At 40.1% G+C, this 267,760-nt stretch overlaps 6 protein-coding genes across 22 annotated transcripts; 3 read left to right on the top strand and 3 right to left on the bottom strand.

The window, feature by feature from the left end:
* Window positions 1-1,462: 1,462 nt before the first annotated feature.
* On the bottom strand, window positions 1,463-12,757 carry LOC137129347 (high affinity cationic amino acid transporter 1-like). Of its 5 annotated transcripts, none has more exons than XM_067508392.1 (13): window positions 12,371-12,757; window positions 8,403-8,538; window positions 7,167-7,581; window positions 6,916-7,074; window positions 6,655-6,826; window positions 6,421-6,554; window positions 6,116-6,338; window positions 5,374-5,510; window positions 5,129-5,231; window positions 4,821-5,020; window positions 4,543-4,694; window positions 3,831-3,939; window positions 1,463-3,740 (listed from the first exon to the last, which is right to left on the bottom strand). In XM_067508392.1, exons 3-13 carry the CDS (start codon window positions 7,534-7,536, stop codon window positions 3,577-3,579), a joined length of 1,923 nt encoding a protein of 640 aa, XP_067364493.1. In that variant the 5' UTR covers window positions 7,537-7,581; window positions 8,403-8,538; window positions 12,371-12,757; the 3' UTR covers window positions 1,463-3,576. The 5 variants fall into 5 exon arrangements, with proteins under 5 accessions (XP_067364493.1, XP_067364497.1, XP_067364495.1 ...); XM_067508396.1 differs by having other exon boundaries at window positions 12,427-12,757; XM_067508394.1 differs by lacking the exon at window positions 12,371-12,757 and adding an exon at window positions 11,277-12,298.
* Window positions 12,758-18,380: 5,623 nt separating this feature from the next.
* On the bottom strand, window positions 18,381-89,089 carry gbe1b (glucan (1,4-alpha-), branching enzyme 1b). Its single transcript, XM_067507206.1, has 16 exons — window positions 88,886-89,089; window positions 80,200-80,369; window positions 76,207-76,322; window positions 73,813-73,938; window positions 72,428-72,563; window positions 70,094-70,184; window positions 68,456-68,665; window positions 59,462-59,577; window positions 58,833-58,960; window positions 58,433-58,531; window positions 50,045-50,155; window positions 49,790-49,961; window positions 39,143-39,327; window positions 35,970-36,100; window positions 26,998-27,115; window positions 18,381-19,351 (listed from the first exon to the last, which is right to left on the bottom strand). Exons 1-16 carry the CDS (start codon window positions 88,981-88,983, stop codon window positions 19,289-19,291), a joined length of 2,070 nt encoding a protein of 689 aa, XP_067363307.1. The 5' UTR covers window positions 88,984-89,089; the 3' UTR covers window positions 18,381-19,288.
* Window positions 89,090-114,933: 25,844 nt separating this feature from the next.
* Window positions 114,934-237,661, top strand: LOC137129227 (cell adhesion molecule 2-like). Of its 5 annotated transcripts, XM_067508164.1 has the most exons (11): window positions 114,941-115,381; window positions 197,727-197,753; window positions 211,283-211,432; window positions 221,417-221,569; window positions 222,398-222,535; window positions 229,001-229,159; window positions 229,456-229,546; window positions 229,758-229,936; window positions 233,654-233,680; window positions 235,341-235,463; window positions 235,564-237,660. In XM_067508164.1, the coding sequence occupies exons 1-11, from the start codon at window positions 115,321-115,323 to the stop codon at window positions 235,680-235,682; spliced, it is 1,227 nt and encodes a 408-aa protein (XP_067364265.1). In that variant the 5' UTR covers window positions 114,941-115,320; the 3' UTR covers window positions 235,683-237,660. The 5 variants fall into 5 exon arrangements, with proteins under 5 accessions (XP_067364269.1, XP_067364270.1, XP_067364268.1 ...); XM_067508168.1 differs by lacking the exon at window positions 211,283-211,432 and having other exon boundaries at window positions 114,934-115,381; window positions 235,564-237,661; XM_067508167.1 differs by lacking the exon at window positions 197,727-197,753 and having other exon boundaries at window positions 114,935-115,381.
* Window positions 237,662-250,050: 12,389 nt separating this feature from the next.
* rwdd2b (RWD domain containing 2B) lies at window positions 250,051-252,588 on the bottom strand. Of its 2 annotated transcripts, XM_067506702.1 has the most exons (5): window positions 252,380-252,588; window positions 252,091-252,298; window positions 251,941-252,008; window positions 250,438-250,809; window positions 250,051-250,338 (listed from the first exon to the last, which is right to left on the bottom strand). In XM_067506702.1, the coding sequence occupies exons 2-5, from the start codon at window positions 252,295-252,297 to the stop codon at window positions 250,086-250,088; spliced, it is 900 nt and encodes a 299-aa protein (XP_067362803.1). In that variant the 5' UTR covers window position 252,298; window positions 252,380-252,588; the 3' UTR covers window positions 250,051-250,085. The 2 variants fall into 2 exon arrangements, with proteins under 2 accessions (XP_067362803.1, XP_067362802.1); XM_067506701.1 differs by having other exon boundaries at window positions 252,091-252,588.
* usp16 (ubiquitin specific peptidase 16) lies at window positions 252,147-257,836 on the top strand. 7 transcript variants are annotated; one of them, XM_067506695.1, is made up of 18 exons: window positions 252,147-252,288; window positions 253,083-253,148; window positions 253,237-253,433; window positions 253,521-253,624; window positions 253,714-253,826; window positions 253,946-254,181; window positions 254,276-254,371; window positions 254,467-254,597; window positions 254,686-254,773; window positions 255,076-255,157; window positions 255,287-255,378; window positions 255,462-255,515; window positions 255,607-255,774; window positions 255,884-256,547; window positions 256,712-256,806; window positions 256,965-257,051; window positions 257,133-257,280; window positions 257,363-257,836. In XM_067506695.1, coding segments are annotated over exons 1-18 (2,544 nt in total). In that variant the 5' UTR covers window positions 252,147-252,287; the 3' UTR covers window positions 257,485-257,836. The 7 variants fall into 7 exon arrangements, with proteins under 7 accessions (XP_067362796.1, XP_067362795.1, XP_067362791.1 ...); XM_067506693.1 differs by adding an exon at window positions 252,830-252,885 and having other exon boundaries at window positions 252,272-252,288; window positions 253,714-253,827; window positions 253,944-254,181; window positions 256,965-257,280; window positions 257,372-257,836; XM_067506691.1 differs by adding an exon at window positions 252,830-252,885 and having other exon boundaries at window positions 252,274-252,288; window positions 253,065-253,148; window positions 253,714-253,827; ... (1 more) ...; window positions 256,965-257,280; window positions 257,372-257,836.
* An 86-nt stretch (window positions 257,837-257,922) lies between these two features.
* LOC137128529 (transcription regulator protein BACH1-like) lies at window positions 257,923-263,606 on the top strand. Of its 2 annotated transcripts, XM_067506699.1 has the most exons (5): window positions 257,923-258,064; window positions 259,123-259,380; window positions 259,602-260,744; window positions 260,832-261,038; window positions 262,384-263,606. In XM_067506699.1, exons 2-5 carry the CDS (start codon window positions 259,141-259,143, stop codon window positions 262,744-262,746), a joined length of 1,953 nt encoding a protein of 650 aa, XP_067362800.1. In that variant the 5' UTR covers window positions 257,923-258,064; window positions 259,123-259,140; the 3' UTR covers window positions 262,747-263,606. The 2 variants fall into 2 exon arrangements, with proteins under 2 accessions (XP_067362800.1, XP_067362799.1); XM_067506698.1 differs by lacking the exon at window positions 257,923-258,064 and having other exon boundaries at window positions 258,071-259,380.
* Window positions 263,607-267,760: the final 4,154 nt, after the last annotated feature.

The raw sequence follows: 267,760 nt of genomic DNA, 5'->3' as shown, positions 1-267,760 counted from the left end.
ATATGAAGGCCAGGTGGCAAAACTAAAGGAACAGCTCGATCAGATGGAGGCTGAACACACCGAAAGTAGAGGCAGAAACGCAGCAGCAGATCATTAAAGATCTGACTGGAGCTGTGGCACAATTAGGAGACACAGTAAGAGTTAAAGACAAAGAGTAACAAACAGGCCGCATAAGACCATCAGAGCCAACAGCGACCGCATCGAAACTGTAGCACATCTGAGAGCCCGAGCTCAAAAAGCTGAAGGCCACGCCCACGTCACTCGAGTCGTATCAGCTGCGTGCACGAGCACGACTAGAACCTTACGGCGCTGGCAGAGGCGCGTCTCTCAAACCAGATGCTTGTTTGAACAGGAGGAATTTGGGCGCCAAGTTGCCAGCACCAACATGTTTGGGCTAGACTACAACCTGTGAGCCTCAGGAGCTTTATCCAAGCTCTCATTTATCATTTTTCTCTCTGCCTTTGTAAAGAAAAATAAAAAATAAAAATGCATCACCAGCCACTGCAGCTCTGACTATTAGACACTGAAACATCCGGATTTTAACATATTCATTTCATTGAATTCAATCCAACTACACCTCCCATGAAAAGGAGCTACTCACTAAAACCTCACTGAAATCTGTATTTCACTGCTCAAGCAGCAACCTGTGCTAAACAGAGTCCCCCTGCATCTTTTCTGCTGTCAGAGATGCTCTGAATCACAATCTTAGCTTAACGTTAGGCTCTAAGGCTCACGGGAGATTGGGAGGCTGCTAAAATATAAATATTGAATAAACAATTTATCTTTGATTTACACCAAAGCACGATTGTTTTTTATTAGCAATGTTAGAAATCTTTTTCTTACACCCTGGCCAAAATTTACAGTATGATTATGTTTTCCCTCAGCAAGGGGAGAGCGTATTTATTTAAAGGGCAACTTTACAAACACATGCTTTTAAACTTCCCCCTGACTTCACTATATTAAAATATCTATTTTCTTCTAGCTGAAAAATGCCTCCGGATGACATCACTTGGATGAAGCTTGAGCTTAGCTTATGTCATCTCATTGCTCACACGATGGAGGTTGTGGTCGTGGTCAACCTGCTCCCCCAGATGATGTAAAACTCCTCTGAGTGATGTCATCTGGAGGCAGGTCTCAGCCAGAAGAAATCTTTTAATATCGGGAAGTCAGAGAGAAGTTAAAAAAGCATTATTGTATATTTACATCCTAAACTAAAATTGGTGAAGTTGCCAGTGCTCTTAGTCAACATTAGATTTGCACATCACTTAAATTATATTTGAAATATTTTGCTCAGGTTCCATTTGTCTCTTTAAAAGACGGTTCATGTCTGCAAGAACAGATTTGATAGATTTAGATGTATAAAAATGTCGGCAAAATTCAAACAATTTACACAAACTTTAACGTTGCAATTTAGTGTTTTTTAAACAGACAGTGCATGTGCTTGGATAATAAAGAGCAAAACTTGTGATTTTATCCCTCTGGTTTAATCATATCCCAGTTACAATATTGCATAGCTTCTGTAAAATATCTACAATTTAAAAGAAAAAAAAAAAGTACAATCTTATTTGACAATGTTACTGCATTTTTAAATGTCTCTGCTTTTCAAGAGATTGTTGCTATTTGTTGACAGTAACTCAGTCAAATAATACACCAGCATCCAAAAGTTTGCGGTCACTTGAAATGTCCTGGTTTTTCACTGTGACATACATGTTTTCAGCTGTGGTGACGTGTTGTAAATGCAGAGGTTTTTCTAATGATGAAGTGGCTTTTAAAACAAACAACAAATATTGTAAAAGTACATACGCATTTAAAAAAACTGCCGTTTCCATCTACATAAGGGGTTTAGAGCATGCACAAGGTCCACATTGCCTTTCTGATCAGTCTGATGGTTTAAAGATCTGCTTTAACAAAGACATTTATGAGTGACCCCAAACTTCTGAATATCAGTGTAGCAACATTTGGTAAAAACCGTAATCGTTGTTTTCATTTCAAAAAGGACTCCATTAGAGAGATTTTTCACACTGCCTCATTTTCAGGCTTTAGCAAACGCACATACCTCAGTATGTTGCATTCAGGGTTTAGCTGCCATGGGAAACAACTTTCCATAATCAGCAATGGGAAAAAAACGGGTCATACAGAGATATTACTGCTTCAAGTACTGTGGGTGCGGTGTGTTTCTGAGCGTACAGTACGAGTTTCGCCTTTTTAAAATGAAAGCAAGCAAAACAAAAGTGAATTATATCACTATGGAAAGTACAGGTGTTCAGTATCACCGCCTGACTGTGCTTATTCCCATTCAGACATATGAGACTTAGAAAAGTGAAAATGGTGAATTTTTTCTTGTAGAGTATAAATAAATTGTGATTGTACAATATATACAAAGAATAAAGCATAAAGTATATTATATATTTCACAATTCTATTTTTTTTTTTATAGAGGAGTAACATACCTCTAGAGGTGTAACATTCATTGGGGAAACAGGCTCCTAAAATACATCCTCTTAAGAATCTGATTACATCAGTTCACATTTGCAACTTTTTTTTTTTTTTTTTTTTTTTTTTTTTTAAGTACTTTTACTTATTAAAATAATGCAGTTCCCTACTGAAAACAACATTGTATTTATATTTCATCTCTCTTGACAAGCAAATACCCATGTAACATCAACCCATCCACTCGCCATGATGAACCATCAAAGTTTTTGTTCCTTTAGTTTTTGTTTTTCTGGCTTTTCCAACCTTTCTTCAGTAACCAAATGTATAGTTTCAACACACAAAATTGTACCTTTGAGGCAAACTATGAAAAATATCACAAAAGGCACTGGATGCCGTGAAATTTTCAGCTGGATTCAAGTCGTATTATTTGCTGGTTCTTAATTAATTCTACTATGTAAATGTGAAATACAAAGATGGGGGAAAAAAAAAAAAAAAGATCTTCCATGGGATGTGGACACCAGCACTGTGCTCACTACTGCGGCAAGACGAGTGACACACTCCTTTTGACAAATATCTTTTGTAAACAGTGAACATGCACAAATGTTAAGCATTTCCATGGTAGGAGAGCAGTAACAACTGCTGGACTCTCGAAAGTTCAAATGTTGATAGAAATAAATAGGCTCATCATTCTGAGTTAATGTGAATGGATATAATGTGAAGCACCTCAAACAACAGATGCGTGTACATATTGTACATATTGTACATGTACTATAGGTGCATTAATGAAAAAACTGTTTAAATACTGCTTTGACTTTGGCTGCCATCAACAGAGTCTGTTGTGTTCAAAAAAATTCCTTATATCAAAGTGCAAAACATACAAGTATTATCTAAGCTAGAAAATAAAGTCTCTTCTAAAATTGAATCCTGATTTGAAAAAGATTTTTACATCTAATTAGTTTTTTTTTTTTTAAACTTTATTCAAACAGTTAAATGAGGCAATATCTTTGGCTGGAATTAAAAAAACTGTTTGATGCGTAAGATTCTACATATGTTCCCTGGATTTGCAGCTATTTCAGAGAATTTTATGTGTAAATATCTGACATGCCAAACAGAGCCAGACTAGATTAGTGAACCTCCTGTCTCCTCAGGAATCTTCGATGTCGTCTGCGGTGAGGTTTTGCGTGCTGTGTAGGAAGGCTTCCTTCTCTGGGACCATGGGTTCTTCTTGTATGGTGCAGGTTGGAGTGTAGATGTCAGATGCTGCCTCGGAACTGTTGCGAATGCCATAACCAAAGTAGATGATGAAACCTGAAAAACAAAAATGCAAAAACTACAATTTCCTTTTACGATATCCACTAGGAATAATATTTGACATTGCTTGGCAGGAATTTAAAGTACCTAAGACCATCCAGATGGCAAAGCGCACCCAGGTTCCTTTGTTGAGCTGCATCATCAGGTACACGTTGATGAACATGCTAATGACTGGAATAAATGGCAGCAGGGGAACCTACGAGGACAGAGTTATGATATCATAACCCAAGATCCACTAAGAAGCATCTAGTGATAGATCACATGCAGACCTACGCACTCGAAGTGAGAGAAAACTAAACATGCAAATTTAGCAGCAGTTATTTAATGCTTTAATAAGCTACAGTGGCAGCACCTAAAACACATCTACAGAGGGACAAACATCGATTAACTCTTCTCTTAAGCACAACATGTTGTGTGAGCAACCAAGGACTTTTTAAAATAATCTGATCTGGCAGATCAGTCATTGGGCTACTGGGATTCTGTCACAGCAATGTCAATATAGGTGAAATGTAGCATATTCAAAAATGTATGAAGGTATGATGAGATTTTGAAAAACGATACTATTTCCTTTCAAACTTTGCAATACACACAGTAGATATAAAGTGAAACAAGCCTTTTCTTTACTGAGTTTGACATCACGTAATGGTTATCGTCTGCTTTCTCTGTATTTTCTGCTAAAACTCTTCACTGAAGCCCCAACATACAGTATTGTGTTGGCTGCATTTAAACAGAGGACAAAGATCAACGGCTTTAAACTACAAAAACTGTTTGAACCGCTTGGTGAAGGAATGCTCTTTACCTTGAAGGCAAGCTTATCCTTGCTCTGTGGCTGTCTCCACACAATGAAGACGAGAATCACACAGACCATCATGATAACACAGAGGACAGACACTGACCAGGGTGCCAGTCCTCCCTGGACGGCTACAACACTAAAGACGCACACCAAAACACCTGCAATGAAAAAAAATCAATAAATGACTAAAACAAGTAATAAGAGTAAAACCAGAAAATGTGCTGCATCTCTAAGCAGGTGATTTTTTTTCCTGGAACTTCCACGCAGCTTTATATTCATCTCACCAAGGACACTGCTGCAAGCTTTAACAGCAGACCCAGACAGAGGGGACGGCTCTGGGTTCTGAGGGAAAAGCAGATTCCTGATGGTGAAGTGATCTTCTGGCTGTGGGAACATGTCAGCGCTCCCCTCATTATCAGGGATTTCGGCTTCGTCTTGAGTGCTGGCCATCTCATAGGCCCCACTTGGTTGTTCAGGCTGGTACCTTCAGACAGCAAAGCAGACAGTTAAACGTCCGTCCCAGTCTGAAGATGTAGAATTATGCCCTTATTCAACCCTGGGCTGGATACATGAGCTGAGACATGAGGTCTACCTGAGCACCAGCACACAGGCAGCCACCAGTGTATAGGCCAGCAAAGTGCCAATGGACATGAGGTCAACCAGGTCCTTCAAGTCAAACAGAAAAGCCATCACAGCTGCAGGATAAAAACACACAACACACTCTTATAAATGACACATTAATCATACATCTCAATTTTTTGTACAATTCAGTGACTGTGTCCTCACCCTCCTCCACAGGGGGGCAATGTTGCATTTGGGCTCATTTCAACTACACACCTGACATAACGCCTGCAACCAAGGTGGCAATGATGGGTGTCTTCCGTGTGCTGACACGTGCCAGAAACGAGAACAGCAGACCGTCGCGAGCCATAGCAAAGATAATCCGTGGAAGAGGAAACATGGAGCCAAGGAGACTAAGCCAAAGATGAAGGAAGAAGAAGGCAGATTCTTCAAAGAGTATTTTTGAACTCTCACACAGGAGCAGTCAAATTACTTAACATATACATTTTTAAATAAAACTATATAGAAGATGACTAGAAAATGCATGCACACGACATGCATATGCACTATAACAGACTCCAGTGTTCTGATGTTGCACAAAATTTGAGAATCTGCCTGCAGGTTTACTCCTATTCAGCCATAAGAGGCTGTACATACAGTGTTTGGCATTTGTGGATTGTTTGAAATCAGCACTGTAATTCATTCCAGACGTGTTAGATAAGGTTAAGGTCGGGAATCTCTGCAGGAAACAGGAAAGAAGCATTAAAAGTCCCCGTATTGTAACAAAGAGGCACAAATGGTAAAACTAGGCTAGAATAAAAAACCAAACAAAACATTAAAATAGGACAAAGGTGTCCACATACTGGCCGACTAAAGATGAGAATAAATCAAAGGAAACATACTGAACGCCTGGATTCAATACACTAGACGTGAATTATTCATACTTAAAAAAACATGCAGAACAATTACAAGTCCTCCGTGACTTCTCATGCTGAGAGGCAGCACAAGAGCCTCTTACCTGGTCGACAAGGCACATAAAGAGCCAATGGCCACGGCATAAGTGGCTCCTTCCCAGCCCACGTACTTAAAAGCTACTGGCAGAGGGCTGTTCTTATCCAGCATGTAGTAAGGCATCATCATAGTGAGGGCGGCGGACACGCCAAAGTACGCAACAAAACAGATGAGGAGTGAGGACACAATCCCGATTGGAATGGCCCTTTGAGGTTTCTTCACTTCCTCTCCTGGGGGAGAGACGCAAGGGGAGTGATGTCAGAGGACAGTGCTCATGTGGGCCGATTATCAATTTAATGTCCTTCCACTCACCTGTAGTGGCGATGCAGTCGAACCCGACAAAGGCATAAAAACAGGTGGCAGCCCCAGAGAGGACCCCAGAAAAGCCGAAGGGAAAGAAGCCGCCTTTACCTAGACTTTCTTCCAAGGGTGAAAAATCCGATAAGCTGGAAGCAGACGGAAGAAAAACTTTTGCTCATTAAAAAACAAAAACCAACTCTGGCATATCATCAGACTCAACAGTTCTGGACTGTTCTAACCACTCACTTGAGGCTAGTGTTTCTGCTGGCACTAAGGATTTCTTCAGGGCTCAGGCTCCAGTTTTTCAGATTCCCTTTGACCAGGCCAGAGAGGATGACAAACAGCAGCACCAGCACATTGATGCAGGTGAAGACTTTATTAACCAAGGCTGACTCCTTCACTCCAAAAGCAAGCAGCCCTGCACGCAGGTCAAAGAAGAAAGCATGATGAAAAACTAAAACAAGTAACAAAAAAAAGACAGCTATAAATACACAGGTTCCTCCTGACCTGTCAGAGTGAATATAATTAGGACAGCAAATAGGTCTGGATAGTCTGCTAGGACACCCGGGGCGTTCATAGTCATGTATCGCCTGCAGAATTCCTCAATGTGCTTCCCAATCAGCTCGTCAAACGTAGCGCTCCATGCTCTGGCCACACTGGAGTTTCCTGTGCAGAGGAAGTATTTATGCATTTATGTGAACTGAACAATATCTGGTGTGGCAGCCAACTCCTTTCCTTCCTTATTTTAAGTGTCTCACCTATGACATAGGCGAGGATGAGGTTCCAGCCTGTGATAAAGGCCCACAGTTCTCCGACCGTCACGTAGCTATAGAGGTAGGCCGAGCCAGTTTGGGGAACGCGCGCTCCAAACTCGGCGTAGCACAGACCAGCCAGGACAGACGCCAGCGCGGCAATGAGGAAGGAGAGGACGATGGCGGGTCCAGAGATGTCTCGGGCTACAGCGCCGGCAAGCAGGTAGACGCCGGCGCCCAACGTACTGCCGACGCCCAGAGCCACCAGGTCAAATGTGTTGAGGCATCGAGCCAAGTGGGAGTCCTCTGCATTATGGTGCACCACCTTCACCCGGAGGAGCTGCTTCCCCATGCCTCTTAACGTCGCCACAATCATGCTGGCTGGACGTCTGGACCAAATGTTCTACAGAGGACGATTTACCTGTTGACATAAAAAGACAGATCACTGATTCCCTGAGGCTTTGTAAGGGTGTGACACAGACCTCATATCCTCTGTGCACCTTTTTACATTTGGAGCTGTGTCGGTCCAGGTTAAAGTGTTAATAGCAGTGAGTCTATGTTACGTGGTTCCACAGGGGTGGGGGGCAGAGGTTTAGCAAAATCTGATTGGCCCACACAAGGTGCCACCCCCCTGCAAGAGTGAGACGGTGTTAGGTACCTGCTGTAGAACTATTGGTGCAAGGAGAACTGACCAAATCTAAAGCTGAAAAAAATAAAAATAAATAAATAAATAAAAATAAATATATATATATATATATTTTTTTTTTCATATATTTTGTCACATTAGAATTTTGTAGCAGTTGCAGCCAGGCAGTTTATTATTTATGAGTCTCTCAAGTTACAAACTGTGGGATACATAAAATAGAAAAGTTATGCATTTTAATCATTCATTTTTATATATCATTAATATATAGTTGAATATATTTTATATGTTTTTTAAATAATTTCACGTGAACAAAAAAAAAATATTCTTCAATATCAACAATAGATTTTCCACATTTTATACAATATCTTAGGCTTTTTATCAAATCAGAACGACGCACCGTCATGCAGTCAGTCACAGTGCAGCAAGTATTATATATTATAATCCGCGTTATCTGTGAAATACTTTTCATTCTGATATTATTATAAACACTGTGCTGAGCATAATCAAGTCAGTCAAAGATCCATTTCAAAGCCTCTTCTAAAACAGCAGAGCCAAGACAGATATAGATCTGCCCAACAATACAGACAAGTACTTACTTCCACAGCACGATACAAAACACGATCTTCTGTGTTCACTGACAAACTCTGAGCCTTCTTCCAGTTTAGAAATGCACCCATCCACCTTCTCCGGGGTGTAGCCGTGCACTAATTTACACTCTGCAGATGAGCGGAGCTGGAAAAAAAAAAAAAAAAAAAGACATTTACAAGTGCACCTTTGACATGTGACACACACTAACCTCTTAGTGTACAAACCATTCAGGTGTCCAGCTCACAAATAGAACAGTGACGTATCGCATGGCTCTCAGAGCAGCTCCTGTGTGACAACGGCCATAAACCCACACACACACACCCAGTACAAGGTTGGCTGACGCCAGCAGACCCCTTGGCATCGTGAAAACTAGACACGTTGAAAAATATGACCCGATTGTACCTTTGCATTAACTTAAAACAGACATGCTAATAAAGGCGGTTATCAGTTCTAATCGAACAAGACAATGTTGATGAGGTGCCTTCGGAATATAAAGACACTAGTTGGTGTCAGGACAGAATATTGTTAGAATATTGCCAAAACATTGAGCCACAGTTGCAGTTAAATAGATTTGTGTTGATTAGGTTATGCTGTACTAACCTGGGACAGCTGGACCCAGACATTTGATTACAAGTCTGATCAGCCCTGGTAAGTACCAAAATACACAAAAAGCACTTCAGTCAAAGTGTCAACAGAGGCAGGGCATAAAAAAAAAAAAAGAGTTCGCCTTAGACGTTGCACAAGAGGGAAACATTATTTGCCACATGGCAGCCGTGGCAGACGGGATGAGGACAGCCACAGGTTCTGTGGTGGACTCTCCACAGGCACATTCTGTAGTGTCCGCATGACGTGAGCTAAAAAAAGGAAGGTGGGCAGGGAAAGGACCTGCCCTCCTCTCAGCCAATCGCTGAACTCGACACCTGTTCATGACGCACAGGGATATGAATTTGGATTAGCAGTAAGTCACATGTCAGCCACTATTTGGCTGTAGGCAAAATATTACTGCTCCCTAGTCTTTCGCAGTGTGTTTGCATTAAAACCCTTAACATCAATATAATCACATCTGAGGATGGGACACAATTTGTATAACTTCAATCCACTAATCGGCTCAGATACTGGCAGTGGTGATATCAGATATTTTCGTTCATTCTTTCCATGCAAATGAATGTCAAGGATGGGACATAAAAATACTGTGCAGACATCCACACAATCAAGTGCTAATACTGGATCTGCTTATCTGCCACGGCTGAGTTCAAAAAGTGCAGCAAATGATGACTAAATTACACACAACCGACAGCTGCGTTTGGGAGCAGGCTTTATCTGAAGATGTGAGCGTGAATTTGACTTTTTTCTAACATAAGTTTGAAGTATGCCGCTGAGTGACTGTCTAAATGAAGTTAAAAGGAGAACAACAGCACTGAGAGCCAAAATCACTGAGCGGCCACTTGGCATCCAAAGGAATGTTTAGCGGCGCTACAAAACCTCCACCTGCCCATGTGGCGTGACTGGGGATCGAGTCCCGCCGCACGGTGCCACACGAGGACGATCATAAAGCAGACAGTTTACACAAGTCAGACAAACTTTCCTTTCCAGGGATTTAGGGCTTAGTGACACCTCCAGGGTTACAGCGACCTTCTAACAACAAAACCCTGAAGGACAAAATCACACAACAGCAAGAGAAACAACAGCTTCCACTGTTTTCTGGCCCTGGCACAGGTTTTCATAGTTTCACATGCAAAAAAACAAAACAAAAAACCTCACAATTATTGCCTTTGAGGGTGAATTTATGACCCAAAACGACTTAAAATTTAAACCAAAACAAACGTTTCATGACGCACGCAGGTAAATGTTCTAAAGGCCTGAGGCCTAAAAATCTCTCACTCAGACTTTTCTGTAATACTGTGTAGAGATGAGCTGCTCTGTGTCAGATTTTCCTCATAATACACAATAATTAACAAATGATGGCTAATGTATGATGAAAACCTTTGGGGAGACATTACATGCACTACATTTGGCCCATGCTGTATGTTTATGAATGCATATACTACTACATGACAAAGGAATCTATTACCTGTATTTTCTGTTTCGTGATAATTCACACCCACTAATTGAAATGATTCAGTTGCAAAATCCACAGTGCTCCACACAAGCGGACAGTGAAGCCCATCTTTGATCCATGATTGTAGACGTGTGTGTGATGTGGACACATTCTGGCTCTAAGCCTGGCGCATTGTCAAAAAAACTGTCCCGTCGGAGCCTCAGCTGACGCGACCTTGCAGGCTTCTCCCTGGTTTACTGTTTACTTTGTGCGGCTCTCTCATGGTCGGACTTTAAAGTACGTTTCAAATGTCAGGATATCACCAAGTAACAGACTTTCATCTACAAAAGCCTTTTCCACCAACTACGGCACAGAGCCACATATTAATAAATGAGCGTTAAATCGTTAAGGTGACCCCCGATTTACAGGTGCAGTGCTCGGTCTGACAAGTGAACCACCGCCTGGCACAGTTCCCACAATATTGTTCATTACAAATACACATTTGGCAGGGGACCAGAGTGCTTATTTGCATAGATCTTTCGCCAGAAAAAAAACGAAACAAAACATGATCATTACAGATCTCGCACAGTGTTTTATCAGGTCACTGCACAGGCTGCAGGTGGATCTCTGAACAATTACTCAAACTATTTCTAACACCAGAATTAAACCAAAACCTTTCAGAGCCCTTAACCACTAAACGGAAGTGATACGTGACAGTAACAGTAAGAAAAGTTTGATCTGAGGTCACAACACACTGGAGTTAAAGCTGTGTGAACGCAAAAGTCACTTGCTATGATCAGGAAACTGGCTCCGGTAAGAAGCACAGCGGAGAAGGAAGAGTTACCTCTGCCGAAGAAGATAAGGGGTCCGAAATTCCTAAACACGTGTCAACAACGACTGTTTGCATCAATCATCACATTTCTGTAAAGACGAATGGGATCGATTCTCTTCCTGGCCTGAGTGACACTAAATTCTCTAAACACAGTAAAAAAAAAAAAAAGACAAGGAAGACAAGGACACAACAACCCATCTGTGCTTCGACTAATGGGATGAATTGTAACTGGACGACGCCATAAAGATTTGATCAAGGAGGACTGTGATGGACAGCTGCATCAGATGAACTGTCCTCCACAATTACTCCAACATAACACGCGGAGTCCAGGCCGAAGGAACAGCGAATGTGGGAACTCGTTCACGACCAAAGCCAAGAATGCGTAAAGCTTCTTATCGGAACAGTTTTCAAAAGGCTGCGGAATCTGAACGTGCAACATATTTGGCTTCCTCACCTTTTTTTTTTTTTGGCTTCCTACACAACATTAACCGGTCAAACCAATTAAAGCCACCTGAAGGAAAATACACACAACGCGGGCCATGATGCCCATGCCAGGTGTCAGAACGCACGGGGCCAATCAGCTGTGTGTGTCCATGCTGACCCAGGTGCACGAGAACATGACCGCCACCAGGCGACGAAGCGTAACAACGTCTTTGTTTTCAGTTTATCTTCATGTGAGTTCTCCCTCCCCACTGCACAAACTACTGCATGCGGCGCTATAAAAGGAAGTGTTTCTCCCCGCGCGCGGGGGCACAGACATCCACGCGAAACGACCTCGAATTCACGTGTCAATTGCGCACGAGTGCAGATTTCTGTATTTACTTTTTTTCTTTTTGGACCCTACTTCAAACTCTGCCCTGATGAGGAGAAACTACAGTTGAAGCAGCCCCTCTCCGGGCCCTCGGGTTATATTGCATCAGCCGGAGATCCCCTTCCCCTCTCCACGCCACGCGCTGCTTCCTTGCCGACTCCTGCAGGATTTGCGCGACTGGGGAGCAGCGATTGGTCCCGTTCGAACTTTACAAATGCACCGTCTCTTTACAAACTATGGCGTTTCAAAGAGATTATTTAATGCTGCGATAACTGTTAAACTTTGAATGTCTTACCTTCTTTCAGAAGAAGCCAATTTAAAAAAAAAAAAACAAAAAAAAAAGGCTGGTACCTCTGTTTGCACAACTCCTGTAAACTCCTAACAATAACCGCGTCGGCCTGGCGCTCAAACACACACACACACACACACGTGTACAGAGGGGCAGCACACATACGGACAGTCCACCCAGCTGTCCGTGGCTCCACCCGATACTTTTCATACCAGATCCTACATTCGCAACAGCAGATGTCGCTCTTTGCAAGCAAATGCTCCTCCTATGCATCTCGACATTGCATCCTGGATGGTGATCAGGCACAAACAACATGCCCTGTAGTCATGTCTCAGGGAAATTGGTCCTGTGTCAGCATGCATATGTTGACATCTTTCCGTTCTGTTCCTCCTTCCTTCCGTGGGCGCACACACACTCGTGGATCGCGTGTGAAGTTGCCGAAGTCTCGGTGGGAGAAAACTAAGCTGTTATGCTCCATTCTCTCTGCTTCCTGCTGTGGCTGGGAAGCACTAGCACAGTGTGCTGATCCTCTTATTTCATACAGATTCTTGATATATGGGACCAAGATCTACACCGGGATTTGGGATTAGCAGCGTAAGGGGTGAATACTTAGCACACAAAAGCTGCAGAAGCCACAGCAGCCATGAGTGAACTCCATCCAGCTTGGGATGGAGAGATTCCTCCCAACTGGAGCAGCCATTTTCAGGCCCTGCTGAAACTAGCTGCTGAGGTTGCTGACATTCTTGCTTTGCTTTCCCAGCAACTACTACATGCTTCCCAGCTTACGAAGACATAAATTGGTAAGAGAAGTGCTGCATATGCTGCCTTATCTGACATTTCTAGATTCATAGTTGACCACCGCTCATGCTGTGGGCCAATTGTAGATTGCCGTGATAAATGGGAGACAGTGCTGTAAGGTGATTTTGAGTTCATGCAAATCTTGTGGGACAGGGAAAAGAACAAATTTCATTAGAAATAGTTGCACACTCCCACAGATCTGATATTATTGCATTTTTCTCCTCATACACAGTATCCACAGATTGCTGGTGGATCGTTTCCCACCCTCAAGATCTTGCCCTGAATGAGCACCAATGCCCTTCTTATTACAGGCCAGAGTGTTTTCTAGCTCCAGTTCTCAGGAGCTCGAGTACTGATGGTTCTCATTCAAGCTGTTTTAATGAGGACTGAATAGGCAAGCGACACCAGGAGAATGTAGTTAATTACCTTGTACAATAGAAAACAAGTGGCACTTTGGGTCCCAAAGTTGTGCATTGGATCCAGTCGCTGCCGGTGTTCTACATAAAGATGAAAAAGCGAGTGTAACGACAAAGAGAATAACAGTATTCTCCAGTTTCTGCTGGGCCTGACTACAGTCCCACCACACGCGTTGAAGAGTCGGGCATCAATGATCTTTATAATGCCATCAATCACATTAAAAGTAAAGATTGAAATCAGTTTGACTCAGGAGTTTGATGGTGACGTGTCCCAGGTTTTAGGACTGTGTGTTCATTTGTCGTCTGACCAAGAGTTACGTCAAAAGACTGATATGAATTGAACCCTCGCGCCCTCGTGCAAAAGACGGTGGCTTGATCACCTGTTTTGTTTTGCTTGTAACACAGCAAACAGGAAAAAGAAATCAATGCAACAGCAAATCCTGAACTAACCCCAGTTTGTGCCTCTCATGCGTCACTCTTACCTTTTTAGTCAAAGAGCAAAGCATCCATTTGGTGGGGAAAAACAAATATCCAGTGATAATTAAAATAAAAAAAACCCCACAAATCCCCAAAGACTTGTTCAACCATTTAGATAAAAGTAAAAACACACAATAAATGCACTTTTCACTCGGTCCTTTTTGCTTGTCGCTACCTGAAGAGCATGATTTTCTTATCCTGCTGTTTTCTTTTTCTTTTTTTCACCCACAAGGGCAGAAGAGAACTCAGTTAATATCTTCCGAACAGCGGTGAGTTACTAAATGGCCTTCTGGTGATTTCAAAGGTCACTGGGTAGCCTAGTTCTTTTGCAGAAAACAGGAATGCTAATGTCCGTGTGTCAAACTGAATGGTAATACACTCCGTGAAAGGCACACAAACAGGTTTCTTCCCGTTTAACTGTTGTGATAAACACGAACACGTTCTCCCATTTTGCAGCTTTAAATGTGCAAATTCAGAAAAAGGCTTTAGTTATGGAGGACAGTGTCTTGCCATTCTTGAAAATTACAGCTAGCCAGTCTAAGATCAGGTTGCATACTGTGCCCCGGGCGTTCAAACCTGCAGGAGCCGATTGTTCCTGAAATCCACAGGCTATCGCTCTATTCACAAACAACAATGAGGCGTACACGTGCTTCTCTGGACCGCTTCACGAACCCAAGGGAGAAAGAACAAGCAGTGCTATGTAGTAAGCTGAACATTATTATTCATAGTATAGTAAGTTATGGATTAATAATGAAGAAAAAAAAAAACCCTTAAAAGCTCCTGGCAATAATGGTGAATTGTGGCCCTAACAGTGCAGGAGATTGGCTCAGCAGGCATTAAAGAAAGTTTTAACGTCTATGCTAATATAATGGACAGAATTGTGCAGAAATTCTGCAGAGGACATACTGTTTAGGCAGGTTCTTCAGATGCACTGGTTTCCCCTCCTTTGATCACTGTAATATCCCAACAATAAAGAGAGGGATCAGATACCATGTGCGGTGCAGACCCTTAACATCATTGCGTCCGCTGACATTTGCCATTCGGAACTTATTGCCTAACAGTAATGTTACAATAAATATGCCTTTGTGTTTGCCCCCACATTATTCACTGCTTGTTTTCCTATTGTGCAAACAGATGACAGTGACACGTGGCCAAGCCAACATTGCACTAATGAATACAATTAACTTCCTGAACTTCAGGCGTTTATTGTATCTGCAAAGCCGAAGTGACACAACAGGATTTGCTGTGAAACAAATGCTGCAGCAGCGTGCGGGTTGAAATCCCTTTTCTGACTTTTCAGTCTCATGGGTCAGACTGAAAACATCCTCTTTGTGCATGTTAGACCCCCGATTCTCACTATGCCAATATTGGATCTTCCCCCAAGACATTTATAGCCTAGTGAGCCCATACAGCTATGCAACAAGACAAACTGTTACAACGCAGAACACACTCGCTCCTTCAGCAGTTGCTTATGAAATCTCCTCATGTGCAACACAACATATATGCCATGCATATTTCATGGACGTTTTGTCTACAGGGGTTGCACTCAACATGAAGACGTGTCCAGTTCAGTGAAACATCCACCACTGATACTTGCAGTTTTTGCTGCAACTGTTTCAGTAACGAGTTGGTTTAAGTCAGGAAAGTTCTTAGGCTGTTTGCAGGAGGATTGCATTATGCTGTAAGACATTTCTCTTATGTTGTCCACTGTGTGAACAAATTTGCATGGTAATTGGATTGGACTGCTCGGTATTGTACAAGTTATTCCCTGTGGTAGCACATGAATACTGAGGGCCATTTTTGGAAAAGGCCAGAGGCTTTTGGGGGTATAATTTATTTTTGCCATTTGCCTTTATTAAATACTTGACAGTGAAGAGACAAGCTGCAAGAGACATGTCAAGCAGCTTTAAAACATGCACCTGCCTAAGCCCAACCAACCACCCAACCCACCCACCCACCCCAAATATTTAATAAAAGTGTGAAGGATGTGAACCAGTAACAGAAAGAGAAAAAAAATTAAAAAGAAAACAGTTCAGTTCCAATCCACCCTGAGAAAAAAGAGAGAGAAAAAAAAAAACGCAGCCTCCGAAATTACCACAGTATTGAATCAGCACTTTTGTGAAACAGCCTCGACAAAAGCCATATTGTGATCTTCCGAAACGGCTTTTCATGGTGTAACTATTAAGAAGCTGCTTGTATCGATGCCAGTGCACAAAGACACATTATCTGGCGTAAGTAGCACAAAGTGTGGATGCCTAGGAAATGGAAATTTAAGTATTATGGTCTGATGAGTTGTCTTTCATCCCCCTTACATCATGTTGTGGGAATCATTGAGGCGATTACTCTGCATAGTCTGGTAAAAACATTTCACAGCAACTCTGTCACCAAATGGAAACTGAAACATTATGTTCTGGAGTGCAAAGTAGATGACTTCCTTTGTTGTTCCAAAGATTATGTTTTTTAAATTTATTTATTTATTTTATTAAGTCCGGTTCAGTTTCTGACTCCACACGCACTGGTACTGAATGGATGTTAACATTTTACGTTTATTTTAAAACCTGTACAAGATTCCACATAAAGCCTCAATTGCACACAACAAAATCAAAAAGCAAACAGTTAAAATGTGTCTTTATCGCAATATTGCTGTGCACAAAACTGCCAAAAATAAAAAAATAAAGATTTCATTACAAATTTTTACATCTTGCTCAGTTTTAATGTAGTGAGAAAACTAAGAAAAAGAAGAAAATTAAGAAATGCATCAACCAAAAAAACTGAATATAAAATTGAATTAAACTAACACTATCTGACCTACAAAACAATGATCTCCAAACAAAACAAACTCGATAGTTTTACAAGATAACTAACCTTCTTCAAAGAATTGGGTTACATTTGTGCATGCAATCAAATATTTGGCAAAGCATAAACCCTTGTACAGCTCTCGTAGCAGTTCCCAAGAAAACAGACGTTTATGAGTAGATATATAAGGCAACTGGGAAATTATTCTTGTTGGCTACAAGCAGCCTCGTACATATGGTGAAGGAACAGACTGAAAGTGATGTTTTTATATCGAGTGCTTGGTGACAGAGGCCCATTGTGATGCACTCTGCAGGGCGCGGAAGCCGCTATGGCCAGAATCAGTAGTCAGACTGCACACCCAGTTCGTCCACGTCTTTCTTGTGGCCTCGACAGACACTGATTTATTATCATTAGCAATAATGAAAGAAATTTGCTGCAATAGTTACTGTGTATCAGACATCAGTTTTACTTTGGAGAACAAATGCGGACAATTCATTTTGGCAGTGATAAAATGACAATGACATTGGGTCAGATGAGGGATGATTAAACACTCCACTTCTTTCTCACAGCCCTGTTGCTTGAAATTTATGCAGAGTGATCCTCTCGGTGCTTTTCGGGAGGTGAAGACATACTTAAATGCTTTGGTGTTGCACAAAAAATAAAATGAAATAAAGTAAAAAATAAAACGCCACGTTCATGATACTTGGCCAAACACAGGAGGATGGTCCTGAATATGAATGTCTTTTTCTTCAGCTGCAGGGGAGGCAGATCAAACACCTGCCATATGCTACAATGCACGGCTTAAATGACTGAGAATCTGCACTAATGCAGTAGGTGTGGATCACACAATAACAGCATCCGTGGCAGTAAATCAAGGCATTAGCTTTTATCAGGGACGCCCCAAATCAGCTCTTGTTTTACTTGTAACAGTATTGCTTTGATAAAATGTGCAGAGAACGCTGAAAATTGTCCAAAAGACATCCATTTACACGGCAACAAGGGACTTTTAGAAAGAGGACGGAAACCAAGAGAACAGAAGTCTGGAAACAGATGAATTATTACAGTCATCTGCAAAACAAAACCTCAAAAGATGAAACCTGTCACATGAAAGACCATTATAGCGACATTTTGCCTGAGTGAGTGAGTTCGGCAGACACAAACGCAGTCACCTATCATCAGCCGTGTTTCTTGCTTCGTATATTTTAGTTAATCAATAACCTTCTCGCGTAACAGCAACGAATAACACGCCGCTGTTGTTTGAGATGTTTAATCACCGAGTGTGTTGAGACAAAAGTCACAAAAGTCAGAGCTAATTGGAAGGAGGCACATGTTGCTTGTGTGAATTTAGGCTGTTTCTGTGTTTTTTCTGGAATAATCCCACGGGGAAAAGCCAAAGCACACAGAGTAATGAACACAGGAGAAGGAAAATACACAAATCACAGAATCTTAAGAGCACTCAGGTGTGAGTCATCATTTTAACTTTTAACTTACTGTGAACAGTCTTATCCCACACAAAAATGAAGAGCGGATCATCGGTTTCACTTTATTTCAGCTGAATTTTGCAGTCTGTGGAGTTTTATTATGATAACAACACAAAGGACAAAAGTATGCATTACACGATGCCACACGCTGCGAACAATTCAAATTAGGTCGATTTTTATCAGTCCGTGTTGGCTGCAAGTTACGGTCTTAATGACGGGGTCATGAATGACTACATGAATGCTCCCTGTGGCTGCATAAATACAAACATTACAACACAGCTGTCTAAGACACACACTACAGGTATAGTTCCAGTAATTCAAGCAGCAGATCAGTTTGTGCAAATTCTAATATTTTTATATACGTACACTGACCCACAATGCAAATCAACAAAAACGGCTCATCTGTGGTTAAATACCTGCTTTAATTAGGTGCTGGTAATACTGTAAATCTCTGGGTTGTTCACGCTAAATTACGATATGTTTTCAACAACAATTAAACTAAACTATATTAACACACATCACATTGTAACATATTCTGATTTCTCTGAGCTTTTATCATGTGTGGATGCCTTTCGTATGGCTTCCCTCTGCCACAGTCGCCAGTCATGTTTATCAAACGACACGCCAAATTCAACGCCTATAAATGGCCCCTGGCTAGCGGTGGATGGACTCGGCAGGGTTTTGAGTTTTAGCATCTAGCTGCTGGTTATGTTGGACGCTTCCCAAATGGACCAATCTGTAGTAAATGGGGTTACACAGCATCTAAGGTTGCAGATGGTGTTTGAAAGCACAGAAGCTCACAATGCTTTTCCCCCCCATTTAGAAAAAGACTCAAACACAAAAAGTGGGTTTGGATGGTGCACGAGGTTGACACTTTAAGATGAAGGTGATTGTTAACACTCAGTTTGAGGTTGGAATCCATTCTCGATCCTGGTCTCTGTGGAGACAATCATCCTCTAATAACAGTAATCTATCTCCTCGTTGGCCAGGACAATAGCGGTTCTGCAGGGGATGTAGACCTGAGAGAGAAAAGGAAGAGACAAAGGGAGAAAAGAGAACAGAGAGAAAAGTAAGATGACATTTGAAGATTAACGATGTTAACGAGATGACCGATTCTGGAGTCTACAGAATTTCAGCTTTATCCGTTTTTTTTTTTTATTTCTTTTTTAAATAAGTGTGACATGGAGGCACGTGGCAGCAGTGCCTTGATGATCAGGTGCGATCGCTCCTCACAGTCGAGGCTGACGTGACGCCTAAACAAAAGACGGGGGGGAAGGAGAAAAGAGACACTGAAGGAAAGGGTGGGGGGTGTATTTAGAGGAATATTCAGATCGGAGCAGAAAAATAACTCTTCAAAAGGTGACAGTGCACAAACACCGGAGCCTTGATCGAAGAGGACCTGTCAAGGTTAGAGAGGTATAATCAAAAGTGTGACAGAGCTGCAGCCACAATAAGACCTCTGGGTGGCACTGGAGTCAGCACTTCTTAAGTGAGGACAGAAGTCACAACTGCCTAATATTTGTGCCTAACTTTAAGCTTTAAGCTGTGCAGAATATGCAATATAGCATTTTTTTTTTTTAAACTTTCCAATCAATGCAATACCTGTGTTTCATCATGTTTATATAGATTCTGTGAAGACACACTCTGCCAGCGGGTACGAGCTGAGCTAAAAGAATCTCCCGATTTTTAGAGGACCGAAGGGAAAAAAAATAACATGTCAGCAAAAATAATAGATAGAGAAAAAGATCCGCACACAACAAAAACGAAACGGAACAGACAAATGTCAGATTCCTTATATACGCTGTACAATAAAGTGTAAAGAAATCTTAGTTCGGAGCCGTGTAGCTAATAAAGTCTTTGATCAATCCTTTTGATATTCACAGTGTCATTTGCAGCCAAGGAGCAGCCCCGTACCATTAGTCACTTCCGATTTATGCCAAAGGAAAAGCGAGGCAGACATAAATGATGCTGTATTCCCCAACTGAAAACTAAAAAAGAGAGCAGGGCTGTAAACAATTCAATCACCCCCTGAACTCTTCGAGCCGCCCCTCAGCATCGGCGGATGGGAGCTCGCTGCGGATGTGTTTCTTTGGCAACAGTTCGTCACAGAGGGAGCCGAGCAGCCCAGCGCTGAAACACTGACACAGACATTGGTGACTAATTAAACAGTCACAGTGGGAGAGCCTCCATCCACAATCACTGCAGAGAGAAGGAAAAGGCGGAATGAATCATTGCACCTGTTTAGACAAAAGCTACCACTGCGCCTAACCTGGAATGTGTCAACAGCTTTAATTTCCAGCAAACAGATAGCAATACTGACAAATTCTAAATCCATCTGTGAACAAAGAGCAGCAGATAGTCCCAAGTGTTGGCAGAGCAATTAGTAGGAGACATACTAATTAACATATTAGTCCTCACAATAGAAAGGTGTTTGAAATTGGATACGTACTTGACACACTGTAAACGACCTACTATTATTCACCTACACAGGAACAAATATGATATTTCCCCAATTTTTCATCACAAACCCAACGGGAGGGGGGGGGGTCATCTTATACTGTGCCTAAGTCAAACAGCCCACAGGAGTTTGTTTTTGCATGAGCTTCTATTAACCCTGTGCTTTATCGCTACTTCAACTTCCCTTTTAGTGGTTTTCAACAGGATGTGAAGTTGCATAGGTCAGTGGAAAGTCACGATCAAGGAGACACTGGTTATCGAATTCACAGCCAGCATCTGTTCAATTGGTACATCGGCTATTTAAAGCAAATACACGGATTTGCACAAATTGAAACGGACAACAAAAGCCTCTTTGAGACACTGAGGAAGAAAACTGGGGCAAACACAAGCCTCGTTTTGGCTTTAAACGCACATTTGAATACATTTCTGTGTTTTCGAACACGTGACTGGGATTTCGGTTGCCATCACTTCAATTGAAAGAGCTTTGAGGACCCATTACTTGATGACCAGTAATACGGGCGCCCCATTGTTTTTCAAGACTCACTTAAAAAAAAAAAAAAAAAAAAAAAGGTGATAAAGGTGTTAAAGTGCAGCCGATTTGAAGAGTCTGCACCGTGTTAAATCACTGTACCTAAGAGAGATATTGCAAAACTGACAAAAAGTATGGTGACAGTCAATAATTTTAAACAGACAGCGTAGTGAGCCTGAGCTGGACCGTTCAGCTCGCATCAGTAGACACCGGCCAGAGAATAATAGTTAGCGGCACAAATCAGGTACTCGGGCTCGGCAGTGACGACTGTGTTAACTGTCTGGGCTCATCTCTGATCACCCTGCTAATCTCCCTGAGCTAACACCTCCTCCATCCTGGTTAACCTATGTTATGATCTAATTTGAATCACACGTGCAGTTACACGATATTAATGTTAATCTCTCGGGCACAATGTCAGACTCAGTTTTCATCAACGCAGCACCAACTCTGCTGCCAATGTTTGTGCAGCAACCCTGGTCCTCGGCACAAGAGCGGATTTATCTGAACGTGTCCACAAAGGCTCTGCTGCCTTCTGATGAGTCATTTGTAGTAGGCGTTCGCCACTTCACGGACAGAAACTCGTATGCCACATTTCACATCTAAGCAAGCGCATTTACTCGCAGCCGTCAGATCCAACAGCTGTTACTGTACAACTGAACATTTGCAAATCTGATAATGCACGTTCATATCAGGGCCGGGAAACAAAGGGAGATGAGGAGAAAGGACATCAGCAGTGAAGACTGTGATGCGTTAGTAGAAAGTTAGACGTGGCCATTTGTCCTTTTTTTGACTTCTTTTGTTTCACAGATGTTGTATCGTCTTGTAACACACTCACGTGTTTGAATTTAGGTTTTTTTTTTTCTTCCCTTCAAGAGCAGAGTCCAGCCTTTGGGCTAATACTCAATCTGATCAATGTTCAAACCCACTTATAAAGGATTCATGAGGTGCTTCACAGGAATATGTCATGCACTAGGTTTCTGTTTCCTGACCCCAGCTTCTTCTCAGAGCACTGCCTGACTATCTGTGTACTTAAACTCTCCAGACATGTCTCTGTTTGGCTCCCTCACTCACTTAACAAGGATCAACTCCCTGTAAGTAGTACTCCTCTACATGCAGCTTGTACTTTAGGCAAAGAACAAGGATCCGACTGGATATCATGAACCTGACTTGGATTTTAAAGTGGGGATAAAATCTGTTTTCGTTTTCAGCCTGGGTCTGATTATTGCATCTTCGGTCATTATTCGTTGTACGAACACAGGAATTTGTGTTGCGATAATGTATTTTCAGTACTAATACTGAGCACAGTTCCGCACAGCACAGTAAATGGACAGTAGTATGTGCACAACAATTTAGCGGTAATGCATATCTGTATGTGTATGTAATGTGAGAAGCAGGTTTTACGCACTGTCACAGTTTTAGTCTGTTAGTTCACACTTCAACATGAGGCCTTAGATCTTTCTGATTGAAACATTCTTCTTTTGATCATTTGCCACAAGCCGGCTACGTTTCCCTCACTTCCTCTTTCTTCCTCACTTCAGCTTAATTTCTTTTTGTGAACCTGTCAAAAGAGACAACCCCTTTGATGCATGCAAAGTTTATCAAAAGGTTCTGAAGAGGCTAATTATTCATCAGCATTTCTTACAAAACTGTAAATGTGAAAGGTACCCAGAAAGGTTAGGCTAACTACATCTGCTCACTTCAGGACCACGATTTCAGGTTTTTGATTTGTTAAAACCACTAATGCCAATGTTATGTAAGGATGTTTTTGTCACCCAATGTCCCGCTGAGAACATCAATTTGTACTTCAAGCTCAGACGAAGGCTTACGGCAGATGCAAGACTTTGTTATTTGCACAAATAACATGTTTTTTTTAATCGAGCTTCCATGTAACCTGTGGAACCATTCAATCTCTCCATGTTACCAGCAGCATGATGAAACCAGCCAAAGTGCTGATCCTTTTATTACCAACAAAGCCCACTTTAAAAAGAAATGTTGTTACAATTACAATATTACAAGCGTTTTAACTTTCAGTAATAAATGTGTGGCGTATAAAAGTCATTAGTGTTTGTACAGTATCCAGTATCACCAATTCAGTAGTTGCTTTACACTCCCTAAATGTCTGTTCCCATTGTGCTTGAACACAACTGATTGCTCAGATTAGTTATTCATTTAAACTACTCACTCACATGCATCTTAAATGGTGACAGATTTAATGCAGATCGTTTCATTTTAAACAAGCAGTTGATGGTACTTATCTACTTAACAGCAACCACAGAGGATACATAAAGAATGGCATTTTTAATGAGGAATAAATGATTTAGTAATGCGATAAATGTGCTAATAAGTTAATTAACATGAACATCTTGCGGATTGCCAGGTTGTTGCTGCTGTTTATGCCGCTCCAGCATGACATGATCGAAATCCAACTGGAAATAGGAGCATTTCTGGTGTCCTCAGAACCACTGCCGCTTGTGGAGGGAAAAACCTGCCCTTATCTGTACTGTGGGTGAGGGGTGGGGTGGCACTCAGGTGGGGGTATTATGTCCTTAGCGCTTTATTTCATCGGATCTACAACACCACCGGACCTTACACAGGCTCGAAAAGAGCTGCAGAGTCCAAAAGTGATTTTAGCGACTTAATAACAGTAACAATTGTGTCTGGGCAGCTCATTAGAAAACACGTTACACACAAACGTTTCTTAATGAGTCTATTACCATGAACTGCAGAATTAAGGAAAGTTGGTCCCTATAACTTTGCGGAGAACGTTTTTACAACCTGGCAACGCAAACATTATTGCTTTTTAACTGCTTATAACTGCTGCATATATGTTTTATTAATTTTATTATATTGAAACCATTACTTACAACTTGCACGCCCTTTATTAGGGTGACTGATCAGAAAGCAGAACACAGCCACAATCTCAAAAACACTAATTTGCTGTAGGTGATGTTTTAGCAGCATGTATAAAATATGCAGCATGCATCTACTGTATTGCGACTGTCTACCTAGTGTCTGTAAACCTGGTGCCGTTCTTGTGAAAAGTGAAATATTTTTTAAACTGCAGTAGCATGACAGCAACAACTCCCATTGCTCTGCACACAGAGTACAGCACACTGGCTGTTCACAGACTGCATCACATCTAACAGCTTCAGTGTAGCCCCTTTTTTTGTTTTGTTTTTGTTTTGTGGGGGTGGGGACATTTTTTAACTCATTTATTTATTATAATGATTAAAAAAAGAAAAGACCTGTCTGAAGGAGTTACATAGTGTTCACCATGGTCTACCGAGCCAGTCGGATGCTCTCAACTCTGTTGGCTTCATCCAATCGCGTGCAGTTTCAGACGGAGGAGTGATGCATTCTTGGAGGATATCGGGCTTTATTATCACTGAGTAACGAGGAAGCCGCAGAACTGGCGGACCCATTAAAAAGACAGGAGAGAATAAGTTTGCACAGACTTTGAAAGCAACAGTTGTTAAATAAAACATGGATGGTGTGGGCACCTCTTGCAGCCCCCGCAGAGACTCTTGTCTGATTATTCTTGTCATAACCAGGTAGGAGTGAGGAGGAGGAGGAGAAAAGAAGCATATTTATGCAAGACTACAGTCTCACTATGCAGTCTCTATGAGGAAGCTGATAAAGGAGACGCAGTGTGTGCAGGAGCGTCCAGAACCTCCCTCCATCCCTCCCTGTCAATTCCATTTCTCTCACTCCCCGTATTTTTCCCATTAATCCGTGATGTTGCCAACATTAGCAGATGACTTGTTAACTAAACTTCACATTTTGGCCGAGAGGGACGTGGGTGAAGCAGCGGTGTTTGAATTAATAAGAGCTGGGAAAGATTTAAGAGAATGTGGAATTTGAGTCCTTAGCTGACGAAATCTATGCTAATACAACGGGGGAATGAAAGAGGAAGAGGCTTTTTAAGCTGGGATGACACGATCTTAAAATAATGCTGAACTGTTGCTCTTAATAGCAATGTGAGTTTTGCCAAGCACATTTTTGATGCATTAAAGTGCTCTGTCGAGCTCCTAATATGAAGTAATATCCCCGATCTATTAACTGCAACACTTTTAGTATTGATCTGAGGAGGGTCACGTTGAGTTCAGGTAAACAAACACCTCATCAGGTGCTGTGTCAACTCTGGTACTAACCGAAAGCGCGTAAGTGTACTGCCTCGAGATGTTTATTACTTTACAAAACAAACTGAAAAACCACAGGAGATGATGAGACTGTGGAGACCACTTCACAGACATCACTGCCCTCACACATTAATTGGATTCATTACCATAAGATCTAACGCATGCAATCAGCCAAGTTACAGTTGGAGTGTTTGGGTATCTGTGCTGATCCTCACTAATTCATCCCTGACCTTATTCATAAACATTTTATTGCCTTTCAGCATTTTAATCAAGAAAAAAAAAAAAAAAATTACATCAGGAAAAAAAAAGAAAAAAAAAAGGAGGCGGCAAACATGTGGAAGATCCTCCAGCACTCTGCTTAAAATGCGTATCAGTGTGTCTTGCTACAGTATATTTCAAGAATCCACCTATTTCATGCTCTTAGCCTTAAGCAGTCTTCATGATGGAAGCCCAGTGGTTCATTCTGCCAGATCGCTTTCTCCTCTCCACGACGCTGTGCGAGCTTTAAGAGCTGTGCGCACGAAAAGGTAAATTCCAACGCCATGAATAATGCACATTATTTGCCTGAAAGAGCCCAGGATATCAGATTCACATGACGCTCAGCGACTCCACGACAGCTGCCAGCATGAGCGCAGTAAGAGGCTCGGACACCAAATACGGTCTTCCCGAGGCAAAGCCTAGAGATGCGGATTACTGGTAAACAATGGATATCATCCCCTGACGGACACGTCTGTCCTTTTTTTTTTTGTTAAGGCTGCCATATTTGATCATTTACGGGCTTGTGCATTAAGAGCTAATCATATCAATTAATTAATAAGACGCAGCAGTTAAGCGGAGAGGCCCAGACGAGAGGGACCGCGGCTTTTCGGCGGAACAGGCAGCCGTCCTTTATGACAACACTCTTAAACCTCATTAGAATGGCTCCAAAAGATCCTCTCACCACAAACTCCAGTTTCACGCTAATTAAACAGGACCAAACATTAATGCTCTGACAGCTGTTTCATCACCTTTTTTTTTTTTCTTCTTCTAAAACTACTGATAAAGTTAATTTGGAAACAAGAAAGAGTCCCAAAAAATAATAAATGTTTTGTTCAAAGTTTTATGTGCCCACTATTTTTTCATTTTCTGAGATATTTCTAGAGCTGTCTCATCACCACCCACAACTCCTTTTGACGTTTTTCAGCTGGGAGCAGCTCCTCCATTACATAAAGTATCTGCACTGCATTGTGGGACAATAGGATCCATCAACAGCACTCTCAAAAATCATTTAGCATGCACGCTGACATTTTTGAGGGCACTTAATTTTGTCATTTTTTTCCAGTGTGAATGTACAACATTCCCTAAAGCGTGTTAGAGTTAGTATGCAGAGTGGGATGGTGATACAGCACAGGTTATTAGTAAAGTAGTCTATTGACTGAACTCAGCTACAATGGCCCTGGACTTATAATTGGAGTATACAGTACTTGAAATTTAGGACGCAGTGACATTCAACAAAAGATGAACTTTGATGAGTCAAATGTGTGATGCTGAAAATATTTACCCGTATAGAGTTGGAGCGACCGTTGTAGGGCTGGGTCTCAGTGAAGAACTCTGTGTTGTGGTCCAGCCGTCCGTGACCCCCATACTGAACCTCATCGGAATCCAGCTTGATTTTATATCTGACAAAGATGGAGGTTAAGGCACAACAGCAGTGGGAAACGAGATTATAAGATCTAAAACATAAGAAGCACAGGAGAAGGTTTTATCACAAGTGCTTTTGGTGCGCGGACTTGGTTGAGCAGTGCTCATCTGGTTTATACTCATTGAAATCCTCCCATCCATCAACATTCAGCTCCCCTTCACAGCACAGCGGAGTGACAGTGCAGAACTCGAAGAGACAAAGACCACGCTGCTTGAAATTAACATAAATACAAAAGTGATTCAGTCATGGCGCAACCATCCAGCCCGTCTGTCTAATTTATCTAATTCACTGCATAAATAATGAATTTGATGGAGAAAAAAAAAAAAAGATCCAAATGAGAGACAACAGATACACATAAAGAGTGACTATAAAAAGTATCCACTTCTCCTCTAGGACTCATATTGTATTACAACTCTGAATCCCAGTGGAATAATTACGCTTTTTTGACACAGATCAAGAGAAAACACAGCAAGTTAGTACAAATTACACGGCGGCTGAGATAGTGATCCTTCTCAGGTTAGTACAGAGAAATGAGAAGGTGGTCGCTACCTGCTGTGGAGATTTTAGCACGAGGAGAAGTGACCAAAACTGAAAGAAACCAATTACAGTTAGTCATTCAGCAGATGCTTTTACCCAAAGCCACCTACAAGTGAGTAGCAGACACTAGGGGCAACTTGGGGGCTTGGTGTCTTGGCCAGAGACACTTTGACTCGTAGCCAGGACAACCGGGAGTCGAACCAACTGAGCTACACCTACCCCTCAAATAAATATCAATATAAATGAAAAAACACGGAATAATATTAAATTACTTTGTACATTTAAAGTATTTACATATATTTACAGAAGGCATATTACAATTTTGGAGCAGTTGCAATGACACAGATTAGCCCTCCAAGAGATGGATTTATACCCCTCCCCAACTGTTTATTATTACACGGATATGACAATTTGGAGTTATAGTTTATAAACACATTCTTGTTAGTATAGAGTTTAATACACCGGAGATGGTTTTAAATTTGAGTTTAAAATCACTGAAGTCATAAGGTGCCTGTTTCCGAATGCTGCACGAGAGCGTATGTAACATACTGTTAACAATTGTTAAAGCTCAATGGCTTTTTGCTTCAACGCGGTCAAAAAAAACTTGATGAAAACACACTGGTTCAAAAGTTGCAAAACAAGACGTGAGTGACAAGAGAATGAGGTGGTTCATGCAAAGACAGTTAAATAGGTAAGAAAACATGTTATTGCCGTTGAACGTGCATGGAGAAGAGGTGTGTGTGTGTGTGTGTGTAGACCCCTTGCTGTCACTTATTCCTCATTCTTTTTTGCACACTCTCTCCCCTGTGTGATTCGGTGCAGAAATGCTCAGCCGCTGAGGAGCTGATTGATGAAATATGTGTTATTGAAGAAGAGCCAAGATGGAAAGACATTTTATGAAATGTAACATGTAAATCATACCCGTATGCTGCAACGAGGGGTTCACACTTTTACTCAACTGCAGGATCAAATCTATTACACGATAAATACCGTCTTTCAGCAGGAGGAAACACTGTCTAATGCAATATCTAAATTGGCAAATTGTCTAAATTGTTATGAGAGCCACGTTTGTCTGAAGAAACAATTTTCTGAGGAGACTTTTTCAAACCCCTCCTCCCGTTCTTGGACTCATTGATGTTAGAATCAGTTCGAAGGCCATTATTTGGTTAGATTCCTTTTTTAAAAAACATTTTAAGGACGGATTTAAAATGCAACAAAGAGCCCAAGTGTGGCAGTGAACGTACATTACTATCTGAAATTTCCGGACCAGGTACAGCCTTGCTAATGCCAGTCAGAAATGTTTAGCAGCCTATGTGCATGTGTACCCTGATGTCCATGTGCCCATAAACATCTGTGCAGCGCATTATTGACTGGCATCTCTCAGGGATGGGGACCTGTAAGAGTGTGGTACTGCAACAAACACCTGGAGAGAGGAGCAGACATGCAAACAGGCCTCTAATTGGATGTCTGAATAATCACCTTCTCTCCCCACAGGCGATACTCAGGAGTCTGAGCATGATCCTCAAACACTGCCTCATTCTGCCCCAGAGCTGGGAAAAAAAATTCGCTTTTGCTGCCTGTTTGTCTGCTTTGATAGTGATGATTAAAAAGAAGTGCTTCTCTGTGCATTGTTTCTGCTGAGGAAGAAGCCCCCCCCTCCCGCCCCTCCTTCACATCCCCCTCTTTTCTGCTTGCCACTGTGGTGGTTTATGGAGGCAGCAAAGTCATTACTCTTTGGAGGTTTTACAATAACTATCAGACGTGTATGAAAAAAAAAATTGTCTCAGGGCACTTATGCTTTTGGGAATGTGATTTCAAAGGTTAATCATCCTAATACAAATGATAAAAACCTTTACATTAAACATAACTGCACCGGGAATCTGTCTTAACGCTGCATGGAATATGTGTAAAGCATAAATATAACACGTTTCAGGGCTGATCCGGATCCTTCACGCTGCTTGTTGTGCATTGCATGTTTACTGTATGACTGCATGTCTGTGGCACAGAGCGTGCTGGAAATGAGGCGCAGTTACGGTAATTCCGAGCTCCCTGGCAAACTTCTGGAAGCACAAATTGGTAGTTGGAAGCTTTGAGCGATTATGTCTTTGTTAGTCGCTACAGATGGCGGCAACAACAGCTTGCAGTTCAGCTGTAAAGTATTATAATCAATACAGTCTGTGTGAATAAGGGGGAAGATTTAAGAACACAATCAATTTTGCCCAATGAGCAGAAAGAAAAGAAGGCAGTGTGAAGCTTGATGATTGAAGTCATTGATGACCTGAAAATAATCTGGCCATGACCGTGATTGCAGACCCAGCCACCACTTAGTTCCTCCATCAGCTTGTCGTTTTCTTCGGGCTTTATGAAAGTAATCGCGCCCTGGTGTGGGTGAACAAGAGTGAAATGTGAGTGCACATCTGAAGAATGTGTCATGGCCTTGTAAGCTTTCTAAATACCGCATCTCGCCTTTTCAGAGTCCACTTTTCCTGGCTTTCTGCTCAGCCGGTGCCAGTTACATCAGAGTGGATAAAAATGCTAGAAACAGTTTCTGCCACAGAGGAATAAGAGACGGCTCGGGCCAACCAGCACATGACTCCGAACCGATACGAACTGACGTAAAGTGGCATCCGTAAACACTGCTCATTTCAAAATAAAGGGATGTCCATCACTTTTTCTAAGGACTATGACACCTACAGCACAAGTTTGTTTCATTCTCTGATGCTCTGGTTACAGGTTTGGGAAGATCACATATTTTATACAACATGACAACATCCCTTTATTTTGAAATGGCACTTTGTTGGTTCGGGCTTCTAAAAGAACTTCACGTCCGAACAACAGAGAAGCCCTATTATCAGAATTAACTCCTCCTCGGGAGCTTGGCCTTCCACACATTTTTTCATCATGCGGAGGAATTACTCATTATAGTTCCTGAGGAAACACTGTAGGACATGATGATACAGTGTGGCACATTCCTATTTTCATGGTTTAGTTTACCAAGTAAATTGTCAGATGGTGTGAGAAGGATGAGCAGTCACATGATCAAACACATGTCAAAGAAACCTCCGGATGAGCCAAACTCATTTGAAAAGGAAATAAAAATAAATAAATAAAACCGATCCGTCTATGCACTGACGTCTTGGATCAACGTCCACCTACTGTGCTGTTACAATAATTCTTTGAGAGTAGTTTTCCTGTGCATTGGGGTTATTGCCAGCCTTTTGCTAAATGCCCATGTGTTTTTTTTCCATAGTTAGTTTTGGAGGAGTGAAAAGTGGGCTGCCAGTGATTGTGGATGTTGTGTTGGGAGTCCAACATGAGTTACGCTCTCTGAACTGTTGAACCAAACTGCTACGGAAGATGTGAGAAAGCTACTGCAGTTTAGAAAGCAAGCAAAATGTATTATTCTAAATGTATTGAGCTGTTTTGGCCTTTGTTTTGGGAGGAGGGTGCCAGGGTCAATGTTCCATCCGCTGCAGAGATGAGCGTCACAAAATATTACAAAAATGTTATATTATGCCCTAAAGTCAACAACGAGTTCGAGAGTTTTTGTGTTGGGTTAAGCAGCAGATTGTTGCCTGTGCACAAGGTTACCGCTCAATTTACTTGCTCATGGTAGCATGTTTTATTGTTATTGGAGAAAAGCCCTAAAATGTTTGTGGCATGCTCACAGATGTTAAAGAGCTGTGGTGGGATTCGTGTGCGTGTGATTTATTTCACCTACAAATGAAGTGACAGATAATGGATACTGTAATTTGGCTAAACTGTTTGCATGTTTACAACCTGGCTGCTCGCGTTCGCTTCCTCGACAGACTCTATTACTTTAGTAATGTCAGCGTATTCCCAGATTGCAGGAATTACCTTATTAAGTAGCACGTTATCATATCGAGAGAAATTATGCCTGAAATAAAGCGGCTCATTTATCTGTTCGCAGCATTTGAACACGATAAACTGTGGAATCACAGATTAAGCTACTGAATTGATGAGGATGTCTGTGGATGATATCTGGCAGAGTTACAACCTAATGGGGTCCCATGCAGAGAAAAGTAATGCAACTTTGTTTATGCAATCTATCTTGATGTATCTTGCAGCTGACTGTTGAGAGTTGAGTGGAAAAAAAAAAATACTTGCATATTTTCCCTTTTCAGAAACCTCATATGATTCATTCCGGATAATATCAGAGTAAATCATTGTCACCTATGCACACCTCTGTGCATTTTATTCCAAATTCTAGTTAGTTAGTGTCACTGCACCTGTAGTTGAATTATTCCAAATGACGTTCAGGGAGCGGCTCAGACAGAAAAGGAGAATGATGACCTGACACAATCTCAACAGCCTATTGGCACAGTGTAAATCAAAGACCAATCTGCCCTGACAGGTACAGCTTTCATGACGGGATCCAACTGGGATTTCAAATACTCTAACCAGCCAGATAAAGCCCACTGCCTGAAGAATGTGTCCACCATGAGTCTGAGGGAAAATAATAAAAAACACTGATGGTTTGAGTGCCTGTCGAAAAGCTGACGTTGACTGCATTTTAATGGCCAACATTTTCAGTGGAGGTGCTTCGCTTCACTTTCTTTCCTGTTCTTCTTGGAGGTGGAAAGAAAAAAAAAAAAAAAACACACATTCAAAGAGGACAATGACTAGCAAAATAAAAGCTTGTCTAAATACGTGAAGAAGCCAAACAGTCCAAGTAAGGACCGGTACTGAGGGACGATGACTACATTACAACTGAGTTATTTATTCATTGTAAAGTTTAAACACAAAACACATCTGTACAATATGAACTGTGAAATCTTCTCAGTATTAAATTGACAACTTTTAGAGTCTGTGCGAATAAAAAAACTGTGCAGACACTGGACAACAGTCAGCCTATTTTTAGTTTAGTTAAAAAAAAAATAAAAAACACAAAATTATGAATAAAACCACCAGTAGAGCCACAAAGATCGAGATCCAGCACGTAACAACAGGTAACTTAAGGGTGTTTGTTGCTCAAAACGGACGCCCTCTGATATGATACAGTACTTGCCATATTTCTGAAGGCAATGACACCTGTATTGGATCCATTTTCAATTGCACACCGCATGGTCAGCTGCATCCAGTTATTACTTGGAGATGCAGCAGTGGTGTGGGGCTCCACTGTGACATCCCTGACCCTAACACAGGTAGAAGAAAGTTTAAGTATATGACAGCTGAGTGTAATGAAAAAGCACTTTTGGACTCTTTGAGCTTGTCTTGTTTACCTCCTCTGCCTCTGAGTGGCACTTTCATCTGTCTTCTCCCCTAATTGGATCCTCTGCACACATTCCCATCGGAGGATCTGCATCTCCTCATACGCGCGGCGCATTTACCTTCCTCACACACACACACACACACACACAAACACACACACAGCACATTTGCCTTTATGTGTTTACTGCCTCTCTGTATAATGACAGTCAGAGCTTTGCCCTCACATTTATTTGCATTTCCTCTCAACCAGCCCAGTGTCTGAGGCCTCTCCTTAAACATCAAAAGAAGCACCAGGAGGAAAAGATGTGGTTCCATCTAAATGAAAATAAACCCTCAAAAATGGTGTAATAGACACCGTGCAGCAAGGCTATTAGTGCTGTGCCCAAGATTTACCCTATCAAGGCAAAGCGGGAAACACAAGGCAGAACGTCAAACCAACTTACAATTAACTCATTATGTTAACAGATTAGAGGTCATTTCTTTTTTTTTTTTAGTCAGCAACAACAAAAAACAACTGTTGATTACTGTTCTTGTCTTACTGTTCTAATTTAATAACCTTTTTTGGCTTTTTCATATGTTAATTAACACTGCAAGAGATTCGAGATGCTCATTTATGAGGGACTGTCCACCGTGACTGCCAAGTTAAAATATACAGTATGATATAATACAGGGCCTATAAAAAGTCTAATCTGTGTTTGCCTTGATTTTGTTTCACCACATTAAATCATGGTCAATTTAATTCTGCATTTTTACAAAACCTTATCAACAAAAGGACCTTATTGTCAAAGTGAAAATATCTCCACAGAAAATAATTGCATAATTATTCACCTGCTTTAAAGTAACTAATCTAAATCATCACCTGTGCAGTCAAATAGTTTTATAAATCACACAATTGGTTAAATGGAGATCACCTAATGGCAGGGAATGTGTTTCCAGCATTAATGTATAAATACACATAAATATGGATGGTCCAATCATAATCCTGGGCAAAATCTACACCATAAAGATAATGGGAAACTGAAAGGAACTCCAGGACACTTTGAAGTCAAAAGGGATGTGTACCTGCACAGAGTGGACATGCTGACCCTTTGTCCTTCATGACATTGCTAAGACCACTAGTGATAATGTTGTGGCTGATCAGTGTAAATGTGCCTGGAGCCTGGAGCGTCCTCAAAAACGGAGTAACTGTGCAAGGAGGAGACTATGACAGAGGCCACAGAGACATGTATCACCACTCTGAAGGAGTTACAAACTCCAGCAGCTGAGACGGGAGAGACTGGACGGAAAATGTCGTCTGGGTGATTCACCAGTTGAAGCTTTTTGGGAGGGTGTCGAAGAGGAGAACAGTCAAATTAAATCTCAGCTAGAGTTTGTCACAAGGTATGTGGGAGATTTGGATGTCAACTGGAAGGAGGTTCCATGGTCTGAAGAGACCAAAATTGAGCTTTTTGACCATGAGACAAGAGACTGTGACTGGTGAAGGATGCAGGCAACAATTGCTGTCAGTGAGTTTCTTTAAAGGGGGTGAACATGTTTTTGTTATTTTTATTTCAGTTCCTTTGTAGAGGTGGTTTCCCTTTGACAGGAGGTGCTTTTTTTTTTGTTTTGTAACTTTTTGTCAAATAAGACAAATTTAATCAACCATGATTTAATGCTGTGAAAAAGAGGCGAATATTTTTATAGGCACTGTAAGTATCACCAGACGCATTGTTCGTTACTACAATATCATCAGGCGGATGCTGTACAAGAAAAACGTCTCAAATTTAGGAGATTTCCTCACATTTAGACAGACATTAATTATTCCTTTGAAATGAGCATGAAACAACAACTTATCTATCTAAATGAAACAAAACCTAAAGTAGAACAACTGCTATTTAACATCCTCACGGTCAGCCAATCGGATCATCCTGCTTTGCGACTAAGTTCCTCGTGCATAGTGATTTGTACCGCTGGCGCGCAGAGAAAACTAACAAACTCTGTCTGTGTTTGACTCACCATCACATTATTTATGTCATAGCTGAAAAGGCAACACAGCTTCATATCCGCTCAGGAAACTGCTGGTGTGAGCTACAGTGGGCCCCCGAAGAGAGTGATGTCCGTTATAATAAATACAAATCTGTCAGCTTTCTGTCCCCCTTCGCATCCCTGATCATTAAGCCTGCTGTAATCACAACTGTGGGACTCATTAAATTCCTCTGCGCTGCTCGCTGGGAAGACAGACAGCCAATTCTGCTAAAGAGAGCGCTTTCTGAATCACTGGGCTCTGCTATTATTTCTCTCTAATAGCATAACACCACCACTATGAACAACTGACTCATATTCCTCTCAACAGTGACTGCTAAAATTACATCACAAATGTTAGCCTTGGAGAACAAACTGCCATTACAATTGCAGGACTTTACAAGTCGCGTTTGGTTTAAACAAGTCTGACAGTGTTTAGAGCCCCGATCCGATCCGATCCTCAGCCCGAGAGAAGGCATCTTCTCAGAGCTGGTTTATATTATCGTCAATGCCCTGACAAATTTGTGGTAGATTCTTTTGAGCCACATCCAGCCGATAATCTCTTAACAGTGAGGACAAAACCATGGAAATCCATTAGGTGGTTCATTGGAAAACTATTTTAAAATACAGAATGTGGCATGTCTTATCCTTTAAAATCTATAGGCACAAAAGCTGCCCCAAAATCTCAGCATTTTGAAGATCGGCTGGTCTGATGGGAAGTTAGTACGAGACGGAAAATCAAAAGTTAGCTAGTGACAATCATCAGTCTGTAAACAATTGCTGGCCATCATTTGCATCTCAGTGTGGCCAAAGACAGATCTCATGTGCTCTCTGTGAACTAAACCGTGTAATTCCCACCTTTCGGTTTCAAGCCCTCTAAAAGATATTTACAGTCTCAGTTCAAGTATCAAGCTCACTTGATCGGTCCCGTTATTGTATAAATGAAGTAACTAACAAAGACATCATTACTCTGAAAGGCCCTGCAGTGGGCATGGAAGGAGTAAGTCAGAGGATTTAAAGGAAACCAGCAGTGACATGACAGATAAGAACTAAAAGGATACTTTCCTGGAACTTCTACAGCCACCCTGTAGTCCTGGAAGCTCTTACTGGGGTGGAAGTTGAAGATAAAGAGCACATTTGCCCTGTCAAACACAATGACCTTGTCCCCTTCATGCTTGGCGCTGACAAAGGCCTGGAGGGAGGGAAAGGGAGAGAAAAGAGAAGCTAATGAATTATTTCTTCATGAATAGTCATTGCCTTTCTCATCTCGGATTTGGAGAATTACTCTATAATGGGGCACATTATATCAGTGGACTACACATTTCCAAGTAGGCTGAGTAACAGTCCCACATCAAATTTCAGGTGGTGCTCATCAGTGGAAAGCAGAGACCCAGGGTAGCGGGAAACGCACACTGTCAGCTTCAGACAGCTGCGCGTGATAAATCTGCCACTCTCCTGTGGAGCGAGCCACTGTTAACGTGTCATTAGCAGAGATTATCAATGTCACCCAACCGCCCCACCCACCCCCTCTCCTGTTCCCTGTTTTTTGGTGCCTCGTTCCCCAAGTCAAATTTCAGGGCAGCATATTCACGGCTGAACGAGAAGATAAGCACCCCTGCAGCTCGACCGGCAGAGGGGATGGAGGTTAAGGAATGAGCTGACGGCCTGCAGTCTTTTACCAATTCCATTTTTACATCGACAGCTGTTAAAGCTGCATCCATCCATCAAGCTGTAGCCCAATAAGCATGTGGAGAAAATGTGCATGCGTACTAATAATGAAATAAATGTAAATGCAATCAAGAGTGTGTGCTAATCACAACGTTTTTCTGATTATATTCAGAATCTGTTGATGTTGGTAGGTAAAAAAATTTAAATTATTATCTAACTAATCAAGTGTGCACAAAGAAAAAATATCTCCCCAAGTTTCAAACAAACTCTCCCCTGATATGTAAGCAACATCTTCTGGTTTGACATTAAGTCTAAAAGCCTTCTGCTTCTGTTTCTGTCACTGCCTGCAGCATCACACTGACCTCAAACAACAGTTTTGGGTCAAACATAGCCAGGCAGTGAGAGCTGGGTAAATCCCTACAGTAGCCCGGTGTGTGACCTCAGCAATCAGATGAAAATATTTTCGTAAAAAACACTGTTCAAATCCAATATTTCCTCGAACCACGACCCTCGTCTCCGCTCCTGTTCCTCACTGGCACTTACGGTGAGGCAGCTGCAGGTGAAGCCCGTGCAGCTTGTGGAAAAATCGAATTTAAATGTCGGTCTCTAGAGACATTTTATGTTTCCAGGGAGACAGGGGACACTGAACATACGGTTGAAGATGTAACCTGCGGTTAGACGAGAGGTCAAAAATAATGTTTAGAATTCTCTAAGTTTGCCTGAACACTGCGTGACCGTATCAAAGCTTATGTACAAATGCTGAGGTCCCAAATGGGGTGAAATAAATCCCAAGTCCTTCAGTGACATAAAAGTTATTATAAATATTGTAAGAAATGTATATTTCCAACGTACACATAAAATGTTGGAATTCAGAAATACAGACACAATTAAGTTATATTGCCAGAAATCCAGCAGCTAAATAACAGCAGAACACTGGATGCCACAGCCTGTCTGCTAGTGTGCAGTGATTTATTTAACATTTCATCACAGCGAAACACCCCGAGTGATGCTATCTCTGCACTAAAAGGAGTGTCAGGAGTTTGTTTCTTTAAAGCTGCACATCTTTAAAGAGGCGCACGAACTACAAAACGCCATTTAAACCTCCCACCACATTGAAATACTGAACGGGGGGATAGAATATATCCATTAAGCGCGATGATCTCCGTGTCACTGATAAGCTTCACAGAGACTTCAGACTCATTTGCTTATTACAGGCAGGATCTGCGAGCAGTTACTGTGTTATCTGTGAGTAATGCTCTACAAAGTCTTTTTGTGATACTGTATCAGAGCGTGAATGCGATTTTCTATGTCTTGGCTGCTTCTAAGCAAAGGCACAGGTGCAGCTACAGAAACGTCTGGAACAGTTTTATTAAATATTGCATCAGTCCAGTCTTCAGACCACATACCTGATACTGTATGCTGGGCTAAGTCTTACATAACACCTAATCTGATCCATGTGTCTACTTTGGCTCCATCTCCTCCCTCTTGTTACTTCTAATCCAACAGTTTCCATGTTTATCTCCAACTAGTCTTTTATTTAAAGCGTAGAACATCCTGTGTATTAGATATGTATAATCAGATGGTAGTTTATTAGGTACATCTAGCTCAAGACTAACAACAGTCTTGCAATAAATCCTCCCTTCAAGAGCATGATGTTCTATTTTGATTGATTAAGTGAGGTGTTGATTTACCTGTGTGGCCATTTTGAAAGCGTGCTACTGCCAAACTATACTGCCTTGCGCTGACAGGTGAATCTGTTGTATTGTCCCGCCCTTTTACATCAGCGAGGCCAAACCTTGTGATGCATGATATACCTGCTCCCTGTCCAGAACTTTAAACATAATAACCCTAACCCCAATGTAGGTGTCTCAGCACAAACCTGCAAGGTTTTAAGAGGTTCCCGTTAGTCAGAGTACACTTCTGACTGAATTTGTCCCTGTGAAGCAGTCATGCCTCTAATTATGCTCTGTGATGCAGTTACTATTCTGCTGAATCTGTCTGTCAAGGAGAAACACTCAGGTCAGAGTGTAAAGCAGCAAGGTGAAGAGCGAGTCTAATCTGGGGGCTGATGTAAGGCCGGGTGTTTTTGAATCAATTACACAGACTCATTTCTAATCCCTGTCAATTTAGCCACATTCCCCATTTGCATTATCCCATTACTTTGCTACCAGACCCTCAAGAGAAAACCCTCTTTTTTTTTTTCCTCTACCATTCAACTGCAGGCAAAAAGAGATGCTCTATTACTGTGTGCTTTGACAGCAGCCAGAAAAACAAGACATTTCCCAAATGAACCCTTTATGGTGTATTTATCTTCCCCCTGCCTGAGACTTACAGAGCTCCCCAACACTGTAAAGGTGTATACACTGTAAAGATGCTGGATTGAAAATGCACTTATTCTTAAGAAATATGCTCGAACGAGCTAAATCATTCAACAACTGGCTGGGACAACATCTGTGTGTGTACGAAAAAAAAAAACATTCTGTGGTGACATTTTCCTTTCAAGTGATTTTGTCATTGAGGATGTCAGCACAAAGTCTACTGTACAGTCAGTGTGTGATGTCCTTACAGGTGGGGCAGCCAGCCAGCCGTACTTGTCTTCGGTACGGTTCATGTCTCGGTCAAAGGCATAGAGCTGACAGTAGCGGAGGTGATCCATGTCCAGCAGGTTAAACTGCCGCCGGGCATAGTGGTAACTCTGATTGTTCCCCTCTCTGGGGAAATCCAGCCACTCGGGATGGCCAAACTCGTTCCCTGCAAAACAGAGAGTTATTAAAGAATGTACATTTCCAAGAGAAGGACACACAGTCTCGGCGAATTTGCATATTCCATTGTGCAAAGCTATATAGGGTTATTTTCAAGTTTTTTTTTTTGCAACTTTTAACAAGAAAAAAAAAAAAAAAGACACAGATCAAATAGATCAGAGTCAGCGGCAGTCTGTGACCTTTTTCTAACCTCGGCCGAGGTTGGTACTTTCCCTATTAAAACAGAGCCACAAAGCCCCTGCAACATTTTCACCAACTATATGTGCCAACCACCCTGTCACAGAGGGACCTGCCCTTTTATGAATAAAACTTCTTTTATTTTTTTTACGTCAACATACTTGAGTCTCACTTTTTTCAATAAATATAGGCAAAAACTAGTTTCTGGATATGTTTTTACATTATTATTATTATTATTATTATTTCTCCATGACAGAAAACAAACTTTAAGTCAATGCTGGAAATTAGGAGAAACTGCAAACTTACACAAAGGAGCACAAAATAACAGTTAATTAAATTGTGCTCGTTAAAGCATCATATAAACTTCTGAATTATTCTGCCGCTGCACAGCATAAACAACTCCTGTACTTTTAATGCGAGCCAGCAAGGAGCAAAAGCTCATATTATTGATGGATAATGAACACAACTGTCCAGATGTAAAGCTGAATGTATGGAGCAGAAGTTTGGGAACAACAGCCCTGTTGCTACTATGCTGTCAAGCCAGGAGATGAGATAATGAATCCGTCATCGCATGTCACAACAACATCATAAAACAACAGCCGGGATAATTGAATTCCGAGCAGAGGAAGAATCACACAGGCAAGAGACAGGAAGATGCATGACAACAGAATAGAGGCTACTTTTTTATTTGGTGCCAAACCCCACCCACATTCTAAAAAAAAAAAAAAAAAAAAAAAAAAACCTGAGTGATGGCTGAAGTGGAACGAACAGGGAGTGACAGCAGAGTCTAATGAAATACATTATGTAGGTGTTACAGAGTGCTAAAGAAGTACCAAACAATACGGCATGGAGTGCCAACAGAGCAAGCCCACTAGCCTCGGAATTAGGGCAGCAAAGACATGAGAGGGTGGGGGGGGGGGCTGATAGGAAGAGGGAGCCTTTTCTTGTGGCATCTGCATGAATAACAAGCCTCCCACACAGCTGAACTTGAAATGTAAAGGAGAGAATTACATCTCAGACTTGCAACACTGGTAGTCAAAGGCAGACTTTCATCCCTGCAGTCCACCAACAGGAATGTATACTACTTCATTGTGCACCAAAAAAAAAGAAAAAAAAGACAGCAGTGCCATGTGTAAAGTGCCGGCATAATCACAGTGAGATACAACTGCACTGTAGTTTGGCAAGTGTTACACAAGGCCATACATGTACAGTATCCTCCCTTAGTAGATGAAGACAACGCCACGCCTCCTGGCTGGACGGAAGACAATCCCATCTTGTCCTTCTTTCAATGGGACGTTGGGGAGTCAGGGGAGTAAACATGGTGAGATGTTCCCAGAGTTTTGAAATGTGTGTCAAAAGACCACCAGCAGTGAGCATCAGCCTTGTGGCCCCCTCCTTTCTTTTCCTGGAGGGCACCCCAAAGCCAATTTTCATCACCGCTGCGTTTTATTAAAAAAAAAAAAAAAAACAAAGAAAATCAAGGACTCTGTGAAGGCATCAAGACAAGAACATCTGAAAGATTAAGTCTTCCATGTCTGACAGTTGTTCTTGTGTGTCCAGCTTAGAGGGGCAAATGAGTAATTTTACCTTGGATGTTACAGATGCTGTGGACTGTATCTAGACCCCTGGCCACAGGTGGCAGCTGATATGTCTGCTAGTTATGACAGCCCTCAAGCAAAAAGACAAGGAAGTTCTAGTGGGTTCTCTGCTCCCACTAGCAGGAATGTCTAAAGCGTCAATCAACTACCTGATGTCATCGGAGCCTCAAGAAAGACACAGCCCATTTGAAGCACCCTCCCTCAGCCTCCCTCCCTGCTCAGCATCCACACAAGACATTTTGTTTTGTTTTGTTTGGGGAATGGTCTGCAGGCCAGTGGTGAAAAACCGAGCAGGGCTACAGCGCAGCAAGCACTGGATACCAGAAGAAGCAGGCAAATCCCTTTTCTGGTTGATTTATCGTATAATTGTCAACGAGAATTGAATGCAGACCGCGAGGTCAAATACCAGATAGACAGTGTAACGAGTTCTCAGAAGACAGGAGGAGCCAGGTAAAAACATACCTTCACTAGCATTAATAGAGTGTCACATCAGTGCAACCCTACATAACCACAGGCCCTCTGGGCTCCGTCTGATGCCCTGAGCCCATACATGCACATATTAGCGTAAAGATCAGGGGAAAGGAGCACTTACACCTACAAAGCCGGCTGCCTGCATTCTCAACTCCCTTAAAAAAGGCAACTAAGAAACAGATCGCTGAGCTAAATAAAAGGTGTCAAGGACATGCTACAATAACCCCCCTCCCCTCCTCACCCCCGTTTACAAAAGCAGTCACAGTAAGCAGAGCAGGCTCTAGCTCCAGCTTTCACATGACACCAAGACATGTCAAGAAGGAGCAACCGAATAAAAGAATGCTCTTAAATGCAGTGCTAGAGGCTCCTCCCTTAAAGTAGCACCTGGGGAATAAGCCCCGTGATTACTCCATGAGAAATACTCTTTCAATGTCAGATATCAATGTGTGTTGTTCCATGGATAATAGTACTATTTTTGTGTACTGTATCCACCCTCAGCCGTATACTGTGCAGTACTTTTGAGTTCCTACTTTCCCCGGAATGACTTTCGACACACCCTAGGGAAATGGACTCTCTGTGTTGCGCTGTATTGCATGCAGTTAGTATAGGTGGTGGGAGTGGAAGTGACCACAGGAGCATTGTACATGTTTCTGTTGAGGAAAAGTGAGAAATTGAATGCAGCAGCATGTAATGCAAAGCCCACACTGCAAAAAAACGCCAATAAAAGAGGTTGTGGTTCCGTACGTGCCACTGACAACAGATCCATAAAGCTACAAATGTATTACGCAGCCATTCAGCGACGTGCCACATGTTTGGAGGCTGAATCTATGCAGCTGTGGCCCGTGTCTAAGCAACTTCTGACAATCCAGTGTATTCACACTGAGAAAATTAATTCTGTTAGTGTGTGAGTTTTTTGAGCATGCTGTTCATGGATCAGAAGCTACTCATACCTGCAAAGAAATAAAATCTGGAGGGCAGTGAGGCGAGCTCTCAAAACAAAGAGAACTTTAAGTGGCTTCATCTGTGAAAAGGCACTTTTTCCCTTAAAGTTTTTTTTTCCCCCAAAATCCTTTTGGCTGTGAGGAAGCACTGTATACAGCTTTTCTGGAAGCTTTAAGGGGGTTTTATAGTTGTCATTGCAAAATGTATCAATCTCAGATGCCATCAGGGGCCCACTTTCACAAATGTCTTTGAGAGGCCTGGTTTGCCTCTGCTGCATGGATCTGAAAACTATGTGACCGTAGCATGAAGTCAAAACCTAAACTAAACAACAAGGCCACTCATACTGTAATACGGCTCATTCCTGTTTGCTATAACTTTCTGTCACATTCCCGAACCGCTGCTCATAAGCAATTGTTTATCTTTGTGTTTTTGCAACCAACAGGGAAAATAAGTAAAGGCTTCAAGCCTCAGTCGGCACAGTGTCACTTGGGGTCGGTCACTGAAATAAATTTTGTTTTGATTTTCCCTCTTTGGGCCCTTGTAGCTCTGGTGATTCAGAGTAGGTCACTGAAACTGCCCGACGAATGAGCTCCTTGCCAGTCCGTGTGGTTTTCTATTCACAAATCTTGCTTTTGTTTGTAATAAGTCAGTGTAAATCCTGAATCTACTAGAACCGAAAGCAAATTGATCATTGTTTTTATTCTGGTCCGGAAAGAGTGAATAGAGTCAGGGCGAAATAATGAGCATATGAAGAAACTGTTGCTGCACTTCGATGTGAGTTCATCTACGGGTCTGTGACTGACCTGCTCAAGCAGAAACACAAAAATGCAACAGGATGTGCACAGAAATGCCAACTATTACTAACACTTACTCCGCAGTGTGGAAATGCTTAAGTGTGGGCTCCCATTAATGAGCAGGCCGCATTAAGCTTTTCCTTATCACCCACTTGTTCCATAAGAGTCTTTGCCGCATATGCATGCAGAGAGGGCACGTACTCACATCAACACACACACACACACGCAGTTAGAGAGGAAAAAAGGCCCGCTCTGCCTGCTAATCGCCGTCTGAGACAGCGAGCCCAGATACAAGCCTGCGCTTTGATAAAAGCTTTTAAAAGAGCAACACTTCATTAACAGTGTTAAGTGCACAGCGCTCTTTGCCTGTATTTACTTTCAGCTTTCCAATGTTATTATTTTATAAAGTCTAGTGGAGATGATTGATTTTATGTAGAGGTTGATTTAGTAACCCATGGAAGCATTTGACGTGTCTTTTCATTTCAGCTTTAAAGGAACACTTTGGACACGCCTCCGTTTGTTAATCATCTCCCTCTTCTCTACGATACAGCAACGTTCCTCCCACCTGCCCACATTAATCACCGTGATAATCACCTTCCGCTGCCTTCTCACAGCTGAAATAAGCCAGATAGCACATTCAAGATTGAATGTACAAGAATCAAATATGATGGATTCTCTCCCCAATGCACACATAAATAAAATCATCATTTGTCTCTTATAGTATATGCGGGGACTGTTATCGGAGATAAAATACTGCGAGGAGTTTTATTAGAATATATACAAGAATTATCATTATTTAAGGAAAATTGCAGTTTTTTTAACAATGTCTGACGGCAATAAAGTCCGACAGGGCAGGAAACAAATGTAGTCAAGAGATCAGACAAGTTGTAAACAAGCCTACTTATTAGCCATATTATAGAAGATGTTTTTTGGGAATAAATAATGTGCATACACCACTTCAGTGAGTATGACAGACATTTGGGATCTTGGATGGATGGAGGCCAATAACAATGGTGATCCCAGACTTTATTTAGCATCACAGCAAGCTGTCATGCGACACTGCAAGTAGACATGTCCAAGGAACTCTCTGTAGACCTCCACAATAACATTCTGTGATGAGGAATAGTTTAACACCAGGCTTAAAACCCATTTCTTATGCTTTGAGTGTTCCCATGAGCATAAAGGCCTCGATAAATTGGAAGTGTAACCACATTGACTCCTCTTTGAGTTGGCCAACCAGACAAAGTGAAAGGAAGGACCGGTCAGCCACGGGAACCAAAACCTCCGACATATGTCTGACAGAGCTTCTTAGGCCCCCTGCAAGGATGGGAGAACCTTCCAGAAAGATGACCATCTCATTAACAGTCTTTATAGAGAAACTGAAGTTTGGAGTTTGCCAAATGCTATCAAAAGGAGAGGAAAAAAGATTATGTGGTCTGATGAGACAAAATTAAAATCTTTGGGCATATTTTCAAGCACCATGTCTGGCAAACCCCAGGGATAGCTCAGCTCGTGTTTAATACTGTGGTAGTCCTACAGTAAAGCATGGTGGGGGCTGCATCAGGCTATGGGAGTCTTCTCACCACGAGGATGGATAGAGCCAAACACAGGGAAGGGCCTAAAGAAAACCTGCTCCAGAGTGTACTGGACCGGAGTCTGGAATGATGGGTCACCTTTCTGCACAGCCAGAATATATCCAAAACTGGAGAAGTTTCAGCACAAGTCTGTGACTTTACTTGAGTGGCCAAAGCAAAGCCTTGATCCAAACCTCGAAGAATATCTGTGGCCTACAAAGTACTCAATTACGGGTGTGTTACAAAAGACGGATTTGAATTGTTCAAAGATTTCTGTTTGTTTCCATTATGGGTAATTGTATGTAGACTGACTGTAGCAGAAAACTGCAATTATTTACTGTAAATTCATTCCCCCAAACATGTTCACAAAAATGAAGGGGTGTGTGAATAGTTTCCAATGTAAATGTGGTACTACCTCACATGGCCGAGGCCTTAAAAAACCCAAAATAACAAACAAACAATGTCAAATATGTTATAAATATGTATATTTATATATATGTGTGGAAAATCGAATAACAATTATGGCTTTGAGTTTAGTTTAGTGTTAGAATTAGTAAAATCAGTATCTGAACGTTATAGACTAGATTTCCAGAGATTGGTGGAGATCATCATCAATCATCATCATCAATATGTTATCAGTATTAATGTTCATTTTACTTTAAGAGGTTGGACCAGAATTTTGCAAAGGTTGGGAAAAAAATAACTAGAAGTTTGTTCAATAATGTTAATGTGAAATTTATGTTGGTTTCCAGTAATGATATGATATGAGAAATTGGCAGTGACCCTTTTTACATAAGGTTAAGTCAACAGCTTTTCAGCTGGCGCATCCCATTACTCCTCTACACAGCCCTGCATCAGATAAGGGCCTGACAGTGACACAGTCCCCTCAGTAATTAGCAGCACAAGAAGGAGCCAAGGATCAATGTGTTTTCCATTGGAGGGATTCTGCCAAAGAAAGATCAATGCGGGAAGCAGAGGGGAAGGCAAAAGTCACAGAAGGTTTTTAGATGCAGTGCAAAAAAATAAATTAAAAAAAAAAACAACAACCTGCAATCGTGATGCAATGATTATTTGCACTTGTTGGATTGATTTTTTGTTACAGTGTTAATGTACCCTCCCACTGTCCGTTTGCACATTAAATAAACGCTACTAGTCCAAAAGCACAGGTGGGATTAGCACAATGCCGAAAGCACCATTCTCTCTCAGCGAGATTGTGTGTTTGAAATGTATGAGGAGGAAAGGCTGGTTTTCAATTCACTGTCCAAGGCCGCAGCATAATGGTTGCCTGTTGCACTGTAGCGCTTCATGAATACAGAGTTCTGGGATAAGTTTTTAGCTCAATAATTTAGACTGTAAATCTGCAAGGTTATCTTAAGTCTCTGTGAGCCCTGAAAGTCAGGAAGTATGAGCACTTCAATTCGGTTCCTGCTGATGTAAATGATAAAACCACTGAGGCATTTCATTACTGCCACGCCACTTGGCGCTTTAATGTCATTGACACTCCAACATCCTTTACAGTATCCATCTCTCAGGATCTCACATACAGATGCCGCCTCGTCCTCTTGCTCTGTGGTGTTTGCTATTGGTCATGAGTAAATAAATGGGTTTTTCTAGGCTAGGCACTTCAAATTGATTTGCTTGCTCAAACAATTTGTTCTTGCTCAGCACTGGCTAAATGACTCTGCCGTCATTGATCCATTGACACGGCATGTCATCTCAGATTTGCTTGATTTTCTTCTTCCCCCCTTTACTTGAACATTTTCCTAAACGCTCACCACTTTGGAAAATTCTCACGGATGAACTTCAGTGCCTTTGAAAAAGTTTTTTTTTTTTTTGTTCCCTGAATTTGAGTTCTAAAAAAACTTTCATTTATTATTGCGCTTATCAGAGGATGATAGCACCCTTCTTTTAGGCAGCCAGACAGCACTTCTTAAAATTTCTTCCATAGCCTCAGGTCTTATATACTGGTCTTCTTTCCATATCACTGCTTTTTAAACAACGAGAGCATTAGAGGACAAAGTGGGAATAAATTGAACTGAAAATTAAGAAAACTGTACCGAATTACGGAAACACAGAAGAGCTTTTTTGGGCCAAAGTTAAAAAAAAAATCTATTTCGTGTGGAAGGAAAAAAAGATCTACAGAAAGTAAGATCAATAACAATTGGATAAAAGGTGATGACCTGCAGTGAAAGCTTTTAAGGTGTTGTAGTATAAATACACCTGTACCTGGAAGATCCAAGTAATGGTGAACCAGATTTGTGGCCAAAAACTAAACCACAAAGACAACACAACAAGAAACTGGAAATATTACATTACAGGTGGAAATATTACATTTCCAAGTCGCTGAAGGTCTCTTATACGGGGGTACGGTTAAATTCATCACCAAGAAACAAAAGAACCATGGCATAGGTATAAATCTGCCTGAAGCAGGGCGTCCTCAAAAACTAAGTGTCTGTGCAAAAAGACTAGTGAGGGAGGCCACCAAGACACCTACGACGGAAGAGACATACAATGGTTTTCTGGGTTCGTAACCAGTCGAGGTTTTATAGAGGAGGCAAAATAAATAAATAATTAAATTAAATAGATTGTGTCAAAAAGCATGTGGGAGATTGTGAAATCCACTGGAAGAAGCTTCTATGGATGAGACCAAAATTGTGCTTTTTGGCCACGAGACTAGTCACCGCAACTCGTGAATGTCTCAGGCAACAGTTGCTTAATACGCTGTCACTCCTAACATTTTAATGGTAATTTTAAAGAATAAAAGCCTTCAGCTACTACAACTCTATGTAAACTGAGTAAACTGATTGATACAAACATACATATCGGTGTGCATGAAGAGGAAGCACAGCTACTGTAGTTGAGGTTGTCTGTTACTGGGATGCTGATGGAAACAATTTTATTTTTGCAACTGTGTTTATTTCTTCTACTGTAATATGGCGCATGGGATCTTAAGATGCGTATCACGGGTGTGGGTTAAGGCTGAGATGAAGAGTGAGAAAATCCTTTAGTCTTCACAAAAGATGATTGACTGACTAAATCAAATCACTGTCAAATTGACATTTAAAGTGTTTTTTCGCCCAATACATCAACTCGTGATGATTCTGATGCTGCACACGTGGAACCAAAGCACGAGTACGGCCAAATGTGCCTTTCAGCTATGCTTTAGCCGGAGAATCAGATATAATTACTATGAACTGTCCTTCAGCTGCCCACATGGGGTCAATCCTCTGACAACCTGTTCATTACAAGCTGCCCTGTTCCCAGTGTCCATCTAGTGCAGCTGCTTTGACTGTGCTTCTTTTCTCCAACACATCAGTCCACGTAGCAGAAATTCACAGGTTTTCACAGGTTGTTTTAATTTTTTTTCCCGTTGGTAAGAAGGGACATCTTAGTTAATACTGAGAGAAAATGAATCCCAAGAGGCAGCAAACGCTTTCTAAAAACATTTAGATTGTTCGGACTCAGAGTTTGACCAGAACACCTAGTCACAAGGTGGAGCTAAAATGCTGTGAATAACAAGCATATACTGTATGTGCATTAAGCCAGAAGAAGGCATATGCAAGGAAACACACTACCTCCAACCAAGGTTAACTTCCAACATCATTATTTATCACTTTATTATCTTGAAAAGCCGGCATCGATAAAGCCATGCTGTTGCAGGCGATGTGAAAATGAGGAGCATCTCAGCGGTGCCTGAGAATTGGATGCATTTGGAAAAAAAGTAGGAGGACTCATTAGTGGCACCCTCCTCCGGAGATATATCCCTGAAAGAAATATAACAAATCTAATAACCGAGCACTTTACCCCAGCAGGAAAATAAGCAAGGGCTACAGTACGTCAAGTTATTTTAAGGAATCGGAATTAGAATTTTGTTTACTGCTGTACTTCAGTCTGACTGAAAAGTTGGAAACCAACACAATGACATAATCCTATGTAAAATAAATAACACACTATTGCACAGAAGACAACACCCCTAACAGCAGCGCAGATGAAGATAGTAGGGATGGCTTATCAATTAAAAATTGATACTCAACACATTCCTGCCAGTTGCCGGTGGTACATGTGGATGGGAAGGGGAATAAATGCTTGTTTATATCAGTTTATTGAACATGTAACTGATTACTGTATTTGCCTGAGGGGAGAAGCTTATAGTCAGGAGAAACACAGCACATGAGAGGGTTCTCAAAATTGAGGGTTTCAAAAATGAAGCGCACACAAGATTGCTGCCTTAAATCATGATTTCCAACACCTCTTGTTCTTTTTCCTTTCAGCGTTGCCTGAACCACACAGATATGTGGTGCGATTGTATAATAATGGCATAATTAACTGGTATGATTATATGACAGCATATGACATGAAATATGAAGCAACATGCTACATTACTATGCACACAGTGTGTAGATAAATAACACCGAGTTGGCCGTTTGTCTGACTTTTGAAATTGAATGTGTATAAATGAAATTCAGCCATGCAAAAATTAAATATCCATATGCATATATAGCTTCATCAAATTGATATTTTCATTTGTGGACACCATAAAACTGCAAAAAAAAAAAAAATTATTCATGATTGTTCATGATTTCTTAAGAGTCAAATGCAACATCAAAATGCTTGTTGTGTTGTGAAAAATAGTCTGGAAAACAATATACATTTAATTTTTGAAAATAACAAACAGAGAGACGCTGCATAGACTTAAACCTACGGTATTTTTGCAAGCCAGTTAACTGAAACATGATAAGGTTATAAAAGGTTGTAAAATAGGATCGCATTGAAGTACAAAAAAATAATAATACAATATGTCTGAACGACTGCTTCATATGATCTTTTCTGCACAGTAATCATTTCTGTGCAACTTCGGTGTTAGATTTTCCGTGAGTTATGTCACGACGACTCACCTATGAAGTTGAGGTATCCCTCTCCACCCAGGGCATGAGTGAGCAGGCGAATCATCTTGTGCAGCTGCATGCCGCGGTCGACGACGGCTGTCATGGGAATCATGGAGCTCATGTTGGTGTACATCTCCTTGTCCATCAACCAGAAGGCCAGGGACTTATCACCAACCAGGGCCTGGAACGGTAGCTTATGTTTTATTATCCACGCGGACATCATGCAGACTTTAGTTCCACTGCCTTGCAGAAAGGCTACTGTACCTGATCATGACTTTCTGCATAAGCTATGCATTTCTCTCCGTAGCGCCTGTTGGTCAGTGTGTGAACAATATTGCCCATTTCCCAGTCCTCATCCTTTAACTCCTTCAGGATCTACACAGTGACAGAGAGGGGTTATTGAAAAAGGCTATGATAGATGTGCGGCTGAGAGATCCATTCGGCCTCTGACTGATGTCTAAAGCTCAGTATTTCAGCTCTGGCAGTCTTTCTACCTTTCTTAAGTTTTCTCTGAGTTTCACTTCTTTCTCAGATCAATCTCTGTTTTGACATCTCTATATCCGCACTGTGAGTTATGTCTACCTTTGAATGGCGGTAATGGAGTTTTTAATAACTTCACTACAGCCCATGGGTAGTAAGGCATCAGCTCTCCTCACCTGAGATGGGCAAGGTCAGAGCCTCTCATCCAAACAGAGGGATTCAACAATAAATCCAACCATGGAATCAATGCCCTGCCGCTGGCCTGCCTACTTGCACACTTCCTGCCAAAAGAGTCATTTTCGGAGGTCAGAAAGAGACGGAGGGGGGCACCAAAACATGAATCTCAAGCACATCGGCCCACAATCCGTTGCTATACAGCTGCTCTAAATGCTCCTAATCACACAGGTTACACAAGTGAATAACAGCACAAGGCAGAGTACAGATGATCACATCCACTGCAGTGGGCGAAGGATACTGTAGTTGCTAGAAAGCCACAGTATCAGTATCATTCCTAAATGTAAAAAAAAAAAAAAGAAAAAAAGGAGATTTTATGCCCTCCAAGAACCCTTGGTGATAGACATGCAGCCTGTCTGATTGGTGGGGGAGTTGGCGAGCCCATCTCAGTGACGGGCTGAAGTCTGCTCGGTGGAATTGGCCGTGACAGCTGATTGACATGTCAGGAAACCTTTATATTACTCTACAGAGCCATAATCCTCCGAGTAAAGAGAGTAAATTGTGCCGATCAATATGTCTGAGATGAACTGGCTGGTCCACCTAAATGGAGGTTTTCCCCGCTCTCTATATCACCATCTGTTCACATTCGGGCTTCTTCACCTTAGCCTTGTGTGGCCCCTATTATGCATTACTACTAAAGAACCTCAGGGAGACACTTATTATCTACATTTACTACGAATTCTGAGCTCAGTGCACTGCTCAGAGCCTTAAGACAAGCACTGCAAGCTAGCCTTTAGGTCCTCACATCAAAATTTATCAGGCACCTGATACTGAGGAGCTTATACCTTGGAACATTTTATGTCTAAAATCACTGTAAATCCAAAGTCAACAAGTAGGATTTGACATATCTTTTACTCGTCCCTGCAGGTAACAGTGTAATGTCCACCTGTAATTGGATTTAAATGGTGGTAAAATGTTTCACTTTGTCTTGATTTATTGTGTGATGTATATTTAATATTACAGGGAACTGCTAAAGATTTCAAGCTAGGTTATCAGGAAAACTATGGTAAAAGAATAAATTACTGTAAAAAAATCATAGCACATAAAATACATCAAAATGTAAACTAACTGGACGAAAAGGAATAAAAACTTCAATGGGGAAATTGCAAAGCGTGTTGTTTGGCAGGGATTTTGTTTATTCTGAAGCCATGCAACAAACCACACGGCTTTACAGTTTGAGCTACATGGTTTATGATACATTATATTAAGTCCTAAAAAGCGGTGGCAGAGTTTGTGTGAAGGTTGAACAAAGTTAGAAAAACTAATTAGAAAAACGTTAGGGTGACTAACAGGTACACACATAACCCCGAGTGTGAAATATGAACGCTATGATAAATAGTCGATAATGAAGGCATATGGGTCATAGTTACCAGGAAATGAAACGCATCTTGTTATGATAGGATGGGTTGTAGTATTCTGAATAAAACAATGCAGTGGGTAAAAGCATAGATAAACTGAACGGTAACAGAACATATAACAAGGAATTTCACTCATGCAGCTAAACTTAGAACGCAGCACCAGCTGAAAACTAATAAATCCTTTAAATGCTGGTTTCATTCTCCCACCAGCTCCAATATAAAAGCTAAACAACTGAATTTGCAGGGTATACCCCGGAGAGGATCCCCGGCCGCCTCCACATCCACGTACAATCAAACACTTTACACTTCCTTATGAGTCATTACAATTCAATTCAACCGCAAAAGTGGTCTGGGAGCAATTAATCTGGGAGTGGGACTGTCGGAGCGGAGACAGGAGTGACTGGGTTGACGACTTCTCCACCACTGGCTCACCCACATCAGCCCCGACCAGCCAAGCTTCCTGGCACCACTGACACTCCACTTCATCAATGATAATGAGCAGTGCACAAATCTTACTTTACAAGCCTGCTGTCAGGAGCCAACCAGAGTGCCCAGATTAATTAGGCAGAGCCAGAAATAAAATATAAAAAAAAAAAATTTAAAAAAAATTCAAGAGCAGGATGAGGTCATCTCACTGCCACTGTCACGCTGTGACTGATTCAAGAGCCTCTCTACAACCATCACGTGGTGCCGGGAAGAACTCGGGGGCAGGGATGAGTTCTGTGCAAAGCTCTTGTCTTACATTTGGTGGCTGCCCTGAGAATCCTGCCTCGTCCGTCTCTGCAAACACATCTAGCGGAACAGTGTTTAGGTTTGCGTTGCTATGGGGATGTCCCCCGGTGATGAGCTGAGACCAAAGGGGTACGACGCTCAATCTTGTGGATCGCGCAAATTCCTCTCCATGTTTATATTCTCCCAGTTTCGGCAATTAATGAACATTTTGCCCACGCAGATGTCTTCACCAGAGGCTTCACTCATCTGAATGGAGCTCCTTAGCTAACCTTACAGTTTGTTTTTCTAAAAAAGCCTTGCTGGCGAAACTGGCACTGTTTGAACCCTGAACCCCCAGTTAACACCATACAACGGAGGGCTCAGTGTGCAATTAGCTAATAAAAAATAAAGCAGGATGAAGCTGACATGCTGTCGTTAAAGGAGGCGAGCTGAGGGCGGCGCTGGGTGAGGGGGGTCAAAGAGAGTGGGCGCCCTTACAAGGCTGCCGATGAAGCCCCTGACATGTTTACATAAACAAGCTGGAATCCATCATTGCTTTGCCGGCAGTCCGAATTTTATTAAGTCATGTTAATTGAAAGTGCTTCCAGTATGACGGACAGAACTTACTATGAAAGGCAGAAAATGATTTTCCCCGTGAAACTAATAAGTAGGGAGCTGTGCAGACTGATATTTTCACTCAATTAAAATACATGGAGGAACAGAAACAAAAATTGGGACAATTGACTCTGAGGTCATTCAAGTTGAAGGGCTAAGAGAAGCTCAGGGATGCTGGAGAATTTTCTGCATCGCCTTCTCTCATCCGAGCTGCGACCAGCGAGCCCTCTACCTCCTCCGCCTCTAATTGTTTCAATTACATCTCCATCTATTGTAGCTGGAGGCAAGGGTGCTTGTTAAATTAGAGGACTTTTGTAACATTATCCATTAGAAGTGACAGCATTTTATGGTCATAATCAGATCAAATCATCCAAACTTGGTGCTGTGCGCCTTATCTGGTCCTCTCATTAGGATATCTTAATTTTTCACAGCCTGTTGGTCCTAACAGCCTTCTGCAGCCAGTAAATGAGTCATATCAATCAGTCATGCTGAGGACGAAACACAGCGTGAGGCCCCGCTCGAGGAACCGAGAGAGATTCACTGGTGCACAAATGTGAATCTATAAATAAGCTCACAGCTCTGCTTCTGTGTCTCTTTGTTTCCCTTTCCTTCTTGTTTTTCCCTGCCTGCCTGTCTGTCTGTCTGTCTCTCTGTCTATCTGCAACACACACCTCACTGGAGGCTCCACTTCAGTCCATTCAAATCCCCCCCTAATTGACACTCTGTGAGAAGAGGCAAGGCTAGTCCTGAGTGCACTTCACTGACTATACCAAGGCATGTCCATATGAGCGCTTTCCCGCATAGAAATGCATGAGTTGTGACGCACACTCGCTCTGAGCCAGCTTCACAATTCATGCGGCACCAAGTTTCCTCGGAGGCAACCAATTTAATTGAGAAAATGTAACAACAAGAAGTATCTAAACGAATACTGCATTGCAAGCAATATTGTTGGAGAAGTAAATACAGCGAAAGCCTTTTCAGGGGGGCCCCCTCGAGGATAATCCTGTGAAACCTTTGGTTACCGTGGAGGAGGCTGCGTCTCTGTGGAGCAGCAGTGCCTGCTGCACAGCTAGTGCAGGCATCACTGACGAAGGTCAAGTCTGGGACTCTCTCTCTCCCCCCCCCGCTTCCTCTACCCCTCTCTTCTCCGCCCTCCATCCCCACTACTGAGTAAAACCCACCGCTGTGAGAGACAGACTTGATTAACGATGCGTAGACTTCCCCCATCGAGAAAAACAAGGCACTGTAGTGCATCAGGATTCATGCGGTGCCGAGGTCACACATTCTTCTTTGATTTTTTTCCAAAATACGAGTAAATACAACTTGCATGTATCTTACAACAGATAGCCTCTTTAGGCATTCAAATATCAAACAAGAAACACAGGTACACGCAAAGACAGGACGCAAAATAGTCCACACACATCCACCAGCCATCCCCAGAGACAAACTGCTGCCTGCCTGCTCGCCTACCGATGTACTTTTATTCAAGTAATTTGCTGATTTCATGAAAACACAGTTACATACTGATGATGAATGGGAGGCATTACACTGAGACACCAAATCCTGAAGTTCATGTTCCCAGAGGCAAACATTTCTCCAAAACAAAGCTGGAGGGAAAAAAAAAAAAAAACAAGAAAAGAAAAGAAAAGCTTTCTCAGAGCCAGATGTTGGCATGATCAAATCACACAGCAACAAAACAAGACTTAAAGAAACATTCAATGACCTCTATCTGTCCATGGATGGCTGGGCATGCACACACTTCCCTTTTGCTGCTTCAACATATTACAGTTATGGACTTTCACACCTGATGGCTGCACAGTTCTAAACAATGTTTTCCCATTGTGCGCCATTAAGTACTTTTGACAGTCGCCGCGTGGAATGAAGTGCTGAGCTAAAGGGTACTTCAGCAGTTGTTGTGGAGGGATGGAGACTATTTGACGCTGAAAGTTTCTCTCCTTAATATTCAAGTTTCTGTTTTTGTTATCACTGTCTGTGAGCCATTATGGTTTTGTATCGAAACACGTTTGTGTACAGATCATAGTGTGAGATTTACATAGACATAGACCACTAATAATTTAATTAATGATAAATATGAGGTAAAATATATTTGTTGAAAGCGAGTTTTTCATGATGAAGACAAGACTAAATTCGAATAAGTATTCTTTATAAATTAAAACTATTATAATATGATTTAAATTTTTCATGAATAAAAACTAAATGATAATTCGAAAGAAGCACAAATGGACATGAAGACGAGTCACTACCATTAATAAGGAGCTTCTTACGGTTTGTTTAGTAACTTTGTGTCTCTGTCCCGTGATGTTATCACATTTAAGTTATTATTTATTTTTAATTTATCCACTGAGAATTTGACAAGATGATGGGAAACAGGTGAGGCCATGAAAATACAATATACATTAATAATATTGTTTAGTCTAACACAGATGAAAACCAAACTAAAATGTTACCATTTTGTGTCGACTAAAAGCAACTAAAATCGAACGACAAAACTTTGACTAAAGATATTTCACAATTTTGTCACAAGATTAAGAATAAAACCTTGAAAAACAGAAATATGGTTTAGACTTTTCCAGTCTGCCAGATAAAAAGTTAGTGTCAGTTGATTTCAGTACAAAGAGCAGAAAGATTTCAAATCTATTATTATTAAAATAATTTACTGTATGTTAAAAGTATATTTTATACTGTGTGGTACTGTTTATCGGTGACACACGAACAAACTATTAATATAATTTACGACATACAGTAATTAAATACCTCCGGTGCTGGTTGAAAGCACAAATCTCTACCTTTTGTCTGCATTGCTCACACGGTCACAGGTCTCAGATAGAATATTTGTGCAGTCACAGTTTGACGGGACTCATTTTTACCTGCATATTAAAAATGCACATGTACGACAACAGGCTGTGGACTTGCTCAGTAGATATTCTTCTGTTTTCTGTCTGTTCATGTCTGGGTGTGTACATATTAGCAGTGTTTGGTTTAAAAGACAGCAGAGCAAAGAGCAGCACCTTGCTGTGTAGCAAGACTGATGGTAACCTTCAGAAAACATGGAGAAAAAAAAATAATAAAAAACCGACTGTAGACCAAAAAAGGTGGTTTGCCCAACAGAGCATTTACTTGCAAGACATTACGTCTCCAAAGCAGCTTTTCTTCAGAACAGTTCAATCCAAACTAAAGCACAACAACGTGGGTAATAAGTTAAATAATTTTCACTCTGCTGAAACTCAGGTTAAATTGGAAAAGTTTAGAGCCACAAAAAGCAGTTAGCACACAATGCTGCTCTGTTGTTTTTTTTTTAATTTGTTCAACAACGCAATCTTCACAAATTATTACAATTAGTTTTATCATATTTAAACCTCTCATCCAAATAATAATAAAGTTGGACAATGAATTAAAGCTCGAGAAAGCTCACAAATCTACAGAGGGAACTCTGCTCAACAAATGTCCAGGTTTTAGGACTATTACCTGTCATGCACTATTGCCATTTAATGTAATTTATTCATAGAAACACCATTAATTCAATTTAAAATTTATATATATTTATTTATATTTCTTGTTGTCCCTTGTAGTAGAGCAAAATAATTAACCCTATTCTTCTTTAATTCATTAGAGGTGAAATTATCATCTACAGCATATTTCCCCTGACAATGAGTGGAGGAGAACATACCTGCTGTTGTGGAAATAGAGTTTCTGATCTTCAACTATTCAGAGTTGCCCGAGTGTTTAGAAAAAAGAAAATCTACCATTCGCCCACTGAACTCAAACTGAAAATAACCTTTGCCATTATATAAAGCTTCCCCAAGGACAGACATTTCAATAATAAAAGTGAAATAAAAAGGTGACTGTCTATCTATTCAAAGGCTTCACTTAAGAAAGAAAAAGACATTTCAGACTGGATCAGTGACATTCATGTTAACATCATTAAAGCCCGTCTTTCTTCCCGCTCAGTCCAAATGAAAATATACATCCACGCAGAGGACTCTGAATAATTGCAGATCTGAGAAAAAAAGGTCACTCGGTGAATCAGTCAATTGCTTTTATTTTCAATAACAATTCTGTCTCTTCCATCATTGATTCATAATTCTCCATTTGAAGGGATAAATAATGACCTTCCCATATGCACAACGGGTAGGATTAAGGAGGAGAAAAGAAAAATAAATTAGCACTGCCTTAGAAAAAGCACAAGGAGCTCCAGTTTGTTTAAAGTAAAACGTGAACAATCTAGACAGAAGATTGAAAACCCATGTGTCCATCTTATATTTAGGCCTGTGACTCACTAAGAATCTGGAATTAGGACTGTAGTAATACACGCATTGTTACACCTGACTGCGTTTGTAGCTTTGCTTACTGCTATTCTGCCGTTTTAACGTTAGTTTTCTGTGTATTTTAATATCAAGCACATTGAACTGTATTTCAGGTACAAAAGGTGCTGCACAACTACAAAATGCAAGAGCAGTGTGAGGCAGCTGTATTTCATTGTGTACTACTGAATCAATTTACTTCCACAGAAAACAAATACATTTCATGAAATAAAAACAATGTAGAATAATACTAATACAGTAAGTACTGGCTCTAGCTGCTTTGCTTTAATGCAATATAAAAGCTCACGGGTTACACAAACGTAATACCTCAATGACACAAAGTCAATAAAAACGAAACATTATTCGTTTTATAGCAGCTAATATTGAGATGCAGTTAAGAACACAGTGCAGGCCTGTGTCGTTTCTCCTCGCACTCTAAACTTTTCTGGGGATACCATGATTTATAGTGAACTCCTTTCAGAGCCCAGATGACTGTACTCTTCCTCATTGCGTGTTGCATCTACTTCCTAAGTGTCTCAACACCTCCTCGTTCATTTGTGTTACACTGGAGCACAACAGTGTGCAGCCTCCTCCAGGAAAATAGAGCACAAGATTCGCTGTCATTATATTGCTGAACAAGTTCTACATTTGAAAGCTTCATAAAAGGCTCAACAGCTTAGCAACAGGCTCAGCTGTAATATAGCGCGCAAGTGTTTTAATGCCTCCCAACATTTCCCGTCACTCCCTTTGTCTTTCATCCCTGTTTTCAAAGCAAACACTTTCATATTCCTCTCCATCTGAGGCTCACACACAAGTTTCTGTGTGAGCGCACTGTAGGTCTACAGTGTCGGAAAAAAAGTTGCTGGGGAGGAAAGAAAAAATAAAGACTGGGCACAAAAAGAGGTCGATTAAAAAGACGTAAATCATCTTACCTGAATCCACTTGTCAGGAATGGCCATAGCCAGTCGGTAATCAAAACCGAGTCCTCCCTCCTCCACTCCTCTGCAGAGAGCAGGCATCCCTGACACATCCTGCAGAGAAGTCACACTATTTCATATCACATTTTCCCTTTGTGTGCACAGGTTTCCTTCCCAGTAGTCAGCCAAGATCACATCAATATCACTCCAAACTCACATATTAATGCGCAAAGATCCTATACCACAGGCCAAAGAGTGATCTATTTCTTTTTTTGCATTACTTCTTAATTACACCAATGAATAAGCAAGTAAGCTAAGCCTGACTAATAAGTGCTTTTAATTAATAATAGCTTTGGGCAGTGTCATTGCAAAGTTAGAGGATGCTGAAGGTGTGTTTGGCAGAATGTGTTTTTACCTCTGCAATAGTGATGCAGTCAGGATTAAGGGTATGAAGAATATGATTGGAAAGCATCAGGTAAACCAAAGAGTCTTCATCCACCTGTAGGCCAAAGTACTCACTGTAGTCCCCTGAGAAGCCTGTGCCTGAGGAATGAACACCCACACAGTTAATGCTCCTCGAAAGTCTTTTTATTTGTTGTTTTTTTTGGCTCAGTTTTACTTCACAACTTTAACTTTGTTTAACAGCTCTTAATACTAAGACAAAACGATATTTCTGTGTAGTACCTGCCCTGACCGGTAGCTCTATCAAATTGTAAATGACTGATTATTTCCTGTAAATTCACATTGTGTATGAGTCATTTTTGTTTTTTCTTGTGTCTGTGTTGTCAGCATACATAAATGTGCTCTCAATTTTTGGTATGTTTTTATTTGTGTAATAGGATCAAAAGCACGGAGGACCTGACAAACATGCGGAATGCATTTTCTTGCTCATAAATAAAGCCACATTTGACTGTTTACATCCATGTTACTGCAGTCCTTCCTCTATCCAGCCTCTTTTTGGGGTCTTAAGACATTACACAAAATAAATGGTAATTCCATCATGATATTAGTATCATGATACACACACACACAGACCAGCCTTACCGATGCCGTGGTGATGGTACAGCATGGAGGTAATGCCATCAAATCTGAAGCCATCAAAGCGGTACTCCTCCATCCACCAGCGCAGGTTTGACAATAAGAAGCGCAGCACTTCCCAGCTAGTGAAAGACACACACACACACACACACACACACACACACAGTCAAGGTCAGATAAACCAGAAGCTGTGAATTATTCACACATCTCATCATGCACTTTAGGCACCAGAGATTAATTTTCACCACTACAGGACATTCACATATTGATAACAAAAGCTCCATTATGTTGGAGATGGAGTGTCAGCGGCGGGAGAAGTGTTTTCATTAACTACGCTGTAGAGGGGATACTGTCTTTCATGTATCCAGTTGTCAGGATGAGAAATCAGCGGCCTATAGTACACAGCCAAGTTTTCTGATCTCCATCTCCACCACTTGCATGACCACTGGGCAAGCGTTTACTATAGCCAGGCTCATTCCTGCGTATTTGGACTGATAGGATTTCATGCTACACTTGGGTAAACAAACACCATGCAGGAGAATTGAGTTCCCTCTCCTGAGGATGAGATAAATTATACACTTCAACTCGCTTTTGCCTTCCATCTTCAATGTATGAAGAACTTTCACGTCCCACAAGCAAGAGGGCAAGAAAAAAAAAATAAATAAAAAAGAAAGAGAGAAAGTGAAGCGAACAAACTGCCGGAATATGAACGCGTCACTTGTGGCTGTGTTTTGTTGCCCTCGGTGAGCTACAAAGCATGCTAATGCTCTCTGCGTGCCTGTTGGCTGGACTGTGTTGGTGGAGGCTAGAGGAGGTGGATTCCATAAATGGCCCCAGTCCCTGTTCCTGACTGAGCAATCTGAGAGTCATCTGGATCTGAACAGCCACTCAAGGCAAAGTACACTACGCACCTCACCTCTTCCCATTCAGTGGCGTGTTGCCATGGGAACGTCAGTTAAAAACTCAAGATTTGGTTGTTTCTATGCGGTGTGCGTAATGAGCACCAGATGAAACGTTGTACATACACATGCGGATGCCGCGATGGAAAGAAGCCGCAAGTGCCAAGATTGTGAGGTGAATGACATTCGTGACAGTGATTAAATGTGAGCTGTTCTGCTTCGTCGGAAATTCCTAACTCAGTTGCTGTCTGTACATTTGGCTCCAACAATAGTTAGAATGATATGTGTCAAAAGTACCTCAGTATAACTACACATGTGAACCCAATAATTTTTCTATTTTTGCAACCAATGTGAATATACGTTACACAGTATCTCTGATGTACACTGGCAACATTTTTCACCAGATGTTATACAACAGACCTTCTCACCTTCAGAACATCAACCTCTAATTATTTATGGTGAACTCCACTCAATGTAACAGTACAAACCATTGAGAGTTGTGTCCTGTCTGAAGTCCTGCATCTGTCTACTGAAGCACTTTCATAAAATGAAGGATTCACAGTTTCGACAAACAGAATTAATTAGTTAGTTTGTTATCATTAAAAAAAAAAAAAAAAAAAAAAAAAACTACAACTCCCACAATGTTTAGCCATTGCTGCAATGCACCTGCTGCATGTTGTCTTCATTACAGGTTGTTTGTTACACCTTTTACCCACCAATGCATTTCTGGTCACTAGGTGGCAGTTTTACTACATTTGTAGGTTTTGACATTTGTGTACACCAATCAGGCATAACATTATGACCACCTGTGCAATTTATTGCTATCTAATACATTGGCCCTGCCATGGATTGTACTTTTACCACGTAAGAATTTCTCAATTTTTAGGTTTAAACTGTCAGAAAGGTCATAATTCTACTACGTGTTTATTATTGAGGTCACAGTTGGTAACGGAGTCATTCAGGAGTGCATTATAAGAAGGGGGGGTTTCATTTTAAAGAGGGGGGAGTTAAGAAATGATAAACTTGCAAAAGTAGAATTCATGGCAGAGCCACTGTATTGGATTGCATTAAATTGCACAGTGTTGCATAATGTTATACCTGATCGGTGTGTGTACCAGTGGGAAAAAATACAGAAAACACGAGGGAAGAAATGGGTCACGGCAGGCAAGCAAAAGTTCCCTGCCGGGACGACGTAGCCATGTGTTTTCTAAACTCATCATATTATCAACCATCCCCTCCGACAAGAAACCTGTCGCCCAGTGGAGCAGTGTGTCTGACAACAGAAAATACTATAACTAAGTTATTACTGAAAATTAAACAACAAAAAAGTTATCTTCCAACACTTTCTTCTAAAATTCACTTACGACATCTAATATCCGTTCACAACTGAATGAATAAGAGTGCAAGCACGTTACACAAAGGACAGGACTCTTTGTTTGTAGTAAATGTTGTACTTTAGATGTTTTGGAAAAAGTTCTTGTCTAATAAATGTTTCACCACTACATGAGTACATATGCAGTCTCAGACGCGCTCTTGTGTCGAGCACTTGCTCTATTTATAGTTTATTCATCGTCATGGACACAAAACAGAGGCCTGGGTTCAGCTAAAATAATATCGTATGCAAATGTCCGACTGGCCTCAGTCTGTGAAATTGGTGAAGTTGTACTTTTAGTGGTCTTGGGCTTGTGGGAAATTGTGTTGATTAAATGCATTAAAAACAGATCTACTTAAATATTTACTGTCCCTGTCTAGACAGATGGGAGTGAAGCAAACCACATGCTGCTGAGCAAATTTATGCTGCTGAGTTTTTAGTAATTTGCATTATTAAAGAGGTCAGTGTGGTACTGAATTAGGGTTTCTTACTTTGTGAACAGAACAGGGAAATTAAGCTCTATATCCACAGTAGCAGTTAAAAACCTGATTCAGACTTTGAATTAGAAAGACTGGATACTGAACTTCATTTTTTTTTTTCTTGTTGTGACACAACACTGAGTGGAAGTTCAACATTTTGTGCTTGAATGATGCAATTTCATCCTGTCAAAAAGTTGGTGAAGCACTGAAGAGTCCCAGATTCATGCTCCACCAACACTTCAATAACTGCAGAAATGCTAGACAATTCTCAATATTGCCTTTTAAAACGTATCATCGATTCATCCCTTGAATGTTCCAGCACAAAAATGCAAAGGATTATGTCCTCTGTGGCAAAAGACAAAATGCTAGATTCTTTTGGCCAGGTAAGCCATGACACAAAATACATTCAAATGTCTTGCCTTCTGTGCTCCATCCCTCAGGGATGACCATCCCCAGCACTGTTTGACAGGTGTGAAGCTGCATGTTACATCAGCGCTTCTTCCTTCCCTTGAGGAAGAGCACAAGGGAGCCTGGTATGATCCGATATAGCAGCCTGGCTGGGTGGTCACGCAGACCCTGTGATAAATAGATTAGGTCCTTCACTCCACTGCGCAGAGCCAACAAAGGCTCAGACACAATGTATCCTCATGGGATGAAGATAATAGCCAGCGAGAGCCAGAGGCCCAAGATGAAACCACACTGCCACATTAGGACCCGCAATGCCATTCATCATCAAGTCCAATTAGAGTGAGAAAGTTAGCTCTCTACCCAATGCTATAGTCCACTTATCTATGCACTTCAACCAAGTTATCCTTAATACAAAAGCAAATAGCAAATCACATTGTCTTCGTGCCAAAGCGCAGCAATGACACCGAAACCTGGTTAGTAAAGTTCTAATATTGCTGCACTCAGAGTAAAATAAGGCAATCTATCATATATGCTGCTGTTTATACCTGCAAGCACACACTGCTTTTCAGGTCACTACAAGTCAGATCACACTTTTTTTTTTTACGTCAGCTTCATGCTCAGTTGCTCCTTATCTGAGCTCATTTCCTCGTCCAGCTGAACATGACTGCGACCCGTATTATGGTATTTGCATTGGTACGCATGCTGGGCAGAGATGGAAACTGTGTTTCTACGAGTCAATTTTGCATAAGGGGAAATGGCATCTTCTCATGACGGCAGAGGGAAAGATTTAAGTCCCCCCCGTTTTCACAACATCACAGGTAAGCTGCAGATAAGACCAAATAAATTTAAGAAGCTGACAGGTCATTCCACAAGAAGTGTGATGCTCAAACAACGATGCTAGACAGCCTGATGGATGGTGTGCATTTGTTGGACCAAAAAGGACAAATAAGGTGTCTCATTTAACGCATTTCAAACTTTTCTCCAATCCCTGCAGCCATTAATGTAGCCAGGACAGAGACATTGACAGGTGTGACACCTGCAATAAATTCATATTTCATGGTTAAACCCTGATTCATTTATTTACTCAATCAAGGAACTATTCAGCATCTAAGTACATAAAATATACATATGCACAGTAGAACAAAATGAGTTGCCAATTTGTATAATGACATTTCAATATGTTCACGTGGAATAAGCGGCTATTCGCCTATGAACGCTGTGTGCACCGTAAAATGCAAACACGTGTACTGTCGTGAAAAGCACCTCTATACTATGAGCCACATCTTTAAGCAGCCCTTTAAGCAGTCTGGGGATGCTGGCTGCCTCACAGGGTAAACTCTCATCTAGCTGTTTGACAGACTGTCCCTGTATTGCTGTGCTTTGTGTCAGATTTCTGCCATTTGTCTGGCATTCTTCAGGCCGCCTGGCAGCTAGCTGCTCTTGCTTGGCATCTTGGGAGGGATATTGCAGTGGTTGTGAGACTGTTTGTATGTACAGTAGCAATCTGTAATTAGTATGACCGTGTACTTTCCGCTTTTTAAGAATCAGTTGTAGCCTGACAGGTCAATTATGCTCCATCAGAGAATTTTTCCAATACTATTTTAGTATTGGTACAGATATATTTGAAGATGTACATTGATAAGTAAATAAAGTTTTTCTGGAATGACCATTCTGACAAAGAATTATGTCTCAAACGAACTAACTATGTTTGAAATAAACAAAAAAAAAAAAAAAATGAGGTGGGCCAGAAGTTGGCAGCTAGCTTTTGACAGCATGCAATAACTGGGTTATTGGGAAAGTTGAGGAGGTGGGAAAAGAGGCACCATTTCATTTATATTCGTTAGCTGATTTGGAGTTGCAGACCAGTTACAAAAATCTGCTTTAAAAAGTATAATGGCTCCTTATTCAGTTAGTGTTAACTCGTCTCTTCTCTGTGATCCACAATCCACAGTCTAAAAAATGGTTATTCAGGAGCTACAGAAGGTTAGTCACTCGAATCACACAATAAACCGCCTGCTGACAAAAAGCTCTGCATACGTTTCCCCCCTCCCCCATTTGTGAGATAGTTTTAAAGAGTTGAGGGGCATGAAGGTGTAGAGCTGCTTTGTTCCTACCCACTGGCTTTATCCAGCATCTACTGGAAACACTACAGGCTTCAAGCTTCATCCAGTCACCATCCACACCTGCAATTAAGCGGAGCTCATTAACTGAAGTGCACCAGAAGGAGAAAAAAAGCTTTTTCCACTGCTTTGTGACTTGTCAGAGCAGGAGAAAAAGCTCATAGGTGCTAAAGACTGAAATTGGACTGAGCTGGTTCTTCAGGTCTGAGCTTATCGATTGATCAGACAGTAGAGATCATGTCCGAGTATGTTAAAACGGGAATGTTCCAAAGGGAGGTAGAAATATATTTTTGTTGTTGTTGTTTCTCTTGTGATGGTTTCTGCTCTGTTTGTTTAAAATAAAAGCCTGTCATTTATCAGCAGGAGGATTCTTTGCTTCTCTACGTGTCTTCCCTGTGTGTACGGCTCTGTTCCTTTAGAATTTCAGAATTTAAAGGATGTTAAACTGGCACAGGGGAAGGCCCACCTGCTGAAAACCTACAGTAAGTAGCGATAAATGGAAAGGATGAAAACACACCTCACACTGTTACAAGTCATGCTTGGAAAATAATACATGTCCATAATTCGTTACATGAGGCTTAAAAAAAAAAAGAAGAAGAAATCATTAAAACAGTACACTCTGATGAATTATTTTAATAAAACATCATATATCAGAGAACCTAATTTGTTTGATTGTGCCTCACAGTGCATCACTAAATGCGTGTAAGTTATTGTACATTCACTTAGGATCAACAGCACCAGAGGGACACGGAAGGAAAAAAAATCCCTATTTATATTGCCTCACCCACACATCATTAACAAATGCAATAAAAGGCTGAATAGAATAACCCTGCCAAAGAGAAGAATTACTGCTCCTTGGTCCTCAAACACAGGAGCGACTGCTCAGCATGACAACGTGAAGAAGACTTAAAGACTTTTCCAAAGCCTGGCCCTGGGCCTTTTTTTCATATCTTAAGAGTTCACACAAAGATTGATGAAAAATGGAGGCAAATGATCCTGAGAAAGGTGCAGGGACTACAAAACAAGCCCACATCAAGCTTCTCAGAACCTTCACTTCTGATCCGCAAAAAGCATCTTCTCTGTTTGCCAACACACTACACGATGAACCAAGGGCTCCATCCACACAGTCACTGTCTCAACGTGACCTTGATGTCTTGGAAAGAAGATGGGAGGAGGAGATATAAGGAGATATAAGGATGCATATGCTAGTTAGATTCTGTTCATCACATCAAGAGCAGCCGAGTGTTGGTGCATCACCTTCTACATGCTGATAAGTGCTGTGAGTTCAGTCTTTGTGGAGGGGTCAAGTGAAATGCATGGTACAGTATGTATCCTTTGATGCTTTAATGGCATTTGGAACATTTGATCTAAAAGCAAAGGAAAAGAACTTATTACCTTGTCCTCCACTGTACTCAAATAATTACTCTAATCAAACAATTTCGCCCAGAGAATTACAAGCTGCTTTGTATAAAGAGTCTCTTGACACAAGCAGACTATAATGAGTGAGCTCAGGTAAGTGTCTGCAGGATGTGTCCTTATATATTTTCAATGCAGCTCAGATCTTCTACTACCATGTTGGTATTCAGCAACTGCAGAAGCACTTCTCGCACTTCTAGTGCCTGGAACCAATGTTTGCTAAGCCAGACATTCTTATACTGAATGCAGACGCATTTGACTCAGAGGCAACTCAAGTTAACAAATTGGATAGCAGGCATCTACCTAAATGGCACTGTCTTCAGCCTGAGTTGAATATTTTATGAGGAAAAGTTGGAGACAAACACATGCCGACTTAAGAAACAAAAAACTAAACGCAAAAGTGCCTTTTGATAAAGATGCAGAAGTGGAAGCAGAACAGGAGAGACAACAACAACAAAAATATATCTTCGCTTCTATAGCCTGTATCAGTCAGCTTCTGTCAACGTAATAAGAACATCATGGTCGGACCGTGATGGCTGATAGCGGCGCTGCTTGATTAAAAACAGGCTGTGTTTCACACGAGGTTTGCGGCTAGCCTCTGAGCTTCATTTCCTTCCAAAGGGAGCAGCAGAAGAGCTTGACAAAAACGACACATCCAAACAACCTGTGAGCGGCAGAAAAGATAAATGAACTGGCTATGACATTGCCGAGCTCCTTTGGGCTTATACAAATGACTCCTCATATGCCTCGCAGTCGTGGCATATGTCTGCACCATGTCTAATGAGTGCTTCTGATATGAGGAGAGTTCAATAACTAATGAAAGAAGAACCTTGTTCTCTTATTATAGCCCCTGTGCCTGACACTAAGTATTGTATAATGTATTGGAAACTGCTTCACACACACACGACACACACTTATTAAAAGCCAGTTCAAAAAAGGCATTTGATAGGCTCAACATTGCCCGTTCATTTTTAATGTGTGCTGGGATCATTTTCTGGGCACAGAGGCAAGAGCAGAGACACTTAATTAACAGGACCTACAACAACACCAATCAATAGTTTTGGTGTAAGCTGAGCACAAGCAGAGTCAGGGGAAAAAAAAAAAAAAAAGCCTGTCAACTTTACACTCTTCATGCTTTTCTTCACATTTTTGTGATTAGCTGAAAATATGAATATAACCAAAGACTGTCAACACCGTAACATCAAATCATCACTCAGAAAGCATTAAAATTCAACACCTGTCTGGCCAAATGTGTAAAAGGTAAAACATCTAGAGCATGTGAGGAAACTTAAATTCACCATTTGCTCTACGCCTCAGGACTATCAGATTAAAAGTGAACCTGAATGCATGGCCATTATGGTGAGAGATGGAATCTGTCATCTTTGCGATCATGTCTTGCTTTTGACCTTCAACATATCATACAGCATCAGAAAATATAAAGAGTGGTATGTCAGTTTCCATTTGACCTCATTTATCAATGAGCTGCTCGTATGATGCTTATACATTTTTAAAAAATCTGAAACCCTTAAACCACTATGCCCATTTATCAACACTGCTTTCAAGGGTGAAAAGTTACAACATATACAGTATCTAATGCAGCAATGGATTGTTTTAAATCTCCTTTATGAGTTTTGGATCATGTGCAACATTGCATATCTTTATGGCCGAACATATAGAGCATAATGGTGAGTCGTTTTAAAACTGCAGTAATCAGCGGCCAGTTTCTTGCTTTTATGTCTAAAAGCTTAGTAAAAAACCAAATGCTTGATTTATTGTGTGTTATTAAAATGTTGAGCACTGATACTGTACATCAGTGATAAAGTGGGTTCTGATTCAGTGCATACAGCCGCTTTATGTATTTAAAATGCTCTTGGATCTCCCAATTTCCATAAAAGACTTCCCAAACACCTGTTAATGTTCCCTAACAATCATTTTCTTCCACCTTGTTGAAAGCGAAAATTTCATTATGCAACTAATTCATCAAATGAAGAAGCAATGCTTTAACCATATGTACCAATGCACATCAAAATACGTTGCGCATCATTGGACAATATATTTTGATGCCAATGAACTTTAAATATATTTATGCTAATATGAAACAGCTTGTGTTTAAGAAGGATGAAGACAGTTCTCATTGAAACTCGAAAAAATGCAGATGATCAAATACAGTAAAAGGCTGACTTTCTCACACTGCCATGAGAATTTTATTTGATTTAGGTTTACTCTGAGTAAGGCAGCTGGATTCATTTACACAAATGGAAGGGAGGTGCAGTCCAGCAGTTCGAAAGATGCCTAACAAGAAGTACCTGGAGTAGTTGAAGAGGCGGCTGTCCCAGAGGCTGTGCACCCCTCTGGGTGGAGAGTGGAAGAAACACGAGTCGGAGCCATCAAACCGGTTCAGGCCGTCCTCGGTGTTCTTTGAGGCGTGGCTGTGAACGACGTCGAGCAGCACCGAGATTCCCATCGAATGAGCCACATCAATCAGCTGCTTCAGCTCGTCTGGGGTACCAAAGCGACTGCAGGTAGACAAGCACAGATACTTGTTGTTGTTTCACTACATCCAGATCCTGCCTTAAACCATCTCCACTTTACGGCCTAAACATAGATTAAATTAAGCACCGGTCTCAATTATACATTTACAGTCCCAATGTCAAAATTACTCTGAATGGAAAAACTGCAGCAACTACATGTCACATAGGCTCATCTTCATCTATATCTAAACATTTGGACCTCACACCTACACAAATAAAGAAAAGTCATAAAAAAAACAATAGTTCATGTAAACATTTCTTCTTTTCAAGGACCAAAAAAGTGTTGTTTGATTTTCAGTTTAATATTAAACCTCTCTGTCTAATTTTTATGATCAGCCATAGCACAGCACCTTAACCTGCCCCCTCCCCCCCCAAAAACACACCGGGTTCGTGACTTGTGCAACAAAAATGTCCTTGGCCCTGAAGTTTATTTTTCCCTAACTTACTATGAAAGTGACAACGAGCCTGTGATTCACAGGCAAGTGCGAGAGCCCGGACTGAATTTTCATTAAAATGTGTGGGATTCAAATAACCACAAGACCAATATATTATTCGCAAACCTAATCTCATTCACCGATCATTTATCTAAAGATCATCCATCACAAGCACGCTGTAAGGACGGCTTCTTAGGATTTTGCCATGAGATAGGTTTTGTATGATATTCTAACTCTTTTACAGTCCTTTAATACCATCTAAAGGGTCATGAAGAGCACACTGCAACTACACTATGTGAATGCATACACACTTCCATACACAAACTCACAAATATCTTTCGAGTGCACTCTTCACATTGTCCAATAACGTCCCTTATGTCCTTCCAGCTATCATCATATCAGCTTCTTTGCAAAACAGGACCCATAGCGGCAGTATTACCCGGCTTCCCGGTATTCAACCTCTCAGGTTTTAAATGACACTGAGAGATCAATCATGGGTGAAATTACACTATATACATTACACTTTGGGTTTATGCTCTACTTTAAGCATAGAGGAAGGGATCTCTGAAAGAAGATAAATACTCAGACTAGTCCACCTTTATCTACGACTCCCTCCCCACTCCCTGGATTAACAGCAAATGTATTTACAGAGAGATTACTGGTGGTGTCAGACCTGCTAACCTTGATTTGAGGTGAACAAGTAAAAAAGGAAGAGTAGGAAGTGACGCAGAAATGCAACCGAAAAAGTGCAACTGATGCATCCGTTGACGGCACAGTAAAACTGAAGAGGACAAGCATCGGTCACCAACGGTCGTTTAACACATATGTGAATTGCCTGATGCACAAGCACCGATGCATTAGATAAGATCATAGAATGTAAAACATTTACTGTAAAATAAATAAGATATAACACAATGAAATTCATTCTTGCTTGAAATTTTCATGCTTTAATCATAACCTCAAACTGATAAATATTTACCTGGAAGCAGCAAAAAAACTTGTAACCTGATATCCAAAGCTTGCATAGTAGGCGTGCTCCATGATAGCCATCAGCTGAATACAGTTGTAACCTGGATACCAGCAGAAAAAAAAAAAAAAACACATTATTCCATTTCTAAAAGGTTTAATTTGATTTCACGTGTTGAAAACTTTCCAGATTACAGAGCAACCTTTGTCTAACCGACATAAATACTTCAGATATTAGCTGTGGGTAAACCACTAAATTATGTATGATCAGAAATATGTGTTTGGGATACACTGTGCGTGTGGCATCCTGACACAATATAGCTTGACATTTCGGTGCCCCTTCATTATACATGTAGGTGTTACGTCCTATTCGATTTATTTATTTGGATAGTCTTGCTTTCCTGCAAAAATTGGAGGGAGTATTTTTCTTGACATCTCCTGATTTCTGTTGAAATAACAACAGCTGCTAAGATTATACATAAAACACAAGTCATAAGTGTAAATAATACTTATAACATGTAAGGCTTATACACACGGTATCTCTCTCTACTGAAATACAGCATTTGGCCTCATTAATTTGCATCTGGAAACATGACTTCATGCTGTTTGACCTATGTCAGTCTCTCCTGTATATATGAGTTGCAGGTCTTTCCTTTTTGACACAGGCTCTGGTTTCCTAAAGACAAACTGTGGCTACAGGGAAACACCAGCTATCAGAGTCAGGAGGTCATGTACAACATTTCAAAACGACCTACAAAAACTGCTTCTATGAATAAGAGAACAACAGGCTTTTAAACTGCCACTGAAGGCTCCAGAGGGAGGCCCTGCGGTTTTTCACTGTTGTGTGGAGAACATTTATTTATTTATATCACAGCTTCTTTTCAGGCTAGATAGGGAAAAAAAACAACTTTGGCTTCTGAAGGAGTGTGACAAAGCACTGGAGTGAGAGGAAGTGATATATATATATATATATATATATCTCACACACTCTCACACACACACACATACATGTGTGTGTGTGTGTGTGTGAGAGAGTGATATATAAATAAATGAGAGAGAGAGAGAGAGAGAGAGACGAAATCACACAATCACACACCACAGTCATGAAAATAAAATGGCAAAGACAGCCGTCACTAGAGACGGTGGAGTTTAGCCTCCTAGAGAATCCTATTGTGCAGATTCCCTCAGCTGCTGCAGGTAGATTCTTTGACAGCATTTACTCTGGCAGCTTCCTTTCCCGCTAAACAGGATGACACAACCAAGGAAACAGCATTTATCAGATTGCTCCTGGTTTGCTGTGACAGTCATATCTGTGCCCTTTTAATAATGTCAGTGCAGCAGGTTGTATTGAAATGCAAACTAACGCCACATCTTGTATATGCAGAATTGCAAAGCAAGACAGAGATCTGTTCCATAATGTTGAAGTCACATCTGAATATACTGTAGCTCTTGCCATGAAAATCAGTCATAACAGAGTTTTGGTCAACAGTGCAACTAGAAATAGAAAACAGACACAAATACAAAGATATTTTTTTTATAAATTAAACATTATAAATCTTCTTTACCAATCAAAGATTGGTACAAGAATGACAGTATTCAAAGAAAAAATAACCATAAAGGAAATCTGAGAATAGCTGCAGACATTTTATTATTGTTTAACTAATGTGGTTTTATTTTCTTTTTATAGATTTCCAAATAATTGTGAAAATGATCTAGTCCCAACTGCAAGCCTGTATATTTGTTTTTGTGAATGACACAAGATGCAGGACGATGGCCTTACTCTGCTATTTCCTGTCTGAGTCAAGATCATGGAAATGGAAACAAGTTGTCAGTTTTGGAGCCATAACTGCTGTGGTGTGTGACTTGTGCTGTAGAGCCCTCTTTACAAAACACTGTCCAACGGTCAGTGATCCCTTCAGGTCATGCCAGTAAACAGAATGTTGACTCGCTGATGTGGTTTTGTGCAGAGAGAGTGTGACAGGCCACCACTGAAAATACTGCTACAGGAGGAACAGTGGCACTCAAAAGCAGCCTGGCATGTGTGCTGGGTTATGGACCAGTGTTGACAGAGATGGAAAAACTATTGTTTTTCCACAAACCACATAGTTGGCTCAGATTTGATGTGAAGGGAGGCATATACATAACCTTAATGCTTCACTTCCTCACTGTTCTTGGCTGGAAAAGCTCCTAAATGTTCTAAAGTTGAGTCAACAAAACCTCTGACTGAATCTTAGACGAGGGGGATCACAGCGGGATGATTTCTGAGCACTATTTACAGACTAGAGTAGCCAGCAAAATAAACGGGAAAGGAATAATCTTATGGAGGTAACGCTGTCTCCTGTCTTACCCAGATCTTTTATACGAGGAAGCACGTTGTCGGTGAAGTTGGTGTATGAAGCAATTTTTCCCTCTGGTGAAGCGATGCCCACGTGGGCTTCATATATTCTTAGTCTTGTGGGTTTCTTTGGCCGGGGGTGGATTTGCTGGAGAGGAAACCAGAAATGAACAGAAATCTATGAAAGACTCCAGCACATTCTGACAAAAAAAAAAAAAAAAAAACCTGCTAAAAATACAGTACATCTGGTGAGTAATTATGAACCATAAGGTTGGAGACAAAGTGTGGGTTTTCTGGGTCTTTACACCAATATCCTACCACAGAGGCTGCGAACCATTCTGTGCATGTTAAATATTAAAAGATCTATTATTCACCCTGTCTGAGTTACACAACGGGAGAGCAATTTGTTTTATACATGGAAGAAATTTCCTGATGGCTACCCACCAGGCCTTGTGAACCCACTATTTGAAGTAGATGATTACCACTTGTAAATAAAGCGAATACACTGCCAGTAAGAGCGCTCCTCTAATTAAAATGCTGCCAAATAACAAGTGATAAAGAAAGCAAGGTGGTCTTTAATAGCCTCTTATTGTTTTGCTTGCGCACACTTGTTCTGAGGACGTCAAGTAGCACTGAAACACATTCAAACACTCTTGAATCAGCACCATCGAGCGCCCACATTAAGAATGACCACAACAGCTTTACATATGAGATGTAAGGCTGATGTTTCGAACGTAACTGTATGGTTCCCACAGCAGGTAATCAGAACCTGGCCAGACGGAGCAGAACAGGAAGTAACACATTTACAAACAGAGGTTCATTCTCTTTTCCTAGCATTCAAAACTTGATGCTGCAAAACTATGCTGATCTTCATTGTTTTTTTGTTTTTTTTGTCCTTTCGGCTTATCCCGTGAGTTCAGGGTCGCCACAGCGGATCATTGTCCGCATGGTTATTTGGCACACTTTTTATGCCGGATGCCCTTCCTGACGTCTCCCCAATTTCTACCGGGCTTGGACCGGCACTGAGCACCTGGGGATGGGAATGGGCTGTTGGGGGTTCAGTGTCTTGCCCAGGGACACTCTGACATATAGCCGGGACTGGGGATCGAACCATTGACCCTGTGGTCCGTGGACAACTGCCTTACCAACTAAGCTACAGCCACCCCTGCTGATCTTCACAGTTTACATATTAAAAAAAAAACTCCTCTTGCAATATTGGCGGCTCAGCAAATGCTTGAAATAATAAAAAAAATAAATGAATCTGTAAATCATGGTGTTGTGCTGCCAACGTTAGGTTTTTGTAACAACATTTAGCTGTTTAAATAAAACAGAAACATTGAGTTCATTTAGTCATTTCTAAACATCTTTTTAAAAGGATGCATAAAATAATACGTTACAACGTAAGGCTGAGGGGGATCCCAGTGAACCCAGTCATAGATGACAGATTTCTCCTCCCTGGTCACGTATTTTGCCCACGGTGAGATCCGGTACAGCCGCTCCCCCTCCTTGGTGTGAACTACCACCTGGGAAATGAAGACAAATGACTATTATGTTTAGGCAAGGGCACTTAAACAATGACATAGAAAATGGGCATTTAAAAAGATACTACACGGCATAAGCTGAGAGGCAAGGAAAACACACGGTCTAACGAGCATATGGACCACAAGGCACACATGGTGGCAGTGGCAATGGGATGAACACAAACAGGAAGGAGGAACAAACAATCAAAGTATCCTAACTACAGGACAATGGAGAAAGTGCTGCCACAGTGAAAACATACTTGCAAAAGAGGGAAAACATTAGCCGGAAACAACAGTCCTGTAGTTTACCAGCCTTGGCCACAAGTCAAAAATCTTCAAGGTGCTCTGTCCCTGGATGTATGCAGTTTTAATGTCAGCGTTTATTTACATCGCCCGGCCATGAAATGCTTACATCATAAAACTGCTGTAGCTCCCCATCTATTACAAATAAAGGATGTTTCAGACTGTTCGACCAAATTGTTGAAATTGCGGATTGTTAAACCACAAATTCTTCAACGTGTCAAAGTAAAAACCTCCCCTCTTCCTGACAACAGCTCCTTCCTCTCTAATGCAAAGGTCCCAGCTCTAGAGACTTAGTTGTAGAGGACAAAAAAAGCACTGACCAGCATATTTGTTGGGGTGAATCTGGATTCATTGGAAACCTTTACATTTACTTTATGTTGGGTTATGTTTTGTGAAGGGTGCAGCCACTAACTGGGCCATCTCGAGAGGCGATTTGAGCCAGGGAGCAATTTAGAAAAATAGGAAATCTAAAATCACTACCCATTGCCTCTCATCTATTATGTGTGCAATTCAGAATTAGACGGGGGTCAAATAAGTATAGTGTGGAAATCTAACTGACAAGTTACTTTGCCTCCATCAGTCAAATAAGAAAGGAGAAAGCCAGCGTGAGAGCTGGAAAAACCCACCAAAGAAAAAAAAAAAAATCGATCCTGTAGTGTTACCCACAGTATGTGTTCACCCTGTTTTGTCCCCTGCAGAAACAGGCATTAGAACCCAACTAATTCTGGCTACTGTTGTGAAGTAATGACTGTTCCAGTGCCACCTGCCTGCAAGCCGTTGGCCAGACCCCCCTCTGGGGTTTTTTCATTATGGCCAGGCCACCTAGGGCCTGGCTGCCTGGCTCCCCTTATGACATGCTTCACAGTTTATAGGATTAGGAAAAGATAGTTGGATAAATAGACTGGCACTGAACCTGAGAGAGCAGTGGACCTTTAGACAAATTGGCCAGCGTTAGGCACATTAAAGAAAAATCTGATTGCTAGGCAGGCTGAGAGGCTGCACGAACAGGAAAAACAACTATGGCCCAGGCAAAATGTGAGAAGTTAGGTGTGGATGAAACGGCGGCTGTTTGATCACTTTGACAACACTTTGGTTCGTTGCTTTAAAGTCTTGCATGCAGATCGCTTATAGAGCTCATTGTTAACTCTGTACCCAAAAAAAAAAAGGACGCCGCTTGTTTGTGGAGACAAATTGGACCCTGAACAAAGGGGATGGAAGGGCAAGCTGCTCTACATGAGAGTGATTGCAGCTAGGCTTGTGCTTCCACGAGGGAGTGCTGTGGAACTAATTCTAAAGTTGAGCTCACAGCAAGACAGCCATTCATAGGCAGCGGGTGTGCACACGGAAAGGCCAGGTGCCAGCGTTTCCATCTGCTTCTTATCGTCCTTAGACTGACCTCCGCTGACAATAGGAGCTGGGCAGCCTGTCCAGGGCGCAGGAGTGTGCCAACGATGACCTGGTCCCAAGGAGAGTAGTGTCGCAAAGCCATCCATTCCTCGCCTGGCATCTCATTTCAGGATTATTTCTCATCCATGCTGTTTGCTTGGGAGACAATGCATAATGGGAGGTGCGTCTTTTGCATTTAACCCTGATGAATTATTTACTAGAGCTAAAACCCAATCATCTACACCCACTGCGGGCTGTGTTTTGCACCGAACAAGCACGGCTCAGCGTCCTGAGGGATACCTGCCACAGACAGCAGCTGAAATAAAAAGCCATCAGCTGGACTCCTCCGGTGCATCCCGCCACCACTGTGCAGACTGTGTACATACAGCAATCTTCCTCACGCACACTGTTAGTATGATATGTTGTTGACGGCGTCACGCCAGGTTTTCACTCGGTTCATAAGACACCACACATGACAGGGAATCTCCCTCGCATATTACAGTGACAAGTCCCCGTGCCGCTGTGGCAAGATGGTACCTAGCGAGGGCGTGAAAATAAGCATTAAGGTGTTCTGTTCCCTACCTTGAGTTTGGTGTTATGATCCACAGCTGGAGACTTGTCATGCCTGGGCGGCAAAATCAGTTCCCACTTGCCAAATTCCTTCTTGGTGTAGGGGTGGGAAAATTTGTCCCAGCCATCTACGATGATTAAAACAAAGAAGATCAGCACAAATAAATGAAGTTGTTTACAACAAAGACCTCAACGTCAGCCCTGATTAAAAGTATCCTGATCAAGCAATTACATCCGATCACAGATGCCTTCACCTCAGCTGTACTGTACTCTTTTAAATTATATTTGACCACAGATTTTTCTAGCTTATATTTATTTGGGATTTTAACACCAGGAGTCACCAAAGTCAGGAATGTTGAACTCCAACCACAAGGGCTTTCATTTTTAACTGCGAATTGAACAATCAGAAGTTACATAAAAATTTTCCACATTTTTTCACATCACAACCACGAACCTAAATGTATTTAGACGAACACAAAGTAGTGCGTAATTATGACATGAAAGCAAAATTATTTACAAATAAATATCTGAAAAGTGTGGCGTGCATTTGTATTCACACCCCTTTACTCTGATACCACTAACGAAAATCCAGTGGAACCAATCGTCTTAAGAAGTCACCTCATTGTGTGTAATGTAATCTCAGTAGAAATACAGCTGTTCTGTGAAGCCTTCAGAGGTTTGTTAGAGAACATCAGTGAACAAACATCATCATGAAGTCCAAGAAACACACCAGACAGGCCACGGATAAAGTTGTGGAGAAGTTTAAAGCAGGGTTAGGGTTTAAAAAAATATCCAAAGCTTTGAACATCTCATGGAGCACTGTACAATCTAGAATCCAAAAATGGAAAGAGTGTGGCACAACTGCAAAACTACCAAGACATGGCCGTCCACCTAAACTGACAGGCCTGGCAAGGGGAGCATTAATCAGGGAAGCAGCCAAAAGGCCCACGGTAGCTCTGGAGATGCTGCAGAGATCCACAACTCAACCATTGGTCTTGCACTCCACAAATCTGGCCTTTATGGATGAGTGGCAGAGAAGAAAGCCATTTTTTAAAAAAGCCATAAGAAGTCCACACAAGCCATGAGGGGGGCAAAGCAAACATGTGGAAGAAGGTGCTGTGGTCAGATGAGACCAGTGGAACTTTCTGGCCTAATGGCAAAATGCTATGTGTGGCAGAAACCTAACATTGCACATCACCCTAAACACACCCTCCCTACCGTAAAGCATGTTGTTGGCAGCATCATGTTGTGGGGATGATTTTCTTCAGCAGGGACAGGGAAGCTAGACAGAGTCGTTGGGAAGATGGCTGCAGCCAAATACAGGGCAATCTTAGAAGAAAACCTGCTAGAGTCTGCAAAAGACTTGGGACTGGGGAGTTTTAGATCACAGCATATTCAAGTCTAGACCTAAATCCAATCGAGAATCTGTGGCAAGACTTGAAGACTGCTGTTCACATATGCTCTTCATCCAATCTGACTGAGCTTGAGCTATTTTGCAAAGAAGAATGGGCAAAAGCAGATAGAGACTTACCCCAATAATTGCAGCGAAAGGTGGTTATACAAAATATTGACTCAGGGGGCTGAATAGAAATGCATGCCACACTTTTCACATATTTATTTGTAAACTGTCTTGAAAACCCTTCATCATTTATCCTTTCACTTCACAATTATGTACCACTTTGTGTTGGTCCATCACATAAAACCCCATTAAAGTACTTTCACGTTTGTAGTTGGAATGTGACAAAATGTGAAAAAGTTCAAGGAGTGAATACTTTTGCAGGGCTCTGTACATTCTTCCTTACTATAGCAGTGTGTTGCCACTTTGCCCATTGCTCACCAAAGTGGCTTTTTTCCTCTATTTCAGTATCCCCCTATGGTCACAGAGCATTTTTATGTTTCTCACTCTTCACACAATTTGCCCCTCTCTCTCTCTCTCTCTCTCTCTCTCTCTTCTAAAACCCCTTACATAATTCATTCTTGTTGGTTTTGTGTCTGCGCTGCTCTCCTGTGCCCCGTGACTTTTGCAACAGTGAGTAAAGCAGGAGGCTCAGTTATCTAAAAGAAAAACGGATAAAATACCACTTCACCGCTCGCTGAATTATATCTGTGAGGGAAAAACAGAGAGGCGTCACATTCATAAACAGCCGATAACATGCTACCAATTGTCAGTGACTGACAGGAGTGTATTAGGACACAAAGCATTTATTATAAAGCAACCAGCAGTCGATTTGGGATGTTGTTTTTATTCAGTAATCCATATCTGCTTGCTATTCATGAGCAAGCAGCAACAGCAAGATAGAAAGTGAAGCACAGGAGATGTTCCAGAAGTGACCGGGCAAAACACCAGCACGTTTTCAAAGACAGGCCAAGACATATTTTTTCACAATTTATTTAGCTCCCTTTGCTTAAACTCCTTTTGAAAAAACAGTGCATTCTGCATCCAACCTGCACCATATTCATGACCAGGGCTGCTGGGCTATTTCCACATTTACTATGAAATTGAAATCAAATAATATGACTGAGCCGTGTCAAAATATAATCTCTCGCAGAATTGAATGTTGGAATTGAGCTGCTGCCCAATGTCCTGGGAAGATAATTAAAAAAGGAAAAAGGAACAGGAGAAATGTAGAAAGAGGGGATGGCGGCAACAGACCTAACTAGCACAAAAATGTGTAGGGACAATAACAAATTGACAAATCTCCAGTTTTTGCAGACTGTATCAATCTGAGGATATTACTTTTAGCATTTGCTTTCCTTTATCATTACCTGCAGGGTGTCAGTTCAAAATGGCTGTGCCACAGAATTGAGCATTTGTGCTGTGGTGGGGCTTTGAGTTATGTGCACAGGTCTGAATCCTCAACCATCTTTCTTCTTGATCCTTTTTTTCCCCCTATTATTACATTATTTTACCATCTTTGTTTGCCCAATGAAAGTCATACATTACTACTGGCATGTGTAATAGATCTCCATGCATTAATACATTTGATAAAAGGGAAGAACAAAACACACACACACACACACACACACACACACACAAAAGAAAATGACACTGAGAGCTTATATTTCTTTGTCTATCTATGTGAATGATGAAGGCAAGTGTCGTTTAATCTTGTTAATGATAATAAAAATAAACAATATTGCCGCATTGTTACAGCCCACATTAAGTGAAACTAACACTCAGACTATTAACCTGAAATTACTTTCAAAGTTGGGACAAGTGGGAATAGATATTTCAGTGCTAACACAGAGGTTGCACTTTCTCAACAACTTTGCAGGCAATGATGAAATAACCAGCTACTAAAATATTAACAAACACTCCCACATTCAAAAGAACCCCCTATAGTATGCAAGTTTATCCTGTGTAATCAATATTTTCCACATTTCCTACTCCCAGGTTGGTTGATCAAAAGGGCTGATATCCTTGTACCACACTCTGCTGTGCTCGTTCTTAATTTTTGGCCCTTTTGTGCTCAAGACTCCCGAAATATCCAATGTCTTATTTAATGCACCACGGATATGCAACCTTTCTGTTAGCACTGAAATCTCCTCCTCGTTCACTGTATGAATGTGTACCGCGTGCATCTTTATATTATACTGTCATTTTGTTGTAAGTCATCCAGTTCATTATTGCGAGTTGATTTGTATTGTAGACCTGTAATGAAGCTTACTTTAATCGCCTGCATGCTTCTTAAAAAACACACTTAGGATGCCCGCTGGGCCAGAAACAAATGAGGATTTTTAAAAAATGAAAAAAAAAAAAGTCATTATTGTGTGAAAATAAATAGAGCGCAAAAACAATAACTATGAGGTTAAAGCTCATTTTAAACACATAGTTAAAATGAGCTTAGCACAAAGCAAATTTCTACTTTCATTTCAAATAGTTTCCATCCTTTCTGTCACACATCACTGAAGTGCAGGTAATGATCATCAATACATGTGAGTATGCTTTGAGGAAACAACCTGGACATCACCATGGTGAGACGTGGTTCTCCTCAGGCTACTTACTGAAGTCGCCCGTGAGGAAGAGAGCCTCTGCAGCTGGGGCCCACTCTTTAAAGAACAAGCTGTTGTCAGGCCGTCGCTGCACGCCGAAGGTCCAGTAACTGCGCGTGAACAGGTCAAAGCCTCCCTCTGACTCCTCCAGCTGGCGAAGCAGCTTCTGTAGCAGTTCATACCTTCAAATCACAGGAAACACACACAGGCACCAAAATGTATAAATTCAGTGAAAAAAATCCACAAAGCACTCTGTTTCTGAAACGTGAACTCCCACTGCATCAAGCTGTCTCTTCTGCCTCTACTTCAGTCTGTGACTTCCTCCATTTCCCAGAATGCTTTTTGACAACTCCCCTGACAGGATCAACTGCATTCAGGTCTATGGGCGACTCAAATAACAAAACCAACTTAATAACATAAACCCTGAGGTTGGTTTTGTTTTATTGGTGGTGTAATAGTTTACATATAAAAACATGGTCCACCTCATAATCATATCCAAACGGATCAACATCTCTCTTGGGAGTAATATGTGAGTAGGAGGTTAAGGTTTACCAGCAATGTCAGCATTATTGCAAAAAGCAGCCCCTCTAATGTGGTGATCACTTATCTCTAATTAACAGCTAATAACAACAGAGTTCGTGATGAAAGCAGTTTACAGAATTATTGGTTACAGTAATTATAGGTTACAGTCATTACAGCGCAAACAACAACTTCTTTTTTTCAATTAAAAAAAAAAAAAGACATTGGACAGTTCCATCGAGGCAGCTGTAAAAACTGGGATGATCAATCAAAATTCTTTCCTTGAATAACGATGAATGAAAGCAGGCGCGAAGCGGCGAATCTTAAAGTCCCCATGCTAACGTTATCTGTTTGAGGTCCTACCTGCCTCATTCCCTCAAGAATGTGTGACTACAGGCATATCCTGGGAGATAAACCTCTGTCTGTTACCTTCAACTGGGAAGGATAGACTAACTACTTTGCAATTTATCTCACTTAAGTTCCTGCAGCCAGCTGGTGTCCATATCAGATTCCCCCTGGTACAGAAAGCCTCTTTCAGCCAGCTGAGTTAAGTGCACTCTCTCCCCTATAGCCCTGAAGCCAAGCTCAGACTGGCCTGTGAATGCCCTGGGGCTAGTGATGATGGGCTGAAGTAACAGTGCGATTTCTCAGCAGCTGCTCCCTGTGTTGAGCCTAGTGGATCCAGACGCTCCTTGCCAAATGTAAACCTTTAAAGTCCAACCAACGCTGCCACATGCCACCGTTCCCACTTTGTCACCATTTCAAGAATATGCTGAAAGGAAGGACAAAAGGGAAGATTCACATAAGGGCAGAGCTCCACTGCCACCGCATTAATAGGCATGAAAGTCATGCCTATGATTATAACAAATGAGTTCCAGAGGGTTGGACCAGGGGGAATAGAAAGCCAAAATCCTGAATGGATGAAGTATTCACTGCGCATCTCTTGTGTCTCTTACCGCCTGAGATTACAGCACAGAGACAAATCAGACCGCACATCATAATGAACTGTCCCCATTTGTTTCAGAAAGTCATTAACAGACTTGAAGCTATAAGTAAAATCAAAACTTTGATTTGTTTTTCTGTTATGAATAATCAGATGGGAAGCGTCTATGATCAGCCGTGCTGTCCTCTGTGTCCTTACTGCATCTACAAAGCACAGACATGACATCCCTAATCTTTGTCCTCGTTATAAATTCTACAGTTTACTACAATATCTAACAAAGTCTCTGCTCTTTGCCAAACGTTACTCATTTCAGGGCCTCATAGTTTGAGCATTTTGTAATATACGGTAACATTGTAATAGTTCTGCCTATTAAAAACAAGAATGGCTGATTCTTCATTTGTAACTGTTGTCTTCCCATCTTGAGCTAAAACCCAACACATTGCTTTGTAGGTTATGAGCTACTTTTCAAGCTTTTTAGGCAATTTTGTGCATTTCAAATTATTGAAATGCAAGACTTTTAGAATATCCAACTTTAAACTCAAAATTTATGCAGCTCCAGTGGAAAAATGCAGCAGGGAAATATTTCATCTCAGCTTAATCTGCCACTAACTTGTGTATTTTGCGCGGTGACCATGAAAACTTACACTTCGCAACTTAAGAAAACAGATGCTAAAGGGAGAAAACACAAGCAAATCAACAACTTCACTAATTTGACAGCACAGGTGCAGCTTTTAGGGGGAAAAAAAAAATAATGTGGCGAATACACAAAACAAAGCCAAATACAGAAATGTGCTGTAAATCCAAAAATGTTGCAAACAGCACAAACAACAGCAGAAATGTTTCCAGGGAGAAAATACAACAAAACATTTCTTTTTAGCGCCTCCTTAGAAACAGTGCAGTTTGTCTGCAATCGACACAACTGTTGTGGGCAATGTTTCCAAGGTGATGGACGAAGACCAAAGGAGCAAATGTTTAGGATTTAGGATTATAGAATTTCTTTAAAACGTCGAGCCAGGATGTTCGAATCTTGGAATCAGATGTGGCAATTGTTGTTCCTGACAAGATATTGCAGTTGACCGCTCTAAAATCAATAAGTTCTTTCTAATTCCAGGTTAAACACATGCAAGGCCACTCGGGGGTCGTGGAAACCTATGTAAACAAAGGTGATATGGCAAACAACTGTTTGTTTTTGCATATGGAGAGACATTAACGTTCATTTGGATGCATGTTTCTGTCCACCTGATGAATCTACTGAAGGTCCAGTGTTCACTTTCCTAGAAGGAGAGTGAACACACTGGCTGTGACAAATCCCAAAAGTGTATCTGGCTCTTTAGCAGTTCACTACCACACTGTCTTCTTCAGTTAGTTGCTAACTTTGTGTGTCTGGTGTTTAGTGCTGGACAGAAAGCTTCAGGAAGCTTTTTGCTGATAACAGCTGCCTGCTGTGCCTGCAACTTGTACAGCCAGAGAAGCAGTGAGACTGAACCAAACAGGAAAGATGTGGGCTGTGAAACCAAAACAGTGAGCTAAAAGATGCTGAGGTGCATTTATCCCATGGCACTTTTGATTTTTCGAATATTAAAATGTTTATTATTGCAGCGTTAAAAAAAACCCTACATAAAAAAAAAAAAAAAAAAAAAGGTCTATAAGCCTCGTTCCCGACTGAATTTCACGCACCACCTCTTGATGGACCTTCTCAATGGAACGCTAGAACAAAAGCACTATTTCACTCGCACTTAGAAAAACGCTGCAGCTCGTTGTCACAAGTACACAACAAGAACAACTAATCAGAAATTACAAAGGATTTTTGTCCCCTATTCGCTGATCATAGAGCAGCAGGAGATTATAGATGTGAGTCACAGACTACAATCCTGAATCTCTTATGTCTTGCTATGGGAAACGGTTTTTATCTACAGTGATACTGAAGAAAACATTATGGCACAACTGAGATATTATCCTTACAGATATTATTGCACAGAGCAACCCTGTCCTGTACGTGACTGACATCAGCCTCCTGACAAATATCCGAACCAGTTCAATGCCAAATAATTTGCTGGTCCTTTTTAAATGGTCAAGTCAACTAAATGGTACTAATACAAGTTTTTATTATTGCATAGGCTGCAAGGAAGATTTAATAGCTTCATGTTGGGTCATGTTGGTAAATTTGTCTGGTATTGAAAAAATGTGAAAGTGGAGGCTTTCCGCTTGTGGCAACTTCACAAGCTGAGATTAGGACCAATAAACCACAAGTGGGACATTTTTGGAAACTAGGGTTTGGTAGGTGTTTCAGAAGGTGAGTCAATAAGCGGAGAAAGCAGGGTCTCAGAAGGTGCCCATAAAGTGGAAAAGCTGGGGGAAGTGAGGTTCAGACACCAAGGAAGTAACTTGACTTTAGCTGTGAAGCATAATGATGAGCAACAGAAGATCAATTTGCAGAAGCAGAAGGAAAGAGATTTCTGCTCCTCGGGGTCACGGATGAGGTCGAAAGCCAACGCTTCAGGACACAGAGAGCAAAGAAGTGGAGCAGCATGACACGCAGGCTGGATCATCAGGAGACTAAAGCTGCAAGTAGAATTGATAAACAAGCGCTTTTAAACTTTTCAGAAATCTGCTCACTCCTGTCGGGCACCTAATAATCCCTGCATTGTTTCATTTCTATAGCTGACACTTTGTGGCTACCATTAACTGAACGTAAAGGGACAATACAGGTCTGTTTGGAGACACGGGTCACATGCAGTACACTCCACTGACAGTTTATTGCATCTTCCAAAATGACCACAGAGTGGAGAGAACTACTCAACACAAAAAAACAAAATTGAACATTACCACCTTCTTGAAGTGCTGATTAATTCCAAGACACTAGTTTTTTAACTAGCTTTACATACACGAATCTACTGCCATCTGAGTGGAAAAGCATTAAGAGAAAAGAAATACAGAAAATATATGAGAAGCACAAAAGTTGGTGTGACACTACTAATTACTATCAAAAGTTACAGTCAAACAGCAAGATGTTACTTTTCTGTTCATACTGTATCATAGAGCAGGCAAAATTTCATCTCAGACGTTTCCACCGCTGTGCAAATGTGTCAACAAACTTCCTCGGTTCAACCAGAGTTCACTTCATCTGCTCTGTCCAGTTTGAGACAATTTGGCTCAAACTGGCCAGAATAGGAAGCAAAAAAGACATTATTTTCTTCCTTTTCCCAGGAGTTGATGTACGGACTGTCCTTGTTTTAGGATAGTAGCACAACTTTTCCAGACAATAATTTGGCTGTGACGTGGAAATGACTTGGTGGAGAAGTCAATCAGTCTATGAATAATACTTGTTTTCAAGCACCTTTTCACAAACCTGCCCAAATTTTAACAAAGGTTAAGTTAATGAGAATGTTTGTATTTGACAGGCAGGATGAGAGGAAGAGGGAAAAAGCAGGGTTCATCTATATTGGGGACTTTGTAAACTCTGCACTGAACCTTTTAAACACAGACAGTGTGAAGTGCTACTAGATGATCACAATAGGGAAAAAAACGACACGCTCAATTTTGACATCTGGCTGCGACAAAAATTACTAACACAGTTTAAAATGTTCAAATTTCAAATCCTTTTCTCAAACTTTCGCTGCAGAGTGCCAGGACTCACTGTTCATACACTCGCTGTTAGACAATCAGCATCTAAATTTAGACTGAGCGTTCAGGTCTGTTGTGTTGTGTATGACTGATGGTGACAGCTGAAGCACAGAGGTGTCAGGACAGTCTGCAACAGCCTGGAGAAACACACACAAACACACACACACACACACACACACACAAAACTTCTCTCCTCTTGATCTCAGCTTGCCTAAAGGTTTTCCATACAGCCCAGCAGCAAGGTGACTTTCAAACAGTGTTATTAATGTCCTTCTTTAACTAAGTGCTTTAATGAGGCTAAAGACAGACCTGAACATTTGAAGAGAGGTTGACTGATGAAAGCTGAAACTCCCTGCTAACTTCACGCCTTCGCTGACCCTCAAGCAAGGTGACGAGAAAGTAAACCAAAGTTACCTTTCAAAAGGTGTACAAAACATTTTAATACAGCAGGTACTTATAGAAAAGGTGATCCAGTCATTCTAACAAGTTCTATTAGCCAAGGATCTTTTAACTTTTGTTTCCTTTCATCTTTAATTACTGTTTTTTTTTTTTTTTTTAGCTGGTTAATTTACAGTCAGAGCACATGCACTGGGAGTCATCACTTCAAAGTTAATAATCAGTTTTGCTTTAAATATGTTGCATCACCCTCACAAGCATGAGATTTCTTGCTTTACATTCACTTTGAAATAAGTTGTGATGACACACTCAAATCTTTGCAAAAACTCCTCGCCGTAATAAGCAGCAGTCCCGATTCTCCCTACTTTCATTTGGTTCAATTTAGGAGATACCTGGTGGCACAAACTGCAAAATCCTAGCAGCACTTCCTGCAGACTTGCGCAACAGGAAGGGTAAATAATGAAGCATGCAACAGAGCCCTGCTCACTGAGGCTGTAACTTGCGTGCACTATCAACGGTTGTTTTCGCAATCAATCTAAAACTGGCATCCTGATTGAATACTGTAAAATAAGAACCGCCTGCAAGCACAGAATTACTTATTAGAGTGGTAGACTTGCAAAATCAGCTGGAACAATTTTAACTGTCTGCACATACTGGCTGGATCTGGTGTAAACCAAAGTTTAACGAACCTGAGGACTGGCCAGCCTTGAGCCATGACACGGTGGTGAAAGGTAAAGAATTAGTCCGTGTGGTCATAGGCCACTTTCTGATAAGCCAGCTGAATTCTTGGCACTGTGCAGCTCATTGAGGGGACTCAGTGGGACAACGCAGCCTGAAAAGCTCCTGATTTCTCAGCCTGTGTTCATGATATGGTGTTTGGACTCTGGGCCTTAGAACACCAGGGGCTTACCAGGAATTAACCTTCACACAGCAGTGATCCTATATGTAAAATAATTTATGTGCAACTTTCATCACACCCAACGTGTCTAGGGCTCAGTGAAGCCTAGCAATCCCAAGCTGTGTCTGAGATGTAACTGACACGCTCATCTCTCTGCAGGCTAGAGCCCTGCTCACATGCTTCAAATACAAAGCAGGTGGTCCCTTACCTGAGACATTAGAGACGAGATCTGACACAGTAATGAAATAGATAAAACTATATGGCCCTAAGCAGAGATTTAGAGCCTAATTTCAGGAACGACTCAACAGTGAACAGATACGGTAGCAATGTGAGCTGTAGATCATTGTCACTGTCCGTCTGTACATTAAAAAAAAAATAAATAAATAAAAAACAACACTCTTTTTTTGGAAAAAGAAATCCAACATGTAATTCAGATTTGGCTTGAGGTGGAGAATCAAGCTCGAGAATTACACGGGAATTTTGTGAGGCAGAAGCCATCCATCATAAAGCAAGCCTATAGGATCCATTCAGAGACGAATCAATGATTGTGGAATCACAGAATTATTAAGCTGAACGTCTCCTATGTTTTAATCACCACTGTATTTACTGGAAGTCTGGTCTGTTTATTAGCTTAAAACTAAAAGTCACAACATCTAAAAGTCACAAGAATTAAAAAACAAATTAAAATAATGTGAAGCTTAAAAACTGTAAATTGGGAGACTGCACACAGTCTGTTGATTCACTGTGTCTGTCTGCCTTTTTGAGATTAGTGTAAACATAAGGTCAAAGCATTCACCAGTGAAGGACACATGCAGGTTGGTTCTTTACTGTACATACTGCACCAATGATCACATTTGGATTAATAAAAAACAATAATTAATATTTTTTTCAGTAAGCAAATATTCACTCTATAATTATTCTAAAATAACGTGGCATCCTTTGGGTGATAAAGTGAGAATAAACAGGCCTGAGGGGTAGTGAATTGATTAATTAGCAAAACTGATGTTTATGGAAATCAAATGGATAAAAACTTGATTCTATTAAAAGGTTTAGTATGTCCTAGGTGTCATTAATGACAATATGTTAAAAGAACGGCTAGATTTCATCCCTGTTCCCATCGCACCTTTAAAATTGCGTTACTCGCATTCTACGCAGTCCATTTAAAATCCTAAACTCACAAACATTCTGATGTAAAAATAGGATTCTGCTTCATTCTGAACTTGTCACTGATGATAATCTACTGTACATCTGTGAAACAGCTGGTGAGGCATTTTCTAGTGAGCCAAACAGGCAGTTTTATCATCTATCAGAACTTTTCTCTTGAGACTGCTTTAGATTTATGGCTCGATTAAGAATATGCATCATACAAATATATCCTACTCTGGTCGTAAAATTGCACAGTTTACTTATATGTGGAGTTTGATACAATCAACCACCATTTGTGGATAAACACACATTTATGCTGGAGATAATCCCGGATAAAAAAAATTGGCCTAGCCTGGTGCTGCACATTCAGCGGTGGCAAACACATACAAAGTCAGCAACTTAAGTCGTCCACCCTAATAATTTATTTGTATGGAGGCCAGTTTGAAGCTGAAGAGGAAATTGATCCGGTCTGAATACTGCACAGAGTCCATTAATGACAGAGGCCTTATTTGGATTACTGGGCCTTTCACATTGCAAAAGCCAAACCAAGCAGATGCTGCGCAGTGTCTGCTCAAAAACGGAAGCGTCCAACTCTGGATGTTAAGCTCGTTTTAAAACACAGCATTTAAAGGAAATGTAATAACAGCAACAACTTAAAAAAAAAGCTAAAGAGAAGCAAAACATGCAGAGAGCAAAGCCAGTTGTGATGTTGGACCGTGGTGATGGACCCCAGATTCAGACGGTCTCTCGCCTCACGACGTGACGTGGACGTCACCTGACCGAGGAACTGTCAAAACACAGGAAGCTGAGAGACGACTAGTCTCCTTCAGCAGCTTGCCACATCAAATAAAAACACTTTCTGGTAACGGCTCGTTATTTTTGCGTGAGCTGAACATCTTCCAAAGGCTTGTTACTGAGCAGAAAGGTAAAAGCTGGCGGAGAATAGCAAACGGCGAGCAGCGCATGTGAAGGAAACGCGCTGTGCGACCTCTACTCGCTCGAAATGTCAAAGCGGAAAACAAACTGCGACTCTCCGATGGGCAGCAAACATCGCTTTTTATCTGTTGTGGGTTTTTCTGTCGGGGCGCGAATGCCGACCTAAGCCTGGCTTCTGCTTTTGGCGACAAGCTGTGCATAAAAGCGCCCTTTAAGCTGCGTGTTAGTAGTTTTACCTCCTCTTGAAGTCCTTCTCGTATGGTTTGAGATAGGGATCCATTTGGAGAAGGCGGCTTATGCCAGGAATTGTAACATTATCCTCACTGTCTGCCATGGTTTCTCCAGACGAAACCTATCGAGCACCGACTGCTGCTGCCCCGATGCACAGGAGGACGGGAATGTGCTTTGTGCGGGCTTTTTGATTTCCGGGGACAAAAGCGCATCGGGCTGCATCCTGCCAAGCCCGTCCCCTCCCGGCGTCCCGTGTCCGCAGCGGGTCATCGAGAGGAGAATCGATCCGGGAGGTTGTGAGGTGCAGTGTAGCTTTAACGTGACAGCAAAGCAACATCTGGCCATCTGAGGAGAAGGGTTTTTATGTAGATGTTGTGTGTATATTGTTAGTCTGCTCGACTTTTATGTTTGTGATGAAATTTCACTTCCTGATTAGTCACTGTGAGACACATGGGTGTGACAAAATCATTTTATGTCAAAGCACTGGCTGACCATGAGAAAATAGGCCCCTGGGCACAGACCGTTAAAAGGCCCCCTAATCATAGCCCCCCCCCAAATATATACACTCACTGGCCACATTTTTAGGTTCACCAATAAGACCTAATGCAATCCAATACAGCAGGTACAATGCGAAGAGATAGTCCTAATGTTCTGGGCACCCTGTTTAAAATGCAAGCTGTGGCTAAAACTTTCTCATAATGCACTAAAGTGCGGCTCTATTACCCACTTTGACCTCAATAATAAACACATAAAATAAAATTATCCCCCTTCTGACAGTTTCAACTCAAAAACTGACATTATAACACTGTAAAAGCAGAATTCATTGCAGAGCAGCCAGTGAGTTTATATTGTATTTTTAGACAGTAGAAATTCTTTGACTTTTTGACACTTTTGTATATTTTAAGTTCTTTTTCTATTGCTTTTTGTCATTTATTTTTTCTGATGGTCATGGTTGGATAGATGGATAAATGAACATGGGCCCAAGAGGTCAGGGGGCTCCTTGTCCTGTGCCCAGAAGCCCTGTTCTCTTGTATAGTTTTGGTATATTATGGCCTGAGATAAGTTACTCTGTCTGTTTGGTCTACAGCAACATTTCTCAGAAACATCAGGTCAGATTACAGTCGATTATGTATGAATATTCATACCTCTTACAAGATGATTCCTAAAGATTTTGGTGACCCCATGACCTTTATCTTAGCAACAGAGGTTAAGCTTTTTCTGGTCCAGAGCATGTAGTCTAGGTTTATTACTGTCCACACAGTTTCGCTATGGGCATTTCCGATCCTCTGAGCATGTTTCCTAATCACTTTGTTTATCCTATGGCCTTTTCAAAATAGAAGCTAGGTCATTGTCAGGTCAAACATCTCCTTTAACAACACCTGGGTCATTTACAAACTATCTGTAAGATTACTGCCCTAAAATGTTCTGAATTGTGCTGGTAGGTTTCACATTCTGTCGACAAAACATGCAAAAGTTCTGGCGAATCTTAAGATATTTCTATTGCCACAGTTTCTACTGCAAATATAAAGTGATTTCATTTTGTGAATTTTGCTGACCACACACACAGACGACAAACTGATTAGTTTTAGACCCGAGTATTCCACTCTCTATTTGAATGAACCTTTGGTTTTTCATCCTGTGCTTCCTTCCTGACGTAAAGTCTATAACTTGTTTGGTGATTAAAAAAAATAAGAGCTTAAGTTTGTTGTTTGTTGTGTCTAATTCCTAATGTAGAGTGTAATGAGCAGCAAACCTTTTGGGGCAACTACTGGGGCATTGGCCCTTTAATCTTGAGCTGCATTCAGAACTGAGAAGCTATAATGAGCTGTCACTGTTTCTATGAAATACATTTATTAAATGATTATTCAGTGCCACTTGAATGGCTGAAATTTGAATGCCATTGTGCATAATCTATATTTATGTTTGATACTTACATATAAACAGCTCTTAGAAAAGAATCCATACTATACATAAATGAATGCTGTGTGCATTGTCTGTTTTAATGTATACCCCAAGTCCAGTGGGAAAATTAAACCTTTATTAGAAAAGACTGCATTGATTTGACTTGCCTCTTTTTCAGTAAATGTTTTTCGGTATATTAACAGAGACACATTTGAAAGAAGAAGATCCCATTGATTTGGGCAAAGTTTAATTTGGGTAAAGTTTGTTTAGTGTCAAGGTCTGTTGCATGGAGCTGCCTTTTACACTGAAACACACTTACAGACACACAAAACCCAGAGTTTTTGTGTGTGTGTCTGTTGAGTTTAGTGATGGGATTGTTTATTAACACAATGAGTTAAAATGAGTAATTTCAGCACATCATTGACATGTACTGTTTTCATTTCATTCCATCTGTCTTTCCTTTTAAAATTCAATTCACACACTGTTTTGATCTTATTGTCTGTGGCCTCAATAAGTTGTAGCACAAACTACTTCACAGAAGTGGCTTAATGGACTCAAACAGAATAACCTTGCTGTAATTTAGATAAAATCCCTCTCCGAAAAAAGGCTGATAAATATGCACAGTGACGGAAGAAATAATGTGCTACTTGAAAGTGTAGTCCTTGTCACAAAGTAAAAGTGTCCCAGCTAAAGGTCACAGAGCGAGTGTCATTCTAAAGAGCCATCTGTTGGTTATAGATGGAACAAGTGTGTCACTGTCCACCCGACAAGGTTATGTCGTAACTGTTGTCTGTGTGATTCACAGCTAAATAACAGATGTTTATAGGGTTATGTGGAAAGACACAATAAGAAAAAATATCAGTATTAGATTTTAGCTGAAATATGTCAATTTGACAAGATGAAGTAGCTGTTCGATTTTATGGCAAAACAAGCAAAAATGCAATGTATTATACATGATTTTATTTCAGCTGTAATGACTGTTTTACATGTAACTAAATCCACAATACAAAACGAGATGTGTTCACAGATACAGTCATTACTTCTGGGAGTTTGTCTATGCTTGATTCACCTGCTTTTAGAGCAACCAAAAGCTGGCATGAATCATCCCGTTGGTCATAAATCCGTCAAAAAAAGTTAAGATCACCGGAGACTCTGAGCCTAAATAATTCCAGGCCACATATAAATAGTCTTTGACGGTACACAATTAACTTTTCATTTTATAAAATGGATTGTGCTGCACAAAGTCAATACAGGGCTAAATAACACTTCACTAATGATACAGATCCTTTTACACCAAGTAACTGGTCTAATCAACTATAGCTGACAGCAGCTTTAATAATCTATACCAATGTGGCTGTAACTTGTAACAGATTGTATAACACCATATAAGAAATTGAAAAATGCTGCTTGGCAAGGAGCCTAATGTACGCAGCCCCACATTATGAGGCTGAGGGTTTTCTTGACTTTAATGTTGTGGCTGACAGAGACTGGCCTGGCATCTCTTTTTTTTTACATCACTACCTAATAAAGCCTAAAGATGTGTTATAAAATTGCACATCCTCTACCTTTGATACATTCTGAATCAAACCGAAAATGTCAGATTTGTGCTTTCCATCAAATCATCATGCATCTATTTAAAAAAATACAACATGTGATATCTTATTCAGCATAAATAAAGTTCAATAATAACTTCATTCAGTAACCCTGAATGGCTTTAATGTCTTAGTACCAAAGAGTTTAGATGACAGCTGGAGATTAAGCTTCAAATATTGTTGCGTTTTTATCATTCCTTTCCCGTGGTACTAAACAGTATATCGCAGCACGGTATTCTTTTTTAGTCAGAAAAATTATTAGAGTTGAAAGATCCAATCAGGATACCATTGAGAATGAGAAAGCTGGCACAGGAATGTTTTGCAGTCAACCTAAAGGATATAAGTACACATGCAGGCCACAGTGATATTATGTGTAATGAAAAAAGGCGATTATTCTTAATAAGTATAAACCTATACTTAATTATACTTACACGAGTAATTATTTATCAGAGGATTATAGTGCACCCAGGTTGAGAGAATTACTTCCCAACATGCCTTTTACCTCCACAAAACACATCAGAGTTCAAACTACACCTGCTGAAAGATAACTGAACAGTAAACTTAGTGTTTACTAAAACTGTGAAAAGAAACAAATGAGTCATCGAGTAGAGACAGTGATTTGTCCAGAGTACAGGGTACAGATGTGGACACCTGGCTGCACAAATAAGGATAAGTCAAAATTACTCATGTTGTATTTTAGGGACTGATAGTGGCTGGACAACACACAACTGCATGCAACCATGCAAATGTAGGACAGTATATGTTCATTCTGCAAAAATCCCAGATGTTTAAAAGTTAAGAGAAAAAAAAAAATCATGGTAATGAGTTTGTGTAGGCAGCCTGTGGGCAGCACCTGACAGAAACAGAGCACCTATTGTATTTCCTGGCTATGATTTTCTTGATTTATTCTCTATACAAATTTGAAAAAAGTAATCTTATAAAGTAAATACTAATACTTAACACTTGCAAGCATTAAGAACATGGTTTTCCCACTTTGAGGTGGAGCAGTGTAACAGAGTTTCAAGAAAATGCTGAACTTGTGGCACAAGAAAGTTGCTGCAGCACGCCTTTGTTCAATATTTTTGTTTCAAAAAGTCAGCAAGAGAGAGTCATGTATAATTCACAGACAAAGATGCTATTTACATATAAGTAGAGAAAAACTGCTTTTTCAGAATACCTCCACTACTGAGACGTTGACAGTTTGATGTGGAAAATGAAATGCAAAATCAGGAACAATGTTTTTGCAGGTCATGCAAGGAAACTGTATCAGGGAAGTAAATAAGTATAAAAAAAATGACAACAATACAAGGAATTGCAGTAAGATAACTAGGAGTTATACTGTAAGATCCCGATTCATTAAGGTATTTTTAAGAAATCTCAGAGAAAAAGGGAGATCGCCTGTCCATGAGCCCTGTCACATGCAGGCTGAATCATTACAGCTCTAATATGAATAGCAACAAAATTCCTCCTGACTTTCCTAAATTATTCTCCTAAGAGTCTGGTTGTTGTTGTGGTTTCACTTCAGAGGACGTCTGTTCCATCAGATGTCCTATTCGGAACTACAAATTCCTCCAGGTGATGTGATTTGGAGGACTTTCTCAGTCAGTGCAGCGTTTTAATATAGAGTCATGTAGATTGCCAGAGGCAAGAGGTCACATCACTGAGACCAAAAGAAACAAAAAACACACAGCATGGTTTTGTGTGTAATGGCCAAATGACAAGAAAAAGAAGATATCATGATCCGTGGATTACCAGTGGACCCCCTAGTCTCCTAGTGTGAGAGAATCCAAAACCATTTCTAGCAATGTGTGCAGCTCTTGATAAAATTCTGTATTTTTGAACTAGAAACCATTGTTTCATTGTGTGTGGACAGTGCGTCAGAGTAGTCTACAGAAAGATATTTTCCGAGGAGCAGGTTTTCAAACCAACAGACATCTCCCGACTCCAGCTGTCAGACAGGAGCAGAGTCAGCTCTTCTGTTTGTGAATTGGAAAACAAAAAAGGCCAATTTATTTGCATCACTGCAAAATACATCAATCACACTAAAGAAAAGCATAAGGCAATGGTTTTGGAACTGCATCCATCCAACATTATAATTAGTGTACGTTTTCTGTGTGTGAAACTGCTGCTGATTTTAATGTCTGTGTAACTGCACATTACCCAATTCCACATCAGACAATTAGATTCAGACACTTTTGTGATTTACAACCCATGAACACCTCAAAATAATGTAAGCACTTCACATTGCTCTTTCTTTGGCAATAATACGTCTAAAATGGAGCAATATGAATCAAACTGCTCATGCACTCCTATTGTAACAGGTCTCGGGCACACAAAATGGAAATGTATGATAATTAAAAGAAATTAAATTAGGGGAAGCAATAGGATCCAAAGCTGATACAGACAACCTCCTTCTGTTGGGGATCAAATTAGATGTCAGGGATCAGCGTGGTGAAATATTGCAACTCATATAATACCTCTGAAAGAAGGACACCACTTCTCCATGAATGCCACCAAGTGAGAAGGTTAACACTGAGCAATAAAGAGAGTCAGAGAGAATGGGAATGAAGCTAATGAGAGGCGATAAGATTCATACCAGCCTTCAGTTTCAAGGATGGGGGAACAGCGATCTCTGAAAGGAGCAGAGACTGACAGCAGAGAGATCTTTAATGAGAGACATTAGAGAAGACGGAAGCAGCGATATCAGTGTGCATGTGTGAGGCAGCACAAAGCATGCGCTGACTGAGCCCGCCAGGTACACGATTCACTTTATGGAGTTGAGATTTTCCAAGACGATATGTCATATCAGCCCTTTCATGACCGTTATGTGCAAAGAGTTTCTCTCTGAATAATTCAAAACAGTGAGGGCAGTGACTGCAACAAAGTCTAAAATATATAGATTCAAAGCAGTTTTTTTTCTATTGCAGTTGTTGATGAGCACTGAGGACACAAGAAGGTAAGCAGAGTCTGTATCTCCACACTCTGGGTTTTCCAGCAAAACTCATTTATGAATTTCAGACTAGTCAGCCCCTTCAGAAGAAGTGAATTGTTAACACCTGACCTCACAATATAACAGGCCAAATGGTTTAAATCAAGCAGAAGGGGCTCAGGGGATGGCGTCAAAGAAAGAGGGTGAAGAGGCCGAATTTCATCTGGGCCTCAGCAAGGGAGAGTCAAGGCTTCTTTTAAAGAAACAAGGAGACAATTGTCAAATAAGGTTAAAGGAAAATAATTACTCTGGCCTCTCGATAAAAAAGAAAACACATATCCTAATGACTAATTCAGTACATGCTGTGGTTCCTACTTGCACACCATGAGAATGGCATTTCACTCCTGGTCTCTCGAAACTCACAGTGCTACTGGGTCTAAAACTTAGTCATTACAACAAAGTAATACACTGTCTGATCATGTGGCAAATCACTGCGGTTTGAAAGCAATCCATACAGAAACAATGACATGGAAACATTCTCCTGCTGAGATAAGGCATAAAAATATTTAAATGACCTATATGTTTACTCAACACCTTAAGCCCTGAAAAAACTGATATTAGATCATAATTGCCCGATCTCCCTTTTGTTGCAAAGATGAAAGACTGCAAAACAACAAATAAATATGATATATTTACATTTTGTTCCTAGTGTGCCTCTATGTCCCCACAACCTTTTAAGATCACACTATAGAACAAAAACTGTTTAGGGACAGGGACCAGAGGTGGATCCACAATGTAAGCAGATAAAATATGATGTCATTTCTATTTAACCGTGTGCTGTTTTTCAGAAAGACCAAGGGCATCCTGCAGTTTTCAAAGACATCCCAAACTAGATATTAGCAATATAGACACACAGATCAGCCACAACATTAATACTTCTCGGTCATTTTAGTGTCGTGGTAGACTGAATAACTGCAGTCAGAGTGCCCTTTGACCCCTATCCACCTCAAAAAACCAACGGGTGGCATTGACGTTGTGGCTGACGGTTGGAGTTTTGTATGTTGGAGTTTTATTGTTTTTGGTACATGTCACACAAGAGTAGCAGACCTACAACATGTATGTGCCATGTTAGATTCTGAAGCCATCCTTTATATTCAAACATGATCTGGAAATAGTATTTCAAGTGTATGTTGATAATAGAGTAAAAATTTCACGTTAGGCTTTTCTCCTTTTAGGATCAATTTCAAGTGGTGAACATTTGCATTGCAATAATTAACTTAAGAAGCTCACACTGTCCTCGGTTTGCCTCGGTGGGTGCCTTGAAGATCTGAATTCAACTGGTTCGGTGGAGTGCCCATAATTTGACTAAACATGCCCATTAACATACATGTGGTACTTCATAACATATTCAGACAGGGCCAACTCAGAAATGATTAGATCCATTAGGGCTATCTTAACATTTTCATATTTTATTTCACCTGACAGTTGGAAGCACTGCCACAGTGGGAGCCAATGTTGGTGTTGACATGGTTTGAATGTATCATTAGAAGCAATAACCAAAGGAAAAAAAGGTGTTCAGCTTTTTTGGTCAAGAGATCCATCAGTTTTGCTGAAGAATGCCTCATTTAGAATGCACATTACAAATGAGCCTGTTTAAAATGTGCTGGCTCTTTTACCATTTTTTCATAGTTACTGTCTGATCTATTTACTCGTAACAACGGAGAACTCATTTGTGCTTTTTAAAAATTTATCTCGCACCAAAACAGTAAACCCCTTGGTAGAAAAGCCTACATGAATTATAAGCAAAAATTTGGAAATAAAAAAGGTATAACTGTGTAACTGCTTGTCCTGTGTGAAGTTGCAAAGTAGAGTCTATTCTAGCTGTCACGGGACAAGAGGCAGGCTACACCCTGGACAGGTCACCAGTCTGTCTCAGGGCCAGCACAGACAGACATTCGCAGCTAAACGCTATTTAGAATCACTAATTAACCTGATATGACAACTGAACAATTCACATCCACTGCTGGTCTGTTTTTTTTTTGTTTTGTTTGTTTGTTTTATTGTCCTTATCCCGTGAGTTCAGGGTCACCACAGCAGATCATTGTCCGCATGTGGATCTGGCACAGTTTTTACGCCGGATGCCCTTCCTGACGCAACCCTCCCCAATTTCTACCGGGCTTGGTCTGGCACTGCACAGCTGGGGATGGGAAGGGGCTGTTGGGGGTTCAGTGTCTTGCCCAGGGACACTTCGACATACAGCCGGAACCAGGGATCGAACCACTGACCCTGTGGTCCATGGACAACTGCCTTACCAACTGCTGCTCTGTAGTGTGTATAAAAACATTTTGAGGTGAGACCCAGTCGATAGATTTTGGATCAACGTGGCAACAGGAAAAGGTGCTGATGCAGGGATGGCAGCTGCTTCATTCACAAAACACCGATCCACTAGCAAGTGTTGCCATAGAGACACTGACTACAAAAATGTGGTCGCATGACGGAGCATATTCGATGACATGCGTTGATTCCGTTCTGGCGGAAAGACACTTTTTTGGGGGTCTGTATACCCAAGCCACCCTTAACGAATTGGCTAACTATTTAAACCTTGCTGCTCCACAGTTGCGGATTAGCATCTAGCAGCTATCCCTTAGCCGTTAGCCATTAGCAATGCTGACCCTGTCAGAAGACCCACTTCAACAAGGTGTGTGTGAGAGAATTTGGGTTGTTTGTGGCTGGCTGCTAATTTGCTTTCTTTGCTGTTACACTTTAGTTTTATACAGTTTGTTAGCTGCTGTGCCTCATATTTTGCAGTGTCTTGTCTCTGCCTTTCTTTTTTCTTCTCGTTTGGCACCAGCGTTAGGATTAAGGCTCTAAAGTGTCATTTGTATGTAGTGGTTACAACTTTTCTCCCCCTTTCTAGTTGCAGGATGCTCCTGTTTGCCCAGTGTAATGTGTTTCCAAGCTTTAAAGATAACTAGGGCATAAACATAAAATTTGGCCTTGACCGAAACTTACATTGACTGCAGTCTGGGACAACAGGTACTGTAGTCCGGGAAGTTGTCCATCCCTTTCATAATCAGTAAAGCATTACGATTTTACTCGTAACCAATAGGTTTGTTTGACAGCTTGCTTTACTGTTTTTCATATCATAATTACTTCGAAACTACTGAGCTCCTGTTCTGTGTTTTATGCTGCTGCTACTCTCACTGTTTAAATCACTGCCAACATGGAGCCATTATCCATATGGTCGTCTGCTGCTTGTCAAAACTACACATGTAACTTTTGAAAAAAGACTGCAGTTTTGTATTGGTAGTGGTTTCTGAGTTTATACTGCAGACCCTCTACTTTGCAATGCTGTTGTTACCGTCGCTCATTTTAAGGGGGTGAGCAATAATCCACCCTACATGGCTCTATATGGAAGAATAATACCATGAGATCGGGATACATTTCTGCTGATACAGATGTGATCGAGGCTGTTATCCAGTTTTGTAATAAGGCTTCAAATGGCTTTTGTTGGTAAGTTGTGAAAAGAGACTCTGATGATTTGTCACTGTTGACTGCTGCAATCAAATTCTGAAAGAGATTAAAAATGTTTTTTTCTGTTAATCCATACAAATATGACAGCACCCGTTTTTTTCCCATTTATCCCACGTTAAACTCAGGTTTCTAACAAAAGCCTCCCCTCAGTACCATGCTATATTCCCTATGAAGCCTGTATATATGATCACTTTGTTGGTCAATTTAAAGGCACCAGAAGAGACACAAAAAAAGACTTAAAAGAAAATAAATTAAGAAATCCTTAGCTACTGTGTATCGACTGAGAGAGACATTATGTTTTCAGGTGTTATGACCATATGGGATCATGCACAAGGAAAAAAACTTAAGATCTAAAATTGAATCCTGTGGGTCCCCACAAGTTAGGTCTGGTGGAGGATGATAAGTTGCCTACAGTGACAGAAAAGGTTCTCTGGGAAATGTAGTGGCTGAGCCAGCAAAATGTTGCATCTCTGATACCCACCCAGTGCTTGAGGCAGTCAATTAAAATTGCATGATCTACAGTATCAAAAGCCTCACTGAGGTCTAAAAGGATTAAGATCGAACCTTCTCCAGCATACACTGTTAAAAGAAGGTCACTTGGAGTTTCAAGAGAATGTTTTTTCTCAGAAGGCTACTTGTGTAAATGTTCACTTTCAAAATGTTAAGATCCAGTAGCTATAATTTTGGAAGCTACGGCATCTTGATAGGTGCTGTTTTAATTTGGGTAAAGTTGAATAGGTACCAAATAGGTTGTTTGCATCCAAGTTGTAAACCTTAAATAAAGTGAATATTCACTGTGAAGCAAAATGTATCATATGGACTGTATCTACAGTATATGTTAAAGTTTGACGCTTATTTGAGATAGAGCCTAACTACCAGAGCAAATACAACAATCTCTGGTCAGGACTTATAAATTTATGTTTTCAACATTTGATTAAAATAATGGGAGCCTCTGTGCCATGACTGCGACAGTTGTTAACCATGAGGTCTATTTCTCTCAGCAGGACTCCGGAATTATGACAAGTCTTTCGTTAGGGCATAAAAGGCAGTTTAATAACCTTCCATTTAAGTTCCTCTCATGCTCCAACACTGCAAAGACCTCCTTCTGTGGCCTCATCCCACTATTCAAATTTGCTTAGCTGCTTTGAAAGCAGCCCATTACGAAAAGTGATGGATGATTATCTCAATAGGTTTGCAGAAGGTGAATTAGTTGTCATTCCCTCTTTGCCCTATGAACCGATGATTTGCTTACAAGGCCTCAATGAAAAAAAATTGAGCTGGTTGATGAAGTCACAGGAGGGGGAATTAAATGCCCAAGTGCCTACAAGCAGCCATGAAAAAGCCGAACATTTTTGAATTTGCTTTTTAATGAGAGAAGCGAGGTTGCACATGGCAAAATAAGTACTAGAAACAACTGTTCAGTTTCTCACTGTGGTTCTTACATGCCTCGATAGTAATAGTGCTGGGAAGTGCCATAAAGACCTCTGAGAATATATTCACAGAGGCTCAGCTAAAAATAAAAAATGTGACAGTAGGTAGGTGCATAATTTAAGGGGCGAAGTCATGTACAACTGCTTTGTATTGCACTGTGGTTAAATAAAGCTTAGTGAAAGGTCAAAACATATTATGATATCTCTGTTTATCACATTGGCCTTTTTTGCGGAGTGAAAGAATGAAAGCGCAACGAGGTGCAAAGAGTTTTAAATTGGGTATTAACTGTGAAAGGAAGCAGCACTTAAAAAGTCATTCCAAACTTCATTTTTAATCTAATATCATAATGTCGCTGTACAAAGCAAAACGCCAAATCCTAAGGTGTGTTTTGAAATTAGCTGCTCATTGATTAGAAATTACATTTGCTCTGATGAATTTCGCCTTTTGTTGCTATAGATAGGAAAACGGTCAAAGCGACTGCTTTCGTGTCTGTGGACTGTGGCAGACAACTCGAGTGAGAAGTAACTTTAAACGAGACGAGCGTGCGATTTTGCTTTAGATGTCTTCTTACCCAGCCTTCGGGTTTAATAGATTGGCTCCTATTAGCTCGTGTTTTTGAGCGTGGCCCTGTCATTGTCTTTACCTTGATAATAATCACGATTCTAATTTGCTTGTGTCTACCTCCCAGGCTATGTAATGAAGATTACACTGTGGTATACAGATACTTACTGACAGTGTAAAGATGAAATCATCCACCTAAATTGAATTATAGTCGGAATCCCTTTGACAGCGTTTATTACTTAGTCGTGTTGTAGATCATGCTCATTATCTGACCATCCCAACCTTCACTCTCTCGCTTTTACAATGCATTTCTACAAACGGGGATTAATGTGGACTCAGGTGTACATTTTGATCTCCCACATCAGAATTTTAGTTTCTTACATGGTTTGTTATTTACTTTTTAACATTGAGCATGATGCACCGTATCTCAAACACTAAGGGGTTCTTGGCAGCAGCATCATGTGGCATCTCTGTACACTTTAGGGAAAGGGACATCGCAGATGGACATTAATGTGCAGTTGAGAGATTTATTCATGAGGCTGGCTTACTCAAATGATGCCTTTTTAAAATAAAAAAGAAATACGAATAAGACATCAAAGTAAAAAAAAAAAAAAACAGCTCAAAACTGGGGGACCCCCCAAAAACCAAAGACAGAATACCTAGTTCATTTGTGTAAGTAAAATGCGAGTAGTGGGTGAACATGGTGACTTATGTATATAGGAAACTATTGTGTATTCTTGTTAATTAGAAAATTATTCATTTGGAGGCTGTTCTACATTCTACAGAAAATGTAAATACGATTTTGCATATGTACTGTGCTTCAGTGTGGCTCTATGTACTGTATGTAAAGGTTTGTCTCAGGGCTCTCAATGACTGCATCTGCAACCGTTTGGATTTGCACAAACGCATTTTGTGAATTTATGAAAAGGTACATATTGATAATCCAGTTTATCGGTAAATGTCATTCCACATCCTAAATGGAGCTAGAATTTGACTTTAATCCCCTGAGAGCTGAGTTTTGCACTGGAGAGCAGTGTCTTTGTTGTTCTGATGTTCTATTATTGTCCGTTTCCACATTGCAACCAATGTCGTCAACATCAGGTTTGGTTTTATGTAATGAATTAGATTTTGACAGCTGTCAATCAAAAAGTCAAGTTATTTTGTACCTTTCAAAATGTCTTTCTTTTACTTTTTCTCTTAATTCCTTACAAATTACTACAAGAAGCTCTATTTGATGTAAAGCATTGCAAAACAGCACGTTTTGTTGTTGTACATTTCATTTTGTAATGTGAAATATATTGTTTCAATTAGTTTTGATAAAACACTCTTTATGAAAGAGTTTTTTCAAACCCAGCTAACAATAAATCATCTGATTGCACAACAATAGTTAACCGTTTTACTCAGAGCTACTGTCAAGAGAACCTGATACAACGGTGGAATATGTCATTTTATTTGTTTAAATAACAGATATCTATATATAAATATATCTATATATAGCTGGAGTGCATGCGTCTCTGCTAACAGCCCAATTAATGGTGATGCCATTGTTCAGCAGATGAGGTGAGAGCAGCCCATTATATGTCAGTCTGACTTTGCCTCCTCCTCTTGGTGCCCTGATAGAGCTCTTCTCTGTGCAGACCTGTTTTGGAGTAATGCCACAGATGGTGATGAGCCTGTGTAATCCCTGTAGATTTCCACGGTTTATAAACAGCAAGAGAAGCAGCAGGTCCCCCCGATCTGAACAAACACTTCTAAATCAGGGGGTGTTTATCATGCCTGTTTGGGGTGGAGGTTGTAATTATTGCAAACAAGAGCAAACATGCAAAGAGAAATGGATTTCACAGATCTAATTGATTGGGGGAAGAGCAGCAGATTTAGCTGCTCCCCCTTTCTGCTACAGTGCAGCATGAGACTATTAGATTTATTATAGTTTGTACCACCTGAAGTATTTATCATTTCAAATGAGATGCCTTCAAAGCACGGGGTGCCTTGCATTTCCTAAGGCTAAATCTGAAAAACTTAAGCACAGTTGGAAAGGCCTTTTTGCTATGTACCTCACAGAACACAACAGATTTCTGGCTCATGATAGTCGAGACCATGAATCTTCCTCTGCATGCACAGACAGTGTATGGAGATAATTGACAAATTCCTTGGCGAAATGAAATGCTGTGCACACTGAAAGTAACGTTAGTGTTTGGCTTCTGTCTGGCAAAAAGAATCACAGCATTTTGATGTATTGCCTCACCCCTGCACAAAAATACATTATATGTGTCAGGTGAATTCCTTCCTAATTTTCCAGGCAACAATAGGAACATTGGGAAATGGGTTTGATCCATGACATGTTGACGTTTAATTTGGAGAAATCAATCAAAATCTTCCAGCAAAAAGGGTTATGTGAAATGTGTCAAATGAAACTGCTGAAATCAAAAGTTTTATGAGAATGATTTTGGAATATTTATCAAACAAATGAGATATATCAGAGAGCCACATGAATCACAGGAGAACTAATCAAGATTTTTTTTAATCTTGCACTGTTGGTGAGAGGCGATACCTTGGGGAAATTATTACTATCTGGGAGGCTAGTTTTGTTTTCTGGTGCTATAATGTGAAACAATTTAACCATGTGAAAATTACAAATGGGAAAATATAGTATTGATCGACAGTACTTGTGTTTGCATGTTGTTCAGGGTTTAGGCTAACTAGCTATGGTTTTGTTATTGTGTTTCACCTTGTTTTACATGTAGAGCAACTAGAGAGTCATCTAAAATTAGCTGCACAGTTTAGGAAACAGCAGGTAGTGCTGCCTACTAATAGACTCTAGAGGTGAATTAGCCATTAGCTGAAAAGGCTAATTCACCTCTAAACCAGATGTCTTTGTGAAAGTGAAAAAAGTGAAATTGTAAATGAAACACTGGGGGAAGTGTTGAAATAGAAATGTGTTGATTGGACCAAAGTAAGTATCCAGCTGTGTAGTAGAGCCACAATAAAAGATCCCACTTTTGAGTGGATGTAGACCAAAATGGAATATGGATTATTATCTTGACAGAGGACACAAAACTAGAAGATGAAGTTAAATTATTTGCAAATACCTTTGAGTACCACCCATTGGTACTCAAAGCGCTGTACACTGCTTCTCATTCTTCCATTCACACTCACAATCACACACACACACACACTCACTCACACAACGATGGGGGAGCTGCTATGCACCTGGCCAACGCCTCACCGGGAGCAGCTAAGTTGGGGTTCGGCGTCTCCCTCGAGGACACTTTGACATGTGACCCGAGGAGCCGGGGATCGCTCCACCTTCCTGCTCCCCATTAGGGGCAAATGTGTCGATGTGTATCTCTCACGACACCTTTCAGGTTTTCCAAAGGCTCTGCAGTTAATATAGGGCACAAAAAACTAATCAGCATGCTTTGGAATGACAAGCTAAAAGTTTGAGCCATGTAACTAAGTGTAAATATACAACCCCTCAGCAGTTATATACTGTACTAATGTATCAGTGAGGTAGTATACTTGGCCAAAAACATCATTATGCAACTTATACTATTGGTAGCCATGGAGCATGTATTAGCCTGAATGCATGTTTCCTTATGTACCATCACTTATTTATATCAATTTATTTTACTTTGAAGTGAGCAAGGCTTGTAATTGCATGCACCTCAGTCATCATGTTTCCTTGGTGAAATTTTCATCTGCGGATAAATTATTTATTGGTTATGCATAATACACTGATGGAATTCCACTTTTTCTTCAAAATAAAACTTGCGAAAGTTTTCATTTTACTTGGTCGTAGCTTACAGTACATATACTGCTGTTTGATTTAGCAAACCCTTTTCCAAACCACCACATTTGCACACACCACTGATTGGATTGTTACAGAATAAGCAGACCTCTTCGTTAAATGTGTTGACCACTTTTATTGCTGCACCCACATGCATCACTCTGTTTAGGTTGAGATGTTTTACAGCAGTCTTTCACCGGTTTGCAAAGACTGTATTAGTCAGTCTTTTAAAAGCCTGAGGCAAGCAGTGGAGTTCTTAATAGACTGGATGCCTGCCACCCGCTCCATGAGGAAGTGGTGAGTGTAGAGGCTTGTCCAGAAACCAGTACAGTAAAGAAAATAAGGTTGCATTTTAAATTATACAACACATACTCTTCTTTGGTGCACACACAAATATGTGGCTTAAGAGCAGAGAGAGAAATCCTTTTTCCTTATTTTATTTTTCTTAACTGTTACATGAAGTTGAGCTGACATCACATCACATCTTGATAATGGCTTAGTCCAATTATAAGAAACATGCTTGAGAGGGCATTTCAAGAATTATGTAGAATTAGAGTTTTACCAAAAACTGCACTTATAGCTCCTTCTTTGCTATAGAATATTGGTTTAGTTTTTCAGCAACAAACGATCAGTTATAGGTATCAGAGTCATGCTATACAACTGTTAGGTTGATGTGACTTGCATGAAGACCTTTGTTTAATGTAATGCAGGTGAAGATAGTTCACAGTGGATTATATTTGTTTTGTAGGGTTTTATTCTTTTACACTGTGGCTGAAGTGTTTATAATTTGTGTTTTGTTTTGTCACTAATGCAAATCTTATTTTCAGAAAAGTTGGGCTTAGAGTAAAATTTATATAAAAAGATGGAATAATTTGCAATTTATTTAAAACTATTTTGGATTGTCAATGGTACAAAGACAACATAATTGATGTTGACACTGATGAATATGATATTTAAAAAAATATTTGCCTAATCTGAATTGATGCCAGCGACATATGTTTAACACTGTGTTGTATCACCTCTTCTTTTTAGGAACATTTGGAAGCTAAGGAGCATAATTCCTTAATTTTTATAGCTTTTTTAAAAATGTATTTATTTTTTTGCTAAATATAGGATTTCAGGTCAGGGTCATATGTTTGGCCTAATGTTGTGCGAAATGTTGCCAATGGGTGGAAGGTCTGCCGCAATTGCCGCATCCAGACACTCACTGAATGCTGAAATGAGAAAGGCCTTACCTAAAAAAGACGTTGCAGTGTATGTTGCTCTAAAACCTGTAAATATCACGGTGCATTAATGCATCTTTGCAAATGTTCCAGTTATCTGTGTGGTGTATATTAATTTAGGCCTTCAGCATCATAAGTGTTTTGCATTTGAACTGTGCATCTATGATTTCCAAAGAAATCTTTAATTTTGGACTCATTTTCAATGACTCATTTTCATTTCCCACTTTGCCTCAGACTATTTTAAATGCGCTGTGGCTCAGAGAAGCACATAGCCTTTATGGATCTTGTTTATATAGGGTTGCTTCTTTACACGGTAGAGTTTTCTCATTTGTGGATGCAGCAACAAACCATATTCACTGACAAAGAAGTGTTTCTGAGCCTGAGCGGTGATTTCAAACATGGAGCTGTTTCAATGGAGTGCTGCCTGAAGGGTGGAAATTGCCAACATTCAGTAATTTCTTTTTTTGACTCGCTCTTTACGTCCGGAGTTTTTTTGAATGAAGGCTTTAATTATATCATGAACTGCAGATGACTAAATCCAATTCTTTTGCAATTTTAAATTGAAAAGTTATTCTCAAGTTGATCCTTGCTCCATTCTTCTGAAAGACTGGGATGCTGTTTTCATACCCAATCATGACACTGACCTGTTGGCAACATCTTAAGATTTCTGGAAATGGAGTTTGTATGTCCAGAGCATTAAAAAAAAAAAAAACATGCCAGTATTCTAAAGCTAAAGGGGACGGCTTCAAATGTCTCGATTTGTGCAACAAACTGTCAAAACCCAAACATTTAAGAAGCAAAAACCAGAGAATTGTTAATTAATAGTCTGAACAGTCAGGCCTTATCAATTTTCAAAATAGCTGCTGATTATTCGTCAATGAAAAATTAAAATTTAAATTACAACGGAAAAGGACACCACTTGATGGCAAATCCAAACAATTAATTTAATCGTGTTTTTTGCCGTACACAGAATAGGCAGTTACTAGAAGAATTCACATGGTGTGAGACAAATCACAAAATGTGTGTGTCAAACTGCGATCAAGACTTTTGTTTTGCAGCTCTTTCTGCTTTTACCTGTGTGTATGTGTGTTAGAAAGAGAGAGCGAGAGGGAGAATATGATATCAATACTAAGATTGACTCAGTAGGGAGACGATGTAGAGGCAGAAGCTGGCAGGCTCAGAAGATTGGCAGCAGGGAACAGATGGTCAGGAGGAGAAAAGGAAACATGACCAGGATGTGTAGTTATGCAAAGATAAGCAAAGGAGGTGCCGAGAGTTCTGATGAGCTATGAGACGCTGGCATCCTAATTCTGTGGATAACACAGTCATCCAAGTATCAAAACTTTTGGTAATGGTTGCCGCTTCATAGGTGCTAAAGAAGTCGTGCAATGGTTCTTAATTGTGTTCCCCATTGTTTCTTATTCATTGTATAATGAATCAAAAGTGATGGGCACCAGATGCGGTGCCTTTTCTTTTGCTTTTATATTGAGGAAGATATTTATAATTCATATATTTAGATGCAGCTTATCAATATATTTGACAGATGTAGCAATGTCATTTCGGTTTGTGTTGCTAAATGTTGATAATCCTTACACTGATGAATGACTTGTAATAACCTTGACGTTTGAAGTGACATGTTTTCTTACAGACATAAATGTCACAACAGATGCTTCAGCACTTGAAAAGGGCGACTTCACCAATTTTCAACTTGCTTTTCTTTGGCTTTAGTTTATGATGTAAATCCACATTAATGCTTTTGAACTTCCCACTGACGTCACAATATTAAAATATTTCTCTGCTTCTAGCAAAACTCAAAAGACATCACTCTTTTTCATCAGTTTTTCATCATTAAGAGTTCAGATTATGTCATCTGGGGGAGCTCTGGATAAGTAGGTTGACCATGTGTCACGATCTGGCCGTCATATTCACTTCCTGTCGTGGACTTTTATTTTGTACCCAGTTAATTTCTCCAGCTTCACTAGTCATCAACGTTCCCCTACCCTTTTAAACCCAGCTCTCCCCTTGGTTCTCTGTCAGGTCATTGTCTTTTTCATCTCTGAAGTTCATGATACGCCCTGTTTTCGAGTTTTCACCGTTTCATTGTTCATTGGACTTCTGGGTCTTGTTCGTATGGACTTCTGTTATCTGTATTTTTGTCTGAGGTTGGGTTATGGTCTTTTTGTCTTCTTATCGTAGTCCTGTTCTTGTCATTTACTAAATGTCGCCGGTTTGTTTCTCATAGCGATTCCCACCTTTCATTCATTTTCTAGTAAATTCTTTAGTTGTCCCTGTCCTGTTTTCTCTTACTCACCTCAGTTATCCTTTCCCCATCTAGTAGTCAGTTCTCCCCGGGTTTATGTTTCCGTAATTTGTATTTTATTCTTAGCCCAAGTTCGCGTTTGCCCTCTGTGTTTTCTGAGTGATTTTCAGTTCTTATACCCCGTGTTCTCTAATGTAGTTTATTTCTCATGCCCCCTTTTCCTTTGGTTTGTTCCCCTTGTCTACCCCATCTCAGTTTCTGTACAGGTGTGCACCTGGGTGATGTTGTGTTCAAGCTCCTGTGCTCCGATTTTGGTATTTTAGTTTCTTGTTAAATTCCCTGGTTTACGTGCTTAGTTTGTGTTTTTGCTTTCACTGTTATTCGGCCTCTGTTTAGATTTGTTATTCATCCCTTGTTTCTTTACCAATATAACTACTTGAATTTCACATCCCTCTCGCTGCATTGCCTACGGGTCCTCATACAAAACTCTTGACACCATGATTACAAATTCCATAGTGTGAGCAACAAGAAGACCTAATCTGAACTAAAGCTTCCTCCAAGTGATGTCATCTGGGGGCATTTTTCAGCCAGACGAAGAGAGAGATTTTAATAGAGGGAAGTCCAAAGGAAGTTCATTGGTATTTACTTACATGTACTAACCAAACTAGAAGCAAATTCAAAAGCCGTGAAGGTGTCCTTTGAATGGATGTATGCTAATGGGACTGCTTTTGTCAGAGCAGCATAATGACAGTAAACAGCAGCAACACTGACCAGGAGGTAACAAAACTCAGACTTGGGACTTAGACACCTCACGGTTAATCTTGTGCAAGTCCATATCAAAGTGGTTCTGGCCCCAATAAGCACCGAGTTAGAAATCCACCGTGGGCAGCTAAATTCTGAAATCAGCCCATTTTCCATGCAGTGGTCTGTGCGAACACCAGCTGCCGTGGGCTATCATGGACGTGAGCCCTAACACAAAGCACTTCACTCTGCATAACCTGGGCACTAGGTTTTGTTTGTATCGACGAGGGTGGGGAGAGGAGCTCTCGCTTAAATATCTCTCTGTGCTGATTCCACTGGGGCAGTGTGTGTGTCCTTGAAAAGATGCTTGGTATGTAAAGTAAAGACAGAAGGCCAGTATCGACTGAATTATTACAGCAGTAGCAATACAATAATTAACATGCCTTTCTCCTGGTCCTAAGAAAACAGAAAATAAGGTGTGGGGTCTTTGTAACAGTTTGTATTTAGCATGTCATTTTTAATGAATGAGTACACTAAGGTCTGCTGAGTAATTCTTAAATGTAAGTAATACAGTACACTGTGGTTCCTTTCTAATAAAAAGTGGTAAAACCATTTACACTTCTGCAACCCAAATTCAAATATTTTAGTATATGTGATACTGCTACAATACTTCATGCAAGGTTGGATTATAGGGTTTTTAGGGAATATTGTGTTTTTTATACTGTAGTGTTCATAGAAGAAAATCAACTTTCATTACATGTTAAAATATGTTTCAAGGTTTTTGCCTTGTAGTTTGTTGAGCTCTACTTCCAATAATAATGAATAGCAGAATGTACCATAAGCTAAATAGTTTGAATGGAAAACATAGTTGTCATGGGGCCTGTTTCAACCTACTGAGTTACCTGGATAAGTTTTTAGAGTGAACACAGAAAATGTTTTCATGTCAGTCCAAACTCCATAAAAAGTTAGGCCCAACCTTTATAAGTTGTGGTTTGTATTGACTTCTTTCCAGCTGAATCCATTGTCTAACAAATTTCAACTGGAAATGTACTACACAGGTCTGTTGTAAATGAAATGTGTAATTCATTTGTAAAGAAATGAAATAAGGAACCACGTATCTAATAACTATACACTAATAACAGAAACATAATTTCATTAAATTACCTTTCTCGAGCCACCTGTGACCTTACAGTGATATGCTTCTGGTACATAGCAACCCTATTTAAAATTTAGGGAACAAAACATTTTTTTAACCAGTTTTAGCGTATTTCTGTGATATGACTGATATCTACAGTCTGTCTAGAATTATGAGATGTTTGCCTGGGGTGAAACTGGTATTAATCCAATATTTTCAGACTGCTGCACCAGCCCACTGTACAGCTGGCATCGCAGATTTAACCTACATCCAGTGACACAGAGCAGCATAGTATTTGGAGATACGACCCTAAAGATTCGCATGTACACCGGAAGTCACAAGTATAAATCAAATCAAATTCTTCTTTGTCAAGCCTGAATTGTTACATGTTCATTGAGAATGACAAATGTTGATTTATATCTATGAACATTCATTAGCTTGTGATAATGCATATTAAAAATGCTTATGATATATTATTCTTATTCAGTTGTAGGTTTAGTTACAGTTTAGTTCTACTGCTGTGTGGAGTTTGCATGTTCTTGCCGTGCTTGTGTGGGTTTCCTCCGGGTAGTCGGGTTTACCCCTACAGTCAAACGACTTGCAGGTAACTCTATATCGACCCCAAAGTGTGTGTAGGTATGAATGTATCAATGGTTTTCTGTGTATACCTGTCCAGGGTGTACCCCGCCTCTCGCCCAATGACAGCTGGAGTAGGCTCCAGCCCCCCACGACCTTGCACAGCATAAAGCGGTTAAGATAATGGATGGATGGCTAGTTCTACTAAGAACTGTATTATTAACCAAGAGGCGAACAACATATCACACAAAGGGCTGTTTGGCTTTTTTGATTTGATTGTCACTCATCCAGCTGACTTGAGCTTCAGCTTGCTGGCAGCATAAGGCTCATATTGAGAAAGCTATCACAGCAGATCAACATATGCGCACGCTTTTATTCAAAATTGCATTCACAACCTGCACAGCAATTATAATTTGGCACCCAGTGTATATTTTTGTTTGATGCTAAGATTAGATTAAAATACCACAGGGAGTGGCTGTGAAGTGCATACATTTCCAGGAAACATTTATGATTTATTGCTTCTAATTTTGTAGCATTTAATGACATCCACAGAGTGTCGACTTGCATGTTTTTTGCCTAGTACAGAAAACTCATTATCAAATGTTGCCATTCCCATCGTCCCATCAATAAGGCAAGACGCAGATGGACTTGTATTCCCACCAGCCATCAATAGCAAATATTCTTACAGCGATAGGGGAAGGCGCAAAGAATATAAAGCTCTCATTAGAACATGTTGTGTAGGTTCAGAGCAGGTGTTATTTCCCATTGGAGCTCCGACAGAAAAACATGTATGTGTTAGACACACTGGATTTTAACAGATATGGAGAGTTCAATACGAAGGGCTGCGCTGCATATGTTGTCTGGACTTTAATCCTCAGTGGAAAGGCATTGTGCATCCATGAACAGTGTTTCTATAAACGTTAGAAGAATACATGTTTTTCAGATAGCAAAGTTAATTGTGAGTTGTTTTGGACACAACGTTAACCTTGCGTTATTAGCTTCATGATAATTGGCAGTGAGACAGGAAAGCTGAGACGTACACGTCATTTAGAGAAACAGCAGTGACCCTTCATGCTCCCCTTCATCTTTATCTCTGTATTTTAAACAGCAATTTGAACAGGGACCTGCTGCACTAGGATGATCTACAATGGCTATGACAGAAATATTCATATTTATCACATAATCACAAAGCAGCATGCTAATAATTAACTTCTAAATCTGATGATTTTCTAAAATCATTATGTCTTGACCATGCTTCTATTTGCATATGTACAAAATATGTCATGTGTGTTTAGTACAATGAGACGACTTTCAATGTGTAAATCAACTCTAATACTTCCTTCTAGGTCACAACTACACTGAAATGTCTTTTATGAGCAACACATTTAATTTAATCTCATAAATTGTATTTTTGTAGCTCATTAGTATTAAGAGTATTTAGTATTACATTTTGGTGCTTTCTTTGTGATGTTGGAGTCAAAACAATGCACGCGTTTCCTGGGCAAAACATTGTTTAATTAATACAGCATTTTTGGTTATGTTCACAGTTCGTCTGTGACTTGTAGATCTTGTTGAAAGCAGGGCAGTACGTGTGATTTTTGTCCAGTTTAACTAGCTTGTTAAACCTGATTTGAAGGTGCTTTACATCTTTATTTTTATATTACGTGATTAAAGGTACATTTGAATGGGAGTGTGTAACAGTTTTACAGGGGGCAGTTTAAGGTTGAGGTTGATATCAGTATTAATGTTGGATTGTTCAAAGATCAAATAACAAATTTGGGGCCTTTTAGTCACTTTTTAGTCATTAAAGCATTTTGACAAACATTCAAATGTCATACCAGGTACCTACATGAAGTACTGTCCTACAGTACAGGTACTGTGAAGGACATTGCAGACAGGGGTGGGTGGGGTTGGTAATGTAAACTTACCAATAGTACAATTTTTAACTACCTCAGCCATCTTGAAACATACTTTTAGCCCACGTACTACAAGGTCTTGCATATAATAATTCAGCTATATTTTGGCGATTTTACCACACAGACCACATTATTTAAAATCTTGGGCCCCCTTTTTTTGATTCAAGCAGATGCAGTGTTTTGAAGACCAGCCCAATCTCATTTTTTCATGATAACAGTGTCAGCTCAACAGCTCCACACCACTGAACGTGGATTCAGTTTTTATATAATGAATCTCTATTCTGTCTATAGCAAGCAGTTTTCTAAAGTTATACTTATGACTCTGGAGAGGAGCATGCCAAGGTTCATCAGTTCATAGCAGGGAGTCATTTAGATGTTAAAATAATATGAATTCTGTCGAACAAAAACAGTTTTATCCCAAAAAATTTTTTTTCTTTTTCAAATTGTTTCTTGTTTTGCGGTGTAATGCAGTATTGCTCAAACAGCAAAACGATGAAAAAACCTTATCTTGTAGAATAGACCATCTACATTAAGGATTCTGTCGTAAACCTTTGATATGCATATTTTTGGGAATCACGCCAACTGCTGCATGACACTTAAAATCAGTCCACCAAGGGTCAAATGCTGACACTCTTCTAAAGCCTATGGTGTCACTTAAATATGTGCAATCTGTCCTCCTTTGATTGGTTAGATGGGGGAACATGGCTTGAAAACTTAAAATAAAAGGGTATAGCTCTGCTTTGGTGCCAGTTCTGTAGTATTTGTCCCTGCGGGCATTGACAGCATCTCTCCACATTAAGGTAAGTTAAAGAGCATATCTATACTAAAAGTTGTAACTACTTGTAACAATTTTCAAGCCAGTCCTGAGATTAACTGCATGAGTGTCTGGATTAATAGTTTTTTTGATCAGTGAGAAGGATTAAAGGCTATCAGTGAGAGGCTGATGCATATTTTGTAACTCAGCTTTGTCTTTTGCCTGTTTCCGTTATGCACTCTTCAGGCTGGAGCTTAAAATTGTAGTTTGGAAATGTTCTTTTCTGTTGTGTCCTAACAGGCAGTGGACATGCTCAAGTGTCGCTGAATTTGGTTAAATCTGGCAATGTTACACACCTGACCAATTAAAATGGTGCAAAGTGTAATATGCAGCATCCCAGAGACAAATGCTACTCTGCAGTACAGATCTGTCAGCACCCCATTCTTTTCTGGCTGAACCCAGATTCTCAGTAAATTATCAGGGTTTAAAATGCTTTTTTAGTCAAATTCTACTCAGTGATCTCAAGAAATTACAAGGAATTGACCTTCAGGACACATGAGATCGATCCTCTACAACAATGCTCATAGTAACTGGTGTTGTGTATTCCACTCTGAATTAGAAGTGAGTTATATAGAGAATGCATGCCACATCGGGGTTTATGGTTCAAAAAGGGTACAGTGGTTACTTGGGAATTACAGATGTGGGTGGATCCACGTTCAAAGATAAGGTTGCTTAGATAATGAATGGCAGTGCTTCACATGCCACGTACATGTATTTGTCGTGAGAGAAAAGTCAACAGTCTAAAAATTTAGTCTGGGAAATATTCTAAGCGCCACAGCTTTCTCTCAAGTGGTGGGGCCAGGTCAGCAGTTTTGATTTCAAGTGGGAGTGGCGAGGAAGGCCACTGTGCAAAATTGAACCAAATTCGCCTGGCAGCAAGTTAAACCATGTGTAAAATCCCTGCGATGGGCTTAGAGAAGGATCCCTGGGTGCAGCCGCTGCGTTCCCCCCACCTCTGTCTTTTAGGGATGGTCACACTCATTTCTGTGCACCGCTCATATAAACCTTTGAAGGAACAGCGATGTCCAGGAGCCCATTAACCTCCCCTGCAGCCTGTTCACTGATTCCTGACACACACACACACCCATACAGTAAGTTGCAACCTCTGAGAGAGCAACCGTGTTTTTACACCACATGGCCAGGTCTTTCTTGTTACTGCATGCTGTCCTATTTATTGCATTTCCAAGACTCCAAGAAAGACACTCAGCGTGCATTGTGAAATTTTCCAAGCGATAATAAGTGTTGATTTTACAGTGACACTTATTTGGAGTTGTCTGGTGTTGACTGCAGGCTTGTTTGTCTGCTCATAAAGCTGTTGTGGCTCAGGGGCAGCTGTTCAAAACTGTCTAAAAGTGTTAAATTAACTCTGCTGGCTGTGGGCATATTTTAATGCATTAAATCACAGCCGTGGTGATTTCTGCACTCTTACAATAACAAACATGGAGCTGAGTGCGTCATCATGACAAAGGGTCGGTGGCGCGCAGCACTGGCCCCCTTATAATTTTTTACGATGGGCCTAAATCATCACTGTATTCCTGAAGAGGCTTGTTGTATTCTGTGCTGACATTTGCAGAAGCATCCTTCTAAAACTGACCACGGAATTATGCACCCTTTTGCAGCTAATGTAAGAAAAGTAACGTTTATGGCGCACAGCATAATTGTTTTGACAGTTTAGCAAAGATCAGAACTATTTCTAGTGGTTCTCCATTGGTGAAGCGTCTTCATTAGTCAAAAAGCGTGGGCGGGACTCTTGCTCTCTGCAGCGAGTCAAAGAGAAAGGCAATAAAGGGAGGCAGGAGCTGCACTTTGCCGACGAGCATCTCTGCCGTCCTGCTTCACCACAGTAATCAAAGCCCCCGGATCGGTGAAAATACACAGGGACTTCAGTGGAAAAGGCAGAGTTCATCCATGTAACTCCGGTCAGTCCGAAGCTGCGCCGTTTACCTGGATAAGTGCATCTCTACGACAAGAGAGAAAGAGACAAGGCAGACGAACGCGTGTGGAGTGTCGACGTAAAATTGTGAAGGAAAGAGAAGAATATGATTGTCAAGCAGCGCTTGATCTTCATCCTTTACAGCCTCTGTGCGAGCGTCTTCAAAGGTGAGCGCTGGATGTTGCCGTATAGACGGGCGTGGTGTGCGGGGAGTTGGTGGCCGCGTTAAGTGCAGGGATCATTTGTGATCATGCCACACGTGAGTGTTTAATGGAAAGAGGGGATTCTCCTGTGAAATGGTGTGTGTCTGCGTAGCACTTGTGTTCTGACTGCTGTCGTTGTCTGCTGTCAGAGCCGGCTGTGCTGGAATGCCTGGAAGTTGAATTGTGCGGCGCATTGGAAAAGCAGAATGCGGCTGCTCAAGTTTTTAATATCAGAGACAACTTGGACGCTGCCCAGTGTGACTCGTTAAGTGGCCGATAAGAACGTCGGGCTGCAGACGGGACGTGTTTGTTTGTCCATCCAGTTATGTCCCTTGAAGATGACACAGTGATGCAAAAAAAAAAAAAAAAAAAAAAAAAAAAAAAAAAAAAAAAAAAAAAGGTTACGGGAGCTGGTGGCGTGCGTCTCGCCTTGTTGTGGATCGTTTTCAAGTAATGCCATCGTGTGCATTGCCATTTGGGCCGTTTCACACATGACTTTAGATTAGCGATTTTCGAAAGGGCACGTGTGGGAATTTGTGTTCAGCCCGTTTGCGCACTGTGTTTAAGTGTTCGTTGTGCATTGCCGAGCATCCACGCATGTTGTGGCTGAATGAAAGTTAGGGCGCTGCGGTCACACGCAGGTAACGTTGTGTGCCATGCATCTCTGCAGCCAAGCATTAGTGTTTGGCTATGACAACTCCCTCAACTCCCCACAGACCGTCCCGTTCTTGGACTTGCTTGCGCAGCCACCGCCCTGTAGGCGACCAGTGCGCAGATACATAACGCCTACAGCAGAAAGGCGGGTGAGTGCTGGTGTTTTCTTCCAGGAACTCCCAAGTCAAATCATCAATACCCAAGTTAATAAGATTTGTCTCCCACAACTGTCAACAGAAGATTTGTCATTGCTCACACCACTAGTGACCTATAGCTGAATGAAAAGATGATCATTCTGACCAACAACCAACCAACAGGAGGAATTCAGTGGGCAGTCTCCATATGACTGGCCCTGTAATTTTCCCATTACATAAACACATCAACAATAAACTCTTGAACAAGTCCTCTTTCAGTCTTAGATGTTGTCAGGAACATCACCTCATGCCATGTGTCAGATATTAAGTGTCAGATAATTATGTGCTCAGGAAGCACACAGCTCACTTTAACCCACGTGACAGGCAGCTTAATGGTGTTAAATCTTATGAGACTGACTTGTAAAGTGTAATTTTATTTATTTATTTTCTTGCCTAGATGTATATGTTGCATTTGGCAGCCTTGCTGTCTTTTCCTTTGGCAATGTTCCCACCACATATTTTCTCACCCAGCTGTCCAATTGGGGTCTCCATCAAGTTTTGTAAATCCACAGTGAGCATGTGTCAAGCCCTCTTAAGATGTGGCCCCTGTGGAATGGATCATGTTTAGGGTTAAATATCAATGTATGTTTTATTGTCCATTAGCTACTGAGTAGATATTGCATAACTGCTATATCTTGTGGTATTTGTTGAAAAGCACTCTACAGTACTTCCTACCTTCCAGTCAGTCCTTGCATTCATTCCACATTAGTATTGTATGAAAGTGAAATTGAAAATGAACCGCTGAACATTTTTGGTTTTTTAATTTATAATATTTGGTCACCTGGTTTTACAGCTACCAGCAGTGATCATTGTGTCTTGGTAGCATATCCGAAGATACTGTTATCTATCATATAAAATCGGCCTCAATAAGAATTAGTTATTTTTTCTTTAAAATAAACAACAACAACAACAAAAAAAATTCTATGATGATTAGCAAAGGGTGTCAAAGTGTCAGTTGTATCATCCTGCATTAAAAGTTTGTTGTGTAGCACCAGACCTTTAGGACACCCACTCAGCATGAAGAGACTCTTCAATCGCAAAGCATTATCACATGTGAAGAACAATTAAGTGGGATTTTAATACTTGGTTTCACAGATTAACTTTCTTAAGTACACTTCAAGATTCTGGAGGATGATTTCAAAGCTGTTATGAACTGAATGGAAACTGCTGGCTATGCGGTAGGTGGAAAATACCGCTCGTCGGAAAATAGTTGGCAGTACTGCATGTTAGCTGTTGGTAGTATGCTGCTGTATATGGTGAAAACCTCTGTAAGGGGTTCTTGGGTTGGTGAAACCCACTGTGGATGCTCGGTTTGAGTTCCATAAGTCTCACAATAATTAACAAGGAATTTTTTAATTGTTATATTTTGATGTGCGGTGCATATCACGGCTTCTAAATCAGAAAACGTATCTAAATTCTAACTTATAGTTTTCAGTTGAGGTAGGTTCCAGATGGAACAAACATTGGCTAAGCTCAACTTGCCACTTCACAGGTTTGTATTTCTGTTGGCTATTCTAAATTGTTGCATTATATTCCTAGTTTAATCATTGGCTATATCAGAGGGCAGTGATGGTGACGTAAATGCTGGTTTTCTTGCTTGAGTTCACCTCTAGATACTTTCACCATAAACACGAAGTAAATGTCACTAGCAAGCGATGACACTGAAACTCAACAGTTTTGACAATGCTGGCAATAAAGTGTACAGCCGAAAACAGATTTGGGTTTATAGTATGCTAAGAAAACAGGGCCCAGCATTTTTTTTTTCTTATCTCATTCAAGACCTCTGCAACGAGTGCCCACTTCAAGAGCTATTTAAAATATTTATGCAATGTGGCTTAACTTTGGACACATGAACTAGGGTTGCCCCGGGCAGTGCTCCAAAAGTAAAAAGCAAAGTATTTGCTTTGTGTAAGATTAGAGTCGGAAGACAATTAATAAAACAAACAATAGTGGAGAGAGCCAGCACCTGATCTGCTGCAAAACTCAGAGGTGTGTGAATATCACATGCACCTTTTTTCAACTCCAATACCGTAGACATTAAAAGAATTACCTATGTGTTAACAATTGCTTAAACTTTTATCAAATTTAATTACATTTTGTAAACAAGTTTTGAGGTTACACATAACCAGGCCAACAAATGGGACTGAAACATAAGCTTTCCTGTGTAGGTATGATGCAGGCCTGTGCTGTGTGATCGCAACCTAATCAACACTTAAATTGTAGAGCGCCACATGACAAACTCCAGTGATGCTGTAGATGAGACTCCAGCCTCAGCAACTCTGTTCATGCTCCATATTGCTGGAAATGATTTTATGCAGGCTTCTCCTTCTTAGAACAACTACACTATTAGTAATTTTCTTAAATGCATTGCTGGACTCTTATCTATAGCTGCAGCCTAAGAAGTGCTGCACTGCCTAAATGTTTAATATGGTGTAGTGACAGAAGAGATTAATTCTTATGTAGGGTTTCTGTACATCTATTGTTTCCACTCTATAGTGGGTCCCACTTTGTGCTCCTACGCTGAGTGTGGGGCCCTGTGGTCCCACATGTGTTCCAGTGGGAACTTGTGTCAGTCTGTCAGGTGCTGGTGTATCACAACATATTTTGCCAAAGGCAACTAATGCAAACACCTGACAGACTTGTCAGAGGCAGTTAACGGGCAAGATGTCAGGCAGGCTAGTAATGCTAATTAGCCATGTGGTGTAGCTATACTCAGTCGCTTTGCAGATCTGTAGGCTGGTTGTGTCAGAGATGTAAATTTTATGATCTGCGCGTTGCTTTGTTGGCCACAGCTTCTCTGGTTTAGTCTGACATTCCTTCTACTCAAGTGTTTCATCACTTTCCTGCTCACAGAGCCCAAAAAGCTCCCACACTGCCAAGGGAACTTTTCTTTTGTTTGAGCATAGAGCCTTTCATCATTTCTTATCTCATCAGACAATTTGGCAACTACAACCTGCGGGTGACATTTCAGTATTGGTGTGTGTGTTTGACCATAGCGTGTGGGGGGGCAAAGCAGAGAATAAATGAAAGTGGCTTTTTTTTTTTTTTTTTTGTCTAGCATTTAATCTGATATCAGAACCGAAGACATCAAAACTACAGACAAGAGACAAGAAGGTTGAGGATGAATAATTCCTCATAATGTAAAGGAAAAAAGTCTTCCGTGATTTAGGGAGAAAATTGAGGCTAGTCATTAAAATTTTAAAAGGCTCTAGTAAAACATTTGATATTTTCTTTTTAAATATTGGCCTAAGACTCATTCAGTTTGGAGGGATAAGGCCCCTACTGTGATTATCAAATTCAAATGGAACAGTAGAACAGATTTTATTTTACTCATAAGTTTATGTAAATATGAAAACTGAGTTACGGAAAAGTTGCATCACAAACATGGTAATTGCCAGAAGGTCAGAAAATGTTTAAAAATATAGCACTACATTTAGCAGACCGCTGAAAAAACTGATGATCCTCTGGACCTCATACAGTTTCCAAAATGACAATGATGTGTCTGCAACAGCATTCGGTGATTAACAATTGTTTATGATGATATGACATCCATGCAATAGCAATGTATAGCTTTGTTTATTTGATTTTTGTTTTAAACGGACACTATGAAATTCCACGCTAAATCTCTTAAAATATAGAATCATTAGTGTTGTGTTGCACAATGCCTACACCGCCCATTTTAAAATGTGTCATTTATTAACAAATCATAACATGGAACCTTTACAAGTAAGCAATATAACATGAATGCCTTTGAATTTGACTCTGGTCTATATTCCTACGTATGGTAAAGAGTCTGCGTGTGACTGCGTATGAGTCACAAAATTCCAAACGTAACTGTATTGTAAATCATTAATCATTAATTGACTATGAAAAACAATATTAAACAGCAATGCAGAGGATCAGTATTAATACCAATCACAGAGGTTTGTCTTTTAAGTTTTTATATGGAACCTACAGCTGGCTGGGGCAGATACATGGCCTATTATAGAATGCAGTGAGGAGTAAAATGCTTCTATCCAGCAGCTGTAGCAGTTGACTCAGATGTGAAGAACTGTCCTACCTGCAGAGTCAATTTGACATTTTCAGTGATGACGACCAGTGCACTACTTCTTTTTTTTTTTTTTGTGGAAAATCAAGTTCAGATTCAGCTTGGATTTTATTGGACCTCTGTGAAAGTGAACCCCAAAATGTCACATATTGTGAGACACTGGGAGACTGTGAGGTGTATGCACGGGAGCATCTCCTGTGGGTTGGAATAATCAGGCAGCAGGAATAAGCTGGCTGAGCTGAAGGCAAAGTATGGCAGGGGAAGGTAGTTTACATTCAAGGATACCTGTATCCCTTTCTGCAGCTTATCCCTGCAGAACTTCTCCCAGCTGATGTGCGCTGGCCCTGGTGATGTGTTGTATACTACTGCAAATGAATAATCCAGTAGAGGGGACAAATGTGCTCCAAAAGAGCCCCTGATTTGCCTTTTGCCTTCTGTTGACAGATATACATCTGTAGGGATAAGCTTCAAGCTGGAGGCAAATGTGCGCAGACAAGTGAGGAACAGGCTTAAAGATTAGCTGCTCAGTGCCCCATCGACGCAGCATGCCATCAGTCTCCCTTTGCCATGCTCTTGGTCATAGCACTTTGATACAACTTGCCCCCTCTGAGTGCGTATAACCTCAGCCACGAAGATGATGATGTGCAAGAGCAATTACATCATTAAAGATCAATTTGACCTGTATTTGACCAAAAAGAGGTTAAGAGATTTTTCTACTTGCCAAGAAGTCGGTCTCAAGATACTTACGATAAGCTTAATGCCACAATTGGTCACGCTTAAAAGCAGTTAAAGTAGCGCTTGCGTCAATCTAAGGCTCCTCAGAAGCACCTGCGTTCACTCTTCTTAAAAATGAAATCAATTATAAGAGTTTACATTAATTCTTGTGATCTCAGACATTGTTAGTATTTCTAAACATAGACGACTTTCCGTCGAAGCTGAGACCCAGAGCGACAAGTACTTAATTTGTAACGTCAAGAAGAAGCAGCAGCACCTCCATTTTATTTATATTTTCATCATATAGGCAGCTGATTTATATATTAGTTTTTCTGAAATGTACTTCTTTTTTTCAAATTGCTTTCTGTAGCAGGGGCAGGATTTCAAAACGGTTAATTAAGATCTTAGAGTGTGTTATCACTTGTAACTACATTCATTTAATCAAATGGAAGCTTAATGTTAAAGTTAATACTGCTTTTGGAAGTGGCAAATGCAGGTGACGTACTCCAAAGTAGGAGAGGGTGGGGGGGTGGGGGGGTGGGGGGGGTGGGGGGGGTGGGGGGTCAGAATCTATGAATGAAATAAAGTTAATGAAAGATTAACAATAGTTCTGGGTCTAAAATAACAAACATGATTTTGAACTAACATTTAAATTTCGTAATGTTAAAGATTAAAAATACTTTTTTTTTTACTCAAATAAACGGCAGAAGTACCGCATGCATTACTCATTTTGCTAATCGGCCAATCAGCTTTTTTGGCTGGCCACAATTTTGAGATGCAAAAAATCCCAACAGCAAAAGAGACCCCCTGCGCCTGTTCACCTCCGTACATCCATACATCGGGGGAGCCCCTTGCTAACGAAACACAGATGAACTGCACTTTGTAATGTCTCTGAACACACCTCACCGGCAAGATGCAGTGGACCTGCAGCTTTTGACAGAAGCAGATACTCTTCAGTGCTTCGTAAATGTAAACCCCATAAAGGGAAATAATAAAATGCTGATTGCTTGCCTGATATGCTGCTGCTGCTGTGCGAATCCTGCTCAGGTCCAGTTTTGCAGTCTCGCAAAGTTTGGCAATAGACCCAATGTTTCTGTCACTTATCTGGAAATCAAATCTGCACCTGACCCGTACCCTTAGCACAAGCTAACTTCAGTTAATTAGTCAGCCATGGCTCAGTATACCCACTGGGGGTCTCTGATACTTGCTGATCATGGCCAGCAAAACTGTTTCTGATGCTGAGCCCTGTTCATCCAGCACGTTGTGGTTCTCAAGGTGTCAGAAAAACACCACATTGTCCAGACCTTAGGCATTTCATGCTGCTGCTAAAGTTTTTGTGCCTAAACCTAACGCAGTTCTGTTTGTGTCTCAAAAACCCATTGACCAATCTAACAGCGCTTCAGAGGTCCTCTGGAAAGATGGGTGAGAAACCAGCTGCCAGGAGGGTTTTAGCACCACTCCACCAGTCAAGCTTTTATGGTCGACTGGCTACAGCAGAAGGAAAAAGCATACAACAGCTCACTTTAAAGTACTCTGAGAGCGTGAGGAAAGGGAATACCAGGCAATACTCATTGTCTGACTAATACCATGCCTGCAGCTAAGTATTGTGGTGGCAGCATCAAACTATCTCAGCGGCCGGGACATGGAGACTGGTCAAAATTAGGAAAGGTGTATGCAGAAATTCTCAATTTAAAACCTCCAGACTAAATGTGACGTGAGACTTGGGCTTCTGTTTCCTTTTCTGTAATGATGACCTAAACATACAGTTGAAGACGAGAATGTTGGACCAGCCAAAGCCCATAACCCCCTTAGACCATCTGTTGAAAGACCCAGTCAGATACTTCTCATGCACTCTGATGGAGCTTGAGAGTGTGCAAAGCCTGTCGAGAGTTGCCTAAGAACAGCTGAAGCTGTAACTGCTGCAAAATGGCCTCTACACAATGCTGAATTACATGACTGAAAACAGATTTGTAATACGTTCGTCTAAACTTCTTTTCATTTTACTATTGTGTCCTTCCTCAGTGTGTCATTGAGGACAAAGGTCAACATGATCACTCCATTAAGAAAACTACTTTATGGATAATGTTTATTATAGTGACGGCGTCAAAGCTGATTTTTAGAGCAGATTTTCACGACTTTATGCGCTGACAGGTCGTTAACATGAGCATTCATTAGTTCCGAATATTTGCTAAATTGTGTGTTCTTATATTAAAATGACCAAACCGTATTAATGTATCTTCTGTTATACAAATACAACACAAAACAAGGTGCAAAAGTGAATAAGTCTCAGATGCGGTTTCATATACTGTACAGACCTTTAAAAACAAATCATCTAAAAATAGACTTAAAGCTTATTCAATTGCATCTCCCGAGAAGGGGACAAAGAAGATTTTTCATTGAAGTTTTGATGAATGAGATTCTGCAGTGAATTTGGAAAGGTGGTAGGCGCCTGTTCCGTGGGAGGTTCATGCACTCCCTGTGTTTCAGTATTGTGCCCAAAATGAAGCCTAGACTTCATTTTATGCCCGTTTGCAATGTTGACCTTTACCAATCTCTCTTGGCCCTCATCTCTGTTGAAGTGGGCTTTGTGCCCGACTATGGATGAGCTTCTGAATCCCATTTAGCCTGTGTGATGATCTCCCTTTTCAGCTCTTGCTAGAGTCTCTATGAACAAAGTTAATATTTTTTTTTTTTTTGTCCAGAAATAACAGCTATACACTATTCAATGACCCAGTGGACATGTAATCTATTTGTCTTTTTTTTTTTTTTTTCCCAGAGTGGATGTTTATCACCTAGAAGTTCTGTCACCTCCCTTTTCTTTTTTCTGTTCTCAAGCACATCTGATCTTTATCACAGAACGGGAAGACACCTTACCAAGCCTAGCTTATAAATGCAATTGAGAGACGTGTTGAGTACAGAATGTTAGCGATAAAATACTGGCAGCGTCGTTAAGTGGTGGCCATAATAGATGCCGTTTGCTGCTTCTCTTGTGCATGTTTGGGAGACTTCCAAAAAACAGTGATTGACTATGTTGAGGTATCATTCTGCAACCGAACACCTGGCACCCTGACCAGTGGCCGTCTCGTTTGGATTTATGTCAGGGTCTTTACAAACAAAGCTGCAGACAATCCTTTTAGTGTAGGGTGACTTATGCACATTCAATTCACACAACCTTTTCAATATACTGGAATAATGTGTCATTTTATACACACAACCGTACCAGAGCTTTTCATGATGTGAACTATGAAATGCGGGCAGCATTGTTCCTGTTGTATCAAATGGTTGTGCTGCAGTATTGATGCCAAAGGGTCCACATAAGACATGAAAGGACCTAATAAAGGCCAATATTTGACACATCGGTAAGCATCCTTATCTGATGCTTCGGAATGAGAATGTGTTATTGCCCACAGTATAGTGAAATACATAAAGTTAAATGCATCAGTTGTGCTCTTGTAAACAATTCTGTGCCTTAAGAGTAATTTAGATTCTATTTGCTTTCATTTTAGGAGCATTGGCATCTCTAAAGGAAAAGAAAAAATAACACACTTAACCTGAATCCAGCATTAAATGTTTTTAATATAGTTCAAATTAAAGTTAGTTAGCGACACCGGACCTGAGCTGATGGTTGACACTTTAATCTGAAATAACGACGATTAGTGGTGGCGAAAACGAGAAGCGCTTAACGCTGGTTTAAATGCCTGAAACATGGTGGTTTTGTTCAGGTTTGTAATGCAGCATGGATCTATGTTACTAATACTCTTTGGAGTAATCTAGATTGCAATCAGCCTGACCGAATGGGGGGAGATGCTTTGCTGAAACACGTTATTATGAGAAGGGGAATATTTTGGTTCCTTTTGAGACTAGTGGCTTTCACAGTCAAGGTAATTAATGGCTGACACTGATTGTTACAGTTTTTTTCTTACGTCTATGGTACTATGTTTAAACTTAAAACAGAAGCAGCAAGTAATGCAAATGTAGGAAGTACAAAATGTTTAGAATTCTAGCTTGGAAGATTTGTATCAGTTATCAAAATATATTGCTGAGTTATTTCCTATCAATCCAATTTATTCAATATCTCTCATTTTAATGGTGCATGTCTTGCTTTGCGATTTCATTTCTTGTTCAGAACACTATGGAAAATGGACATCTAGGTGCATTTGCAATCACAGTGTCCACGCTTTAATGGTGTAACATAGAAAGTTTGCCAGTTTCTCACAGTCAGCAGGACTTTGCATCGCTAGGTTGTTGTGCTTATGAAGCCCTTTCAGGTTAGCCGTCAGTCTGGATGTCTGAGCTTTAGATTAAGGAGACTGTTGCACTATGTTCCGAAATTTGATAGGTTGGTAAAAGAAGTCACGCATTTTCTTACATGTTTTTTTTGGAAAACAATATGTACTCAAAGACCCTTAAAATAATAAAACCGATAAATAGCCACACTTACTAACACAGATTATTGACTTGTGAGAGGGTTTTGTTAGTGTTTGTTGGGGTAGAAATGAAAATTGTATTTTCAGCATGTTGAAGCCCCCTGCAGCTTGTATGCAGTATGCATTTTGCAGGGTGCAGCAGGTGCAACTAGAAGGTCATCTGTCCATCACAGAGGCCATTGTACACGGACAGAAAATAATCATTCATGTTGCCTGGCGCTTTAATATCTTGTGTACAATCCAAACTTTATGTGTAAGTTTGTGAAGGAACCTGCGGAAACTTGGGAAAAGATGCAAACTTAAATGTTTCAGATTGTGCTCTATAACAAATAAAAGGCTCATTAAAAACTTCTTTATGTTGACCCACTGGGACCAACTTGGGGTTCAATGTCTTGCCCAGGGAAACGTCGACACGTAGCCGGGACCGGGGATCGAACCACTGACCCTTCGGTCCGTGGACATCAAAGAAAATTGCAGCTGTCCACCTTGTTCATTTGGTTGTACGGGTTGTACCTAGTGGTTGTGACTGAAGAAACATCCATATATGGTGGTGGTGTTGGACTCCCACACAGGAAACATGGATATTATTTAAAATATTGCCTATATTCTTGAGCTATGTATTGTCATCTGAGAATGCATAAAAGTTTACCCAGCAAATAATATGCACTATAATCAAAGTATTTATTGTACAGTACATAATGTGCAGATCAGTTATGTATTATAAGTATTACATATTTTTGCTGATATGCATATGATAACCAAATCGGCTAATGTTTATACTAATGCCCCTAATTTAATGCACATTAACTAAATAGTGGATAGTGTTATAGCTGCACTGCAGCTTGAGTGAGATGCCATCGCAAAAAACCTAACTTGGGATTAAGACACAAAAAGCACAAACTTAAGCTCATGCATGTTTATACCCTTTTATTGACTTCCTCTTTAAAGGCTTCCCACAGGTCTCTAAAGCTGGAGTGCGGATACTGAATGCAGGCATATTTGCAAGTGAAGGTGGGGGATAAAAGCATTGAAACTCATGTCCTCATAAAGAGGGATCAACAGTCTGAACGGGAGCTGCATACCGATGCAAGAGATGCCAGTGCTCAGAGCCAGAGAGCATGCTTTGCTGAGGGAGGGAGGGGTCGGGGGGGGGGGGGGGGGGGGGACTTAAAGCTGCTAAGCTGAGAGCAAGATGAGGGAAGGAAGAGAAGGTGTGAAGCAGTAAGGCATGGAAACTGTAAGCTGCATCTGCCATTTCTTTCACCTGCTACAACTGGGCCACGTAAAAAGTTCATGCAGTTTTAAAATCGAGGTGAAACCGTTACATGTTGCATAACATAGAACGCTATCTTTTCATAGATTTATTATTTAGTTGGTTTCGTGGGAAATGCTTTTCTTAACGTATGTGAGGAAAGAGAGCCGCTTGTTTTTAAGCAAAGGAAGTTTCCGTGAGTTCCTGCCGTTCAGAGGAGCAGGACAGTAAGTAAAGATAGATGACCGTCCCTTCAAAGACACTACAGTACGTTACTTAAAAGTTGTCTTCATGGGATGTGTTTCATCACCTGCTGACTGCTGCAGGAGCGTGACTTTCTGAGGGTGTTCACACTGAGCGTGTTTAGAGCAGTTATTTCTAACCCTGAAGCGTTATCATTTCAGATTGCTTTATTTTGGCAGGGATGAACTGTGCCTCATCTTTTTATTGTGTGTTAGTGCAGTTCCTTTCTTTCGTGCGGATCCTCTCCCCTCTTTTTGAGCAGGGAGCAGCTGTACCAAGGCAAAGCAATTTCCCTCTGGGATTAATAAAGTTGTTGGAATCTTGAATTTAAAGGTGCAGTTAACGTATATCGGAAACTGGAGCAGAGTTTTCTCAAATTTACTTTTTATTATATTGGAAGAGTAACTTTTGACACGGCTTGTGTTTTCAGAGTCAGAAAGACAGAATATAATACCACCATTTTCATATGATTGGCTGTAGAAGAGACGGAATTAAGCTAAGAGCTGTACGAGCTTGGCTAAAAGGCCAGGGAGGACGTTATTCTTGAACAGACAAAGAAACCATGTTCTATTTCATTACATGACGAATTCGGAAAAAGGTAGCGTCATTTTAAAAAATGATGTTAAGTGACCACAGTGGTGCTGTGAACTGCAGCCTCGTTCCCAGCATTTGTAATCTTTAGGGAACATCTAGTGCGGCTTTGGTCTGCTTTTATAAGGCTCGGGTGCTGTCGGACGGCTTGGAGGTTGGGACTTTGGGACACATCGTCTACATCTACACTGCAGTCACTGAAAGCCTCACACAGCTATTTTCCATTTGACTTTGACACTTTTGTTTCCCTGAAGCACCTCACTCACCTCAGATGCAGCAGACCCATAGCTTCTGATCGAAGCAGAAGCTTATGTACCAATAAGTTCTTACATTTTTTTTTTTTTTTTTTTTTTACATTTTAAACGTTAAAAAATATTAGATGTATCAGCTTAAATTATTACTTGTAAAAGAGACTGAGACAAAGTCGGAACTGCAGTTTAAAGAATTTAGAAGCAAATGTCCCCCCTTGTGTTTGCGTGCCTGATCCCCACCCCCCCATATTGTCCATGTTTACGCTGGGTGTATTTTATTCTCATAAACACCATCAGTTTAATAATTTACTGGAAAAGTATTGGTTTCAATCATAGAAAACAGTGAGAGTAGTGTTAGTTCATGCGAAGAGCAGACGTGAGTTTTGCTCTTCACGTGAACTTTGAACCCAGTCAGACTTCTGCCTTCACTATAGTCGGTTATCTTCTATCTGTTAGAAAATACCTTAGGAAAGATGTACTATTTTGGATTGTGCTGCTGCTGATATAGCAGTATATAAAGCTGGGATGGACCCTACAATAAGCTCTTGTAATGGCCAGTCTGGATAGACCCTGCCTTTTGTGAGCTCAGATGATTACACATTTAGTATCCTCCAGTCGTGGTGGAGTGTCAGGACATCCGGTGTGTAGCAGATGACCTTAACTACTGGAGCTGCAGCATCCCCCAGATAATGACCACTCTGAACCCCAGGAGCAGGCCTCATCACCCCATAAATACAGGGACCATATGGACTTGCAGTGAAAAGCTGCCGACAGTCACTTTTAAAATGGAGGAATATTTGTAGGTGGTTGGTGCCTCAAAAAGAGACATTTTCACAGCTCTATGAAGTTTGTGTTTTTTTTTTTGTTTTTTTTTTAAAGGCAGTAATTCAGTTACACAGACCCAAATGGCAGATGTCTGTAAAAGTGTTATGTATTTTCTCGAAGAGTCTCAACTGGAATTAAACAATATGGTCACAAATATCAACTGGATTCATGGTTGGGGAAAATTGCTCATCGGTGATTCGAAAGATCATTGAGTGAAAATTCAAGGGCATTGTGTGACAGATAATGTTGAATTATTTGTTTTAAATGAGGCAAGTTCACAAATACTGCAATGAACCTGAGCTTTTACTTTGATAAAGACTGTGTAGCAAAGATGCTGTCAGAAGCTGGTCTAACTCACCTTATTGATATTTGTAGACAACACAGCACCACGTTGCCCAAAGGTCAGCCAGCCTAGGAAGCTGTATATAGAAAGTGTATTAAAAAAATTATGCGTTTCCATGGAGCCAACAAATTGATCACTATAAAACCAGTCAGGATTTCAGAGCTTTGAGATGATAAAACACTGAGTTCATCTTTCTTCTAAATGGGGGGGAAAAAAAAAACAACAAAAAAAACGGTGCTCTCTGAACACGTTTTCTGTTTGTGGTGATGACAAACCAACCAGTTCTTGTGATGTTGGACAATCAAAGTGTGGCTTCATTTTTCTTTTTTCTTTTTTTTTACTTGCATTTGTCAATTTTTCAGTAGGACTATTATTACCACAATTCTTTGCAAGATTCTTTTTATACAATAAAACATCATGATAATAACTTTGAAATGATGTTTTACAAACAAATTAATATTGAAATGGAAAAACAAAATATTGTGTAGGAAAATTCCAAAGTCCTCTGTATTGTAATATAGCTTTATTAGCATAAACAATATTACCATTTGACGAGGGTGTGTAAATCATCTTAATTAGTTTCGACAAAAACAAATCCATCCTAATATTTTGAGAGATATATCCATAATGATTAACAACATATGGAACTTAATGAACTTGACATGAGGAAAGGACAGTATATTTTTGCATGTGTGAACATCTGCAGCTGCAAGTGGTGCGTGTGTGTGTGTGTGTGTGTGTGTGTGTGTGTGTGTGTGTTTGCGCGTGTGTGTGGTTTATGCGTAAGCAACCAAGATAACATTGGAGCAGCTGTAGTTCAGTTAACATTATTGATGTGACCTTTTGCTCAACTGAATATAATGCAAAGTGGATACAACGGTGCTACAGCTGAACCTTAACCTTATTTACATGTGATATTAACATGTGATTAGTATCTGGATATGTTATCAGGGTAACGACGTGCCGTACAGAATAATCACAGAGCTTCACATTTGACTCTTTCCTCAGTGTTCTTGTTTCTCTTCATTTCGTCCCCAACGTGAGTGAAAACTGAAGTGTCCTACTTACCAAAACATTCAGGTCCTTTGCTGTGACACTTCAAACTGTGGCCAGGCGCATCCTGTACCCCCGCGCCAGAATCAATGCATTTGCAATCAATGGCAGATGTCGAGAATTTTACATTGTGTGTAGCTAAGATGTTTGGAGGTGCGGCCAGGTCACCTTAGCCACTGGACTCTTGTATTACACAGCCAGGCTGCTGCAGTACGGTGTTTTTGGTATTGGCCTTTCCTGAAACAATGGCAGCCTTGATGGCTCAAAGATGATTAGGTACAAATATTTGTCAAACGATTCTTTTTATGTACATTATATATACATTGGCCCGACCTTTCTGGAAATGGGGTTCGCAGTTTGTTACTACATTGTGAAATGCAGTCAGGTTTATTTGGACTGTAACTTAAGGCTGTTGTCAGGAATATTGTATGAACTGTGTAAAAATGAGAGCTATTTATGTATCGGTTTTTAGGCGCTCATATGTAATTAGAAGCGAATACTTCCCTTCCCGTTGATCTTTATTCATTTCAGTACGACAGTGACCTAAAAATCATGTTCCTTTGGTTCTTTCTTGGGGGCTCTGCTTCCACTTGAACTGAATCTGAAGTAGCAGCCAGAGCCAGGAGGTGGCGGTATCCCAATGTCAGTCATTGCTCATGCACTCGCGGTGCCTAATGCACATCCAGTGCACACACACCACTGACCTCTCTACCTCCTTCTTTGCTCCCAGAGATGAAGAGACATTTAGTGTGAGGCCTCCAGAGAAACTTTTTTTTAATACAGTGACAGAGAAACAACCACCAGGAAAGAAAAAAACTACTTCCCTCCTTTGCCAACAACTGCATACAGTTCCAAAAACAGGTAAACAGATGAAAAAGCTCTTCCCAAGATGGAGAGGACTAACGCAGTAGTCTACTAAGGACTACTAGTAAGGTAACAACCCCTGCTTTACTTGAAATGGTTTAAATTTAATACTGTGACTGCATTAGCTAAGATGATTTTGTGTTGTGTTAATGTTAGTGTTCTGATAATTGCTTCAGTTAGTCTATTTATTGATTTATGATTATAGCACTAATATTCAACAGCGCACGGAACAAGGTTTATGTTGTTTGTTTAACGGAAAACTACATTATTTGACCTGATTTGTATTGTGTAACCCTCAGTTTTAAATGTTGCTTACTATCACATTTACTAAAGCGGAAACAATTCACTTTAGTTACAGTTTATTATACTTTGAATATTTCACTATAAAGAAAACGATGTCATAGTAGGAATGAATGCTATAGGAAAATAATGGTGAATTCTTTCATTGTGATTCAACATGCAAATTTCTTTTTCAAAAGTTTCTTTTCTGTATACCGTGCAGACAAGCTATACATGATATCATGTATGAATACGCAGTGCTGCACAGAATATCATATGAACTACTCTTTCATTGCTGTGCACATACATGTGTGTTTCACATACACTTCTCCAAACACTCAACTTGGATCAAAACACTGAGTTAATTTGATGTAGTTTATTGGCAGATGTGTTTTAATCATTGACTTGTGTCTGGTCACTTCAGGACACCTGGTTCTTCCAAACCTCACATATACTGTATCACAACAGCTGATGGGACTTTACTGTTTCGCTTTCACACCAGTGTGATGTCTTTCTTATTGTCATCGTGTTTGCTTTGCGTCTGTCTTCATTCACTTTTACTCACTTCTGCGTTTATTTACTGCTTTTGCCGTTTGAGTTTTGTTAAATTTCGAGTTGGGATGCTCAGGAGGCAGGGCTGAAGCTCAGCATAGAGGCCTGGAACTTTTTCTTTTTAATTAATTTAATTTTTAATTTTTAATTAAATTTTGACAAATCTAAATAGCATCAGGAACAAAACATGTGCATATGCCCATATTTTGCTTTGCCAGATGAGGAAAAATTTGCGTGTTACATGCCCTTAGTTTCTGGTGGCTTGAGTGAGACAGTCCAGCTGCATCTTCCCTGAGGGAAAATGTCTTCATATATGAATATTCAGTTGTCTTTTTCAGACATGATGATTTTAGTCAGCACAGCAAGGAGGCACGACATTACACAAAAAGTATGCTGCAGAGATCATTGGGGTTTTTTTTGTTGTTGTTTCAATTGTATTTATTTTTTTAAACGACACATTGAAGAGGAGCCAGTCTCATTGAAAAGCATTGTCAACGTGCCAACTCGCCTGCTTTCAATCATCTAGAAAACTGGCTGCTACACACATGGGCTTTGTCTCCGGGGTCTCACGGGATAAAGTCTGGTTAATGTCCTGGCCATCTGAATTCTGACAAATCAAACTTTTGGACTTTTTAGATGTCAGTGGGTAACTGTGGATTATGTTTAAAAATGTAATGTTTATTTTCTTTAAAATGATGTGATCGCACATTTCAATTTTGACTGCAAAAATCAAAATGGTTTTATTATATATATTTTTTAAATGGGTATCAGCATCAAAGAACAAAAAAACTGGGACTAAACAAAGCTATCCCTCTACTAATACATGCACCTGTAAATAATGTGATACATTCTCACCAGCATTCGCATCTTTTTGACTCTTTGTGTATATAGTTGAAGTCACTGGAAAATATGTTATGGAAGTCTTACTTAGCATAGTGACCAAACCTCTATGTATGGTAGATTGTGACTTCTCCTCCTTTCGGCTGTTCCCGTTCAGGGGTCACCACAGCGAATCATGTGCCTCCATCTAACCCTGTCCTCTGCATCCTCTTCACTCACACCAACTAACTTCATGTCCTCCCTCACTACATCCATAAATCTCCTCTTTGGTCTTCCTCTGGACCTCCTGCCTGGCAGCTCCAACCTCGGCATCCTTCTACCGATATATTCACAGTTTCTCCTCTGAACACGTCCAAACCACCTCAATCACCTCACCTCAATAAGCTTCAAAAAATAAAATGCAGTTTTCAGAAAGTGCAAAGTATGTACCATTATGGTTGTCATTAATTGCAATTCTATAAAGGGAAGAAGAAGAAATGGAGCACACCCAGCATCATCAACAACATGGTATTGACCTCCTCTTGTTGTACACAGAGCACCCTGCTGTTTAATATGCCTGGTAATGATGTGACATTTTGTGAGGCAGCATTACATTTATTGCATGAAAAGTAACTCATTTTAACCCATGCTCTCAAGTACCAGGAGCTGTGCTATATTGCATTCATGCTTTGGCCTTTGAAAATGATTAACAGCCCTCAAATGATTTTCTTAAAGAAGAAAATAAGTCATTGCATTATTGGCATAAATTAACAGAAACCCTCGAAATCGCACTTGGAACGCTCTGTCATGCAATCAAAGAGCACAGCTCTTAGAATCATTTCCAATAATTGGCTTTAATACTTCACCATTATAACACATCTCCAAAGGACATCCATAAGCATATTTCTACTGGAACCAACATACTATAGGTTGGTTTAATTATCCACCCTGCCATAATTTGACATAATGGAATCTGGAATTTCCCTTTGCATTGATCTATTAAATTATTTTTCTTACTTTTATGTTGTACAGACGAGTGATTTGAATTACCATAGTACATACAGTATATACAATATGTACAGTTCAGATTGAGACTTGAGTTATTTCTAAGAAGAGCTTCGACTATTCCAGTAATTGAAGACTGTACGTCTATTTGCATTAAAATGGAATTTACTTTCAAGTGAATGATAATGGTTGAAACATTTGAAAATACAGTATAAAGAATACAGATAGCTGATTACTGTATATCAAAGCACAGAGCTGCAAGAAAGGCTGTTCAGAATAGGGGGGATTGGAGAAAATACAACGGATTTTCTTTTTTCCTTCTCTTTTAATGATACATTGATGACTGTATTGGTAAAAATGGTTGGGTTGATTGTTTAATCGCTGCTTACACGGAATGTTCCCTACACAGTGGAAAAACAGCAGATTGCCTTTTGAAAGTGTAGTCGATGACATTAAGGCCCAAACATTAAAGCCACTTTTAAAGTCGCGATTTTACTTGCCGCTGTTGTTGTTGCTTCTTTTCAAATTGACAGGAACTGTATCTAATGTCCGTGTAACTTATGTAAATTAATTTCTTGCAAGTACAGTATGATCTCTAAATTTATACACCACACTGAGTTAAATGTAGCAGCGGTGGGTCTGCTTGGTGCTGGGCTGTACATAATGATACTGCGCCAGATTAATCACAGCGTGTCTCCCTGAATTCAGAGTCAAGCAGTCAACTTTTAAATTTACTGTGATAGCACTTCAACTTATGTATATTTAATCAGTGTTTTAAGGTGTTACCAAATATAGAGGTCTTATGAAAATTTGTTGCTATAGTGTGACTGTAATGAATTTCAGGCGGCCAAATGATGCATCACGTTTCATTTTTAACTTATTCTTGAGGTGTCATGTTGCATTTCTTGCCATTTGAATTACTTGCGGTCCTCACTTGTGCATAATAAGAAAGAATGAATTAATCAGGGCCTTTATATGCATCAACATATGCCTCATAGGCATGTCTTTTCCTGATATACTTTTTGAATGTTTAAACAAGGACTTTGTGCTCAATCTTGTCTCTTCCCTCAGCAGATGAAATGCTGAAACAAAGTTTGGCTAAGTGAGAGATGGCACACAAGTAACATTTTAAAACTGTTAATGAATAAATTTCTGGCATTACATTCATTGCCAAGGCAACTTTTTTTTTTTTTTTTTTTGTTATTTTTGTCTTTGTTATACTCTCCTTTAATTTACACTTATATCCCCTGCCTGTACCACTTACCACCCCCGTAAGAGCTGCAGAGTCTGCTGTGTTCGTCCCCTCTGACTATGTGAACATAAAGCATTGTATAGAATCTTCCCGTATTTGCTGCATCATTTGTTGTCTTATAGAACCACATCAAAATAATTTTTTTATCAGTTTCTTTCTTTTTTTTTTTCTTTTTTTTTTTTTTAAAGCTTTGCATTTAAACTAAAACAAATTGTCCTCCTTCCCACTACGACTGGAATAGCACGTACACGGTAAGAGGTGTAGACTTCTTCAACACAGGGTGCTCAAATTCTCCTTCGCGTTGCAATATAATCAAATCAAGCACATATTTCCTTTACAGTATACTTAAGGATATTGGCAGGAAGGATTTATTTTCATAATCTCCTGACAAGCGATCACGTTACATCTTGCCTTCCATCCCTCCTCCATCAGAATCTTTAACGCTAAACTGATTTACCTGGAAGCGGCCAACATTTTTAAAATACATTTACAGTAATGCACTCTCCAGTGATTTGTTTTATTCATCTGTTGCTGTAAAGGGGGTTTCGCCACTTGTATAACGAATACTGAAATACTTTCCAAATTTTGAAATTAGAGAACACTTAGTCTTGAATCTGTACACAGTAAATGTTTGACTCTGAAATCCAAACTTTTCCAAGTGCTAGTGACTGAAACTTCTTTATCCTGACCCATTTTCCTACCTTTTCACCAGCCTCCCACATGATGCCTGAGGGAATTTAGTTTCTTATTGGTTGGGTTTGAAGTTAAGTAAGAAACCCTAAACATGTACGGAGGAGAAACTGTACTTATTCTATATGGTCTTAGAAACAATTTAAATGTTTATAATAAACTTTCCTTAAACAAGCTGCCTTAGGTGCTTTGTGGTCTGACTTGTTCAATGTGAAAAGCTGCACACTAGCAACTTTTATGCAGTTTGTGTTCAGCGGTTGTAATTGGCTCGTATTCACAGATGACTTTTGCTTTCTTTCTTTTTTTTTTTTTTTCTCAAAAATGTATTTTAGGACCGAATTTAAATTAATACCACTAATAGATGAATGCAATTTCAAAGAAATTCAGGTTTTACATAAAACAATATTTTTTAGATGTAAGAACAGCATTTTTGTAATCTCCTTCCAAAATGGATTATTGTTAAAAGTCCACAACTCAACAAACAACTAAAACCATCCTTTTAGAAAACAATATAAATATAGACATAATAAAAATGCAACATTGCAAAGAAGTATTAGTATGAGGGGAAAAAGTGTGCGTAAAGAGAGAATAATAAATCTTTCATCGCTGGATTGATAATGTTGTTGCTCATAAAGAGGCGCCTGTATTGGGAAAAAAACAACCTTCTGGTCTTTTTCAACTAATTGTGTGTGAAGTCCGATCGTCTCGATTTAAACCTGCTCATATTTACTGTCGTTCCGAGGGTCATAAGAAAGCTCCAAGCAATACCAATGTTTGTATGCTCATTATTGCCACTGCTCGGCGTTTCAAGAGGGTGCTTATGCTTATTAAAGAGTAAATTATCAAGCATGACATAAACAGGCCTAATTAGACCATCAATCAAGTAAATTAGTTATGGATTATCTCCCTGTAATTGACCCTTTTGTATTATGGGTTCAAAGTGAAACTAAGCCAAAGATTTTGAATGAGTTTTTTTTTCTTTTTTCCTGCTTCCTATTAATATACTGGATGGAGCCTTTTATATATACTCATCAAATCCCACCAATTGCACCTCTTTGGTCTACACAGCTGTTGGTTTTTCCCTGCTGTATTGGTGATGATGGATTCCCTTGAAATGCGTTTGAAGGCTGGTAGAAATGCACAGGAAAGAGAATGGATGCGCACTGACTTTTCTTTAGCTAAATGATTTGATCACTAAATAGGGCAGGAGTTGGATATTAGTGATGAATCATAGACTAATACTCAAAGGCAAAGCTTAGCTGTGAGCAGTCTATGCCAATATGGAGCTTCCAGGAACCTGGAATGTAAATGCTTTCTGGCCCGGGCTCCTCTGAAATCTCTAAATGAACTTGACGTACTGTATCAGAGGAGATAACAACAAAAGAGCTGCCACTGTGAGAAGGTGATTTGCATTGAGCCACTGCTGGGCCTTCTGCTATACCTGAGTGAGCTCTCAGACAGATTTCCAGACACTCTTTGGTAAAGCAAGCAGCAAACCAGCAATTGTGATGTCTTGAGATGTTTACTGCAGAGCTGAGCAAGGGGAGATGGGGCAGCCATGTGTCTCATCCGCTGTATAGCCCCACAAGTGCTTGACTGTTGCTCGAAAAATCACTTGACCAGAAAGTAGAGTTAGAGAGTTGAGTGAACAGTGTGAGATGTATGCAGTTTATTCAAATTGTCTTTTTTTTTTCTTTCCCAGGTGTAATGGTTGTTGGGTTTGCTGTATATGCCTAGTTCATATTCATGCAAGCTCAGAATGCAGATGTGCAACATACGTGACATGATCCATAGGCTTCCGAGGGAATGTTTCAGATGTATTCAGGTTTCAGCCTTTTAAGAATTAGGATTTGCTGCCTCTCAAATTTTAAATAATTGTCTGTTGAATATGTTATGTTGTTTGGGACTGTTCAGAGAAAACAAACACGATCTCATATTGGGTTAGAATTGGACAAGGTGGAGCAAACTCTATGCTGTTAGATGGTAGATGTTTGCGAGGTGATTTCGATGTGCTTTTATTGAAGTTCACCTTTTGAATTTCACATTTTTGAAAATCAATCAGCTGGTATTCTGAATTGAATTTGCTCTTTTTTTTTTTTGAAGGGTTTCCCTTGAATACAGGAATTCTAGTATGAAAAAGCCAAATCCAAGAAGTGATCGTCATTCTTCTCTACACCAAGCAGTAGTTAGAGACACCTTTCACAGCCAGTTGTCATATTTTTGACCATTTCTTTAACCAGCCCGACTCTTCCAACACCAAGGAGGTTGTGAGTAGATAAAAGAATAGTAACGTCTAATTGATTGTTTGTATTATTAATTTTAACATTTAACATAGTTTTACTGTTTTGTTGTTAGTTTCTGCATAACCCTGACCCCCTAACCCTTTCCTTATTTTAATTATAAACTCACTCTTTGTTGTCTCTCCTTGTTGATGTAAAAAGAACAGACCCTGAAATTAGTCTCCTAAGCACTAAAAGTTAAAAATATTTTTCCAGCTACCACGACAACTTATACAATAAGAGGGAAGCTACAGTTTAACATAGTGCAGACTGGCTACAGCCGGTCGACGGATTCGAACCAGGGACCTTCTGGCTGTGAGGTGGCAGCACTAACCATTCCGTTACCGTGCGGCCCTCACATGAATATCTTCAAAAAGTTGCATTAGCAATTCAGAGCCTAACTTCTACAAAAACCGTTCACTTTGTATTTCTGGAGAGAATTGGACGTTTTCCCATTCACTTCAAAACAGCTTTATTCAGAGCCAGCATCTAGCAGCCATCAGGGAACTGCATCTTAAGGCCCTTCCACATTAATTTCAGCATTCAGCCATGGTTGTTGGTGCTCTAGGCTCAGTATGGCATCTGTGGACCTTGGCATTTCTTCTTGTCCTTTCACAATCAGAGTTTTGCCAAAATGCACATTGTTGCATTTTTGGTTGTAATTTTCCTATTTTTACTTGCATTTACATCATTTTTACCGAGTCCACATAATAATTCCATTTCTGTATCGAGCCAGGTTTTGTTTTTAATGTAAAACTGTACTATGAGCCCACAGTATCAAGATGTGCTATACAACAAACAAATCTCATTATAGTAAAAGGTTGTTGAGCATTTCTTTCTGTATCATCATGTGGCTTATTGCTTCAATTGTATTGCAAAAAAAAAATAAAAAAATATATATATATATATATATATATATATATATATATATATATATATATATATATATATATATATATATATATATATATACACAAATCATACCTAAACGTGACAGCAGCAGCAGCAGCAGGAACCAAATAAAAAGTATTGCACAACTGCATCGTGGCATCTGTTGTTTTTTGCACAGTGGGATTCTCAGCGGTTAAAATGTCAGCATCCTAAAATTAATTTATTCTGCCTGTTGTTGTTGTTTTTTAATGCATCAAACAAGTAATATATTCTGCTTTCTGCTGTTCAGTCAGCTCTAACACATGCTATTCAGCACTTTTTGTATATCTGAGACACTGACATTCCATAAATGACATGAAGCTCTGTTTTAGAAATGTGCAGAGCTTCTGCCGTAGAAAACAAAACATGCCAACACATTTCACATCTTAGTGTTAGTGTGACATGAGATTCCCTTCAGAGCAAACTAGATCGTGACAAGTCTAATGATACTTAGGAACTAGAGCACTAAACCCATTAGTCCAGACTTGTTTAAAAGTGACTATTTCATTTTCCATTTTTACCATTGTTTTCGTTGTTAAAATCAGGTAATTGTTGAGCTCTGGTGTCTTCAGTATTGGACGACTGCTGTCCTGTGTTCCGGTTGTCAGTCAAGTGATGGTGGCGGTGTGTGTGCATGAGCCTGCAGGGAAGGCTCCTGCTGCGGAGATCTGTCACTTCATGATTTAAAAGTGCTTATCACAGAGAGGATTTTCTGCTGCACTAGGTATTTGAATTTGAGATTCTTTCTGTGTGTCTATTGTATATAATGTAGCTTCTCACAGAACAAAATCGACAGTTGTAATATGAAACTTGTAGATATTAAATGCTGCATGTGACAGAATTTTTAAGAACCCCCGCCCCCCCCCAAGCTTTTTTGAGCAGTTTTGAATGCAAATCACATTTCTTTCAGCAAAGTTCCAGCACGTAATTTTACATCATTGTGAATTTATTTTTTGAAAGTTACCAAATTTGCAAAGTAGATTATTTTTCATTTTCTCCTCCAGTGTTTTTGCATCACAAGCAGTGATGTGTGTGTGGGGGTTCAGTGTTCTCACAGTAGGCATTAATGTCAAAGCCATGATGTAGCAGATGGCGAGGAGATGCTTGAAATGAAAGTCCCTTAAAGGCATCTGGTAATTGTTTCTGAAGATGAGCAAGACTTGCTGCCGAATGCCAAAGCTGTTTTTGGGCTTGATGTCTTTTTGAGGTTGATTTGATTATTGTATCAGATGACCGACCATCCGTTCAGTCTGATCAACATCAAGCACATGCCAGTTGCCACAATCCTGTGAACCCATGGTGGTTTTGGACTGTCGCTTTAAGGTTAATTATTAAGAAAGTTTGGGCACGAAATGTCTGTATTATTATACTGGTGTAACCAGTGCAGTGGAACAGCACATTATCCATAATTCATCATGACCTGGCTTTTACATTCAGGCAAAGAAGATGAGAATACATTTCTGATAGACTATAAATAAAGGAGCTAAACATGTTTAGCATGTAATTAAAGAATCCAAAGTGTTGAAGAATGTGGTGTGTGATAAATGCATACAAAACAACTGGCTGGAGGCCGGAGAGAGACGAATAAAGAGGTTAGAGAGTCGCATGCTCTATTCCTGATGCCCTCTGGTTCCTGAGCCAGGAAGCTAAACATACGAGCGACTGGCAGAGAGAGAGAGATGTGTAACTTAATAGAATAAATGGCAAATTCATGTTTTTGGTAATACAGTATGTTTGTTAGCTTACTTGTCAGATAATCAGTGGTCTAGTTAGTCTCCTTTCAACTTCAAATGTGCTCAAAATAATCTTAAAATCAATCTTTAATATTCATAAGGGTTCATGTGATTTCCTCCGTGATGAAATGAACTGCTCGCAGATCATCACCACACAAATGCATGAAAGAGGTTAAATGGTGCCGATGTGCAAACTTTCCACCATCTAGACTTTTGGAGAAATGTCACATTTGATATGTCAATGCGCTGGCAACACTTTCTTACTGATAGATGTGAGGCAAATAACATAAAAGAAACATCAACTTGCATCCTGACATTCATTATGTTTGTATTTTACTTCCCACTGCTGCTTAAATTCATGGCTTGCCGCACATTGATTTGGCCTCTGTGTGCACTGACAAGCCCCATACTAATTCCTCAGGTAAGATATTCAGCTATTGCCCTTTTAACAGCCTAAAGTTTCCTGACCAACTTCACGTTAATAACCAATCGGGCCCAGAGTCCGGTGTTGTGTTGTTGCCTGGAATGTATTTGTCCTCCCATAAATTATTCAGTATTTTGCATCGACTAACTGCCATACGTTTAAGGTTGCAGATCCAAGACCTTGGCACACCTTGCATGTTAATATAGCTGGACTCACAAGGTGAAAGACAACCCCAAAATGACCAAGTCATTAGTGGAGTTTTCCTAAGAGGCAAAAGTTTTGACATGCTACCGTACTGTTAACTTATTTGGGCCAAGAGTCTCCAAGCCTGTTGCTATCTGGTTGGCTCAAAAACAGCTTGTTGGGCGAAAACATCAGATTATTACACATAATGGTGGCCAGGCATTGTGGCCTGTCACTAGCAGGATGGAAACGCAGATCCCCCGGACATCTGTCCATAGTTTTCTACGGTGAGGGCGCGTCCCATCCTCTGCCACTCAGTGCAATTACAAGCACCTCACAGAAGAGTGGCAGCTTGTAGCTGAGATAAAAGAAGCTCACAGTGAACCATATTGCCTATGTTCGATCTCCCCGCTAGTCAGGAAATTAAGGTGAACCCATGCATAGCAGTTGTCATGTTGTTGTGGGCCTTCCAGATAAGATCACCAACATTTTAGTGACTTTTGTGCTTTCCGCTAGGATGGATGGATGGATGGATGGAGGGTTTGTAAAAAAATGGGCTTCATTATAGTTTGTTGCATTTCTCATGTGAAGTGTGAGTTCTCACAGTACTAATGCATCTGTGTAGGTGAATAATACAGTAAAACAAGCAGCATAGCATTCAGGTAAGCCAACAGGCTAAAACTGTACATTTTGTATATTACCAGCTTTTCCCATCAATAGATTTAATGTCAGTATTGTAATGGTATCATGTTTTACAGAAAAATATTGTGAAATGTAAACCAGGAGTGACTATGCTCTAGTAGATATATATGAACACAAAAGTGTAATTTAGGTGCATCTTTGGTGCCTCACGCTGCTAAAAATAGAAAGCACACAGCACATTAGAAAAACTGATTACATTTATTCGAAAGGCTTGACATTTATCATCAGTGGTTTTGGGCCATAACGTGGTACAAATAGTAAGGAAGAGTGTAACCTGAAGTGGTCTTGTTTGGTCTTCTTTCTTGCTTCTTTCTAAACCTGTCAGTGGATAAAAGTTTGTTTGTTTTTTTCACGCAATAATTTTATTATACATATTTTTTTTTGGACCGTGCCGTTTATTATTAGAGCTGTTAGATGTGAAGTGATGAGTAAACTGCCAGTAAAATAAACCCATCCTAGTGGTCATCATTACACTCTGTTGGAGCTAAATCACAGAATGAACATCCTGTCCACCTCAAATGAGATCATTTAGATTTCATGTGCTCGCATAAAGTAAGAAATCAAATTGAATCGAGCAAATGTTACTATAAACAGCAGCTGTGAGCATTCTGTGGGGGTGAGCTGGACACTGCGGCTTAAATATTCGCTTATCTCCAAATCCACTCCCACCATCCACTGAGAAGAAATATTCTAGGTCAGAGCAATATGCAATTTACTGACATCATGTTAGATAACAGGTGATGAAGACATTCAAACTTTCAGAAATTGAAATGGCTATCTCCTGCTTCCACCTGGGGATACCAGAGTGCAAAGTTTTCTGCTGCCGGCCCTAAGTGATGTAAAGAGCGACTGATCAGCAGGTAATACATGCTAGGAAAGAGTATTAGCACCTCAGCCTTAGCTGTGAATGTAAGGTAGTGATTTAATAATTTCCCTGTGTGTGTGTGTGTGCTGTTGTTGTGAATGTGTCATAGGAAGGTGAGGTGATAAGATATCATTAGTAGAAGGAAGTCATTCCCACTTTAGGTGCAGCTTTGGTGCCTCACACTGCTAAGAAACGAGACAATACAGCACATCAGGAAATTTACATTTGATTGACATTTAGTCAATTAGTGGTCACAAATGAATCCGTGCCAGCATGTAAACACCATATTTATATAGCCAGTTATTTGTCTTTTGGGACACTGGTGCGTTTGGTGCCTATCATTCTATGAGATTTTGCAGAGCAGTTGGGTCCAGTCCAGTCCAGTCCAGTCCAGTTCCAAATGTTCCAAGTTATCAAAACATGTCCAGTTCCAAAATACAGTATATGGACTATTCCCCCAATGCAGGCATTGTTGCAGCAGTCTAAAATATTTACCTTTTACAGTGTCAAACATTTAATACACACCAGATTTCTGAACTTGAAAAATGTAAATGTTGATTTTTATATTTTATTGTTTTATATCTGTGTAATTATTCATGACATATTGTGGTAACTTTCTTAAATCATTTATAATAAACATTGAGCCTACAACGGACAAGAGTGTAGCCCGACTGTAAATTCTGCTGTTAATATTTTATCAGTGTTTAACTTTTACACTGTAAGGAAACTAATTTGGCAGAGAACGGAACTTCAGCATCGTGATGACATTATCCACATGACATGTATCCAAATCCGCGCATCCCGGTAAGAGTTTTAATGGTATTTAGATTCGTTTAAAAGCATTTCAGGAAAATCTCTGCCCTCCCATGAAGTAACATAAGACAAGCTTTTAAATCTCATAACCTGGCAGACTTCAAAATGCTAAACAATGTGTGTTCATGTGTACTTTAAATATTAAGCCTCATAAACCTCACCGATGCACCAACAATTTGCACAGAGTCCATCATTGTTAAGAATAATGTAATGTTCTACCACTGCCGGCAGCTGTGTGAAGATATAGGGGGGAAAGGAAAGCTGACTTTGTGAGCATTTGAATTGAGCTAGTGACCATTTGCAGTCTCAATGTGCTGACATCAGCCATCTCACTTCTTTAAAATGCCTATTAGGTACAGTAGTGCTGATGTGATGGCTGCAAGCAGACCCTTTTTTTTTTTTCCCCCCCTCATCTGAATTTATTCAAGAAAGTATTGCTGGCCACACATGCTGACCTCCAGTCACTCCATACCTCCGATTTAAAACACACCCATGCCTGCGAGCGACCCAGTGTAATTACAGTCTAATGCTACTGATCACTGATCAGCTTCTCTGGAGCTGAAGGTTAGGTACCTCGCAGCTTTTCCGTGGGCAGCTTTAAGGAAATCATTAAACAGTTCTTTCTTAATACATGGGTTTTAACCGGCGACCTTCGGCTCATACTTCAAGTCTGCATTAGTTTACTGCTACTGCTTTATACTTGCTGTATTTAAGCAGTGTTTCTTAGCGTTTATCCAATCATCATAAAGTGTGTGTGATACAGATGAGCAAATTGGAATGTTTTAAATGTATTAGTGCTCAGGATCATTTGAAATTCTTAGCAGCGTTGTAAACGCGTCCCTGTAGCTTGAGACCATTATCTTGTATTGTATATTGTTAAATGCACTAGAGTTGGTTTTATTATGTGTTTATTATCAAAAGCATTTTGACTGATTGATTGCAGTGGCTCATTCACCACGAGTTTCAGCAGTGTGTTCGAGTCACGTAACAGACGCTCCTATGTTAATCGCTCTTGCATTCTACATGGCCTGCGAGTCACTCATGCTACACTTCAACCTCAGGGAGAGGTTGAAGAGGTGCTGTAAACCTCTGGAAGCTGTCCAGCACATGCCTTGAGTGCTCTGCTCATCTCATATGGGCTCTTTACTTTGTTAGTCATGAGTCTCTATAGTTCACAGTTCTGTGTCTTTCTAAATTCTGTCAAATCCGTTCAGTTTGCTACTATAAAGCTGGACATGGGTGAAGTTCTAGACTCCTCAAGAAAAATGTAAGCAAAAAGAAAGCACACGAACACAATTTGGACTACTACTGCAAAGGTCTGCATACTTAATATTATGCTGTGTTGTGAGGTTGAGGTTTTAACTATACTCTTAAGGGAAAAAGGGACAGAGAGATATAGAAGTATTGTTTTTTTCCTTAATACAGTGATAATTAACATGGAATGCTTTTAAAGTCATATGCAGGAATACGATAAATATGACTTACCCGAGAGATGTGCACCTAAAGGTGCACGTAAACAATATTACAATAATTGCAGGAGGAGAAAACTGATTCCAGGAGAAGATAAACATTCAAATAAACCGCAGGAGAATAGGTGTGTTGGTAGGTTGTGCAGAAGAACATGGTTCAGGTTCAGGCTTTGTAGGTACATGTAACAGAGGTTTCTGTGACATGCTTGTTATTGTTCTGGCTCTGTTTTGGTGCAGGGTATTGCCAGGGGGTCTAGAGCGTCTCTAGCTCTCGCAAAGAAGCTGTTTCTTAGTCAGCTTGTACCTTAGAGTTGTTCTGTACCTTATGCCAGAAGGTGTAGAGACAAACAGGTGGTGTCCAGAATGTGACGGGGCCCTTTTATGATGTCGCCAGCCTTTCTTGTCAGATAGCTGGTGTAAACATTGTCCAGGTGAGGCAGCTGTGTCTCGATGTCTCTTTGTGTTGCCTTTACCACTCTTGGAACGTCTCTGCACTTCTCTGCTGCACCACAGAGTAGGGCAGTGTGAACTAATGCTGTCCGTCGTGGCCTCTTCTTTAAAAAAGGACAATCTTAACGTCCTTGTTTATCTCATTTGAAGGAAGACAGCTGACCCTTTTTGGATGATGCAACATTGTCCTCTCAGAAGTGATGTAGTCCGTTATGCAGTAAGGCCCCTTGTTAAATGGGATAATCAAGATAACTGGCAAAATTGGCAAATTATCCCCATGTGGCGTAAGAACTCAGCGTAGAAGCACACGCATTCGGATAAAAGCAAGTGTTAGAGGAGACTAGAGGGATTATCAATCCAATCTAATCACGCACACTCAGTCATTACAGCAATATGTTGTATGTAAATCGTGCTCAGTACCTTGTAAAGTTCAGGAAGATAATCAGTCTTTGCCAGTTTGGATGTAGAGGCTCTTATTATAAAATATGATTATCCGCTAAAATGTGACAGTTTCAGCAATTAGGAACATCGCAGCTGCTGTAGGGGACTTGCGTCTGCTGGCCTGACACAGCAGGCCCCAACAGTTTCTCCAGTTGTCTGAACGGTTCCTAATGTTACAAAGCTCACATTTAACTAACTACTCTTTTATCCTTCTTCAGCAAGTTCGGTGCTTATCTAAACATACTTGTCTCTCCAAGGTTAAAGGCTTGATGAATTTAAACTCAGACAAATCACTGCTTTTATTTTTGCTCTGCTGTGCGTTTGCTTTCTACGTGAGCTCTGGAGTTTGTGCAGAAAAGGCTGAAGGTTGCTTTAGCAAAGTGCCTGCCGTAGTCGAGTGAAGGACATTTTTTGAACAAACTAGACGGGTAATTATGCATTATTTCTATCAACAATTAGCCAAACTGAACACCAGACGTACGGGGGCTGACTTTTACTTTTACATAAAAATACGCGAAATACGTTGAAACATATATCAATTATCTGGGGTGAGATGTTTTACAAGTCTGAGAGCATATCTGCATTAGACCACATCTCTCTGCACTTTGGCTTCCTGTCCAGTCCAAAATGGAACTTTTCCAAACCAACCTCTGGAGAGTTGAAATTTTGTTTGGATGGACAAGGAAGTTTGATTTGCTTCTGCTTGATCTGAGCCAAAGCTATAACAAAGTCTTTTAGACTGCTGTCGGAGCAGAACCGGAAATACCACGGCTTTTTCTTTGCTTGTTTTGAGACTGTCTTGGTTGTCACTCCTCCACTCAGGCTCAGCTAGAGGAGAATTAACCAGCTTCCTGTCTGCAGGAGTTTGAACATGTGTTGAACCACATGCACTCTGTGTCATAAACACACCAGTTTCCACGTAATATGAATAATTACCGAATGCTGGAGTTCCAAACAAACATGGCGCAGTGCCACTCATCACTAGAAAAGACTTAGTCTGTCTGCAAGGAGATTGTTAGCTTTCCAATTCCTGGCTTTGGATTTAACAGTGCGTTTTTCTTAAGCAGTCCATCCTGACAACTGCATTCTGCTACATTTGTGTGTGTGTGTGTGTGTGTGTGTGTGTGTGTGCTTATTACTAAAAACACACAGAAGGTGATTCTCTCTGGAATAAGTACATTTTTTCATCATAAAATTGCAAGGCATTTTAGGCAGTAAACTATTTCAAAAACAGTCAACCACAGGCAGGTGGTTTTACATTTTTAGCACATGAGGTATATCGTTCTAATTTTCATCTTCACGTATTTATTTATTTAATATATTAGCTTCGGAATCTTTTAATGGAATTCTTTAGGCAAAGAGTGAGGGTGTGAGATTAACTGTACGTCTGTGCTGGAAACCTAGGTGAGCTCTCAACACATATATATGCTTAAAACAAGACTGCTGTGCAATTAGGACTCATTAGCATTTTGATTTAATGTAAATTGAATTCTTTCTACAGCTTCCTGTGCATTATACTTAGCACTAAAGTAAACTTATTTTGATTGCATTATGATGATGATGATGACTGACGGCATCGAGTTAAAGAAAGTTTGTCTCGGAAGACAGTTGCATAAACGGTGACAAGTTTATTTGTTTGAAATGTCAGAAAGTACCGCGATAAGTGCAAAAGCAGATAAAACCCTTCTGGACGACATAGGAGTGAGTCAATAAAGGCCCAAAAAGGAGGGTTTCTAGGTAACGTGCCACTGCTGGATGCGCTTATTGTACATTACAAATCTGCCTGCTCCTCAGTTTTTACGGTGATACAATTGGACGAAAAAATAAAAGACTCAAATAAATCAGGATGAAGAGGCAGTTCGGTGATGAAAGAGGATGTCAGAATGTAGCTCCGGCTACACATACTGTGCATACAAAGATGTTAAAAGTGCTTACAAGCATTTCTGACCTCATTTTAAATGAATCGCAGCAAGTTCAAGGAAACGTCTTATGTGTTTGTTCTGCGTAAAGAAATTCCATAGTAGAGGAGGAATCTGCTGCATTTTTGTCATGATAATGATGATGACAATAATAATTTCTTTATACCGTTGTTTTGTTTCAGATGAAAAGTACCAAACAAAGTAGCGGTTATGTTCTGTATGCTGCAGACTTTCAGCTAAAGTTTTCACATTCTCGATATCAGTCATCAGTGTTGTCTTCTGAGAACAGTCCCTCCCCATCAGGGAGTCGCAAAATACCCACAACCTCATTTGAATGTTTCATTGCAGGATGGTAGAATATTGCACTTTTAGAAATGATCAGGAATATGCATCAGCGGTTACAGCAGTGTGAACAAATGTTAGAGCAGCTCCCAAAGTTCCGTCTTTAATGCAGATGACTGTCAAGAGCTGCAGGAGAATAAAAACCTGTAATGCAGGAAGAAGAAGGGTTGGAGATGACAAATTGGGTGTAAGTTTCCGCATTTAGACTCCCACCCTGGATTTTTGACGCCTCCGTTCAGCTTTCACATCACTGCTTAGTAAACTGTACACTAGTAACAGAGATTTTTCTTCGTGTTGTCATGCTTCTTTGCGGTCAAAGTCAACTGAACTGTCAGGAACCTATGAGCTCATTTCCATATTGTTTGCAGTTGTATAATGACTCGAAATTAGCTTCTAATTAAATCTGAGGAATTCACACTTGAGTGCAGACTGTGTGTGTGTCTGTGTGTGTGTGTGTGTGCAAAACATCTGAGTGTGTGCTATGTCCACTGAAATTCATTTAGTCCTTCACAGAGAAAGGAGAAAAACTGGCTGATACACTCAAGTGAAAACACATCAAACTTTGTCAGAGGCAGGTTTGAACTAAAATGTTCCATCATTTTGTTTTTCTACCAGCATCTGATTTTGCTCATTCTATAAATTTAGGGGTTATTCCCATTAAACTTCTGTGACCCAGCTCAGTTGCCAGAGCTTCCTGTTGTCCGACAGTGGAGTCAGTGATGACTTCTACATATTTGACAGGTCTGTTCTCACAAAGCCTTTAACAAGTTTGACACAAAGAAATTGTGTAGCCTTATTTTCAGCGTATCGATTCTGTTATCCGTGTTGCTACACCCCCAGCATTTCAAAAGTGGTTTTCCTTCACTTTGTCTTATCCTGCCAGCTACTGCGTGGCGCCTGGCCCTAAAAATCACTCATCAATAAACAATATGTTTGGTACATGCGATCAATCAGCAAACCTGTAAACCAAGGCAAACCGAGGGCAGCAGTAGTTGGGGTTTTTTTTCTCGGCTCTTAAGCTTCTTTTGTAGACTCTAAATTGCATTTATCATTATTCAATCGGCTTTTATTGTCCATTTTTCCACGAGGATCACTTCTTGATGTTTAGTAATTGCACTGTAAGGTCGTCTAGGCAATTTGCTAATTTACTGCACAATGTAAGTACGTTCCTGTGAGCTATTCAGCTACTTTGGCTATATGGAGGCAGATGGTTTCATTTGTATGTGGTCGTTAAACCACACATCCTCCTCACTGATCAGTTATTTGAATTTGCATTTAAATGTGTTTGACCTTGGGACTTTGGACACGCTGCCTCCTCTTTGTTGCTTCACACCTTTTAATTGGCTAATTATTTTTGGGTTTTGTGCTCAGTCTGCCTCATTATACTTTGTGTTTATTTTTGCTTTTTCCTGTGTTGCTGGCGAAAGGTGATTAGGCAGGAGATTTGTAAGTGTCAGATTTTCTCTGTAATTTAGTTTTTAAGGTTCAGTGAATTTTCTTGAAATCTGACAAACAGTAGGTGTTACATTTTTATTTATTTATTTATTTTTGTCAAGCCATAGGTCCACTTTGGGACGTGATTTTAAATGGCCCCACTGACTAAGTGCTGTAGAGTAGTTTGGTCTGTCCCAGTGAAGTCAATACGAGAAACACTTTCACACGATGTCTGCGCAGGGATCATGGTGGAGGAGTTTGAGCAGCGGACGCATTGATCTCAGAACAAACACAGGGCAGGATCATGTGGCAGGTAACGATGTGAGCCAAGCCTGAAAATGTTGTGGGGAAATGAAACAAATTTTGAGCTATTGTCATCTGTGTTAACATAGGCTTTCAAAGCTTTGGAAGCTTTAAATACTTGTTGAGGTGCTTTGCTCACTCATCAGCAACATCACTTTGAGATGATCAAACCTGTATAATGTTAGTCACACTAATTGCCAGCTACTGAAAAATACTGAGCTGCTTTTGGGGTGTTGCTCGCCTGTAGCTGACAAATGATGACATTAGTCTTGTGTATTAGATAGAAGCGTCCCTGACAAATCGTGCAGGAGGAGCCTGCTTCGAGAGAATCTTTGGGCGTCTGCAGAAACACAGACAAAATGGCTCTTAACCTTAATGCTCAGCATTACAGCATATTTCTGAGTAATGAAGATGAAACCATTTTAGGGTAGAGCAAAGGTAGACGTGGTGCTTCTTTTTATTTTTAATCTAAGGCACAGGGACACTGTGCTGAATATGTAGCATTTTGTTTGATAAAATCTGCAATTAAATTTTCCACATTTATCTTATTTATTGTTAAACGGAGTTATATAAAAGCACTCAATGATGAAGGCTAACTGCATCAGGGAATGAATGAGTTTTAATTGAGTTGAAAAACAGTCTGGCCTTCCCAGCCGTATACCAGCAAGACTAAAAATCATGTAAATGATTAGCTTCTTGATGCATCTCTGCATTCTCCAACAAATAACGTTTTAATTTGACATCACACAAGGACTTTCACCTTGAAAGCGCTCTGGTCCTCCCTGTCAGGAACATTAGGATGCAGTGACGATCCCTGCAGCCTTATAGGCTAAATGCCAAAGAGCTGTCGCATCGCAATAACCATTTGTCCTGTTGCTCAGTCTTCCACCAGGGCACAAACCATGGCCACAATGTGGACTGTTTATATCTCAGGAAGCCAATGAAACTGATAGAGAAATGCTTGTTTCATGAGGAGGAACGTAAGCACTGGGGTTCGTTTTAGGCAACATAAATATTCGAAGCCGGTGGAAATTGGCCTCTTGAGGATCAGTGATGAAAGCCATTGCAATGACTAAGTGCAGTTCAGGAGAAATTGGCCTCTGTCAGATATAGATGCACTTCTCTTTTTATGCCCATCATATCTGTCTCTCTCTGCAGATTCTGTAAGATCTTAACACAGATTGCAGATTTGTGGCGCTTTCCAAGCTTTCTGGCTGCCTTTTTTTTTTTTTTTTTTTTAAAGCAGGTTTTTAGTTAAAAAAATGCAAACAGGTTTCAGTGTATTTACGTGCCATCCTCTAAATATTAGCTCATGCACTTGTTTCATACTCCCGTTCAGGTGTCAGTTGGGATGTTGCAGAAAAAGACAACGAAATCAAAATAAGGCGCTTACATGCCACAGTTTTCTGAGTAATGCCAACAAAACCTAAGAGCTTTTGCATTCAGAGCTTACAATAAGAAGGATTATCCATGCCACTGTAAACTGCATGTGGTCCTTTGGAAGCAGCTGCTGTTAAAAAGAAGTATTTTTCTGCACTCACGGGTCATACTGTACTTGACCATCAAATACTGTAGATACTGTGCATGTAAATATAGTAGTTTAGAATCAAAACAGTGTTTATTGTGGCTAAAGGAGAAATTGTTAAAACCCTTTTGCATTGTGTCATGTAAGTCTGGTGAAAAATAATAATAATAACTTTTAAATGTCAAGACACCTCTTCGCCCTATTTCAACTATTATTAGACTTTCATTAAAAATCCGGCTCCAGCAGGATGGCAACTTCAAGCTGCGTGAAAAATGCTCTTGATGTTCTCTTTAATTAAATGTGTTTTTGTGTTTATTATTCTGATTGTAAAGCACATTGTTGAATTAGAGTTTAAGGGTTTATATACCAGACATTTTGTCTCTCATTAAGTTGAAGGATCTCTTTGATTGATTGGTCAGTGTATTCAAACTAAGCCTCTTCATCTATTTCACTTTCAGTGCTTTTAAGTATTGCAACTATGAGCAAGACCATCTGGTTTTATATCAGAAAGTGGAAACAGTACCCAGCTTACTTCTCGGCAATATGGGAACATTCCAGGAGAAAATAAGAGCTGTCTGAAAATTTGTTCCCACGACGGATGTTTTTTTTTTCTTTCATCTAATAACGGCAAGTTGTATAATGTTTTTTTCTGTTTGTTTGTTTTTTTAAATATATTTTGAATCCAATATCCGTTTGAGGTAAACGGCCTTCTTAACTTGTAATTAGATTCAATAATTGGTTTAAATTGTGATTCTCAGCAGTCGTGATTGTGTTTTTTCTTTTCAATTCTTAGACAGTGATGTGAATCATTACAGTTGTCATGTTCAATAACATCACAAGCAATGTATTTCCATCAAACCTGACATCAGATCGCCAAATGTTCCAGACTTAGAACAAGCACTTGAAGAAAAAAAAAACGCTGTGGCAAATAAATGATGCACATTTCTCTAACACTATTACCGTCAGCGTGAAGTCATGAGAGGAAAGCAGTTTTTGTAGCAACACAACAACCATGACTGGAGAAAATCCCCATTCTCAGGGTCACTAATATATGCACTACCTGTTTTTTTTTTTTTGTTGTTGTTGTTGGTTTGTTTGGTTTGTTTCATATTTGGTTGTGTTGCAGCAATAGAAGGTGCAGGCAGTTTAACAGAACTAATGGAGAAGAGGATGACCCTATTCTCAGGGGACCGTAAAGTCCCAAGATCAACATGAAAAAATAATGAGCTGAGCCCTCTATGAAGGAAACCACAGCAGAGAAACATAATGATAAAGGAGGCTGGGCCCCTTGTGTATACTGGCTGCTCTTTATGGCCAGCATTGCTCCTTTTCACCCAGCTACAGCTCTTTATTAAAACTATAATAATTAACGTCCAGAGCAGAATGATAATGTAACATACCCTCACGTTCACAGAGTATGACTTCACCTTGTGTAATCAGCTGGTTGTGTTGTATACTCAACTAAGTTGGTTAATACCATTCAAGTAAGAGAAATCTGATCATACTGCCACTGATAGTACATCTTCTTTTGTGGGTCAGCTAATAATAGCAGCAAGTGAGGAAGTCAGCACTGGCCTGATGGCTGTAATTTCCTCTGGGGACAGAGGGGTTATGTCTTTTATGTTTTCCCCAAATGCTGTTTTTATTCCGAAGCTGGTATGGAGTGCGAAGAGGAATAAGTCCTAAAACCAGGAAACCAGCATTTTTCCGCTTGCAGTTCCCAAGTCCTGAAGTCTGTGGCTTTTTAAATGGGACTTTGGCTAAATTTTTGAAATTAGGTATGTAGTTAATGCAAAGACTGTAATGTTTTCTTCTCATCAGTAAATACAGAGTTCTTGCTATTTTTTTTTTACTTTTATGTGTCTTAAAGAATATGGTCAGGAACATATCATGTCATTATCCTGAACACAGAGACCATCTATTTACTAATCTCTTTACAGCCTCGTTGAGTTTATACCTGGCGATCACAAGCTGTGTCGGTTCAGAAGAGATAAGTGCGCTAAATGAAATTACAAGGAGGTTTAGTGGTGGTGACATTTAAGTCATGTGATTGTGTATTTTGTTAATAGGAACAAGACGATGCTAACTTCCAGAATGGCCTACATTAAAAAAAAATAAAAAAAATCATGCCTGTAGCAATCACTTTGGGTCAGTTGAGAAACCTGAAAGAGAGACAAGCTGATAACAAGTCACACCCAACGAGGGCAATAAGACAATGAGATGTCTTATTGGAATTACAATTCACAGGAATTTTTCAGGAAGACTGAAAATAAAAATGAACATTAAAATCAATGAACGTTAGAAAAACCAATAAAACAAATTCAATTCACATTAAAATAGATATAAAAAAAAGACAGTGTTTATTGTGTTTTTATGGATGTTGGTAAAAATACAATTTCTGCATCCTGACCATTTATCCTGACCAGTTATCCTTTAAGCCCATTTGCAAGTGACATTAGAATTGGACGTAAATAATGAGAGGAATATAGCTGGCGAAGTAAATTGGATGATCATTAGGTTTGTACTAATAGGCTGCCACTGCCCGATGACATTTGTGCTTTGGGTTTAGTCCGACCTAAGACATTTTGACCTAAAGGAATTGACAATGAAAGTTGAATGTTTGTGACACAACAGTAAAGTCTTGATTTAAAAAAAAAACAAAACCCACTATTAACTGTATGGTAATAGTGTTTTAGCAGACTTATTAGCCATATTGCTAATTATGTAGTAATTGCAATCCGTTGTCATTTCAGTGAGTAAATATTTCTCTCATTTCATTGATACACTTACACATCAGAAAAACCTACAGTGTAACCAGTGCAACTTTATTACTTGGTTCTTGGGTTTTAACTTTTCCTGATACACATGAACTGCAAACAGCTTGACTGCCAGTGGGGAATACAAATCTCTTTGTATAGTGTAGTGTCAGAGGCTGATGGCTAGCCAAGTCAGACCAGGTACAAAATTGTGCTGAAAAATAAATCTGTTATAGCCAAGTGAAATATTGCTTGAACAAAACATGGGTAAATTGTTCTTTTTTTTGGGGGGGGGGTCATTTTTTACCAAAAATGTACTAAAGTGAGTTTTTTTGTCAAATGGTTCAAGGAAAGAAATGCCCACCTCCATTCTCTCCTGACTTATTCCCTGCTATGGTGGATATTTTTGCACAATGCAAACACATAACTGTATACTTACACATTTGATGGATGAGACTCAACAGTTAAAGTCTTATAGATTTTGTAGGTTTGTGCGGTGTTATTTTAGCACGCTCTTCCGGCTTTCCCAAATTTTTTTTTTTTTTTTTTTTAGTAGACGGATGAAGGTAGGTATGGGCTCAGTGAGGGCAATGGAGTGTGGCTTGCCTCAACCCTGTCACTTTGATAGAGTGAATACATTGTGAGAGATAATGGAAACTTTCTATTCAGCGAGGGCTGGAATAAAGAGAGCCTTCCTACTCATTCATCAACATTGATTACTGTACAGCCCATGGCCTGGAAAGAGCATGGGAGCACTACTTCTCACAAAGACTCTGCTGAATTGCAGGTAGAGGAATCAGAAAACAACAAAAGTGCAATACTGGCGTTTTAAGAAACATCACCCCAATTTGTTTTAAGGTGAAGCCATGTAATATCTGAAACGCCGAGCTGTAGGGTTACAGGGAAGGTTGTTCCTATACTGTGCGCAGCATAACACAAACATCCTGCGATCCCACTGCTACTGGCATCGAAAGACTAGAAGGTTTTAGTAGCTAATATATTGTTAAATGTACACGTTAGTAAAATGTAGTACCCTTTTGTCTGTAGAGACGCCATTAAACAGAGATGCTATGTGAATAAAGTCACCGTGACGCCATTTCTGGATATTAGCACTTTGTTATGGTTTGATAGGTGCCCTCACTTTGGGATCCTGATAGGAGCATTTTTCACAAACTTGTTAAACCAGCTGTCCTCAGAGGTGGCTCGGTGGAGCGGTTTCTCCATGAACCACAGGCGGCCGCTGTTATTTGTGTGTGTCCTCGCGCCCGTGTGTGTGTGGGTGTGTGAGTGAGTGAATGAACAGGTGAATGTGAAGGGATGTTGTGATGCGCCTCAGAGAAAAGCAGACCATTTTTACCAGGTGACCGTGTCCTCGCAGCGTCTGTGGTCAAGGTCAGTGCCTAATATCCTAATTTAGAAATCCTTCAGAGTTAAGTACATCTTTTAGACAAGGTCTTAAAATGGCCCACCATTTATGTTTGCATGCTTATGTATATAATAATGTTTCACCAATAAATACATTTTCTGTGGATGAAAAATTGCTGCATATTTTTGGCTTCAGGTGATGAGGTTTCGAATCCTAGAACAACATTTTTAACGCTGCTCCTGTGGTTGTTAAACTGCTCTTCAGCTGCTGTACCCTCTTCTTTCCATTTAGCTGGACTCCTGTCAGGCCAATTGGATACGACAAGATGTGTTCTTCGTGTGTGTGACGTTTAAAGTCTGAGCTGCTGAATGTGAAACATTCCAGTGACACGTTTCAAGTGACAATCACAAACGGTCCCAAAACATTTTTTTCCCCTGCTCCTTGATGAAGCCAAGGCAGCGACAATAATTATTATATTATGAGCTGCTTATTTCTCTTCGACACACACCAGTGGTGCTTGCTTGTCAATATTTTCTCTTTTCCACCCCCCTGGAGCAGGTACTGCATATCATTCTCCTTATGGTTGAGCACCTTGTGTTCTGCACCTCATTTAGAATCTGTTCCGTCAGCAATACTCAGGTGTCATGTCACATAACACTGTGGGTTGGCTATCACCTGAAAACTGTTAAAGCTAAACAGAGCTCTTTTCCTGATTCATTTGTTTGGCCCAACTGTGAGAGAAGCAGACTGCTGGTAGGACCTACGTCAGTGGGCTGTCTCTTTACTGCTTCTTGGTGATGTTTTTTGGTCTGTAGCCTGTAAAATCCACTGGAAGTGAAAATGTAGCACAATTTATGACAAGTGTATATTGGGAAACATGGAAAAGAAGAAATATACGATGCTGGTTCACATTTACAGCCACGCAGGGGTTTTAAATTAAACTTTTTGTAGCACGCTACAGTCTTAGGAATAGCCATTTACTTTGTTATCAAGCCTGGGATGTTAGCTTAATATCCTTTCACTACAGTTGTCTGGAGCACAGAGGAGGCACCGCTCTGCCGTGGCCCTTTGGGCAGGGGCCCGTGATGCACACTGAACAATTCAGAGACTAAGACTTTGAAAATACAAACAATTTCTGGCAGCGATCTGAATTAAAAAATAAAAATAAAAAATGATACAAAAGCATCAATATTACTACTCCAGGCTTTGTTTGTGCTGATATTATTTTTCTCACTCACTCACAAGTTGAGGTACAGTTCTTCTGTTATCAATACAGAAGACCTCTTTGCATGGCCTTTACAGCATATGAAATAGATATTAAAAATATATATAATTAAATATATATAATAAATATAATTACATACAGTAGTCATGGACAAAAATGGTTGGAACTTAGCAAAGACCATTTCTCTCCTCGTGAAGTACTGCATGCAGCTACATTTCAAGGTTTCAGACCCTGCAAAGGGGGGGACTCCTTCTTGGTGACATGTCTTTGCAGTAATGCCTTTGAAATGGTTTACAATCAGAGCAATAAGAAATCTTGCTGAATAAGCTGTTGTGTGTTCATGTGAGAGCAGGAACTGCTTGCCCTGTTCAGCTGGAGCCTCAGCATAAAGCTGGCACACTGAAAACCCTTTCGGTCTGTTTTGCAAACAAATCCTCTGAGGGGCTTTTATTGGCTTTTCAATTGATAGGTATGGCAATCGCACAGGAGCAAACTTCTGAATAACAAAGGGAGCTGCTCAAGGCTGAAATAATTATTACTGTATTAGTCATTTGAAAAAACAAATTAATTAAAAAAAAATCAACTGATGTCATAGATTTGTCTTATGAAGTCAGGAAAACCCCTTGATTGATATGTTAAATAAATGTCTACTAAATACGAGTTAGACACAAGTGCCATCAAGCCGCCAGTGCCCTCAGCAGGTAAACAAAAACGTGAATATGAAAATCAAGAGTGATCTGTGTTACAGCAGCTGGTACTTGCATACAGTACATGCAGCGGCCTGATTGGTTCGACTGTTTAGCATAATGCAAGCATTGCAAGGTGGCAATTCCCCTGGGGTGAAATTGTTTTAGAGGAGATGGCGGCCAGATGTGTCTCACCAAGGATGGTGCATATGCAAAGATTCAAATGTGGCTATTTGCAAAGTGGGTGTTAGTTCACATGCATAAGCAAATTCCACGCAAACACTGAAACGGAAACAGAAATATAACAACATAACAAGGAATCTGGCACCAAACTTAGTTGTTTGCAAAAAAAAAAAAACTTTACAAGCTGGTGCTTCTTGTCGTCTTACTAAAGAGTTCAGCTCGATGACCCATAATTTCCATTCACTATACAAGGAATATAGTTTTTTTTCCCCATGCATGTGATGGTGTTGTGATACCAAGGCAAAGGGCCAGACTGAGCTATCATCCTTTCTTCTCCTCTATACAGTTCACGCTGTGACAAACTTATGAAGTCTTATCTGGCTTACCAGGATGTGCGGACTGACTTGCGGACTTGCGGCACAATGACAGAATTGCACAGTATTTGACCTTGAAGGTTGGGGAATTTGACTCAATGCAGCATGAGAGACAAATTCATTATACGGCAGATCTTAGAAGTTAAATCACATCATCTAGAATAACTGACCTTTTTGCACACCTGTTTATAATTTGCAAGCTGTTCCGACAAGATGTTCATGTCAATGTTTTTATATCGTGTGTCACAGGCTGAAATATCAGAGTAGCTATGTTTTGCAGTAGCTCGTGAATGGGTGTGCTGCAGTCAAATTTATTTATTTTTTTGCTGCAGACTTCTGTGGGTTTATTAAACATGGTGGATACTGGGTGGAAGACAAATATGTCCTTCACACAGAGGATTAGATATTATCAGCTTGTGTTTCCCACAGCGTGCACAGCCCACTCAGTATAAACCTCAGGACTGCATAGTTAAGCAAACAGAGACGACTGGAGTCAGGTGTGGTCGCTGGGAGGTGGATGAGGATGAGCAAGATCTGCGGTAGGTATTTAGAGAGGCCAGGAATTAATTTGCTCATGTAGCCTGTTTAGCCTGAATCTCCCTTTTAGTGTGTAAAAGAGGGAAGATAATAGCTGTTTTTATTGATCACCTTGTACTTTCCGTGGGTCACAACTTAATTATTCAGTCAAACTGTCACTTTTATTTTTGTCAGTATTATTATGTATATGCTGATGTAATAGGTTTTCTGCTGTGAAAGGAAAATACATAAATTAGCAACACTACTAACAACAAAGCATCTATTTAGGTACATTTGCCTTTAAAAGACCCGAGTACGGTTATTAGTTTCTCTAGTTTTGTTCCAAGATGATCGTAAACATTCGACGACAGAGCTGTGAAGGAGCCAAACCTCGCTGTGGATTTCCTGGTATTTGGTTGGCCAGGAAACAAGGAGCTATAATTGATGGAGCAGGTCAGCCTATCCCGGTAGCAAGCTGGGCTGGTCTCCATAGATAGCAACATACGGCAAGCACGCTGCGGAGTTACTAATGACATTTATTATAAGGAAAAGAGGTTTGCCAGGCCCGGTTGAGTACTGTTGTTGTCATTCTGTCAGGGTTCACAGATTATCCTCCTTACACGCTTTCGAAGGTAATCATCTCTGAACCCACTATCTAGTAATGACAATCACACAGCAGGTATCTGACACATCCTTCACTCTGTGAATTTAATGTGAAGAGAATCTAGTAAAACTGTAGTTTGAGTGTGTGTGGGTGTGAGTTTTCAAAGACGCCTCTATACACTACGTGTGTATGTGTATATATAATATAATATATATGTATGAAAAAAGTTGCAAATTCTGGAGGAGCCCACGATCGATCAGATTGAATAAAATACGACATGGGCGACACGGCTAAAGTCCACTGCAGGTTTGCTGCAATTCACTAAAGCTCTGTTTCCGCGGGCATAACAGAAGGTTTGCCACAGCTCTTCCTTCCTCTCTAATTAAGTCTGTTTTTTGTGTTGGGATCGAGGGCTTTGCTTGTCATGACCACCCACTGAAAATGAAACTTGTCATACTTTCTTCAATGCCACATTCACTTAATGAAAAAAAACAGAGGGAATGTAGGTGCAAAGACTTGCTAAGATAAATCTGTCTGAAAGCTCCCATTTCGTGCCAAGTGGGACGCAGAGATTAAATCTGCTGTTGACTCATGGGTTTATCAGCAGTCACATTGCCCTTGGTGAGGCCTCCCGTTGCTTGACTTAAGCGCCGCTTGTGGCCATGTTTGTCTTTCTTGAAAGGATATTAGCCTTTATAATTGAGATAGGATAGTTGGCGTCCAGACCTTGATGTTCCATTTCAAGGCTATTTCTTATTATGCCGCCAACCAAATCAAGTTAATTCTCTGAATGCAAGATTGCAGCGCTGGGCCCTCGCTCTTTGTGTAAATACACAATACATAATCAAGTTGTCATAAAGATGAAAAGCAGAAATGAAAAAACGGCCCATTACATACTAATGTATTGTAAAATCACAATTACCCCATAATTGGCTATTGGCTCAGTTGTAACTGAAAGATCTGTTTGTCTTTTTTCAAGTTTAGCTGACCCCATTCAGATTGTTATAGTGTTTGTGTCAGTAGTCATTAAAAACATAGACACTGATCTCAGAAAAAAAAAAACATGTTTTGAACAGTTTGTACATGGCCAACATTTTCAAATATCCTGCTTTCACTGGCTTTGGTCATTTAATTGCAGAAATGATTGTCGTTGATTAGAGTGTTACGCTGATATTAGTCCGTGGAGGCAGACAGCTGATGATATCTGTCTTACCTGATTGTGGGAGGCTTATATAAATGACCCCATTATAAAAAAAAGGAGACTGAGCAAACTTTAGATTTGTGTTGAAGCTGGAAGCTCTGTCTCCGAGTGTGCAGTTTGACCTGATAATCACAAAAAAATCATGGTTGAAGGGCTCTCGAAATACTCTGCATAGCATCTCATGCAATTTAAGCTCCTCAACAGCGGAGGTAGAATTGTAGATCTTTATCAACGCAACCAAAAGGAAAATGACAATAAATACTCAGTTTATTTGTTTTTTTACCAATAGACATTTACAGCCTGTAAAACCTTTATTTAACCTGGACTCATGGAAGATGACATTCCTTGCATAGTTAGCTGAAATTGAGTACTAGAGTTGTTACGTGAAAATCTGGATTTATCGGTTGGCGATCAATGGTATCTTTTGTTTACTATGTTTTTCGATCATAGTTTTGCCTCTTGGGCATTTTTATTGAATGATGTTTTTTTTTGGGGGGGGGGGGTTTGCACTTGTGGTAAAACCAAAAAGAGCTCTTGATGTGCTTCGTCCTCCATTTGAACTACAGTAAGACAGTGTTGTATTCTCTCAAAGACTGAAGACAATGGACCAAAAGCCTGTTGCCTGTTGGGGTGGATCATTGACGATACTGTGGCTTGCAACTTGCACACAACACAAACTGTGGAACCACCAGACTCTCCTATTAACCTTTTTTCTTCAAGGGCAAGTCTGCTGTTCTTACATTAGATGGATTATTTTAGATTAACTTTTCTTGCTGGCAGATCAGCGATAAATCAGACAGATCTGAGATGAAACCACTGTGCAGAACACCACTTAATATTTAGAACTGAGTTATCTAATTTTGGCAACATGGCATTACCAAGTTCAGGCTGTGAGACTCTGCACTTAAAAGTGCTTTCTTTTTTTCTTTTTTTCCTCTATATTTTGTCAGTGTCTACAGCATGTGTCAGACACAGTCTGTCTGTGCCATTTTAGATTTGGTGCCAGTGGCTGGCTGTTTAGTTACAAGGGCACTAGAGCTGGCCAGAATATCACTGCAGTCATTTTTATACCAGACAGATGGATGTGAGACATAAGCCAAAGATTACGCCAACCAGTGGTCGATGAAACGGCAGATGGGTGGGAACTTGTGAAGCGTCCCATTAGCTATGTGCTATAATTGTCATCTTCTTAATTACTTTTTCACTTTGGGATGGTTAGGGAAGGATGTTACTGTTCTCAGCCGAAGACATGGTAGGAAAAACGACTGCTGGCTGGAAACAGTGTATTCTGTAATGTAGCTTAACACACTTGATGATATAAAAAGACATAAAATCCATCAGCCGTAAAAGTGCGTTGCTTATGGCCTCATAACAACAGTAGATTTTCTTAAAAGAAGCTGTTCAAATAAATGAATGAACACTCGTGATATACTGTAGCTCAAGTGCTCATCGTGTCATCATTTAACTGATGTATGTTTAAAAATCCTTTTGGATTTCTTATTCAATTATGGGTGAATTGTCACAGGCTATGGGGAAATGATAGTCCACTGATGTTGAATAATTAGATTAGGACAATAATAGGATTCAATATATTTCTTTGTCCTCTGTGGCAGATATTTTAATAGGAGTTGAGACCTTACCAGGCCATTAGCCAGATGGGTCAGAGCAACTTAATCTCCAAACAATGTCTTCAATGGAGCAAATGACCTAATTAGTTTTATAATACAGGACGTACCACACAATGAGTAACAAATGAAAAAAATGGAATTTTAATTCTCTATTAAGTGTAATTACACTTGTGTTTTGTGTTTTTAAGTGATGGCAGTGACACAGATATGATGTGAGAGGCACAGCGACACACCCCGTCAAGCTAAATACTCAAAAATAGAATAAAATTGCTCTTAGTTAGGACTTTTTTGAAAGCTGTTGACCCCTTTGACAAACTCAAACAGTTGAGGATAAAAGGCTCTAAAATAAGCCTTTTCTCTAAAATGTTACGATAGATTTGAATGTAGAAAGATTGATTAAGCGGTGGAAACCTGCTCAGTTAACCTCTATTCTCTTTGTTAAGTGATTTTAAAAGGGAGTCTTCTCCGTAAAGCATCTCTAGCCCCCCTTGGGTGCCATCGTGGAGTTGTGCTCATCTGCCGAGGCAACGTGGATCATTTGTTTTGAAATACATCTGATTAGCTCTTATTTACTGCAACTGTCCTTCCTGAATCAATGGAGCAGCTTGTCAAAACAGTGGACACATGGTGAGCAACGCCAGACAAAGCCTGATGAAACACGCCGGCCCTGTGTGATGGACTCGACTGGAGACGTATGCAGGTTTACAGCAGATTGTAGGTCTGATTGTGACTAGTGTATCCAAGCGTTGACTCGGATTTATTTATTTATTAAGTGTTTCCGCTGTGAATAAAGGACAAAATAAGGAGAATAAAATTACATATTCCCAGTGACATTATACATAAAGGAAATTAGCACCATCCAGCCAGTTAATCTACCATCTACCTATTAGTCAATATCACATGGAAGTAATTATCATTTTGCTTTGAAAGCATATTCTCTTCAGAACATAAACCCTAGAGAATCCTGAATACAATAATTCCTTTGTCCTGTGTGTAACATTTGCACACAGTCTAAAGGAGAGACAGATGAGTTAACATGCCTCAGCCTTTTTGGCTGAAGGCAAGCAGGGGAAGCTGCAGTTACCTGGTATGTGTCTTGGACCACTAGGTAACCAGGACACCATGTTCTTTGCCCTTGTTTTATTGAAATAAACACAAGAGAGAAGACTATATCCCACTGTGCCTCAGCGCTGTAACGTCCCAGTTGACTTATCTGTGCCACGGACGTTTGTACTTGAATACCTATTTAAATGGAACATTGTCAAACCGTTTCTCCTCTCGCTGATGGATCTTTCCCAGATTATCAAGTGATTTAGCATCAGTTGTCATTTAAATGAGATCAGCGGTAATTCAACTGCAGTTATCCAATTACAACTCTGGAGGTGCACCAGTATGCACCTGTTGTGTAAATCTTCAGAATGCACATGTTTATAACAAAATGGCAGTGAGGAGCAGAAAGTGTGCGCGTGTGTGTGTGTGATTTCAGCTAATAAACCCGACAGCACACAACAACTGTGATGCTGACTGACAGTGGCTATCTGTCCCATTTATGAGCACAGGGGACTGTGGGAATTACAATTCTTTACACTCGCCTAACAACCACCCACAGCCTCGTTTGACATCACCTCATGCGGCCTGCTGTTAGTTATGAATGAATTGTGTTTACCTGGGGAAATGGTGGCAACATTTGCGAAACATTCGAGGCATTATTGGGCCTTGCGGGCAACCAGGATGCATTCAGAGCGTAGGTGTCGTTTCCAGTTGAAGTGGCCATTGTGTGATGGTTTCATTGTGTCTCCGCGGCTGCTTTTGTTGTTTGCCTCGGTTTCTTTGTAATGCAAGAAGAGATGTTTTAAGTTTTGCAGCAGCTGCTTAATATTTGTGTACCAGGGAAATTAAAAGGTCAAATTACCGAAATTGGAAAGTCAGCATTTGCTTATTAACCCTATTTGTAGCTTTTGTCAGTTAAAGTATGTAGACAGTGCGGCTAAAAATGCAAAAGGTCGCTCAAATAACTTGCCGGTCAATGTGACCACATGTCATTTACGGCTTTTCCCTCACAGGCTATTGGAAATGCATGTAAGTCACATTCACTGCCCTTAGGCGTAACTCTGAGTGATTGTCTGTTGTAGCCCTATGATTAACATTTGTGCAAACCGTTTTGTTTCCCCGCCCTTTGCCCAGTGTGTGCTGGGATTGTCACTGTGACCCTGAATAACAATAAGGGGGTGAATGAGTCATTTATTTTATATTGTTCATTTTCACATGTGAACGAACCCGTTATGTACATAGATTAGAGTGCCTTTCATACGTGATGCTTCACCCTCACAGTGAATGATGGGGCTTCCCATTCAATGCCATTAGGCAAAGTCAACGTCCGATGGGTCCTCAGTTGGTGTTGTAGGCTTTTAGGGTTTTTAAAATCGGTTTATTTATTATTGTCTGCCCTTTGTTGTACTTCAGCTGCTGGATGGTGTGCCAAATCTGTTGTTGATGCGAAATGAAATAACTGGGTTGCATGCCAAAAAACAAGCCGACGAGGTGCGACCTCAAGGCTGATCTTTCCCACCAAGCAGAGCAGAGTTTCAGCCCTGACATTGATCAGGGTCATTTCTAATTGGGTCCAGTTTTTCTCTTTGAAATCCAAGCTTGGTTTCTCCACCGTGAAAGAAGCCCTCTTTCGAGAAGCATTTATTGTTTCCTACAAAAAAGGGATTTGTTTCAGATAAATGCATATGAAATAAATGTGCTCATTATTAATATCTAATGTTACTTTAATCATTTCTTATTTAAGGATTAAAGATGCTTTTTTGGTTATTTTCACTTTTTGAATTGTATGAACATCAGCATCCTTTTAAAGGTCTTTTTTTTGTCATGATGCAATGTTGCAGTTATTTCCTATGCTGAAAGCTATTGATGTTTTTTTGTTTTTTCCATTTTTGCCCAAAAGTAAAATTGCCATGACTGTCATGCTTACGTCTGTTGAGATTCCTCAGTTCTTTGTCAATGTTCTTCTTCTTTTTTTTTTTTTCCATTTCATCCGTGGATCATAAGTTGTTCTGTTTATTTATACATTTTGAAAACAAGATCCATTTGTTTTGACAGATGCTTGTTCTGGGGCAGCGGCCAAAGCTCAGCTTGATTTTCTGGATTGTCATGCAAGACTTGTGGTTTATACTTTGTTGTCAAACAAACAAAATTGTTCACTTGGCACGTTGGTGAATAATTATCTCTGCTCAAAGAGATGTAATTGTTGAACTTGTTTTGGTTAGGGGGGAAAATGCAGGACATAGATTTATTTGGAACATTGCTTTGGCCTACTTGTTAGTTTGGCTGCCATATAAAGCCCAGATGTAGCTCTAGTATTGTTTTAAAATATCTTGGAAGACTGTTGCAGAAAGATGAATTCAGGTTGGATTCCAGGGATGCTTGGCTGTATAATCACGAGAATGACGGCAGACATATTTTGAAAGATCGGGGAAGTTTTTCATTTGCTTCGGGCACAGTGGTCTAGTTTGTCTGAGCTGATGTTGTGTTTTCAGCAGAAGAACTGCTTGTGGGAGATTTAAGCTGGCTGATCGGGAATCCCTTGAGATTTTGCAAGCCGTGCCCTTCATGCAGTAGCTGTTAATTATGTGTTTAATCGTTGAGGATGTCTTTACTTTCAATCTTAATAACTCACCCTTTCCCCTCCAGCACTTAGCAAATGCAGCAGATTAGCAGGCATGTTTGAAGGTATCTCTCTAAAGGTGATGGCAATGTCATTTTTCACAGGGCATAGAAATTTGAGCCAGCCAGAGGTTTTATGTGGGCCTGCAACGGAGTCAAAATGCATTCAATTTACAGAGCAGAAAGGGGAAGTAGAAACGCATCTATTTACAGTTGCTGCGACGGCGCCAAGTGATCAGATTTAATCCTTGCAGGTAATAAGCTAATGCGCTTTTATCGCCGAGCTTCATTTCGTTCTTTCTTTGGGGATGGAGCTGTTAACAAACACACCGCTCTCCTCACTGACGGGCGTGTGTTTATTCGACTGTTTAACATCGGTTCAAAGGTCCTGCCTTTTCAAAAAGCCTCTTCACGGAGCAACAATGCACAAATGTTTGGTTGCTTGAGCCTTGAAATTAGTCAACCAATTCTATTAGTTCTTTGTTGACACATTTGTCTGCAAAGAATTCTCAACAGTAAGAGCTACTTTATTTAAGCAGGGACTTTGTTTACTTCACAGTTTATAGTCGGAGCTAAAATTGTTACCTTAAATAGCATCCAGAAACTGTGTTCAACTGTGTTTTTGCATTGAATGCTGCTGCATCATTTTCTTAGCTTTGATAGCGTTGAATTATGGCAAAGCTTTTTTTTTTTTAATCCATACAGATGTTTGCAACAGCAATCAGTAGTTAACAGTTCACACAGCTCTGCTTCGGCAGCTGGTGTTACCTCTGAGGACTGGTTCAATCACAGGAGGCTTTCATGTGTCAAAGAATTTGAATAGTGACCTCTGTGACTCAGTGGAACGCTAGAGATGTGTTCTGCAGGTTGCAACGCTAATCTTGGCTGAAGTCTAAACAGGGAATTTATTAGCACTGCTGCGTACATGCATAACAAATTCCCTTCTCAGCCACATTTTAAAAGCTTCTGAGTATTCTGGAGGTGTCGGCAAGGATATTTGGAGGTGAGTTTAATTAGAGCACAACTCCCCTTTGCAGTGCTGGCAAAAGAATGCATAATAGCTTGAAGACACAAGAAAGCCGCTTTATAAGCTCGTCATGGTTTTGATTTCTTTACTCTTAAGTCCTCAATCCATTTTGTGTGCCGCAAATCAGTGCTATCATTTACAAGCAAACAATATCTGGTTATGCAGGATAATATGTTACACACATTTATCTTGGAGAGTGAATGTACAAACTAAATAATTGTGTTATGGTCAGGACAAGACAGACATACAGTTTATTGACCCTTTTCACTTTAGGTGTGGATATAGTACAAGTTAACTTCAGGAATTCAAAACTGTTTCTTTAAACAAATAGATTTTGTGGCATGTATTTAAATGCAGTGCTCAAACATGAGCAAAAGGCACAGATTTTTCGTTTTCCCTGGAAAGAAGCTGCCAAACACATTCCACCATGTTAGACATTGTGTTCAGGTTCAAAAAACAGTAAATAAGATGGGGAAAAAAAAAACAATTCTAAACAAGGTAGCTGCCAGATTATTAGAAAGGATTATTTATTTTGGCAGGCAGTTTGTAAGAAGTGATGATAAATGGTCACGTTCCCACCTCTTTTAAGTTACACTAGTTTCCAACGACCGCCTCTCTCTGTTTTCACTGAGCTCCTTTTTAAAGCAGATTACTGGGTTAATGCACTTTTAACATGATCGTGAAGAAGATTCTCCCCGCTAAAGGCTTTGTATGGATCGAGACACAGTGGAGCGCACCTTTGAGAGACAGTTTTCTGAGAGAATGACAATCTTTTTTTAGTCGGCGAGGATTAGGAGCAATGAGCTTTCCCTCGTAGCTTCGTAGCTCAAATATAGAGATGACAGCGCGCAGGTTGGTGAGAACAGCCGCTTCCTGCACACCTCTCATTGAGATATAGGGTAACATATGTAAGCTCTGACACCATCCTAATGGTATTCACCTTTTAACGCTCTGCTTGAAGAACACTGCTGTGAGAGTTTTACAATGCAGAAGTGTGAGAATCAAGGTTGTGTGATTACTTTACAGATGAAATTATATTATATTATCATAAAACATTACAGGACAACTGTTTTTGCTTTGCCAGTACCTCTTTTTTAGACATTTAAAGTCAATAGGCTTTTTTTTCATTCTCCAATGGCACAAAATGGCCTTATACTATATTTGTATAGTTAACAAAGCTCTAACAATTATTTTGCTACAGTGTAAGATTCCTTACTTTCAAAAGGATGTTTGCATTATAACATATGAATATCTACCTCCCATAACAGTGTTCAGCTTGATCTGTTCATATCAGCTGATCTTTGCTGTAAAAAGGTAATATTTCGAATTTGTGATGAATACAGGCAGCACTGTAATGTTGATTCTGCCTGTGTGATCCATTGCAAAGTCAACCCTTCAGAAGATTTTGAGATACCTGTGTGACATTTGAGTCACAGCTAACGAGCAATAAAAGTGAAACATTGTTTGGAGACAAGCAATTTAAGATAAATGTGAATTAAATGTGAATTTCGTTGCATATAATCCAAGCAGAAAACGAAAGGGTTTCCATTGAATTGGCTTGATATTGAACTTTCACCTCGTGTATGTACTTTATTACAGGTCAACCTAAAATATATTCTCATGAGGACAGTCTCTCCTGTCCCTCCTTTCAATTTCTGTAGCAGATAGAATTTATGAAATCGAAACCATTTAAAACCTTTTGCCTGTAACTAGAAAATATCGCCTTTGTCTTGGTGTTCATACATTTCTTTTAAATAAATTAAACAGAGCAGAAGGAATTTTTAGGCTTTATACAAAAGAGACTAACCAAACTTTTAGAGATCCACACAGACGTCTGTGTCTCAGTGTCAGCTCTGTGATAGACTTGCTTCCCTTTCCAGGATGTACCCCACCACTTGCCCAGTGACAGCTGGGATTGACTCCAGCTCCCCCGTGGCCCAGAGCAGGATAAGCAGTGGAGATGATGGATGGGTGAACTTTTGGAATTCCCCCTGTATAAGTGAAATGTCATAGTTGTGTGAGACTAAAATAGGCCCTTTCATCAAAGACCCTCAAGTAACATCTTGATGTTTAAGTGTCAACGCATCTAGTAGCAACAGTAATTATGATGGCAGTGAGAGAAAGTGGACACACAGTGCTTTTCATAGTGTTTGCTACCCTCCCAATAAGAGTGCAACAAGTAAATAGAAACTATTCCGTATTCCTTATTCTCTTCTTTACCTCCGCATCGTTCCAGTGGGTTTCCTCACTTTTGTATTTGACATGTGGCTCATGGTTATGAAGAGGACTTGAGAGCACTTTTCTCCATAGTGAACACTCATCACAGAAGCAGAGCAGAGGGGTGACCTCTCTCTCTCTGTCTCTCTCCCGATGTGGCGTTCAGGTATGAATCAGACAGCCAGGTGTGACGGCTGATCATGGAAGCTGTCAACCAGAGAACTTTTCAAGGCAGTCCAGGTTCATCGCCAACTGCTTCCAAGGAAGATTGATGCCGGGGCTACATTGAAGGATTGCTCCCCGCTGCATTCGCTGGGCATGGAGATTGAGGCTCAACGGTGGCAGTGCAATAGTGACATGACTCATCACCCGAAAAGTATATGGAGAGAAGGGAGATTGAAAACACGAGCCCCCTATTTTATCAATCCCATTTACTGGAAATACAGAATGAGCACCAAATAGGAGCATCCATGTACAGTAAAACAGGAAGCCTGAAGCACACTTGTTGTTTTTGTTTGTTTTTTTATTAGCATTGCTCCTGTTTGCTCGACAGTTGGTTTTGTTTTTTTTTATTGAATGCTGCTTGATGTGCTGAATAGCACAGCATCCCAGTGGTTCACAAACAAACCAGCAAAAACCATGGCTTAAACAAATGGCAGCAACGCACACATTCCCTATGCATTTAACCATTTTGGCCAACAATGCTTGAGTAAACCCAAGTTACATTCTGTAGATGGAGGAAAACAAGGAACAGGGGCTTAAAAAGATGCATTTCAGCAGAAGTTTGGCATTTCAGCTGAAACAGGATTCTTAGCACAAAGCTGCTGTCCACAATAGGCTTGTTTACCAGTGCATGGTATGGGAGGAGTGCTGCAATGTCATTGTGCCACAGAGAAATGTCAAATGCTATGTTAATATTTGGTTATGGTGCATTCATAATGTGGCTTTTGATAAGAAAGGCATTTGTATTCTCAGACTGATAGGGAGTGTGTTGTGCATATTTTATTCAGAAACATTTTTTTTTATGAAAGATAAAGGCATTGTCATTCTGTAGCAACATAAGAATGGCATACACCCATTGTTCTTGCTTCATTTATTTTTTTTTATAGTCCATCATTCATTGCTTTCATCCCCTCATTGTTTTATTTGACTTGACAAAAGTGACTCATGTCCAACGATTTTTTAATATTTTTTTTATTTTATTTAGTTTTTTGAATTATAGATGGGCTTTCCAAACAATTATTTTACCCGAGTGAACGATTAGCTCTCTAAACAAATTCCTCTACCTATTCCCACCAAGGAGGACTGAAGGTCATCCATCTGTCTGGCTCTATTTTTCCTGTGCTTTGTTGTTGAGTTGCTTTTCCAATATGTGAGGAGAGTCATTCCGTTCAATACACTGCCTGCCCCGGCACTACTGCTCAGCACAGTGATAAATCACAACACAGAGAAGCAGAACTTTATTTGCATTCAGCTTCCATCGACTTTTGAAGCCGCAGATTTGGAATTGAATTTTTTTTTTTTTTCTCCCCCTCACAGCTCTCTCTTTCTCCTCAGTAAGAGGCTGTGATCTCACAGCTCTGAGCTATCTATCTTGTGTTTTTTTTTTTTGGGCGGGGGGGGAAACCTGATTTAGCTTGAATCTGGTGAACATTTGCATACCCATATACTGTAAATGCCACTTTCCAGTTACTGTTTTCTCGACCCCTTAGCAAATCCAGTGTTGGGGTGGGGGAGAGGGAAAAAAACTGTTCTTGTGCAGTAAGTTTCAGTCTAGCAAAACATTAGAAAGCGCACGGTCATTTATGTCACCATAAGTTATGGTGATTACGGTGAGAGGAAAGAGCGGCTGGGGCAGACCCAGAGGATGAAACCTGCCACCAGATTTTGGAAGATAAACAGCGGGGCATGTGGCAGGATGTTGACTGGCTCCCTCCTGGCTTTGCAGGCTGCAAAGGGAATCTATCACGTCAAAGAGGCCATAGCCTCCAGCACACTCCAGATTGCTCCCTCTGCATACACACATACGTACTCACCCGCACACACACTCACACAATCCTGCCTGCTCAAGGGCTGGCCCCTTCCACTTGACCGCTCTCGGTGGCAGAGAGGGTATATACTCCCCATGACGGTGGCACTCTGTTGTCCTCCCGGAGATGGAGCTCAGCCCCTTCAACCTGCCTCGCTGCCTGAGAGCTGGCCCACATCGAGCCTTGTGTGCTGTGACCTTGATGTCCTACACACAGCCCAGAGGTGAAAAGCAGATCAATCCTGCAACAACACGTTCCATTGAGCCTAATGCTGGATAATGTTTTCTCAATTTGCCCGTTCTGGACAAATTGGAGATAATTTTGTATTCATCGGTGAGTCAAACAAGTCAGCAGTGTTGCTGTTGTAGAGCAGGCTAATCTAAAAATGTTGCTGCATTTTACACAAGAAGGCAATTTAATATTAATAGTTTAAAAAAAGGTTTTATTAAAGAAAAGATACATTCTCAACAATAACAAGCAGGCATATTTTAAAAGTGTGGATATGAATTCATGCAGTGACAAAATTTGTAAGCTGCATAACAAAATAAGGGATTTCCCCAAGTCTCAAGAGATGTCAAGCTTCTGCACACTTCTGTGGTACAACTGCACTTTTGCTGCTGCTGCATGGATTTGCATGACATCACCATAATCAAGAACAGAAAGTTTTATTGGAACATTTTTCACCATTTCAAGAGTTAGGTTGTTTTTTTTTTTATACAGTCAGCTTGAAAGTTTAGAGCTAATACCAAACTTTAACATACCCGAATACAAGTTTATGAATTTCTGCACAAGTTTGTCTCTTAAAACATACAGTAGTTTTCCAGCAGTCCTGTCTGACATTAAAGTATAACACCGTGCTGTGATGTTATAATTGGGAATCATGTGTTCATTAAGATGATAAATAGCAGTGGGACTTCAGTTGAACAGTGCGCAGTGTTTGGTCGGGAAGTTGGATCTACATTTAGAGCAGCTAAACTAATTGGCACACACGCAGTACCTATAAGCAACTTTCATTGAGACTGGCTTTAACCATAACTATGTCTGTCTCTGTCTGCAAAAACGAGAATATTATACTTGAGATATGTCTCAAGTTGTTAACTGTTGCATAATTGACCATCTATATAACTACAGAGCCATATTATGAGAGTTAGTGTGTGTGGTTTTATTTGTATCTTGTACATATGTGTGAGCATTTGGTGCCACAATACTTATTCTTCAATTAGCTTATACTGTTAAACTCCAGCTCCAGATAGGAAAAAAAGACTTGGCAGCTTTGATGTAAATCAAATTTTTACACACACAAGGAAAATGATTTACATTTTTTTGTTTGTTTGCTTTTTTGGTGCCGATTTTTGGGAACATAGATCCAGAACCATTGTCAGAAGTCACTAGCAGGCTGGGCTCAGGTCTGTATCGCAGCACAGATTCAGGTCATTAATGCTCTTTAGATATGGGAAGTTTGCAAACAGGCCGATTGGGAGAGATGGTTGGCTGAAACCGTGAAACGCAATGTTACAGAGAGATCTGTGTCGATCCACCACAGTCTATAGAATTAATGGAAAATAGCTGAGGGATCTCCCCTAGAATTGTTAAATTAAGCATTTACCGCAGACATTTCTTTCTCCAACCTAATGGGCAAAGTCATTTTTGTGAGGGATGTCAGGAGGCTTTGCATGATCGTTATAAAACCAATAAATTTATCGAATGATATAAATTTAACATGTTCTTATAAATCTAACAGCGAAGGTGCTGGTAGTAGAGCTGCTGTTTGACTGGCAGAGCTAACTGTTCAGCATGATTAACACTCTGAAAAGTTTCTTGGTGGGATTCCACTGTGTCAGCTCAGCAGCACTGGTTACAGGAGTTTTTACGAGTCGCAGGTTACTCACATCGTTAACACCACCACCTTCACATACACGGTTTACGCACTGCTGGCCTTAGCACTATTAGATACATTAAGCACGCTGTGATTAGATCTTGAGTAAAGGCATTATGTGAGGAGTTGATTTGAACCTTTGAATAATCATTCTAGCCTTCCTTAGATATAGTCAATACAGTGCGCAGTAATGAGTAGCATGCAGGATTGCATTGGAGGTCCCTCGACACTTCATTGGGTCCCAGATTGCTTCCGGCACCGACATCCCTCCTTGCTCGGCCTAATGAAGCATCCTGCACTCCTGTGGCAGGCTACCTACTTAATCTCCCCACCATGGCTGCATTGTCTGAGAAGAAACCGTGCACTGGGAGGTTGGAAGTGTGAGCCAAACTTCCCATCAGGAGTTCACGGAGTCAACATAAGCTGCCATCTGTTTAGGTGTTATAACTGGGGTTCAGTCAGAGTTAAATGCGCTCGTTCTAGTTGTTTCAGACGTTTGAGATTGTTTAAATTTAATGATTTGAATTATTGGCAGTTCTCAAATATGTGTTTTGTCATTCTCTGTTGCACAGACCTTTAAATTACAACTCCTGTAAAATATAAAAATATTTGTTTTAGAGATGGGCTAAATGGCAACTCTTTCATCATCCAGCTCAAGACAGATCTAACAATACGAGGCCAAAAGCACGTGAACTCTCCTAGATTATCAGAAATGTATATTAGAAATGTTTTTGACTGCATTGTACATTAGCTGCCTAAACACGTGCTGCCGCATAGAGCTGCACTTTAAGAGACTGTAGTTTTGACAGAAAAAAATAGCCACTTACTTTTCTCTAATCTACAATATTTAAGAGGGTTAGAGAGCAGGCCCGCACTGCCAGTCACAGCACTGTTAGGATGAAAGTTGCGGCACCAAAGGAGGAGAGGAGGAATTTTTGTCGGTGGTTATCTGTGTATGTTGGGTCTCCTCACTTGTCACACTTTGCCACACTATAAGCCAACAGCCTTGCATCCAGAAAAAAAAGTTTGACAGCTCCTTTGTTTCCGAAAATGCTGCAGCCCTGACACTGCTGAACGATGACCAGCTTTTCTTCTTTATGATTATAGAGAGCGAGCGCTTCACCAGATGTCATCACACTTGTTTATGTTGGCACGTTGAGGGGAGCAACATTGTTATAGAAATGCATTACCACCCTTCATTAAACTGAGACCAATCGCAAGCAGGATTATGTAAATGAACCCTGATATGAGAATCAGTATACCCAGGACACAGAGCCAGCAGTGCCAAGATGAGCTGGCTGCAAAGCTCTCACTCAGAGCCAAGAGTCTCTGGCTCCAGCAGTGGAGAACATGTGTTGGTCTCGATGTTGGAGTTACTTTGCATTTTCATTCCTGACAGTCTTCATCATCCATTTGGAAATCGTGAAGGTAATTGGGGAATATGTCAGCATGGAGATAAAAAGGTAGTCATTAACTCCTCTTGGAGAAGGCTTTCTTTTCTTATTGTTCTACAAATCCAGTGCAATGGTCCATTTTTAAGAACGATCACAGGGCGAATCAATCAAGCCATCTGTGCATCGCCCGGGTTTTTCACATCAGACTAGCTGGTTAATATCTGTCATGCATACATTGGCGTGTACATACAGAGCCAGAGAGAGAGGACGACACCCAGTCATTAGCAGCATATTTTTGGAGAAATCACTTCTGTTCTGTTGCTGGAACGGACGCAGTTAATCTACACTGCTTGTTATTTCTCAACAAAATCGGAGCCTCCACAAAATCTCCGCCACATAGTCTGTTGAAACAGTGGAATGGATAAACAAAATACAGCCTAATTCAGCATTTTGCAACATTAAGTGGTCTTTTCCAGAGTAAGACTAATGCCGTCAGCTCTGGGAGGGAGCAGTACCTGTGCATCAGCTCCATGTGCCAGCTCACTTCTCCGCGCAATAAAGGTGGACATCTTCCCAAGTGGGCACCGCCAGGCACATTTTTAATATTCCTGCCATGAGGACGAGCCTTCATAAGGAGCATCAGCATTTCTGAGTGTGTGGCTGTCCAGGGAAGTAAACCTCCACAGGGCTGGAGGTAATGACCATATTGCCTGCAGCTCTACCAGGGGAGGTATGAGTGTAGCCAGAGGCCACTGTTACTAGAGGGGGGCTGAGCGCAATATTTGTCACGGCTCCCGTGTAAGAACCACTTTGACTTACCTACCGCAACGCAGAGCCTTCCCAAGTACTGGCAAAGGACGACCACGCCGATATTGACCACTACCTTGCCAAAGCTATGTCATATTCTGTTTTACATGACGATTAGACAACAGCAGCTGGAGACGTGCACTGGTTTGAAAATTAGACCATATCAATTATTCAAACACTCACCTGGCTTCTTTGCATACTTTCTCGCCCTAAGATTCCGTGATGCTCCTGTCGGATCTCTTTGGGATGTTCATGATGGGGCAGCTTGCATGGACAATCCTGTAAAACAAGAACAACATTAACATTGACTGATGTCCCATGTATCCATAATTAAACAGAACATCATCCCTAGGGCTAGATATATATCAGAAAAGATGAGTCAGGCTATGGGCCTGTAGAGCACCGTGAAATAACGCCCTTGGCTGTTAGCATTTTGTCATAGATCACAATGTGCAGACCCTATGGCAACACAGACCACCACTGGGCAGTGGACATTATTACGGAATGGCCAGTGGTTCTGATGTGATATAGAGTTTACCCTGAGGGTGTGCTACACAGACAAAAGAGCTATTTTTTCTTTTATGGTCAGTCTGTCAGTGATGTATTGTACATAATTCAAAATGAGTGAAAATGTGTGGCTTTCTTTAATAGCCTTAGGCGTCTCACAGTGCAGACTGTTGGTTTACTGATGTCTTTTTAAATGCCCAGGCTCTTTCACTTTCTTTGATATCAAATTGTGTGTTTGCAGGATTGTGATGAAAGCCAAAGTGGATGACAGCACATTTCTAGTCTCTATTCTTACAGTAATGACAGAATGCACTATGTTCAGTATGTTTGGGTTACTTCAGGTTGTATTTATTGTCTTTCTTCCCCAGCGAGGGACAAACACCTTGCCTATAGCATAAAAGAATGGAAGCAGAGAAAATGGTTTTGATAGACACATCGCTGAAAGCTCCAGAGGACTGTCTGAGCTCTCTGTGGGGGATTAGGTAGAGGTTAGTGTAAGAGGTGCTTCTCACTTCAGCTGAGCACTTATGAGACCAGGCCAATGTTGTGAGATATTGTATTCGTAACACTGTTCAAGTTGGCAGAGCCGTTCTTCTTACTTTTTGCACCGCTGTTCATTGCGTCTTGTCATTACAATCTAAATTAAGGGCCGTACAAATGCCTAAAACTTACAGCTATAACATCAAGTGCTTAGTCAGTAAACGGGTGCATTTGGCATTGAGTGACAGCTAATTCTAAGGTCAAAGAGAAAAGAAAAGGGAAGCTGTGAATTCGCTGCAGCTGAACACTGACACCCCTTGCCAAAATATTGGGCAGCTCTGGTTGCGCTTTCTGGAAGCCTCCTATGTCCCTCTGGGAGCAGAAACATGATCAGATTTATAGGGCAACAGCTGCCACCCTGCATTCTTCAAGCTACTTTGGCTGCAGAGAGATTGGTTAGTATTCACTCTCATCAATGATAATCTGATACCCATTTCTGAGAGAGCAGTATAATGATAATAATTCTTAAGAATGTCAGCTTATCCCTCACTGCTTCAGTAGACCAGTTAATTTAAGAGTGTGGCTTCCTACCCTCGTACAATAGAAGGGCACATAGTGTGTGTAAACCGTCTTGATGCAGCTAGAGGATTTGAGTATAGGGAGGTATCGAAGTGGGGTCACACACCGTAGCTTTCCTGATGCACATTGGTCTGTCTGCACAAGTTCATTGACTGTATAATCTGAAGCCTTTCAACATCCAAATCTGTTGTAGATTTAGTAAACCTGGGTGGTATTTTGCTTCAGACAATCTATACGCTGATTTGTCTGTGAAAGGGGATCAGACATTTCCCATCAGGCTTTGGGATGACATACTCATAAAATCCTGTAACATCACTCGAAAAAAAAAAAAACACTCTTTTAGCCGTATGTGTTGCTCTTGGATTTAAGAGGTCAAGTTAAGCTCCGAATTGCCATTTTGCTTAATTCCATCCCTTCAGTTTTCTCGTTTGCGGATGTAGTTGCAGGTGTACTCTGACATCAGTAATAGTATTAGTGTTTTACTCCAGCAAGTTTATCTGACCGTAGGCCCTTTGCAAAAAGAAATGTAAATGACTTTGCACACTATGATGCATTGCATCTTCCCTGTCTAGTGCCTGGAGTCCTTTTACTACTAGAAGTAATGGAGGAATTCCCAGTTGCCACAGAAGACAGGGGCAGGTTGATGGTAAAGAAGGCCTGAGTGCACTTTGGTCCTCCCCTGTAAGTTGTGTGAGTGGTGTGGTTGGCTGGAGAGTTGGGGGAAGTGTTGTAGTAAGTCACTGTTGTGAGTCCAGGGAAGCTAAGGCTTGATAGTTCCAATGAAAGAACGTTCAAGCTGAGCCGATGATACAGTCTACTGGAACTCCAGTGATTTTTTTTGTGCCTCTGTGCTTCCTTGCCAAAGTTGGATACCGTCCTTCTGTCATGAGTCATTGGTTCTTTTCAGAGATGTGAAACCTGTTCAGTCTGGCTCCTTCTTGTGTGCCAATGAAATTGAATGAACAGAACACTTGTAAAAACAGAATAATTTGTTGCTATTCATGAAAGAGCAGTGGTTTGTCTAAGTGATCCTGCAGATTTAAAAGGGTTACGTCCTTTAACTCGTAAAACAGAGAAACACAACGAAAAATTATCACCCCAATGTGGCTCTGTGATTCCTAAAAAGCAGGTCACAGAGGCAGCAGAACACACTTTTACCTTGAGTTGACCCTTCGTATACTCACACAGATGCTCAGGCTCTGACAAACACAGAAGAACTGATTTGGTGGTTCCCCAGTTCAGCAGCTTACCTACATCCTAACTGAGACACTCATTAGTTTTCTTTTTTGCTGTGGATCTTTGCCCAGATGCTTATGCTATAGTAGTTCTGTCAAGCCAAGCTGCTGGTGTCAAAAATAATGGTACTGTAGGTGTATGGGTAAGCGCAACGAGTGCACTTTTCTTTCTGCCCATAAGAGGAATAATGAAGTACACGGTCTGTGTTCGACATGGGAGGTGTAATTTCGTTTGCACACCTGACAGTCTTTTTCAGGAGCAGGGAACATGATTTATTTGCTCTGCTATTTTTATCTGACCTAATTGGACATTATTTGCATCACATCAATGACAGGTGTGAATGTACCCAAGAAAAACCAAAGTTAAATAATATTCCCTACAGGCTGAGAGTATAGACATTCCTCACATATTGTTACATAATTTTTGCCGGCTGTCCTCAATTATTGTTGTATTTCCAAACTCTGTTAGCCAAACACGTGAGACAACAATTAAATGTGAGACAACAAAAACTGCAACAGAAACGCAGTATTATGACAAACCCACCCTCCTTCCCACACTGGAATATTTGATTTTAGTAATCTAGCTGTGACCACATATGGCCAGATAAACTGATATTCTTTCACGTGTCTAAATACATCATTGCAAATTTGTGGGCTACTTTTGATAGGTCTGATGCTGTTCTAACCTTCACTTTCAGTCTAGTTCCATGTGTAAAATGTTGTTTGGGGTAAGGTCCAATATCGGTTGCCCTGTAAAACCCAGGCAATCTCGCCTTGTGGCTGTGTTATGGGAAGTTTATCTTAGAACAGATGTGTCAGTAATATGCCCCAGATACCGGAGATGTTGGTATTATAGGCTGGTATAAACCAAAGCCTTGTAAGTCATGCTCAACTTCACCGGGGATACCATCCCGGGAGCCAATCTTGCAGTAGTGATTCAGTTTCTCTTAAAAACCCTGATATACCAATAAACTGAAAATAGATATAAAAAAAAACATATTACCCAAAAGAAGAAACCTTATTCACTTTTTTATACTCTGCTGGACAAAGTGCTTTTCAAGTAGTGTCGAATTTATCAATTCATACACTGTATCTAGCAGGAGCCAGGGATCAAACCAGCGACACGCCATTAGTGAACAACCCACTCTAACACCTGTACCACAGCAACTGCATATATCCCACTAGGTAAATTAGATTGACCTCAATGCTTTCAGGAAAACCTTTTTTGTGTTTTTCAAAACTGTTATTTCTTAGGATGCATAACATTCAATGATAATTTCTATAACACATTAATTTTTGTAAACAATTGGGTTATTAAAATCCTAATGTATCATTTCATATTAACACAGAATCTAATGACAGGATACTTATGAAAGTGATTGCTACTAGTGTTGAACCAGCGTTGATTGATAACTGCATGGATGTTTTAAACGACTCCATCTGAATTATGAAATAATGTCTAATTTGTTTGCTAAAAGTGCCTATAAAATTAAGTAGATGTTTGCAGTGTTGCCAAACAAAGAGAGTCAAATTTCCATAAATTCTTTATTAAGCATTATGAAAAGGCCTGAAAATACAGGTTAAATAGAGAAATATGTGAATTAATTTCCAACGTTTAGTTACTACGTGCAAGATTAGACTGATTCTCCTGATTCTGCCTAAGATTTTTAGCTGGTGTGTGTGTCTGTGCGTGTGTGTGTGTGTGTGTGTGTGTGTGGGGGGGGGGGGGGGGGGCTGGCACGTATTCAAGATGTTGAAGAGTGATAGTGATTGCTCTGCTGAAGATGTGAATCCATGCAGAATGCATCCATTAGGAACATAACAGGCTATCATGAATGAGCCTATAATTGGTATTAATTATGTGATACAGATGACATGAATCTCAAGCAGGTGGCGTTTGGCGTGTTTGATTGAGGCAATATCGATATTCTCCAGACACGGTTAAACTTCAGGGAAATATAAAATTGTATCTACCATTAAAAAAGGGCACAAATATGGGAAATCTTAGAACCTAAAATTAACATGTTTCTATTATCATCAGTAACATCACAGATTTTAAAATCAAAAGGAAGCAGATCTTCAGATTTCTCTCTTGCTGTGTCATCGTCACTAGTGCTGCATGGACGTACATTTACATTTGCCTGAATGTAAAAATTAAAAAGCTTTTGTTTAAGGACAGAAATATGTCTCGAAAATAGTCCATATGATAGAAGATGACTCAATTAACAAAGCCGCTTGTCCGTCAAACTAAAAGCATTATATACTGTAGCGTGTACACTATATTCCATCATGCATATTTTTATTCCAATCTGTTTGCCTGAATATTACAGCTGCCGCACATATTTGTTGTACAAGTAAATCGAAACTGTCCTGGACGCAGGTAGAACTTTGCATTTCTGAGCTCACAAGGTTAATCTCTTCCAACAGCCAACTGCGTGCAATCAATCTCCTCCAAGTAAGCGCACTCTCTTGTGAGGAGTGTGATGGAGGGCTCAGCCAGGGACATCACTAAGCTATTACCCCCACCCGGACTCTGCCCTGTCTCCCGGGGCTGAAATGATGCTTCGGCAACAGTGTGGGAACAGCCTCTTCCTGTAACATGCATCAACATCCATCACTTCAGACACTGCAATCCAGACACATTAGTCCAAGGTGATTTTATTTTAATTGCAAAGATGTTGTTTGCGGGGGGAGGGGGGGGGGTTAATAAAAGTAAAGTAAATGTCATGGCATGCCTTTACTTTGTGGCATGTAGTAAACAAACGCATGAATAATAGCCTGCACAGAGGAGTGTTTTTGTAGTCAAGGGCATCGAGTGTGGCTTGACTGGAATGACTGCTGAACTGACAATGCCGATACAATTGACGCTCTTGTTTTTCTGTCAACATGGGGACATGAGCAAATCTGATGATTGTTAGGCTACGAAGAAACTATCAGCAAGACTGTCAGAGATATCAGTTATGACAGTGCAAAATTACACATTGCACAGGAGGCAGAGAAGCGAGTGAAAGAGACACTTGTTTAGACAGGGGGTGCTGAGATCAGAACATGCTGAAGTTGTTGTATTGAAAATGTGAGAAGCTAGACCTGGCAACAGCAGTCAATAGTTATGTATTTCCTATTTCCTCTGGAGTGATGAGTAAAGCTATGAATGCATAATTGAACAAAGGCAAAATATTCCAGTACAAACAACCACCCCTGCTAGACCCCTTTCGAATGAGCTGCATGGGCTAAACAAAAAACTAATTCTGCCTTCGCTTCAGTGTTGCTGCATGAGTAATAAGAGCTGGAAATGCACTTGGAGCACAAAGACGTTCGAACTCCTAAACGCAAAAGTAACAGCTTGCGTGCGATTGCGATAATGAACATACCAGGCCCCATCTCGAGGCAGTATCTTAACCCTTAGTCTTTGGCAATTGGTGGATTAGAGAGCTATAATTATTGAACATGGTGCGAGAAAATGGTATTTATTGGCATTATCTCAGTTCACGATGTCAGCCTGACTTGATTAACTCCTCCAGTGAAGAGCGGATGAGGTTATGGACCTTATCAGGTGGGATTGTGCCTGTGAGCTGTTTGCTGTTTGCCTGTTTGCCTTTGTCAGTCGTGAAGACCTTCGTATTGACGGCTGGGGTCCGGGAGGCTAAACCGATATTACAATTTTTAATGGCAGCCTTGCAGATACTGTGCTCCCCATACAGCACTCCGAAACCTTTTGTTCTTCCTGCCTCCAAGCAAATGTCCTTTTAATCAACTTTCAGACCTCGTGCTGAAGAGTACCTTAAGAGATATGTTAATGAAAGCAGTGAAGAACTACAAACCCCCCCCCTCTCCATACAGGCAAGAGCTGGCGGCTCAACTCACTGTGACGACCGTTTGCAGAGCTGTCATCCCTTAAAACTTGCATCTACACTCATACTCTTGGCTCAGAAACTGCCCACTGTGGGCATAATCTGAGCTGGACAGATTGAACTGGTGCAACATAGCCATGATGACAGATGAGGTGTTTGTTCTTAGCTGAAGATATCTGTGGCAATCTATGCAGAGGCAACGCATTACACATGATGGATGAATAGCGTCGGCTGCCTCTTTGAGTGCAGGCTCCAAAAAGTGTAATAAGGAGAATGTTGACATCCATTTCTCAAGGATTCAGTAAATCTCTTCTTATCATGAGGCGACATAATATGAAAAAAACATAACATGTTGAATGCACCTTTTATTAAAGTAGCAACACTTACCACACAGGAAGAAACAACTTCAAGGGCAAATGATATCTTAGAACATTTTGAAGACAGAGAGAGAATGAGATGCTTAGCTGGAGACTCATTTCCAAGGCCATTCATTACATATACAATACAGGAATAATCACGAAGAAATGGCAGACGTGGTCAACTCCTGATAAGTTTCCTGTTCGCAGGGAAGTAAACAAGTGGACTCAGCTGTTTGATGCCACGGTTATCTTCATACATATGGATCTCTCAGCTGCTACTGAGAGCATTGTTATAGCCCATTTGAATCATTGTCAGCTGCTCGTTCCATGATTGGAACACTTCTGCTCTTGCTCAGAGATAAGAGGCTGGTTAGGAAAGCGTGTAACTGCACCGTTTCAATAAATACTCTGATAATCAACCAAATAAATGCTAATCCGCTCCTTATACTTAGCTAACGAACATTTCCGTTCATTATTCGGTGCAGTTCTGGCTCAGTCAAAACTATATCTTGTTGCTAAGATGCTTCATAACTCATTTCAGAGGCCTTTCAGTAACTGTCACCTGTAGATGCGCCGGTCTCAAGGTGAATGTGTGTCATTTCTTTTTATTCTCTATGACATGTTGCAGAAAGACTAGATGCCCTCAGAGCACAACTTTGATGATAGCTTGTGATGGCCTGCCCAGGTGCAAGAATAACATTAGACCTGCTGGACAGGTGGCAATGCAGGAGAGGAGGGCTTGGAGGCTCAATAATGAGGGGTATGCCAGCTAGACCCCCATCTGTTGCCATGCACAGAACTCTGATCCATTAAATTGCAGCACAGTCAAGTTTTGTCACAGATGAGGAAATATCTCAAGTGTGATCGCAGGGTTTCTAGCGCCCTGAAGACATTTTAAGTCACCTGTTATAGCACATATTTTCATGGGTCACCTTTTGTCTTCTTGATGAATGAATAATACCCACATTTTAAAGTGGGAGCTACTGCACGCATCACACTTTTCTACCTCCACTGTACCTGTTCTGTTCAGAAGCTATTTTTAAAGAGTCCCCAGCCTGTGTACTCACTAATTAGAATATGTGGCAGTGCTCAGAGGAAGATGTCTCATAAGCAGGGAAGAATTGCAGTGAATCCGGAGACAGGAACTCTTTAGGAGCAGTTAACAAAACGGGTCCGCCGTCTTAAAACCTTTTTTTTTTTTTTCATGGTGGGTTCAACTAAAGTACAAATTAACATATTTTCTTTTCCTAACTTACCCTAACTAGCCATGGAGATAGTCTGTTCACTTTTTTTTAGTTATCCGTGTCAGAGATTTCTGTCATTGTTCCAAAGCAGGAGAAAGTTATGTCACTCAGTTGCACTACGTCTGATATATTTGCAACTGATTAAAATTTAACACCAAAGTGTCAGTGTTTTCGTCCCAGCATCTCTGTTTCTGGATAATGCATGTGACACACAATCAACTTTAATGAGGACAGTTATGTGGATTGTCTTTGGATTTTTAAAATAAAGAGACACTGCACCAGAAAAGGTGCCTTTCTTTTACATTGTTTTAAGTTTAATCGAGCATTATTTCATTACATACCTAGAAATTATGTGAAGTGTGTTTGTGTGTGTGTGTGTATACAGTAATAACAAAAACACGTAATCCATCTGACGGTAGCCTCCCACCCTCAACAAACCCCACCCTCCCCTGAATTGCCTACCCAGGAAGTCGCACTGTGCAGGTCAGGGTGGGATATTTGGCACATCTAAGTAATTACATCTTTGAGCGCATGTACATGTGCTACATTCTGCTTTTTGTCACTTTGAAAATCTACTTTGACAATTACAAAGTGGATGTGTCATGAGTAATCCACCATATCCATAGCAATGAATGTGGCTAAGTGTTGCCTTGTTTGAACCCAAACAATCTCTTCCTTGAGCTATTTTTCTGTTCGAGCCATGTTCTCTCTTTCTCTGTGCCTCCGCTATGCTTTTTGCAGCAATTCCAGCAATAACCATAACAAGTTTGCTAAGGCTAAACATGGAGCTTATGTTTTCTCTCTCTTGTGACTATGTGCTTAAATCTTATACATTGTTTCAGAAGGAAAAGAGAGTCTTTTGGGAATTTAGAGTAAATGATGGCGCTGGGAACTAAGCTACAGGGAATGACCCTGTCAACAGGGATGTGAGCAAGGCAAGCAGTTTCCTTGGATTTCCCACTGCCGGCCAAGTGGTTGCCATGTTGCCACAACCCACAGTGTGTCTGGTGTTAGAGGAAAAGTGGATTCCCACAAACCCTGCCTCAGAACTTGTGTGGGGTGACAGCCATCAGTGCATCTTCTGGCTTATTTCCAGCAGACGCATTGTCTCATGCACAGCAGGGCGTGTCTCCGGTCGCGGTGGGCATTGCATCCACCCCTCCCTTCTCCTGTCCTCCCTGTGCTGACTTTACCAAGATCTGGATTGTTGTTGACCGGACTGGCCTCTATCAACGAGGAGCTTTCTTGATTACTCTGTAAATTGGTATGAAAAATGTTTGCTCATTATGTTATCAAAACTGTGCCATAATGTCATCACCCCTCTCACCCCCGTTGACCTACTGCTGGATAACTTGCCACTTAGTGTCATAGTAAGTGCTAGTTCTGAATGAAGCTGATTTCTCACCATCTTCTAAGTGTACAGTCACATTGACAGTGACACCGAGAGGGAAGAAATTATTCACAAATAGCTTTTTGTTCAAAAGTGTTACCAACATTGTAAATTTAATTCCACTGATTAAATACTGGATATCATAATTTTTTTAAATTTAATTTCTTAACATTTTCAAATAACCTATTTCTTTAAACTCTGCTTGTTTTTAGTCATACTAAGGTAAGAAGGCAAAAAAGGTAATAATGATTATAAAGAAAAAAAGCACTGAAAATAAAAGAAAATCAACCTCTGACCACAATCACAATGAAAGGGTTTTTCACTAACTCGCTCAAATTGATTCTACCCTCCCATTAAAGGCGAGGGAAAGGCTGCTGAATGCACAAATCATATTAATGTTTTTTCAGTGCACAGAGGCTCTGACCAGCTGGCCCTGAGTAGTGATGGAGTCCTGCCATGGGCCAACATAATAAAAGCTCTGTTTGCTCATGCTGATTCACTTTTATCAGTAAATATTCCTAACAGCTCTCTGCTGGAAATGTTCAGACACAGACTCAAAATTGCCATCAAAAGGCCGTCAACAAAGCATCAGATAAATAATTTCCAAAGACTTTATCAAAAACATGACTGTGTACATGAGAGCGTAAAAGAGCTCTTCCTTGGTATTTACCATATAAAACCATCTTTCCACATCAACACTTTAGGATTTTATAAATGCTTTCGAGTGGACAATAACTTTAAAATTTGCATTTGTGCTCAAATTTGCAACTGCAGTACCTACACATGTCCAGGAGAGGGCGCTTGCATTCATGCTTTTGTAGCATTTACATACTTGTCATTCATCGATAAGTTATGGAAAATATGTGCAATAATATTTAATTATAATCATATCAAAATAGATGGTTGCACCATAACCATGACTAATGGATTTTAGACTGGGGCCACACTAGATGTTAATTGCATTACTTAGCCTAATGCTGTAAAGCATTGACATGAATGAAGCTATTAGTTTGATTAGGTTAATTTGCTGTGATGGTGTTGAGCAGCACCATCTTTGCAACTAGAAGAAACACAGTATTTTTTTATTCGGAATGTCTAAATTTAGAGCGCAGTAGAAGTATCGGCATCACTGGCATGATAAAGAAGCCACAGTAATTATCACTGGCAGGATTTTCTCTTAGAAATTGTAACAATTTACTATTTACTAACTAAATTGTAAAAAATACACCAATCTTACCCAATTCTTCCTTCTATCATCATGATTCCTTTACTCCTGAGGTGACACCATAAACTGTAATGTCTCTTCTGGGTGTATTGACTTTAATTTTTCCTATAATTAGCATGGCTGGCATTAGCCATGACAAATTAGTTTCAAGAAATCCGCCACAGTCAGGCAGCCTTGGATCCTGAGGGACTGATGAGAAATGGATAGATAGATAATAGAAAATAAAACCTCTATGTTTTAGCAGTTTTCACAGCCCGGTCAGCATTGTGAAGCAGTGTCATTGAACGCAAAGACCTCACAACAAAAGTACACTGACGTCGAAATCCAAACTTTGAATAAAAAAGGACAATCTAAAAACTTTTTTTAATGACAGGCTTTTGACTTTTTTCAATGACAGTCTCTGTTCAGTTTATACTTTTAGACAGTGGCAGTCTTGTTTTGCAGTGAGTCATCTGGCATTGATAAGAGGAGGATTTGATTTCCATATAATATCCATAATGAGGAGGGGGCATCAGCATGGCATACTTTTGCTCCAAGGCCATGTACTTTTTTAGTGGATAAAGAAAAAAAAAAAAAAAGAGCAAATGTGGTCTTTGCAAATGAATTGTAAATTTTGCTGTCATGCTACAGTAATCCCATTAGGATCATTAAATCTTTAGCTAGTATTTCTAACTAGTGTCAAATGTTTTCAAGAAAGCCAACTGAAGTGAAGCTGAAGATTCACCGACTTCTTTACGATAAGGTCTTTACAACAACAGGTGTTGTATGAAATACAGCTTCAACTAACAGGTGTTTGTAGAAAAAACAGAAACACCTGGGATTTTTCTTTAAACGGATGTAATACGTGAAGAATGTAGATGCAGTTGATGTAGTTGCAGACTTCTTTGGCTGTGTAGCTTTTAAGCAGTATAAAATGATTCAATGACACTTTTTACACATCTCTTACAAAAATGCGGTAATAATGCTGGAAAGTATTTCCATAGTCTGTATACAGTGGCCCTAAATTATCATTTTTTCAACTTTATTATTGTAAGTTCTGAGTACTGTGAATTTCTGACTTTCAAAGGGCATAAGAGCATTTTAGCCTCTTAAAAAACATTTGTACATCATCTCTGATCAAACCAGAACGTCCAATAATGGCGTAAGAGAAAAAATGCACTCTGTGCCTCGCTTCATATAACAAAGGAGAGAAACATAAATAGTTTCATGACCAAATAAATTAACAAGCTTTAAAATTAATCTGCTGACATGAACCTACAGTGAAACTCAGCTCAGAGAGCTTTATCCAGCTCAGCTCAAACTCACTTGTAATATTTATGATTTGGTGATTTTTCGGTATTTACCGTAGGTTATATGGTGACGGTCATAGATGACTATATGCTACTACTATAGGTAAAGTATCTACACGGTACTGCATCCATCTCACAACTGCTCACAGTCTTGTTTAGGCTTTAATTTTTAATTTATGTTTGTTTTTCAGTTGAGATATATCACAAAAAGTTCAAGAAAATCCAGTAGAGAGTTCAACAAATGCGTATTGTTTTCAAAGTCAGTGAGTAATAGATGCAAATATTGAACAAAATAATCAATTTGTGATTTTTGCCATAATCGAGCTTGCATTTTCAAAACCAGTGCAGTCTTAGGACTAGGTGTTTATAGTAAGGCTCAACAGGAATTCCTCATCACCCATGAATGGGCTCCTCGAATGAGTTGATGGTGATGAATTTCATATGGTACCCTGCTGAAGTCTGACGGCAAATTCACTGAATCGCACCCCTTGCCACAGGCGCCCCAACATCAGTGGAAGCATTAGTTTGCATCTGCATCAGCTGGGAGCACAAAGGGAAAATCTAGCTTTTTGTTTTAACAAGAGTACTGTGACCTTGACTGTGGATGTCTAGGTGACAATGTGCCTTGCAGCCGGTTGAGCCAACACAGCTTGGAGAAAAAAATCATTTTTGCATGTAATGAATCTGCTAAGAGGCACGAATAACACTAAGAGGTTTAAAGACGGTGGCAAAGCTATGAAAAAGTCCTAGTCTATTTAATATACTATATATGGTGGAAGGTAGAGGTCATTGTTATTGTTATTATTATTATACTTTCTCAATGAGAAAGTCAGCACGCTTAAGATGTTGAAAGAAGTCACAGAGACTGATCTTCTCGTTATGTCGTTGACTATGTGGAAGTCACTTCCTGACCTTTGCCCTTAAACTTCGCTTTTCTATGCCAAGTAACAGAGGATTGTTGAAAACCATTCACTGTGGGGATTAAAATAGCAAAAGTATCACAATGGAAGCATAAAAATCATAAGACTTGCAGCGGCTCCGTTTAAAAAGACAACAGGAATGCAGACGGACCGGATCGGCCGTGTTCAGGGTGGTATGGTCGTGCAGAAAAATGCAGAAAATCGAACAATGAAACGTAAGGACGTTTTATCAGGAAGGAATCCGAGCATTCATTCAGCCCATAATGACGGTTGAGTGGCCGACCTTCTGCCTGTTAGCAGGTTTAATAGGTTGGTATTTGGTGGCTGTTGTCTGAGGCTCTTTCATACCAAATTGCATTGCCATTGCCAAATAACAAAATCCCTTTCTGGCTGTTGTTTTGTTCTTGAACTACTGAGAGTTAAGCGCGAAATCTCCAACACTTTATGTCGTCATTCTCAACAGGTCTTCAGTTCAGGGTGCTTCCATTGTGTGTTCATAACGGTGTTTGCATGCTGAGGCGATATGTGAAGAATCTATTTCATGTCAAGGTGGACGTTGTGGACCTGTGAAAGACTTTAGGGATGGCACTTTGAGAATGTGAACAGATTCATCAAAGTGGATTATCTTTGTGGCCCCAAAGTAGTCTCCAGAGGTTGACCTTCTTTACAATTCCATCACTGGGGCACAACACAACTGTGAGTGTGTTTTGAAAGATAAGGGACAGATATGTCAGGAGGGTGATGAAGTGAGTGTGTATGTGAAGGTGCATCTCACATGTAGTGAAATATGACATACCACTGTGCTTAGTTTCACCCCCGATCATTTGTATAAATTGCATTTCGGTGAACTGTTCCTCACCATAGACATGTTTGCCTGCGTTTTTACCAGCACGCATTGACCTTGAGAACGTCTCCTCCAATTTACCCGCTATTTCGACCTGTTTTCCTACCTTCGAGGCGGGAGAGGGGAACGCGGGCCTGACGCGAAAGACCAGTGACAAACCCTTGACCCAACGCGATTTCCATAAAAAGCGTCCAAACTCATTTCGCCTGGCAAGAAACACTTCATTCACTAGATGTGACGTGTATTTGCTCCAAGTAACCAACATTATCAGCGTTTCACAGCTTTAAATTCTCTTTCCAGAAAACAGGGGCAGAGGCTCTGTTTTACCTTTTAAAAATGTTCCTACACATTACAGGGCAAAATATCTCAAACTTGGCACAGGACCCAGGAAACTCTTACCGATACATCCAACACTGTCTTCCAGCTACATCAAGGGAAGTCTAAACACTAATTCTGTGTTAGTCTTTTATTCCTCTGAGCAGCAAAAAGTGATGAAAAGATGTAATGCAGTATATTATGCATGTGTCACTCCCTCCTGCTGTTTGTCACGTCTCTCTTAAGGTTGCTTTCATAAATATTAGGTTACTTTTGGAATTCGAATAATCTCATGTGGAACCAATTACTGACATCACATGCTTTTTTGCCTAAATATGCCTGTGGAGTGTCACTTTCGCAACATTAAAGCCTTGACTTCCAGTCATCCAGAATAAAGCTATATTGCCATATTTAGGACTCTATTCTGACTGGAACTTTTATTAAGTGTATAGTGCTTTTGTCAGGGTATACATTGGGTGCACAGTGATGGGGAAAAACACAAATTCTCATTTTAAAAATGGTTGGAATACCTTCATTTTATCCAGTGAAGTGAAGGAAATGTCAGCATAATGTGAAGGTATTTCTCGTTAAAACCAACATTATTCTTCCACATTGATTGTCAGAGAAGGGGATTGGAATTATGCATTTTCCTTGTCGGCTCTATGAAGTCTGACAGTCACCATCGTGCTAGTCAGAGGAGAGGGGTGATGTGTGTCCAGTCCTGCCATTATCCCGGGGGTTGGCAGATAAAGACTTAGGAGGTTTGAGTCCTCGATTGCCTTAAGCGGGGACCCTCATTTGCATGCACACAGCTTCTGCAAGGCATTGGTGCAGCCACATAATGTCAAGCAATTTTCTGTAACACAAGGAAATTAGATTTCTAGTAGAGCAGGGAGTAGAGATGGACACTCCAAAATCACTTTGAAACATCTCAGTTTATATCAAATACAGCTCAGCTGTACTGAAGTGCATTCTCGTGACATGGTGTTAGCCTGGGGCATGCACAGCAAATCCACATCTGGGGATAATGCTAGGTGTGCACGAACAGACGATGTTAAGCGTTAGACATCGTGGCTGTCTTTGTTGTAGCGTGTTACATTAATCACGACTTTCACGGCAACAGTGGTTTCACTGTATAACCGCCTGTACCCGTCCTTATGGTGATCCGATAAAAGATGTAAAGGTAATATAGTGTCTTTACTTATAAAACGTCAGGTCTTAATATTTCATGTTGCTGCATTGGAGGCATCTTATTACAACCTCTGGTTGCAAAAGCAATTTCGTTGTGGATGGGCCACTGAAAGGGTAAACCTTAAAGGTTGTGCCTGAAGCAAAAAGAAAAAATTCGATTTAAGTGCCATGGTAAAGCTCAAGATGGCTGGTGCAGAAGAAAACAAAAAGGAAAAGGGATGTACCAGTTCACTTCATCATGACAAACCCTTGAGCCTCATCTTGGCATCAGTCTGTCCCACGTCAGAAAGCCAGGACTCCTGCTCTTGCCAGGCTGATTAATGGCTGTGCACATGCTGCTACCGCAAAACTATGATCACGAATTCAACAAAGGGCAACATTTCTGCCACAGCTGTGAGCTTAAACTATTTATTTTGAAGTGATCGGGTCAGCAGTCGCCATGGCATTTATTCTGTAAACCTACAACACTCTTTAATGCCTTCAAGCCTAAAAATGACAGTACTGCCACTTGGGCTCATTGCGCATCAGGTGATTGTAAATAACGTAAGTCCAACTAATAAAACTTGATTTGCTAGGTGTCATTGTGCATAAGAAAGTGCTTGGATGCAAGGAGAGGCACGAAGCAGAAATTTGACTTACAGTATTAGGTAATTATGGTAATTATCATTGGTGTGTGCAGTTGTTTATATGCTTGTGATGTATCAGATGTACAAGAAATGTAAATTGCATTCTTGCAGAAATATCTTCAGAGAATAGCAACAAACAAGCTCTGTTTTTAATTGTGATCCCTCCTCATTTCCCTGTTTTCAGATGTGAATTGCTCATCAGTTCCAATGTATTTCTTGGATGTTTTTAAGCCGACCAGCATTAAATTGATCAACCAATTGAAATAAAAGGAAAATTATTATTATAAAATTGTTATGAGACGACACCAAAGTACAAAATGGATGTATGGTACATTTCTTCTTACAATACTGTGAAACCTGAAAAGATGAGAAGGTCTCATGCATCGCACAGTAGCAACACCGTGAGACAGTTGCGCAATGTCAAGTTTTCTCAATTACCCGAGCTCTCGTCCCCGTGCTTGTGTCGCTCTAACTGGAGGGACACTTGCACGCTTCCATTACATGAAGTGCCCCGATTGAAACACAGTAGAAACAAGATGAGAAAATTGAAGAAGGAATTGGTTTTGGGGCGTTGTCACCAGGTACAATATGTCTGCCTGTAATTCTACCTTTCACGGGGCTGTAGAAGTGTGTTTAAGTTATGGTGGGTGTTTTTTTTTTCCAAGCCTCTGCGGCAGCATATGCCGGCAGGATAAAGGAAACCATGCTTGTGTTGCTCTGAATGGAGCCACTGCTGTTTATGGAGGAATTGGCTCTTTAATCTGGTAATTCATTCTGTGTTATCACTGTAAAAAGCTGGAGGCACTGACCATTTCTTTCAGCTCAACCTCATCAATAATCCAATTAACACTAAATTATTCATACTCTGGACACAGGTGAAAGGATATTAAAGCTCTTGAACTTTACCAGCTCTGTCACCTCAGACTCTCTACGCTGTAAATTCTAATAAGTTAACCCTATTTAAAAGAAACGCATGTGAAGCGCTGTGAAAGAAAAAGAAAGAAGTAAACAAAAAAAGGTGTACTTGAATTTTTACGTTAACTCTACTCTTTATTCAGTGTGCTATACTCAGAATCACTGCTTCATATTCGTTTCAATTTAAAGTACGTTATTCCGAAAAACACAATTATAGTTTGAAGTTAGTTTGACAGTTTTACTTGTTAAAACATTTCCCTTAAAGTCAGTAGTTACAGTACCTGAGTAATTGTGTTTTAAACATGACTTTCTATTTCATTTACATTCTCTTTAGTCATGATTTGCCCCCCCACCCCCCAAATTTATGAATGCACAGTAACAATATTAAACTATACTACATACTTTATTATTATACACTTGACCTCTCTCATCTCCTCCATCTCTTTCTTCCTTAGCTGTGCACAAGATTGCTTCTTGTGTCAATCCGCTGTTTCACCCAGTGCTCGGCTGAGTCCCACCACTGTGTAAAACACTGTACTGCAAAAATGGGAAATATAATTTTACTTGCAGCGGCTCACTTCCGAACAATGTAATCCACCGTCTGTCCTTAGCAAATGCCAGCAGTGCTTCACGGGCAGAAAAAGGTCAGTGGTCAACTGCACTGGGTTGATGAATTGCACCAGTGTGTTTTGACTCCATTAATAGTTGCCTACAAGTTTTCCCAGTAGACTACGCACCTTTTTAGAAATTGCTGCCTCCTACCGGTGGTGTAGTGCTATTGCCTCATTTGTTGCTTCTGTACTTAGCCACAAGCGTCTTGTATGAACTATCGTTTGAAATCTTTGATACTGGTTGGGTGAGAAGTCTGGAATGATATTTCATTAACTGCATGCACTAGAACTTTTATTAAGACATTTTAAGCAAGGTTAAAACAGGTATTTGGAAATGATAAGGAAGTTGTGATGTGTAGTTTAAGTTTGACTTATATTTCATAAATTACAATATAAAAAAAAATTTTTTTTTGACCAATTGCTAAAAGTTTCTGAAGGGTTTTAAAGCACAATTCAGTGTTTAATTCCCCCAAAGCTATTAAAACTGCCTTTTGCTTCCACTTTTGAATATGTGGGTGAGCGGAAATAGGATGAAAGTGCTCCCTTGTCAAAAGGTTACTCACAGCCACGTTTATCCCAGGCGAGATTGTTGTGACACTGGCAGAGGGAGAGCAGTGACCCCGGTGATGGCCAGCTGAGGGACAGAGGCCAGTCCTCACTGTGTTAGAGGACAAACCTCTCAGTGGTTGTTTAAACTAATCGCCACAGGGACCAGGGACCATTTCTTTGTTACAGGCCTGCATCCCCACTTCAGAATAAGGTTGACAGATAAATGTATATTATATATTAGAATGTCACGCGTTGGGCTTTATACCATGCAAAAGCATGCAGTCTCCAAATTTATGCCACTGGTGCCCACACTGGCTAAAGTCCCATCTTTCTGCCCTGTTGTGTTTCTGTTTTTCTTCCTTTCTTATCTAATTGCCTTTGACTTGCTATTATCCATGTCGGCACATACTAGGCTGATCTGCCTAGTTATTTTTCTGAATATTTATTTTCTGAATATTTATTTTCTTAAAATAACACCAGAACTTGCCTTCAGAAGTTATTTGAAACATCTGAGTCATCCCTAACATTATATTGTTATTTTCCTACCTGGGTCATGATGACAAGTGCATTTTTAAATCTTAAGGAGGAGGCGGTAAAGCAGGATTATTATAAAACGTAGTTTAATGGAGTATATTATTTATGCCAACTTAAATCATTAAAGATGCAATGTGTTCCAAGAAGGAAATGAACAGATTATCAAACTATGGCACAAAATCAATGTGCGTGCATGTTTTGGTGTTTACTGATAATTGGAAGGTGCACGGTGCATTGCTGCTACGAAAAACAACTTAAAAAGATCATCTTAATACCTTCAGCAGGATTTTGGAGTCATAACCTGTGATATATTGGGTTTTTCTTTCCTTTGTATTTTGTTGTGAATCATCTAATGAGGATTTATGCAGCATTTAGTACTAATTGTTCGCTAAAAATCCTACAGAATACCCTGGGCTCAGCCGTGTTAATTAGCAACTTTACATGTTCCCTGTCCAAGCTAAAATAACTGAATGAATGTCACTAATTTTACCCAGAGACACTAGTAAGTATGGTTTTGTTGATGCTACATCCATCGAGGAAGAAATTTGTTTCGCTCGCGAGTCAAAAAACACGATTCTGTTCCTATTCAAAGTCATTACGGATGAATATTGCTTTCTGGGAGTCCATTGGTCATTCCAATTAGGGAAATTTGTGAGACCTTGAAATGCTGCTAAAAATAAAGGTGCAAAGCCGATGCTCTGTTTACAGCGTTTAAGCTCTGCAGCCTCCCTCCTTTTATTTCCATTGTGTTTTTGAGAGAAGTGATTATGCTCATTGCATTTTTAACGATAGGGAAACCGCAGCATCAAAAAAAAAAAAAAAAAAAAACCTCCTTCATGCTCCAAGTTATCCATGTCAAAAACAGGCAAGTGTTTGCAGTATTTCTACATAGTGTGGAGTCGGATTTAATGTGTGCACTCATGCATTTAATCATGTGATATGTGTGTTAAACGCATTGACATTCTGACAAAGATTTGTGTTGTTGTGTGCCCTGTTATTGATTTTCAGTGAAAGTCCTCTCAGGAATGTCAAAGTGTTAGCCTATACTTTTGAGATAGAATGTATTGATATGCTTGCCATGTGCTTGCAAACATTTCCAGTTCACAGCAAGGAGAATCTTATCATGGTGTCTGACTTTGTCAACACTATTAAATTTAGCGGGAGTCAGAGATTAATAACTTCCACATAAGGAGAAAATGGGAAGAGGCGCAGACTTTGGAGCTTGCAGAAAGATTAATGAGTGTCAAAAACAATGAATTTTTTTTGTTAGATAGTAGACTGGCATAAGTTACTTGTATAGTCTTCACAGTTTCCTCATCAGATAAGAGCTTGTTCAAGCATCACCAAGGAATGACCTATTTTTATAGATAAACATTTTGTCCTTTCTGCAGACTTCAGATTAACGCTGACCTATTTTTAAGTTTGAAATTGTACTTTTTTTCCACAAGGGTTCATTCCACCCTCAGCAAAAGGATGGCGTAATGACGGAAATGACCATTTTTGTATTGAATGCTTTTCTTGGCTGTGAAGAAATTGCTGCAAAATGTCTCATACAGTTGTGTCCAAAACTGGCCTTACGGGGGCTGGTTACAGTGATAAAATGCAGTTTGCAGGACAATCTTCAAGTCTTGGTACCTCCCGTAATCCTGACGGTGCCAACATATAAACACACACACACACACACACACACACACAGCCGAGCCTCTTTAATAGCCCTCTTCCCAAACATGTCATCATTGTTTTGATGGATGTCCAGCGGCTCTCAAATATCAGCAATAGGGAAACACATGAATGCAGCATTGATGATCATCATGTTGAATACAGATGTAACTTTTAGCAGTAGAGCAATGGTATGACGCCGAAAATGATCTTTGATAATAACAGAAACACAGTGTGAACAAAGTCACTGGCACCTCCAGCTGACTGGTAGTTGTTAGACTTTTCCCATAATAGACAGGATGTGTCAACTCACAGTGCATTTGTATGAGGAGCAACAGAGGTAAACGCTGCAAACGGAGCTCATTCCTCGAGGAGCTAAGAAGTGCTCGTGTCAATCAATCTCAGCGTCCACAAGAAACAAGATTTTGTGACCCTCAGTCAGTGTAGTTTTGGTCAAGGCTTTGTAAGAAAAACCTCCAGTCCCGATTCATTTGCAGCTCCGGCTGAAGCGTCAGCCATAGTAACCAAATGAAAAGCAGGGGGAAAAACAATTACTAAATGCAAGATCATTTTTTTCTATGAGTCTCTGTAATTTACAGGTTCATCAAGTGGCGAGTTTGCCACAAACCAACCTATTGATGACAAATAACAAAGATTCCCTCAAATCAGTTATGCTGTATGTTTTATGTGACTTCTTGCTTTAAGTTATTTTTCTATCTTGCACCTGGTCACATTCTGCTTGAGGAAAGTAATAAATAAACTATTGTAAAACTTTTTTTTTTGTTTTTTTACTTTTTGCAAAAAAGTCAAATGGTGGAGCTTACTCAGTTTGCTGTTTGGGCAGTTGTTGGACCGTGTAAGCGCCAACTACATTTCCTGGAAGCAAAATCTCATCAACAATCCCTGAGAAATCAGATGCGAGCTGCAAATGAACATAACCTCCTACCTCACAGACAGACTTTAACACACATGATCTTACAGGAAAAGTAGCAGTGATTTTCCCTTCCAGGCTGAGTTCCACACCATTTTCTGTGCCACTTGCTAAAATCACTCCACTCTCTTAATTGCACAGTATGTAACTGCCACAGGTTCAGGTTGCTCATTCTATATGTGATGTAGAAAGATTTAACGGGGTGACGACAACGACTGTGACTCGAATCTAGAATCTGCCGTGTTCCAGCATTTTCTCGTTGCCTGTCTGCAAAATTACTGACAATAAATAATTACTTTGAACAATTAACTTCCCTCCGGGTTCCTTTGTTAGAAAAATGGCCAAACAAACAAACACAAAAACCAACAAACAAAACCTCCAGTGTGCCGCGTTTAGACGTTGGTGGTAATAACTGGCACATTAGAAACCCATTGTTCCACTCGTTTCTCTCTACAGTGCTTGCACGGCCACAGACAGGCGTGCTGTAGATATTAGTTTGGAGAGTGGTGACATGTCTGGGACTGAGCCTTTCTTTGTACTGCATGGTGCTTTGTCTTATGTTGGACGCATAGCTCTGCTTCTGATCAGCATTCAGTGCTGATGTTGCGGTTTTTGAAATGAATCCTTTTTTTTTTTTTCCAAATCTAAAGCCAGCATATCGTGTTAGTTTGTACATGGTCTGAAGCCTTTGGTAACAATTTTATGTCCTCATTACACTAAAGCGTCGCTATCTGAACACAGCTAAGCAGCACCTTCCTTTATGTAACCACTGGAGACAAACAAAGCACCTGTCTCTCCAGTGATGATGAAAGGAAATTGTTTACCAATCTGCCATGTTACCCTGAGTCGCATGTAATTTGCATATAGTAGAAGGTGACAGTTGAAAGTTACTGTTCAGAATTCTTCCCATGAACACTCAGGCACATGAGCACTTAAGCCGAAAATGTACTAATTTTGTTGTGATTTCCAATTTTTCAGCACTTAATTGATCCTTTAGCTATATTAAACATTACGTGGCAATAAGTCTCCTCGATCCAAAATGGGACATGATATCACATAATTATCCGCGGCTTGTAATCTTATACAGGCAAAAACACATTTGCAAAGACAGAGATGCACATATTGATTTGGTTGCATTTTTCTTGTTTGGTGTCTTATGCCTGAAGAGGCATAAGACACGGCTCCACTGTCAAACGTGAATGAAAAATCCGCCAAACGGCAGCCCACCGAAATGTAACCTCTTAGATTATGCGAACGCTTAAACTTCAGAATGGAAAAGTCTTTTATCCAGTTTCGGTTCCTCTGTGGACACATGTGCTTTTTGTTGGTGAGGAGTCATTGTTTTACTATTAACCTGATTTATAATTAACTGGGATAAAAAGTAGAAATACCCTTTTTTTTTTCCTGCACTTGTCCGGTGCTATTGTTTTATTGATGTCACATATAACCTTTTGATAGTCTGTGGTATAAATGAATACTGTGTACTACTCGTATGTCCATTTAAAACAGACATTTAATCTTGTACCACCTGTCATAGTGTAAATAATAATCATGCTATCAATGTTAGATTTCTTTCGCACCGCCTGTCTAACCTGCTGTTTCCTTGCTTTACCCCTTCATGCTATCAGTGGCTGGGACGAAAAGCAAAGCGAAAGGTGAGTTATTGGCTCCATTTTCTTGCTACATGATTTATGTTGTACACAGTTCCCAATAAACAATGTTTGGATTGCCCTTTTATCTCCCCCAAGAGAACAGAAAGCATTAACATACGCTGCTTGTAGCAAACCTTTTTTCTCCAGGAGAGATTTTCTCAGTAAACTTGCTCTTTTTCAGATGCAACTTGCTTCACATACTGTATGTTTAGATTCACATGTTCACACCAGGGATCTGACTGCTTCACCCAGTCATGCTTTTCCTCTATTTGGTCACTGCGCAGCTCCACTGGAGCAGCTGCGGGGTTGTTTCTGGTTCAAGGACACTTCCACGGTAGATTGGGGGAGGAGAAGACTGTTTCTCATTTACTTTCCGTACCCAGATATTCCCAGACATACAAACTGGAGACCTTCTCCTTTACGATCCCACTTCACATCCTTTTGATGTTACCCCTGCCCTTCAATAGTAACTGCTTTGTCCTGGCATTCGGTGTCTTGGTTCACTTCATTGCCATTGATTGTGATCTTTGGCCTAATAACATGTCATTTTCAGATTCATTATGCACTGAGCCCAGATATCCACCAACTCGTGTGGCTTCTTTCTTTCCACTCATCCACAAAACATTTCTGCCTTTTTGAAAGAAACGTTCAGTTACAGAATATTTGATTATTCAAATATGGGTTTGTTTTCCTTTCATATATACATTTTCTCTCGTTGTTCCTGGCGTGTAGCATCTAAACATAAATACCCCAGGGACTCTTTACGATTATTCAGTCCAATTTTAGTACTGTTATTGACAGATTCTGTTTAAAAATGCTAGTTGATCTGGCTCGTTTGCTTTGTGTACAGGAATTTGTGGAGCCTTCTGTTGTCTTACCTGTGGTGGGCAGTAAAATGAAACCTAGCCTCCCCACATGCCTTTCTATCATTAGGCTCGTGAATTATTTAAGCTTGTGTTTACTGTTTCATTAGTTTTTTATTTTGACTTAAGCCCGAACTCACTTGTTTTTTTTAATGCTCATGAATGAATGCTTTCTTTTTTTTTTCTTAAAAAATGCAGTGTTTTCTAATTACAGAAGTAATTAGGGGGCTTGTTTTTAATTAACAAAAGATACACATTCAGCAGCCGTACCTCTGGAATCTAGTTCAACATTAGGAAGCCTTTTTAAACAGCACTTTCAGCACTCTAATTACAGTTAATAACTTTTATTAATAATGATGAAGATAATGAATATAACCACATGTATTAGTCGTGAATATTGATTAATGGATTTTGTCAGCTCTCCTATTGCATGCGAATCATTGCTATGTAATTTATGGAATAGATGTAGGGGGAAATCATCAGAATAAAATGTCAGCCTGGCAGTTGCCATTATACTGGGAAACATCCCTCTGGATTTATTTACAAACACCTTATGAATAATTTAAAGACGTACCTTGGCATATGAAGCAATGCTTTAACCGGTAACAGTTCAGAGAAACGGATAATTATTTGTAAATGTGCAGATTTTGTATAAAGAGTGAATGAGAGAACATTTTGTGATAATCCCAAATGTTTTATAGTTTCAAGTAGGACGACAACTAGTAATGGTGAAGAGTTTCTCAGCCAACTGGGGAAAACATGCTGGAACTCTAATACTGAGTAAACCATATAGCAAAGGTGAAACATGAAGCTGAAATAATAAAGGTTGTGTTTGCGAACGTGTTATTTAACTGTCAGCTGAGTGTGAATTTAACCACATTTCAAATAAAGAGCTTCTGATAGAGGTCATGTTCTATATGAGGAGGACTGGGTGAAGATTCACAATATGAGGTTTTATTGAACATCTAAAGCGGCAACAGATCCCCGAGCAAATATACATATATGCAACAAAACACTCTTAACCACTAAGTAATGTTTAATCTGCATGCAGTAAGTCGTGTCGTGTCTTCCCATCTCATGGCTCCTTAACCATTTACAGGAAATCCATACATATGGTTTTTTGAAAAAATATGCCTCATAATTCACAATCAAGTTTGTGCTAAACTGAATTCTCATTAATTCAACGATTTATCCGTGTGTTGCCAGTCCTCGAAAGTTGATCTCTTCTGCAGGACTTGTTGTCTGTGTAGCATTTGTTTGACACTATGTAGACTTCATACTCAATATGCTGCCATTCTGTTAGCTTTATTTCCCAGCAGGAAGCAGAATGCTCACTGTACAAGCACCAGAATTTCACAAGAAAGACATAATCCCAAAGTTAATTTGAAGCTCGTGTACAGTCTTAAGTAAGTAACAGCAGACGAATAATTCCATGTTTTCACCTGGAGACAGGACAGTATTTCTGACCCACTTGCAGGAGCTGATGTATTGCCAGCTTCATTTCCTTTCCTTTTTCCCGGCACAGCAGAAGAAAAAAAAAAAAAAAACATTGCTAAGAGTTTCTCCAGCAGGGATATTTATTGCCAGTTCTGTGGATTGTCCACTCGAACTTCCCCCTATGCCCCCCACCGTGGAAAATCACAGGGGAGGGCTGTGCTTAGTACCACCTTTGAGTTGAGGGAGGTGCACTTTAACTCAGTAACAGGCTCCAAATGTCATTTTTGATGGAGGGTGAACCTGACAGACAGCTTACTCCATCTGGGTTATTTTCTTTGTAACAGGCTTCAATAAGCTCTGAAACAACTCAATCAACTAAGTGCATCATTTAAGATCACACTGTCGCTTGTGAGTGTGAATACTATGCAGAGATGCTGCATACATCGGCGTGTCCTGGTGGGTCGTTACAACACGTGCATTCTCCCCGGCTGATCTCTTCTAAACTGTTCTTGCTCATAGATACACTGCGTAAAAGCACTAGAGTTCCAGCGCCAAAAAGATTGTAGAATGTATAGTTTACTTTATCAAAAGTTATTAAACTAATGTAAAATCTCATAAAATCAATATTGTTTCAATTTAAGTACTATATTGTTATAGCCAGATTTAGAACACCAATATGTTGAAGGCAATTTGGACTTCTTTCCTGGCAGGGCTCAGCATTTAGATAATATATATTTTGTATGTGTTTTTGCTAAAAAACCGCAGAACCACTAAAACCAGGTACCACAATTCATTAAAAAACAACAGGGTTTATTACACTAAGGCATCTACAAAACAGAAATTACAGTTTCTAATAAACACAAGGTCCCAATCCCAAAATATTTTATAGGTTAGTGAATGTGAAAAAGCTTCAGTGAAAAAACTGAGATAATTGATAACAGATATGAATGTGAGGTATGTTGTGTTACAAAGTAGAGAGAAACCACATGCAGGATGTCTGACTGAGTCGAAAGACCTTTTTGCCAAACTAAATCTCTCCTTTGTTTGTTGTTCTGTTCCCCGTGAAGTCAGAGTATTTCCTTTTTATCACAGGATGCATTGCAGAGAGGAATAAATTATCTGTGTTTATTGATACGATTATGTCAACAGTCCTAGTAACTGCACTCACTGTAACCTGACAGCCTGTGGGTGGAATTCAGGTGGGGACTTGATAAGTGAAGGGTTGCGGGAAACTCGATCCTACTGTATGTTAATGTGTGTTCCTACAACATGTAATGCAAGAAGTATTCATACAGTATTTGATTTTGCAAAAACCAGCCAGCAGCTATTTGCACCTGGAATTCACACAGCAGTTAAGGAAGAAGCTGCAGCTTGATTGTGTCTGCACATATGCTCTATCGCGTCCTCTATCCTCTTTGCATTTGTAATTTGTTGGCAAATGCAAATGTGGTGCAAAAGACAGTGACATGGAGTACATTGCTAATCTGGACAAAAGTAATCACAGCTTTTGCTTTTACCATAATTACATATGGATTTTCTATGACTGAATGGGTTGGATGGGCTGTAAAGAGAGATCTCAAATGTTCATTGTTGATTTTTAAATTGTGACATTATCTACAGCAGTAGGTGAACAGTTTTAAAACATGCATCATTTTGGACAGGTAATTTACAGATTAGCTTCAGTTAATGGATCAGATCTAGATTTAGTGTTAATTAGCTGCTGCCTTTAAATAGTTTCTTAAATCTCCCCAATCCACCAGGCAGATGGCTTTTAAAATGGCACAGTTTATTGAGTGCCTCAGATCAGCAGGTTTGCCACAAACACGAGAAGCCTTTCTGTTGTTGTTAAAGCTATAGGGATTAAATTACGCTGTCAGACTGAGTGATTGTTTTAGGTGACCGATATGACCTTTGAGTCATTATAGAAATACATTACGTGGAATATGTTTTGGCCCATTTTTTTCCCCCTCTTAAGACCGTTTAGAAAAGGTCACTCTAGGTGAAATCAGATATGATGTGGTTGCTTTATGAGTCAATTGACAAAAGTGAATTATCCATCCAGTCATATCAACTCTGATAATGATTCACTTTCAAGCCATGTCCTTTATAGTTGATGGTAGTTAATGAGCCTAGCGGTGAGCATATCATATTCAGATATTATTCAAATTACATATGTGGTCAAATTCATCATGCTGTTGGCTTCACCTCTCAATATTTCCCCTTTTTCAACGTGCCTCAGTACATGGATATGATTTACATGCAAACGGATATTTTTATACTTTGACTTGAATGCAGTTTTTAACATTGCACTCAAACTTCCTTAGAAAGTCTTAGTAGATTTTTTGTTTTTGTTTTTTTGTTATTTCGTTCTAAAAGAAACATGTGTTTTGTAATTTTCACACAATTGCTTCACAATTGTCATATACTCCAAATAAATGAGCAGTCTCCAAACTGTCTAAAATCATCATCACATAGGCGTGCATGCATTAGTATTCCGTGGAACACTGGCAACAACTAGTCTGAAATTCAGAAGTGGAGCTATTTGGACTCTAGTGAATGGAACATGTTGTTTACATGATGTGCTTCAAAGAGAGTGTTAATACACTCCAGTAAAATACGGTATAGAATATTAATGTGCTGAAAAATTCCAAGTTTTGCTATCTGTTTCTAACGAGTAGTTCAGCTAGATGCAGAGTTGCCCTTAATAGCACAAACTATTTGTGGTTCAAAAAGGTTACGAGGTCGTTATTATTATTATTATTACTATTATTATTATTATCATGGTTATATTCTGCAGTCATTTACATATTAAAATACTGTATGATGGGGATTAGACTTTTCAAATGTTGTGCCACAAGTTGAAAAGGGACATTTAAGTGGAACAGAAAAGTAGAAAATACTTACTTGATTCGATTTCTTTAAGCAGAGTGTGAGCTGGTTTGAATGATTCAGAATGGAGAGTTGCGTTCATTTTCAGTCCTCCACAGAAGCGTGAGCATTAATCTTATCCACTTGACTCCCTTTCAGCGAGGGTTGTTAGCTTTGGCAGAAAGACCACATAAATGCTATACTAAGTGATAATATCAATACTATGGTGGAGAATCATGTGACAGCCAGCCATTATCTGGACAGCCTGAGACAGACACTCTCAGGCCTTATTATGGGTTTTTGAGCTGCTTCTTCAACTTTGTCTTTGAGTAGAGCTCAGTTTTAATCAATATTTGATTTAAATGTTTGCTGTTTACCTTGACATTCTACAGATTATCCTCACCTTCCTCCCCAGCGCCTTTCTCAGATCTCTCAGGTCATTAGTGATGCTGATTCCCGGTGTAGAACTCAGGGCATCTAGACTTGATCATTCAGAAAAAGATACACCTATACTTGACCTAACAAGTTCATAGCAAGTGATATATCCAACTTAATTTTCACGTGAGGCAGCGGTGCACTGCGCCAACACAATCCTTGAAAGAGCTGCTATTTCTTTCTTTCAGACAGTAAAATAGAAATGGATTCGCCTGGATTCCATTATAACTGAACACAATACTGCTGTTTGCAGGAAATGTAAAAGATTCAGATATTTTGACAGTCCCGCTGTAGCAGTTTGTAAGCCAGAAAACTGAACACGTCTCAGAAATTATTTGACTTCATAGGTTTGGATTTGGCTCACGTTAGATTGTTCATTTTTTCTGCTCACTCTCATATCTCTTCAACAACCTTACTGGATATTACAGAAATGTTCAAAACTATTAATCGGTCATGCTGTTGTCACTGTGCTTATGTTGAAAATCTATTCCACCACAGGTTTTGGTTTTTGACCACTTCACATATGCACCTTGTACAGTGCCAATTCTTTTAGCATAGTATTACAGTATCAAACACTTTGAAATATAACTGTTGATGCAGTTACAACTATATGAAAAGTACCTGGCAAATAAACAATGCAATGAAATTTGAGCTCTACTTTTAAAAGGGCCCTTTTTTCTTACTGTGGATTTTGGAAGTGGTTTTTAAAGGATGATACTTATTTAGCAGTCTGAGCTTGTCTGGCAGGACATTTCATAGCCTAGGTGTCCTGACAGAGAAATCCAGTCATCTTTCATCTTGAGCCTAGACTTAGCAACTGCCAATAGCCGTGCCTGCAGTGTTAAAGCTGCACTCTGACTCATGAGGGGCCAAAAGGTCAGAGACATAGCCGAGGGCAAACCCTTGACAGGCCATGAAAGTTATCAATAAAAAGTTGACACCTGTTTAGAAACTGAATGGGGGTAATATGACCTTTTATTTAGTTCTGCTCCGAAACCCTGCTGGGCTTCTTATTGTATGTTTGTTTGCTAAAACCGAGTTTGCATTACAGTGATGAGACAAGAAGATATAAAAGTGTAGAACACATTTGTGAAACAATTTCCTTTTGGCAGGGTTTTGAGAGATTTTCACTGGACCAAAATCAGCAATGCCACCCAACATTTAAACTTGAAGAAAACCGAACATTTTTTGTTTCACAACAGTATTTGGTGTATTCCCAACGACACCCACTGTTTGATTTTTAACTGCTCTTATATGGAAGGATTATTAACTATGACTGGCATACTTTCAGTTCTTGTAAAAGCCGACATTGAAATGTTTCAAATGTTATTTCTCGGGTTATTTATTGGAGAGCTCACATCATCTTAGTGGAATATCTCATTTCAGCAAGAGTTGCTTTGAAATAGTCTCCTACAGAGTCTTTGAGATAAATAGCTATGATGTCTTTAGTTAGTAAGAAGTTGAATCAAGGTCGGGTTTCTTCAGAGGAGGCTAGACTGGATTGTAAAATATGTGACACAGCCATTAGTCGCAGAGTTATTTACAACAAAGAAAGTAGTTGGTTTTTTAACCTATGTGAACTCTGAAGAACTTAGTTGGTATGATGTCTGGTCCACTGGTGGACACGTCAAAAGTGATAAAGTGTCTATTAGTCCCCGCGGAGAAAGTGACAGGGCAAAGTGAGGACCAGTTATTGCCACACAAATAAAAGAGACTTAACACTGAGCATCCAGCAAGATGTCGAGAGCAAAATGTGAGGCACGGTTTTATAAAACTTCACACCGATTTGGAACGGAGAGTGTCTGTGTTTGTCTCACATGGGAGACAGCAAGCCCTGTTATTTCTTGTTCCCTTCACCAAGGAATGCAGACCACGAGAGGCCTCAAGTTTTAATTAAATGGAATATTTATACACTGCGGATAGTCAACTTCTTTCTCTCTCAACACGCCGGCAAATAGGCCACACGGTTTACAGTTAGCCAATTAATTACAATTTTGTCAAGTCACAGCAATTGTGGTCATTAATTATGTTCTCAAGAGTATATTGTCTGTTCAAATACCTTGTGACTATTAACACAGTAACTTTGACTCTGTCTTGTGTTTCATTTTGCAGCATTTAATATTTACACAAAAATGCGGTTTTAGGATGTATCATTTTTTGTTTATTTTCATGCAAACAAAGTATTTGACAAAAGAGCTATTTCACATTGAAGCTACATTTAGTATTTTACACTGAAACGTAAGCAAGTGTATGTAAATTAAACATTCACTACAGTCACGTCTTTGAGGAAACTTTGAGGAAGACTAGAAAATGAAAACCCTGGCGTGTGTCATACTGTGAAACATATTTTAATTCATTTATGTTTTTATCTTACCATTTAGTGTTAGTGGAATAATTCAAATACTCTCTTGGCATTATTTCAGTAGCTATTTCATTGACAATGTACGATCATTAAAAATTACATGCGGTCTTTAAAATGCAATGTCAACAAATTGATTTCAGCCATTCAGCTTTCAGTAAAGACACATACAGTATATGATTTGTAGAGACATGCTGTCATATCTTATTTTTTTTGTTGTTGTTGTTGTAGTCACTGTTGAAATTGAGAAGTTGCCATGTCTCATTAGCATGCAGAAGGGAGCTCGGCACCTCCAACATCTCTATCTGCAAAGAAGCCCTTGTAAATTCAAGCACCAGAGGTGAATTTATGCTTTGATAAACTGCCTGGAATTCATTTCATATCAAAATTAATAATTGCTATTATTCTGTAATGAATGGACGCATCGGTTATTTCTTGAACTATTTTCTGACTTATTTGTTTTCTTTTTATCCTGCCTGTAGTTTACAGTTTATTCTGCAGTGGCGTGCTCGACTGCTCTCCAGCCATTCATCAAGGCACTGCTTTCCATTATTTGGTGCAGTCAGCTGAAACTGAAAGGCTTTTGCAGTGGTATGGCTCATTCTTCCCCCACTAACTCTCTGTTCTCCTCAACAGAGATGTTCCTCATATTTTTCACCTTACGCCCTGGATGAGTGGTCATTAGCCGAGCCAGTGAAATTATGCATGCAACACAGTTGTCTAATGATCCGCTGCTCAGACCTGGCTTCCCAGCATGCTGTGAATATTTTTTTTCATGAGGATCATATCAAAATAGAACCAAAGGATTTCTACATGATCAATAATAATAAAGCACTCTCATTCCGCAGCTCACTTTCTTAATCCCTCCTTTGACTACAGTCAAAGATTTCTATCTTTCTCATATTCACATTTTCTAGAGCCCCACCCAGACCACATGACTCATAGAATCAATAAACTAAGTATCACATTCTTGACTTCTAATATTGTCAGACTCAGATTCCATCTGGCCATGATCTGAGCTGCATCCTGATAACAGCATGAAGAGACGCCGCTTACAATGAAATGAAGTAGTTTGCTGTTAATGCACACTCAACAGTCAGTCATTCTGAACATCTGTATTCAGATTTATCCTCTGCTCCTGCTGCACAGATCTGACCCCACGCTAAAATGCACAGAGCTGAAGAGGGGGACATCTCCATCCATATTCTGTGGTCTATCAGACACGAGTTTCCCCTTATATATCAAATATTTGTATTTACAATAAAGATGCTCTTCCACCCTTTGAATTTCTACCTAATTTTAGCTGTGCCAGTAAATATTTGGTTCATAAGGCAGCATCACTGGGTTCTGTATGAAAGTTAATGTCAAGGTGCGGAGATGTGTCAGCAGCATTCTGTCTGTGTGAAGTCCAGCAAACAACTTGTCTAATCTCGCGGGTGCTGACATTGTGACGGATGATCAGGGTGCTGGTGGCCCACCTTAATGTGGACCATAATCTCCCAGCTCAGGGTGATATTGCTAGTTTCAGCTTTCTCAGGAGTGGGCTCTTAGCAGGCAGAACCACGTGACTGTCATAAAACAAATAAATAAATAAATAGTGAAAGGGTAATGCACTGCCAAAGGACCAATCAAGATCTTGAAGGTTAGGGTTGGTGTTGGAGATGTTTCGATAAAAAGAACATACACACAAAAACAAAACAATAAGATGCTTGGATTTTTATTGGTTATGCGAAATTTTATGCAAAAATGAATTCATTCTCAGGTAATCACTTCAAGGTTTTAATCATAACCTCCCTTTCTAGGAAGCGGTAGGGAGGATGGATTAGAAAGGGAGGAAGTCACCCATGTGACATCCCATATCGAGTTTTTCTTTTACTATAGCACTTTATGATATCCATGGATTAAAGGACGAGGGTTGCCAGAATGAAAAAAAGGAGACACTAACGGTATTCATGTTTCAGAGGGCGCCAGCTACTTTCATCAAGATATCTTGGGTTACTTAATCCTCACCTCACCTATTTGCTGTCATAGCACGCAGGCTGCATGCTGTCTACTGTAAATATGTGCAAGTTGTCAACCTGCTGCTGGCCTTGACTGAAAATAAGAAGCTCCTTCTTATTCAGTATAATGCATGTAAACACTGGAAAAAGGATGCAACAAAGCCCAGAAATGAAGTCCTTTAGCCTGTAGAGCTTTAAGGGATGCTCTATCCTTCCCTAAGGCATATTGCAAAAGTGCCGGTTTATTCCTCATTTCATCACTGCACTTCACTGAGTTGTCTTGGATCATCAGTGGAGCAGACAACCTTCATACCTCTATTACTTCTCTCAGAACTGTTTGTTCCCTCTCACTGGTTTCACTTTTAGAGAAAAAAAAGACATGGGTCAACATAACCTTACCTACAGTACAGTACTTATTGTTTGCTGTCTGTGAAAGCCACAATCATGTTTTATTTTTTTTTTGGTATAGTTTGTTATTTAGTCTGTACCAATTTTTGTATAGATAAATGAGAGAGTCCTAGTAGAAGCTGGTGCAGTCAGTCTATCCATTATCTGTAACCGCTTATCCTGTTTAGGGTCACAAGGGGGCTGGAGCATATCCCAGCTGTAATAGAGCAAGAGGCAGAGTACACCCTGGACAGGTCACCAGTCTATCTCAGGGCCCACACACACACACACACACACACACACACACACACACACACACACACAATCATTCACACCTACAGCACAGGCAATTTACAGTCACCAGTTAACCTAACATGCATGTGTTGGGACTGTGGAAGGAGGGATGGAGAGAATGCGCAAACTCCACAGAGAAAGGCCACAGTCGGGCAGGGGATGCAAACCCACATCCTTGTTGCTGTGAGGCGGTAGCTCTTACCACTCTTGCTGCCCACTGGTGCAGTCAAAATATTCAAATCCCTTAAGAAGTGGCTTCTATTTCCATTTCCTTAAAAGCATTTATTTTGTTTGTTGTTTTTCTTAATTAAATTGTCTGAATGTTGTTGGTTTTTTTTATATCATTAGCAGGAGCAGTAAGTATTGCATCACGGAATTCATAGCAGATTATATTACAGCTCAGTGATAATAAGGTAATAATTGGGTGATATCTTTCAACAATAGACTGGCCAATTGTTAAAGACCTTGCACAACCGCACGAGTATTTTCACTTGTTGTAACTAATTAGACCTCTGCTCAGGGTAAAGCTGGGCTAAGCTACACTGGGATTATGAGGTCAACAATCCTAAAGAACTTTCTGGAATTAACACATACAACAAAAGTAATTGCCCATTTAAACAGCAAGCACTTGTCATAGCAGTTAAAGTATAGTACAGGTGACAGTCATAACAATGGCTTTGTTGTATTCAGTGAGCCAACACCTAGTCCTGAAGCAAGAAGATGGATTTAGAGTTTAGAGTAGCTTTAGTTATTTTTTTTGTTTTTTTTTCTGCTGTGGTATGTCACATTTTCTGCTTTGAGAGAAAGAGTTCAATCATTCTTGTTAAAGCTGGAATTATCATGGCATTACCCCAGTATGACTATGTTGTTACAAGATAATAAACACTTATCTCTATCTTATTGATGACATGTAAAGTGTTATCACATTCTCATGCGCAAAATGTGCCACAAGTTAAACAAATATGCTGAGGAATATCTGTAGTCACACCCACCTGAACATATGCTTCTTTAATGTGAAGTCAGCGTCTAGGGTCACAAAGCACACGGTAGCGTTCTCGGATAGTTTGTGGTTTAGTGATTTTCTAGCACTGCACTGTAGAAGTAAAGCCGGCCACCCTCCAATCACCATCTCAAAAAATGAAATACACTCTGTAGTTGGCGCAGGGGATTATGTTTCCACAGAAAGGACAGTATTTGCTACACTCTAGACTTCTACAGAATGTCAAGACAGAGGAATTTCATGAATGTATTAGATGAAGCCCAGTTAGCTGCACTGCACCCGAACCTGCACTCACTTATCTTTGAAATCAACACTTGTGCCCTGCCACACTTCTAATCATATGAACGGTCTTTATTGGCACTTGCAGGTATAATTAATAGCAATTTAAGCAACAGGTTTTTGCTGAGGCTAATCCTGCATACACCCACCAGGGTGAAACCCCAGGGATAGAGTTATATTCAGTAAGGGCTGGTTTTCCCTTTTGCCATAGGATTTCGATGAATAGTGAACAGAAGACACTGGAGATATACGGCAAAGACACCGCGGTAGACAATATGATAAGTTATGCAGAAAACACCTGCACTCAATACATCTGCACCCATTTCCTTTCATTTAATGTGACGTGCATTGCCGGTTTTCTTGGACTACCTCGCTAAAACCGAGCCAACCGCATCTGAATTACTGTAATGATGACAAGATGAAATGGTGACGTGTCTGTTGATGTGATGTTGTGTGATTGGGTGCAATGAGCAGGTTATATGCGCAGTTAAAATCATTCTCCCATAACTATTTATAGTTGGCTTCACCTTCACCTCTGGTTGACAATGGCCTCCATCAGGACAGTTGAGGTCAAGGAAGGTCCACAGACCTTTGTCTGTCCCATCCTCCCCCACTTCCCCATGTGAGCTAGACTAATGAGGCAGACAGCTGCTCCCTTAGTTGAAATGTCCCTGTGGTGAACTGTACCTGGGAGAGGCAGAGACAATGTCACCTTCGTATTCAGGCACATTATAAGTGGAAACCAAAGCAGACCCTGTGAAATCAAGGGAAAACATGCACAAAGATTAGCCTGTGGACAGTGAAATGCTCCCAGGCAAATACAGCACATTCCGCTTCGAGCATGAACTCACGAGCTCTAACACAGTTGTTGTTTACTGTTGTCATCCTTAAGGGGGCCTGTCTGGTCAGGTTCCTATTAGCCTATGCTCAGGTTGTTTTCTCACAATTCCTTGCAAAGAGTATTGGTTTTAGACATCTGTTTCTAAAGCTTGGCAGAGTTCAATAAAACACAGGGAGGATAGAAATGCTTCTCCAATGTAATTAGGGGACTTTGCAGAGACGACAAGTACAAATGTGGAATAAGAAGGTAAAATCCAGCAAGGCTGGGTGATTAGACCTCATTTGGATGTCTTCTGCACACTGTGACGAGCGCCTGTTTCAGGGCAAGGCAGTCGCTCGGATCGAAGGCCCACAGTGTCTAGGATTATGTGTCAATTTACCACCCAGCTGCAGTTCTAGACTCTACAGCAGAACATGACTACCTCTAATTAGGCCATGCTACCAATTAGGGCCCTGCAATAAGGCAGCAAGGAAGGAGCTCTGGGAGACTAAAACCCACCATTGTTTCCACTGTTTAAAAAAATGTTTTCTTTCTCCTGCAGCTGTCAAAGGCTGGAGTCCATGTGGACAAGGCTCTCATTAGGCTATCTTTGGTTTACTGTGATGTAATGAAGACGTAATTGGCCAATATGATGACGTTAACTTTGAAAGGTGTCAAGTCTGAATGGTACATTATTGTAATTCGATGAAAAGACCGCAACAGCCAGTCCAGTACAGCAATCTATTCATGTCACGGCCATGACCTCAAACTCTGTCTCATAATCCCACAGGTAGCCAAGGTCAGTTCCCCATAACTCAGAATGTGACGGTGGTGGAGGGGGGCACAGCCAACATGACCTGTCGCGTGGATTATAATGATAACACTTCCCTCCAGTGGTCAAACCCTGCACAACAGACCCTGTTCTTTGGGGACAAGAAAGGTGAGTATTATTCCCAGGGATAATGGCTGCAATGATAAAATGATGAGATATGATCAAGATGTCTGAGCCAGATTATATTGCAACAGGAGTCGTCGGCGTTCTTCTTCTTCTTCTTCTTGGTTATTTTTTTTTTTTTTCAAATTTGTAATGTACAAAATTGTCCCCGTCTGCCTTCGAGCACACACAATTTGACTGAATATGGAAAAAGCCAGGGTATAAAGGAAATACATAGCACGCTTTTAATGAATTTATGTCTCCACTGATGTCCCACGGCACAAACTAAACAGAAATAGACTGTTTTTGAATTGAACTTTTGTAATCATGCAACACTGACAGTGTTGTTTACAGCACTGTAATGCCTTTGGATTATGAGATGATTGGGCTTAATTAGCATTTTAGCTGCCCTACATTTGTGTAGCTGTTTGGATGTCACTCTGAAAGGGAAACACACTGTTGCAACCTTGTGAAACAAGGCCCGAGCCAGAATGAATTAGAATGTGCTCTCACCAGCCAAATCCAATTTAAAGGTGACAAAAGTCCGGAGTTGATAAATTGGAATTGGGGTGAAAGGGAATATAACAGTGGACTGGTCTTGTAAGAGTTGGGGGCGTTCATCTTACAGTGTTTCTCGCAGCATATTACCCGTTTCATTTATGCTGTAGCTGCTAATACAATATCATTGGCTTGTGATTGAAGATGAACTTTCCCTTTGAATAACAATTGATGGGCGAGGGCGAGAGAGACGCCAGAGTGAACCAGCAAAATGAAAGTCACTGTCTGGTTTGAAGAAATACTTTCTCCCGTGCAAGTGATTGGATTCCGTAATGAGGTCTAAGGTGTTTTATTAGATGAAATTACTTCCAAATACAATTAAACCAAAGTTAACTGAATCTTAAATAGATACTCGTGTGAATGGTGTGATTGTGCCCCAAGGATTTGAATTGAAGCAAAGTGTATTGAGCCAAAACCATTTTTATTGTTATTTTTTTCTGTATTCTCGGCCGTGCGATCGCTGTAGCATTTTAAGAATTTACGTATGAAAATCGCCCAGTTTGATCAGACTCACCTTTCCCTCTTTGTACTGTGAAAAGATGCAACACACAATTAATCTTTTATGCCTTTACTCTTGTATATTTCATTTGGCCTAAATGAAGCTAACTGTTTGGTTCACATTTCTCATCTCCTGTGAATACAAAGCAGTAATCGGTATCCACTGGTAAACCCAGAATGCCGCCGCCGCTCTAATCATGTAAGGAGAGCTTAGAGAGCACAGTATGTTCCACTTTGCCCTTCTTGGGCAGCCATTTATATGGCATGACAGAATCCTTTTCCTGAGCAATACGGATGACAAAATGAATGCAGTCCACTCAGCAGAGGTTGCCAGGGCTAAGTGTGGGAACACTTCCTCTCCATCTCCTTTTAAATAGCCAAATGAAAAGCTTTATTGGCACAACTAATACGATGCCTGTGAGGCCATCAGGAGAAACGGGGGGGCGTGGAAGAACACAGGCTTCATGCGAGGAAGAGGGTGGGACACCTGGGAAGAAATCTCTGCTGTGCCAAATCACCAGTTAATTGCTTGGCAAAGGGCTGCAACTGTCCTTCTCCCATTTGTTGTGCCTTCTCGTAGGAGCCAATGATAAATGTTACGTTTAACCTTATGCTGCCTTTCAGCTGGGACGGCTGGTCACAGACTACTGTCAATACATTCTCAGTGTTTAAAGGTTTATTTTCATCTGCTACTTAAATAAATCCTCCCCTTTGCCCATGTTTGTTGTCTCAGTCCATTTCTCTGTTGTCCACATCTCTGCTTACCACAATCCCCTCAGGTGTCAAAGACAGCATGGCCTTATGTTAGGGTTTGATAGACATGCAAGTTTAACCCACTGTCTCTGCACAAAGGTAGTTTGTCATTTTGGGCGTGTGTGTGCGTCTCTGTTTCCTCGTGTGGAGAAAGTTGTTTTGACGCCATTGTTCTGGAAACATTTTGGGATTCGGGTTAGACACTTTTGATGCTTGGGGTAAGAGGCTAGGGAATGCATTAGGTGTCCTCACAAGTGTAGTGAGACATGGCTGTGTGTGTGTGTGTGTACGAGAGAGAGAAAGAGAGAGATTTGTAGGAAATTCAGCTTTTGCAGCTTTTATGTGTGATTCTGGATTCTCAGCACATACAAGTAATGATGATAAAAATACATCTGCTGCTCTGTCTTAAATTAGACAAAACACTGTGAGGCATTTTTTTGAAATCTATGCTCGCTCTTTTCCTCAGGCTTGGTATTAAAGATAAGGGCATTTGTCTGGATGTGTTTTTAGTTTGATATAAAATAGTGAGGGAGGAAGAGGAGTATTAAAATGACCTTTTAAATCCTTTTGAACAGGTATAGGCGAGTAAAGAGAAACATCTGTTTAAAAAAAAAAACCTGATGTATTCTGTATTATATCAATGGAGTTTGACAGCTGCCGGGTAAAGTAAGACAAAATCTGATCTTTGCCCCAACTATAATTTGCTCCATTTTAATTCAGGTCTGACAGCGAATGACAATATGAAAAAAAGCCCCACAGAGTATATATAACGGCCAAGGAGAAAGGGGACTTTGTGTCTTTCCAGAATTTCAAAGACAGATACTCCAGTATATAACAGTGAGTAGAGCAAGTATGCGTAATGTGTATCTCTTGCATCAAACATTATTCATATATCCGCATAAGGAATGGACACACTGACAATCCTAAAATGACAAAGTAGGCCGTCACAGTAGTGTTTTCTGCTAAAGAGGCTGCGTTGCGGGTCACCGTGCTGCATTATCAGATTATAGATTTTTAGGTAAGTAGGTAGAATCTTTTGCTAAAAGTGTGTCCTGTAGGTTGTGAGCAGAAATCCGTCTGCACGATACGTCAAGTCACAGATGCTCAAGAAGCATAGAAAATGTGGCTGAGGGTAGAAAGGGGACAGCCGGCAGTTGCCAGTTCAATAGCTGAACATATTACTGTTTAGAGTGCGAATGATAGGAAGGACCTGTATCTCCTGTTCCAAGAGAGTGTTAACCTTGCTGCATTCCCAAAGCCGATCCATAAGGGTTGGGCTGTCTCTGCACATTTGTCTAAAGCTGAGCACAGCCCTCCTCTTATATTATGCCAGCTGGCTCCTTGGCACATTCCTCCTCATCCATTATGTATATCTGAGACTTAGTTGATTGTTGCCACCTCAGAGGCTTCAGACTACACGATGGCAAAGACCAGCATGCAGATTCCGATGCACTAGCGAGACAGACCTGAGACAACAGCGATAGATTGCCTTGATAGCCAGGCCTACGCATCATTCATACATTAGACCAATTAGTGGGGACTGTCAAAGGGACCAGCTCTGTTGTGCACTGCCACAATGAAGAAATCTATTTGGACCATATGTGTTTTTTTTGTAGAATTATGACTCTTATATGTTGCCAAGGTTATGAATTATTATTAGTCAGCAGGACAAATGAGAATATAGCTTTCCTTTGGTGTCTTCATTATGATTTACTTCACTTTTGGCTTCTGTGCGAAAAGGATAAAACCTAAGTAGCAATGCTGTAGAGAATGTTAATGACATTCCTGGAGGCACGCAGAATGGAAGCAGAATCTTTTGTCAGATATGGTGAATATGAATAATGCAATTAATGGGAAGCTACTGCAGGTTGCAAGTCAAAGGCAGATAACAAATTGCTCATTTGATCTACAGCACGTGCTTGTAGTGGAGATACGGAGACATATACGAGTGTGCTGTGGCAAATTGTACATCACATTTCCTTATCTCAATTCCATCTCTCAGAACTCTACAGTTCATCATTCATGACATTTAATTGGGGCATTCAGCAAAGATCATAAAGGTCACAAAGCAAAATTGATCTTAATTGGCTTGTAGTAATCAAAATGCTGTTGTGTGCCAAATGAATGCTCTAATGTGAGCATTAAAACATTCATTAGCTTGAGAGAATGAAGGATAATTACCAAGGATGCAATTACTGGAGTGAGGACCAATGAAAGCACATTTAAACGTGCATTCTAGTAAACACACAACATTTGATGGTGGGTTTGATGTAAGTGAGAACAGTGGACACCAGGTATGTGAGTAAATCTGTCTTCAGTTTGAAATTGATCGGATTATTATTATTGTTGTTGTTGTTGTTAGGTTTATTCCTTCTGTGTTTGTTCTTACAAGTCTTTTGTTTACTCGTCGGTTACTGTATTTACTCGCACAAAAATTTATGAAAGGGTCTTATGGCTACAGTGCATCGGGGACTAATGGGATTTTAAGTGTACTGGGTTATGTCCAGCTTCACTGAGGTGTGAATCTACCATTATACACCGCACTATATATATTCAGCCATTATCACTAATGTGAAGAGCAGCTCATGTATAATGTATGTACCTCTTTAGAAAAATATATATTTTGGACATTTAAATTCCTTTAGAAGATTGAGACCCACCTAAAAATGTTTAGATGCTTCTTACAGGGGCTTAAGTCACTGTTATGTGTTGTACTGTAACATTTCTTTGCACGCAAAAGTACGGATAACAATGAATTTCAAACCAATTGAATTATGTTACCTGACTGTCACTTTTAATAAAAAAATAAATTCAGAAAATTTATATGAAACGGGGACTTGAAGGCAGGGAGGGGGGAAAAAAAATCCCACAGTGTACAATCAAGCTTATGTCAGTGGGTTGAGAAATGGATAGACAAAAATATATTCCGTGTCATTATTCACCACTTGAAGAGAGGACGTAGCGGAGCTGCTGGGAGAATTCCTCCTTCTTTCCTTCCCTCCTTCAAGCACTGAAAATGAGTCCAATTTGAGTAGCATCTGCTCTGTGGGATCTCTGAGAGCGCGGGCAGTAACAATGGCCCTCTGGAACAAGGCCCTTTCCTTCTCTTAATTGCAGCCACATGTGTGGTGGGAAAGAGCCCCTTGCCTGCACCACTAGCCCTGGAACACATCCAGAATCGCCCACACAGTCAGTGAGCGAGCACAGCCAGCAGCAAACGCGCTCTAATTGCAAAGAGTGGAGCCCCTGGCTGAAGAGCAGGGGGGTACGCCAGTACCCTGTGTTCTCGCTGAAGGACAGCTAGTGCTTTCACATTCCAGAACTAGCTCAAAGTGGTTACGGGCCATAAGAAAATGGCCAAATGGGGACACTATGCATTGCGGATGTAACATATTTTGGCCGAACCCGGGAGCTGTCGGCTTGTTTCCAAGACTAATGGAGAGATGTAAAATGTCCTTTTCTATCTGGACTGTCAGAAGATACTTCATCGTCTTGGATTAGAAACACTGCTTAACATCTGTCTGCTGCTCAGTGGAGTGCAGAAGTGAATGCCATGTGATAAGTGTACTTCCACTTCTTCTCCTTCCAGTTTTCTCCAAGCACAGAGCTTATGTGCTGTAGTTACAAAGCAGACTTTCAAATCAAAACAGTGTGCAACAGTCTTGTTTTTTTTTTTTTGTTTAAACACCCCTTTAAACCGTTTTTTGGGGAATAGTACATTTGGATAACTTTTAACAAAGCTGGCGTACAGTGGATTGTTAAAACGGAATCTGACAAACTACAGTTCTCTTTGTAGACCATGGATTGGTTTTCTGCTCACATTGTTGGTAGAGCAAACTACTGTCAGAGAAACAAGTCAAACATTACTTTGCATCAAAGGGCCATAGCAACTGTATCTCTTGCCCGGAGGGGGGACTGGGGTGTCAGTTTTACTGATTTGAGACAGCCTTGGTAAGGCCTCCATCACAGGAGATGTACTGCACATTAAGCTGCCACGCTGCAAGGCTGTAGCCTACACAAGGTCAGGTGCAGATTTATGCTTCCTCCTAAGCAGAATGAACAGTGCAAGAGCTATCTAGGGTTTGGGGGAAATGAACCTTTTCATCACATTGATTTCCTAAAGCACCTGGAAAAAAGCTTTGTCAGCTGCTGGCATTTGGGTCTGATTGTGACAGATCTGCCCACAATCTGGGCCTCTAGCCTGGGTTGGATTCTAGTATTATGGTTTCCTGACCATACGCTGTTTGAGTAATAGGTAACACTTGTCTTTGGGTTATTCAAACCTTTGTACATCTCATTCTGTCAATATGTCATTGACCCAGGTGCTGTGTAGTGCCAGTGGCTGTCTAACAAAAGCCCATCACTCAAGTGCATGTTTTGTTTAACTGTAAGTTGTATCTCAATCTGTATTTCAGCTGCTGGCATTTAAATGTAGTTCTGATTCGATGGTAATGTGACATTGTTCACAAGATAAAGTGAGGTGTAGTCTATTTGGTACTTTAAATGTCACTTGACAGTATTAGCGACAGTACTGCATTTGGGCACTGTGTGGCATTTAAAAGGATAATCCACATCCATCGAGTATCACACAGTGTTTAAAGGCTTTTAAAAGTTGGCTGTTTTAGTGAACAGCATTGGTATCGAGCTGGATTTCATGTTTGTTTCATTTGATTTCAATGGTGAAGGATTTCAGCAAAGTAATTTCTAAAACCGCTCCTGCAGTAAAATCCACGTGCCTGGTGTTCTTCTTTAAACTCAGTGATCTGCTCAATCTTGAAATATGAGTAAATGTGCTAACATGAAGCTTTGAGAGCAGTGGCAGTGGTGCACTGTATTTTACCAAAACCTTGGGAAATAGGAGTGCTGGGGGTGCTGCCCCTCTCTTTATTAAAGCTACAAAATTACTTTAATTTATGAAATAAATGTATTTGAATCTCTCGGAAAGTGTTTTAAAAGCTACGTACTTCCATGCCAACACTTAGCCACATAGTTGTTTTCAATCCATGGCTGCATTACAGCACAAAAAGTGGTTGTGTACTGTAGCTGGTTTTAGCGGCTGTAAAGCTGTGAAAATGGTCAAATTAATTTAGAAAATGTGGGATGTTTGTTGTTGACATGTTGCTACCACAGATAGCGGGTAACGTTCCTGCAGCTATTGCCAAAATAGTGACTTTGTGAATCAGAATGACCATATGGACGCACAGCAGAGAAGTGCATCATGCTGCAATAGTTTCTGATTTTGGAAAATGTTTAATGTCAAACATTAAATCTTATGAAATAACACGAATTTGAGCTGATCACAGCTACTGGAGTTGGCAGAAATTGTTTCACTTTTTCCACTGATAGATTTTAATTAAGAGATGTCACTTTTCCCTTCAACAGAGCCTTCTGAGGAAAAAGTCAGACCATTTATCAGCATCTCCAAGGTGTTTGCGCTGTGAGGAATGTGAGGATGAGACGAAGAAAAGTCAGTCATTTCTCTGTGCATTGCAGAGATAGAGAGGGATATGGGCCAAGGGAAGTACAGTATGTCAACTTGTCTAAAGCTTTGATCCTCTCATCCTGTACTTCCATATCTTTTGAGTACCCGTATAATGTTTGCTTAGACCCCATCACCTCTCCAGTGCACCCATCTACCAAAGGGTTTGCTGTTTTCTGCCAGAGCCTCTGGGCATTTTCCTCTGTAGTGAGGATGCTTAACTACAAAGAACATCAGGCAGCTTTGTTTCAGAATGTGGTTTGCTACAGTATGACTATCAAATGTTTGTATTAAGCCCCGTAGCACACAATAAGCTGGCTCTCTGGTGGCACAGCATGTTATTAAATCTTAATTTTGGCTTGAAGTTTGTTTATATTTACACTGCTCTTTATTCTTGGATAACAAAGAGTCGCTAATAAGAAACTTCTTAGGGCCATCACTATCTCTATAACCAATCTTTATTTTTCCCCTTTTTAGCATGTGTGTGATTATATGATAATGATCATCAAATGATATGGTGTAATTGAAGCTGAAGAACAGCGTTGTTGATAATGACCTGTCTGTGTAAATCTAATAGCCATTTCAGCCAATCTAATTTAATTGTGTATCACATGTCTGCTGAGTATGTTTATCGTTGAAATCAAATGGAAATGAAACCAGTGATTAATGATTTTCATAGAGATGTCTTTTTTTTTTTTATCTGATAGCACGCCACTTCACGTTGGCCACGTTGATTATATCCTAATCAACAGCCACTTCTGTTGCATTTTGGCACATTTGCTCCATGTTATGCAATCTAATAGAGCTCAAATTACTTTAGATGAAAGAGTGTCTAGAGAGCTGACCAGGCCTAAAGAGACTGTGTATTAAGAATGTATAATTTATTCACCAAGGAGCCCTGTCCTTTCTGCCCTTTGTGGTCGGTCGTTTGTAGGAGCAGGTGATTCGGAATTTGAAATTATATAAAAGATGACAAGTGTGAGATAACCTTTTTTAGCTTAGCTGCGTGGTTTATGAGTGTGCAGATCTAAATGAACAGCATGAAGGTGTCTGGTATCTCAAGGAAACACAAAAAGGTTTCAAACTGTGTTTTAAGATTACTCGTTGGGAGGATTAATGTATCAGGGATCTTGTTAGTGGTGGTTAAAACTATTCTGCTATTATTGTATTGTTTGTCTTCTATCTGTGCCGGTGCTGGGCCATCGCAACATTAACAAGAATGATTGAAGAGCATTGAAAATGAACGTTAAAATAGTCATTTCACAAAGGTAAAGTGTTCCAGGATCATGCATAAGGCATTTAATTTCTCCTATTACAGTGTTTTTAAAATTGTCACAATAATTTGTGAACAGTAACACGATATAAGTAAGTGGAAGAAGTAAGATGAATACACAATGTTTATACATCCTTATAGTGTCTCAATGTGCTGACAAATAAATAAGACATGTCAACAACAGTAATAAAAAATAGTTAGAAACACAAAAATGCAAAACAGCATTCTGTATATATATATATATATATATATATATATATATATATATATATATATATATATATATATATATATATATATATATATATATATATATATATATATATATATATATATATATATATATATATATATATATATATATATAATAAGTATAAAAGAAAGTATAAAACTAGTATAAAACTAAGTTCTAAGTTTACACTTATATTTTTCTACTGAGTCGGACTGTCAACTGGGAGACCACTTAACAGGAAAGGTGCCTGATAAGAAAAGGCTCTGCCACCTGCAAAATTCGTTTTACCTCTGGGAACATGCAACAGCCCTGCAAGCTGGGAGCGGAGACATGGAGAAGGAATGTAAGGTTGTGGGAGATCAGACAAATATATAGGAGCAATTCCACTTAAAATATTGTAAGTAAATAAAACCACCTTAAAATCGGATCTGACATGAACAAGAAGGTTTGATTTGGGTCAAACCCTGGGAACCGTGTGTGCTCAAACGAGGCAGGCTAGAAAACACGCTAGGCAGTAATACATGAATTAATGTCTCAGCATTTGCAAACGATAAGTATGATTGGATAATGGTAGTGTTATGTCCAGTAACATCATTATTACAATACATTACCACTGATGGTTAATAAACAACGTATTGAATTATTTGTCAGTCCTTGTCTGTAACACATTCTTTCAGTACTTATGTAATTAATGTGTCTTTTCCACTGCAACTATAGGCTGTGCAGTCCTCTATAAAACCTGAGTAAGGTTTTAATATCAGTGCCCAAAGTGATAAACGGTACAGGCAGAGCCTGTTACTAAAAGTGCTAAAGTAAGTATAAATCAGTACCTAGAATGTAAGTGAATGTTAGCTATGAATGTAAACTACCTAAATAAATATTGTAATCTAGGACTAAGTATTTTTTCTGCTGCTACGCTTCAATGCATACAGTGATACCTCCTGTATTCTCACTGACTATGAATATGTCTGTCAGCCTAGAATGCAAATGCAAGAAAGTGTTTCAAACCATTGGCCACGGTATGTGTTTGCTGCACTTTGCAGTATATATTTATCCATGTTCTGGTAAAGATCCTCTGAATTATATACAGCACTTTTGCAAGGTACCTGCCATCACTGAAGTCAATGTAATTTGCCAATTAGTGTTTTTTTTTTTCGGTGCTCTCTGTGATTCTTTGTGTGCTCCCTCAATATACAGCTCTGAGAGACAACAGAATTGAACTGCTGCGAGCCTCATGGCAGGAGCTCACCATCAGAATCAGAGACGTCAGCCTGTCGGACGAGGGCCAGTACACCTGCTCGCTCTTCACCATGCCTGTCAAGACCACCAAGGCCTTTCTCACTGTTCTGGGTGAGCACATCCATTTCAACTCTGTGTCTACAGGCCAATTATTTGTGGCTAATTCTTAACATCTGACAGCATTAATACCTTTTCACATCTAAATTCGAGGAATTATAGACTTTCTTCGACAGGCACTTGTTAGTTTGTGTAGGAATTGTTGTTACACTTTTCTACTACAATGAAAGACAAAAGATAAGCTTGCAAGCTAGTAGTGTTACTGTTTTTAATTTTCCGTCAGATGGGATAAACACTATTTAAAAATCTTTCACACCTGGACAGTTGTGTCCCAAAGGATTTGCAGAAATGCACAAAAAATAATAAATATGTATATAATTCTAAGATATTTAATATGTCACATATGTGAAAGTGAATTATCAGTGGCCGTAGTGTCAAAGTTGGAAGGTCCCCAGTTCAAAACTACCTTTCTGTGTGGAGATTGCATGTTCTTCCTGTGCTGCTTGTGGATACTCCAGTTTCCTCCTACAGACCAAAGAGATGCGTGTTAGGTTAATTGGTGACTCTAAATTGCCCAGGTGTGAGTGTGAGCTGTGCATGTCTCTCTGTGTTGACCTTGGGACGGACCAGTGACCCGGTCCAGGGTGTACCCTGCCTCTCGCTGGATAGGGTCCAGCTCCCTCCCCCACACAACCCTGAACAGGACAAGCAGTTAAGATAATGGATGGATGGATGGGTGGATGAATCAGTCATCCATCCGGAGAATTACGGCATGCGGTGGTATACAGTACAATATCCCTCAGTGGGTTATTAGTCAAATCAATTTCTTCTCATATGTGTGTTTTCGGTATCTTATTTGTACTTTCACACAATGCACCACAGGAGTACCAGAACGACCGGAGATCACAGGATTCACCAAGCCTGCCACCGAGGGGGATATAATAACCCTGACATGCACCACATCGGGCAGCAAACCGGCTGCCAACATCCGGTGGTTCCGAAACGACAAAGAGGTCCAAGGTAAGGATTTCACTGGATGGACTTACCGAGCATCGCATCCTCTGTTACCACTTGTACCCTCTTGGAGAGATCATTGGTGTCAAGTCATTCAGTCGCTGGATTGCTTCATGTCCATAATAATGCACTGTCCCACCGGCTGGGGTTTAGCGATGCCATGATTCGCCTGGCTCACTGCCAGTGTTGCTGCTGTAGTTGGAGGCTGTCCAGTTGCTTCTGGACTGAGGCGGAGCCATTCACATTTCATTACCTGACCAAGGCAAAGATAAATAGGATGGGCCTCATATTGATTCTAATTATAAGGTGTACACCAACAACAGCACGGCATTCTGTTTTCTGCCATGCAATACTTAAGGTAATTATCAGAAATACATGTCTGGATCCCCCCAGTATATAATGTAGTTAAACAGGCTGTCATCAAATCCTTCCATTTTAAAAGCTAGAACAATAAACACTAATTAAATATTGTTAATAGTGTTTATTAAAGCTTTAAATGTTGCGTTTGAAGGGGGGGGCAAGGCTGTGTGCATTGTGCTTAGTTCAAGAGACATAGAAGGTGCTAATTTATCTGACAGTTGGAAATTCCATGCAGATCTCTGCATTGTTTGCAGGTAAAGAGTTGATCTTGCTTGGCTTCTGTCAGCCATCCACTATCCATTGTATCACCAGGTGGCTCTGACTGAGGGCTTTATTGATTTCTATATTCATTTATTTATTTTAATATAATGATTAAATCAGTAGAACTAGTCAAGGATGATACAATCTCATAAAGGCTATATAACTAGCTCCAGCCAGACTGAAAGAAACCTAGACTGACAGAACCATTGCATCAGGCTGCAGATGGTGCAGTGAAATGTGTGCTGACCACATTAAACCAGCCCAGGTTTTCTGTGGTTTTACACCGTGGGCCTTACGAGATCTCGCTTTCTTGTACACCTTTTTCCTAATGGTCTGAAGCTCTGCACTTTTTTATTTTTATAGCTTTTATCACCATCTTATTTCTGCTTTAAAAAGCATAAAAAGACAAAGACATTAGGTAATAGGAATGGAATGTTTTTCCTCGATTTGATGGCAGAGGTAAGCTAGGTGTAGCTCTTTAATGTAATGGAGCCCGCTGCGGTGACTCGGTGTGACAGTTGCTCTTTATTGAAGATTTGCACCAGAGAGCTTTTTCTTGGTGGTTCTGTCTGTGTCTGCCCAACATGGCACGATGATTGATGGGAGAGAGGCTGGGATATGAAGTTTTCTTGTTGAAATGACATGCACGTAGGTTCCTGAAAGGCCAGTGGAGAGCTGGCACGCAGCATCACAACCAGACTTGCTGTCCATCTCAAGAGGCACTGTGATAATATACATTTTGCCTTATGCCTTTGCCTTTTTCTTGAAAAAGAAATAAAAATCTTTGACGCTCAGAAATGTTTTTTTTACATATCTTTACATATATTGACATATGCACGTTGGGCAAATGTCAAAATGTTTTGTAGAAATCTATTAACGTGTAATATGTCCATCAGAAAAATACATAAAGTTAAAGTAAAAAAACAATTTACATTTATATGTGATGAAGGAAATGACATTGATATGAGACGTGTGAATCTTAAAAAAAACAAAAAAAAAAGGTCACGTGTTCCAAGTCTGGCCCAGACTGCTCTTTTGTATACAAATGTTCACTGTTCTTTTCATTAGTTTTACTTGTGTACGGTGGGTTTTATTAAGTCGCTTGGGCAAACAGACCTGGTGTGATGCATCTCCACGTCAAAGAGAGATAAAGAACAAAGCAGTGACTGGAGGGCTTGACTTAAAAACTTTATTTCCATGTCAAAGTGTCAAAGAAGAGGAATGTCAATCAGTGCTCTAGATCCAAGTCTTTTGTGGGTGCTGCTTTAAAGCTTTCTTTAGTGAGTATGTGCTGGGAGCAGCATGTTTTGCCATTGGTTCTTCTGTGGTAGATCATTGCCGCCAGTTTCAGCTGTCAGTCAAATCTATCCCCACTGGGGGACCAGTCTACAAAGCTCCAAGACAGCAGCAGGTGTAATAGCAAAAAACATGTCATATTTATTTCATGCTCTGATGATTTTGTTTTCAACAATTTATATTAGAAGCACACAGCATTACAAACCTCAAAACTCAACTGTCATCCAGTGTCAGATTATTTGTTTGCAGAGTATAGAGCCATACAAATTACTTGTGTCGCTGAATGACAGCTAGGCTTCAAATTGTAATCTACTGAGGAAAATTCCACCCACCGTCACACTCTTTGCATACACAAAGTGCCCTACGTACTGTATATTCTTTCACATTACACGAGAGCACATTCACACACACACACACAACAATTCAAGGTCACTAATTTTCGATTCACTAAGGCAAGTTATCGAGACCTTTGAATGCAGACAATTCCAATAATTTACTAGCACAGAATCTGGAAACCACTTGGTCCAGCTGATTGATTTTGGCACTGGATGCTTCTGTTGTGTAACGATGTCTGCTATGGCAAAGAGCAGAGTTATGGTGAATATTTGACATTCAAATCAGTGCATCATGTTATCAGACAGCCCCTGGCATTCATGTTATGTGTGAAATGCATTTGAATCTTTGTGTAGCCGTTCAAGACTAATGCCTTCTTCATTTGCGTCCTTCAGACAGAACCTAATTGAGGTGCTACTACTCTGTTGACCAAACTCTAAAAACCCAAACCCCCTTGCTACCTAATTCCTTCTTTCTCATTTTTCTACATACAGAATAACAGCAGTAGCTTACAGAAATCTCCTAGCATATGTAGCATATGTTGTACAACCTCAAAGTGTTTTCTCTGAGTCTTATTGCCTTTGAGTTATTTTTAGATGCTCACTTTTTGAACTTTAGTGCAGACTAATCTGTTTACCCCCTTGAAACAGCGTTTATTTGCTAAGCATCCATATATATGTTTAGGCCTTTTTTTTTTTTTTTTTTTAAACGTTTCCATTCAATTCATTCTCTAAATACAGACACATTACTATTCCCAGATACACTTAGCATTGATCTTGGGCACTTTCATAACAGCAATGCAGTGCTCCAGCATAATCTGTTTTATGTAAAAAGAGACCTCAACCCAGTGCACATCTCTGCTGTGATTTTATTAGTTGATGATTCTGCATTTCAGCCATTTGTAATATTGTTAGCTATGACCTAAAGAACTAACAACAGTTAGAGGCATTTGTGCGAAACAGTGTTCTATGGCCCTGCTACTCTGCCCTTTTGTGTACTGAAAGTAAACCAAAGTGTACTACCAATATTTGTGTTTGCTTGTCATTTTATCCATTTCTATAATAAAACATCATTGTGTGCCAACAATTTTTGATTAATGTGTTTTGGAGCCCCAGAAACAATAAGCCCCAGAAAACTGTCCAAAAAAGACTAACGTCTGGAAAACATTTGACAACTTCCAGACAGGGGGGAAAATTATTTGTCGCTGCACTCTCAGATTGTTGTCTGCAGCCAGGTGCCCCTCAACAGAGCAGCCACTAGGTTCGAATTGCATTGTAAAATAAAGTAATTAGATATATTTTTTACATCGAATTAGATAGTAATTACTGTATTTAGAGTTTACTAACCCAGACTACACTGATTATGGCTTGTAGAAAATCAACTCCTGTAAATTTGACATCCCAAAGGAACCCAACTAAATACCATCTTTACCCTCTAACTGCCATTTACCAAAATACTAAATGTTTTTATTGCGAATAAACAAGTTCCAGTGTAATATTAAAGATCTTAGCTGCTGCTAAACCAGTGAAAAACATGTTTTCTTGTAAACGCGAGCTTGTACTAAAAGGTTTTAATTGAGAAATTAGGTCAGAGTATGAAAAAAAAAAAAGGGACAACCTCCTTTTAGGCTGTAATTATTGGTCAGCAGGCAGTAGGATGCACACTGTGCTGAGCAGGGGGTTTGAAATTCAACTTTTATTGTCTACCTTTGTTGGGAGAAAGGGAGCATTTTGTCTGCAGCTTGCATGACACTTAGCTCTCTGACAAAGTGCAACAGCAGAAAGAGGAAAGGACAAACCGTGTGGAAGCAGTGAGATTATTTGAGGTAGGATGTGGATGCAAACAGTGTTGGCTCACTTGTTCATGAAAAATAAAACGTGTGAGTCATGAAACATATTTCACATACCTGCAGCTCCTGGGTCTCTAGGGGTCGTGCTGCCACCTCCACTGTTGATATCTGGGGAACCATGGAGATCCATGTAAGCATAAAGCCCCTTCCAGGAATCTAGATGGCGAGTGCAAAGTTATTTCAGAAAAACAGCCACATTTATGGAAAACATTCCAGGTTGAATTAAGACACAGTTAGCCCAGCACATTTACACTCATGTTGCCAGTGTCAGTGTTGATTAATGTGCACTGTCCCATAAATAAATGAGTAAATGAACAAAAAGCAGTGTTATCCTTACTTGGACCCGCACTCAGATCTAAACATCAAATCCTGCCCCTCCTTGTTACAACAGACAATGAGGTGGCGATTTATCCCCTGGTCGCCTGAATGCAGATCTGCTTACCTCTTGGGGCTCTGGTTCAAGTCAGGTGCACTTGGGCACATTCCCATTTTTATGCAAGCTGCCTCTGTTCCTGTCTGGCAATGCTGGCAGCCGCCTTGAATCAGACTGACAGTTCCTCTATGGCAACTCTGATGCTGCAGGCGACTTGAGGAATGAGAGGAAAAGCTGGAGAGATTTGTGTTCAACACCACAGAGGCGCTTCCTATCCCCCTTATGTACTGCAGGGCAAAATGCAAGACCTTTGACTCTCAAATGTAAGGTGTCTGGCTTTCCCGATTTGTTCAAATGTTACGTTTAATTTTTTTTTCTTTCTCATTGGTGATGCATTACTCAGCAAGAGTAAGGCATCCTGGAGGCCGTGCGGTTGGATATAAGCAGATTTATTTTTCCTCCTCCTTCTTATTTCTTGGTCCTCTTCTTGCTTATTCCTTTTAGAGTAAACTTCAAAAGACATCAGCATAAAACCGTTCCAGAATGGAGAGCATGCTCTCAGAAATGGTTATAAAGTCCAAAAAACCCCAAAAAACTGTCATAATCACACTTTCAAACACAACAAATTTCCTAAATTATTAAAGAAAAACATGTAGTTATAACTTGCAAGCACTACAGGAATGAAACGTAAACATTGAATTAAAAGGTTCATCTCCCTTTTTGAGCATTGGAGACAAAGGTTACTTTAAGAGAACAATAATTTAAATTGGATCATCTGTACATCACAGTAGGATTTTGTAATATGTACAGAAAGAATAATCCTTATTTAATATGCAAGACCCATTTGCACGAGGGAGATTACAAGTACCAGCAGTAATAGTAGTAGTAGTAGTAGTAGTAGTAGTAAAGTTGTAACTGTTCCACTGTAAAGTCCAATAAAATATTAATCCCATTGCCCATGACAAAATCAAAAATAAATCAGTGGAGTGGAACAAATGGAACAGATCAGCCCAAAACGATGATGATATGGGTGATCTGGGTTTCATTGCAAGGGGCTTTTAGTATTTAATAGACCAAGAGATTGAACAATTTGTGTGCTGCTTGTGTGTGTATTTTGTGAGTGAAGCAGTGGAGTGAGTACTTGCGTATGTATTGATTGACTCGGGTTTGCACTGGATCGCAGAGAGTCCGGAGGGAGACGGTGGAGGAGGGAAGATGTTGTGCGAGGGAGGATGTGAGGGGGGTGAGGAGGTTAGCATCTCTAGTGAAAAGTCGTTTGTCCTTTTTGCCTTATTCGGCTGCAGTAGCCTTGCACAGATGTTCCAGGACGAAAGTGATGCTAACACACAGTGCTGACAGGAGAGCAGCAGAAAACTACAAAGAAGATCCTTCCAATTATACCTTAAGAGGAATCTAAATGATGACAACATCCCGTGGCAGGAGAAAAAAAAACAAAAAACGAACCTAGATCAGGATCTGAAGCTGTGCAAAGGGTGAATGTTTGGGCATGAAACTAAGAAATGGAAAAAAGAAAGAAAAGGTGTGACTTCAGCTATAGAAATCCACCCCATGCTGACAGGGGAGTGTGTGTCTGTTTGTGTTGACTGGGATGTTTGAGAGAGAGTCCTGGAGGAGCAGACACACCCAACCAACCGAGGCAACGCTCACACGGCTCTACCCTCACTATTCACTCTACTTTGACTTGACTTTCAAAGGCCAAAGATTCTTTCCCTCAAAGGAGATGCAGAGATAAACAACAACACTGCAGCTGTCTATGTCAGAAAAGCAATATCTTGAAAAAAAAAGAAGAAAGAAATTCATGTTACTCACAATGTAGTTAACATACAAGCAGATTTTCTATTTTTCTCACCTTTATTTAAAAAAATAAAAAAATAAAACATTTGTATGAAGAGCTTGTACAAGAGCCAGAACTGTTCCCCAGGAATATTAGGATTTCACAACTGCATTGCACCCCTGTTGATTTTCTGACTCTCTGCAGGCACTAAGGAGGTGAATGCCACAGGAAAATCATTCACGGTGAGGAGTAGTCTCCAGTTCCAGGTGGACAAACGGGACAATGGCGCTGCCTACACCTGCAGCGTGGAGCATGTGTCTCTGGCCAGCCCCTACATGACAACTGAGGTCCTGGAGGTCCACTGTGAGTGCGGTCATACACACCCCACAAAGCTGCATTAGGTGTAAGATTAGCATTGAGAAGAAATACAAGGATTGAGATTACATTTATGTCTGCAGGTTTTGCTTTGCATTTGCTCAGGATTAGTGCAGGATTAGTTTGCAGGTAGGGGATTAGTACCAAAGCAGAACCGGGATATGGGCTCAAGCTAAGAGCTGCCCAGTGGGTAAAGACCTAACTACTCTTGTACTTTGTCAGTGTTAAAGCCTCTACCACACAGTACTGTCATAGCGTTGGACTTTTTTGTCTCTTCTTCGCAGATGCTCCCCATCTGGAGATCACACATTCACTGATTATTCCACAAGAAGGCCAATACTTCAAATTGGAGTGTGTTTCCATAGGCAACCCAATGTAAGTTGCTTTTTTTACAGCTTCAATTTGGTGCTACCTGCTAGCATGAAAACCGGCAGAAATTGGACTTGGCAACGTGATTCCTCGACATCACAGAATGTAATTAGTTTAAGCACAATTCTGTGGTTTACTTTTATTTCTAAACATTTTGGAAATCACAAGCAGCAGGACAAAAAAGAAAATACAGTGTTGTCTGTGTTTTCTTTCCTAGACCTGAACCAGTGTTGTGGTCTAAAGATGGAGGAGACCTGCCAGACATTGAGCGTATGATTGTGGAGGGCAGGGAGCTAACCATCATGACACTAAACAAAACAGACAATGGCACATACCGCTGTGAGGCCAGCAACCACCTGGGGACCAGCAGTGCAGAATATATACTGTTTGTATATGGTGGGTACTTCAGTAAGGACTAGTGCTGTTATGAATGATCAGTTCTGTTCCTGCTTCACATTCGAGGCTTTGTAGCACGCTGCGTGTTGAGGGTTCGTCGATCTCAGAGCTTATCCTAAACAGGCTAGACGTTCTGCTCGCGATAAAGAAAAAAGTCTCTAAATCAAAAAGCATAATAGCAAAACTCGAAACGTGAAGGACTTCGATAGACGCTTACTGTATTAAAGTTCAGCATTTGGGGAAATTACAGTGCGTTTCCCCAACAATCTGCCAATCATAATGACATGCCGGAGACATGTTGGTGGAACATTTTTAATACCGGCTGTGCGTGACAAGCAGACTATAGGCGGAAAACTCTGACTTCAATCCTTTAACAGTCATGAGTGATGCATTTATCACTATCAGATGACAGATACTTAGCACCCACGACCCTGAAGTAAACATGTACAGAAAGGAATAAATATTTACGAAGGCATAAATCGGCAAGTTTGATGTATCAAAAAGTCTCCAAATTCCCTGTAAAGTGTTCAGCGTTATCTTGGCTGTGGAAATGTGTGCCAGCTTGGTTTTAGGTAAACACTTGAAAGATATTGCTGCAGTTTGGCTTGAAAAATAGTTTCCTTTGAAGTGTGGAATACATGATTTTTAGTGAATGGGATACAGTCATGTGTATGATTTCTAAAAGTGTATGATTGTTTTGGATTTGCTTCAAAGGGGGGAAAATCAATCTAAATAGAAAATACATGGTCATAATAAGTACAGACAATTTAAAAAAAAAAAAGTAAAATAAAGACTAATGTCATTTTCGGACGAGTTCTCGCATCAAAGTGATTTACGTTTTTAGAGGCCCCTCATTTGCAGACTATCTCCTCAAGAATCCACTTCCAAATCTTGGCTTGGCCCTTCGCAGGATAACCCAGTTTACCTATCACTGCAGGGGTTTAACGTTTGGACGCTTCCCGTGAGGAACCAGAGAAAAGTGTTAAGGATGCAGAATTTAGCTCTGCCTGTGGAAGAGATAAGTTAATCCCAAGACAGTAGAGGGGCTGAGAGAATAACGACAGTGTGGTGCAGGAAACGCATCATTACGGCCTCTGCAGCACATGTTTAGAAGGTTTATCAAAGACAGCCAAGTAAAAACCCCCCAAAACAAGGATAGAATATTAAAATTTTACACGGATTTATTTTTTTAATTTATTTTTTTTCCATTTTGCCAATTAAACAGTCCCACACTAGAGTGCAGTTTGTTTGGATGCGACTTATCACAGCTTAAAAGCTGGACTTATTCAAACTCACAAGCACTAAGTGAATGCACAGCAGCTTCTTCGTTCCATTTTTTAATGCAAAGGCTTTTGGTTGGAGAAAGCCCATCAATGGGGGGAAAAATGGACGAAGAGGAGGGTGACACATTTGTCCTCTTTGCTTTTGTTATCTCGCTCTCTTCCTTCTGCATGCTCGCTGAACAGGGAAAGGCAGTGATGTCAGGCTAGTCCATACTGTATCATTCTGTCATATCTGGGTGCTATATATGCGCTGGACCATAGTTTGATTCCTCACATGTCACAGCCAGGAAGATATTTTTCTAGTGGTTCAAATTAAAAAGAAACTGCAAATTGAAACCTGGATTGTTCCTGCTACAGACAGTATATATTCCAAAGAGCTGTTTCTCAGCCTCTGTGAAATAGAGAAGCGTGCAACCCTCAGCAGGCCTCTCACATTAAATACAAAGGTCCTAGTTACTGAGGAAGGATGAAAAATTGAGTCGAGCAGGTAAAAGATGTGTGAGACGGGCTCATTTCCACTCATGATGACAGTCATTCTTCAGAGCTACATCGTGTCTGGCTGAATACTTACCGGGTCTCTTCGGATCATCTCAGCCTCTAAGCCTAATTTGCTAATGACAAGAAAAGCTGAGAAGCAATAAATGTCATTGCTCCACCGCAATTTATCATTGTCTACAATTATGCGCCTTAATACACTGTATTAAATAAGAGGAGGAAACATTGTATATGAAAACTACTTTGTTTGAGATGTTAAAGAGGTGGTAACAAAGAGTCATTTGGTTAAATACAGATCCCCGCATCCGTTTGTGAAGCCGCAGTAAATTTCACATTTCACTCATTAATTTTACATTTTCACCCCAACGAGCATGACACACGGGTTTTGCAGCCTGTTTAACAACCAATCATCAGTTGCTTGAAGTTTTAACAGATGTAGGAAATATGAGCCCTTCGTGCATGACTCATCCTTCCCACAAAGATATTTCTGAACTAATCTACTCTTCCAGAGCATGAGTCACGTGTGCACGTCTTGTGTTTTGTCATCTGTTTGTTTTGCTCTTTGTTTTGGTTTTTTTTGCATTGGCTTCTTTTCACTGGGGTGAAAGACTAGAATTAACCTGCTGCACCAGCCACATACAGTAATTGATTTGTGCTGTTTAATTTTCCTCTAAGTTTCCTCGTGTTGAGCCTGTTCCCCACGGAGAGGTGGGTTTTTGCTCCCCATTGTTCGTGTATTCATTTAGCGAACGTCATCATCTTAGTGCCTCCATCTCCAACTCCCCCTGGCTGCCGCTCCTAGCCTCCGTTCTTCACACATCAGGCACAGGCAGTCACAGCTGTGTTTGCAGGTATGCTTGCATCCTCTCCATAGCCCCGCCTCAGTGCTCCATGCACTCACAAACATGACACTGAGCACAGAGCGGATGATTGATGAGCTAACAACCAGGCTTTGAGCTAGAAAATAGCATTATTTTACTGGATGAATGTGATACTGTGGTTTTTTTTTTTCCTTTGGCTTTTTTTTGCATTGTTATTACTTTTTTAAATATGTTTTATTACCGGTAGGTGACAATATGCAAATCTAATTGAGAAAGTTATGACATCGGGCCAACACTCTGCGTGAACAGACAATAAAAAAACAAGTGTTTATACATTTCTTAGGCAGCATGGTTTCTACCATTGCAGCAACACACAACAACACATGTTAATTAATGTTAACCAAAGTCACCAGTGCTTTATGCTCTATTTACTGTAGTTCGTCTCTACTAGTAGTGTTCAGGCACAGAGCACCCGAGGACAGTAAAACAAACTAATCCAAAAATTGTTCACCTTTGTTGGTCCGTGATTAAAAAAAATGACAGAAAGCATAAGAAAAGGCGTAACTTTTCCAAGTAACTCAGTCATTTGGCTGTAGATCCGTCATCGCAAACACCCTGCTGAGTGTTGTGGAATATTTAGCAGCACGTGAATAATTGCAGATGGAGGCACGTTACTGTAGTTTGTAGAGGTTTGAAGATGCGTATTTTTAAAACTCATGCTTCTGCCCTAACACAATGCTGCTGAATGCCATTGCATTTACAATACAGCACACTAGAGGTAAGTGAGAAAGGTGAAAACATTTTCCCATCTTTGATAAACTGACTGATTTACACTGGAATTACACATAAAAACCAATTATATCTAACTTTGTTTTTTTTACTTATCAAGTGCTCTTCTCCCAGTATCAATTTCCAGTAACTCCACTTAAGCATGTACTCGGTGCTGACAGCAAGCTTTGCTTTGTGTCCCTTCTGCATGCTGTCAAAGTAAAACCTCAGATAAACAGACCATGCTAATTTCTCATGTTTCCTTTGAACTTTGTGGTTACTCTTTCTATCACGGTGTTGTTCCCCTCGTCTTCCCTTACTGCTCTCACTGTCTGCAACCATGGCAACAGCCAAAGACTTCCCAGGGCCTACAACAGGTAAATATCCCAGTAGATGATCATTGCTAGCCAGATTTACGGTGTGTGATGCTGGATCTGGATCTGGGTCAGGACACATTATGGCCTTCACCCAGCATGAGGCAAACCATCACCATGCATGGATGCTCACTCTGCTGACGCCAGACGCCTTCTTTCTAGTCACGTCACAGGCTGCATAAGTTATGACACAATATGTTTTTGGTTTGGTTGGTCTTTGCACAAAGAAATAGATGGCTTTATCACAGTGGAACCGCGCTTTGCCAGTGTGCAAATATTTGCTTTCAGATTATGTGATTACTACAGAAAACAAAGGGAATGTCCCAAATTCTGTGTGGGATCTCCATCTTTCACATTTCTGACTACATAGTTTTTGAAATATCTTTCTGTCTACTACATATTTTTCAAGTTTATTAGGGTTTTATGGTATGAATTTGTAATATATCGTGTGTGAATACATACACTATATTTTTAAGTTTTTTTTAAACGGTTGACAGTACTTTGTTTGGTTGGACAAGTATAAATACTTAATGGTCAATTACTCAATCGTTGAGTGAAAGCTTAAGTGGCAAGTTGTGTTTAGATGACAAGCTGAGCTGCAGTGCAGTAAGAGCAGTTCAGCTTTTATCATTGTTCTGAGAACCAGCGGAATGTGGTATGAAAATTGCTTATGCTCCTTGTTGACAGCAGATTCACCTGTAGAGATCATGCAACCAAATTGAGTTAATTCAAATGTTGTACCAACAGTTATTGTTTCAACGTCCAAAGTGCCTGCCTGTGAGTCCCCGCTAAAACGATTCTGCATGGAGTTCAATAAACTGCATGTTTGGCAATGTCATCTCTCCCTTTTTTTTTTTTTTTTTTTTTTTTTTTTTATGTCCAAAAATGAGGGTTGCATTCTGTTAACATAGGAGTGTAACAAGGTTTGCAGGAACATCCCCGCCGTCATTTCCCAGGGTCACTTTGCAAAACTGAGCGCAAACCATAGCCATTCATCAGCTTGAGATAATGAGAGCACACAAGGTGCACGGTGAAGACGCAGGCACTTACAGTTTATTACAGGAAAGACATAAAGGCATGTTCCTTTCTGGGAAACCTTCAGTTCGCTCTCTGCCCGGAGGACGCCTCATGTTAAATAACACTTATTTTTTAAAAAGAACTGATCCTTAGCAGCTGAATGTGACAGCAATCAAGGAGAAAACACAAGTGACAGTGTGTGTGTGTGTGTGTGTGTGCGTGTGCGTGTGTGTGTGTGTGTGTAGAGGCTTTGGCAAAACACCTAAAACATTACTCAGAGCTAGAGGTTAGTTTTCCTGCAGCACCAACACTAGCTGTTGCTAATGCAGTGTTTTTAATTTGGGTAGAGATTTGTAGCATTTTCTATGATTACTTCTTTTATACCTCAGCTCAGACGCTTCAAAGCAGCAGTGTCAGGATGTTCTAAATATGGCAGAAGCTCATTTGGGACTGTTGTGCTTTGTTTGCAAATGTTAAAGCTACATCTGGATTTTTTTTCTTTTCAGGATAATTGCAGGAGCAAAATGTGGTTCTTGCAGTTTAAGGTCCATACAGCTGCACGCAACTGCAGTGAAACATCCTGCAGGTGATAATATCTCTTTACTTTTTCCTCCATGTCTCTCTCTCTCTCACTTTCCTGTTTCAGATCCTAATGCTTTAGGACCACACGGACCTGACCACGCCTTAATCGGGGGTGTTGTTGCCGTCGTGGTCTTCATCACCTTGTGTTTGATAATTGTTCTTGGGAGATATCTGGCCAGACATAAAGGTAAAAGAGGTCACTCGGGCTCCGTTGGAAAACGGCGTTCTTGCGCGGGGTAAAGGTGTTTTATCTACGTGGATAATTTGTTGTGGCTCTTTGTCTCCAGGGACGTATTTAACGCACGAGGCCAAAGGAGCAGAAGATGCCCCCGACGCAGACACAGCCATCATCAACGCTGAGGGAAACCATGTGCATGCAGAAGAAAAGAAAGAGTACTTCATTTAGACTTCTGTTGCTCTTTTCCTTTGTTTCATGACAAGTTTTGACAGCAGACGTGCAATTTTGAGCTGTCTCAGTGTCGTCACATGATCTGTTTTACTTTACCTGTTATTCTGTTGACTCATCCAGAAAGCATAGGCTTGGATATGCTTGTTTTCAAAGCATTTGCTGACAATATACTGTAGGCTTCTCTTTTTGTGATCAGTGTTACCCCATATCCCACCGGATTACTTTGGTTTCAGTTTTACAGGGCCTAAATGCTGTGCATTTTTATTTTCTCGCTTGCATTAACATTTTTCTTTACTTTCTCTTACATCATCTTGTATACAACCTTTTTGCGCACTTTTTAAATTCAGAAGCAACGAGAAACGCGCTTCTCTTCAAACGTAGAGTTAAAAACAGAAAATGTTAAATACAAGGGTTTCTCAATTGCTAACGTCATGAGAATCTTTTTATGGTTCAAACAGTGTTGGATGTTGTCTGGAGCTTACCCCATCACAGCCATGCTGCACATGTTCACAAAACAGACCAAACACTTTGACAAGACAAAACAAAAACGTAGAAGCACAATCTATGTGATTGTCTCTAGATGTAATCAACTCCCTTTTAGCACTGTCTGTATGTTCCTGCGTTGGTTTACGTTCACGTTTTCGCTCATGCTGTTGATTTGTACCGACAGAAAAACAAGTTAGAAAATTAAAGCACAAAGTCTGAGGACTAACACAGAGGGAAAACACATCCACTGTTTCTTGTCTCAGGATTCAATATGAGTCTAGATGGAGAGATGGTGTCAGACATGTGATGAAGATTTCAGTGCACTTGCAGTTATCATCGTAGATGGGGGACTTACATTTTGGTTGTTTATTTTACGTATTCAAACTGAATGAGTGGAACCTTGTGGGGGTTCATGATTTATGTTGAATTTTATTGAACAACTATGCTCAATGTGTGGATATTGCTGTTAAATACTTTGCTAATGTGAATATTGGTGAACAATATTGTTAAATCTTTGGATCCCTGACACATGACAGTTTGTATATTAGCATATACAGTATTTAAATATTCCACATGTTCTGAATTTCTTCCATATATGTAACAAGAGTTTGTTTTTGGTTTTGCCAGGAGACGTGTAAATAACGTGTAAGTATTCAATTTTAGGAAAAGGAAAAACACTGGATATAGCTTTTAATTTCACATTGGTTTTCATCTCTTTGATGATTGATTTTACACTTTTGAAGATTTCTTTACACAGGGATTCTCATAAATTGCTTAAAATGTAAAAAAAAAAAATATGTATTTATTATTATGATTGACATTTATTATATAATACTATATTGATTGATATTATTGCTGTTATTACTAAAGTAGTTGTCTGACATTAACTTTTCCATTTATTATTTCTGTACCTTATCATAAAAAAAAACCAATACAATGATCACCGTTATGGCCTTTGAGTTTGCTGCAAACAGTACTAATGACATGTTGAGGCATTGGTGAATCAGACATCCCCTCACTGTATATAGTCACTGTATCAAAGACATTGAACCACATTCCCAATGCTCATACATGTTATTTTGTTAGTTGAGTATGATGCTATAAATAACTCATTTTGTACAAAGTTTTAATCGCTGTAATTTGCTTTTTATGGGGGATGTGTAAGGTTTGCTTTTTTCTCAGTATTGAATATTCATTTTTCAACTATGCCACTGTAAAAAAAACAAAACAAAACAAAAAAGAATGAAAAAAGACAAAGTGCAGATTAAATTTGAACAACTTGAAACCTGCGATTGTTTTGTGATTAGGTTTGTAGCCTTTAATGCTTTGTACTTGTGAATTACAGCACTATTAAACACAGTCACAACAGCAGTCCACATATGTACACTTATATAACGGGGAGCCTATGTTGATGGACAGCACAGTGACCATAGCTGTACTGCAATTGTTATTCCCTGCAACTGTTGAGTATTACCCAGCCTTTAGTATTAATAATATATGCAAAGTGTCTAACTTGTAGAAGGATTAAAAAACCATGAAGCTCCTCCGGAAGATTGCCCGAGGCTCTTTGCTCCGCTCATGATTTGTGCATTAATACAGGGTGACAAAAGGAAGACTCAAGTCTCCCCATATTCCTCTCCTGTCTCACTGCAGCGGAGTTCGATATGCTTGAAGTGGCTTCACAAAACTACCCGCACATGTCAACACAGCAGGCTGCTGTTGCCCTTGTTTGAACAAAGCAAACAGTGTGCTGGGTGGGGAAGACTGCAGGCAAACCGCTTTGCAATTTGACATTATGGTCAGGGATGTGGAGATGCAGCTGACTGCTCTAATTGGAAGTGAAGTGATAACACTTAAGATCAAACGTTATTGATCCCTGTGGGCAAATCAAATGATTGAAATAGAAAACAGGAAAACCATCTAACAGGAAAAACAAACAAATGTGATACTTTTATGATGGAGAGGGAATGCATTAAGCAATAAATGTGGAGAAATACAGAAAACAATAAATGAGTACAAAAATAAATGTCATTAAAAGATCTGCAGATGTTGCCTGAAAAAACAGGGAGGAGGAAGGAATCACTGGATAATAGTTTGGTACAAGAATAGCCCTCGTGTCTTCTTAATGCAAATGGGAATGACGGCAGGATAAACATGTGCTACAGATCACTATTAGTAGGCATAAAAAAAAATAATAAAAATGATTTGTAATGTCTATGAGGGGCATATGACAAAAATCCAAACAACAGTAATTCAAGCACTTTGTGTGCAAAAATATGCATTTTATTCACATTATCTAATGTAAACGAGACCAAATACTTGCTATACTGTTCCAAACATTTGATTAAAGCAAAAGGTAATTTTACTCTCCTGCTGCTACATATACAGTAAACCCTGCCAATTTAGAAAAATAAAAGAAAGCACGTTTCTATGGTCCATTATCAGTGCTTCAGTCACACAGATGAACTTTGTGGAAATTCGAGGATGGATATAATGGCCCTCTGCAGATTACTGAGCACATATTAACTATGTCGACATCCTTAAAGGCAGATCTTGTTCCGGGACACGGGGCCCGAGTCATTATGATCCTCCATTCTTCAGCTCCCATTGACCTTGAGCATAATGTTGCTTCCCAGCTAATGTTGCCATTATCAACACACTGTCCAGCCAACCATCTGCCCGCTCCACACAACTCCTTGCTCCCCCTCTCCTCTCACTGAGAAGGGTCCCAGTCCTCACTTCATAATCATTACCAGCAAAAGCCCAGCCAGTTCAAATAAACATCAGCACCCGCTATCACACTCCTTCGCGTTATTAAAAGCTCAGTGCTTCGTTAAGCTATTTAAATTGAGATAGACTGTCTTGAATAATGCCTGGCAGAAAATAATGCTAAGTATCCATCATAATTTAGTAACTGCATATCAGGAGGGGAAACATTTGTGCGCAGTCGTAAATAGTGAATTGGAAAATAGATTTTGCTCTTTACCCTTGAAACGAGAGAACCATACCCTGGGCAATCTAACAATCGCAGCATGACCTCTGAGGAGGCCTTGTAAGTCTTACTAACTGAGGAAACCGATCCCCACTGCACCCTGCAGGCAGGGTCTATATCAGTCCTTCAGCTCCCAGTAAGCTCATATCATAGCAGAACAGAAGTCTGTAACAAAATCCTTTAGGGACAAATTGATATCTTTAAAAAAAAAAACATTATTCCAATTAGACATTTAGTCTAGAGACTCATTCTGATTTTGCAGTGTTGAACATTAATTCTTGAGGTAATAGTCTGTGCATTAATGGTTCTTGGTGAGTATTCACCATAGTTCTAGTTTAAACAAGCGTTACACTGTTAGTGGTAGAAAAGCGGAGTTGTTGGGGTTTTTTTGTGTGTAACTTCCACCGTAGTTGCCAACAACGTCGTCCTTTCCGCCGCACAGTTCTGCTGCAGATTAGTGACATCTGGAGGAGCCGTACCAAAACGAAGCATGCAAAGCCCTCCAACCCTGACACAAATAGTGCTCTGTTTCTTTTGAATTAACAGCGCAATGTTTTACGCAGAAATAACAGTAATTCCACTTGTTGTTACTATCCAACCATGTAAATTGCTCTGTGGAATTCACTGGGTGGTTCGCTGAGGAAGTAAAAGGATCAAAGGATTTTCAAAGGGTGAGTGGGATTGCAAAGCAAATGCAGTATGCTTAACAGAAGTGAACAAGAAATATTTGTCCTCTTGATCATGTTTTTAATTGCAGATTAAATAGGTATTAGTGACAGTATGTAGTAACCCAGTGATTGAGAAGCCGACTGCACTGTACGTACTGACAACAATTATTGCAACATTCATTAATATTTTCCAGATTTTTTCCTTGAATTTTTCCTCAAGTCATTCAAGCCCACGTGAGCTGATTCTACTCGACCTCATCAGTGTTGGGCAACTTTAATCACTTCCTTCTCCGCCTCCTTCCAATATGCAGCGATAAGAAAAAAATTGTTCAAACCTTAGTTTTCACAATGAGGAACCCAGTTGTTGAAAGCTTTTTCTAAATGTTCCTATTTAGCAAAGGTAAATGCCCCACTGCTGTCCATAAAAGGGCAGAAGACTGCAGGGCCGTGTGCAGATGCAGAAGCTGCAAAGAGACACACACACACACACACACACACACAAATGCATGGAGAGATATGACTCATTCCATGAAAGCTGTATCTGGACATATCTGAAGTCTGATTTGAAATCTGTGGAGATGATCTGAGCTGAATGAATCTGCTCTCCGCTGCCAGCAGTGGTGAGGACGCACATCTTCTTGTTGTCCACTGGGATTCAGGGTGAATTGAAGTGTTAATGTTGTATTTGTTATTTTTTAAAGCACCAGAATAGTTTGTGAGTTTAAAAAAATTATAAAAATATAAAAGCAGTGTAAAGCCTATAAGAATATAGAACTGTAGAACTAAAGAAGACTCAATATCTAACTGTCAGAGTGCTGTGTGCTCTTCAGTGTGCGCAGATTTCGTTGTTACCTAGGAGCAAATACCAGCTAAGAAAACATTAGTGCATTTCAGAATCTTCGTACAAAAACTGCGTGAGTGCGTTTTAAGAAGAAAACGCTTCCTAAGAAGGGCTGGTGAAAGAGGCACAATATTCTCAGCTGGAAAATATTTGTTCAACTCCGATTTCTTTAGTCCTACTGAGTCATCTTTATATTGCCTTTCAGGGACGACAAATACATTGGAAGAGTTTACTTTTACTAATTATTGTTCTGCAAAGCCAAAGATGGTTCAAAGAGTAGACAGTAGGAGATGAAATTCACACATTTTCAATATCCTCCCCATTCATTTACAGACGTTTGTGTTGGGAGTCTGTTATCATTGCCCTTAGGAGCCCAAGGTTGCATTGTTTGTGTAAATGGCTTTGTCTTTGAGTGACGGCTCATTCTAATGGAGGATCGAGCAGAATAATAACGGCATGTTTACAACATTGCTGCTGCCTTGGAAAAAGTCTGAAGGTAGACGCATTCTCGAGCGTTGCAGGTGCACTCAGCTACAGTAGATTAGCCAAATGTATTCCTACCGTTACATGTGTTCAAACAGCAACTTTTCGTGTAAGGCTACACAACTTCTGCAGCTTTACATGACGTGTATCTGCCACATTCACGCCTCATCTGTATCTCCGCTGATACAGAGGGCCGTAGGATATTATCTTGAGATGTGTTTTGCCTAATCATATTTGATGAGATTAAACAGATCACTCACACTTGCACTTGCGACAGGGTCGAGTGGAAGTTAGGAGGAGTCAAATGATCTGGAACAAAGAACATGAGCTTGTGTATCCCTCTGGATGCATCACCATGCCATTAGTCTAGATGAATGTGTACAGTCAGATACAATTCCCTTGTTTGCTGCATGAGGGCTTCCACTTTGTGAGGCAGCGGCTCCGATGTTCAAATCAGGCCACAGTGGATTGATGACTGAAACAAGGCTACCCTCTGTATTTTAAACTCATTCATCCACACTGACTTACATTCTCTGTGCATCTTTAAAGAGTGTGGCCTGGGATTGTCTACCTGCCATTTGATTTATTCTATATTGTATTTTTAGATCTAATTAAAACAAACACTTCTGTATTGTTCGGCGGAATTTTGAACGCTACAGACCCAGGAGAGAACATAAAGGGAAGCCTTGTCTTGAGCAGTCTTTTGGGGAATAAAGCAGGTACCTGTGGCATAAGGTATGCAATAAATATTGTGCCATCTGTTTGGATTTGAGCAGTTGAGATTCTTCCAAGGAACTCACCAGAGACTTAATTAAAGTTGGAATATTAGCGAACAGGAGACTGATGTTCCTCCAGTAAAATGGTGACTATAGAAAATCTTAGCTGCAGTTTGATAAGAGAGAGAGCATTTTCTTTAGGGTGAAAACACACTGCTGTGCTTTATTAAAGTGTTTATCCTCAGAGATTATCATTGCATTTCAGTCTATTAAGGTTCTTTTTTTTAAATGCTACTTTCCATTTATCCAGGGACTGCCATTTCCAGCTCATGTGCACATGTGATGGAAATAGCGGAAATGATGCACGATCACACAAGAGTTATGTTGAAGAGACGTGTTGGTGGCTTAATGGATAATTAACCGGTTAATGAGTGGATGACATGTTACCATTTTTGCGAAAGATGATGTGTGCAGGCTGTACAGGCTGCTGCTGAATAAACGCCTACAGTAAATAAAATCTTGGTGCAGTGCTGAAGGGCTGGTTTAGTTGGACTTGTAGTTGCCAAGTCGTCGGTTTTTTATGTGTATGGCTCATGAAAACTGTAGTTCAAACATTCCTAACTGCTGCCAGAAACCTGTGTTTGTTGATACTCGGAGCAGATTTATTCGGATTAAAGCCTTTGTGATTGCATCACTGATATTTCAGTGGACGATTGTGATGTTCACAGTGAAAACCAACATCTCAATGACGTCCTACAGTAGTTTTAGGGAGAGGACGACAGTAACCTGCAGTGAAGACGTTGAAAGAACAAAACAATTAGAACCATTTTAACACGTCCTCGTTCAAATAGCAGACAAACTGAATTTAAATATGTAAACCTTGTTTTGGAAATGGTCTGACAAACAGGATGGCAGCTGTCTGGGTGTGGGTGGAGATCAGGTGTTCGCATCAACATCATTATCATCAAGGTCCTCTCTTGCTTCTCTGGATGATTTCTTTTTTACAGTATGTACTGTACAGTATGCTTGTAATTCCATCAGGTTTAAAGTCGCTTGGTTTCAAATAGCAACAATAACACAACATATGCTTTGACTCAACGCATGGCTGCCTGTGGCTTACACTGTACTTTTATCCTTAATATAGAAATACATATGTTGCATATGCATTATTTTATTTATATTACATGACCTTTTCTGTGTGTGTTGGAATTAAAGCTACACATGAAGCAATAAGGTGGGAAAGACGCACCGTACACTGCATATTTCTCAGAGAAAGAAAAATGTGATGTAATTCTACACAAGAGTAGTTTCAAGCAGCAGCATTTAACTAATTACAATTCGGAGGCCTATTGTTCTCAATTTTACCACAAACTGTGATTTAGGATTAGCAGGTTATTGTGTGTGTGTGTGTGTGTGTGTGTTAAAGCAGACACAAATTATACCTGAGAATTAATCAAACACACAAAACAAAGCAAACACATAATAAGCATGTAACAAAGATTTCCCTTGATTTATATGGTTGTAGCTGCTAAAGAGTGCATTACTATAAAAGTGGAAGAACCAGTGGAATCGCTAAATGTGTCCAGAGCAGCTTATCTGTCGTCTTTATGATGCCGAATGTGTGTGATGGTGAGCCTCAGGGATTACTCCAGACAGACAGCTCAGTAAGACAACTGATTAAATAGTTGTGAGAAGAGAGAAAATGTTTAATTCAGCCATATTTAGTATTCATGGGATGGACAGCCATACAAGAGTTCACCTTGAGGGGTCATCAGGAGAGAGGGTCTGGAATCCCAAAGAGCTGCCAGGCTAAGTTTCCACATAGTACTTGGAAACACAACTGATTGTGTTTTAATTGCTTTGATTATTGAGTTTACTTTTGCTGAATTGAAAATGGTAATGCAACACACAGTGAATTAACTGACTGATATGCTGGGAAAGGGAGTTCTGCTGTGCTGTTCTTGTGACACGGTGATAGAATTAGCAGCAAAATCAATGTCGAACTCCAAGCATTGCATGTAAATTCATTCATTCCGTATACATTCAATCTACCTTATTAATACATTATAGTCAACTTGTGTGTGGTCCGTAGGAGTTTTGGGTTTCTTACAAAGATATGGCTGTGGACATGACTGACTCTGTATTTTATCATAACCACAATTAAGTTATAAATATTGTTCACTTTCGTTAAAAAAAACACTGTGGGATAAAGTGGTGTGCATCATTTTCAAGAGTGTGAAGATTTCTAAACATTTGGAAACTCTTCATACTCCCAAAACCTTCAGTTCACTGTTTACAACTGCAAGTAATTCAAAACTATACTATTTATATTAGCTTGGCTCTATGAACGTTTGCCAGCTTTTCATAATGAAATCCTTGTGTTGAAATACCTCACCATGACATTCAAAACTAATTCAATTATATGCATCACCAGTTCAATAGACCTACAGTATTAGGTTATTGTCTGAAATTATGAAAAAAAAAATACTAGTAAATCATGTGTGAATGAAGTTAAATGTAAAAATAATTTTCACAAAGAGTTGCCAAAATGGGTTTGAAGAATAGGGGATAACAGTGATTTCTGCTGTCGTCTGCCAAATACTGGGAATCTTCAAATATACAGTGCATCCGGATTCACAGCGCTCAACTTTTTGCACATTTTGTTATGTTGCAGCCTTATTCCAAAATGCATCAAATTTGTTATTCTCCTCAAAATTCTACAAACAACATCCTGGGATGGGAAAGACGTTTGTTTGAACTCTTTGCAAATGTATTAAACATAAAAAACAATAATAAATCCCATGTACATAAGTATTCATGGCATTTGCCATGACATTCAAAATTGAGCTCTGGTGCATCTTGTTTCCACTGATCAACCTTCAGACGTTTCTACAAGTTGATTGGAGTCCACCTGTGGGAAATTCAGTTGATTGGACATGATTTGGAAACGCAAACACTTGTCACCTGTCAGCATTGAAGGTCCCAGTGAGCACAGTGGCCTCCACCATCTGTAAATGGAAGAAGTTTGGAACCACGTGAACTCTTCCTAGAGCAGGCTGGCCGGCCAAACTGAGCGATCGAGAGAGACGGGGCCTTAGTCGGGGAGGTGACCAAGAACCCGAAGGTCACGCTGAAAGAGCTCCAGCATTTCTCTGTGGAGAGAGGACAACCTTCCAGAAGAACAACCGTCTCTGCAGCACTCCACCAATCAGGCCTGTATGGAAGAATGGGCAGATGGAAACCATGGCAGCCCGCTTGAACGACTCTCAGACCATGAGAAACCAAATTCTCTGGTCTGAAGGAACAAAGATTGAACTCTTTGGCCTGAATGACAAGTAAGATGTCTGGAGGAAAAAAGTAAAAAAGCCCTAAAATACGTGTGCCGAGCGCGTAGCATCACACTCAAAAAGACTTGAGGCTGTAATTGGTGTTAAAGATGCTTCAACAAAGTATTAAGCAAAGACACTGAATACTTATATACATGTGTTTTGTTTTGCTGTTGTTTTGTTTTTTGATGCACTTGCAAAGCTTCTTTCACATTGTCATTATGAGCTACTGTTTGTAGAATTCTGAGGAAAAAGATGAATTGGATCCATTTTGAAATAAGGCTGTAACTTAACAAAATGTGGAAAAAGTTAAGTGAACACTTTCTGGATGCACTGTATTCCTGAGGAGATGACACGGTGTAGGACCAAAGGGCCAAACCACAGAAAATGTTCCGAACAGCACAATGGAAACTTTGAAGTCCAACCTATACTGAAGGTTAGTCGTATGCAGACTGCATCTATAGCTGCCTCAAGGCAGAAAAAAGAACTGAGGTTATTCTTTACCCCAGAGGAAGAAAATTTTCCAAACTCTACGGTAGTTTGGATTTATTATTCTGTTATAGGCGGGTTTGTTAAATTGAGGCTGTTTGGGGTTTGATCAGTAGCTCGTTGCATCATGCGCTTCACAATGAGAACCCGGAGATTCGGGGGAGGCAAAAGAGGATCTACAAAAATGCACCATCAGTCGGCAGCAATCTAGCATTTAGTTTCTCAACAGGAAATACTGTGATGTGGGTAAGAGAGGGGAATTGAACAAACACCACTTCGTAGACAAACCAATTGATCATGTTTCCCACCAAATATTAACACACCTGGCAGGGCTTTACCAAGGAAGTTGATGTTTGAACACCTACACTTTAAGTACACATTAAACATTTCCAACCAAACATATAAATTCTGATTTAGTACTGCTTTATAATAAGGGCAAAAATCACAAACTTCAACAAACGAATGGCTCATAATGATTTAATGCACAAATTAATGCAAGATCATGAATTGCTGTTGCAATTCATGATCTTAACAGATGATAAAGTCGAAATGTATTTATGTTATTAGTTTATACTTAAAAATTAATGTATGAATGATAAATTACAATTACATATTGATATGGCAACAAATTGGCTACATTCCCGTTACACAAAATTTCATCTAAGACCCATGGATTCATCATCTCTGCCCATTCTCCACAAATTTGTTAAATTGCACACACTACTGCCTCCCACGACATATCTCTTAAATGTGGCATAAAGACCACTTGATCATGCAGCAATGTGTTAATGTATTTGATGACCGTCAGCTTCATAAAAGCTTCATATTATAATGACAATGGAAACTGCTCTGCTTATAGAGGCTAGTGAATCTTTGTATAACCTAAGTGCATTTAAATAAATGAAGGAACTAATGATGTATTACGTATAAACTAATCCACATAAAGCCACAGGGACTTGGTCAATGGTGAGCAACAGGAATTCGTAAAACAAACGCCCAATTGCCTTGTAACCTTTTGTTCCATATCATGCATGTGAGCACCTTTAATTTGACGTAAACACCACATTAAAACTATATATTGATACAGTACTTTAATAACAAAATATTCTACTCAATCGTTGGAAACTCATTAGGATCTGAGATTACAGAAGCAGTTTGGTACGATAACAAAGAAAATAATCTAAGTCCTAAGAAGTGGTCCACACGCAACCTGTTATGGGGTTATTGACCTGTAAAGACTAGTTGTAGTGTTAATGACCAACACCACATTTGTGGCTGCAGTACAGATCAATAACACTGATCCATTGTCCAAGATCTTTGTATTAGACAATGAAAGTTAAAACTACTAGAAACAGCCATGGTTGCATCTGAAATGTGGGTATCAGCATCAAACTCTGACGGAGGGAGCATTTGGCTATGATTCAAATGTTTTCATGTTCCACTCGGCTATTCATAGTTATACCTGAAGGCACAAATTCATCATGGCTTTAGTTAGAACAGCAGTATTTTTTGGTGATGTCAGTATCATATTGGTGGAAAATCACAAGTGCTGCTCGTCGGTCCGCTTACTCGAAGAATGAAGGAGGAGGACATCAGAACACAGTGTGCAATGTGAGAAAAGAGCATTGAAGGTTTTTCTGTCTTTCTAGTCTGTTCTGTACATCCACTGTTGATAGTTATGGCAGTGAAGGACTAAAGAGACTCACTAGAAAAAATGGAAAAAAGAAAATCAATAAAGCATCTTGAAAGTCATCTGTGCATGGAATGAAAAATTAAAAGTGCGGAGTAAAAACAATTCTGCCTTTATGGAAAGAGCCTTTACAACTGATTTTCAAACGTTGGTAAGTCACACTCCACTGGTCATTGCTATATTAAAGCTATAATGAAAACATGTAAGCCATTGAATTAAATGATGGCAGGTTGTATTTAAATGTAGAAAAGATCTTATATAAACACACATCAACTGCTGTCCAACAAATACACAACAATTATGAGGTTCGGGGCGACTGGGGCGCAGGAAGTCACAGCGGTTGTCCACGAATGCCGCAGTTGTTGGTTCGATCCCCCGCAACGTGTCAATCAAAAAGTCAAAGTGTCCTTGAGCAAGACACTTAACCGCACTGAGTGTCGGCCAGCTGCATAACAGCTCCCCCATCGGTGTGGGTGATTGCAAATGAGTAGCAGTTTAAAGCGCTTTGAGGGCCCATAGGTAGAAAAGTGCTACATACTGTAAGTGCAGACCACCTACCATTTAGGTTGTTTCTGGCAAATGTTGCTGAATTTTACAAATCTTTGTGTTGTCTTTTTTCAGGAATTTCTACAATATACTTTTTTCACAACTCCCCTACTACACTTATTATTCTGTCCATAAATATGGGGAAACCTATGGTGGATGTGTTATAAATTGGGTAGAAGTAAACATGATCAAATGAAGCCAGTTTAAGCTGCATCAATCCCAGCTATTTAGTAGAACGACTGTTTATCCATATCCACATAGAATGCAGTTATGATGAAGGCATCAACTCACTGATTCAGCCTGACTGTAGAAATGCCATCAAAGGAAAGGATAACAGCCCAGGAAATGCAGAATGAGGGGTTGGAGAAAGTTGCTCATCCAGATTTAGGGTATTAAGTCCTGAGGGAAAAGCTGGAGCTGTGAAGCACCTGGGAGCTGAGCCCTCCTCAATAAACAAGCAGACAGAGGACTCCTCTGAGTCTTCAGAGGAGGCAAGTCAGAATGAGTGTAGTGGTCAGAAGGGAAGGAGTTCTGATCCCTGGACAACAGAGGCATGAAACTCAGATCCGGATGAACAAACCACTCTCATCTACCCAGTTAGCACTTTTAAGGTAAATAATTAAAAAAAGCAACCTCATCTCCCAAAAAATGTTACACCAATGAGCCGATGTTTGGACTGTGGGCTTTTTTAAGAGCTTTACACAAACTCCACAATGTTGATAATCCATTGCTCTTGTTAAGCTACAAAACAATCATCCTAAGGCTCTTTAACCTGCACAGTAGACTCATAATTTGCATCAATTATTTTATTTGATCTATATAACCAAATTACTATTGATTATTATTATTATTATTATGACTGATTATGTGAGTTAATACAGTTGTTTTGGGATACTTGTTCTACAATGTATTTTTTTGGAACAGGCCGATCACAGAAAACATCCTATGGCAAAAAAAAATAAAATAAATTACTTTAATTATATTACGCTGCCATCTGCTGGGCAACGTACACTAAGCAAATTTGGAACTAAATTCAATCCAAATGCTGTAACTACTGAAGATTAATTTTTCTTAAACTCATGTGTCCTTGTTATCGCTCTTACCATTGACTTCACCAAGTTATCAGTTAATTCCCAGCTGTATTGTAGATGCAGTATTTCAACTTTCAATTATTAGGCTGAAATCTATTATTGCTCACTGAGTCCAAACTGCTTCGAGAATATTTTTGCATTACGATATCAACACTGAGAAAGCCTAAGCCTGATCCTACATGTCTTTTAATAAATGTGTGTTTGTGTATCTGAAAATAAGTGGCATTTACCTTGAACTTTAGAAGATCCAGCATGTGAGTGCCTGCACTGAGTAAAGCGTCCACTTTGACAATAAAATCATCTGACATATGCATAAATACTATATACTTGATATGATCACCATACACTGAGCCCCAGAGAAACAACATCCGCCCATTCTAAATGTCCATGTCTTGGTCTTTGGCCTATGGTCTAAAATAAAAAGTCATGTTCAAGAGTCACACATTTAAATTGCCAGAGTGTAATTCATAATTATGCACAATCTAATAACCAATCCTCCAAAGAAGATTGGAGAAATACACTCCGTGTTATCTGCAATTCATAAGAAAGTCAACAGATTTCATAAATAGATTACTTGGATATTGTTGTCTATGTTGTCCAATTATTAATGTGGTATCAGACCTGACAATCCTATAATACCCAGGCAGTAATACACAGTGGTGCCATTTGAGGGGAGAAACACCTAAAGCAACATCGGATCTGCACCACAATGATGATTAATAAAATTGCAAATATTGGTACTTTTCTTAAGTGTCCTTTTTGTGAAATATGACTTTGTTAAAACAAAGTCACTCTCTTTCTCAAATTGGAGATAAACCTTGTCCTTTTTGTCTTTTATACCGGCGATGTCCCAGGTGTAATAGCTGAGCAACATCCATATAAACGTTGATCATTTATTTCAGTACAGGCATGTCAAAATGTGCCCCCAACCCATTCGTTAATGTGGAACAAAAATAAATAAATAAAAATCTAAAATAGCAAAGAATACCAAAAACACTTATTTTCATAAGAAATTATTTCAATGACAAGGCAAGGCAAACACTTATGTATATTTATTCTCAAGGCCTGAACACTATCGCCCTTCAATGCCAAAATATATTTGGAAGACGTCACAACACCCTTTCTCATTTAAGAACTGGTACAGCTGCCCAAGGTCCATGTGATTACCTCTGTTCCCATGGGGGTCAAACATTGCTTCTTCAAAGCCTGTGAATTTGCGCAGTGAGTCTATACTTTTAACAGACCTGCTGTCCTCGCCCTGATGATCAAGGGGAATATCCTCTCTATGTCGAATCATGATCTTCTTCCATGTCAGAACCTTCACTCTGTGAAATGGGAAAAGGTTTAGAAAAATAATACACCTGGCACCTCAGCAGGCTTCGGGCTGTCGCATCAACTGCTAAAAATAACAACACTCAAAGTACCTGGACCAGAACTCCTCGCAGGCAGATTGAGAACCTTCAACACACACAATACCAGGTTTCCCAGGCATGCTAAATCCTGACAGACCAAGCTCCTTGGACCATTCCAAGATGTTCTTCCTCTTCGTCTTGTTGTAGATGTGGTGACTGTAGATCCACAGTCGGCTGAACATTTCCTGCGACCGTGGAGAGGCAGACTCTTTTTTAGGAGCCGGTGATGATGATGATGCACTCCGATTAATGAAGAGCTGGACATTGTCTTTCAGCCAATCCACAGCAGAGAGCACACAAACTTCCCCCTGGCAGTTTTCCATAAGGTATGCATTGAGATCTGCATGCAGCTGTGTCTGTTGAGCCCTGCTGAGACCAACACACCTATGGCACAAGTAAATCATGCTGTAGGAAGGATTCAGACAGGACGGCTTTCCAAAAATGTGTACTAAACAAAGCACAACATGACTATCACTGACATTCAAGAGGTTTGTAGGCTCACTAATTCAAATGCATTATTTTTTGCCCGATACAATATTTTGTAAAAGCAAATTACAAATAATGTTTTATGTTTACCCCAGTTGTAGACATTTAAACCGCTTGGCTGTCCACAACAGGGGATCAGCATCGGCACTGACCGGTCTGTGACTATGCAGCCAGCCAAGTGGTTTAAATGTTGCGGCTGATTTGTTTGTGTATCAACTATAATACTCCTATAATGTGAGATCTGTATTCAAGATTGGTATGGTGACAGGTGTGGTAGTAGTGTCGCCCACTGGCCACCTAATTAAAATGACCAGAAGAAAAAACAGTAACTTATTGTTCAAACGTGTAATACTCACACGTATACTTGTTCAGAGAATACCACAAAAGAGGTCAACACACGTCGTTGCCATTTGGGCAGATTTTATATGAGTTTCTGTGAAATAGATAACTTGCACATGTGGCTTAAGAACAACGCCGCAACAGTAAAACAAATTTGTCATAATCTACCATTAGCCTGTCACTCTCTGTGTGATTTTCAATCATTTCATTTTCACCCTAAATTACATCAGTCACACTGTTGTCCCTGCCTTCTATCGGTGGCTCTTTGCAGTTTAAGCTGCTGTCTATTGCTTCAGGGTTTGTGGAATGAAAGCTATTTCCAGCAAAATGGCAAACTTGAAATGTGTGTGCTTGACTGTCTGCTTGATAAGGACGTTTTATGAAAATGTTACATTATCATAAGCTGTAAAACTGCTGGAAATAATTGGATGTTTCATTCCCAGCTCTCATTCGCACATGACTTTCAAAAGGACAAGCTTGCACATAGAACAGGGCCAAGTCTCTACAGACTTTCCCAAACATTAGATTATAGGGTACGAACACACTGTTGTTGTTGTTTGGGGCGTTAACAATTAAATGAACATTTTATGATCAGATATTGTTGTGATAATTACACTGAGCAGATTTGTTCTCTAAGTTTTGTTTTATATGTGTGAATTCATCACACATCAACAGTGACGAGTGGCTTACCGGACTGTTATCTCTGGTAACACACTGGGATATTCAGACGGATACGCACAGGACAGAATGACGTCCAACTGAGTGGAAAAATACAGAACATAAACAATTTCGGATCAATTTAAAACACGGTGACATACTATGACAGTATTATTAGGTTACCATATACGCGCTCGCTGGGCCCAGTTTCTGTTTGATGAGAAACTGGGGTCCGGAGGGAGGAGGGCTTTCTGTTGACCCTTCCACATAGGCCCTGAGCTCGGCCAGTGCCAGCTGGTCTGTGATCTCCAGCTCCTCTTTGGTGGGAAACATGCTGGTCAGCAGCTCTATTTCTGCAAGCTGAGTCTCAGCCCTCTCCAAGTAAGACATGCTGATAAAGACACACTAAATCTTTACTCGATGTCCACTACATTTAAACATAAAAATCGATTTAAGTGAGCATTTTTGCTACCTGTCATCAGGCTAACAACGTACGCGTGGCATTTTAAGTTGTCAGGGTCAACTCAAATGTTATTCCGGGTTGCTAAAAGTTAGGCAAAATAAAAAAAATACATTGATATTGCGGTGTAATTTAACTACACTAATAATAGTGCCAATCATAATATAGCGTTACGTGTATTAGAAGTGCTAAACCCGAACGCAGCTACAATGGAGTTTGTTTCATCTCGGACTGTTTCAAGCGACGCACACAGGAAACACGATGCCGAGTGGCAAAACCGGTGGCACCGTCGCGTTTTCTTCCTCTGTTGTTTCATTGTGCATGTGTCAACTGAGATTTTCCGACCAAATTAGTAGAATGATTTTTTTTTTTTCGAATTTAAAACTGTGGAGAACATCTCTTACTTGAAGGCTTGTATTTTTTGTTTTAATAAGTAAATCAAGTTTATTATGTCCGGATTAGATCAATCATCCAAACAAAGTCACGTTAAAGGAAAGTGAAAAGTGCCTGAACGTGAGGTAAGTGGATTGGACAGTGAGGATTATCGCAGAGATTGATATCGCTTCCTATTCTTCTCCTGCACTGAATGTACTGGCATTACATTGTTTAATCAGCAGTCTGATCATTTATTTGATTTATATTTGGAGTTATTAGTTAAAGCTGTCGTTACTTCAGTTTGCTGTTGTCTGACTTCCAGTGTCTAACTTTGCTTAAGTGATAATGGGAAAGAAAAGGGCAAAGGAGAAGAGTTCTAGAGAGGACTACGACATTGAACTGTCTGGTAAAGAATATGTCATCAAGTCTATGCCACATGACGACCTGTAGAAAGCATTTTTTTAAATTAAATTAAATTTTTTAAATCCCCATAGCTCCATCCTGCAGGCACATTAAGAAAGGAACAGACCAAACTCTTCTAAAGAAACTTGGTGGGAATTCTGACTGGATAAGATGCCAGGATTGTAATCATGAAGAATATAAAGAAAATATCAGTGACACAATGCCACAACACTCAGAAGAGGAAGAGGAAACGGCACCTGTCTGGATGTGCTTAAAATGCGGCCATAGAGTAGGTTTCTTGGTCCCATCATTCCCATTTTGATGATTCATAAATAGATGTTTTCTTGAATGATTGTATGCATTTATTTTTTACAAGGGATGTGGGCGAAACTCTGAGAACCAGCATGCCATCAAACATTATGAGACTCCTCGTTCTGATCCACATTGCCTGGTGGTCAATTTGGACAGCTGGAGTGTGTGGTGAGTGTGCTGCTGTGGTGTGTAAATCCCAGAGGCATAAGTTGTGTTTGGAATGAGAAATATTTTTTGGATGTGTTTTAACCCTGCAGGTGTTACATGTGTGATGATGAAGTCCAGTACTCCAGAACTGGACATTTGGCTCAGCTGTTGACCAACTTAAAAAAGCAAACTTCTGCAGATCTCATAAAAAGACCACAGAAAAGTATGTATTAATGGGAATGTTATTATCAATGTGTGAGATCTTTTTTTAATCAGAATGCTTTATTGGAGTTATGCGTTTCCATAATCATGCTCACCATGATATGTTTCATTATTTATGAGTGAAAGAGGAAGACAACTTGTTGGAAGCTGAGCAGAAGACAGAGACTGTAAGAGCAGAGGAAAATGATGACAAGGAAAACAAAGAAAACAAGGATCATCAAAAGAGAAATGCTAAGAAGGAGGTGGGGAGTGTTGGGAAATCGCAGAAGGCTAGTAAAACTGACGACAAAGGTGGCGTTGCAGTAAAGGGCCTTAGCAACCTGGGAAACACATGTTTCTTTAATGCAGTTATTCAGGTAAGTTTGTGCTTGATGGGGTTCCACTGTTGAGTTAAAATAGGAGGAGTCATCATTTTTGTCATTATAAATCCTTCTGTTGCATTTTTTTTAGAGCCTTTCTCAAACACAGCTCTTAAAACAGACCATCAACAAAATGACAGAAGAGAAAAGGAGTCTCACCATTGCACCTGTTGCCTCCTCAGACCTGGTGTGTTGTCACCATTCTTTTAATGTTTGCTTTTGACGGGAAATACCTGCTGAATGTACACTTTTACTTACCACGTGCTTTAATTATGATGGCAGGAGCCTATTGTAGTGCAGTTGGACCAACCTGGAGCCCTGACTTTGGCCATGTGTCAACTGCTCAATGAGATCCAGGAGACCAAGAGGAGTGTGATAACACCGCAAGAGTTATTTACTCAAGTTTGTAAGAAGTGAGTGCTGCTACACATTTAGGTGCAGATTAAAATGTTCTGCATAGCATCACTGCATTAAGGTTGTTAATGTTTATCATAACTGCAGAGCCACCAGGTTCAAAGGATTTCAGCAGCAAGATAGCCAGGAGCTGCTTCGCTACCTTCTGGATGGGATGCGAGCTGAGGAGGTCAAAGTAGGGATTCAAAACACATTTCTACATATATCCATAGCAGTATATTACACCAGAATATTTCAGTAAATACATTGCTTATAAGACAGAAGAAATGTTTTGCTGTTGTTTTGTTTAAGCTTTCACAGAAAGCTTCTCCCATAGGTTAGTTAATTTGCAGGGAGTTAAGGTTTTCTAAGAGCAAAATCGGAGCATAAATAGGCTGAAATTGATATCTTGTGAAAATGTCGTACATTTTATATCAGCAATGATTTTATCAGATTTTTTTTTTATCACTTACATTTAAATACTGTTTGTCTTCACAGAGAATAAGTTCAGGGATCACAGAGGTGTTAAAACAATCTAGAAAAAACACAAGTGAAGAGCAGCTGAAAACACTAGTTAAAGGTAAATAAACTTACCTAACTTGTCATGTGAGGGACAAACAAAAATCAATTTTACCCTACTATAGTGTACAATCTTTTTACACCCAATAGTTCAATGTGACCCTCTGACAAAAAGCTCTTTTTTTTTCAGAATATGAGAAAAATGGATTTCCAAAAAACTTTGTCGACCAGGTTTTTGGTGGGGAAATGACAAGCACTATTATGTGCCAGCAGTGTAAAACGGTATGTACTGTGGAGAAATCATCTACCCATCAGGTAGTGTCACGTCAGTGTGATGCTAACTGTCTATTACTTTGCACTTACAGGTGTCTGTAGTCACAGAAATGTTTTTGGATCTTTCCCTTCCTGTTTCTGATGAGGTAAAGCTATTAAGAACTTTTTTTCTAAAAATGTTATATCCCGTTTTGTGTAAGTTACAACAATGTGCCGTTGGGTGCCTACATTTTGCAGGCATATAGGAAGAAGAACCAGAAGAAAGTGGTGCAGAAAACAAGTGAGTCAAGCCTAGATGGCAGAACCAGCCCCGCTTTGACCAATGGAAATGATGACATTCCCACTGGGGCTGGTAGCAAGTACCAGCAGAAGAAGGCCAAGAAGCAGGCAAAGAAGCAAGCAAAGGTACCACATTATATGTATATATTGCTTGAACTTGTGTCTGTGATGAATGAGTGTTAAATCATCCTGCACAGTAAACTACCCTGAATCGTTTCCTGCTCTTTGCTTACAGCATCAAAAGAGGCAGCAGAAATTTGAGAGCAGAGTCTCTTTGGACAGTCTTGCATCTCCAAGTCGCATAGATGATGAAAAGACTGATCCTACTGCAGATGCAAACGATGCGGATAATGCTGACAACGACACACGTGAAGAAGCCCTGCTGACTGAAGAAAATTGTGCTCAAGAGCGTCTTGATACGGTCCAGGCTGAAAAGGAAAAAGAAGGGCCTGAGGATGTTTTGCTTGACTGCAACTCATCAGCTACATCTTCAGTCAGCAACCGTTTTACTGTCTTATCAGAGGAGCAGCACTCAAAGGACAGCATCCTAGATGAGGACAAAATACTTGACATAGAACAGGAAGGCGAAGAGGACACACAGCTTGTGAATGAAATGGAGAAAGTAACTCTCAATGATGCCTTCATAGAAGACTCTGATTCAATGGAACAAGGCATGGAGATTGAGGATGAACCATCGGAGGCAAAAGAGTATACTGTAGTAAATCAGGATCCAGAGCTGGCCTTCCACACCCTGGCTACCAGAATTCCCCCTGACAAACAAGAATGTTCAGTACAGTCGTGTCTGTTTCAGTTCACAGAGGTTGAGATGCTCACCCAGAACAACAGCCTGTTGTGTGTCACCTGCACCAAACGGCAGCAGAGCAAAGACAAAGCTGGAGGTATTTTGGCTTTGTTTCCATAATCAACATTTTTCACAGTACACTTCACAAATAAGGCAAAATACACTGTCAAATTGTCAAACAAGATTTGCTTTTCTCAAAGGCACCCAATTTTTTATTTTCAGATCAGTAAAGTCCATCATCTTTATTTATGCCTTATTTAGGATCCAAGAAGAATATCTACACTGATGCCTTGAAGCAAATGCTCGTCTCATCACCCCCACCAGTGCTTACCCTTCACTTGAAAAGATTTCAACAGGTAAGACAGGAAAAATGTAGAATTTGTATATCTTTGACCCAGCTGACAAGCTGTTTTTACTATTTACATAGAAAGGTGACATGATGTTTTATCTTTTGTAAGGAATGGAAAGACATTGTTTTTTTGAAATTTTAATAAAATCACTTGTTTTCCTCTAGAATGGATACAGTATCTGTAAGGTGAACAGGCATGTCCAGTTTCCCTTGATCCTTGATCTAGCTCCTTTCTGTGCGGTTAATTGCAAGGTAAACAGCAAAATATATCAGTACTCTTATATTAGACGTTTGTTTACTCTGAGCACTAACAGAAAGTTGATGTCTGAACAGAACGTGACGGAGGGAGATGCTCAGATTTTGTACAGTTTGTATGGTATCGTAGAGCATAGTGGCACAATGAGGTCGGGTCATTACACAGCTTATGTCAAAGTACGACCTGAGTGCCCTAAACCCTCATCTAATGGACTTACAGCAGAAGGTGAGCATGCTCAGGTGTGACAACCAATACAAGAATAAGTCAATATTTCAAGTATGCCCAGTAAATAATTACTTTCCTTCAGGAAATGCAGAACCACCCAGAGGATCCTGGTTCCATATCAGTGACACAAGCGTTCAGCCAGTGAGTGAGAATAAGGTCCAGAGTTGCCAAGCCTACCTCCTCTTCTATGAAAGAATCATCTAAATGAACAGTGACTCACTACTCAGGAAATCCACTCAAACCAATCTGCTGCTGGTGCTTCTTCATCTCCACATTATGCAGGACCTCAAAAGGTGGACCAACCTCGCCCTGTATTTCAGTTACTCGGAGTGGGCTGTGATAAAAGTGATTATATTCCAAGGACCTTCGATGGTTTTGACAATGGTGTAACTCAAGAGTGTCTGGAATTAAACAGGATTGCTGCTTGTTTCAAACACATGAGCAAATTGTCAAGGGTGAAATGAAGATGGACGTATAACTGGCTCAATCACTTTGAGTATATACATTTAATATTGCAAAAAGTAATTTGTAAAAATAAATTTATATGCATTTTTTATATTAATTGTCATGTAATGAAATGCTTCAAAATGAGGAAAACTTTCTCCTGTCTTGATTTGCTGATGACTTGCTGACTCTCCCACCGAGCATGCGCACTGAGCGCAAAGCGTTTTTCCTGGTCCAAGTTGTCATATGACAAGAGGAAAGTCTGGTTCCGGATGGACACGGCCGCTTCTAACGTTACGAAAGAGTTGCCTGTGGCAGTGTTACGTAGCTGACATGGCAGGTCGGTGAACATTTGCCTTAAAATGAGCGTTTCAAAATGAATCTTTCGGGAGCGGTCGGGCTTCCCCCCTAACGTTACAGCAGGCATCAGGATGCGTTCGCTCGGCACAGCCGTTGCTAACGGTGTAGCCTAGCACGGCGCTTTTGCGTTCGGGTCAGATTTTAGCCGTCGGTTCGACGAGTTAGTATTAAGACAATGTTGTCCGCTGTTAGCAGCGCAACGTCTTAGTTAAGTATATTTTTGAGCAGAGTCCCTCTAACAGGCCCTTTGTTGGCTAACTCGGCTTAACATGAGTCAGCATTTCAAACTTCCCCAAGTTAAAGTTAAAAAGAAATCGCCCAGTTTGCGAAAAGCTGACTGGTAACATTTGCCAAACTCCTGCCGGATAAGCTTATTCGATACCCCGCTGTACCGTTACACTAGGTTACACTAGATACTGAGTATAGATGAATCCGCCAACGTAATTACTCAATATGACATTTGCATAAGTCAGACAAATGCATTGGAGCCAACATTCCCTAGTGAAAGTGTAACGTAAACTAATATTTACTGTTTTTAAGAAATTACATCACATTCGTGTAATTTCGCTTCTGAATGAGGAGGTTAACTTGCACAAAGCTATAAAGTGGTTTACTTTGCTGTCCTGTGCGCTTTACTACGGAGACTAAAATTAAAAAATAAATAAATAAAGTTGCATTTGCAGCTGTCTTAATTTTATAAACCTCATTTGATGCCTCATTTAGAATGTTGCTCCATACTGTAAAGCATCAACCACACAATGAAAATGTGTTTTGGGATTATTATTTAAATAATTTGATGTACAGTATAAAATGTCAGCAACCTGTCACAAATGCCAATCACTTAGTCCAATCAACTACTGGATACAGGCTAAACAAAACCAGAGAGTATTCACACCTGAGAAGGAAGAACCTTTTGAATTTTTTCAATTTCACTTTTAAAAATGTAACTTTAACATTGATTAGTCATTGCACCTAGAACCCACATTGGTGTATTTTCATAGTGTTGTGATTGTGATGCTTTTTGCCCCCCCCTCACAGAATGAGCACATAAAAACCATGTCCCTCCAAGCTCTACACACATCAGTGTTCACATTTCAGTCTGCGGTACACAGTGCCCATGTTCTCCAGTGTCTGAATGACCAGAGGCAGCGGGATGTCCTGTGTGATGTGACGGTGGTGGTAGAAAACAGCAGTTTCAGAGCCCACTGCTCTGTCTTGGCTTCCTGCAGTGAATACTTTAATAGTAGGGTTACCAGCGTCACTAAACAGAATTCCATCATCACCTTACCTAAGGAGGTCAGTATCCTGTTGTTCGGCTGATTTTCTTTTTTTTTTCCCTTCCTTCCTTGTTTTTCTTTTAATGAATTTACTTTAGTTACCATTTCACCAGTATGTGTTTATATATATATATAAATGTATGACTTATCAGATTTCGCCGTGTTTGCCGTGTTTCCTACTAGCATGAGTTTTATCAACTATCAACTCAACTATTTTCCATATGTCTCCTCCCCCCACAGGTGACTGTGGAGGGGTTTGAACCTTTGCTTCAATTTGCCTACACATCAAAACTGCTCTTCACCAAAGAAAACATTTATGCCATTCACAGCAGTGCTAAGTTCCTAGGATTTCACAACTTGGAGACAGCATGTTTTGATTTCCTCCTTCCCAAGTTTTATGAGGGCAAAAGAACCTCAGGGGTGGTCAGGCGTGATTCCGGTACCAGTTTTGGCTCCAGCATCGAGAGCAGCCAACCACAATCATTTGAGTCACACAGCTCACTGCCTTCAGCAGGTCATGAACAAGCAGACCTCCCATCACAGTGTCCCCAGAGTGTGCAGGGGCAGACGACCAAACAGGAAGCACACTTCTGTTTGGAGAACAGGGGTCCACAAATGGCCCCCTTAACTCTCGAGCTAACAACCATTGGTGCGTGCCCCATGTTGTCTTTGCCATGCCCGGAATCCGAAAAAACAGATGATCCCTCTCAGTTCTCCGAAAGAGACATTTTAGAGATTGAAGATGCGTGTAATGAGAGTGAGTTGAATTTGGCAGGTTGTGGTTTAGCCTGTGAGCTGTCCACCCCAGGGGATCCGAAGTTGCCAGAAGTTATTAAACCAGCAGGCAGAAATGCTACACAGACTGTTGATACACTTGGTGCTGAAACTAACTATAACTCTGGTTCATGTCCACTGAGCACACCAAGGGTGGAGGAGCCTGAGTTATTAGAGCAGAGTGAAACTGGCAGTGAACAGAGAATTTCAGTTGATCTCTCAGATACAACGTTGACTCCTCTAAGCAACAACGAGGGATTTTCACAGAGGAGCAGCGTGGAGAGGGAGGTGGCTGAACATTTAGCAAAGGGATTTTGGTCTGACTTATGCCATTCTCCGACTCAGTCGCCTCCACTGGATCACATAGAAAAAAACAGTCTGCCAAAATCCTCAGACTTTCATTGGCTTAAGCAGCTGGACCTGAGTTCTAGTGCTGGGGACTGTCCATTCCTCAGGGACCTTGGGACAGGTGATGACCCGGTTCACCACTCTGACAGTCAGTCCCAATCAGAGAAGAGCCCGTACATGTCGTCCTCACTTAACTCTGGGGATGACTCAGACCTGGACACGGATGGAGACACTGAGGCCAACAAAAAAAGAGCAGCAGAGGTCATTGTTTCACAGCTGATGTTTGGTTCCTGATGGTTCAGGATATTACGTAAAATGAATCTAACTGTTAAACTGTGTATTCTACAGATTCAGCTCCCTTTCCCCGTGGAGCAGATCTCAGCGCTGAGCCGGAGTGCCTTCCAACAGCTTCTAAGACAAAACAACCTGACCCAGGATCAGTTGGAGTTTGTCCATGACGTCCGTCGCCGAAGTAAAAACCGTGTGGCTGCACAGCGCTGCAGAAAAAGAAAACTTGACAGCATACAGCAGCTAGAAAGTGAAATTAAAAAATTAGTAAGTTTTCCTTAATATATCCAGTATTCTCAGCATGTTGTCTGGAAGACTTTGCTTTATTAGTTTTGTTAGCATGTTTTTTGTCAATGAAATAAGAAAACTCTTTATTCTAAAAAAAACTTGGTTATAATTTATAAGACAAGGGAGATGCTGCAACAAAACGATAAAGATGAGGAAAAGGAACACAAAGTTTCACATTGCCAGGCAACAATGACACTCAGCTTGTCATGAGTATGTGAATTTACTTTTTGTAAACATAAAATACAATAATACAACTTAAAAATACTGATTATTAAATGAAATACAACCACATTTCAGCAGACAGCCTGACAGTTTGTATTATGTCATCTTTAGAACAGAAATGATAACTGTAGAAAACAATATACTACTAAAACAAGCAAACGGTATAACAGAAAAGAAGAGGTTCTGTTTAAATTTTTAGTCCAGCTTCTTTCAGATCTGAGATATAATTTTTTTAAAAAGTAGCATTAATGGGATAGTTTGAGTCTTGGTCGCTAAAACTGCTTTTCACCGTGTCTGCACTGTAAGATGGCAACACTGTACAGCCCTCATTAAACGGAAACAAATGCTGTTTGTCTAAAACTCGTATTAAACTTCAGTGATCTTCCCCCTGAGAGATCCTGAAAGGAGCAAGAAAATTCCAAATCTGACACAACTATTACTTTGTGCTGCATTCTTTTATTAACTCTGTATTTAGTAAGTAAAATGCCCGGTGGGTTTTATCCCTCCTCTGCAGCTCAGGACATCAGATAATGTATATATATTGAGAATAGACATTGTAGACACTGTAGCTTAACAACAGTACAGTTTTATACGAGTCTCAAGTGGATTTTCTAGCGCATTCTTTTAGGCAGAACAAGGGCAGTTGCATTCTGATAGACAACATTCAGAGACACTGAGGAAGCAGAAAAAGTTTAGGCGACCTGAGGGAGGCTCAGTACGTGGCTTAAGTATCACTCAAGTTTCTACTATGACCAGGTAGAAAAATTATAAACTATTCTTTTAACCAAAGTCAACTCCCCTACACAGGATGCAGAGTTGCACCTGACACTGCATAAGCAACCGACTCTCTGCCTTAGCATCAGAGATCATATTTTTCCTAGCATATAGTTTATGATGGGTTTTTTTTACTGTGTGATTGAAATGGTAGTGATGCAAAAAAAATAAAATAAACACACTCTCAAGTCAAATTACAGTAAAAACAAAAAACTCAAAAAAAGGGCAAGCATACACAAAACTTCAGTAACAAGTAATTACTTCTTGTCCAAAAAGACAAAAGCACGTGAAATGTGAAAGTGAGGGAACCTTTTTTTCCTTTCTACAGAAAACTGAGAAAGAGCGGCTTCTGCAGGAGCGAAGTGAGCTGGAGCAAAACCTGGAGGAGACGCGACAGAATCTATGTGGGTTATGTAAGAGTGTCAGCGTTGAGTCTGGCTCTCATCAGGAGCACTTGCAGCTTCTTGAAAAGCTGTCCCCACTCGAGCTTTCCATCTCCTTACCTAACCTGGACAGTAAAGATGCAGATTCTCAGATCTCTGTTGAAATGGTAAGTTGCCCTTTGGTGTGTGACCCCAGCAGACCACCTGCAGATGCAGTTCAGCTCACTGCACCAGAGGCCAGCATGCAGACTGAGGAGGCAGGTTCACCTCAGAGCTGTCCTGTTACGGCATCTCTGTTAAGTGCATGACCCGTTGTCATTTCTTATCCTGCTGGGGCATAAGGTGGACACTGAACTTTCAGCATATACTGTAATCCCCCTTTGGGACAGACCTGGTTTCTAGTGAATAATGTGCTTCACTGAATAATGTCCTGATCTTAAATTGACATAGAATATTTCTTTGTTTTTCTTTGCTGTATTTTTAATATACATTTCACTGTTGGAAACACAGAATCCAGTATTCCTTCTTTTGAAGATGCAGACAATTTTCAGGTCATTTCCAAACATTTCCAAGTTTAAATTAGGATGGTGATTCTTTAAGTTTGCTTTCTCAGGGAAACTCATAACCTGACAGTGGCTTTGATGGTTAAACTTGCTTTGCACGTCCCCCCCACTCACATACTCACAGACTAAAAGTTTAGTCATTTACATGGCTTTCATTTTAATCTAACTTGTCTATGTTACTATAATTTTAACACGTACTGTATTGTTTCACCACTGTGGTGGTTTTTTAAATAAATCTGCACAGAACTAACAAAACTTAAACAGAAGATTTTAAGGAAATGTTGCTTCCTATTAACATTATTTGATTGCCAATGCAGTTGGAATACTTGTCAGCTTGTCCTGCTATTTGAGGAGTGCTTCCAGTATTTTTTAAAGTGTTATAGGAAACATAATAAATTATGTTGTTCATAACGTGCCTTATCCAGGAAGATAATGGCAATCTTCGTATATCCTTGTGTTAAGCAGTGTTGCACATATTGCAGAGCCCATTTGAAGCATTCTCCTACATTTAGGTCTCTCTGCATGTTGAGTAGTTTTTATGAAATGCTTTCATGAATTATATATTAAATAAACAACTTTTTTTGCCATTTAGTATTTTATTTCCATTCCGTATGTGTAACAATGGTGAATTTTTTTTTTTTTTGATTCACAATACCATGAATTGTCCAGCAGGTGGAAGTACAACCCTATTTCCCATAAACCCCGCTGACTCTTAATAATTCAGTAATTGAATTACTTTTTAACAGTTTGAACTGTTTCTTCTGCCTTTTTTCTTTTTTTTCCCCCCTAGGGGACAAGTATTTCTCTCAGATATCATCATACAAGATTAAGATTAGAAGTTGTTAAAGTTTCATGAACTTTGTTAAACAAATTTGAAGCAACATGTATAGTTTAAGTCATGTGGACAAGTCATAATCAACAAAATCAAAGAAAATACAAAATTTAAATTAATTTTAACATAGTCTACAAAACTATTAGATTTATTTGTTCTAGAATAGGCAACTGCTGAGAATCTTTACTATAGAGAATCATTAGACAAAGTGTGGTAACAGTGTTGTAATTGTTATGGCCTGTATTTGGATTATAGGCAGCAGATATTTATTGCCCAATTATAAAAGGAACAAAAAAAATGTCTACATTTGCGGGTCCATATGTCGATGTTGCAGCAGACATTTTACTGAGAGGTGGGTAGAGTTGACTGGCAGGTTGGCTTTTTTGTGGTAAAGCCAAGTGTAACACAGAAATACATAAAATAAACCACAAATGTACAAGACAGAATATGTTGTGATGCATTCATCTGTCTGGGGTCGTTCTGAAAATAATGACCCTCTTGCATAACAGCAACCTAACCTAGTTTTTACAAAGATCACATGTTGTTTTTAGCACAGTGGTACCAAACTCACTTTAGATCAAAGTAGAAGAAACACCGAAATAATTGCTGTGAAGAGATGCTCAGTTTTTAATGATTAGCCATCTTCCTCACTAGCGTTTTAGCGTATGTGCGTAATGTGTAGCACTGTAACGTCATTAAATGGACACATGCTTCAAAGGCCAATAACTGTATGATTACAAATGAACTTTATTGGTGGTTAACTGTGTCTTTAGGCTTGTTTGTGGTCTTGGTGTTAATAGACATTCGTTAAGATTTAAAGTAATTCTATTTCTCAAACATTTACAAAACCCCTGTTCACCTGGATTGGAGAAGATCTTGAAACAGCTGTGAGAAGGCTCTTTTATGATTAAAGAAGCAATGTTGTTGAGATGTTTTGGTCTTCGGATATGAATTTTCTTACCTCTCTAGGTCTGGACAGTACTTTTATTGTTGTTTTGTGTTCTTTAATATAGCTAGTGTAGCACTTGGGAACAATGAAAGAAAAAAGCAATCTCACAGTGTTTTCCTCAGAACACACTTCTCAAGGTTAAAGTGGTAATTACACCAGAAGCCTGAAGCAACTAATAACACTTGTACCTGTCTTTGAAAAGCTGAATTACGCGCACACAAACACACTCACGCTGAGGTCGACAAGTGGTGTTGCATCTAAAAGTCAAAAGGATTAGATGATGATAATGCCACAGACATCAGATATCATCTCCATGTGCTGCCATGAAACCCATCCTGTAGAAAATCCCCAACTTGATGCTCGTCAAAACTGGCATCACCTTCAAATATCAAAGCGCTCTGGAGCATTATGATTTGGGCCCATCTCCGAATTCCTCCTTTAAAAATGAGAATTCTTTCATTTTTCTTGCACGTTTCCGATTTTGGAGCATCGTAGCACAAAAGTAAGATGATCCTCTTTTGCAAGCTACACAGGATGAGAGACTTGATTTGAGGAGGAAGCAGCTGTGCAGCATGGCAAGGTCAGAGGCCCATAATCCGCGGCCTCATTCATGCGAGATTAAAAACCTGCTCTGAGTTCTGATTAAGAACCCAGGGTTAGAAGATTAAAGACCAGTGAACAAAATGAAAGCAGTTTAAGTCCAATCCTGGAATTCATCAGAATACCAAAACCCTATACTGTCATTACAACGTGAGATTAATGCAAGCCCCCTTGAACTCTGTATCGGTCTTGATATATCTTCTGTGTCAGAGCCTATATTTCTTTTTTCCTGATAAATTCTCGATGAAGTTCTTTTACTTCTGTTGTGTGATTTCTCTCTGCAGAAGTCTTTCCGTCATGCAATACATGTGTTTCATTTCTGTCAGAGGGGGTTTGTATGTCCCTGTACCTTCCTTTTACAATGACTCAATTCAATGTCCGCTGATTGACTCCACAATACTTGGGTAGCAAGGATTAGGAAACCGGAGGCAATGGAGAAAAACAAGGATTAGAATTGAAAACATCTGGAAGTTAGTTTGTTGCAAAATTGCTAAACCAGAGCCTATAAATGCTAATGACAAACACTTATTTTATGTGGCCTGAATGGAGCTGACGATTTTTAGTGCCACAAATACAACAACTTTTCCATATCCACGTTCATTTTGAGACAAACAGGAAATGCCAGTTAGCTTTCTGATTCATTCTTATTTTCAGAGGTGGCTGAAGAACACAAACCTAAAAAAAATAATCCATCCACCTCAAAGTCCCCACTTAAAATTCTTTACTCAAGTTGAAGTATGATGAACATGCTCTAAAATGTACTTGAACTTTATTTATGCCATTATAGCATAAATGTACCAATGTAGTCCAGATGCAGTTGTTACTGCAGTTGTTACTTACATACTTTCCCCAAAGTCTGGGGAAAGTATGACAAAGACATTTCCTATTAATTAGTTAAAATAAATAAAAGTTAATGATTTCTGTTGCCTGTTCACTTGGTGTGGTACAAACTCAGCAACTGGTAACAGTTGGGGTTTTCCACTCACGTACTAACAAGTGGTTAATCCTGTACTTTAGTTTTTTGTACATTTCTTTCTGAATTGTCGTAGATTACAAGTTACCTCGAAACTGTTCTTGAATGTCACACTGCGTGCGTCACATACTGACTCATAAGGACACTATAGGATGTGGTAGGCTTTGACACATCCTGTGTAGATTGATTTTGAGCTTCATGGTACAGCCACTGTAGCTTGATTCCCAAATGGTGCATATTGTAACTTCATGTACAGTAATTCACTTCCTTTAAGTCTGTACTTGCAAAAGAACTAAGGAGTGAAATTTCTTTAGAAGAGGTCAAAATCCTTGACTTGTACTGCACATTCAGCTGATTACGTGGTGCAGTCATTATGAACTTCATTTTCAGGGTAGTGCAGAGAAGCAGGCTATATCCTATTGATAGGATTATTCGAACCAGGACCATAATACTGTAAGCTCTCAGAGAAATGAGAGAAACCAGAGGAAATGCCGACTCCAGCTACCTAGCAACCTGGTCAGCCATTGTCACATTAATGGACCGGTGATTGTAGGGTGACAGATTACATGCTTGTCGTAAGAGTCCTCCCTGTGTTGCGTTTGTAACGCCAGCAGCACAAGTAGAAGTGCCTTTAAGGACAAGAACCATCTTGTATGTACCACTATTTACCAAGTCATGGGACTGTCAGGATTGATTAGTGTCACGAGCCAAGTGAAAAGGCAAAACGATGCCTGCAATTATTCCAAGTGCGTTGGTTTTTAATTATCTTCGCTGTTGTGAGAGTTTGATTAATATTAAGTAGTTTTTTGTTTGTTTTTTTCAGCTTAACAGTGCAGAAACAAATCCGGAAGTTTAAAGAAAGCCATCATGCAGTCATTTACTGTAGGCCATTCATGCATTTCTGGTGTACTGGTGTTGACTCAATGGACTGTTTCCAGTGTTTGTCTATTTTAGAATTTAGCAGCAATACCATTCAGGTCCTACTGCATTGTCAGTGGCTGATTCCTTAATTCACGTATTTTGGAATATCCCCTGTTCTTTTACTCTTTTACATTTGACATGTTTGGCAGATGCAAAACCCACTAAACAGTCAAAATGTCAGTGTTGTAAAATTTAGTCAAAAGATGATCAATTCACCTGTTTAGCAGGAGCAGTTCTGCTGGTAGTTGAAATGGCTGTTCTGTGATAGGGTTCATCATTATTAACACATTTACATAAATGTATGGCAGCAAGTTCTAGCTTCAAAAATGAAGCTAAAAACATCAGTCCCTAGCTGTCAGGTCAAAATCAAACAAATCCACAGGACTTGAAGAAAAGATTAGATTGAAGGAAAAAAAATGCCTCATCTTCACAGTAGAGTTCCAGTTGAGTGTTAGACTTTGACCTGTAATTGAATTCTTTTCTG

The sequence above is a fragment of the Channa argus genome, chromosome 6, assembly GCF_033026475.1.
Source record: "Channa argus isolate prfri chromosome 6, Channa argus male v1.0, whole genome shotgun sequence".
NCBI lineage: Eukaryota > Metazoa > Chordata > Actinopteri > Anabantiformes > Channidae > Channa > Channa argus.
This window is presented reverse-complemented; position numbering and strand designations above follow the sequence as displayed.

Excerpts from the sequence above, each read along its gene's own strand:
- LOC137129227 (XM_067508164.1), top strand. The coding sequence starts at position 115,321 with ATGATTGTCAAGCAGCGCTTGATCTTCATCCTTTACAGCCTCTGTGCG. Across the intron at positions 222,536-229,000 it reads AAACGACAAAGAGGTCCAAG|GCACTAAGGAGGTGAATGCC; the intron begins GTAAGGATTTCA and ends GACTCTCTGCAG. Across the intron at positions 229,160-229,455 it reads TGAGGTCCTGGAGGTCCACT|ATGCTCCCCATCTGGAGATC; the intron begins GTGAGTGCGGTC and ends TCTTCTTCGCAG.
- LOC137128529 (XM_067506698.1), top strand. The coding sequence starts at position 259,099 with ATGCTTTTTGCCCCCCCCTCACAGAATGAGCACATAAAAACCATGTCC. Across the intron at positions 259,381-259,601 it reads TCATCACCTTACCTAAGGAG|GTGACTGTGGAGGGGTTTGA; the intron begins GTCAGTATCCTG and ends CTCCCCCCACAG. Across the intron at positions 261,039-262,383 it reads AAAGTGAAATTAAAAAATTA|AAAACTGAGAAAGAGCGGCT; the intron begins GTAAGTTTTCCT and ends TCCTTTCTACAG.
- LOC137129347 (XM_067508392.1), bottom strand. The coding sequence starts at position 7,536 with ATGATTGTGGCGACGTTAAGAGGCATGGGGAAGCAGCTCCTCCGGGTG. Across the intron at positions 5,511-6,115 it reads TTATGTGCCTTGTCGACCAG|TCTCCTTGGCTCCATGTTTC; the intron begins GTAAGAGGCTCT and ends TCTTTGGCTTAG. Across the intron at positions 5,232-5,373 it reads GGTTGCAGGCGTTATGTCAG|CTGTGATGGCTTTTCTGTTT; the intron begins GTGTGTAGTTGA and ends TTTATCCTGCAG.
- rwdd2b (XM_067506701.1), bottom strand. The coding sequence starts at position 252,297 with ATGTCTTACTTGGAGAGGGCTGAGACTCAGCTTGCAGAAATAGAGCTG. Across the intron at positions 252,009-252,090 it reads GCCCAGCGAGCGCGTATATG|TTGGACGTCATTCTGTCCTG; the intron begins GTAACCTAATAA and ends TTTTCCACTCAG. Across the intron at positions 250,810-251,940 it reads TTACCAGAGATAACAGTCCG|GTGTGTTGGTCTCAGCAGGG; the intron begins GTAAGCCACTCG and ends CTTGTGCCATAG.
- usp16 (XM_067506690.1), top strand. Across the intron at positions 255,379-255,461 it reads TGTGCCAGCAGTGTAAAACG|GTGTCTGTAGTCACAGAAAT; the intron begins GTATGTACTGTG and ends TTGCACTTACAG. Across the intron at positions 257,281-257,371 it reads TAATGGACTTACAGCAGAAG|AACCACCCAGAGGATCCTGG; the intron begins GTGAGCATGCTC and ends CAGGAAATGCAG.
- gbe1b (XM_067507206.1), bottom strand. The coding sequence starts at position 88,983 with ATGGCAGACAGTGAGGATAATGTTACAATTCCTGGCATAAGCCGCCTT. Across the intron at positions 76,323-80,199 it reads CTTCCTCACGGGCGACTTCA|ATGGCTGGGACAAATTTTCC; the intron begins GTAAGTAGCCTG and ends TAATCATCGTAG. Across the intron at positions 70,185-72,427 it reads TCCTCGTATAAAAGATCTGG|GTTACAACTGTATTCAGCTG; the intron begins GTAAGACAGGAG and ends GCTGGTATCCAG.